This window comes from Corythoichthys intestinalis, chromosome 16 (genome assembly GCF_030265065.1).
Source record: "Corythoichthys intestinalis isolate RoL2023-P3 chromosome 16, ASM3026506v1, whole genome shotgun sequence".
Lineage (NCBI taxonomy): Eukaryota > Metazoa > Chordata > Actinopteri > Syngnathiformes > Syngnathidae > Corythoichthys > Corythoichthys intestinalis.
In genome coordinates, this window is record NC_080410.1 from 48,424,545 (window position 1) to 48,712,902 (window position 288,358).

General features: G+C 40.2%; 1 protein-coding gene and 3 long non-coding RNA genes across 7 annotated transcripts; 1 reads left to right on the forward strand and 3 right to left on the reverse strand.

The window, feature by feature from the left end:
* Positions 1-52,777: 52,777 nt before the first annotated feature.
* Positions 52,778-214,058, reverse strand: LOC130904668 (uncharacterized). Of its 3 annotated transcripts, none has more exons than XR_009060886.1 (5): positions 213,990-214,058; positions 210,079-210,206; positions 101,427-101,633; positions 101,276-101,354; positions 52,778-52,986 (listed from the first exon to the last, which is right to left on the reverse strand). It is a non-coding gene; the product is annotated as an uncharacterized LOC130904668 (long non-coding RNA). The 3 variants fall into 3 exon arrangements; XR_009060885.1 differs by lacking the exon at positions 52,778-52,986 and adding an exon at positions 95,534-95,834; XR_009060884.1 differs by lacking the exon at positions 52,778-52,986 and having other exon boundaries at positions 101,044-101,354.
* LOC130904670 (uncharacterized) lies at positions 61,073-64,267 on the forward strand. The gene is made up of 2 exons (XR_009060888.1): positions 61,073-61,213; positions 61,312-64,267. It is a non-coding gene; the product is annotated as an uncharacterized LOC130904670 (long non-coding RNA).
* On the reverse strand, positions 128,367-131,629 carry LOC130904669 (uncharacterized). Its single transcript, XR_009060887.1, has 4 exons — positions 131,261-131,629; positions 131,110-131,178; positions 130,889-130,957; positions 128,367-128,890 (listed from the first exon to the last, which is right to left on the reverse strand). It is a non-coding gene; the product is annotated as an uncharacterized LOC130904669 (long non-coding RNA).
* Positions 214,059-218,228: 4,170 nt separating the features above from the next.
* LOC130904469 (transcription factor Sox-9-B-like) lies at positions 218,229-227,915 on the reverse strand. 2 transcript variants are annotated; one of them, XM_057817230.1, is made up of 3 exons: positions 227,274-227,915; positions 226,833-227,080; positions 218,229-222,264 (listed from the first exon to the last, which is right to left on the reverse strand). In XM_057817230.1, exons 1-3 carry the CDS (start codon positions 227,699-227,701, stop codon positions 221,549-221,551), a joined length of 1,392 nt encoding a protein of 463 aa, XP_057673213.1. In that variant the 5' UTR covers positions 227,702-227,915; the 3' UTR covers positions 218,229-221,548. The 2 variants fall into 2 exon arrangements, with proteins under 2 accessions (XP_057673213.1, XP_057673212.1); XM_057817229.1 differs by having other exon boundaries at positions 218,229-222,267.
* Between the last annotated feature and the right edge of the window lie 60,443 nt (positions 227,916-288,358).

Consider the following 288,358-nt stretch of genomic DNA (forward strand, 5'->3'; position numbering starts at 1 on the left):
ATCGGTTGCCCTGGAGTCCGTCTTTCATTGGACCAAAGAGGTGGTGGTCTGACGGTGCCAAATCAGGAGAATATGGCGGATGTGGTATCACAGTCCATCCAAATGATGCTGATGGTTGTGTGAGGACGTGCATTGTCATGCTAGAGGAGCACATTTTCCATGTCCAAGTTAGGCCAAACACGTCGAATTCTTGCTTTGAGCTTCCTGAGAGTCTAAACGTATACCTCAGAGTTAATGGTTTCCCCCTTCGGCAAAAAATCCACGGTGGCCATAATTTTGCCAGCTGAGTTTTGGGCCTTGAACTTTTTGGGCTTATCGGCTACGCTGGCTTTACCCACCTCTTCGTGGTCTTCAGTACTGTTTTTAAATCGCAGCACCTTACTTTTTACTAGAGATGTCCGATGCCGATCCATCGGGTCCGATCACGTCATTTCCAAAGTATCGGTATCGGCAAAAAAATATCGGCCATGCCTTTTTTTAATATATATATATATTTTAATTAAATCGTTTTCTAATTGTATTTAACGTTACAGACAATATGTTACACTCATCCAGAATCTTTAGCTTAGGCTTAAGGTAGGGTTATCAAATTTATCCTGATAACGGCGGTAATTATTATTATTTTTTTAATGTATCACGTTAAATATTTAACGTAATTAATGCATGCGTTGCACGACCCACTCACGCATTATCGCGCTCAATCTGTAATGGCGCTGTTTTACACATTTAGAGAGATAAAATGCGGCATAAAATGATTAGAGTGAAGTTTGGCAGCATTTGGAGCCTTTTTTTAATTGGCTAAAGTCTTACAATCCTTCTCCCTACGATTAGAAATATCAAGGGAAGCAATGTGGGGAAGCAAGGTAGCACTTGATCTTTTTCTTAAATCCTTATGTTATTTGCCAACGCAGAGAAGATATATCAATTGATAGCACTACGCACAGTCATGGTTCCACTTCCCATCATGCATTTGGGCATGGCTACAGTATCATTTACTGAAAGTTCAACTAATACACTAGATGGCAATATTTAGTCACAATATACAAAGTCACAAGTCTTTCTCTCCGTGGATCCCTCTCACAGAAAGAATGTTCATAATGTAAATGCCATCTTGAGAATTTACTGTCATAATAAACAAATACAGTACTTATGTACTGTATGTTGAATGTATATATTCGTCTCGAGTTTTATTCATTTTTTTCTTAATGCATTGCCAAAATGTATATGATCGGGAAAAATTATCGGGAATGATTGGAATTGAATCGGGAGAAAAAAAAAAGCAATCGGATCGGGAAATATCGGGATCGGCAGATACTCAAACAAAAACGATCGGGATCGGATCGGGTGCAAAAAAACACATTATCAGAACAACCCTACTTTTTACAGTACTATAGTCTATGGTATCATCCTTGTCGACATTTTCCAGCCGGGGTTGAATCCTCAGAGGGGTTTCTCCCTTTGCAACAAGGAATTTGATTACAGCTCTTTGTTTCTGACGAGCTTCAAGAGGGCCAGCCATTTTGGAAGCTAGTTTAAGCTTTAAAAGTCAGAAAATAAGAAAAACACGTATAACAATCGCAAGAAGGATTGTCCTATCATGTTTGTGCCAAATATAAGCAAAATTAGTAAAATTCTGTACGAGCAATGCGCTTAAGTGCATTAGTTTTTGAATGCCCCTCGTATGTTAGCATTAAGCTAGTGAGTGCTCGAAAATTGAAGTGTATTTTGTATTTTAGGTCAAAATACAGGTAGTCCCTGGGTTACGACGTACCCGACTTACTTGATTTTGACTTTACGATGCCAGAGTGTCATCTGCCATTTCATCTCCAGTCACTTTTTTGTTTAATATAATGTTGACTTTTGTTTTGTGATGCATGCTTTTAAGCATAGAGCAGGTAGTACTGAAGGCACGCGCACACACGAGGAAGAGCTAAGCCTGTCGCAATATGCAATAATTCCATTTATCGCACGATAAATAAAAAAGAAAGCGGTAATTTTTCCGCTGCGATTTATCGTGCGGCAGACGTGCTGTTAAAAGTTCGGATTCCTTGTTACCAACTGCGCAAAATGCATCTTCGTTCCAGGTCCGGCAAAAACTAGCCAATTGTTCCCATTATATCCTATTGTTCAACGTTTACCGGCCGCGTCAGTGCTCCGGAGTGACTGCGGACCATCTACTGCGCGGAGGTGTTGTTGACGTGTGGGCTCTCCCGTCATGAGTGGCATTTCACGCAGGGCGGCTATTTTTCGGCACAATGCCGGATATTTACAACGAAGTCAGCCAAAACATTGTTACCGACTTGGCTGCTACGAACAACCTCGCTTTGACAACGAAGATGAAATTAAGAGCGCTGTGCTTCAAACTCGTCCTGTTTATGAAAGTCGATTGTCATATGCTGGTGTTGTGTAGTAATGAGCAGACGTGAATTCAGCGGCGCTTGCTAACTTTTTTAATGCACGCACACACTAGATATCATGAAATAGCAAACTAGATGTCCCATGCCATTGGCTACGTGAGCCCAGAGTGATTGGGACACGTAGTCCATATATTACATCGATAAATTCTAAACTGTCATGACTGAATGGAAGTTAAGAAGGCCAAATCAATCCATACCAGTGACTATAGGATGTCTTGCTCATGTAGTAAACCGAGCTGCTAAGGGAGCTGTAGCAATCAACAGTGTGCTCTGCCTCACTTTACAAACAGTAAAGATTGTTCTCAGCACTTTTATACCATTTTTTTTTCAGATCAGTAAGAAGTAAATAATTAATATAACATAAATATTATGCACTAAAATGCATGTTTATATGATGGCAATTTAATTTTTTGCCCGTTAGCAAAAAAAAAAAAAAAAAAACAACAACAACAAAAAAAAGAAACAAAAAATGTAATTGTTATTGTTTTTTTTTTTACAGAGCATTAAATGTATTGAATCGGATCGAAAATCGTGTCCCCCGTATCAAAAATCGTACCGAACCGTGACTAAACTGTATTGTTGCATCCCTATGGAACACCATTGCAAAAGCTATGACGGGAAAGTTTTCATTTGCCTAAATGCTTAAGTTATTGAGTGCATTTTTTTTTTTTTTTTTTTCTTGAAAACCACATTTTATCTATTCTGTGTTTCTGTGCGGTATCAATATTGTTGTCTTTTACTTAAGAGGCACGGTCTATTGTTTTTAGTTGTGATTTCTTAAAAACTATTTCAGAATTTAAGAGTAAATATTTCGTAATAATATCGCTTATCGCAATAATTTATTATCGAAAGGGTTGTGTTTGAACAGATCCAGACTTTTATGATGCAAAACAATCTTTTTAACTCATTTCAGTCTGGATTTCGGCAACAACACAGCACCGAGACCGTGCTTATCAAAGTCCTAAATGATATTCGTCGGAATACCGATGCAGGCAAATCATCTGTTCTGCTACTATTGGATCTCAGCACCGCATTTGACACGGTTGATCACAACATACTACTCAGCAGATTGGAACGGTGGGTAGGGCTTACTGACACTATTCTTCAGTGGTTCACATCCTATTTACATGATAGGGATTTCTTTGTGTCAATCGGAAACTATCAGTCAGAACGAACCAAATTCACGTGTGGAGTCCCTCAAGGGTCAATTCTTGGACCACTCTTATTTAACATCTACATGCTTCCCTTAGCTCAGATTATGGAACAGTATGACATCTCCTATCACGCCTATGCAGATGACACACAACTGTACATTTCTGTGTCCCCACATGATTATAGTCCCTTAGTCTCCCTGAGTAAATGCATTCATCAAATCAATGAATGGATGTGCCAGAATTTTCTCCAGTTAAATGTGGAGAAGACAGAGGTGATCATTTTTGGGTCAAAAAAGGAAAAGTCAAAGATAAGCAGCCAATTTAGCACAATGTCACTAACAGCTACAAATCAAGTCAGAAACCTTGGCGTAATTATTGACTCAGACCTAAAATTTGATAGCCATCTAAAGTCCGTCACTAAATCCGCTTATTACCACCTAAAAAATATAACCAGAATTAAGGGGCTTCTGACTCAACAAGACACGGAAAAACTTATGCATGCATTCATTTTCAGCAGATTGGACTACTGCAACGGTATATTTACAGGTCTTGACAAAAAATCCGTCAGGAAGCTGCAGCTAGTACAGAATGCTGCAGCCAGAGTCCTCACAAATACAAGGAAGCTGGACCACATTACACCGGTTTTGAAATCGCTACACTGGCTTCCAGTGAGTCAAAGGATAGACTATAAAATACTACTGCTCGTCTACAAAACACTTAATGGCCTTGGACCAAAATACATGCTTGACTTGTTAGATTCCTATGAGACATCTAGACCCCTAAGGTCATCTGGAACCGGTCTTCTGCATGTTCCAAGAACAAGAACCAAGCAGGGTGAGGCAGCATTTAGTTATTATGCTCCTCACCTCTGGAACAAGTTACCCGAACGTCTGAAGTATGCTCAACCTGTTAGCTCTTTTAAATCAGGGCTAAAAACGCTTTTGTTTAGCACTGCATATCCATAACTGTCTATATATTTCAATCTATCTGCTTTCTATTCCTCTTGTGCTTATCTCCATTGCTGATTTCAATTACTATTAGTAGTAGTAGTTTTTGTTTTATTTTGCTTTTGTTTTATTTTTATTTATTTATTTTTATTCTGTGATTAAATGTGATCTTTTGTCTTGGTTTTTACGTTGTGTTGATTTAAATGTGATTTTTATGGTCTTCATGTGATGTAAAGCACTTTGACTTGCCTTGTGTTGAATTGTGCTATATAAATAAATTTGCCTTGCCTTGCCTAATTTATAATAATAATTATCGCACACTAAAATTTGTTATCGCGACAGGTCTAGGAAGAGCACATTTGCTCCCACGAAAAAGTCGCGCATCCAAGTGAGAGAGAGAGAGAGGGGAAAGAATAGAGCTGCAAGCCTGCGCGCTCATTTTTTGCTGGCTGAGATTGCACTTTCAAAAGAGTATTAAATGCGACTACAAAACAAAATTACATCAAAGAATCAAACAGAATTTCATTTCACTTTCATTTCACAAGAGCAACAAATGCATTTAAAAATAAATGAAAACACCTGATCTTATCCTCATTTTGATGATTTCTTCAGGCAGTCATCTTTGTAATTCTCACTGGAACAAAACAGCACCAAACTAAAGTTCCAGCAGCATCACTTTGTCCAATGCAGATTCTTGACTCTTGACACCTTCTACAATGGCGGGACATCTTGTCTTGCCACAAGGAATACCTGATAACGAGGAACCCCCCACTGACAAGTTGACACTCAGCACTCACGTGGCGCTTAGGTGGTAAAATCCTCAACTCTCATTGCCCTGACAACAGTAACGCCCGAAACCCTCCTGCCCAATCCACACAGAGAATAATCCTAAACAAACACACCCTTCTTCCAGATCACAGCCCGCTTCACCAGAGCATTTAAAAGACTGAATGTTTAACTAATCGTTGTCATTTTTTTCGGAAATCTTTTGTTGACTTATGATATGGTGATCCTGGATCCAGTTTGCCTCCTCACCTGAGTCTCTCTATGCTGTATGATTGTTGCCGACTTGGAATAAACTGTCAACTGGTGTTTCGAAGCCTTTTTCGACTTTTAAAATGGAGTCAGTACAAGGGATTAAGACTAAGATGAACGCGCAGACTTTAGCCTTTTGGCCGGGTTGTCAGGTTCCGCCGGCCCAGGTCGTTGGAATTGCGCTAGCGCGGTTTCCAACGGTTCGGCTAGCGTAATTCTGGGAATATGGCTAAAATGGTCAGATTCCTTTAGCGACCAGTCCAAGCTGTATCCAGGGGTGAAAGTGGGCGGGAACGGTCACAAACGCAGTTCCGGTATAAGATTCAGGGCCAGAACGCTGTTCCGGTATATGGTGCTTTGATTCCGAAAATATGATGGCAACTGTCAAAACACTATGTAAAAAAAAAAATAAAAATACAAAGTTGCCACACATGCATTTCATCTCTAAGAAGAAAACAATCTACCAACATCAGATTTACATTCACAAGTGTTAACAACTAGCATAATAAAGTGCTTGTGTAGCATAATCCGTTTCCACCGATATTTATTATTTGTTTTATTCCACAGACGGCATGGAGGTTTCCCCATTTATCATTATTTCTCATTTATCCGTTCAATTGGCTGACATACTGACATGTGATTACCAGAAATAGCTAACTCGGATTGGTTCAAATGTGCATGTTTTCTGAAACAGCAAAAAAAAAAAAAAAAAGCAAGGACTGGCTTAATTATCATATTTTGTTTTATTTGCTCTGATGGGGAGGTTCAGAACATCTTAGCTGTCAATGTGCACTTTGGACTTATATTTGTTCATTTATGTTAGGCTACTTATTCATTTACTTATGATTTAAAAAGTCAATGTTTGCGCGATCTTTAAAATATATTATGCAGAGTGAAATGCAATATAAGTAGGGTTGTTCCGATCATGTTTTTTTGCTCCCGATCCGATCCCAATCATTTTAGTTTGAGTATCTGCCGATCCCGATATTTCCCGATCCGATTGCTTTTTTTTGCTCCCGATTCAATTCCACTCATTCAATTTTTCCCGATCATATACATTTTGGCAATGCATTAAGAAAAAAATGAATAAAACTCGGACAAATATATACATTCAACATACAGTACATAAGTACTGTATTTGTTTATTATGACATTAAATCCTCAAGATGGCATTTACATTATTAACATTCTTTCTGTAAGAGGGATCTACGGACAGAAAGACTTGTGACTTTGTGTATTGTGACTAAATATTGTCATCTAGTGTATTTGTTGAGCTTTCAGTAAATGATACTGCAGCCAAGCCCCAATGCATGATGGGAAGTGGAACCATGATGGGAAGTAAAACCATGACTGTGCGTCGTGCTACCAATGGATATAGCTTTTCTGCTTTGGGAAATAATTTAAGGTGTTAAGACAAAGATCAATTGCCACCTTGCTTCCCCACATTGCTTCCCATGATATTTCTAGTCACAGGGAGAGGGATTGCCAATTGAAGAAAGGCTCCAAAGGCTGCCAAAATTCACTCTACTCATAATGCGATGCCTTTTATCTCTCTATATAAGTAAAACGACGTCATTACAGATTGAGCGCGACAATGAGAGAGAGGGTCGTGCAGCGCATTTACTAATAGCGTTAAATATTTTAACGTGACACATTTTTTAATAAATTAATTGCCGCTGTTATCGGGATATTTTTGATAACCCTACCTTAAGCCTAAGTTAAAGACTCTGGATAAGTGTAGCATATTACGTTTGTAACGTTAAATACAATTAGAAAACGATTCAATTAAAATATATATATATTAAAAAAAGGCATGGCCGATATTTTTTTGCTGATTCCGATACTTTGAAAATGATGTGATCGGACCCAATTGATCGGGATGCCGATCGATCATTCGTACTTATTTTTCTGAATGTATGTTACTTATATCATTATTATTAAAAAAAAAAAAAAAAGTAAATGTTAACATTATCTTCAATTTTAATATACATCCTACGTTCTTAAGTAGTTAAAATTGTGATTTGGCATTTAGTATGTGAGGAAATGAGGGAAAATAAAAATTAGGAAATGGAGGTTGGGGTTATAGCTATTTTTGTTAACTTTTATTTTGCAAATCATTGAAAAAATACAATTTTGATTGAAAATTAGTTTTTGTATGTGTTATAGAAATAACTGACCAAAACAGTTTTCTTTGCATTTCAGTAGTTTTGCCCTCCCCCCAAAAATAAAAATGAAATTTCTAGTTCCGTGGCGACCTTCACGTCGGGGAGTTCCGGCAAGAAATTCTAACCACTTTCACCCCTGGCTGTACCCCTGTATAAATCCCTTCATTCCCATGATCATAATGAAGTGAAGTGCTATTAAAAAAAAAAAAAAAAATGAATGTATTGGTGAACTTTTATTCAGGTATAAAAATAGTTGGGTGGGTCTCCCTGCCAAGTTTGATTTCAAACAGTATATCAATATTTTGTTAGCTGTAAAGGTGTGCAAAATTTCCGATTCTTAGATTATTCGCGATTCGGCCGTGGAAGATTCGAGAATGATTCACAAACATCCAAATTCCGGTTATTGAAATATATCTTCGGGATGGAACGGAGCGAGAGTAGCTAAACATCATGCTTCTCATTACCCGGCCCCTCGGGTAATGCCAATGCTCAACGCACGGCTCTAGCTCAACTCATGCCACGAGATAAAAAAACACAACAACATACCTGACTGCTGCCGAAAAGCTGCTACAAAGTACATCCACATAATGTTACGGTAGATATCATTTATATAAGACTAGATGCATTATAGATTCGGTAGTGTTCACATCTACAAAAAACTAGATGCAGGCATTAGTAAACGGCCGCCATCTTAAAGCAGTACACTTCCCTGCAAGGCTGTTGTAGCGAACCTTCCAAGCAAACCTAATTAACTTTTTATCTAAAATACTCCTAAATCGGTAAAATATTGACTTGAATCTATCTTTAAAATAGTTTTACAACTTTAGGGAAATTATGGAATAACGGGAGCAATTTTAACAACTTTAACGGTTGATTCACAACATTAAATTAATTGAATGCAGTTTAAAGCTGCTGATACAGAATGGGGACTGGAGTTTTTTTATTTAACCCTTTAACACCTAAGCCTATTTTGGCCGAATTTTCATGCATTTGATGTTGCCTTTATATTTCAAAGAAAAAATTGTTTACAATGGCCAAATTGGGTCCCTTTTTTCAGGACACATTGAACTTCATGTCCAAACTGTTGTTTTCTTCACTGACCAATTTTAAACCACATTTTGGACCCCAAAAGACATAAAAATCCCAAAATCTTTTTTCAAAATTTGTAATGTTGACGTCCCACCGACAACCAAACATGCTCGACCAACCGTTTTGAAGCTTGATAATATTTATTCAACTTGTTAGGATAAACATTCAATAGAAAAAAATAAGATTATATAGTTTTATGTTTGACAATTCAACACAAACAGCAGGTATGGTCATAGGCGTTTTTGGCCTTTACACATACTATGGTCAAAACAGGTTTTATAGTGTGCAAAATAGTGAATTTTTTTTTTTAATATATATCATCTAACACAAAAAGGGTTTGGAAGATATCTCTTTGTGAAGTTAGGTGTTGTACCCATCACCTTATCAAAAGTATATACCTACATGCAATCAAGCTTCTCGAACACACATCTACATAAAAATTGAAAAGAGTATAGTGAAGAAAAAATATATAACATTTAAAAAAAATATTGACAAGTAGTTCAATTCAAATTTTTCAGGCATGCGACCCAATAAAGTTTTTTTTTTTTTTTTGCGAACTCAATAAAGCTTCTTCTTGAACAGGTCACGGAGCTGCGTCACACACGTCACACAGCCTACTCTTTTGCCGTTTGCGCTCTACTGTCACTTCTACTCGCCGAGACGTCGATTCATCAGAGGAAAACAACGACAAATACGACTCATCTTCTTCCTTAAGTTAATGAAATAATGCATTAGCTTGTGCTAAATGTAGTTTTAGATTCATTCTGCACGTTTCAAAGTCGCTCGTGCGGGGCGGCTATTTTTCGGCACAACACCGGCCGCTGCTTGCTTCGCATGCCTGCCTCTCAATAGTTGGCGCCTCGCTCGGAAATTTATTAAAAATGATCACATTCGGTTCGTCCTTCCTGACATCACAACGACTCTTGGGATAAGTAGTCTTTTGTGCTGCGTTCGGTTTTGAAAAAGGACAAGAAATGATGGAAATATGGAGATGGATACATGGTCCATGCAGCGTTTTAATGCATATTTATGAGTGTAATAAAACTATAAAACTCAAATGACATTATCTCCCGTTTTTCTTGGCCGATTGACTTCAAATAAAAACTGGTGTGGACATCAACTTCCGCACTTTCAAACGACACCAACCAGCAGCATGTGGGTGATGTAATTACAGCGTGACGAAGCTTCAAAGACGATATGCGTAAACGCGTCGCTGCCGACACGTTCGGTGTTAAAGGGTTAATGTTATTTTTGTATATTTGTTTACTGCTATATGTTAACTTGATACTGAAATAGTAGTTTGTTTTAGCCTGAGAGTATGAACAATTTTGGAACTAATGTACAAAAAAAAAAAAAAAAAAAAAAGGAGGGGGTGCATCAATAATCGTTTTATAATCGAATCGGAGCCTCTGAATCGTAATCGTAATCGAATCGTTAGGTGCCCAAAGATTCCCAGCTCTAGTTAGCTGCATAGTTCCATGTTTACAAAAGCCACACTGTACAATGTGCTGAGTGAGTAGTGGCAACAACAACAAAAAACGTCGACAAAAACAAACATTTTCCAATGTCCCGAAACCGTGGTCAAACTTACTTACCAAACACCCTAACCCAGATGTATCCGTCTGGAAATGCTAAATTATACATCGTCAATCATCAGCATTCTTCAATCACCTCCTTGGCGACACACAACATACAAACTATCAATATTAAGCCAATAATGCCAAAGTGCGCAAGTCTCAAGCTTCTCTAGTGTTGACTCAAAATGTAAATAACTGTTGCGCATGGTCCAATAACCTTCCTCCAGAGCTTTTCTTATTGACTTTTGATTTGTAGCATTGCAAGTCTTTGTGGTTTGGCCCTAAAAAAGTGATTACAAAATGCGCGCGTGTGATGGATTGCTGCTTTTATAGGCACGCGTATTAACTTCTACTGGTCGTGGTCGCGTTTCGGGAAGTAGTCAACCATTGACGTAAACTGTTATTGAAAACGCAGGTAAACTTAGTTAAGCATTGACGGGTTGACAATATACTGTTTGCGTCTGGAGAAATTTTAGAAGCGAGAAGGACTGATGGATTTTCTGGGTTTTGGACCTTGTCTCCAGAGTTTTTCCCAAGCCGTGGCGCTGATAATCAGTGTAGGATTGGATCCAGACCTCGTTGGGGTCTCTCGGAGCCCTAAGGCGCCTAACCACACATACTGGGAACGTTAGTCATTTGTTTATCATGGCTGATATTTGGCTATTCCTAATCCTTGACTGGATTAGCCTTCATGTGGTCCTTATTCCACCTTTCGACACCCGTTGCAGGCTCCGACCTTGTTTTGTGTTCGTTTCCATGCGTTTGAAAAGTGTTGGAGAGCCACCTGCTTGTGAAAAATTGCTTCCATGCAGTTGATAATATTAAGAATTGTTCTGATGTTAACACCAGATTGAATTAGGTTTTAGCATGTCAAATTTGGGTTGAGGGTCCTGTAAAGTTGCTACTAGGGGTGTGACAAAATATCGAAATGGTGATATATCGTGATACTTTGGATCCCCAAAGGTTATCTATATTACATTTTATCATGTAGAAGAGACTCAGGTAAAAAGCTTGAAAAAAATAATGAATTAGTTCAAAAGTGCAACTCTTTAGCATTCAAAAACACTAAAAGAAATGAATAGAAAACATTTTGGTGGCAGTAAATGTTACTTTTATCGCCTCCCCAGACAAGCCGCACAGAAACAGCGACAGCTGAACAAAGTGCTGCTCTGCCGATGCTGCCTCCGCGCACGCCAACCGGGATGGCGGAACTTTGCGCGTTCATCTCTGATATTAACCCTTTGTACTGACTCCATGTTCCAAAAGTTTGAAAAAGACTCGCCGAAAGCAGGTTGACAATTCATTCGTCGACAATGGTCAAAAACAAGGCAAAAAACAGACGACGGAGGGACAATTCTGGATCCAAAACAAGGCTACATGTTTCTGAGCAGCAAAATCTGTCTTATCTCAGTGTCCAGTGTTTTTTAAGTCCGTGTGCCGGCCGATGGTGTGTCTAGGCGTTGCTTTGGGATCATCCCTCTCTGGCTGGCCGGTTTCTGGCTGTGTAGGTTCGTGCGTGGATGTGATGCGCTTGCCAGAGCGACCGACGCTGGTCTTGACGTCACAAGTGCCTGCTATCAACTTTGTTATCCGGGCTGGCACTACTTGTTTTAGGACAAAGCGCGCTGGTCTTTGTCCTTGTTCGTTTGTCGGGAGGACTGATTGCCAGAGTTGGTGCGTCAATCTTGTTCGTGGTGCACACGTTTTGGGCTTCTGTGATAAGATGGCGTTGTGTATCTATTCCGTTTCTTTAAACTATGGTGTGCTATTTATTTTACATTAGGTGTGTTCGAGTAGTGCAATCCTACAGTGAATATGAGAAATGATACTATTCCCTGATTGATTATATTACGTGTGTTCGAGTAATGCAAACAATTATATGGTGTGTGCGAGAACGGTACCTTTTCCGTTCAGCAAGTGCAGGGAAATATGTATATGGAATTACTACCTTCTGAGGAAAAAAATATGGAGTCATTAGAAACAAACAAAGAAATACCAATCAAAACACATCTCTAGTATTTAGTAGCACCACCTCTGGCTTTTATGACAGCTTACAGTCTCTGAGACATGGACTTGATGAGTATTCTTCATCAATTTGGTGCCAATGACAAGCATATATTCAATGGCGTACCGCACGCATGCTATTCTTAAACCGTGATGTCGCTTCGTAAAGCGGAAGTAAAGCAGGAGTGGGACATTATAGACCCGCCCTCGCATAAAAACCATTGAAATTGTACTACTTTTCTCCGGTAATCTTTCAAAAATGAACATGCCGATCACACATTGCTTTTTTGGAACTTGTAGAAACGACTCTAGACATTATGACATTTGAAGGATGTTTTCTTCATACGTTTCCCGAAACCAAAAACTCGGAGGAAAAAATGTGAAGACTGAATCAACTTGCTCGGACTTTTAACGCCAGCTCGGCATTAAACATTTATGCAGGAAACATTTTGTTGGCTTGGCATTGTCTTTCGGAGGACAAAGAGGTAAGTCATTTTGATATTTTTTACTTATTTTTTAGCATGACGTGTCGTGCTGCTTCTGTCTGACAATGAATGACCCGAAAATAATTAAAATTGTATTTGACTGCCACTGTTACATTTTCTGTTGTAAAAAAAACAACAACAACAACAACAACAAAACTTTAGTAAGCGGGAAGTGTAAATAAGTTATAGAATTAAGATTTGTTAACAATGAAAAAATTAAAAGTGTTTGTTGGCTGTCACTGAGTTGCATATGCGATCGCTACACTAAACTACCTCAATTACCCCCAAGAACGGTCAGAGACATAGGACAACCAGAGGATATAATATATAAGAAAGACAGGGCTGGTGGTAAAGGATAGCTTGTTGAAACAGGAGAATGTCATTGTCAGCCACGTAGATAAAAAAGCTAAGGCTATGCTAAGGTCGGCTCGTTTTTTTTTTCGTCTTTTTCAGCCTTCGACACTCAAGCCATCTCTTTAACTAAACATTTTTATGTTCTCCCACATCTTTGCCAGTGAATTTGGCACCAGGGACATCATTTTCGGAGAGAATTGGTAGGTTTAGCTCTGTAAACATCTCCTTCGTACACGATTTCCATTCATTTACTATTGGGGACAAGCTCTCGTTTATCCCCCACTTAGCAACAGTAGCTAATGTCATGAATATTAATAAGCGGAAGTGACGTGTTGCTTGAGGTACACCATTGAAGGGATAAGAAAGCTGTCTAAGGCTAGGTTCATACTACAGGTGTTAATGCACAAATCCGATTTTTTTTATTATATGTTTTTTTGGCGTGCCCTTTTATACTGCCTTTGTCCATTGAGACCATTCAAGTATTACGCATGCGCACTAATTTGCAGTCCGACACGCACTGAGCAAGACGACCCGCATGCGCAGAAGCATCAAAACAAATGACCACACATGCTGGCTGTCATCTGTCATTCCAGGGATATCATATTTTGCTTTTTAAAAAGAGGACACAAATAACAGACATAAATAATCCCTGTCTAGGCTTATATTCAAAGTATATGGATCGATAGCATGCACGCACTGTCCGTGCATGTCACACACACATACGTGCAGTTTGCCCCGACTCTCGGCCGTGTAAGCAATCTTGAAATATTGCTTATATGGAGCAGACAGAAAACCGATCATTCTCAGGCTTATCCTCAACCCATTTTTATTTTTATATTTTTTATGACTGTTGTCAAGTCCGACCCTTCCTAAAAAGCCATGTTCAAGGCAAGCTAGGCGCTAATGACGCACAGCTGCACCGCTACCATAGCGTCTCTCTCGCTTTTTGATGACGTGATTGCTGCATGAATTCCGATTTGATAGACTGGACAGTACAGACCGCCGCGACGGTCTGGAAAAATGTGGCCCAGATCGGATTTGAACCACATACGAAAGTGACCCGGATCGGATTTGAAATGGTCCAGTTCTATGCGACTTGTCACGTTCAGACCGTCAAGTTAATGCCTCAGTCGAGTCAGAAAAACACGAAAAAATCGGATTCGTGCATTAAGACCTGTAGTATGAACGTTGCCTAAAATTTCCATGTAAACTTGTGAATTTATTGAACACTTAACCACAGCCATCTCCCCAGTGCCTTTGCCTGACATGCAGCCCCATATCATCAAGGACTGAGGGAATTTTGATGTCTTCTTCAGGCAATCATCTTTGTAAATCTCACTGGAACGGCACCAAATAAAAGTTCCAGCATCATCACCTTGTCAAGAGTCAAGAATCTGCATTGGACAAGGTGTCGAGGCAAAAATCTGCATTGGACAAGGTGATGATGCTGGAACTTTTGTTTGGTGCCGTTCCAGTGAGACCTTAAATGGCCCAAAATTACCTAATTGACTGCCACTGACCGCCACAGACGTTCAATCCGTTTGAAGTGGGAGGGATGGCAGCGAATGAACGAACGTTCATTCGCTGCCACCCTCCCAGTTCAAATGGATTGGACGTCTACCAGTGTTGAAATAATTCCAATTCACACTAGAAGCTTGTTTTTCTCTTAGTTGTTTGTAAAATATCCTAGAGTGATTTCCTGACCAACGTATCGATAATCGTTGTATCGCCATATCGTCAGATCATCGTTATCGTGAGCTTTGTATCGCAAATCGTATCGTATCTTGAGGTTCCGAGATGTTCCCACTCCTAGTTGCTACAGTAACATGATGTCATCCCCCACTCCTAACGTTTTTTTTTTTTTTTTTTTTTCCGACACAGCCCAGAAAGAATTTTCTCTGTGGTCACAGCTGAGTGTCATGGGGTGTTGCTTAATTGGCAGCTTGTGGTAAATGCAGATATGCTTGACTATGCATAGCTAGCTCAATGGCCCGTCGCACTATTTGCCGTTTTGAAATTGTCCTTTAATTGGCTGCACAGTCACAGTCTCTTGCCTTAAAAACTGTCCTCTGTGCTTACCTGCATGTGGCCTATTGGACTCAAAGAACCCAGCGGGGTGGAAGTTGTAGCCCAAAACCAGATGTTTTGGTGATGGCATCTTGTCGCTGTCTACGTCTGACTACAAGCTTTATTTTGAGATATTTTTTGGGCAATATTATTCAAAATGATCAACAATTGTTGGTGAGAAGTGTCAGTCTTGAATTGGGACTTGACTTGGGACTTTTGCAAAAGCTTGAGTCTTATTTGTGACTTGCTAAACAATGACTTGCTCCCATCTCTGGTAGTAAGACCTCCTTGAAGTTGGCTCCCCATTAGAAGCAAATTTAAACAAAAATTATGTCATTTGTTTGTGCTAAGTTTGTGCTCGTTTGTGCTATCATTTTTGAGATGTAAAAAATTCTATTATAGGCAAGGCAAAGCAAGGCAAATTTATTTATATAGCACAATTCAACACAAGGCAATTCGAAGTGCTTTACATCACATGAAGGTCATAAAAATCACATTTAAATCAATACAATGTATTGGATATTATTAGATTATAATATGATATCATTTAATATGATATGATTATATTATTAAATTATTGGATTATAGGACAATCTTGAGACAAAAAGGCCCCCATTTTGATTAAAAATGGCCAAAAATGGTGTCAATCATTTGTGTTTGTGCATTCATGACAATGGCAGAACATGATCAAAGGCATGGTTAGCGGACAGGCAAGCCAGGCAGTTGCTTGGGGCCCCAGCCAATAAAGTGGCCTCCATGGGCTGCCAAAATTCACATTCATTCATTTAAAATGACACAACGGTAGCAACTACCACTAGCAAGTGTTTTTCTATTAAAATGTTATATATACAGTGTATCACAAAAGTGAGTACACCCCTCGCATTTATGCAGATATTTAAGTATATCTTTTCATGGGACAACACTGACAAAATGACACTTTGACACAATTAAAAGCAGTCTGTGTGCAGCTTATATAATAGAGTTCATTTATTTTCCCCTCAAAATATAGCCATTAATATCTAAACCCCTGGCAACAAAAGTGAGTACACCCCTTTGAAAAAATGTAAATTCCTAAATGTCCAAATTAAGTACTGCTTGTCATTTTCCCAACAAAATGTCATTTGACCCGTTACAAGAGTGCTGTCAGCCTTGCTGCAGAGATTGAAGAGGTGAAGGGTCAGCCTGTTAGTGCGCAGACCATACGCCGCGCTCTACATCAAATTGGCGTGCATGGCTGTCACCCCAGGAGGAAGCCTCTTCTGAAGACGGTACACTTTCTTGTGTACTTTAAGAAGAGGCTTCCTCCTAGGGTGACAGCCATGCACACTAAATTGATGTAAAGCGCGGCGTATGGTCTAAGCACTAACAGGCTGACGCCCCACCTCTTCAATCTCTGCAGCAATGCTGACAGCACTCCTGTAACGAGTCACATGACATTTTGGAGGGAAAATGACAAGCAGTACTCAATTTGGACATTTAGGGATGTACGTAGTTTCTAAGGGGTGTACTCACTTTTGTTGCCAGGGGTTTAGATATTAATGGCTATATTTTGAGTTATTTATGAATTCTATTATTAGGGCTGTCAAAATTATTGCGTTAACGGGCAGTAATTAATTTTCTAAATTAATCACGTTAAAATATTAGACGCAATTAACGCACATGCCCCGCTCAAATAGATTAAAATGACAGCAGTGTAATGTCCACTTGTCACTTGTTGTTTTTTGTTGTTTGGCGCCCTCTGCTGGCACTTGGGTCCAAATGATTTTATGGGTTTGGGGAGTGAGCATGGTGTAATCATTGACATCAACAATGGCGGGCGAGCTAGTTTATTTTTTGATTTAAAATTTTACAAAATTTAATAAAGGGAAAACATTTAGAGGGGTTTTAATATAAAATTTCTATAACTTGTACTAACCTTTATCTTTTAAGAACTACAAGTTTTTCTATCCATGCATGGATCGCTTTAAGAGAATGTTAATAATGTTAATGCCATCTTGTTTATTTATTCTTATAATAAACAAATACAGTACTTATGTACCGTATGTTGAATGTATATATCCGTCTTGTCTTATCTTTTTTTTTAAATTCCAACAATAATTTACAGAAAAATATGGCATGCGATTAATTACGATGAATTCATTTTTAAGCTGTAATTAACTCGATTAAAAATTTTTAATCGTTTGACAGCCCTATTATATAAGATGTACACAGACTATTTTTCGTTGTGTCAAAGTGTCATTTTGTCAGTGTTGTCCCATGAAGAGATAAACCTAAATATACCTGCAGAAATGCAAAGGGTGCACTCACTTTTTGTGATACACTGTATGTCTTCATTCATTCATTCATTAGTACTCCAGCAAGGGCATGCAGCCGCCCATATGAACCAGGTTTTTTCAATGCTGGCGATCTTGTGCCAGCTGCTCTGCATCCTCCACGGCAACTCCATGTTATTGTATGTTACTCTCAACGATGTCGAGCCGTCAGGTGTGGGACTTCCCCTGTGGTCGTATCCCATTGGGTAAAACTGGAGAATGGCTCGTCTATGATGGTCTGGAGGCAGATGAAGGACATGGCCGAACCGCCGGGTTGGGTGCCGCATAGTGCGACCAAGGAACATGCTCATGGCTCTAAGCACTTCATTAGAAACTCGCTGGGGCCACCTGATGTTCTCGAGGGTTCTGCGAACCCTGCTATAAAAGTCATCGATTCTTGCGGCGAGATTTGTCATTCAGGGGCTATGTTTTTTAGCCATAAAGCAGGAACGAGAGTATGGCGGAGATGTAAATCTGGAGCTTCGTTTTTCGTGAGAACCCTAACCTGCCAGAGTGGTTTCCAGAGAGACTGCTTAGCGGATGCTGCCAGGGCTCATCAGGGAATAATCTCTGGTCTTAAGTCCATGTTATCTGTCAACATGGACCCCAGATACACAAAATTATTCTCTATTTTTCTCTTGACGTATCCTTATTCATTGTTTACCTATTTATTGTGCATTTATGTGTGCAAAAAAAACAGATTTTTGGGGTGGTGGCCTCACATTTTTCATGCCTGGAGCCCCTAGAGACCCGAGCACTGCCACTTGATTTGAGTGTTTTTAGTCAAAACCTTAGTCACCGAACGTATAAAACTCATTGTTGTATACTAAAGCTGTCCCGAATAGTCGACGTTGTCGGCGTCATCGATGACGTAAATGCGTCGACGGGCAAAACATACCGACGGGTTGAAAAAAAAATTACATGCGGATAAAGTTTAGAATGGCGGGCGCTCGCGATGCAAGCAGTTGTTACTGGCACCCCCAAGGGAGCCGCTGTTAATTCAATGTGACCGGCATTGTCAGATTGAGCAAAGAGGAAGAAAGTGGGTGAGCGAGAGACAGGGAGCGAGATCGGTGAGTTGGGAAAGTACGCGGGTAGTGCCGAGTTGAGTGGCTGCATCCACCACGTTTTTGTTTTGGTCAATAAAAGTATCCATAAAAAGCCATCCGATGCCTCTCGGTGTTTTTATGCACGCCGCCGCCTTCCTGAGGAGGAAATTGGATGAACCGACGACAACGAGCCAAGTAATCACCGGTTCACTCCTCACTACGGCGAGGAGTTGAAAACACCGCCAATTACCAAAAAGGGCAGAATTGGTAACACGTGAAGGCGGCATAAAGCCAAAAAAGCGGACCAGAATAGCCAGAACCTGGAATTATTTCAAGGAAAATATGGAGGGTGCCACTGTGTGTACTCTTTGCTAAGCTGAGCTCGCATACCACGGTGGCACGTCGGCTATGAACGAACACTTGAAACGCCGTCACCCAAGTGTAACTTTCGAAGACAACAAGAAACAAGCTAGCAGATTGTAAGTCCATACAACTTTCTCACGATTTTTTTTAATAGAAGTTGCCTTTATGTGCGTCGTATCAACGTGCATTTTTATTTAATAAAATAATTAATATATATATTTTTTTAAATTATTATTAAATTTATTAGAATCATGGAAGCTCCCACTTAGGGAAAATATATACATATATCCTGTATATACGTAATATAATAAAAATTAGGGCTGTCAAACGATTAAAAATTTTAATCGAGTTAATTACAGCTTAAAAATTAATTAATCGTAATTAATCGCAATTAATCGCAATTCAAACCATCTATAAAATATGCCATATTTTTCTGTAAATTATTGTTGGAATGGAAAGATAAGACAAGATGGATATATACATTCAACATACGGTACATAAGGACTGTATTTGTTTATTATAACAAATTAACAAGATGGCATTAACATTATTTACATTCTGTTAAAGTGATCCATGGATAGAAAGACTTGAAGTTCTTAAAAGATGAATATTAGTACAAGTTATAGAAATGTTATATTAAAACGCCTCTTAATGTTTTTGTTTTAATAAAATTTGTAAAATTTTCAATCAAAAAAATAAGCTAGTAGCCCTATTCTGTCCTCAATGTGTGTGAGTACACAAATTGACAGATAGCAAACATAAGTTCCAAAAAGAAATCAGAAGGTGTGGCAAAGTTGCATGGGCTTTACTGAAGTCATCTCTTTTTGACAGGAGCACGTTTCTTGTATTTTTGTAAAACTAAAAATAACAAGGCAATGTGTCAATAACTTGCATAAATCACAAAATAACATAAAATGTACACACACGTGTCCATTTGAGCAGTAGCACTAGCCAATTAGCTCACAAGCATCTAACAATGTAACTGCATTTCACCATATATGTGAACAAATTCAAATACACATCATCAATAACTATCTAATGCTCATGAATATAAGCAAAGGAGGAATATAACTCACAAGCGATGCATGTATTAGACACAAACAGTGTGATGGGGCTATGAGAACTGCCACTGAATACTAGTGTTGTATCGGTCGCGAACGATTCGTTCTTTTTGAACGAATTGTTTTGGTGAACGAGACCGAACTAATCATCATCTGCACTGATTCGTTCTATGAAGGTGGTGCTTGTTCGCTGCGTGGGAGGGCGTTGAGCAAGCGGCAGCGTCTTCTGACATCGCACACGACCAATCAGACGCCAGCCTCATCGCGGGCAGGGGAGGGAGCGGAAACAGAATCAGGGCGTTTGTCACTCACGTCCACGTGTGGCCAATAAGCAGCCAGCGTGCAGGCAGGGGGGCAAGACTGAGTTTTGTCACTTCCCGTTCAGTGACTCGGTCCTCCGGTTCCTGACCTAGCTTGCTGCTAACTTGATTTTCCAGTAATGACTATGCGGTGAACGAATCAGAAAATGAAAGGAAATGACTTTGTCACATATTTGTTAACGTGGAGCCTATCAAATGCTGCTCAAACAGACAAAAACACCACACAAATCTAGCGAGCAGTGTTTAGAGTAGTACTTTTCTCAACAAACTCGTGACTGCCTATGACGACATACTATCAAATTTACAGTAATTTAAAACACGGGTAGCTACGAGGCAAGCAAAAGCTGAGCTGCGGTCGCGTGACGGCAGTGAAGCGGGCAGAGAACTGTCACTATATGGAGGCTTCATGGCAGCGATATTTACCTCATATGTGCACAGAAAAAAATATTTAGTATGATCACCATGATACTGATTTGCAATGAAACTGTATATACATGTCAATTTTTTCCCGAGTGTTTTATTTTATTTTTTCGTGTCAGCGTGTCGGGTGTTGGTTGGTTTGACAAATTATGTCAATCCGTCCATCATGTGCTACTCAAGCGCCCAAAACAACGCACGCAGACACGGGAGATGTCGCAATATGTCTACATTTTTCTTAACAGACTAATGAGAGTAGAAAGGCGACATCGTAAAGAGCTAACAATTATTTCTCGTCAGCATTTGACGATCTGAGATGCGGGGACAACAGGGGAGCTGACCGGATTATTTTATTTATTAATACCAGTGCAAAAAAACAATATGATCACCATAATACTAAAAAACAAAAATACAACAGAGCGAGATGTAAATATGATGTGTTGGTCGTTCCATATTCAGAAATTAAACTTTCGATGTATTTTTATTTTCGTGACAGCAAACATGCTGTATATGTGATTGTATGTGTGATCAAGAACCTGCTAAAGAAAGTCCGTGCGCCCCCGCCCCCTACTCCCCTCACAAAAGGAAAATGTTTAACCGTGTCCTAAATCGAAATGCAAGCACGAGCCATGACTTTGAGCCCATAGAACTAGGACAGACGACGCGGAAGTTCTCCCTCGCTTTTGCAGCAGCAGGAGGGAGACGAGGCTGTCTGTGAAAGCAGAATGATACCGCCTGTCACTCATTTCTGAAACTACGACGAGTGGTCAATGTGGAAGAGAGGGAGGGACCAAGCAATGTCACTTCCCGTTCAGTTATACTGCGAAGCGGTCTTTGGTGATTCGTTCGGCAACGTCACTTCCCGTTCAGTAACCGAACGATTCATTTGGGCGGGGAGGGAGATGAGGGGGGCGAACGATTCGTTGAACGATTTGTTTGAACGAATCTTTTTACTGAACGAACCGGAATGGATTCGTTTACTCAAGTGAACGACAAATCTCGTCACTACTGAATACTGGATGCGGACGTTAGCTGGTCTGAATAGCACTGTCTATTAGTGTGAGTTCGCGTCGACATATAATCACGTCAGAAAAGCGCGCCGAAACCCAAATAATCAGCTGCACTGAATCGCCAGCAGAGGGCGACATTACGCCACATAACATATGCAAGTCACACCCAACCGCCAGCAGAGGGCGGAAAAACTCCATAAAACACAATTAACAAGTTGGCCTTTCACTGTACTGACATTTAAATCTGTCTGAGCGGGCCTAGTGCGTTAATTGCGTCAAATATTTTAACGTGATTAATTTAAAAAATTAATTAACGCCCGTTAACGCGATAATTTTGACAGCCCTAATAAAAATATATATATGGAAACAGCACTGGCCTGCTTACTGTAATCCATGACTGCACTAATGTTAGTTACTTTATATTATAAAGTATTATTGTGTATATACAAATAGTAGTATACTATAAAATTAATACGATATATTTAATTTTTGTTACTGTGAGTATGTGTGCCTTTCATTCAAAATAATTGTGGTAATAGTTCAGTGTGCCCTCTACTTTATCTATTTTCAGGTTAAAACAAACAAAAGTTAAACAGTTTTCCCCTCCCCCAAAAATGCAGAATGCACACCAGAAAAAGCATCTGAACTCACACAAAGTATTCTGAAAATGGTTGTCCGGGATATTGCAATTAATTTTAACATTTAGAACAATATAGACAATGACATACCACAAAAAGAGTAAGAATTGCCAGCAGCATTTGACCTCATTGTTTGTGATTTATTATTGATATTTATGTTATTTATTTATTTATACATTAATAAAGAATTTAGGTGTTCCAAAATGTTTTTTGTGAATTAATAATCTTCAACAAAAATTTCATTATTACCGTATTTTTCGGACTATAAGTCGCGTTTTTTTTTTCATATTTTGGCTGGAGGTGCGACTTATACTCAGGAGCGACTTATGTGTGGAATTATTAACACATTATGATATAATTTCACATGTTATTTTGGTGTTTTGCAGTGACACTGATGGTTTTGTAAAGTTGTTAGCATGTTCTTATGCTATAGTTATCTGAATAACTCTTTATAGCTATGGCCACGTTCGCGTTCTGCATTTGGCAGTGTATGTTCAATTGTATTATTGACTTTTTTATCTTGAAATGGATGCATTTAGTTTGTGGCGCTTTCATGCCCACGTGAGGGCACACTCGCGCTTGTTTACGTGGAGAAGAGTGCTCACACGCCAGAAGAAGACGGACAGCTACGTAGCTCTGAGTGAGTGTGTCAGTGAGTGGGCGAGTTGCAGCGAGAGAGAATAGACGGCTGCGAGCCTACTTTCATTGTTTATGCTTTAAAATCATCTCTGCAGAGGCAACGCCTGCGTGTATCATCTTTTCTGTTGTTGTTGTGTGTTTTCCACCCGCGATCGGACACTTAGAGCCAGTTGTGTGGTTGTTTGAACGATGTACTAATGATAGCGAACGCATGCTAACCTGTTACTTATTACTAATAGTACCTAATTACCATTTATTTACGTTGATGCGAACCTGTTTTCTATCGAGGACCAAATTGATTCAGCAAATTATACGGACGTCCAGCATTGTCTTTTGGGAGTTCGCTGTACAGCCAGGACCGAGCTATAGCGTAGGACAGTATATTCCCATTTCGTTGTTCATGCACTGTACACTGTATATTTATTTAGCACAGGGGTCTCAAACCGATTCCACAAAGGGCCGCAGTGGGTCCTGGTCTTTGTTCCAACAGATCCAAAACAGACAGTTCAACCAATGAGGTTTCTGCTAAAGTAAGCAGCACCTGACTGCAATTAACTGATTACACTTGTTAGACACCAGATTGGTGAAAAGGGATTGTTCTCGTTTGGTTGGAATGAAATCCAGTACCCACTGCGGCCCTTTGAGGACCGGTTTGAGACCACTGATTTAGCATGTTGTTCTCTGTTGTATTTTTATATTAAATTGCCTTTCAAGATGACATGTCTGTTCTATGTGTTGGATTTTATCAAGTAAATTTCCCCCCAAAATTCGACTTATACTCCGGTGCGACTTGTATATGTTTTTTTTCTCTTCGTTGGGCATTTTATGGCTGGATCGACTTATACTCAGGAGCGACTTGTAGTCCGAAAAATACGGTAACTACTACATTATTAACGCCTAATCAAATTTTAGTCGACTAATCGTAAAAATAGTCGGCTGACTAATCGGGAGTAAATTAGTCGTTTTGGATAGCCCTATTGTGTACAGGTATCTCAAATTTATACTAAACACAAGCTACCTCATTTCCATTACCTATATTTGTTTACAGTTATCAGAACAACAGGAGAAAAATTCACTTGGGATAATTAGCCGCATGCTGCTTCACATGCAACAGCATGTTATCATAAATTTCCATTACAAAAGAAGAAAAAAATCATGCTTGGTTTCAACACTTTTTCATAATTCTTGGCTAGATCTGTCAGCAGGCTAACGAATCCACGAGATCGTTGCGCAAACGACTTCTCCCCGTGCGCCATCCACTTCCAACCGGGCTGCATCAGCAGTCCTGAGCGGTACTGTGATCCCACCATGGGGCGTATACGGCCGCGGCTCTGGCTCGCGCACCACTTTAATCCCCCCCTTTCCTTTTAACCGCAATGGGAAACATGTGCTTACTCGGTGTAGGGTACAGGCCCACCATGGGAGAGCGACTGTTTACCTAGACTCCAAAACTAACATTTCACTGCTCCCGTGGGCACCGCCGCTCGCTACTTCTCCACGGCCTGAGAGGAAAAAGAATGACGGATGATCCATCGGCTTCATTTTGTTGCAGACAAGATAATAATCCTCTGCTGTTGTTGCACAGTATAACTTGTCAGCCTGTAAAGTTAGGGTTAGGTATGCCACACACTTCTCTTTTTTGTGCTCACTGTAATTTTAGAATCCTCTTAAATTCTGGTCCAAACTGAAATTTGGACCTGAGTTGACACCAATGATTGCGCATATCTGCTTCTTGGTAAGGGAATTACATTCAGAACTGCATCCTAAACCAGGCTAATCCCTCAAAGAATTAGTCCAAATGTGCAGATTTGACACCGAGGTGCCTTGTCCTTAAATTCGGGTGTTTTTGTGCTGTTCAGAGACGACGTAACACAGAGCCATGTGGACAAATGCCTGGCAGAATGCCAGGAAATGCTCTCCAGATGAAGATACTACACAGTAATTTATTTGACCCGTGTCGTCTTTTCCTGGACGGCTGGCTTTGATTGATCATGTTTTATTTAGCGCTGTCAAATTTATAGCATTGACGGGCTGTGATTATTTTTTTAATTAATCACATTAAAATATTTGACGCATTTAAAGCATGCACAGAATGACCCACTCATGCATTGCCTCAAACAGATTACAATCAGTGTTGTTAATAACGGCGTTACAATATAACGGCGTTACTAACGGCGTTATTTTTTTCAGTAGTGGGGAATCTAATTAATTACTTTTTTCATCTTGGCAACGCCGTTACCGTTACTGAGGACGGAGAGGCATGCATTACTATGCGTTACTATATTGGTCGAAAAGTCTGAGGGAGACGGACTCACCGAGACGACAGAGCGGAGCAGGAGTAGGGAGGAGGCAAGAAAGTTGTGATGCCGAGCAAACGCGATGCTAGGTAGCTCCAATAATACATGTTGTAGCCGATAGCCTACAAACTACGCCCGCATGTTATGGTAGATATGGTAGACATGGTAGATATCACATGTACTGTACATAGATATAACTAGATGCAAAATGACAGACATGGCACTAAATGCGTTACTAGACAGCCGCCATCTTAAAGCAGTAGACTTTTTGGAACGGCTCCGTTATAGAGAACCTTCCTAGCGAACCTAAGTAACTTTTTATCTAAAATACTTCTAAATCGGCAAAATCTTGACTTGAATCTATCTTTAAATGATGAAACAGTTTTAAAACTTTCATATGTCGAAAGTAGAGAGAAGGGAACTAATGCAATAATGGGAGCAATTTTAACAACTTTTAACAGTTGATTCAGGGTAAAGGGTAAATTAGGGTAAAGAATTGGGCTCGGGCCAATTGTACCAAAAACCTTCACAAAAAACTTCACATAGTGTGGCCAATGTTTTTTTTTTTGTTTGTTTTGTTTTTTTGAGGGGAAAAAAAAGAAAAAGTAATTATCACCAATTACTTTGCCAAGTAACTAATTACTCTTACATTCAGGTAATTGAGTTACTAACACAATTACTTTTTGGGAGAAGTCATTTGTAACTATAATTAATTACTTTTTTTCAGTAAGATTAACAACCTTGATTACAATGATGCCGTTTTTGCACATTGAGATCTAAAGGCAGAGAAAGGCGAGTGGACACAGGCATTCATTGACCCACGCCTTTTATTGGCATAAGCTTTTTTAACTCTTTCACAACAAACATAGCTATTGTAGCGTGCGACGTGGGGACGAATGACAAGAGAGGATCTTTTCCTTAACACGCGTCATTGAACACAATGCAGAACATATACCATTTGCAGCCACCACTGACAGTCATGGTTGCTCAACCTCCCATCATGCATTTGGGCAGAACAGTTAAGTCGCTACAGTATCATTTAGTGAAAGCACAACAAAAATAATATTCCTATCTCCCAAAAAAAATATTGTTCACAAAAAGAAAAGCGCTCAATGCAAAGAGAACTGGCATTCCCAATCAAAATAGCTATGCAAAATACACATAAAACTTACTTAGACTTTGCCTGGCTGGATCTCTAATTAATTCGAAACTCGCCATTGATGCCTTGTGGTGTATTTCAATCACTACCTTACGTAGTTAAAGACACTGTGGAAGAACGGTTGGGAGCCCATGTGACGTCCCGCTCGGCGACGTCAACAATGGCGAGCTATAAGTTTATTTTTTGATTAAAAATGTTACAAATTTTATCAGAACGAATACGTTAAGAGGGGTTTTAATATAAAATTACTATAACGTGCACTCACATTTATCTTTTAAGGACTACAAGTCTTTCTATCCGTGGATCCCTTTCACAGAAAGAATGTTAATAATGTTAATGCCATTTTGTGAATTTATTGTTATAATTATCTGGGTCTTAGTGTTATTCTGTTTTGTTTTGTTTTTTAATGGGATTTCTTCGGCGTGCCGCGCAGCCCCGGATATTTGCCAAAAACTTGCCCATTCAATTTTAAATGGAAAACAACAAGTTTCAAAATGTATCTAGTCCTTCAATTTTTGACCAAAACACACAATTTGAGCATAAAAAATTCTGGAGCGGCGAGGGAAATAAAAGTCACAGCGAAAAAGTTTTGGAGAAAATGTACGGTTTCTCAGAAATTTGCCAAAAACTTGCCCATTCATTTTTAATGGGAAACAAAGAAACATTTCAAAATGCATCCAGTCCTTGAAAAAAATGACGGTCCCCCGGAAATTTGCCAAAACCAATCATTTTTAATGGGGAAAAAAACAAAAGTTTCAAAATGTATCTAGTCCTTCAATTTTTGACCAAAACACACAATTTGGGCATCAAAAATTCTGGGACGACGAGGGGAATAAAAGTCACAAAGGAAAAATTTTTGGAGAAAAAGGATCGTTTCCCGGAAATTTGCCAAAAACTTGCCCATTCATTTTTAATGGGAAACAAAAAAAAAAAATCAAAATGTAACTAGTCCTACAATTTTTCACAAAATTTGGGCATCAAAAATTCTGGGAGAATGAGGGGCACAAATTTTATATACAGAATTTGAATAACATTTACGATTCCCCGGAAATTTGCCAAAAACTTGCCCATTCGTCTTTAATGGGAAATGTCCCATTCACTTTCAATGGGGTTTCCAATAGAATTTACACTGCATTGTTGCCATTGACGGCCATGTATGTCAAATCTATTGATGCTAATGCCCTTGGATTCCATTGACGCATCTGTGAATCGATGCCATTGACGGCCATGGACGTCCAAATTTTTTCCCATTCATTTTCAATGGCAAAAAACAAATGTCCCCAAATCAACAGGAAGTGACCTGATATTGTCCCGGAAATGTCCCCAAGCCAACCTGGGCGGGGTTAAGATCTGTATCACCACAGAGCAAAGACCCAGAGTAATTTCTCCAGAAATTGCAGTTTCTAGTAAACAAATACAGTACTTATGTACAGTATGTTGAATGTATATGTCCTTCTTGTGTCTTATCTTTCCATTCCAACAATAATTTACAGAAAAATATGGCATGTCTTAGAGATGGTTTGAATTGCGATTAATTAATTTTTAACCCCGATTAACTCAATTAAAAATTGTAATTGTTTGACAGCTCTAGTTTTATTGCCATTGACCAGGCTAGACGTCCAATCCTTTTGGACTGGGAGGGCTCACAGGGATAGAAATAAAAATTAAAAAGCAGAAGACGGCGGCAAAGCTCGCGAGGGATTTAACTGTAGCGGCATTGTAAAGTCGTCCAAGGCTTTAAGAGACTACTTGTATTACTCGATATCATTTCTGATGGTCCATTAGTTGACAGTAAAGCTGCCGCTATGGAAAATGTGTAGACGAGTTGCAAACAAACAGTTTTTTTCCAGATGCGTAATGATAGCCTCTTAATTAGATGACTTTCAAGGAAGCTTTGAAAAACCAGAACTAAAAGCACACGCCACTTCATCACCTTTCCAGCATTCGGAAGCCCTCGGAAATGGAATCTCGCCGAGGAAGAGCATTTAGCGAAGACAAATAAATACAGACACGAGCACATGTGCGCACCAAAGACGCGAGCTGGCACGGCCGTGCGCCAGCGGTGGCTTTAAAGCGGTCATGTGAAACAAGCCGGTTCTTTCTGCAAATCAGATTACGTCTCGGAGCTGAGGTGTGCGAGTCCGCACGCACTTTACAAACCCGAGGCCGACTTGCCTCCTAGGTCTTACTGCGGCTTACTTCAAACTAGCAAAGTATGAGATCCAGTAATGAAGTATAAAGGCCAGAGTGAAGGTGAAGAATTTCTTTGTCAGAACATAATCACTGAGTGACTGCGTTAAGCCGCGTTTAGAGATATTCGGCGAGCTCCGCGGTGGAATGAGATGCTTGCAGTGACATGTTCGCCGTGTATTTGTCAGGAATGCAAAAGATAAATGATGCGAAAATTATTCAGCTTATTCAGTTACAAAGTGAAGGGGGAAACACTGATTTCATCTGTTATAACCCTTGATAGGGGAGTCATTTAACACATAGGCTGGTTAGACTTCCAATCCAAAAACAAGCTATTTTCATACTTCTGCTGTGAGTTGGAATGAGTTTATCAGTAGTAAATAGGGTTGTTCCGATCATGTTTTTTTGCTCCCAATCCGATCCCGATCGTTTTAGTTTGAGTATCTGCCGATCCCGATATTTCCCGATCCGATTGCTTTTTTTTGCCCCCGATTCAATTCTGATCATTCCCGATAATTGTTCCCGATCATATACATTTTGGCAATGCATTGAGGAAAAAATGAATAAAACTCGGACGAATATATACTTTCAACATACAGTACATAAGTACTGTATTTGTTTATTATGACAATAAATCCTCAAGATGGCATTTACATTATTAACATTCTATCTGTGAGAGGGATCCACCGATAGAAAGACTTGTAATTCTTAAAGGATAAATGTGACTTTGTATATTGTGACTAAATATTGCCATGTAGTGTATTTGTTGAGCTTTCAGTAAATGATACTGTAGCCATCTGTTCTGCCCAAATGCATGATGGGAAGTGCAACCATGACTGCGCGTCGTGGTACCGTTTGATATATCTTCTCTGCGTTGGGAAATAACATAGGGTGTTAAGATAAAGATCAACTACTGCCTTTTTTCCCCACATTGCTTCCCACGATTATTCTAATCATTGGGAGAGGGATTGTGAGGCTTTAGCCATGTAAAAAAAGGCTCCAAAGGCTGCCAAAATTCTCTCTACTCATTTTACGCTGCCTTTTAGCTCTATATACTGTATGGGTAAAATGGCGCCATTATAGATTGAACGCGACAATGCGTGAGTGTGTCGTGCAGCGCATGTGTTAATTGTGTTAAATATTGTAACGTGATAAATGTAATAAATATTAATTCTCGCCGTTAACGCGATAAATTTGATAACCCTACCTTAAGCTTAAACTAAAGACTCTGAAAGAGTGTAACACATTATGTCTGTAACGTTAAATACAATTAGAAAACGATTTAATTAAAAATATATATATATATATATACATATATATATTAAAAAAAGGCATGTCCGATATTTTTTTGACGATTCCGATACTTTGAAAATGACGTGATCGGACCCGATCGATCGGGACATCTCTAGTAGTAAACATCAAATCCGTTTGAACTGCAAGGGTGGAAGTGAAAGCCATCCCTCCCACTTCAAACGGATTGGATTTCTGCGTCAAGGGCAGCCAATTTCAGGCAATTAATTACCGTAATTTTCGCACTATAAGGTGCACCTGACTATAAGCCGCCACCCACCAAATGTGACACAAAAACAGCATTTGTTCATAGATATGCCACAGACACCAAAAGATATTAACCAATAACACACTATTTGACAGCGGCATCATACAACTGTCATAAGACCAAATTAACCACCATGAAGCTTTGAACCAATTGGCTGCAAAGCTTTATTGCTTTAAGAAGCTTCATTTGGCCATCACTGCTCCCTTAAGGGAGACAGTCAACCTCTGCTGCCACCTGCTGTCAAAACTGTTGTGGTCCAACTTGCCTCCTAGCATGCATCGCGTTAATCCAGATGTACATAACAATCAAAATTCATGCTCTGTGCTAATTATTTCTTCAGTTACTGTTCCAGTTGTTTCATTATTTGCTAGTTATGGTATGTGGTAACATTTTATTTTGAAGTGCCACCATAAGACTGTCATTAGACATGTCATGTCATATCATATAATAACTAGGGCTGTCAAATGATTAAAATTTTTAATCGAGTTAATTACAGCTTAAAAATTAATTAATCGTAATTAATCACAATTAATCGCAATTCAAACCATCTATAAAATATGCCATATTTTTCTGTAAATTATTGTTGGAATGGAAAGATAAGACACAAGATGGATATATACATTAAACATATGGTACATAAGGACTGTATTTGTTTATTATAACAATAAATCAACAAGATGGCATTAACATTATTAACATTCTGTTAAAGCAATCCATGGATAGAAAGACTTGTAGTTCTTAAAAGAAAAATGTTAGTACAAGTTATAGAAATTTTATATTAAAACCCATCTTAATGTTTTCGATTTAATATAATTTGTAAAATTTTCAATCAAAAAATAAACTAGTAGCCCGCCATTGTTGATGTCAATAATTACTTACACAATGCTCATGGGTGCTGAATCCTATAAAATCAGTCGCACCCAAGCGCCAGCAGAGGGCGGCAAAACTCCGGAAAACACAATTAACAAGTGAGCGTTTCACTGTACCGTCATATAAATGTGTCTGAGCGGGGCATCTGCTTTAATTGCGTCAAATATTTTAACGTGATTAATTTGAAAAATTAATTAATGCCCGTTAAAGCGATAATTTTGACAGCCCTAATAATAACACTATTAATTTAATAGATAATAACCAAATAACCCTCTCTGGGTTCTTCACAGAAAAAAGCCAGGAAATATTTAACACTATTGGAAAAAAAAATAATTGTTCAAGGGGCCGGACCAAATGTGGAGGCGGGCCTTAGTTTGGGCACCCCTGCTTTACACCATTCAAAAGTGAGATCATTTGCCGGATAACACTAAATGAGATCTGTTATAAGCATTCATTAATGCTCATGACAGTGTCATGTCATAATTATGATTGTCTAATAACAGTCTTATGGCGGCACTTCCAAATAAAGTGTTCCCAAATTCCATAACTAGCAAATAATGAAACAACTGGAACAGTAACTGAAGAAATAATTAGCACAGAACATGAATTTTGATTGTTATGTACATCTGGATTACCGCAATGCATGCTAGGAGGCATGTGGGACAACAACAGTGTTGACAGCAGGTGGCAGCAGAGGTTGACTGTCTCCTGTGATGTGCTTTAATGCTTTTGCACACTAACAGTATTTACAATAATTAAACCAATTATGTGTGTTTAAAACTAGGTGTTATGATTATGTTTTCTCATGTAACAGTCTATTCGCTTGTGCTTTAGTGCTTACACAATGAAAAGAGTCATAATGTTTCTGTTTTCAGTAAACGTCACCATAATGTTTCATTCTGGTTTCTGTTCTCAGTAAATGATACAATAACAGCTATTTCTCGATAAAACAAAACTTACGCATGTGCAATGAATGCTCTCCCACTTTTCAATAAAAGGCTGCGTTCCTCAGGGGAAAGTTGGAGAAGCTTGTTGTGAGCCACTCGCTCCGCATCAACCTTCCTCCTGACGGCCGTCAGCATAAAAACGTATCTCCGTCTCCTGTCTGATCCTTGTCTTCGTCCTCCTCTAGGTCTTTATTATTTTGCTAGATACAAGTAAGTTTAGACCTAACACTCCCCTAAGGGAGCAGTGATGGCCAAATTAAGCTTCTTAAAGCAGTACATTTTTAAAATAAATAAATAAATAAATAATTTACGTGATTTACTTATGTTATTTACTTTTGTTCCGTGAAGAATCCAAAAAGGGTTATTTGATTGTGGCTTTCTGAAAAACAATAAAAATGTACATTTAGGCACTCCTGCAATCATCACACTTTTTCTGTTACAAACTGACCCGGCCCCTCATCAGAGAAGGGAAAAGTTATGTGGCCCTCACAGGAAAAAGTTTGGGGACCCCTGGTGTAAAGGATCTGAGCAGAGTGACATAATTTGCCGGATGACATTTAATGATATCGGTCATAAGCATTCAGTAATGCCCATGATAGTGTCATGTCATAATTATGACAGTCTCATGACACCGCTGTCAAATAAAGTGTTAACTATTTAATAAAACAACAAATAATCTGCACTGGACAATTAGCCGCAGGATTTAAAATAAAGGAAAAAAGTAGCGGCTTATCGTCCGAAAATTACAGTAGTTAGTTTTGGGGCATTTCACATCATTTCCTGTTGATTTTCAGCCACTTTGGGCGTTTTCACGTTAGACCGAAAGGAACAGGGTCCAGTTGGAAAGTTACCTCGCGACAACACTTGCAAATACCTTGTTAAAAAGGTTCAGCATTCACACTGTGCCAACAGAACTTTCCGAGTAGCATCACGTGGACAAAAGGCGCACTAATTGATTGGACAAATGGAGAAGGAAATACCTCCCTCCTGGGAGGGGTGGGGAGCATGCACAACGCTGTGATGCCCAGTGTTGTTAATCTTACTGAAAAAAAGTAATTAATTATAGTTACAAATGACTTCTCCCAAAAAGTAATTGCGTTAGTAACTCAATTACCTCAGTGTAAGAGTAATTAGTTACTTGGCAAAGTAATTGATGATAATTACTTTTTTTTTTTCCTCAAAAAAAAAAAAAACAAAAAAAAAAAAATTGGCCACACTATGTGAAGTTTTTTGTGAAGGTTTTTGGTACAATTGGCCCGAGCCCAATTCTTTACCCTAATTTACCCTTTACCCTGAATCAACTGTTAAAAGTTGTTAAAATTGCTCCCATTATTGCATTAGTTCCCTTCTCTCTACTTTTGACATATGAAAGTTTTAAAACTGTTTCATCATTTAAATATAGATTCAAGTCAAGATTTTGCCGATTTAGAAGTATTTTAGATAAAAAGTTACTTAGATTCGCTAGGAAGGTTCTCTACAACAGAGCCGTCCTAAAAAGTCTACTGCTTTAAGATGGCGGCTGTCTACTAACTCATTTAGTGCCATGTCTGTCACTTTGCATCTAGTTATATCTATGTACAGTACATGTGATATCTACCATGTCTACCATATCTACCATAACATGCGGGCGTAGTTTGTTGGCTATCGGCTACAACATGTATTATTGGAGCTACCTAGCATCGCGTTTGCTCGGCGTCACAACTTTCTTGCCTCCTCCCTACTCCTGCTCTGCTCTGTCGTCTCGGTGAGTCCGTCTCCCTCAGACTTTTCGACCAATATAGTAACGCATAGTAACGCATGCCTTTCCGTCCTCAGTAACGGTAACGGCGTTGCCAAGATGAGAAAAGTAATTAATTAGATTACCCACTACTGAAAAAAATAACGCCGTTAGTAACGCCGTTATATTGTAACGCCGTTATTAACAACACTGGTGATGCCGCACGTAATGTAGCATAAATTAGGTCGCCGCTAAGCCAGTGGCGGGGTTGCTCTCTCCCAACTCTATGCCAAACAAAGGGAAGTGTATTAAAAATGCATAGGGGAAAATCAAACCATAAAAGGGAACCGCATTGTACCCCGAGTCACACAGGTGCACTATCGCTCTCACTTATGTGACTTTTTCGACTGTCAAATTGTCGCCACTTCCAGGAGAGCGAGATTCACGAAACTGCCGCCCCGAGAGGCTACGCCTGTCTTGGCCACTGTCACCCTCACATGGTCCGTTCAGGAACAGCATGCAAAACACAACCGCCACATTAGACCATGATTCTGTGTATCAAATGCAACAGCTTAGAGCAGCACAACAACATTTAGCCATGGCTAATCGTTTGTTATCTTGCCGTTTTTGGATTTTGAATAGTGTGCGTGCTGTACTTCAGCTTCCAAGGATCACAGCTCCAGGCTGTGACGCTGAATGTTAAGTGGCAAAAGTGTATCCTGCTCCGGTAACATTCACAAAAAAAAAAGCAGGGTGCGCTTAAAGCGGAATAGGGCTGCAGCTATAGATTATTTCAGTAGTCGCATGTCATGTTCGTCATATTATAAATCACGATTTCTGGAGTTAATCCCTCATACTTCAGAATTCAGATTCTACACTAAGAATACCTTTAAAGTGACACCTTTTATGAAAAATCTGATTGGCAATGAATAATTATTATAATTATTACAATGCTATTATATATAGTACTATACTATAATATTAATGCTAGGTGTTTTTTTAAGAATTTTTTTGAATCATGATGGAAAGGCGAAGTCAGTGTTCTGAATCTGTTTACATTCCATTCTTTTGCACTAGTTAATTCTATCAGCATTTAAACCCATTGTTTATTTGTGATTTATTATTGTTATTTACGTGTTTATTTGTACTTTAACAAATAATTTGTTTTCCAAAATGTTTTTGTGAATTGATAAGCGTAAACAAAAATGTCATTGCTAAATTAGTGGAAAAAAAAAACATTTTTTAAATTATTAGATTAGTCGACTAATCGTAAAAATAATCGGCTGACTAATCGGGAGAAAATTAGTCATTGGGGACAGCCCTAATTGGTATAATGAATAATTTGCTACTTGGAAAATCTAATCCTGATTCATAAATGAGTGGCTTCAATTCCTAACCACATCTTGAAATTCAAAACTAACTCAAAAATCTCTTCCTGGCTAAAAACTCAACTTTGAAACTCTTACCATGACTCAAACTCTAACCCTGTATTGTAACTTAAAATCTTAAACTTCCTTGAAACCCCACGTTGACACTAACACTTGCTCCAAACTAGAGCTGAAATGAGTACTCGAGCAACTCGAGTAACTCGAGTTTAAAAACTGATCCGAATAATTTTATTCACCTCGAGTAATCGTTTATTTTGACAGCTCTAAGCATCACGTTTTGCTCAGACTACTTTTAATGCGGGACAACGCGCTGTCACGTGCGGAGAGGAAGAAGGAAAAAAAACAACAAAAAAATTACTGCAGCCGACAGCCGCCACAAACGACGCCGACGTTGCTAAATACTAGCCCGCACGATGCTACGTTGGTACAGGTGGCGTCTGATGTGTCTCATAGAGAGATCACATGTATGTTGAACTAGATGCACATTGACAGACTCGGCCGCGTCTGGGCAGCGTTAGTAAACAGCCGCCATCTTAAAGCAGTTGAGTGCTAAGTGCTAATAAAGAGCGCTAGGCGCTAATAAATAAGATTAACGTTACTGTCGCTACTAGCTCATGTTAGTTAGCTCTGCAGAGGGCTAGGTTTCAATTAATTATGACCACTGTCGATGCGTGGCTAACGTGTCTTACATACAGGCTTTAACATAACATAGCATTGTGGAGTGGTGAGGGTGTAAAATAAAAACTTAATCATGCTAACTATCAATTTTAGCTCAGTAGTCATTGCTGGATAAAACACCCAAGTAGCACTGGTCCCTAATGTGCTCCAATACAGCCTGTATCATACATTTATTTTGAACACTGCAAAAACTCAAAATCCTATCAGGACTTACAGTTTAGACTAACTTAAAACTTAACTAGAACTTAAAAATGGCTTGACACAAAGAGAAATTCAATTGAAACACGTGGGAAAAAATCCTGACTTTTAAGTGATGTGTGTTATCAAGCGTAACGGCATTTTTAGGTAAGATATATATATATTTTTTTTAATAAGATCTAAAAGTGCCCTGCGATTGGCTGGCAACCAGTTCAGGGTGTCCCCTGCCTACTGCCCGTAGTTGGCTGGGATAGGCTCCAGCACCTCCGCGACCCTCGTGAGGAAAAGCGGCATGGAAAATGAATGAATGAATGAAGATCTAAAAGTTTTTTGAGTGAAAGCAGTGAATCAGTCTTTTTTTTTAAATTCTAGTTACATCTGAGATGCAATTGTTGGCTGTTTTCAACAATACACATAAAAAATAAAGACATTGATTGACTGAAAATGGTTCAAGATTAGATGAAATGTCTTGTTTTCTCATGTATATTTATAATTGCTCTTCACCTAAAAATATATTTGTTTTATCCGATTACTCGATTAATCGATAGAATTTTCAGTCGATTACTCGATTACTAAAATATTCGATAGCTGCAGCCCTACTCCAAACCCTACCTCAGGTTTCCAAGCCTGGTTTAAATATCAACAAAATTTGAAACTCTTAGTCTCATAATCACAATGAGCATTAAGTTTTCCTTTTAAGATTTCAGTTCAATTAATCAATAAGCCTGCTTATCCTAAATCGGAAAACCTTTCGCCGTAAAGCCAAACATCCGTTTTGCAATTACAGTTCTTACAGGAGTTCTGAGTCACCGTGTACAAACCACTATTTCATCTAATCAAAGCCAGACCGCAGAAGGGAAATACGTGTCGTCCCTCGACGAGACTTCAACCAGGCTCCGTGCAAGCTAATCAGAAAGCAATTCAACAACATCAGCACTAATTAACAAGCAAAAATTAAAGTAGCTATAAATCCATTTAGAATAACAATCACTGCAGACTGTGCTACCTTAGTGATGAAGACAATCCTAATCATCGTGCCCTTGAAACCTCAGAGGTCAGAGTGTTTTTACCCCCTGACAATGAACTGCCGGCAAGCTCAACTCAAGTTCAATTCAGAGTAGGGAGGGCACGGCGGGGGTCAGTCTTTCTTCACAGAGACACCCGAGATGACCGGGGAAGAGGAAGCAGCGGGATGGTGCCCTAGCAGGGAGGGCCGTGGATGCTCAGATAAAAGGACAGGAAAGAGCGGTGTCCTGGTGGACAAGATCCTCTTGTGGGTCCAGTTACACCAGGAAGCGCTCACTCATCCATTAGATCAATGAACACACCTGCCGAGTCCCAGACTTTGTGATAAGAGGACCCTACATATGCCTCTCAAAATAGTTCAAAAAGCAGCTCTCAGAAAAATAGTTACATTTTTTCCTTCTGCAAAATTGCAGCTTCCAACCAATGCAATGCTAATCAATTAATCACTCCCAGCCATTTTCACCCGTGCAACCCCCTTCGCTCCCGGCCGTTTTACTGGATTTTGACTGATTTTGCAAGGCCCACAGAAACTTCTGTTCTATTGCTATATAGACATGGAACCCACCAAATGAAAGATTAGACTCTCTTCTTTCAGCAGGAAAAAAAGTTAGTTCATATCTTTTTCCATTCTTTAGAAATCAGCATTAGAAAATAGCTTAGTTTGAGCAATTTTCCAAGTCTGAAATTTTGCATCTCTGTTCAATAATACATGCCGTCGTCTGTCATTTTGCATCTAGTTCTACATATATATGATATCTACTGTAGCGTATGTTTGTAGCAACTAGCAATTGGGCGTTGTTTGTAGCGGCTGTCGGCCGCATTCAGGTATAATAGTTTTTTTATCTAGCGTCATGAGTTGAACATGATATTTACTCTCGGTCCGTTCCTCATTGCGTCCCAAAGACCGCGCCTACTGTGTTTTACTTCCGCTTTACCTGGTATAATTCAATAATCGGAATTTGGATGTTTGTGAATCGTTCGCACGCCTCTAGAACATACGTTCATTCGAAACCAGAGCATTCACAGTCATTCTGTCCGATTTTTAGGGCATTTACAAGTCACTTGCAGTTCATTTTAGGGCATTTCCAGGTCATTCCCTGTTGAGTTTGAGTCACTGCCTATTCATTTGGGTGATTCCCAGGTCACTTCCTGTTCTGTAACACAAAATAAACAGCTAGTCACCCATAAAATACCCCAAAATCAACAGGAAGTAACTGAAAGTCAACGGGTAAATGAGCTTAAATGGCCCAAAATAACCTCATTGCATGGCATTGGCTGCCATTGACGGCGATAGACGTTCAGTCCGTTTGAAGTGGGAGGGATGGCAGCGAATGAACGTCATTCGCTGCCACCCTCCCACTTCAAATGGATTAGACGTCTACTAGTGATGAACTCATTCTAATTCACAGAAGAAGCTTGTTTTTCTGTTTATCAGTTGTTTGTAGAATATCCTAGAATGATTTCCTGACCAATGTATCGATAATCACTGTATTGCCACATCGTCAGATCACCGTTATCGTGAGCTTTGTATCGCAAACCGTATCGTATGGTGAGGTACCAAGAGCTTCCCGCTCCTATTCATAATCATCCTAGCGGCACTTGCCTTGGTAAAAACGACTAGCGAAAATTTGAGCTTCTATTTATTTTAGAGCTGAAACGAATACTCGAGCAACTCAAGTAACTCCAGTTTAAAAACTGATCCGAGTAATTTTATTCACCTCGAGTAATCGTTTATTTTGACAGCTCTAAGCATCACGTTTTGCTCGGACTACTTTTAATGCTGGACAACGCGCTGATGTCACGTGCGTAGAAGAAGAAGCAACAAAAAAAAAAAAAAAAAACACTGCAGCCGACAACTGCTACAAACGACGCCGTCGTTGCTAAATACTAGCCCGCACGATGCTACGTTGGTAGCAGGTAGCGTTTAATGAGTCTCATAGAGATCACATGTATGTTGAACTAGATGCGCAATGACAGACTCGGCCACGTCTGGGCAGCGTTAGTAAACAGCCGCCATCTTAAAACAGTAGAGTGCTAAGCGCTAATAAAGAGCGCTAAGCGCAAATAAATAAAATTAACGTTACTGTCACTAGCTCACGTAACGTTAGCCCTGCGGAGGGCTAGGTTTCTATTAATTATGACCAGTGTTGTTAATAACGGCGTTACAATATAACGGCGTTACTAACGGCGTTATTTTTTTCAGTAGTGGGTAATCTAATCAATTACTTTTCTCATCTTGGCAACGCCGTTACCGTTACTGAGGACGGAAAGGCATGCGTTACTATGCGTTACTATATTGGTCGAAAAGTCTGAGGGAGACGGACTCACCGAGACGACAGAGCAGAGCAGGAGTAGGAAGGAGGCAAGAAAGTTGTGACGCCGAGCAAACGCGATGCTAGGTAGCTCCAATAATACATGTTGTAGCCGAAAGCTAGTACAAACTAGGCCCGCATGTTATGGTAGATATGGTAGACATGGTAGATATCACATGTACTGTACATAGATATAACTAGATGCCAAATGACAGACATGGCACTAAATGAGTTAGTAGACAGCCGCCATCTTAAAGCAGTAGACTTTTTAGGACGGCTCTGTTGTAGAGAACCTTCCTAGCGAACCCAAGTAACTTTTTATCTAAAATACTTCTAAATCGGCAAAATCTTGACTTGAATCTATCTTTAAATGATGAAACAGTTTTAAAACTTTCATATGTCGAAAGTAGAGAGAAGGGAACTAATGCAATAATGGGAGCAATTTTAACAACTTTTAACAGTTGATTCAGGGTAAAGGGTAAATTAGGGTAAAGAATTGGGCTCGGGCCAATTGTACCAAAAACCTTCACAAAAAACTTCCCATCGCGTGGCCAAGGTTTTTTTTTTTTTTTTTTTTGAGGAAAAAAAAAAAAATGTAATTATCACCAATTACTTTGCCAAGTAATTAATTACTCTTACATTCAGGTAATTGAGTTACTAACGCAATTACTTTTTGGGAGAAGTAATTTGTAACTATAATTAATTACTTTTTTTCAGTAAAATTCACAACACTGATTATGACCACTTTCGATGCGTGGCTAACGTGTCTTACATACAGGCTTTAACATAACATAGCGTTGTGGAGTGATGAGGGTGTAAAATAAAAACTCAATAATGCTAACTATCAATTTTAGCTCAGTAGTCATTGCTGGATAAAACACCAAGTAGCACTGGTCCCTAATGTGCTCCAATACAGCCTGTATCATACAATTATTTTGAACATTGCAAAAACTCAAAATCCTATCAGGACTTACAGTTTAGACAAACTTAAAACTTAACTAGAACTTAAAAATGGCTTGACACAAATAGAAATTCAATTGAAAAGTGGGAAAAAAATCCTAACTTTTAAGTGATGTGTGTTATCAAGCGTAACGTCATTTTTAGGTATATATATATATATATATATACAGTATATGTATATTTTTTTTAATGAGATCTAAAGGTTTTTTGAGTGAAAGCAGTGAATTAGTCTTTTTTTTTATATTGTAGTTACATCTGAGATGCAATTGTTGGCTGTTTTCAACAATATACATCGGAAATAAAGACATAGATTGACTGAAAATGGTTCAAGATTAGATGAAATGTCTTGTTTCCTCATGTATATTTATAATTGCTCTTCACCTAAAAATATATTTGTTTTATCCGATTACTCGATTAATCGATAGAATTTTCAGTCGGTTACTCGGTTACTAAAATATTCGATAGCTGCAGCATATATATTTTTGTTTTTTTTAAACATGAAAGGAAACACCAGTTACTTTGCCAAGTAACTTTTTTACTACTGTGTGTGTATTTCAGTAGTCAGTCATTACGCTAGCCAAAGAGCTAAGAGGCATTTTAACAGTCAAAAATGTTTACATTTTAAGTGTTTATTTCATTTTCTTAAAAGCAAAATAAAGGTAGTTTTTTTTTGTTTGTTTTTTTAAAGCAAAACGCAAACCAAAACCGTGATCCCAAAACCAAGGTTCACACCAAACAGTGGGCTAACTGAACCGTCGCACCCCTACTGGGAATTGGAGCAGGGCGGTAAACCGAAAATTTACCGTTACCAAAATTCTCCACGATGACAGACGTAATTTTGACCATGTCCGTAAATTCGGTAATTTAATAAAACAAGAAAATATAGTCTTTTCACCTCGCTTTGACTCTGTGTTGTTCGGCTTTGTTCATTCCCCTTTCAGAAAGCAGATAGTGTGCTTACGTATGTCACGTGGTTTTCAGGAAGCCAAACAAACAGAAGCCCGGTAGGCTAACGCTAGCGGCTAACACTACAAGTAAACGCGATGGAGTCGGGCTTAAGTTAGCTTCGCCAAACTTTCACCCGAGAAACGGTTCATTTGTATTCCATGCATTGATTCCAATTTTCAAATTATATAACAGTCCGCTTGGGCGAATTTATCGTCATTTATCGTTATCGAGGTAAATCTGCTCAATTTATCGTGATACGTACGAAGGCCATATCGCCCAGCCCTACTTGGAATGTACGTTCATTCGAAACCAGAGCATTCAGTCATTCTGTCCGATTTTCAGGGCATTTACAGGTCACTTGCTGTTCATTTTAGGGCATTTCCAGGTCATTTCCTGTTGAGTTTGAGTCACTGCCTATTCATTCGGTGATTCCCAGGTCACTTCCTGTTCTGTAACACAAAATAAACAGCAAGTGACCCATAAAATACCCCAAAATCAACAGGAAGTAACTGAAAGTCAACGGGTAAATGACCTTAAATGGCCCAAAATGACCTCATTGCCTGGCATTGGCTGCCACTGACGGCCATAGACGTTCAATCCGTTTGAAGTGGGAGGGATGGCAGCGAATGAACGAATGTTCATTCGCTGCCACCCTCCCACTTCAAATGGATTGGACGTCTACTAGTGATAAACTCATTCCAATTCCCAGAAGAAGCTCGTTTTTCTGTTTATCAGTTGTTTGTAGAATATCGCCACATCGTCAGATCACCGTTATCGTGAGCTTTGTATCTCAAACCCTATCGTATCGTGAGATACCAAGAGGTTCCCTCTCCTATTCATAATCATCCTAACGGCACTTGCCTTGTTAAAAACGACTAGCGAAAATTTGAGCTTCTATTTATATATTTTTTGTTTTGTTTTGTAGCCGCTTGTGTTTGGAGTAGGGCTGTCAAACGATTAAAATTTTTAATCGAGTTAATTACAGCTTTAAAATTAATTAATCGTAATTAATCGCAATTAATCGCAATTCAAACCATTTATAAAATATGCCATATTTTTCTGTAAATTATTGTTGGAATGGAAAGATAAGACAAGATGGATATATACATTCAACATACGGTACATAAGGACTGTATTTGTTTATTATAACAATAAATCAACAAGATGGCATTAACATTATTAACATTCTGTTAAAGTGATCCATGGATAGAAAGACTTGTAGTTCTTAAAAGATGAATATTAGTACAAATTATAGTAATGTTATATTAAAACGCCTCTTAATGTTTTCGTTTTAATAAAATTTGTAAAATTTTCAATCAAAAAATAAACTAGTAGCCCTATTCTGTCCTCAATGTGTGTGAGTACACAAATTGACAGATAGCGAACATAAGTTCCAAAAAGAAATCAGACGGTGTGGCAAAGTTGCATGGGCTTTACTGAAGTCATCTATTTTTGACAGGAGCACATTTCTTGTATTTTTGTAAAACTGAAAATAACAAGGCAATGTGTCAATAACTTGCATAAATCACAAAATAACATAAAATGTACACACACGTGTCCATTTGAGCAGTAGCACTTGCCAATTAGCTCACAAGCATCTAACAATATAACTGCATTTCACCATATATGTGAACAAATTCAAATACACATCATCAATAACTATCTAATGCTCATGAATATAAACAAAGGAGGAATATAACTCACAAGCGGTGCATGTATTAGACACAAACAGTGTGATGGGGCTATGAGAACTGCCACTGAATACTGGATGCGGACGTTAGCTGGTCTGAATAGCACTGTCTATTAGTGTGAGTTCGCATCGACATATAATCACGTCAGAAAAGCGCGCCGAAACCCAAATAATCAGCTGCACTGAATCGCCAGCAGAGGGCGACATTACGCCACATAACATATGCAAGTCACACCCAAGCGCCAGCAGAGGGCGGAAAAACTCCATAAAACACAATTAACAAGTTGGCCTTTCACTGTACTGACATTTAAATCTGTCTGAGCGGGCCTAGTGCGGTAATTGCGTCAAATATTTTAACGTGATTAATTTAAAAAATTAATTAACGCCCGTTAACGCGATAATTTTGACAGCCCTAGTTTGGAGACTTGACATCTGGCACTTTAGTTTCTTTCCCTACCAAACAGCAGGTGCCGCTGTGCCCCTTCGCCATCACAAAACACTCACAGGCGGACACACTTCAAGCTTCTCCTTGAAAGACCAGCATCTGCCACTGGTGTGTAGGGAAGGGTAATGCATTGCCCATAGCAAAAAATTGCTACTCATCTATTGCTTAATCCCGTCTCGTGAGACGAATTTGATCATTTTCTCGGGTTCATTTAATAATTTATATATTTCTTTGATACTTCAAAAAACACTTCCGAATGGCAGACATGTTGCCTGTGAGCCAGTAGTTTTAGCGAGACATCGTCAGCCAGCGTGTTGCCTGTTTTGATTACGTCATCAAACAAGAGGATTAATGTTCTTCACACTATTTTGTGGTAATCTTTCAGTCTTCGAAACCAAAAACCGATAATGCATTTGTAGCGGCAGATAATTTTCGGCGCCGAATTTTCGGTCACATCTCTAATTTTTACATTGAACAAGATGAACCAAGTGAACCAGATGTTATTTAATTATTTGACCATTTATGATATTTTCTCGGATTTTGGCATACGATGAATTCAGATGTGACTGGACATGTCAGAGCAGACACTACTCTTACAATTAAAGATTCTTGAAAACCCAAAATGAGCAACTGAAGACTGGAAGGAGATCAAATTGAGAAATATTTGTGACTGGCACAATATAGGGTTGCTTGGCGAGATCAGTAAAAGAGGCAGCTTTGAGGCAAGTTTAGGAAATAAAATACTTTGCTCATCCAAATCTTTTACATTTTACAGATTGTGACTCAAAGTAAGGAGATAAAATTGAGACGCATTTGAGATCGACACAAGTACTCATAGTTGGTGAGATCTTGAAAGGAGACAACTGTGAGACTTTCAATTGTGCCAATAGAACTATTCTCAAGACCTTCTCATGTAATGCTCACTATGAGACTTACTTCTCATGAGACAAATTTGAGAAAACTGAGGAAACCACTCTGGTCTCGATTATTGCTGATTCACTTCTCAGAGATGTAAATGAGACATGAACAAGATCTCATCTTCAATTTTGCTTTGCTATGGGTGGTTGCCATTGACGAAGATAGACGTCCTATTCTGGGATGCTGTCGGCCTTGCCCAGTCAAAATGGATGGGACGTTTTATGTTCTCAATAGCAGCCAATGAGTCAAATGAATCCCCCCTTCCAAGGGGTTAAACACACTAGCATTCAAGAGGATACTCTCCGGAGTCTGTTTATCACAGTTGAACCCTCGGCGACCATTCCGTCCTCTCGTCGGACAACTCTTAGGCGAGACGATGTGTCGGACGGGAGGCTCCGAACCCATCGGGCGCGTCGGCAGGGGCGCTTTTTCATAAGGCGCTAATCTCGCCGCACAAAGGGTTGTACAATATTAGAAAAAGAGCCCCTACCCCCGAGCTAATCAAGACCGGAGCAGCCCTCCGACTATTATCTCATCTTGGGAACTAAGCCTAACCGCATACAGCTTCAACCTCCTGCTGCTCCACATGATATCTCATTTACCTCATGATCGGTAAAGTGAGAGAAGAGAGAAAAGAAATGGCACTGGCTCACAGACACCTGTGGTGCTCTCTGCCAGGTAAAGGTAGGGAGGTTAGTAGTGGTGTCAACAATAATCGATGCGGCGATGCATCCCGATGCGGGGCATGGACGATTTAATTCGATGCGGGCAACAAGCCGAATCGATTCAGCGCATTTTAAAATATATAAGTACTTTCAAAAATCGTCCCTGCGCAATTCCGGTGATGCGACGGATTTGGTTTCCCCATTTGTATTATTCTTCTCATGTTTCATTTTTTACACACCGCATAACTCTGGTCAAGTTTCCCACCAACCTCGTAGAAGCCAAAATGTCTCCAGATGTCTGCTTTCAATGTCTTAGGTGCATCAATAATCTTTCTCGCTCCCTCTTTCTCCACTTCAGCCATTGGTATGTTATGTCCTATCCAGGGGTCGCGTTAACCGAATATTTTCCGTCATTGACCGGGTTTTTAAAACGGTGACGGAAAAAACTGAAGTCCGTCCATCATTTTGACGGGTTGCAATTCACACCCCAGACCACAGGGTGGCGAGTGAGCATATTAATTAGCTATTGTCTCTCTTAATGCATGACGTCGTTGGCTCTTCTGTGGGAATATTGTAGCGTCACCGGGGTCTGGCGGCGGCACCGTGATTGACACATCAATGCGAGGTTCTTATTGGTGCACGCGGTGTGCCAGCGCGTCATCCAATTGGTGGACTAGATTGCCGCCTGTGTATAAACCCCAATCACATGACGTCACAACTCCGCCCCCCTGACTGGAGCCGCCATATTGTCCATCAGCTCGTCGTGTTTACACATTACCGCTTCGTACATGCCTCCTATTACGGCGTGTTTTTCTGCTCGTTAACATTAATAATCAAAATGGTGAAGGCGTGTGTGGCGGTTGGTTGCAGTAACAGAGAAGATAGACGGAGAGACTTAAGTTCTACCGTATTCTGAGAGACCCGAAGAGGAGAGCAAGATGGACTGCTGTAATTCGAAAATCTGGGCACCAAATGATCACCACAGACTATGTAGTAGTCATTTTATATCTGGTAAGATGCATTTAATATATATTTAGAAGATTTTGGGCTGACAACCACAATTAAGATCATTGTGTGACGTTGGTGATTGGGGTCTATATAGTTGCCTCTTTTTCTTTAGGGGTGGAGTTGTTGTTTTGTTGGTGTTGTTGGCGGTAAGTAGAGTAAAAAGAGGGAGAAAAATACCACGACTTCCGTGTCTAATTTTTCGCCGCCAAGCAAGCGTTACAATATTAACTGAAAATGAATGAAAACTAAATACTATTGAATATGTCATCATTATCATTTTAAAAATTTAAGTGACGGGTAAAAATAGATTATGACCGGATTTTTATGACCCCGTCAGTCAAAATGACAGACAACGAAAATGTCCAGCGCAACCTCTGGTCCTATCTCTTAGAGCAGGGGTGTCCAAACTTTTTGCAAAGAGGGCCAGATTTGGTATTATAAAAATGTGGGGGGCCGACCTTGGCTGACATCCTTTACATAGAACAATATATTTAAGCAAATTTTAGCAAGCCATTCTGTGTGTCACATTTGCTTCATTATTTTTTTTTAATTAATAATTTCAACAATCTCACAACTAACCTGTGTGGCGTTCTCTTCCGAGTCTCGGGCTCTTGCGAAATATTGCTGCTGTGAAATTAAACTAGCTTCAAGTTGCTTGAATGTCTAGCTACGTATCTTCCCTGTAATCTTGTCGTACATGTCAGCGTGTCTTGTTTGGTAATATCGCCTCACACTGACTTCTTTAAAAACAGCGACTGTCTATTTGCAAATGAGGCAGACACTGTTGTTGCGTATTTTAGTGAAGAAATAGTCCAATTTTCACCTATCCATGAAGCGTCGGCCGTCGCAGTCAACTTTTTTTTGTTGATTGTCGTCATTTTAGAAAATTGGAAGTAAAGAGTCACTCGAGGTAATGTTGTTTAGAGTGCTGCTGCCTTTAAGTGGGTAAATGAGGAGCAGCATTTAGTGTGTAAGCTACTTCATATGCTGGTAGCAGTACTGCTGACCAATTTATTAAGTCTGTGTTCGGACCAGACGTTATTGATTTTAGAACAGAGGCTGGGGGCCGGATAAAATTTGACCACGGGCCGCATTTGGCCCCCAGGCCGGACTTTGGACATGTCTGCAATAGCGTTTGCGTTAGCGTTAGCATTAGCATTTAGCGTGGAGCGCGTCGTCTTAAAATCTTGGACAATTTTATTTATATATATATAATATTAGTTTTTTCGTCCAAAAGACTAACATAAAAATTAAAAGGGCTGCCAAAAATAACACACGTTCCAGCGCGGGATTATAATGTTGAAGTCTTGTTTTTTTGTCAGAATTACGGTTTCAAGAAAAGAGTTTCAAATAAGGGTAAGGTTTTTAACCAGTCAAAGTTTCAAATCACAGTTTTCGAACCTTTTGGGTCGGATCACGTCATTTTCAAAGTATCGGAATTGGCAAAAAAATATCGGCCATGCCTTTTTTTAATATATATATATCTTTTTTAATTAAATCGTTTTCTAATTGTATTTAACGTTACAGACGTAATTTGTTACACTCATCCAGAGTCTTTAGTTTAGGCTTAAGGTAGGATTATCAAATTTATCCCGATAACGGCGGTAATCATTTTTTGAAAAAAATGTATCACGTTAAAATATTTAACGCAATTAATGCATGCACTGCACGACCCACTCACGCGTTGTCGCGCTCAATCTGTAATGGCGCCGTTTTACCTATATAGAGAGATTAAAGGCAGCGTGAAATGAGTAGAGTGAATTTTGGCAGCCTTTGGAGCGTTTTTTTTTATTGGCTAAAGCCTTACAATCCCTCTCCCCACGATTAGAAATATCAAGGGAAGCAATGTGGGGAAGCAAGGTAGCAATTGATCTTTTTCTTAACACCTTATGTTATTTCCCAACGCAGAGAAGATATAGCAATTGGTAGCACTACGCACAGTCATGGTTTCACTTCCCATCATGCATTTGGGCATGGCTACTGTATCATTTACTGAAAGCTCAACAAATACACTAGATGGCAATATTTAGTCACAATATACAAAGTCACAAGTCTTTCTATCCGTGGATCCCTCTCACAGAAAGAATGTTAATAATGTAAATGCCATCTTGAGGATTTATTGTCATAATAAACAAATACAGTACTTATGTACTGTATGTTGAATGTATATATTCGTCCGAGTTTTATTCATTTTTTTCTTAATGCATTGCCAAAATGTATATGATCGGGAAAAATTATCGGGAATGATTGGAATTGAATCGGGAGCAAAAAAAGCAATCGGATCGGGAAATATCGGGATCGGCAGATACTCAAACTAAAACGATCGGGATCGGATTGGGAGCAAAAAAACATGATCGGAACAACCCTAGTTTTAAACAGATGGTTTTAGGTCAGATTTAAGGTTTCAAATGTATGTTTGAAGCATCTTTATCATTTTAAACTGGGATTAAGATTCACTCTCCAGTTGAGGTTTCAAACCAGGATTAGCATTTGGGTTTTAAATACTGATTTTAAGACTGGGTTAGGTTCAGGTAAAGTTTAAGGTTTCACATGCGGGTGTGGAGCCTGGGTCAGTATTTAAAAGTAGCTTTCCTTGCTTTAACAGGAAGTTCTTTGATTCAATCTTTGTGTCACTGGGAAACAGTGCACTTGTTCCCAAGGCAACGCTTCTTGGACAGCGTGTCTCAAAAGCAGTTTGGGACCGAGCTGACGCGAGTCCAAAATTCGTCGTCTTGCTACTAAACATGTCTGGTTGGAGAAACCTGCAACTTCTCAATCCATTATTGACTTGAACTTGTTGCCCTCCTGAATAAGGCCAAGCCACCACATCATTTAGAACGCTGAAAAGACGGAAAAGCCCCTCTGACGCCTTGAGTGGACTCCAGTGAAACCTTAGCTTAATATCAGGGCCTCGAGGTGATCTACTGTATGTCACTCCTCGAGACTTGGACTTATGTAATGATCCGTGAAGATAGCGGGAAAACCAGGAGCCATGTGGTTAGTGTAAAGACGCATTTGGTAGTGCATTAGCCTGAAAATAGAGCAACAGGTTAGACGGAGTGCCGAGCTAGATCACGCGGCGAGGTTTCCAGGCGACTGTCATCAAGGCGAGGTCTTCTAGATCAGTGGGTTTGATAACCTTGGACATGTTTACTTCAGAGTGAAAAGTGTCCTGTCATGCTGACACACGGGTGAAACTGCTTAGTCATTCTAACCAGTTTGGGTCGGTATAGGTTTCACAAGTCCTCTTCCAAGGCACCCCTGTTCTCGTATCTCGAGCCATGTTTTTAGCTCATCACGTCATCGTCACAAAAAAAATTGTCGATTAAATATTTTCGTTATCGTCATTATTGACACAAACCACACTGGTTAATATCGATTAAAAATTATATTTAATAAGATACAAGAGATACAATAGAGTTTGAATTATTATTATTATTTTTTTCCCAAACCTGTCCTGTTCAGCTGTTTGACACGGAGAATGGGACTCTAAGGCTACGTTCATACTACAGGTCTTAATGCACGAATCCGATTTTTTCGTGTTTTTCCGACTCGAGTGAGGCATTAACTTGACGGTCTGAACGTGACAAGTCGCATAGAACCAGTGTTGTTAATAACGGCGTTACAATATAATGGTGTTACTAACGGCGTTATTTTTTTCAGTAGTGGGTAATCTAATCAGTTACTTTTCTCATCTTGGCAACGCCGTTACCGTTACTGAGGACGGAAAGGCATGTGTTACTATGCGTTATTATATTGGTCGAAAAGTCTGAGGGAAACGGACTCACCGAGACGACAGAGCAGAGCAGGAGTGGGAGGAGGCAAGAAAGTTGTGACGCCAAGCAAACGCGATGCTAGGTAGCTCCAATAATACCTGTTGTAGCCGATAGCCTACAAACTACGCCCGCATGTTATGGTAGATATGGTAGACATGGTAGATATCACATATACTGTATATGGATATAACTAGATATGAAATGACAGACACGGCACTAGATGAGTTTGTAAACAGCTGCCATCTTAACGCAGTAGACTTTTTAGGACGGCTCTGTTGTAGTGAACCTTCCTAGCGAACCCAAGTAACTTTTTATCTAAAATACTTCTAAATTGGCAAAATCTTGACTTGAATCTATCTTTAAATGATGAAACAGTTTTAAAACTTTCATATGTCGAAAGTAAAGAGAAGGGAACGAATGCAATAATGGGAGCAATTTTAACAACTTTTAACAGTTGATTCAGGGTAAAGGGTAAATTAGGGTAAAGAATTGGGCTCGGGCCAATTGTACCAAAAACCTTTTAAAACTTCACAAATGGTGGGCATGTTTTTTGTTTTTTTTTCAAAAAAAGTAATTATCACCAATTACTTTGCCAAGTAACTAATTACTCTTACATTCAGGTAATTGAGTTACTAACGCAATTACTTTTTGGGAGAAGTAATACTGTATGTAGCTATAATTATCTACTTTTTTTCAGTAAGATTAACAACACTGCATAGAACTGGACCATTTTAAATCCGATCTGGGTCACTTTCATATGTGGTTCAAATCCAATCTGGGCCACATTTTTCCACACTGTCACGGCGGTCTTTACTGTCCAGTCTCTCAAATCGGAATTCATGCAGCAATTACGTCATCAAAAAGCAAGAGAGACGCCACGATAGCGGTGCAGCTGTGCGTTATTAGCGCCTAGCTTGCCTTGAACACGGCTTTTTAGGAAGGGTCGGACTTGACAACAGTCATTAAAAAAAATTAAAATGGGTTGAAGATAAGCCTGAGAATGATCGGTTTTCTGTCTGCTCCATATTAGCAATATTTTAACAACGGCCGAGAGTCGGGGCAATGTGTGTGTGACATGCACGGACAGTGCGTGCATGCTATCGATCCATATACTGTGAATATAAACCTAAACTGGGATTATTTATGTCTGTTATTTGTGTCCTCTTTTTAAAAAAGCAAAATATGATATCCCTGGAATGACGGATGACAGCCAACATGTGCGGTCATTTGTTTTGATACTTCTGCGCATGCGGGCCGTCGTGCTCAGCGCTTGTCGGACTGCGAATTAGTGCGCATGCGTAATACTTGAATGGTCTCAATGGACAAAGGCAGTCTGAACGGGCACGCCAAAAAAACATGACAAAAAAATCGGATTCGTGCATTAAGACCTGTAGTATGAACGTAGCCTAAGTGTCCGGTTGGTCTGAACAGTTGTAATGTATCACATTGAGAGTATGACTTACTCCCATTGTGATCATTCAACATATCTTGTTTATTATGACAAAGCAGCGAACAGGAAAGGGTTATAGGGGAACAAAAGAAAAGAAACACAAGAGAAGAAAGAAAAGAAACGCAAACAACAGCAAGAAATACACTGAATGCCTACACTAACTATTAATATATTGATGTTATTATCAGCTAGATGTATTTCCGGTTGACACCATGTTGGGGGCCTGTTGACTACGGAAAGAAGGGGAGAGGGGTGGGGAAGTCTATAAGCTAAGTGACTGAGAGGGGTAGAGTGTACACAAATCAGCTCTGTGATCGAGAACCCAGTAATTGTATAAATCCCTTGTGAGTGTAAGCCCGTTGGCAACCGACCCTCGCCCCACCACCAGTCCCGGCACCGGGACCCCCCACCCGAGCGTGCCAAATCATATCCAGCCGCACGCGAGCCCCACAAAAGACGCAACAGCCCCGCAGACAAGCGGAGATGCTGCTCAGGCGCCAACCCAGGGCCACAGCCCCCACCCAGCCAGCCCGTGATGGGAGAGAGGGGAGGGGATGGGATGAAGGGACGCACCACTCACCCCCATGCCTGCCCCCAGCCCTGTCCGCCCACCCGGCCCACGAGCCACAGCCCACCAACCGGCACAGTGCGCCACGGGATCCCCAGCGGCCCACCAAGCCCAGGGCAAGGCAGGGTCCCCCGCCGGAGCAGGCAACACCCAGCTGATACACCGGTGTCCAGCCAGCAACCCGCGGCAGAGCGCAGGGCGGATACCCAGGCAGAGAAGGGGACAGTTGAGGCTGGAGAACGCTGGGGAGCCGCCGCAGGGCAACGCGAGATCGGAGCCCCGACCTCCCCCCACTCCCGCGGAAGGTAGCCCAGGCAGAGGGGAGGCCAATTTAAAATTTCCAATTAGGGTTTTAAAGAAGCTTCCGAGCCAGGGTTTTATAGGATTACAAACCTCAGTTAGGGTTTTCAAATTTCATGTTGAAAAACGGACAAATCTGAGTTGACGTGACGCATTTGTCGGCCCAAGTAACGTATGTCATCTCTCTCTTCTCCAATTCCAGATGCTATCGAGTTTGCGAGACCAAGCGCCAGACGTGATCTCAAGGATTTCCCCAGGTAATTTCAATGTCTCATCTTCACTCTGCATTCTCAACCCATGCTGGCTTCTTATATAAACTGACCTTTTTGGTGTAAACAAGCAACGCGCGCTTTACCGAGCGATCGGACTGATAGGGCTTTCAGTCTCAGCGAGATTGCGACAACGCAGCCGGGAATTTGGCGGCACGGCCGTATCGCCTCCAATCTCGACGACGATTCGAAGCGATTGCCCACCGCAGCGCCGGTGACCATGAAAGCACCCTTATGACCGGCTCGATGGAAGACGGCTGTATACGTGCGCCTCTCACATGGGCGTTCCCCAATCATGCTTGACTTCCCCTTTGGAGTGTTTTTCCCCTTTCCTACCTTGTGCTGGCGAGAAATAAAGAAAGAACCTGTGCGAATATGGCAGGATGCCCACAAACAAGTACACTAGATGGGCTGATGAGGGAGCGAGATAAGGGCCACCCCCCGCGGGGATTTGCCGGCATTCCGAGGCCGTGAGGCAGGTCGGGACGTGGCTCGGTGCGCCGAAGTTGCTCCGCTGGCACTCCTCCAAGCGGTGAGGCATCAGGCCTAAGGGGAAACCATTGTTGTTTTCGTCATACAAAAATATTTAGTCAACGAACAATTTTTTCATGACGGTGAAGTGACAATGATGAGCTATAAGGTGGCTTGGGAGACCAGAATACAACGAGACGAATGCCAGTTTTCGTCTGATTAGACGAGACGAAAATATGACATCGTTTCTGTAATATGCTCACAATGCGCAAAATTTTCATATCAGCCTGCATCATGGCAGTGTTTGGGTCATGTCACCCATGTGAGATGTGCTGTGCCTCTCCCTCCTCACTGGAGTTTAGTATCAGTCTGGAGATAGGCTGCGCTCCATCTTGCTTGTTTGGAAACACGGTAAGATTTGTTTACCGTAATTTCCCGAATATAACGCGCACTTTTTTTTCCCCAAAATCAACTTGTAAACTCATGGTGCGCATTATAAACGGGTACATGGATGGAGACAGAAATATATATGTATTACATACATATATAAACCGATTTTTTTTCATTGACACAGCCACGTTGTGTTGAAGAAACGTATGCGGCGACACGTTGCCGACGTGACGCCGTACGTGACGTCACCGTTTTGTTTCGGTAATACTTCACTCTAATCGGCCGAATGATTTCGTCTGTCTTAAATTCTGCTTTTTTCACTCTTCATAAAGCACAGAATTTAGTTTCTTGAACTCATTTGAGTCGACGTTTATTGCAGCTCCGCAATTCAGACCATAACAAATATAAGGACACACACTTCCTGTGTCCGTCAACTATATCGGTCCCTCAGGAAACTCAAACCCAAATAACAAAAGTTCCTTTTGTTACTGTCGTGTTGACAGCGATGAGCTCTCACGGATTTCCGACTTACGTTCTCACTTTCATTTTACCGTATCAATCCATGGAAGAAACATTTATTCATCATGAGGAAACGAGCAAGTTATACAGCAGCCTTTAAAAGAAAAGTCACATCTGTTTTGTTTTCTCCTAGATGCTGGTAAGTTGGAGAAGTTGTCAAATCATATTATTACCGTAAATATTGTCAGTTTACGGTAATGTTTTGAACTACCAATGTGCTATGCTTGTGCTGTGTTTCACCAGTCAGTAAAATGACATCTCTGTATCTGTACACGAGCTCTGTTTTCTTGTATTCTTCTATTTATTGGTGCTAAAATTAGGGTGCGCGTTATAAACGGGTACAATAATTTTCCCTAGATTTTACAAGTAAATTTGGGGTGCGCATTATACACGGGTGCGCCTTATATTCGGGAAATTACGGTAATCTTGGCAAGAGAGAGTATGCAATGTTGCTGTAGCCTTAAAAGGTCTATGCTCAGTGATCATCAGACGATACATGTAATCCTAGCGTTAGTGTAGCATTCGCGGTAGCATAAGCATTAGCTTCAGAATGGCGAACGTCCTCTTAAAAAACTGGCCAGTCTAAAGCAGAGCCACTTGGCTTTTCTGGTCAGTAAGTCTAGAAGATGTTAAACACCCATACAATTTTTTTTACATACAGTTTGTGGCTTCTAGGTAGGTTCATTTGAAAATAATGTGCTGCTTTTCCTCCTGAGTGTGTATTATCATAACCAAGTTTGCATTGTCTTTGTAGACACTTCCATATGTGCTAGTGACTAGTCTGTCCATGTACATATCAAATTGTTGGAAACCTTTATTCATTTTTGGACTTAAACATTGAATTTTAATTTTACAGATGAAAACATTATGCGTAAATGTCGACTTCAGTTGCATTTTGTAAGTGTTGCTGTCCTGAACAGCTGAATAAAGTCAGCAAATCACACTGAAGTCGAACATCGTTATTTCAGAGCTTAGCTCGCTGTCTAGCTAGGACAGCACAATGGCGTATAATTCATGTTTTTTGATAGTAATTTTGAGATTTAAGGGGTATTTAGCTTTAACGGTTACCGTTATTTTCGGAGTATAAGGCGCACCTGACCTGACTATAAGCCGCCACCCACCAACTTTGACACGAAAACTACATTTGTTCATAGATAAGCCACACTGGACTATTAACCTTAGCTGTCCTCACTGTATTATGGGATATTTACACCAAAAGATATTAACCGGTAACACTTTATTTGACAGCGGCGTCATAAGACCGTCATCATTATGACATGACACTGTCATGTGCATTAATGAAGGCTTATGAGAGAAGTCATTTACCCCTTTCCCACTGGCCAAAAAACCCGTGTCAACCCACTAACAGTCGGCTTTTGGTGGCAGTGGGTAAGGTGCAGCGACCCGCCTCGACCCGTGTCAATCAACCCGCCAAGCGACCCACGTTAAAATCACCTCAGCTCTGATCGTCATGCAGTGTGAAAGCAAAACCCCGAGTCAACAGTCAACACCCTAATCTACGTGGTGACGTAGGCTCTTACGTGACGCGTCATAACGACATGCCAGTCGCCTCCCATTTAACACGCCCCACAACCGTAGTTACGTCGATGCTAACAACAAAGCTAGTAGAAAAAGAATTCATGTCGCCTACGTTGCCCCAGCACAAGCAGAGTGTTGATCCTTTGCCGCATTTCGACCATTTTGAGGGCAGTAAAAAGCATGAAAACAGAGAACACAAACGGAAAGGAGGCTTCCATAATGCTCTGCATTGTTTACTTCCTTGAACTGAGTGAATTCTGTCACACTTGTCGACATTGATCTTAGCGTGGTGACGTCACGTAACCTTACGCACGGCGGAGGAGGGGTGGGGGGTTAGACAGGTGGAAAAAAAAAAAAGACACAGCTTTTTTTTTTTGTCAATGGGAAAGGTGCCAAATGCCAATGTCTAGTGGGTTGCATCGGCTTGGAAAAAACGCTCGTTGACCCACGAGTTTCAGTGGGCAATTGAGTGTCATCCGGCAAATTATCCCACTTTTGAATTGATGTAAAAGATCAAAAACTACTGAAGTGCAAAGAAAACTGTTTTGGCACAGTTATTTCTATAACATACAAAAACTGATTTTCATTTAAAATTGTATTTTCAATGATTTGCAAAATAAAAGTCAACAAACACAGCAATAAACCCAACATCCATCTCCTAATTTTTATTTTCCCTCATTTAAGAACTACTTAAGAACATAGGATGTATATTACTAGGGATGGGAATCGAAATCCGATTCCAATTCAGAACCGGTTCCGAGTGTTTCGAGGCCTCGACATCACAATGAAAAAGCCTTAACGATCCCTTTAACGATTCCTAAAGACGGGTATTGCGTCGTGACGTGTGTTGTTGTCCAGACGCATCAAACTAGCATGGCGCCAAGAACCACTCGCTCCAAAGTTTGACTACACTTCACCAGGAAAGAGTGTGAAAATGAAAGGTTACGACGGGTAAGCACGAGCATTGCAGCCATAAACATAACAATGACAGCACGTAGGTTCAAACGCTCGAAAGTGTGTATTCACTTCACGAGGAAAAATTACAACAAAGCGACTTGCAGTCATTGCAAGGTGGAGATAACTGCATCGGGAGGGAATACGACTGCGCTGTCCTCACAGAGAGGCTAAGGCTCAGTCCTGGCTATTAAAAAAAAAAAAAAAAGTTCCGGCTATACAGCTAGCTAAACTCCCAAATGACGATGCAGAAGACGTTGGTATAATTTGCTGACTTTATTCAACCATCACTTGAAGAGTGAAACTAAGAATAGAAATGAAACAAATCAATTTCGTCCCCAATAACAAACAGGTTTGCATCAACGTAAATCAGCGATGATTAGCTGCTAATAACAGTATGGTTAGCATTCGTTCGCTAGCATTAGCACATCGTTCAAACCACTACACAACTGGATTTAAGTGTCCAATCGCGAGTAGAAACACTACAACAACAACACAAAAGATGATACGTACAGGCGTTGCCTCTGTAGATATTAACATTAACAAAGAACGTAGGCTCGTAGAAGTGTTTCCCTCTCTCACTAACTCGCTCACTCACTTGGATGCGGCATTTCTTCTTTGGGTGTATGTGCGCTCTTCTTCACGTGAGCGCGTTCATGCGTGAGGAAGCGCAAGGGCGCCCCCACTTGAGCGTGTAAGCGCCACAAAAACTAAAAGGCATGCAATTCAATGTAATGGTAAAATAATACACGTTAACCCAGTAGTCCCCAAATTGCGGCCCGCGGCCCAAATACATTGCACATTGCACATGCCTCTACATTTGGTCCGGCCATTTTGAATTTTTTTTTTTTTTTCTCAATCGTGTTATTTATTTTCTGGCCTTTTCCTTGAAGAATTCAGAGAGGGTTATTTGGTTATTATCTATTTAATTAATAGAGTTATTATTATTAATTATTATTATTATAAAGAATCCAGAAAGGGTTATTTGATTGTGGCTTTCTGAAAAACAATAATTTTTTACACTTATGCACTTCTGCAATCGTCACACTTTTTCTGTTACAAACTGATCCCGGGCCCTCATCAGAGAAGGGAAAAGTTATGTGGCCCTCACAGGAAAAAGTTTGGGGACCCCTGCTTTACCACATATTGCCAAAGGCAGAACAAAAACCTATCTGCCAATATATACCAATATTTTTTATTTCTATTAGATAAATGTTTCAGTAAAATGTTACACATTCTTGTGTATTTGCCACTTATTGCCACAGTTAACATTGAGGCTTTGGGCCTCTTTTGATCTCGTTGTGAGTTTGTAAGGTTGTGACTTCTGATTAAACAAACTCGATGCCAATCAAAACGTTTGTTCTTTTCCCCCAAATTTGAATCGATAAGAGAATCGATAAAGAATCGAATCGTTAAGCAATATCGATAATGGAATCGGAATCGTAAAAATCCTATCAATTCCCATCCCTATATATTACAATTGAAGTTAAAGAAAGCAAATGTTTACATTCTTTTTTTTTAATAATAAAGATATAAGTAACATGCAATCAGAAAAATAAGTATAAATGACATATTATGCAGAGTGAAATGGAATATAATTTGAAGATCGAGCAAATATTGACTTTTTTTAAATCATAAGGATTAAGTAGCCTAACATAAATGAACAGATATATGTCGAAAGTGCACATTGACAGCTAAGATGTTCTGAACCTCGACATCAGAGCGAATAAAACTAAATATAATAATTAAGCCTCCTCAACGCTTTCCTTGCTCTTAAAGATTTGATCCATTTTCTGTTGCATTGCCCTTTTTTTGTCGCATCAATTCAACAAACTTTCTTTTTTTTTTTTTGCTGTTCCAGAAAACATACACATTTGAACCAATCAGAGCAGTATGTCAGCGAATTGAACGGATAAATGAGTCCAGGCATTTTGCTCTGCTGCGTGTATTCTCACATTGACTCATCATCGTCAAACTCAGATAACTGCAACAGCTGGGGAAACCTCCATGCCGTCCCTTGAATGAAATAAAAAATAAATATCGGTGGAAACAGATTACGTGACACAAGCACTTTATTATGCTTGTTGCTAACACTTGTGTATGTAAATCTGATGTTGGTAGATTGTTTTTTTCTTGGAGATGAAATGCATGTGTGGCAGCTTAGCATTATTATTATTTTTTTTTTTATAACATAGCGTTTTGGCAGTTGCCGTCATATTTTTGGAATCAAAGCACCACAGCATTCCGGCCCTGAATCTTATACTGGAACTGCGTTCCGGCCCTGAATCTTATACCGGAACTGCGTTCCTGACCGTTCTGGCCCACTTTCACCGCTGCATAAGATGCCACATAATGAGAACATGTGACGGAACTTTGGCGCATTTTGGTCTCAACTCAGGCTCGTTATGTTTCGGTCTCCCAAAACACGTTTTTAGCTCATTATCCTCTCATCATCGTCATGAAAAAAATGTTCGTGAACAAAATATTTTCAGTATCGTCATCATTAATGAAAACAACAGTGCTATGACAATGCCAGCACCTCTGGAATTTTTAAAAAGGTCTCTCCATTTAGTTTTTTTCAACGTAGAGCGATAAAATTTGGGGAGTCAATACCTTGGGCCAAAATGCTTCAAAAAGTCTCTTGCACCCATATTCCAAACCCAAAAGGAAATCGGGTATTTTGGATTGAATATTGCAAAACATGCCATTTTTGTCGAAAACCAGGGTGCACGTTTGAGACCATTGCGCTGAGGCAGTTAGTTGGATCCTCCTCAAAATTGGTGAGACTCTTCATGAGACATATGAGATGTTAAGTTATCAAAATGGTGAGTTTTCATTCACGGGCTGACCTGTGCGGGGCGTTTTTTTTTTGTGTTAGGATTAGGGTTTAGGGTTAGGGTTCGCACTCTGCTACTTCTTCTGTGGGAGAAAAAAAAATACTATGTACTTTTCAATGACATATATTATGGATAAAACTACTTCTGTGGGAGAAAAAAAAATACTATGTACTTTGCAATGAAATATATTAGGGATAAATTGGTTCATCTAATGACAGCAGTGAAGAACTGCTTTGACTCATTAAAGCTGTTGCTTCACACTCTGCTACTTAATCTGTTGGAGAAAAAAAAGATACGATGTATTTTTCATCGTGCCAAAGTCGAACATTGTTTTGACAAAACACCAAATTCAGAAAAGGACTAATAACTCACCCATAACAACGTTCAATCTTTTTCATATTGTACGTATGTAGGCATGTGCCGGTATGAGATTTTGACGGTATGATAACCGTGAGCAAAAATACCGCGGTTTCACGGTATCACGGTATTGCAATTATAGCTCCAAAATTTTGAGATGTATGGGTTTAAAAAAAAAAACAAAAAAAAAAACTTTTTTCTATTGAAGAGGGGTTTTTTTTCAGAACATATTTGCAAATTGGAACATGAATATAATGTGAAAATAAATTAATGTGAAAATAAATAAATTAACAAAAAATAACAAATATCTTATATAAAATTAAAATAAATAGAACCTAGACCAGGGGTTTTCAACCCAGTCCTCAAGGCACACTGTGGGTCCTGGTTTTTGTTCCAGCCGATCCAGCAGAGACAGTTGAACCAATGAGGCTTCTGCTAAAACAAGCCACACCTGACTGCAATCAACTGATTGCACTTGTAAAACACCAGATTGGGGAAAAAGTGTTGTCATCTTGTTTGGTAAGAATGAAATCCTGCACCCACAGTGTGCCTTAGTGGAATAGGTTGGGAACCCCTGACCTAGACTATACCCACAGCCAGAGCTCAAGTTGCTCAATAATAGAGCAAGAACAAAATAATTGCTATAAAAAAGTAAAAACACTTCTAAATAAAATTAAAAATATATACTGTATGACTTTTTTGAGGGGGAGAAGCTGAAGTTTCGCCATTTTCAGCCACTGTGTCAACTCTCTTCTACATGATGTCATGCCTTTGTGTTAAAAAGAACAAAGAATTCATAAGTTAATAAGTTAGTTAAAAATGTATAAGTTAGTTTTATAAGTTAGTTAAAATGTAAATATTGTTGAGGTTTCAAGGTTTCATCTAAAACAAAAAGTGAGGAGTAAGACCTCCTTTCGCAATTAGCGATCTTTGACGCGATCCTTTTTTTTCTCCCCCCTTCATTCAAGCTTGTTTCTCACTCAGCGGCTGTGAGACATAAAACGTCGACCAAGCTGCTCTCCCAGCTTAGCCTAGGCTAACATTCGTCTTTGTAAGTTTTAGGTAGTTTGTATATTGAATTTGAAAGGAAAATGTATGTTTTGTTTTTGGCGACCTTTTTCATGGTGCTACTGCTATCCTGTTGAACCTACTCACATGTGGAAAAATACAATTGTATAACGTTTTAAATGTATTCATTTGTATATTTCACCACGATTTGAGAGCTCAATAAATTGAAGAAAAGTACGCCTTGTGTTTCGAGGGTTGGTTTTTGGGTTTGCTGGCTGTTTAGCAGAATAGCGTTACTGACACTCACGGCAACAAACGGGAAGGGTGAGCGCTGCCGCACCAAGCCACTTCGGCTGCATTTTGGCACATGAAAAATAGCGAATACCGTACCGTATGACGGAAAATTTTAGTGGTTTTGAAACCGCGACGTTTTCACACGACGGTAAACCGTGAAACCGGTAACCGGCACATGTCTATACGTATGTATCCCAGCCTGAACTCGACTTCATTGAAATATCACCCATTAGGCCTGGCGCCCCCTGCTGGGAACAGGAAATGGCCTTTTTTACGAGACAGACTCATCCTCGAAGGGAAAAAAACCTAACGACCCCCCCAAAAAAATCACCGAAAAGAAATTGGAGAAATCAACACAGGACTCCCGCGGGCCCGTTGAGTCCTGCTTGCAGGGCTAGTTTTAGGTTATTTCTTCATTTTGAATGCAATCCACCTTTAATTTGTTGGGGTTTTTTTAGCTTGTTCGCCCATTCAATCATTACTTTCTGTATTATGTTTCCAGGATGAAGAGTAAATCCCACTTTGGACTTGCACGGCCATCAGCAGATGTGTTCTCCTGGCGAGGCGTCCGACGACACGCGCTCCATCACTGACAACGTCGCCCTCGAGATCCTTCTTGGACCGGCACGAGCTTTGACGCAAACGCAGCGGGGCAACCGAGTGGATTCTGTTTCTCAGACATTATGAAACAGATCAGTCAAGCTAAAAAAGGGAAGCCAAGACGGCGAAGATTACCGCGACGGACAGACATATTGTTTGACTTATTCTACACCGAGCCCGGATTAATATTTTCCCGTACGGACATCTGCTTTTCATAGCCGCGCTTTCGCTCAAATGCCGTCGATGTCACAGCGACTGCGTTATCCGCTATACATCAACAAGCGCTGGAACTGAGAAAGGAAAATAATCAAATGTTATTTTCATTCTGTGACGGAGACTCGAGCCAATATTTATAACACGTTGACTGGTCAAGGCCGAGTGATTGAGAGCTTTGCTGAAAAAAATGAATCATACGCAAATTGCCAATCAATTTGAAATGAATCCGTTGATAAGTGAAACTAAAATAATATATAAAAAATATATATATATATATATATTTTTTTAAAGACGGCCCACAGGGACAGCGGTAACAGAATGTAAGTTATATTCAGTGACACTGTCATAAATAAATACCAAACAAAATATTATAACAGTGTAATTTTTTTTTTTTAATAAAACCCGGACCAGCCCATCTGGCCGGCCGGCCCATCGGGAATTGTCCAGAAGCTCCCGATTAGTCACTCCGGGCCTGGTACCAGTGCACACCCGCATGGTATCATAAAATCATGATGGTCACCTGCAGATGGACTAAACAACATTTCTTTTTCCAACAGCTGTGTGCGGGATGAGTGTGACCAATCTCCCCCTCCCCCCATTGGCAGTGTATCAAATACTTGTTCTCCCCACTGTATGTATGTAAAGTACATACAGTGGTATGAAAACGTAAACAATTTCTATACAAAAGTTTATAATTTCTCACATAATTTCTCACATTTCTGCATAAAATCCCCATCAAATGTGATCTGATCTTAAAATCACACAGATGAAAAAACAGTGTCGGCTTTAACTAAAACCACCCAAACATTTATAGGTTTTCATATTTTAATGAGGATAGTATGCAAACAATGACAGAAGGGGGAAAAAAAAGTAAGTGAGCTATCACATTTAATATTTTGTGGTCCCCCTTTGGCAGCAATAACTTCCACCAGATGCTTGTCGCTGCAGATCAGCTTGGCACATCGATCAGGACTAATCTTGACCCATTCTTCTCTACAAAACTGCTGTAGTTCAGTCAGATTCCTGGGATGTCTGGCATGAATCGCTGTGTTTAGGTCATGCCACAGCATCTCAATGGGGTTCAAGTCTGGGCTGTGACTTGGCCACTCCAGAACGTGTATTTTGTTCTTCTGAAACCATTCTGAAGTAGATTTACTTCTGTGATTTGGGATTATTGTCATGTTGCAGCATCTATCCTCTTTTTAGCTTCAACTGTCTGACAGACGGCCTCAGGTTTTCCTGCAAAACATCCTGATAAACTTTTGAATTCATCCTTCCATGATTGCAAGTTGTTGTGGCCCTGAGGTGGCAAAACAGCCCCAAATCATGATGCTCCCTTCACAATGCTTTACGATGGGGATGAGGTGTTGATGTTGGTGAGCTTTTCCATTTTTCTTCCACACATGACGTTCTGCGTTACTCCCAAACAATACAACTTTGGTTCATCAGTCCACAAAATATTTTGCCAAAACTTCTGTGGAGTATCCAAGCACCTTTTTGCGAACATTAAACGAGCAACAATGTTTTTTTTAGACAGCAGTGGCTTCCTCCGTGGAGTCCTCCCATGAACACCATTCTTGGCCATAGTTTTACATATAATTGATGTGTGCACAGAGATATTGGACTGTGCCAGTGATTGCTGTAAGTTTTTAGCAGACATTATAGGGTTCTTTTTTACCTCTCTGAGTATTCTGCGCTTAACTATTGGCGTCATCTTTGGTGGATGGCCACTCCTTGTGAGAAAAGCAACAGTGCCAAACTCTCTCCATTTGTAGACATCCGACTGTGGATTAATGAACATCCAGAATTTTAGTGATGGTTTTGTATCGTTTTCCAGCTTTATACAAATCAATCATTCTTGATCGCAGGTCTTCAGACAGCTGTTTTGACCGAGCCATGATGCACATCAGACAATGCTTCTCATCGAGACAATTCTTACCAAGTGTTTTATGGTGGGTAGGGCAGCTTTAAACCACTAATCAGTGATTGGGCACACACCTGACTTAAATTGTTAGGTAAAAATTGGTTTCAATTGCTGTTTAAGTCTCCTTAGGCCAGGCATGTCCAAAGTCCGGCCCGGGGGCCAAATGCGGCCCATGGTCAAATTTTATCCAACGTCTGGCCCGCACACAGACTTAATAAATTGGTCAGCATTACTGCTACCAGCATATGAAGTAGCTTACACACTAAATGCTGCTCCTCATTTACCCACTAAATGGAAGCAGCACTCTAAGCAACATTACCCCGTGTTACCCTTTACTCCCAATTTTCTAAAATGGCGACAATCAACAACAACAAAAAAGAAAGTTGACTGTGACGGCCGACGCGTCAAAGATAGGTGGAAATTGGATAATTTCTTCACTAAAATACGCAACAACTGTGTCTGCGTCATTTGCAAAGAGACAGTCGCGTTCAATGTAGAGCTACAGCTATCGAATATTTTAGTAGTTGATTAATCGATGGACTAGTCAGTTCGAATAATCGAGTAATCGGATAAGGAACATGAAAAATTAAAATACTTGAGCTGAGCCTCAAACGGTGTAAAAAAAATGTTCAAAAATGACGATCTATGTCCAACAAAATAACAATTGGCTAACCTACATAGAAAAAGTCTGCTAGCTTAAATGCTATAAAATGCTTAAGTTTTTTTTTGTTTTTTTTTTACAGTGCTCTTGACAAATGTTTCAGACACATATTCTCACAAAAAACGACTGAATATACCTGTAAACTAAATTATGAATGCATTAAAGAACATTAGCTCAAACAAAAACTTAGCTTACGTTGGTCTTAACAGGGAGCAGTTGGATTCAGCCATGTGAAAAGAGGCAGACCAGAGGGCAGTGTATTCACCCTAATCAATTCATCAATCACCATTACAACGCCACTTTAATTAAACGAATACTTGAAGCAACATAATTTAATTCGAATATTTTTTCTAATCGAATACTCGAGTTAATCGATTAATCGTTGCAGCGCTAGTTCAATGTGAGGCGATATTACCAAACAAGACACTCTGAAATGTACGACAGGATTACAGGGAAGATACGTAGCGAGAAATTTAAGCAAATTGAAGCTGGTTAAATTTTACAGCAGCAGTACTTCGCAAGAGCCCGAGAGTCGAAATAATTAATTAAAAAAGAAAATAAAGCAGATGTGACACACAGAATGGCTTGCTAAAATTTGCTTAAATATATTGTTCTACGTAAAGGACGTCAGCCAAGGTCGGCCCCCCACATTTTTACCACACCATATCTGGCCCCCTTTGGAAAAAGTTTGGACACCCCTGCCTTAGGCAGAGGGTTCACTTACTTATTTTCCCCCTTCTGTTTTTGTTTGGATGCTATCCTCATTAAAATTTGAAAACCTATAAATGTTTGGGTGGTTTTCGTTAAAGCACACACTGTTTTTACATCAGTGTGATTTTGACAAAAAACAAATCACATTTGATGGTGATTTTATGCAGAAATGTGAGAAATTCCAAAAGGTTCAGATACTTGTTCATGCAACTGTATATGTGTAATACATACGTATGTATATTACATTTTTTTTTTTGCATCAGGAGAAAATACTTTTACTTTTTACTAGTAAAGTACATTTTAAAGCAAGTGCTTTTGTTCTTAAGTAAATGTACAAGTCCAAGAAAAAAAATCCAAGAAAAAAAAATTACCGTACTTAATTTTTTTTTTTTTTTGCACCTGTATCTCTTTTACTCCAGTAAAAAAAGTGAGTACTTCATCCACCACTGGCGGTAAGTCACTGTAGTATCATCTTTAAAGTGAATTTGTATCATAATTGGCATGAAATATATCCGAATTGGTGGGTATCCAGTCAACATTGAAATGTATTATTCAAAGTAATTGCTTTGTGAGATTCAAATTGTGTAGTTGCTAGGGCGCTAATTATTCCTTAAGAAGAAACTTCTTATTGTTTGCTTGACAGACTTGTGACAAGTCATGCAAAATGTCAGCACATTTGCCGGGACCCGATCAAAAATAAAGAAATTAGTTAGGGGGTAGGTTTGATGTTTTGAAAGTTGAGCCTCATGACATCTTTATGGCCCCCCGAAACATTAGCATGGCCACAATGCACTTCCCCCACCGTCGCCCTCTTTTTTTCTCTCTCAGGGGAAAGATGACCTCTCAATTCACTGCACTTCTATAGTCCTCAATGGAGCGGCTCAACAAAGGGTGACATCATTTTCTCAGGCTTCCATTGGCCCCCTCCGTACCTCGGAATGACATCATGCGACCCGCCCTCCTACCCGGACCCTTGAAAAACACCCAACCGCCGGGTCTCGATCAGTCGGCCCGCCCCTTTTGGATGCTGCGTCGTCAAGACGACCGGCCCAGGAAATGGGGCCGTACTTGGCAGTATATTAGAGCTGCCTATTCCATAATGAGCTCAGGCGGCCATGCCTTTTGTGCACCGAGTAAACAATCGTGGGACATGATAGAGTGAGACCAAATGAAGGGGTGGGCCAAGTGCAATGTCACCCGTGGCCCTGTTGCCCCAACTTTCCACTCAACAAAATGTTACATAAAAAAACCTTCAGCTTACAGAGGATGCTTTAACAAGAAATATGTGTATGCTAAATGTCTGTTAAATATGTTTTTTATGCTTTTCAAATAAATATTCCCGGTGTATTTTCTCTTACCACAGGTAAACATATCTATTTGGATTTAGGTTTTTTTAATCCAATTGGATCATTCAATCCTTCGTTACCGATTCCTCCAATTTCTTTTCGGTATTTTTTTTAATATGGTAAGACCTTCAAATTGGCCATTTCATTTGCCATGAAAAAGTAATAACAACCACCTAATAATAATAATAATAATTAAATTGGCCATTTACATTTGCTACGAAGAAGCCCTAACCCTAAACACCAAAAAATGCCCAACTTTGGTTCCCCGCACAGGTCAAGCCCGTGAATGAAAACTCACTATTTTTATATGTGCAAATTTTGTTGCGTTTTTAAGCATGTTCAGAACTTCAAATTGGCCATTTTCATTTGCCCTGAAGAAACCCTAACCCCCAAATAAGCCTGACTTTGATACTCCGCCCAGGTCAGGCCTGTGAATGAAAACTCACCATTTTGATAACTTAACATCTCATATGTCCCATGAAGAGTCTCACCAATTTTGAGGAGGATCCAACTAACTGCCTCGGCGCAATGGTCTCAAACGTGCACCTTGGTTTTCGACAAAAATGGCATGTTTTTCAACATTCAATCCCAAAATAACCGATTTTCTGTTGGGTTTGGAATATGGATGCAAGAGACTTTTTTGAAGCATTTATGCACAAGGTATCATATCCCCAAATTTCATCGCTTTACAATGAAAAAACTTAAATGAGAGGCCTTTTTTAAAAATTCCATTTAAGACATTTTTTTACAACGTTGCCAAATTATCGAAATTTTTGCAAAGCTGCATGTTTGTGCAAATTTTGGTGAGTTTTTAAGCATGTTAAGACCTCCGAATTGGCCATTTTGTATTTGCCAAGAAAAAATAATAATCCTTTGCAGAACAATAGGGCCCAAGCACCATTTAACATCTCATATGTCTCATGAAGAGTCTCACCAATTTTTAGGAGGATCCAACTAACTGCCTCGGCGCAATGGTCTCAAACGCGCACCTTGGTTTTCGACAAAAATTGCATGTTTTTCAACATTCAATCCCAAAATAACCGATTTTCTGTTGGGTTTGGAATATGGGTGCAAGAGACTTTTTTAAAGCATTTTTGCACAAGGTATCATATCCCCAAATTTCATCGCTTTACATTGAAAAAACTTAAATGAGAGGCCTTTTTTAAAAATTCAATTTTTGACATTTTTTTACAACGCTGCCAAATTATCGAAATTTTTGCAAAGCCGCATGTTTGCGCAAATTTTGGTGAGTTTTTAAGCATGTTAAGACCTCCGAATTGGCCATTTTTTATTTGCCACGAAAAAAGAATAATAATCCTTTGCAGAACAATAGGGCCTGAGCACCACTTAACATCTCATATGTCTCATGAAGAGTCTCCCCAATTTTGAGGAGGATCCAACTAACTGCCTTGGAGCAATGGTCTTAAACGTGCACCTTGGTTTTCGACAAAAATGGCATGTTTTTCAACATTCAACCCAAAATCCTCAAGTTTCTGTTCTTCCATACGTCCATATTTTGTATATAAATCAGATTTTGTTGCACTGCATACTTTAAACTTCTCACCCCAAATGATTGTCAGTACTTACAGTAGATAGCGCCAAACCTTTTTCTAAAAGAGGAAAAGAAAGAAGTTAAGAACTTATTTTTTTGCGCTTGTAATCAAGTATCAAAAAAGTCAAATAAAGCAAACTGTAGTAAACAAAATAGAATATAAATTAAACAATTGCCAGATTGGGGGCCCCCTAGTGGTCAGGGGCCCTAAGCAGCTGCAGAGTCTGCCTATAGACCCTACCCACGTGACGTCACAACTCCGCTCTTCTGAATGGTACCGCCCAATTGTCCGTCAAAACATAGTGTTACGGCTACGTACCTTCCTCCTATTTACGGCGTGTTTTTCTGCTCCTTAACATTAATAATCAAAATGGTGAAGGCGTGTGTGGCTGTTGGTTGCACTAACAGAGAAGATGGAAGGAGAGACTTGAAGTTCTACCGTATTCCGAGGGATCCAAAGAGGAGAGCGAAATGGACGGCTGCAATTCGACGTGAAAACTGGGCACCAAAAAAATCACCACAGACTATGTAGTAGTCATTTTATATCCGGTAAGATGCATTTAAGATATACTTAGAGGGTTTTGGGCTGACAAATAACCACAATTAAGATCATTGCTAGGCTAATCGCCGACAACATACACGTATGTATGTAGTGAGAGTGCTATCGCTAAACCATATAAATATTAAAAGCCTTAACTCCATTGACAAACGACATGAAATACATTAGACTTGACAGTGGGTGTTAGCAATAACAAAAGATTTTGAATTGAAAATTTCGTAACTCACCTTTCCAAGCACAAGATAGATTCCCGCCGAATTTTCGTGGACGAGGACCTGTTTCACCCAACCAGCAACGAAGTATTTATAAGCCTCCAAGCTCTTGAAGTTTTTCAAATTTTCGTGAGAATAGGCTGATTTTGTGTGGACAAGATAATTGTAAATATCAGCGTAGCAGATGTCAGGCAGACAGGGCGAAGACAGTGGGTCGAAAAACATCGATGTGGGCATCAAATATGGATCTGGCGACTGTATAGAACGAAGCTTTTCCACATAACGCCTTTTATGCAACACATCCAGTGAGTTTAAGGCATCAGAAAGCACCGGGTCTTCCATGAAATGTATTTTAAATTCCTCGATCAATTGAAACCAATGCTAATACAGAGACAAAATGACGGACAAGTGGGCGGAACCATACAGCGAGCACGTGGTTTTGTGACGTCGGTGGGTAGGGTCTATAGGCTGGGCCGGCCCTGCTTGGGAGCTCCAGGGCCCTATGCCTGGGTGAAGCTTTCATGTCTTGGCAACAAGTTATAAGTCAAAGAGATGACAAAGGCAATTACGGCTAGCGATTTTCAAGCTAAACTGTCGTAATGAAGGTACAGTATTTTCTCCGTAGTCATGTGGATGAATTATCACGTTATGTTCATACCAAAGGTTTCATACTCGTTTGGTTTTGTCGAACTTATTTGTCTGCATATGTGGGCATTGGGCTGCACACCTCAATTTAAACCTCGTTTTTTTGTCTGATCATAGCTGAGTCAATTCCATCTGTTTTGCTCTGGGGCTGAAACTTTCCCTCCTTTTTCTGTTCATATTAGATTTCGCTTTCCCCCCACTCCTACGGTGACTTTCTCTTTCTTCAGTGGTCTTTTTTTACCCGGCGCTTGGCCGGGTGCAGAGGGTTTCAGAAACATGCCATCTTGCAGTATAACATTAGGTGGGTAATGAGATTCTGACAATTAATCAGCAGCAGTAATCAGGTAGCGCGCATCCACGCGGGAGCGGTGTTTTTACGATCTGCAGAGACCAACGGCAGCTGTATAGACTGTAAAGGTTGTTGTCTATTTGAAATAGCGTAACGGAACCACGTTGAATCAATGTTAAGATTTTTTTATTTTTTTTATCGACACATTATTTCAATGGTGGGAGCATTCTGGTGGCCTTGACGGTTTTAAAAGTACGTCCGCGCCACCGGACCATTTACAGTGTATCACAAAAGTGAGTACACCCCTCGCATTTGTGCAGATATTTAAGTATACAGTGCCTTGCAAAAGTATTCGGCCCCCTTGAACCTTGCAACCTTTCCCCACATTTCAGGCTTCAAACATAAAGATATAAAATTTTAATTTTTTGTCAAGAATCAGCAACAAGTGGGACACAATCATGAAGTGCAACAAAATTGATTGGATAATTCAAACTTTTTTAACAAATCAAAAACTGAAAAGTGGGGCGTGCAATATTATTCGGCCCCCTTGCGTTAATACTTTGTAGCGCCACCTTTTGCTCCAATTACAGCTGCAAGTCGCTTGGGGTATGTTTCTATCAGTTTTGCACATCGAGAGACTGACATTCTTGCCCATCCTTCCTTGCAAAACAGCTCGAGCTCAGTGAGGTTGGATGGAGAGTGTTTGTGAACAGCAGTCTTCAGCTCTTTCCACAGATTCTCGATTGGATTCAGGTCTGGACTTTGACTTGGCCATTCTAACACCTGGATACGTTTATTTTTGAACCATTCCATTGTAGATTTGGCTTTATGTTTTGGATCATTGTCCTGTTGGAAGATAAATCTCCGTCCCAGTCTCAGGTCTTGTGCAGATACCAACAGGTTTTCTTCCAGAATGTTCCTGCATTTGGCTGCATCCATCTTCCCGTCAATTTTAACCATCTTCCCTGTCCCTGCTGAAGAAAAGCAGGCCCAAACCATGATGCTGCCACCACCATGTTTGACAGTGGGGATGGTGTGTTCAGGGTGATGAGCTGTGTTGCTTTTACGCCAAACATATCGTTTTGCATTGTGGCCAAAAAGTTCAATTTTGGTTTCATCTGACCAGAGCACTTTCTTCCACATGCTTGGTGTGTCTCCCAGGTGGCTTGTGGCAAACTTTAAACGAGACTTTTTATGGATATCTTTGAGAAATGGCTTTCTTCTTGCCACTCTTCCATAAAGGCCAGATTTGTGCAGTGTACGACTGATTGTTGTCCTATGGACAGACTCTCCCACCTCAGCTGTAGATCTCTGCAGTTCATCCAGAGTGATCATGGGCCTCTTGGCTGCATCTCTGATCAATTTTCTCCTTGTTTGAGAAGAAAGTTTGGAAGGACGGCCGGGTCTTGGTAGATTTGCAGTGGTCTGATGCTCCTTCCATTTCAATATGATGGCTTGCACAGTGCTCCTTGAGATGTTTAAAGCTTGGGAAATATTTTTGTATCCAAATCCGGATTTAAACTTCTCCACAACAGTATCTCGGACTTGCCTGGTGTGTTCCTTGGTTTTCATAATGCTCTCTGCACTTTAAACAGAACCCTGAGACTATCACAGAGCAGGTGCATTTATACGGAGACTTGATTATACACAGGTGGATTCTATTTATCATCATCGGTCATTTAGGACAACATTGGATCATTCAGAGATCGTCACTGAACTTCTGGAGTGAGTTTGCCGCACTGAAAGTAAAGGGGCCGAATAATATTGCACGCCCCACTTTTCAATTTTTTATTTGTTAAAAAAGTTTAAATTATCCAATAAATGTTGTTCCACTTCACGATTGTGTCCCACTTGTTGTTGATTCTTGACAAAAAAATTAAATTTCATATCTTTATGTTTGAAGCCTGAAATGTGGCGAAAGGTTGCAAGATTCAAGGGGGCCGAATACTTTTGCAAGGCACTGTATCTTTTCATGGGACATCACTGACAAAATGACACTTTGACACAATGAAAAATAGTCAGTGTGCTTCTTATATAATAGAGTTAATTTATTTTCCTCTCCAAATAACTCAAAATATAGCCATTAATATCTAAAACCCTGGCAACAAAAGTGAGTACACCCAATATAAACTACATCCCTAAATGTCCAAATTGAGTACTGCTTGTCATTTTCCCTCCAAAATGTCATTTGACTCTTTACAGGAGTGCTGTCAGCATTGCTGCAGAGATTAAAAAGGTGGGTGGGGGGTCATTCCCACCATCATGCTTGACTGCAGGCATGACAAACTATCTTTGTACTCCTCACCTGGTTGCCGCCACACATGCTTGAGACCATCGGAACCAAACAAATTAAGCTTTGTCTCATCAAACCATAGGACATGGTTCCAGTAATCCATGTGCTTTGTTGACGTTTTCAGCAAACTGTTTGCGGGCTTTCATGTGTACCGTCTTCAGAAGAGGCTTCCTCCTGGGGTGACAGCCATGCACGCCAATTTGATGTAGAGTGCGGCGTATGGTCTGAGCACTAACAGACTGACCCCGCCCCCACATCTTCAATCTCTGCAGCAATACTGAAAGCACTCCTGTAATGAGTCACATGACATTTTGGAGAGAAAATGACAAGCAGTACTCACTTTGGACATTTAGAGATGTATGTAGTTCCCATGCGGGGTACTCACTTTTGTTGCCAGGGGTTTAGATATTAATGGCTATATTTTGAGAGGAAAATAAATGAACTCTATTATACAGTGCCCTCCATAATTATTGGCACCACTGAAAAAGATGTGTTTTTTAGCTTCTAATATATATTTTTTTTAAATTCAAATAATGCAGGACCTTAATGGAAAAAGCTCAGTCTTGGTCTCACACAAAAATACACACGGTCCCAAGCTTCAACTGTGCTTTGGTCAGATGAGACCAAGATTGAGCTTTTTGGCAACAAACACTCTAAGTGGGTCTGGCGTGCCAGGAAAGATGCGCATGCTGAAAAGCACCTCATACCCACTGTGAAGTATGGGAGTGGGTCAGTGATGCTGTGGGGCTGTGTCGCTTCCAAAGGCCCTGGGAACCTTGTTAGGGTGCATGGCATCATCAATGCTTTGAAATACCAGGACATTTTAAATCAAAATCTGTTGCCCTCTGCCCGAAAGCTGTAGATGGGTCGTCACTGGGTCTTTCAGCAAGACAATGACCCTAAACATATAGCCAAATCTACACAGAAATGGTTCACCAGACACAAAATCAAGCTCCTCCCATGGCCATCTCAGTCCCCAGACCTTGTTTTGTTGGCAAATGGGGGTTGTACAAAGTATTAACACCAGGGGTGCTAATAATTGTGACACACATTATTTGATGTCAAATAATTTTTTCTTTATGTGGGATTTTTTTCCGCACCGAATGAATGCACTTGTATTGAAGGTTGGATTTTTCTCTTTTTTCCCCATAAAGGTCCCATATTATTTGAATTAAAAATATATATATATATTAGAAGCTAAAAAACACATCTTTTTCAGGAGTGCCAATAATTCTGGAGGGCATTGTATAAGCTCCTGTAAAGAGTCACATGACATTTTGGAGGGAAAATGAAAAGCAGTACTCAATTTGGACATTTAGGGATGTAGTTTCTAAGGGGTGTACTCACTTTTGTTGCCAGGGTTTTAGATATTAATGGCTATATTTTGAGTTATTTTGAGGGGAAAATAAATTAACTCTATTATATAAGATGCACACAGACTACTTTTCATTATGTCAAAGTGTCATTTTGTCAGTGTTGTCCCATGAAAAGATATACAGTGATACCTCAGCTCACGAACGCTTAAGCTCACGAACTTTTCACCTCAAGAACATTAAATTCGCGAGCATATAGTCTCTGCTGACGAACTAGTTTGCGGCGGACGAACCAAACCACGCGGTCGAACAGCGCCACGAGAAGCTGACGCATGCTCACGGCGTCCCAGTTCGTCCCCTCCCTTTCGTTGAGTGCGGACGTGGTTTGTGTTTGATAGACATTTTGGACCATATTGAGTCTATTTTTGCTATTATGGGACCGAAAAAGACCCCACCACAGGCTAGTGTTAAGCCTAAGAAGACATTAAAGAAAATAAGGTATATTTTTGTGTAGTTTTAAGGCTTATTTAGTAGAAAATTATGTTTAATGGGGACCTGGGAACGGATTATTCTCATTTTAATGGTTTCTTATGGGAAATAAATGTTCGGAAGACAAACTTTTCGCCTTACACACACTTTCTGGGAACCAATTATGTTCGTGAGCTGAGGTATCACTGTACTTAAATATCTGCAGAAATGCGAGGGGTGTACTCACTTTTGTGATACACTGTATATTCTCGACCCCTGTCCAACCCATTAGAACTGGCATGTTTTAGCAGCCACCAATTCAAATGGATTGGACGTTTCTTGCAGTCATTGGCATTGAAACATGATCATTCACTACAAGGCCAATTCAGATACTGTAAATCGGACGTCTATCACTGTCAATGGTAGCTAATGAGTTAAAATTCACGTTGGGCACTACCGCGTTCACACGAACATCAACATCCACTTGGAAATGCCGTTAATGAGGATAATTGGCCGCGCGCTCAGCCAAACCCAATTGGTTGAAAAGAGTCCTCCCCGAAGCCGACTCCTCGTAACTTCCCAAAAAGCCGAACCACATCTGAGAGGAAAAACCGCGCAGACTCCTGGTTGAGGCCCAGCTGTCATGTTGAGCTTGTACATTTATTACGCAGCTGAGCGCGTTGCTCGTACGCTTGGACAAAATCTTTTTCTCTCTTTCTCCAAGGATCCGAAGCAAAGCGCCACTTTTCTGCGGCTTATGTGACGTGATTAACGGCGTTAGCCGAGAGAAGGCCTTTTGGGCTAATGGGTATCAGTTACCTCTGGCAGGCCCGAGGGTGTGCGTGGGTTGTCCTTCTTCTCGCCTCTGGTGGGAATCAACTCTTCGGATTTTCCACTGTCGGCAGAGGTGATGGAATTGCACTCTCATGTTGATGATGGATTTACCTTACGGTTTTTATTCGAAAAAGATCTCCTGTGCTGACTTCTCAACATAGCGGTTGAGAAAAACAAATTTTTATTCAAGAGGAGACTGAGGGCTTCTCGGGAGGCATTATGCTACATAGTAGAGTCTATTAATTTTTCTGGTTGGAAATGGCCATCTTAAAGAGCATACGACAGGAGAAAAAAAGTCTTAAATAGCATTATTATGTGAATTAGAATCATATTTTGAGACGATTCGACTATATACAACAATTTAGCAAAGCGCAGATGACGAGAAATTAGCCTTTTAATCTGCCTGTTAGCCACGCCTACCATGACAGGGCTCTAGCGTCCCGAACAGGTGGATGATGTCAGCGAGGGACTGGGCTCATTGGTTTTAGTATTCAGCCCATTGAGGGGGAATTATTCAGAACGAGGAAAACGCGACAAAGAGCCGCAAAATATCATTGTTTCAGTCTCTCTACTCCAATATTTTTACAGGATATTCTTTTTATCCAAGTATTTTCCCCAATTGCTAAATAAATGGCATGGTCATAACAAATAACAGTCTTGTGCTAAATGAAATATGAAATAATAAAAATGCACTTATTCAGGATGACATGGCAAAATTACTCCATAATGGTCAAAACTGTCGACTTCCCCTTTACTGTCGCACCTCCCGAACGATATTTTATGACACCTAAATCGGACATATGTCATTTCCCTTCCCCGGCTTCGGAGAATGTAAACAAACCAAGAGGCGTGACAGCTAGCCGACATGCTAACCCCAACCGAGTGATGTTTCAAAGTCTTCGAAGCGGAAAATCACACATAACTAGCCCGGATTATTTGACATGACGACTGGGTTGTCGATTGTCTTTGTGGATCAGCAAACCGCCCGGCGGAGAGCAATTTACAGTCCGTTCCCCGGAGGAGGGTGGCAACAATTGTGCAGCTAACGTGCAGCTAAAGTGCACGAGGAGAGCTTTTTATATGCCTATCAATGATCAAACGTAAGTAGTCTTTTATTTTAAGAAAGTTTGTAGTGTTTACTTTGTAATCGCTGTATTCGTATTTAACATAATACAAAACAAGATGTTTACTCACTTCCTTGTAAGTCCAATGGTCCCACAGTAGTAGGGCTTGTTTTGGCCAATATCCACGGTGATTGGGAACCTTTTGAAACTCCAAAAAGGCGCACACGCCTCTCCCTCATAAAGCAAGATTTTTCTGCAGCCGTTTGGCTGGCGTGATGCGAAAAATAAACGTATTAATCCGCAAAATCAGCTGAATCCTTAGTCCTCATACACAACAGTACCGCTGTTTAGTGAAGAGGACGCCTTCACCCGTACTCGTCACAGCGCCCTCCTCCTCAATGCAAGACCGAAGCCAGAAGTCACTCATTTTCATGGCGCGGGATTAAAAAAACTAAATAAATATAGCGATCGCTTCCACACACATCCACTGCTACAGAGGGAGACATACAATAACAGTCGAGGATAGTAAACGTCTCGTGTTTATACCTTGTTGTGTCAAGTTGCTAGGAAAGAAAACATTTTATTCAAGAGGAGAATAAGGGCTTCTAGTGACTACACTTTTAGAGAAAAAGGTATACAATACCAAACAACAACAGTGGAGGATAGCAAGAGTCATGTTTTTTATCTTGTTGTGTGTAGTTGCTGGGAAGGAAAACAAATTTTACTTAAGTGGAGACTTACTCATAAGTAGGGATGGGAATTGATACGATTTTTACGATTCCGATTCCATTATCGATATTGCTTAATGATTCGATTCTTTATCGATTCTCTTATCGATTCTAATTTGGAATAATTAAGAAAGAAGAAAATTACATCATATTAGTGCTGATGCAATAAACAATGCAAATTGACTGTAAAGCAGTCATTAACACACATACATACATGACTCGCACAGTACAATGAACACAAAGGTGGGGGGCGCGAGTGCGCGCGCACAACCTGGAAGCACGCTGCGTGTACGTCCAGTCATCTTGGCCATAAAAGTGGCGAAAACTAAGCACTTTACACTCATATGGATGTACAACATCATCTTGACGCTAACCTAAATGCTAAACGCTAGATGCAAACCTGATGTAAATGTAGATATATATACATATATATGTTATATTTTTCTTATAGAGTATTCGACAAGGAATACGATAGACCGATTAATAGACTTTTTGGGGGGGAAAAATCGCCATTTCTTTAAGTAGTCTCATGAATAATGACCTGCCTGTGAAAATCAATGCAAAATCACTCAGTGACGAATCTCCAGATTATACTTGGTAAGTGGTCCCTCTTTGAGAAATCATGTAGTCTTACTAAATGTGCGTAACATGCTTAAGTTATATGATGTAAATCGTGCTGGTTGGAATCTATAAGAGAATCATTAGATAAACTTCCAAACGATTCCATGGAATTGAAACACATGGAACCGATTCTCTAGCAGGGGTCCCCAACCTATTCCACTAAGGCACACTGTGGGTGCAGGATTTCATTCTTACCAAACAAGATGACAACACTTTTTCCCCAATCTGGTGTTTTACAAGTGCAATCAGTTGATTGCAGTCAGGTGTGGCTTGTTTTAGCAGAAGCCTCATTGGTTCAACTGTCTCTGCTGGATCGGCTGGAACAAAAACCAGGACCCACAGTGTGCCTTGAGGACTGGGTTGAAAACCCCTGCTCTATAGGAACCGCTTCTCTATTCCCATCCCTACTCATAAGGAGATGAAGGGCCTTTGTAATTAAGAGGAGACCGTAGCGTATAGTACTGTGAACGTTTAGGCACTAATTGATGTTTCATGATGTTGGACTTCATAGCCTCAAAGCCATATTTTTTTTGTTTAAAGGAGATGAAGGGCGCTGCAAGAGGAGACTGTGGGCTACACTTTTATCGAAAAAAGCCATACAATACCAAACAAAAACAGTGGAGGATACCTAGAGTGTCATGTTTTTATTTTTTTATGTCTAGTTGTTGGTAAAGAAAAATCATTTTAATAAAAGGGAGACTAAGGGCCTTGAGAGAGAGATTCAATGTAAACAACTGCTGATGGGATTTATTTCTTGGCATGTAGATGGAATAACTAGGATCTCTCAAAGTTACTTCTCAGAATGTAGTTTATAGTTCGGAGACATTTTACTCAAACGGAGACGAAGGGCCTTTTCAATTAAGAGTAGACCGTAGCGCATCCTACTGTGAAAGTTTCGGCACAAATTGATGTTTCGTGATGTTGGACGTTCTTCTAGGCATGTGGGTTGAAGTAAGAAGCCACATTTTATTTGTTTAAGGGAGACTAAGGGTGCTGCAAGAGGAGACTGTGGGCTTCCTTTATACAGAAAGAAGTATACAATGCTAAACAAAAACAGTGGAGGATAGCAAGAGTCATGTTTTTTATTGTGTTGTGTCAAGTTGCTGGGAAAGAAAACTAATTTTATTAATGGGGAGACTAAGGGAAGAGAAATTCAATAAAAACAAGGGCCGGTCATATTTATTTCTTGGCATGTCGATGGAATAACTAAGATCTCTGTAGTTACTTCTCTGGATGTAATTGATAGTTAGTAGACATTTTACTCATAAGGAGACAAAGGGCCTTTGCAATTAAGAGGGGACAGAACGCATTATACTGTCAATGTTTCGGCACAAATTGATGTTTTGTGATGTTGGACTTATAGGCATGTGGTTTCAAATAAGAAGCCATATTTTATTTGTTTAAAGAAGACTAAGGGTGCTGCAAGAGGAGACTGTGGGCTTCCTTTATACAGAAAAAAGTATACAATACTAAACAAAAACCGTGGAGGTTAGCAAGAGTCATGTTTTCATTTTGTTGTGTCTAGTTGCTGGAAAAGTAAAATAATTTTATTAAAGGGGAGACTAAGGCCTTCTAAAGAGATTCAATAGAAACAAGGACCGGTCGTATTTATTTCTTGGCATGTAGATGGAATAACTATGATCTCTCAAAGCTACTTCTCAGAATGTAGTTCATAGTTAGGAGACAAATTTTATTCATAAGGAGACGAAGGGCCTTTTCAATTAAGAGTAGGCTGTAGCGTATGATACTGTGAATGTGAGAAATTGATGATTCGTGATATTGGATTTACTTCTAGACATATGGTTTTAAGTAAGAAGCCACAATTTCTTGTTTAAAGGAGACTAAGGGCACTGCAAGAGGAGACTGTGGGCTGGACTTTTACAGAAAAATAACCATTTAATATGAAAAAAAAAAAAAAAAATGAAGGATAGCAAGTGTTTGATGTTTTTTTTTTTTATTATTATGTCTAGTTGCTGGGAAAGAAAACAAATTTTACTAAAGGAGAGACTAAGGGCCTCTAGTGAGAAACAACTCAAACAAGAGCCGCTCGTATTTTTTTCTTGGCATGTAGATGGAATAACTATGATCTCTCAGAGTTACTCTTCAGAATGTAGTTCATCGTTAGGAGATATATTTTACTCATCAGGAGACTCAGGGCCTTTGCAACGAAGAGGAGCATGATACTGTCGGTGTTTAGACACAAAATGATGTTTTCAGATGTTGGACTTACTTCTCACCAAGTGGTTGTAAGTAAGAAGCCACATTTTACTTGTTTAAAAGAGACTAAGGACCGCTGCAACCAAATGTGGACTGTGGTCCAATCCTGTAACCTTTAATTTGGGAGTTTAAACTTCAGATGAGAAGTTTTGGATTGAGGTAATCCACTTGTCTGGTTGTAGGAGTTGCATGGCAGCAAAGCATCCTTCCATCTGGGCAAGCGCCCTCTCTCACCCTCTCCATCCCACTCTTAATCCCCATTGAGAAGTGGTGGGGGGGTGCTATGGGCTGGCTGTGAAGACAGAGCAAGCCAAAGGCTCGGCTGACATCCATGGGAAATGTGCAGATCCATTCAGCGCTAATTATGGGCATCAATGCAGAGAGGCAGTGTCAAGGCGTTGGGATGGGGCAAGGGGGTGTGGGAGAGTTTGGGAAGGGCACTATGGGATGGGAGGGGGTCATAGACCAAAAGATACATCAGGATAAAATGCAAAAGGTGGGGAGCAATCATTGAAGTGGATATCAGCTTGACCTTGGGACAAACATTTGGATTTAGATTCACATTTCCATTACTGATAAAACAGAGTTTGGAGTATAGTACCGTCATCATCCTTTGAAAGCTAAATAATTCACTTTTGTGGGGCACTTGAACTGGGGCTTAGGTGCGTTACTCAGGAACAAGTGGAATTAAATATAGTGGTTCGTGTCAACCAGCCCTTACTTCTCTGAGAAGGTCTCAAGCTTTGGAAAAGATTGTTCATGCCACATTGTTTTCACTTTGTCCATTTTCGTTGAGCCCTTAGTCTCTATTTGGATTAAATGCCCAACCCCCACTAAAACATTTTGTTTTAGTTGTCATTTGTTAGCATATCATGTTGCAAATGATGAGTTCAAATGTTTTTATCAACGACGAAGATAACGAAAAGGTTTCCTCGACGAAGAATTTTTCGTTATTGTGATGAGCTAAAAACGTGTCTTGGGTGGCATAACCAGACGAATCCAGTTTTTGTCCGAAGCGACGTCAACGAGACGAAAATGCGACAAAGATTCTGTCAGATATTCATGCGTGACATTTTCATATAGTACCTGGAGTACATCAGCCTGAATTTTAGCAGTGCTCACCGATGTTAGAATGTGCTTCAAGCTGCGCTCCAGGCTTGCTTTTTTTTTTAAACACACGGTATGATTTCTTTTATCTTGACAAGATAGAATATGCAATGTTTGCTTTAGCCTTTTAAGGTCTGTGCTGAGTGATCATCAGACGTTACATGTAATCTTAGTGTTAGCATAGCATTAGCGTTAGCAGTAGAATCTGAATGGCGAGCATGCTCAAGAGAGAATATGGAATGTTGCTTTAGCCTTTTAAGGTCTGTGCTGAGTGATCATCAGACGTTGCATACAATCTTAGTGTTAGCATAGCATTAGCGTTAGCATTACCTTCTGAATGGCAAGCATCCTCAAGAGAGAATATGCAATGTTGCTTTAGCCTTTTAAGGTCTGTGCTGAGTGATCATCAGCCGTTACATGTAATCCTCGTGTTAGCATTAGCTTCTGAATGGCGAGTATCCTCAAGCGAGAATATGCAATGTTGCTTTAGCCTTTTAAGGTCTGTGCTGAGTGATCATCAGACGTTACATGTAATCCTATTGATAGCGCAGCATTAGCGTTAGTATTAGCTTCTGAATGGTTAGCATCCTTAAGAGAGAATATGCAATGTTGCTTTAGCCTTTTAAGGTCTGTGCTGAGTGATCATCAGAGGCTACATGTAATCCTAGTGTTAGCGTAGCATTAGCGTTAGCATTAGCTTCTGAATTACCGAGCATCCTCAAGATAGAATATGCAATGTTGCTTTTGCCTTTTAAGGTCTGTGCTGAGTGATCATCAGACGTTACATGTAATCCTAGTGTTAGCATAGCATTCGCGTAAGCAATTAGCATTTAGTGTGGTGAGTGTTGTCTTGAATTCTCAGTTTTTTTTTTTTTTTTTAACATATGGTTTGAGGCGTACAAGGTGGGTTAAATGACTTGAAATGACTTTTCCTGCTGCGTATTATCATCACAGATTTGGCGTTGACCTGTGTGTGTAGATTCTACAGTACAATAGATTCTTCTGTCAATGTTCATTTGAAATTGTTGGAAACCTTTATATTAGGACAAAAACTTTTGAATTTTACAGACGAAAACATTTTTAGTAACCTTCTCCTAATACAAGACGGAATTTGTCTGAGTTTTTGTCAGATAAAACTAGACGAAGACACATTTTTAAATGACTAAAATATAAAAAGTATTTTTGTCCAAAAGAGTAAGATGAAAATTAAAAGAGCCGCCAAAAGTAACACTGATGTGTTCAATGTGTTTTTGTAACTTTTTGTATGGAAACCCATCAAAACCCTGACCCTAACCAAGTACTTCTCGAATAGTGGGGTGCCCCCCCCCATGTGAGGTTCTGGATTAAAGTCCTTCTGGAATATCCTGACATTGCTACGAGAGTATTGAAAACCTTGCTACAATTTCCAACATTGTATCTTTGTGAAGCGGGCTTCTTAATTAATGCTTAACAACAAGGCGAAGTCGTTAATGGTGAGAGCGGTGTGCAGTTGTTGTGTGCAGCTAACATGGCAGGATGTATCTGTGGAGAACTTTTCTACAAGTCCTTCTGTGATCAAAGATAAGTTAAAATACCTTTCTTTCAAGAAAGTTTGTAGGGTTTACTTTGGAATCGCTGCATTTGCGCATTTTGCAGCTATGTTTAACGTTACGCGCATGCGTAGAACCGCATCGTTGCAATTGTTGATGGGTTGCAAAATTTGTCAGAACACCGGTCCGTGAAAAAAAAAAAAAGACCCAAATAACACCGGTCCGCGGTGCAAAAAAGGTTGGGGACCCTTGGCCTAAAGCACACGGTTTACCGAATGTGCCGGTATAGCTGGAGCACAAAGGCCCACGGTGGGTGGTTAAAAGCCCCCTGCTCTGCTCTGCTGTACATCATAACCCAGACAGGCAATTTCACTCCTGGATTTAGAATTCCTGCTGAGACGCAACCTCAAACGCCGCCGACGTCACTCGGGAAGCTTTGAACGGCTGCCGAAAAAACAGATCTTTCCAAGACATTACGACTCGAAAAATATCAAATATTCCAACCTGATGCAGCTTTTTCGAAGCCTGACCTTTACCGGCTGGCGACGAGGAAGGATTACATTTAAACGATGGGTTGTAAAACTTTTTACGTTTTTTTCTTCCCCGTCTCACTTAACTTGGTTATCCTTTTTTCGTCTGGAGGGTGAAAGTGAGGTCAAGCCAGCGGGCGCTTCTTTTCCAACGTCTGGGGAGTTTACCTTCATAGACGTCTCATTACGCATCTGATGAATTTAGGCGCTGGGTGTTAAGCTGTCGGCTGCACAAAACACGTGCTAAAAATAACACCGAAATACGGAGCCCTAGACATTACACGGGGAGCGAAAAAATTGGCCACAAAGTAACTTTGCATTATGTCTAACCACGGTCCAGAGAATATTTTTCTTGAGTGGTCCGACCAAAATGAAACATCAATGAAAACAAAAGTTTACATGTCAAAAACTTGACATTTCACTCTAAAAGATATTCTTATTATGACAGATGGTCCTCCATTTAGATATTTTTCCTTTCTTAACAAGATGCTCTTAATTCATGTAACTAGACGTGCAAATTTATAACATCTTAATCAGGATATTTTTCTTAAATCTGGTCAGATCATTTTCTCCATCTTCTTTTGAGTGTTAAAGACTACCTTAATTTTCAGACTTTAACTCATTCACTCCCAGCCATTTTCACCGATGCAACCCCCATCGCTCCCGGCTGTTTTACTGGATTTTGACCAATTTTGCAAGGCCCACAGAAAATTTTGTTCTATTGCTATATAAACATGGAACCTACCAAAAGAAAGATTAGACTCTCTTCTTTCAGCAGGAAAAAAGTGAATATCTTTTTCCATTCTTTAGAAATCAGCATGAGAAAATAGCTCAGTTTGAGCAATTTTCCAATTTCTGATGAAAAAAAACAGAAAAATTGAGCTTTTTGTGAAAGCATACATTTCAAACATAATTTTAACACAGTTATTTTTTGCTGTAGTTACATCCCAAACATCTGAATAATGTTTTCCTTTTACAAAATAACAAACAAGACAAATAGAGCTTTTGATAGCCAAGTAGTAATTTATTTACACATAAGTGAGAGATGACGCTGTTGTGGCCGCGACACTCGGGTAAACTTTTCCCTCATCGCCGCCTGTCTCAAAGATGGATTTTTTTTTTTGTCTCTGCGGAGTCTGCTCGGCGAGCCGCACGGACTCAACGGCATCGTCTGCTGCTCTGGTGGTTCCAGGCGTTCTGCTCGGTCGTCCAGCGCTTGGCATCCCGGGCATCCTCTAGGTTGTTCTCCATTCGGTCATCTTCCGCCTCCGCCGGTTCAAAGCGGAGGTTAAAATTATGGTTAAATTATTATTTATTCCTGTAAAGCCAATGCATCTAATAGTTGGTATTTTTCACCTAAATCAAGAAAAAATACATTTCAAATAATGTTTTGAACAATACCTATTCATGAATTAACATTTCTGACAAATACATTTTTTTAAAAGATTAATTCATTTGCTCCGAAAAACATAAGTATGTTCTATTTTTAATTGTTTCAGTGTCCCAAAGACGTGTTTATATGTCTTTTACGTTTGTTTTTTTTTGACAAGAGACAGCTCTGATTCAACTTAGCTCCAAAGCACAAAGCTGAAAATCCATTATAAAGCAATAAAACTGGCCTCTGGATGGCAGTAGCGCATTTGGTAAGACTCGCAACCCGATTCAACAGCAACGAACGGCCGGGCCGCACGGTGGAAGACAGAATGCACGTCCAGGATGCAAGGCGGCGGACGACCGAGCAGAACATCCAAGAGGATGCCCGGGATGTCAGGTACTGGACGACCCAGCAGAACGACCGGGACCACCAGTGCAGTGAACGATGTTGTTGAGTCCCCAAGCAGACCCCACAGAGACAAAAAAAAATCCATCTTTATGAGACAGGCGGCAATGAAGTTAACCCGGCTGTCGCGGCAACAACCGCGTCATCTCAGTTAGTTATGTGTAAATAAATTGTTACTTTACTATCAAAAGCTCTATTTGTGTTGTGTTATTTCTTAAAAGAAAAAAACAATTTCAGATGTTTGGGATGTAACTAAAGCAAAAAATAGCTGTGTTAAAGTCAGTTATGTTTGAAACGTACGCTTTCACAAAAAGCTCAATTTCTCTGTTTTTTCATCAGAAATTGGAAAATTGCCCGAACTAAGCTATTTTCTAATGCTGATTTCTAAAGAATGGAAAAAGATATTAAATAACTTTTTTTATCTGCTGAAAGACGAGAGTCATCTTTCTTTTGGTGGGTTCCATGTTTATATAGCAATAGAACAGAATTTTCTGTGGGCCTTGCAAAATCAGTCAAAATCCAGTAAAACTGCCGGGAGCGAAGGGCCTTGCTCCGGTGAAAATGGCTGGGAGTGAATGAGTTAAATATCTTAATTTATAGCTTAAAATAAGTCTGTTAAGAAAAACAGCTAACTGAAAATGAGCTTATTTCAAGAAATCTAAGGGAGTAAAATGTACTTGAAGCACTTGTAGATAATTTCACTTATTTCTAGTAGATGAAAACAAAGGAATTTAACTAGTTTTAAAGAGATATTTTTACAGTATAACTGTGCAAATTCCAAAGGAATTAAACATTTCATGTTCGTGGCTCCCTGAATCTAATTCAACATGGGATTTGCGGGTGTTTTTCTCCATTTGTTTGGGACGGTTGCGCGGTCAGGGAAAGCGGAGACCTCCCGACCCTTCTTTTTTTACACGCCGCGCTTGAATTTCGTCTCCCGACGCTTAAAGCTGGCAGCAGGGTGCCGAACAACGAGAGGCCGTGGCTGCCATCGATCACGGTGAACGGACAAACAAGACGGCGCCGCCGTGCTACATTCGACGCTTGCAAGTTGGTTATTTGGAGTGGGAAAAACCCAACAACCTGACAGTTTAGTCTTCACAAACCAAACGTGTTATGGAATTTCGGAGGGAGACGTATCAGTGTATCATTCGTTCATTCCATATATGTTTTAGAATCCAAAATCCAATGCAAAAAGTGGGCGGGGCTCAACTTGCCCGGAATCTAGAGGTAAGATTGGGCCTAAAGAATTCAGCCCGACCCGACCGATGTTCGCAAGTATTAAAGCCCGACCTGGCCCGAGCCCGAACAATTAACTTGATTTGCAGGCCCGAGACTGAAACAAACCTGAAATTTTATGTTTTAATTGTGAGGACTCAGAAGATGGAGGAAAGGGAGGAAATGCGTCAGTCAGACCTGGACTGAGCACTGCTTGGGAAAAGGGACTGGTTGCGTTTTGTGTGATCACATTTGTGACAATGCCTGTGCATAATGATAAATTAAATTAAATCTTTTGTAAGGAATTCTCCTAGTTAAACAAGACTGTGCGGATGCTGGTCTGGAAATGAGGGAAGCTCCGAGTGTGTTCACCTGTGAGTGCTTTGTGATGGTGGAGTGGCTGCTCGGTAGGGAAAGAAACTAGAGCGCTAGAGGTCTCTAAACATAAGTAGCTTCAATTAAAAAAGAAAACATCAGATAGACAGTGGTATGAAAAAGTATCTGAACCTGTTGGAATTTCTCACATTTCTGCATTAAATCCCAATCAAATGTGATCTAATCTGTCAAAATCACACAGATGAAAAAAAAGTGTCCGCATTAACTAAAACCACCCAAGTATTCATACGTTTTCATATTTTAATGAGGATAGCATGCAAACAATGACAAGAGTGGGAAAAAATAAGTAAATGAACCCTCTGCTAAAGGAGACTCAAAGAGCAACTGAAACCAATTTTTACCAAACAATTTGAGTCAGGTGTGTGCCCAATCACTGATGAGTGGTTTAAAGCTGCCCTGCCCACTATAAAGCACACACTTGGTAAGAATTGTCTTGATGCGAAGCACTGTCTGATGAGCATCATGGCTCGGTCAAAGACCTGCGATCAAGGATTGTTGATTTGTAAAAAGCTGAGAAAGGATACAAAACTATCTCTAAAAGTCTGGGTGTTCATCAATAGACAGTCAGAGAAGTTGTCTACAAATGGAGAGTTTGGCACTGTTGCGTCTCTTCCAAGAAGTGGACATCCACCAAAGATGACGCCAAGTGTTCAGCGCAGAATACTCAGAGAGGTAAAAAAGAACCCTAGCGTGTCTGCTAAGATTTACAGAAATCCCTGACACAGTCCAGTATCTCTGTGCACACATCAACTATATATATAAAACTATGGCCAAGAATGGTGTTCTTGGGAGGACTACACGGACGAAGCCACCGCTGTCTAAAAAAAAAAAAAAAAAAAAATTGTTTTACCATTTTATGTTCGCAAAAAGGCACTTGGACACTCCACGGAAGTTTTGGCAAATAATTTTGTGGACTGATGAAACAAAAGTTGAATTGTTTGGGAATAACACACAACTTCATGTGTGGAGGCATCATGATTTGGGGCTGTTTTGCTTCCTCAGGGCCTGAACAACTTGCAATCGTGGAAGAATTAATTCAAATGTTTATCAGGATGTTTTGCAGGAAAACCTGAGGCCATCTGTCAGACAGTTAAAGCTAAAATGAGGATAGGTGCTGCAACAAGACAATGATGCAAAATACAGAAGTAAATCAACTTCGGAATGGTTTGAGAAGAACAAAATACACGTTCTGGAGTGGCCAAGTCACAGTCCAGACTTGAACCCCATTGAGATGCTGTGGCATGACCGAAAGACAGCGATTCATGCCAGACATCCCTGGAATCTGACTGAACGACAGGAGTTTTGTAGAGAAGAATGGAACAAGATTAGTCCTGATCGATGTGCCAGACTGATCTGCAGCTACAGGAAGTGTCTGATTAAAGTTATTGCTGCCAAAGGGAGGATATACATTATATATATATATATATAAATATAAATATTAAATGTGATGGTTCACTTATTTTCCCCCCTTCTGTCATTGTTTGCATACTATGCTCATTAAAATATGAAAACCTATAAATGTTTGGGTGGTTTTAGTTAAAGCACAGAGATATTGGGCTGTGCCAGTGATTTCTGTAAGTCTTTAGCAGACACTCTCGGGTTCTTTTTTTAACTCTGAGTATTCTGCAATGAACCCTTGGCGTCGTCTTTGGTGGACGTCATGTGTGAAGGAAAAATGGAACCGCTCACCAACATCAACACCTCATCTCCACCGTGAAGCATGGTGAAGGGAGCATAATGATTTGGGGCTGTTTTGCTATCTCAGGGCCTGGACAACTAGTAATCATTAATGGAAGAATGAATTCAAAAGTCTATCAAGATTTTTTGCAGGAAAACCCGAAGAAGAACCTGAAGAATGGGCCAAGATTAGTCCTGCCAGACTGATCGGCAGGTATGGGAAGCGTCTGGGTGAAGTTATTGCTGCCAAAGGGGGGCCACAAAATATTGTGATGGTTCACTTACTTATTTTACCCCCTTCTGTCATTGCTTCCGTACTATCCTCATTAAAATATGAAAACCTATAAATGTTTGGGTGGTTTTGGTTAAAGCGGACCGTTTTTTCATCTGTGTGATTTTGACAAAGATTAGATCACATTTGATGGGGATTTTATGGAGAAATGTGAGAAATTTCAAAAGATTCAGATATTTTTTATACCACTGTATATCTGATGTTTTTTTTTTTAATTGAAGCTACTTATGTTGAGAGACCTCTAGCACTCTAGTTTCTTTCCCTACCAAGCAGTCCCTCCACTGTCATACAGCACTCACAAGCGAACACACTTGGAGCTTCCCCTCATTTCAAGACCAGCATCCCCCAATGAATTAAGAGTGATCGAACAGCAATATTGGGGATTTTTAAACACCCTCATCTCGTTTTCGATTTTCTAAGGTAGCTTTTTCAGACTTGAAATTTTGCAATCTTATCAGAAAGTCCAAGATATCTTGACGAGGATCCACGCGCTATCCGAAAGCTTTCATAGAATCAACCCTCAATTCTTTGTTTGTAATCATTTCATCAACTGAGAAATAACAGAAATAATCCATCCCAGATCAAAGTTAATTAGCATTTATAAAATTCGCAAATGCGATTATAAACCCAAAGTTTCATCGACCTTTAAAGACCTTTTTTTCCGGGTATATTTTTTACTTATGAGGTTTTACTTCGATGAAATGACGTCACCTTTAAAAGGTCTGAGAACGCTGAAGCTGATTTCGAGGTCACGGATCAAACTGACACTAAAAAAAAATTACTTTGTAGCCGCATCTGGAAGGGACTCAGCAAATCCATTTGCTGAAACAACAGACTTGAGTTTGCTATTCCCGCTTCCTGAAACAAACACAAATCATTTCAGGGAATTTGATTCGGAAGGAAGGGGAAAATCTAGTCTAGGTTTTTGGACGGAGAATAGCGCTGTTAACTGGATTTATTTGTGGTGAGCATGTTCACAAAGTTGGCTTTGGTACAAGCGCGTAGGTTTGGTCTCAACATTGGTAGGGACAATATAACAGCATAACCTGCATGTACACTCTTTGCGTGGGATGGGACATTAATAAGACCAAACAGATTGAGTAAACGGGGGTCAGGGCTACATTTGTCATGAATATGAACTTAAATAATTGATATGCTAAATCAGGGGTGCTCATGACGTCAATCACAATCGACCAGTCGATTGCAACACTAGTGTGGGTTGCTCGCGGCATCCCCCCACCCCAATTTTTTTGTTTGTTTTAATCTACATAGTTATTTATGTTTACCGTAATTTCCCGAATATAACGCGCACTTTCTTCCCCCAAAATCAACTTTTAAAATCATGGTGCGCATTATACACGGGTACAGGGATGGAGACAGAAATATATATATATTAGGGCTGTCAAAATTATCGCGTTAACGGGCGTTAAACATTTTTTTTTTTTTTTAATCACGTTAAAATATTTGACGCAATTAACGCATGCACTGGATGACCATCTCGCATATTGCCTCAAACAGATTACAATGAGGCCGTTTATGGACATTAAGAGTGAAGAGAATGCCACCAGCCGCTTGGGGGCAGCGCCGTTCCATACTCATGTTATTTCTTCTAAACGTGGGAGAATTAGTAGTTGTGAGACGTTTATGCTGTATTCACAATGCAATGCAAATTGCATTGTGCTCCACACATATTTCGGTATGTTTCTTTCTTTTAGTGGCAATTATGTGTCTCTTGTTGGATTTTGGGTAAGATATGTACAGATATATGTTATACAGTAAAGGCGAGTGGACACAGGCGTTCTTTGGACCGCGCCATTTATTGGCAACTCCTTCACAACAAACATACTGTAAGTATCGTTTAGTGAAAGCACAACAAAAATAATATTCCTATCTCTCCAAAAAAACAATAATGTTCACAAAAAGAAAAGCACTTCAGTCTATAGTAATGAGGCCCTATTCTGACACACAGTTAAACAACAATGCAAAATGAACTGGCATTCCATATCAAAATAGCTATGCAAAATACACGTAAAACTTAGACTTTGGTCACTCTATTTTTATTATTGTTATTTTTATTCTTATTATATTATATTATATTATATTATATTATATTATATTATATTATGTTATATATTAACTCTACTTTTGATTGAAAATGTTACAAATTTTATTAAAACGAAAACATGAAGGGGTTTTAATATAAAATTACTATAAAAAATTACTATAACTTGTAACTATAACATTTATCGTTTAAGAACTACAAGTCTTTCAATCCGTGGATCACTTTAACAGAAAGAATGTTAATGATGCCATTTGTGGATTTATTGTTACAATAAACAAATACAGTACTGATGTACAGTATGTTGTATGTATATATCCGTTGTGTGTCTTATCTTTCCATTCCAACAATAATTTACAGAAAAATATGGCATATTTTAGAGATGGTTTGAATTGCGATTAATTACTTAATTAATTAATTAATTTTTAAGCTGTAATTAACTCGATTAAAAATTTTATTCGTTTGACAGCCCTAATAAATAAATATATATATATATACACATATATACAGTGCCTTGCAAAAGTATTCGGCCCCCTTGAACCTTGCAACCTTTCGCCACATTTCAGGCTGCGAACATAAAGACATAAAATTTTAATTTTTTGTCAAGAATCAACAACAAGTGGGACACAATCGTGAAGTGGAACAAAATTTATTGGATAATTTACACATTTTTAACAAATAAAAAACTGAAAAGTGGGGCGTGCAATATTATTCGGCCCCCTTGCGTTAATACTTTGTAGCGCCACCTTTTGCTCCAATTACAGCTGCAAGTCGCTTGGGGTATGTTTCTATCAGTTTTGCACATCGAGAGACTGACATTCTTGCCCAATCTTCCTTGCAAAACAGGTCGAGCTCAGTGACGTTGGATGGAGAGTGTTTGTGAACAGCAGTCTTCAGCTCTTTCCACAGATTCTCCATTGGATTCAGGTCTGGACTTTGACTTGGCCATTCTAACACCTGGATACGTTTATTTTTGAACCATTCCATTGTAGATTTGGCTTTATGTTTTGGATCATTGTCCTGTTGGAAGATAAATCTCCGTCCCAGTCTCAGGTCTTGTGCAGATACCAACAGGTTTTCTTCCAGAATGTTCCTGTATTTGGCTGCATCCATCTTCCTGTCAATTTTAACCATCTTCCCTGTCCCTGCTGAAGAAAAGCAGGCCCAAACCATGATGCTGCCGCCACCATATTTGACAGTGGGGATGGTGTGTTCAGGGTGATGAGCTGTGTTGCTTTTACGCCAAACATATTGTTTTGCATTGTGGCCAAAAAGTTCAATTTTGGTTTCATCTGACCAGAGCACCTTCTTCCACATGTTTGGTGTGTCTCCCAGGTGGCTTGTGGCAAACTTTAAACGAGACTTTTTATGGATATCTTTGAGAAATGGCTTTCTTCTTGCCACTCTTCCATAAAGGCCAGATTTGCGCAGTGTACGACTGATTGTTGTCCTATGGACAGACTCCCTCACCTCAGCTGTAGATCTTTGCAGTTCATCCAGAGTGATCATGGGCCTCTTGGCTGCATCTCTGATCAGTTTTCTCCTTGTTTGAGAACAACGTTTGGAAGGACGGCCGGGTCTTGGTAGATTTGCAGTGGTCTGATGCTCCTTCCATTTCAATATGATGGCTTGCACTGTGCTCCTTGAGATGTTTAAAGCTTGGGAAATCTTTTTGTATCCAAATCCGGCTTTAAACTTCTCCACAACAGTATCTCGGACCTGCCTGGTGTGTTCCTTGGTTTTCATAATGCTCTCTGCACTTTAAACAGAACCCTGAGACTATCACAGAGCAGGTACATTTATACGGAGACTTGATTACACACATTTGGATTCTATTTGTCATCATCGGTCATTTATGACAACATTGGATCATTCAGAGATCCTCACTGAACTTCTGGAGTGAGTTTGCTATACTGAAAGTAAAGGGGCCGAATAATACTGCACGCCCCACTTTTCAGTTTTTTATTTGTTAAAAAAGTTTAAATTATCCAATAAATGTTGTTCCACTTCACGATTGTGTCCCACTTGTTGTTGATTCTTGACAAAAAAATTACATTTCATATCTTTATGTTTGAAGCCTGAAATGTGGCGAAAGGTTGCAAGATTCAAGGGGGCCGAATACTTTTGCAAGGCACTGTATATTTTTTTTATATAAAAAATTATATAAAAAATAATTAAACCTGCTAGTGTTATCATAAATAAATAATAAATTATGCTTTACCACTAGTATAACTGGCGGAATAAAAACATGGCATTTTAGACAGACGGGTCTATAATCATTACTTTAACCTTAGACACAGCAAAGTCATTCACTTATGCCTGTGCTTCCACATTTTTTTTTATTCCTCATCACTGTCTACAATCTTTTTTGAAGGGCAGATTTTTCTTGAGGAAGATCAACTGATTCACATGTTCATGTTTAAGTAGACCGTTTCGTGGAAACAGTATGCCGCCCTGTCCACCATTGTAGTGGGTTAATTTTTAGGTTTAAAAACTCACGATCTCTGTACCGCTTCACACTAGCTCTGTCCCATGCGAACAGATCTGGCTGCCTTCGTCACTTCAAAGTCCGACTTTTGTTTTCCTGGGTGCGCTGAAAATCAATCGCTGCACGTCGCTGGCGTGGTGCGCAAACTGTCCATTGTTTTAGCATGTTGCTTCGTTGCCACTTCTAGTTTCGTATTGGGCTGTGAAGAAAACGCTACGGAGCGTGCGTTACAGTGGTTTTGTTAGCTGTCGCGTTATGACACGCCTGTGACGATCGGGTAATGACGCCGACTACTAGCGGTTCTGCCGAAATTAATGGGAAGTTGAGGCAACCACGACGGCGGTCACAATCTAAGTGCGCTGTGTGGTGAATGACACAAGCGCAGCATGTGAGGTAAAAGCTAAATTATTATCATATTAAGCAATGGATTAAACTAGGCATTATAAGCCGATTCTTGTGCACCCGATAACCGAATTCTATCTCTACTATCGGTTCATTGAATATTTAATGGCTAATTACTGTCGAATGGTAACTTTACTATCGATACAGCTGTATCTCTCACCTGTAAAACCGGATATCCGGTCGTATCGGTTTATCGTTCTCAAGCTTACTTAATATGCAGAGTCACAGCATCGAGCTGTGATGGTCTTGGCTGTGACTGTACACGCAGGGCATCCTTGGAAGCGTAACTACAGCGTGGACGCTATTCAAAATCAACAATGGCAAGATGACAGACGATTAGTCATAACTAAATGTTGTTGTGCTAAGCTAAGAAGTTGCATTTGATACACAGAATCGGGTTCTAATGTGGCGATTGTGTTTTGCATACTGTTGCTAAACTGATTAAACACCCGCTAACTTGAAGATTAAGCGTAATGTCAAAAATTCTGAAACCCTAAACCCCTTTAATGTATTTTCATAAATCATTGGCTGCCAGTGATGATGTCCAATCCATTTGGACTGGGAGGCATAATACCAGCCTCTCCTAAGTAAAACAGATTTGACGTCTATTGTTGCGAATGGCAGTACGTGAGTAAACAAAGTGCTGTTTTTCCCGAGTCCGGTCTTTAATGCTGCATTCAAGGACCTGACTGTTCATTGTTCTCACCATGAGAACCCACTCAAGAGCTCCTTCGCGTGCACGCAGATTGTGCCCGATCACAAATGTGATGGAATCCTCCTGAGAGTGCCGATCAGCGAAAAATCCCATCGACCGGTTTTCGCAGGTGACCGAAACGTGACACCGATCCCACGGCGGCACAATGCAAACGTGTTCATTAGAAGTCCCGCTGACCATTTTCAAGATGTTTGTCACTATCATAAAAAAGCTTCGGTTTCACCAGTCTCACAAAACAATTAGAAAAATTGAATGCGGTCGAGCGTCTCTGGGAAGAGGAGTTCCATTTTCCCATTCCTGCTATTTTCTATCAAATCTTCCCACATTTGGCTTCATTTAAAGGACACGGGAACAAGAGAGGTGCAACCGACACGGTGGTCCACGTTTGAGAAGTGTCACGGTAGCTCCCTGAAGAATTCAAACGTCACGCTAAGCTGTAGACTGAGATAGAAAACTCTCTGGTGGAAAGCTGCGGCTTCCCGCTAGGCGGTCTCATGACTTGGTTGCAGAGAATTTGGCGAGCGTCCCGCTTTACGGCCATTTTGCGGCGGAGAAATTGGATCATTAAATGCGATACCGCAATGTCTTTGGGGTCTCTCATCCAGAGCTTGTCGTCGTTACGCGCCGACGTTTACGAGAGGAGGTCGGGGAAGTAGAAAAGTATCCGAGGAATGATGCACATCCTGTCAGCTGAGTGAGCCCAGTCTTCCTCCTCTTCACAGCTGGTGCTCCTAGGCCAACGTGTGGGTTACGAGGAGCTCCGACGGGGCTCGCCCTGGACTAATGCTCTTGGGTTGCCGGACCTTCTGACCTGCGGGTTAACCCATCATGTTTATCTCTCCCCGTTGCCGCTGCCATATTGAAGGCGTTAACCTAATGACCCCCGCCTCTTCTGTCATACTTGTGTCTACAGTCCCTGACAAAAGTCTTGTCGTTTATCCATTTTGTAGAAACAAGTGACAATTGAATTAACCTGACTTTTAATGATTCAAAATTGGTTTCAGAAATGGCCCATATGAAAGCTAAGACCCTCCGAAATACATTACACCCGTAATTTTCGGACTATAAGCCGCTCCTTTTTCCCCTACATTTTGAATCCTGCGGCTTATAGTCCAGTGCGGCTTATTTGTTGATTTATTTGGGTTAATAGATAACACTCTATTTGACAGCAGCGTCATAAGACCGTCATAATTATGACATGACACTAACATGGCCATTACTGAATGCTTATGACAGATGTCACTAAGAGTCATCCGGCAAATTATGTCACTAACTCCGTTTCTATCCACCTCTGATCTTTTACATCCACTCAAAAGTGACATAATTTGCCGGATAACACTAAAAAACATCTGTTATAAACATCCATTAATGCTCATGACAGTGTCATGTCTTAATGATGATAGTCTTATGACGCAGCTGTCAAATAAAGTGTTACCAAATACCATAACTTCCAATTAATAAAACAACTGGAACAGTAACTGAAGAAATATTTAGCACAGAACATGAATTTTGATTGTTATTTACATCCGTAGCGCTGCAATGCATGCTAGGAGGCATGTTGGACTACAACAGTGTTGACAGCAGAGGTTGACTCTCTCGCCCAAGGGAGCAGTGATGGCCAAATGAAGCTTCTTGAAGCTTTACAGCCAATTGGTTCAAAGCTTCATGGTGGTTCATTTGAGCTTATGACAGTCGTGTAATGCCGCTGTCAAACCAATCCAGTGAGCACAACTGCGGTTTATAGTCCAGTGCGGCTTATCTATGAACAAATGCAGTTTTTGTGTAAAATTTGGTGGGTGGCGGCTTATAGTCAGGTGCGCCTTATAGTGCGAAAATTACGGTACCATTTAATGAAGACATAAAGATCTAATTTTGGCAAGACAAAAGTTTTGTCGCCTACAGAAAGTAGTGTGAAAATTGAATAAAAATGTACTTCAAATAAAGAAATATGTCACATAACATAAGTGAATTAAGTAGTGGTGCTGTGAGATCCAAATTTAATATTTTGTATGACTTCCATGGGCTTCAGGAAGGATTCATACAATTTATTGATGAAGTCATCAGGAACATCAAAGAAAGCAGTCTTGCATGCCTCCCAGAGTTCATCAACATTCTTGGGTTTCATTTTCCTTGCTTCCTCTTTTAACCTACCCCAGACATGCTCAATGATGTTCATGTCCGGTGACTGGGCTGACCAGTCCTGGGGGATCTTGATCTTCTTTGCCTTGAGGAACTTTGAGGTAGAGTTTGAAGTATGCAATGGAGCACCATCCTGCTGCAGAATTTGTCCCTTTTTATGGTTAGGAATGTAAGAGGCAGCTAAGATTTGTTGATATTTCAGACTATTTATCTCTCAGGGTGCAGACAATTAAAAAAATGTGTGGCATTTGCCAAGGCCCACAGCCTGTCAAAAGGATGGACGCTGGAAAAGTGGCAAAAGGTGGATTTTTCAGATGAATAATATTGCAGGAGACCTACCGGAGCCCACATGGATCCGAGATTCACTCAGAAAACAGTGAAGTTTGGTGGTGGCAAAATCATGGTCTGGGGTTACATCCAGTATGGGGTGTGCGAAAAATCTGCAGGGTGGAAGGCAACATAAATAGTCAAATATCAACAAATCTTAGCTGCCTCCTACATTCCTAACCATAAAACAGGACAAATTCTGCAGCAGGATGGTGTTCCATCGCATACTTCAATCTCTGCCTCAAATTTCCTCAAGGGAAAGAAGATCGAGATCCCCCAGGACTGGCTAGCCCAGTCACCAGACATGAACATCATTGAGCATGTCTGGGGTAGGATAAAAGAGGAAGCATGGAAGACGAAACCCAGGAATGTTGATGAACTCTGGGAGGCATGCAAGACTGCTTTCTTTGATGTTCCTGATGACTTCATCAATAAATTGTATGAATCCTTGCCGAAGCCCATGGAAGTCATACAAAATATTAAATTTGGATCTCACAGCACCACTACTTAATTCGCTTATGTAACATATTTTAGTATTTGAAGTACATTTTTTGTCCAATTTTCACACTGGTTTCTGTAGGACACAAAACTTTTGTCTTGCCAAAATTTGACCTTTATGTCTTCATGAAATGATAAATCTTTTTTCAGTGAAACAAATATATTTTTGTACATTCAACAACATTTGGGAGGGTCTTAACTTTCATATGAGCCATTTCTGAAACCAATTGAATCATTAAAAGTCAGGTTATTAGCAATTATTTCTACAAAATGGATAAGCGACAAGACTTTTGTCAGGGACTGTATGAATGGGACACAATATCGCTCATTATCTTTCACAATATTGTATAGCAGCGGTTTTTTAACCTCCGTGAAGTTGGCCCCTATCTTGTCCAGGGAAACCAAGACAACGAAAGGTTTTGAACAATGATTAGATTTCTTTATTACAAATGGAAGTTTGGAGAAAACAATGTGACGGAGGATAATGTTTGTAACACAGCGTCTCCCCCGAATGGGGAGCGGCAGTGCTTAATTTGTACATCATAAGGTGCCGGAAAGCAAAGTACATACTGTATGACAGCGCAGGGATGACGAGACTGACACAGGTCCTGGAACATACGCAGAAAATGGTGCTGAAAACAGCAAATGCCCACTTTCTGTGCTGTGGGACTTAAAATCCTCTATTTCAGATAATATCAATGGTATAAATGTTATGGCAACAATTTACAATTATTTAGGTTATACTCTGCACAGCACGGGCAATTGCCCACATAACCACAGGTGGGACTTACAGTATACGGTCAGCAATTAGTTTCTCAACAGGTCTAACTTTTAAAACATAAAACAAATATCAGAGATTACAATACATAACACAAACCCATTGGGCCATTGTTATGTTGGAAAACCCAGTCCTGACCCATTTTCAATGTTGTAACTGATGGAAGGAGGTTATTCGCCATAATCTCACAGTACGTGGCCCTGCTCATCCTCTCCTTAATACAGTGCAGTCATCCAGTCCCACTGCAGAAAAACACCCCCAAAGCATGATGCTACCACCCCCATGCTTCACAGTAGGGATGGTGTTCTTGAAATGGTACTCATTATTCTTTTTCCTCCAAATAATGTGAGTGGAATTAAGACCAAGAAGGTCCATTTTGATCTCATATGACCACATGACTTTCTCCCATGGCTCCTCTGGATTATCCAAATGGTCATTGGCAAACCTAAAACGGGCCTGGACATGTGCTGGTTTTAGCAGGGGAACCTTCCGTGCCATGCATGATTTTAAAACATGATGTCTTAGTGTATTACCACCAGTAACCTTGGAAATGGTGGTCCCAGCTCCTGTCAGGTCATTGAACAGCTCCTCCTTTACAGTTCTTGGCTGATCCCTCACCATTCTTAGGATCATTGAGACCCTACGAGGTAAATCTTCCATGGAGCCCCAGTCTGAGCGAGATTGACAGTCATGTTTAGCTTTTTCCATTTTCTAATAATTGCTTCAACGGTGGATCTTACATCATCAAGCTGCTTGGGAATTGCCCTGTACCTTTTTCCAACCTTGTAGAGGTCTACAATTGTCTCTGCTGTGTTTGGACTGCTCCTCGGGGTGCATGGGGTGGACAGGTGTTTATATGCAGCTAAGCGCCTCAAACAGGTCAAAAAGTCAGACTCAAAAAGTCCATATCCACTCCCCTTATTTAAGAGTGAAGTTGGCATTTCACATCTTTCGCATATAAATAGAGTTCGCATACCGCTGATGGTACTCGTACCATACTTTGAGAACCTCTGTTATACCAATACCAGCATTCATTTCTTGTATTAAATCAAGTTACTGCGTTCATTTCAAGTCTCCAATGAAAAATGGTGATTTTACGGTCCTTAGCTTTATTTCTTCATCAGGCGAGACAGCCACCATTTTACACCGTCACGCAGTGGTTAATTTGTAAATCATAAGGTGCCGGAACGCAAAGTACATACAGTGGGGCAAATAAGTATTTAGTCAACCACTAATTGTGCAAGTTCTCACATTTGAAAATATTAGAGAGGCCCTTTAATTGTCAACAATGGTAAACGTCAACCATGAGAGACAGAATGTGGAAAAAAAACAACTGAAAATCACATTATTTGATTTTTAAAGTATCTATTTGCAAATCATGGTGGAAAATAAGTATCTGGTCTATACCAAAAGTTCATCTCAATACTTTGTTATGTACCCTTTGTTGGCAATGACGGAAGCCAAACGTTTTCTGTAACTCTTCGCAAGCTTTTCACACACTGTTGCTGGTATTTTGGCCCATTCCTCCATGCAGATCTCCTCTAGAACAGTGATGTTTTGGGGATGTCGTTGGGCAACACGGACTTTAAACTCCCTCCTCACCCCATGGTGTCAAAATGATAAGAACGGGGAGCAAAAATCCCAGACCCACACGGCGGGACCTAGTGAATGACCTACAGAGAGCTGGGACCACAGTAACAAAGGATACTATCAGTAACACAATGTGCCGCATGGGACTCAAATCCTGCACTGCCAGACGTGTCCCCTGCTGAAGAAAGTACATGTCCAGGCCCGTCTGACGTTCGCTTGAGAGCGTTTGGATGATCCAGAACAAGACTGGGAGAATGTGTTATGGTCAGATGAAACCAAAATAGAACTTTTTGGTAGAAACACAGGTTCTCTTGTTTGGAGGAAAAAGAATACTGAATTGCACCATACCCACTGTGAAGCATGGGGGAGGAAACATCATGCTTTGGGGCTGTTTTTCTGCAAAGGGACCGGGACGACTGATCTGTGTAAAGGAAAGAATGAATGGGGCTATGTATCGAGAGATTTTGAGTGAAAATCTCCTTCCAACAGCAAGGGCATGGAAGATGAGACGTGGCTGGTTCTTTCAGCATGACAATATCCCAAACACACAGCCAGGGCAACATAGGAGTGGCTTCGTAAGAAGCCTTTCAAGGTCCTGGAGTGGCCTAGCCAGTCTCTAGGTCTCAACCCCATAGAAAATCTGCGGAGGGAGTCCGTGTTGCCCAACGATAGCCCCAAAACATCACTGTTCTAGAGGAGATCTACATGGAGGAATGGGCCAAAATACCAGCAACAGTTTGTGAAAAGCTTGTGAAGAGTTACAGAAAACGTTTGGCTTCCGTCATTGCCAACAAAGGGTACATAACAAAGTATTGAGATGAACTTTTGGTATAGACCAAATACTTATTTTCCACCATGATTTGCAAATAGATACTTTAAAAATCAAATAATGTGATTTTCAGTTGTTTTTTTCCACATTCTGTCTCTCATGGTTGACGTTTACCATTGTTGACAATTACAGGCCTCTCTAATATTTTCAAATGTGAGAACTTGCACAATTAGTGGTTGACTTATTTGCCCCCACTGTATCACAGTGCAGGGATTGACGAGACGGGCACAGGTACCAGAACATACGCAGAAAATGGTGCTGTAAACAACATGCAAATGCCCACTTGCCATGCTGTGGGACTTGCCAGCCTCAATTTCAGATAATATCCATGGTATAAATGTTATGACAACAATTGACATAGGAGCGACGACGAATGAGCCATGTCCACTGATCATTATTTTCTGTACATGAGAGGTGCCGAATCTGCCCAAATAAGTCCCGGAACACAGGGGCGCCAAAATCAAGAGGTGCCGGATCTTGTTCCGGCCGGCATGATCCGGCACAAATTAACCCCTGCCGTCACGTGATCCTTGTCAGGTTGCGTGTGCTGAAACAATGTAAATAAACTAGGCCTGTCAAAATTATCGCGTTAACGGGTGTTAATTAATTTATTAAAAATTAATCACGTTAAAATATTTGACGCAAGTAACGCAGATGCCCCGTTCAGAGAGATTTAAATGACAGTACACAGTGAAACGCTCACTTATTGTGTTTTATGGAGTTTTGCCACCCTCTGCTGGCGCTTGGGTGCGACTGATTTTATAGGCTTCAGCATCCATGAGCATTGTGTAAGTAATTCTTGACATCAACAATGGCGGGCTACTAGTTTATTATTTGATTGAAAATTTTACAAATTTTATTAAAACGAAAACATTAAGAGGGGTTTTAATATAAAATTTCTATAACTTGCACTAACATTTATCTTTTAAGAACTACAAGTCTTTCTATCCATGGATTGCTTTCACAGAATGTTAATAATGTTAATGCCATCTTGTTGATTTATTATTATAAACAAATAGTCCTTATGTACCGTATGTTGAATGTATATATCCATCATGTGTCTTATCTTTCCATTCCATTTACAGAAAAATATGGCATATTTTATAGATGGTTTGAATTGCGATTAATTGTGATTAATTACGATTAATTAATTTTTAAGCTGTAATTAACTCGATTAAAAATTTTAATCGTTTGACAGCCCGAAAATAAACATGGGGTCAATTGACTCATGACATTCTGAAGATGAATGATTAGATCAAGGACATGGCAATAGTCCTTAGATAGACCTAACCGTAGATGCCTAAAATGAAATGAAAACTCTCGTGCTTCTGCAGGCTGGCAGTCAGGTGGGCGGCTCCGGTCCGGGTGACTGCCACAGGGTAGCACGGCTCCCCAGCTCACCCACTACACTTCCCTCCCTGATCTGCCCAACGTGCTCTGGACTTAGGGGGGAAAGCCGGGGATTATCTTGGTTGCACTTCCACCCTTACCACCCACTGCCTCCTTACATGGCTTTCAACCCAGCCTGCACCTGCAAGGTATTCAGACTTTGTCACTGGTAACCAAGTTAGCACTTCCTGGATCCAAATAATCTTTATATTTCAAAAGATTGCTCGGTCTCTCATGTCGAAAGGGCCTTCATAAAGATACAGAATCAATAGTGGTTTAAAATGTGAAAGTCTTCATTCAAGATTTTTTATAAAAGGACAATATACTTAAAATTTAGGTTTTTAAAAAGAGCTTTTCAGAAGATTGAGTAGTGTTTGTGCAGGTGATCGCTTGACACATTCAATCTAATTGATTGTACAGACAAGAGCTACTTAGAAATCCTAGTCTCAGTGACAGACAAGTAAAAATACCTGTTTTTCACATTCAGGTTATAGTTGAGATTCCTCGTTAGTTACCCGATCCGTCCATCAGTCATCACTCACGACTCGACTAAAGATTAGAAAGAGCGAAACGTCTGTAAGAGCATGTAAAACTTCCTTGTGACTGAGTAGAGTAGCTCACGTTCCGCGGGTTCTGACTGTTGACGTGCGTCTCGCAAATACCCTGCGAGCTTCCTCCTGTTCATGATGTCATGCTTCGTGAGCGTTGAGAAGGATCTTATCAGCGTGCTGGTGGAGGAGCGAACGGTAGCTGCTGATAGGACGCAACATGAAAAATCAACCTTGGCGATCAGATGACATCAGGTGGCCTGTGATTGACCTGGCAGAGCTGCGAGATGAAAACACAGAGGATTTATTCAATAACAAATACGGAGAGAAAACTGGAATGAATTACTTTATTGTGATTCTAAGCTTCCGATGCATAGGGACAACATTTGAAAGAAAGTAAAATTAGTCAAATGGCTTGAAGGCTTCATTTTGGATCCAAACCGAAATGTTATCAACGACCAAGAAGCTACCATTGTTTTCGCACTATAAGGCGCATCTGACGATAAGCTGCCACCCACCAAATTTGTCACGAAAACGGCATATGTTCATAGAAACGCCACACTGGACTATAAGCCCATAAGCGAATTTTAAGGGGGGCCAGGGGGGAGCCTGGTTTGCCGAAAAGTGTCATTGCATGTAATTGACATTCCTATATATATATATCTATATACATCTCTCTCTCTATATATATATATATATATACGTATATACATATATATACAAAAATCAATGAAATTAACAAAAATATATATTTTTATATTGGGTCAAAATTATTTTTCGAACAGATCATGTGACTAGCACCTTAGACGGTCATTTGCATGGCATAGAATTTTCAACAACAACAAAAAAAAACATATATATATATATATATACCGTATTTTTCGGACTACAAGTCGCTCCTGAGTATAAGTCGATCCAGCCATAAAATGCCCAATGAAGAGAAAAAAAACATATACAAGTCGCACCGGAGTATAAGTCGAATTTATGGGGGAAATTTACTTGATAAAATCCAACACATAGAACAGACATGTCATCTTGAAAGGCAATTTAATATAAAAATACAATAGAGAACAACATGCTAAATAAATGTACAGTGTACAGTGCATGAACAACGAAATGTGAATATACTGTCCTACGCTACGGCCTGTCCTGGCTATACAGCGAACTCCCAAAAGACAATGCTGGACGTCCGTATAATTTGCTGAATCAATTTGGTCCTCGATAGAAAACAGGTTCGCATCAACGTAAATAAATGATAATTAGGTACTATTAGTAATAAGTAACAGGTTAGCATGCGTTCGCTATCATTAGCACGTCGTTCAAACAACCACACAACTGGCTCTAAGTGTCCGATCGCGGGTGGAAAACACACAACAACAACAGAAAAGATGATACACGCAGGCGTTGCCTCTGTAGAGATGATTTAAAAGCATAAACAATGAAAGTAGGTTCGCGTCCGTCTATTCTCTCTAGCTAACTCGCCCACAGTGGCGCTCACTCACTCAGAGCTACGTAGCTGTCCGTCTTCTTCTGGCGTGTCACGTAAACAAGTGCGAGTGCGCCCTCACGTGGGCGTGAAAGCGCCACAAACTAAATGCATCCATTTCAAGATAAAAAAGTCAATAATACAATTGAACATACACTGCCAAAGGCAGAACGCGAACGTGGCCATAGCTATAAAGAGTTATTCAGATAACTATAGCATAAGAACATGCTAACAACTTTACAAAACCATCAGTGTCACTGCAAAACACCAAAATAACATGTGAAATTATATCATAATGTGTTAATTCCACACATAAGTTGCTCCTGAGTATAAGTCGCACCCCCAGCCAAAATATGAAAAAAAACCGCGACTTATAGTCCGAAAAATACGGTATATATATACATATATTAGGGCTGTCCAACGATAAAATTTTTTAATCAAGTTAATTACAGCTTAAAAATTAATTAATCGTAATTAATCGCAATTCAAACTATCTATAAAATAGGCCATATTTTTCTGTAAATTATAATTGGAATGGAAAGATAAGACACAAGATGGATATATACTTTCAACATGCGGCACATAAGTACTGTATTTGTTTATTATAACAATAAATCAACAAGATGGCATTAACATTAACATTCTGTTAGAGCGATCCATGGATAGAAAGACTTGTAGTTCTTAAAAGATAAATGTTACTACAAGTTATAGAAATTTTATATTAAAACCCCTCTTAATGTTTTCGTTTTAAGAAAATTTGTAAAATTTTCAATCAAAAAATAAACTAGTAGCCCGCCATTGTTGATGTCAATAATTACACAATGGTTCATGGCTCATGGGTGCTGAAGCCTATAAAATCAGTCGCACCCAAGCGCCAGCAGAGGGCGACAAAACTCCAAAAAACACAATTAACAAGTGGACATTTCACTCTGCTGTCATTTTAATCTGTTTGAGCGGGGCATGTGCGTTAATTGCGTCAAATATTTTAACGTGATTAATTAAAAAAATTAATTACCACCCGTTAACGCAATAATTTTTACAGCCCTCATACATATATATATATATATATATATATATATACATATATATATATATATATATATATATATATATATATAGGGGAGGGCAATTTTAGTTTTCAAATTATTTTTTTTTCTTAGATTGAAAAAAAAATTTTTTTTTTTTTTTTTTTTTTTTTTTTTGATTGAAGCAACTTTTTGGGGGGATTGAACAAATGTCCTCCCCATAATATGGCCCAAACACAAAAAGGATTGCTTCAATCAAAGAAAAACTTTTTCGATTAAAAATTAAGTGTTCAAATGCAAATTTTTCAATCTCAAATATTTTTTCGCATTCAAAAACTTCTTCTACGGTTGAAATTTTTCTTCTTTTGATTGAAGTGATTTTTCTTTGTGAAAATACTTTTTTTTAAGCAACTTATTTTTTGATTGAATAATAAAGACAAACCTCCTAGCCAAAATGTGGCCCAAACTACAAATCAACATTAATACTTCAAATTTATTTTTGCATTCAAAATTTTTTTTTAGTTGAAGTGACTTTTTTCTGGTTTGAAAATATATATTTTGATTGAAGAAACTTTTTAAAGCAACTTTTTTTGGATTGAATACTAAAGATACAAATGTATCTCCACATGGCTCCACCCAGGGGATACAATTTTTGACTGGGGTCACTACATTGGCACGACACCAGCGGGCATATTATATTCAACGAATAACGATTTTGGTGAAAAGTATTGCCTAAGCAGCCTGATTGAGAATTCCCCTCAAAAATGATGGGGGAAAAAAACACTCATTGTCAACTTATTATTATAAATATTCTTGTAAGTTAATTTAATTGCTGACACTACGTTTCGGGGTCATCAACATGTTGTGCCCCCCTGCCCCAAAAGTCAAACTCCGCCTATGTATAAGCCGCAGGTGTCTTCACTGTGTTATGGGATAGTTACACCAAAAGACATTAACTGGTAACACTTTATTTGACAGCGGCATCATATGACTGTCATAAGACCAAATGAACCACTATGAAGCTTCATTGCTTCAAAAAGCTTCATTTGGCCATCACTGCTCCCTTGGGGGAGACAGTCAACCTCTGCTGCCATTTGCTGTCAACGCTGTTGTTGTCCAACATGCCTCCTAGCATGCATTGCAGTGCTACAGTTGTAAATAAAAATTCATGTCCTGTGCTAACTATTTAATCAGTTACTGTTCCAGTTGTTTCATTAATTGCTAGTTATGGTATTTGGCAACACTTTATTTGACAGAGGCGCCATAAGACTGTCATTAGACAATCATAATTATGACATGACACTTTCATGAGCATTAATGAATACTTATAACAGATGTCATTTAGTGTTATCTGGCAAATGATCTCACTTTTGAATGGATGAAAAAGGTCCAAGCTGGACAAATGGAGTTAGTGATATAATTTACCGGATGACACTTCATGACTTCAGTTGCCAGATCATCCTTGCAGGTCGGAGACTTGCTGTAAACCATTTTTTTCCAATTTCCACCACAGGGTTTTAATAGGGTAGAGATCTGGGCCATTTGCAGGCCATGACATTGGATGAGTCTTTTTCCAAGGAATGCTTCAACAGTTTTAGCTCTGTGGCAGGATGCATTGTCATTTTGGACAATGACATATTTTCAATTGAAGGGATAAGAAAGCTGTCTAACATTTCAATGTAAACTTGTGCATTTATTGAAGATTTAACCACAGCCATCTCCCCAGTGCCTTTGCCTGACATGCAGCCCCAGATCATCAAGGACAGAGGGAATTTTGATGTTTTCTTTAGGCAGTCATCTGTGTAAATCTCACTGGAACAGCACCAAACAAAAGTTCCAGTATCATCATCTTGGTCAAGAGTCAAGAATCTGCATTGGACAATTTGTAAAGAGTTAAGAACCTGTATTGTACAAGCTGATGATGCAGGAACTTTTGTTTGGTGCTGTTCCAGTGAGATTCACAAAGATGACTCCCTGAAGAAAACATAAAAATTCCCTCTGTCCTTGATGATATGGGGCTGCATGTCAGGCAAAGGCATTGGGGAGATGGCTGTGGTTAAATCTTCAATAAATGCACAAGTTTACATTGAAATGTTAGACAGCTTTCTTATCCCTTCAATTGAAAATATGTCATTGTCCAAAATGACAATGCATCCTGCCACAGAGCTAAAACTGTTGAAGCATTCCTTGGAAAAAGACAATAGTCAGTCAATGTCATGGCCTGCAAATAGCCCAGATCTCAACCCTATTGAAAACCCGTGGTGGAAATTCAAAAAAATGGTCCACAGCAAGGCTCCGACCTGGTAGGATGATCTGGCAACTGCAATCAAAGAGAGTTGGCACCAAATTGATGAAGAATACTCATCAAGTCCATGCCTCAGAGACTGCAAGCTGTCATAAAAGCTAGAGGTGGCGCTATTAAATACTAGAGATTTGTTTTGTTATTTCTTTGTTTCTCATGATTCCATTTTTTTTTCCTCAGAATGGAGTGATTCCATATATATTTCCCTGCACTTGCTCTATAAAAGTAACATTTAATGACCACCAAAGTGTTTATGAATGCTAAAGAGTTGCACTTTGACCTAATTCATATATTTTTTTTCAACCTTTTTTATCTGAGTTTGTTCTACGTGATAAAATGTCTGAGTGAGTGCTCGTCCGAGACTGGTGATTCCATACTTTTTGTTAGGGGTTGTATACGAAACAAAACGCATATCAACCTCAATTATAAGGTTACAAAATCGGCTTCAGACACCAGCGATCGGTTATATAAGACCAAGATCAGTCTTGAGTATTACAACACTTGATAATGCTAGTCTTTATTTTGACAACCATTTGTTGATATCAACTGTTTTTTGCCTATAGAAAAGGCTTTAACTTCTTTTGACCTGATTCACGAATGGATAGTTAGTCCAACATAAGTATCATAAAAAATAACTTGTTGTGGAATAAATCAGGACGGTCCAACTCCAATTTTACAACCTCTGGGATGTTCAAAGTAATCACTGTACAAATCTTTGTTTATCTATCATTTGTGCGCAAGCCGGAGCAAGTTTAATCAGGTCGAACGGCCTCGTATCGCTGCCTCTCTTCACAAGCGGGAAAATGTGCGCATACGCTTCTGTGGAATGTTTAACGCAGGAGTGGCCCGAGGGTGATAACGACATCACTGGACGCGATTTTAGGGTAGTCGTCGTGGAAACAATGATGTCACCGCGGAAACAGCGGTACCCTAAAGTGGCAAGTCGAAATGAAGACTGTACGTGGGTGTGTAGCGGATATGGAACGGGATGGTGTATGTGTAGCAGCGTCATGTATGAGAGCACTCCTTTTCGGTCTGGCTCAGATAAAACCATTTGGCAAGCATGTGAGCAACTCGCACACCGCAAGGAAAATGGCCATGCGGGCAACGTTCACATGATATTTCCCAGCAACATGGTAATGTCGTAATGCAGGGGTCTCAGACAGTAGTTTGCAGCTCCTTACTTTAGATGTTGATATTTAAATTTAGTCTTTGTGTGGACCTTTTCTTCTTTTAATCACTACAGAACAAGCTAATGTCATTTTGCAGTTACAGTGGGGCAAATACAGGGGGCAAGTATTTGAACAAGTGTATCAAATACTTGTTCTCCCCACTTGTTCTCCCCACTGTAAGTATTTAGTCAACCACTAATTGTGCAAGTTCTCCCACTTGAAAATATTAGAGAGGCCTGTAACTGTCAACATGGGTAAACCTCAACCATGAGAGGCAGAATGTGGAAAAAAAAAACAGAAAATCACATTGTTTGTTTTTTTAAAGAATTTATTTGCAAATCATGGTAGAAAATAAGTATTTGGTCAATACGAAACGTTCATCTCAATACTTTGTTATGTACCCTATATTGGCAATAACGGAGGCCAAACGTTTTCTGTAACTCTTCGCACAAGCTTTTCACATACTGTTGCTGGTATTTTGGCCCATTCCTCCATGCAGATCTCCTCTAGAGCAGTGATGTTTTGGGGCTGTCGTTAGGCAACACTGACTTTCAACTCCCTTCACAGATTTTCTATGGAATTGAGATCTGGAGACTGGCTAGGCCACTCCAGGACCTTGAAATGCTTCTTATGAAGCCACTCCTTTGTTGCCCTGGAAGTGTGTTTGGGATCTTTGTCATGCTGAAAGACGCAGCCACGTCTCATCTTCAATGCCCTTGCTGATGGAAGGAGATTTTCACTCAAAATCTCGCGATACATGACCCCATTCATTCTTTCGTTTACACAGATCAGTCGTCCTGGTCCCTTAGCAGAAAAACAGACCCAAAATAAGATGTTTCCACCCCCCATGCTTCACAGTGGGTATGGTGTTCATCGGATGCAATTCAGTATTCTTTCTCCTCCAAACACGAGAACCTGTTTTTCTACCAAAAAGTTCCATTTTGGTTTCATCTGACCATAACACATTCTCCCGGTCCTCTTCTGGATCATCCAAATGCTCTCTAGCAAACCACAGACGGGCCTGGATGTGTACTGGCTTCGGCAGCGGGACACGTCTGGCAGTGCAGGATTTGACTCCCTGGCGGCGCATTGTGTTACTGACAGTAGCCTTTGTTACTGTGTTCCCAGCTCTCTGTAGGTCATTCACTAGGTCCCCCCTTGAGGTTCTGGGATTTTTGCTCACCGTTCTTGTTATCATTTTGACGCCACGGGGTGAGATCTTGCATGGAGCCCCAGATCGAGGGAGATTATCAGTGGTCTAGTATGTCTTCCATTTTCTAATAATTGCTCCCACAGTTGATTTCTTTACATCAAGCGTTTTAACTATTGCAGATTCAGTCTTCCCAGCCTGGTGCAAGTCTACAATTTTGTCTCTGGTGTCCTTCGACAGCTCTTTGGTCTTGGCCATAGTGGAGTTTGGAGTGTGACTGACTGAGGGTTGTGGACAGGTGTCTTTTATACCAATAATGAGTTAAAACAGGTGCCATTAATACAGGTAACGAGTGGAGCCTCGTTAGACCTCGTTAGAAGAAGTCAGCCAGAAGTCTTGCTTGTTTGTAGGTAACCAAATACTTATTTTCCCCTCTAATTTGGCAATAATTCTTTAAAAATCAAACAATGTGATTTTCTGTTTTTTTGTCCCCAACATTCTGTCTCTCATGGCTGAGGTTTACCCATGTTGACAGTTACAGGCCTCTCTAATCTTTTCAAGTAGGAGAACTTGCACAATTGGTGGTTGACTAAATACTTATTTGCCCCACTGTATATGGCAGTTAGCCAATGTGAATTTGTTAGCCAGACAAATCATTTAGAGATCCGAAACCTTTTTTTTTTTTCATTTTAATTCGGAAAACAAATATCAATAATAATAATAATTAGGGCTGTCAAACAATTCAAATTTTTAATCGAATTAATCACAGCTTAAAAAGTAATTAATCATAATTAATTGCAATTCAAACCATCTGTAATATATGCCATATTTTTCTGTTAATTATTGTTGGAATGGAAAGATAAGACACAAGACAGATACATACAACATACTGTACATAAGTATGGCATTAACATTATTAACATTCTTTCTGTTAAAGCACACATGTCCAAAGTCCGGCCCGGGGGCCAAATTCGGCCCGTGGTCAAATTTCATCCGGCCCCCAGCCTCTGTCATAAAATCAATAACGACGGCCCGCACACAAACTTAATAAATTGGTCAGCAGTACTGCTACCAGCATATGAAGTAGCTTACACATGAAATGCTGCTCCTCATTTACCCACTAAAAGGGAGCAGCACTCTAAGCAACATTATGCAGTGTGACCCCTTACTTCCAATGTTGTAAAATGGCGACAAACAACAAAAAAAGGGAAAGTTGACTGCGACAACCGACGATTCAAGGATAGGTTGAATTTGGATTACTTCCTCATTAAAATAGGCGATATTACCAAACAAGACACGCTGACATGTACAACAAGATTACAGGGAAGATTCGCAGCGAGAAATTGAAGCAACTTGAAGCTAGTTAATTTCACAGTAGCAGTATTTCGCAGGAGCCCGAGAGTCGAAAAATAACTCTGGAAAGGCTAGTTGGGAGATTGTGGAAATTATTAATTAAAAACAAATAATAAAGCAAATGTGACATACAGAATGGCTTGCTAAAATTTGCTTAAATATATTGTTCTACGTAAAGGACGTCAGCCAAGGTCGGCCCCCAACATTTTTACCTCACCAAATCTGGCCCCCTTTGCAAAAAGTTTGGACACCCCTGCGTTAAATGGGATCCAGGGATAGAAAGACTTGCAGTTCTTAAAAGATAAATGTTAGTACAAGTTATATTAATTTTATATTATAACCCCTCTTAATGTTTTGTTTTCATAAAATTTGTTAAATTTTCAATTTAAAAAAATTAACTAGTAGCTCGCCATTGTTGACGCGTTGAGCGGTGACGTCACATGGACTTCCTGCCGTTCTTCCACAGTGTCTTTAACTACATAAGGTAGTGATTGAAATACACAAGGTGTCAATGGCGAGTTTTAAATTACTTAGAAATCAAGCCAATGAGTGTTTTGTCCCTCGACTGATGCCGGAGTTCCCTGTTTACTGGTCCATCACGGTCATTTGAGTGCTGGCTTTACAACGTACGAGACCTCTGATAGTTTGTATATTGTGACTAAATATTGCCATCCAGTGTAATTGTTGAACTAAACGAAATGTTTGAATAGAGTTTGATCAAAGTAAGTTTTGCATAGCTATTTTGATTGGCAATGCCAGTTCCCTTTGCATTGCATTTACTGTGTGAGAATAGGGCCTCATTAATACAGATTGAGGCACTTTTCTTTTTGTGAACATTATTTTCTTTTTGAGATGTAAGAATATTATTTTTGTTGTGATTTCACTAAATGATACTTAAGTTTGTTGTGAAGGAGTTGCCGAAGCTTATGCCAATTAAAGCGCGGTCCAATGAACGCCTATGTCCACTCGCTTTTTGTAATATTCTGATATAGAATCATCCGAGGCACCCCGAAGTGCACGCGGCGCCAATGTTGTTTACACACATGATGCAGGAGTGAGAGTTAAGGCCTGCCAAGAGCAGTAAGCTGTGTTAATGTTGAAGCTGAATGTGCTAAGAAAAAAAGTCAGCATGTTGCGTGTGGTATCCCTTTGTTAAGAAAAAAAAAACCACAAATCAAGACACCTTTCTCTGCCTCTTAGCTCTCAAGTGTGTCATTGTAATCTGTTTGAGGCAATGCATGAGCGGGTCATTCCGCGCATGGGTTAAAGGCATCAAATATTTTAATGTAATTAATTTAAAAAAAAATAATTACCGCCCGTTAACGCGATAAATTTGACAGCACTAATTTGAACTCATTCCTAGTTCATATGGACTGGACGTCTCTTGCTGCCAATGGCAGCCAAGGAGTTGATTGATTCTTACATGTGTGTGAATGCATACACACCATTGTCTTCTTGTTCAAGGCCATCCGTCTCCAGTTTGCTGTTAATCATTTGTAACCTGCGCACACAAGCTATACTTAAGTAGATGTATGAAAGCGCATTCCTAATGTACATGTGCTATTGAAATGCACATGGGAAAACGGAATAGACGTGGAGAATGTTGACAAATGTGTGGCAACGTGATCATTTGTCACGCTTATGTTCTTTCACTTTTGGCAAGTTTTTATAGCAAGCTTGGAGCTCCGTCCAGCAGGTTTGGCCAGAAAAAAAGAGTAGTCAGAACACATTTCTGTCCCCAAAGAACAGATATAAAGTACTGTACATTCATGGAGACAAAGCTTTTTCCACGGCCAAAAAGCAACATTGCTTAAGAAGATAAGAAGCAAAATATTACCCTATTGTTTATCCTAAAAGCAAGGAGGACTGATAGGGATGTTTTTGTGTATCATAGGATGTGAAATACATTCACACACCTAGGTGAAAAAAGACCCATTGAAGAGGGTCTTACAGAAAAAAAGGGTGCACTACAGAGCTGTGCAGCCACGCCATTATTCAAAACCAAAATCAATCTTCTCTTCTCAGCTCTATAAGCTGCCTAAGTCCACGAAGAAATCTATTTCCTTTTAATGTCGAACAAAGGGTTGTCATGGCCACAGACAGAGATGTGGACATGGGCCATAAAATGCAGTATTATAAAAGGTCTTGTGACTACACTGACCAACCTGAAAGGAACTGGGCATGTATAAGTAAATTGAATGTATAAGTAAACTTTGTTGTCAACAGATGGCGCTGTAGAGTTGATGCAAATGACCCCTACAAGACCATTCATTGTACTACTCTCAACCAGCACTGGAGGTTTGGCCCAGATATGTCGTATATCCGCCAGGTTTTGACTGTTCAAAATTTTTGGTGAGACAAAATGGCGTCAGTCATTTTCTCTTTTCTGTTTGCACCCCTCTGATTCAACGAAACCTCAATATTTTTCATCAGACACCTGAACACATGTCTTAAGGCTCCCATGATGCAGGTCTGGGGTCAACTGATTGTTTTCCTTGGAGGAGGAGCTTGCCTAGTAATAAAAGAACATTTCTTGTTCCAGCAAGGGATGCCAGGCTTAAAGGGTAATATTTCAATTCAGGCCGGGATACATCTCATATTGGCCAGATATGAAAAAGACTGATTCTTGCATCAGGGAGTTACTAGTCATTTGCTAAATTTGGCATGTTGCAAAAAAAAGAAGAAAAAAAAATCCCCATTTTGATAATTTTAGATCTCATTTGTCTCATGAACAGTCTCACCAATTTTGAGGAGAATCCAACTACCGTAACTCCCTAAGTGCCAAAAGCAAATTAGTATTACGATTCATTGCAAAATACGCCAGAATTGGCCAAAAGGCTAGTTGTCATCTGTAGTCCTGGGTCAAATGTACATAGACATCCTAGAAATAAGTAAAACATTTTCTTAATAATATTTACACAATAAAAAGCACAATATAGAGCATTACAAAAATATTTGTTTTTAAAAATACGGACCCGAACAAATAAAAAAAAACAACAACAATTAAAGCCAGAGGAGTCCAAAATTACAAAGAATGAGAAAAATGATCACATGCAAGATGGCACATGAGTAAATAATCATTCAGAAACAACAATATGATACAAAACAAAATAACAATCAAGCATTCTACTGTGTTCCACAAGACCTGACCTAAACCTTAACCTAAAAGCGGTTAAATCGCGAGCATGTCCTCACACGTGCGTTCCAGAGCTCCAATCTCCACTTGTATCGTGGGGCTGTGTCTCTCGGTCATACGGCCCGAGATTGTTTGCTTACGCTAAGTCCTCTGTTTGAGCTGAGAACAAAAGGCATTGCTCAACGCTTGCGACCAGCCAACCAGGCAGAAAATACAAGATTAACATGACCAAGGGATGCGGGAGCTAAAAGGAAAGGCGCTCCTACCGATGTCCATTTATTTAACGTTTCTTGTAAAGCCGGTTCCTGCTCCGTCCAGGTTAAACATTTGCCGGCCTTTCATGAATCGCCCTCAATACTTGTCATTGTTTGGGTTAAAAGGAGAATATGCCGAGCGTGGAGGATCAAACTCTAAGCTGTATTTAACGTCATCTCCTTTAATTAACCCAAAATGAAGTTGATGAAAGGAAATGTGGCCTTGGAAAAGGCCAACAGCGACTTTAACGGGAGCTGCAGGAATTTTTGCATGCACACAAGTGATTGAAGTGCTGGCTGGGTCCGAGATTTTTACAGTAATCGCCGGAGTTCTTTATACTGCAATTGTTGAGTGTTATAGTGTTCTTTTTCCTACTTTAGTCGTTGGCAGTGGCGTTCCTAGCCAACATGGTGCCCTGGGTGACAAGGCACTTTGCTGCACCACCACACCCCCCCAAAAAGATAAAACAATTGCAAGAAAACAACAAGGAAGCACGGCAACGTGCTAAAGTAGTCACACGATGACCAACAGCATCTACTTATACACTGCATATGTACAGTGTATCACAAAAGGGAGTACACCCCTCGCATTACTGCAGATATTTTTAAGTATATCTTTTCACTATGACAAAATGGAGAGCTGTGTGCCGCTTATATAGTAGAGTTGATTTATTTTCACCTCAAAATAACTCAAAATATAGCCATTAATATCTAAACCCCTGGCAACATAAGTGAGTACAACCCTTAGAAACTACGTACATCCTTAAGTGTCAAAATTGAGAACTGCTTGTCATTTTTCCTCCAAAATGTCAAGTGAATCGTTACAAGAGTGCTGTCAGCGTTGCTGCAGAGATTGAAGAGGTGGAGGGTCAGCCTGTTAGTGCGCAGACCATACACCGTGCTCTACATCAAATTGGCGTGCATGGCTGTCACCCCAGGAGGAAGTCTCTTCTGAAGACGGTACACAAGAAAGCCCGCCCGTCTCATTAGACCACAGGACATGGTTGCAGTAATTCATGTGCTTTGTTGACATGTCTTCAGTAAACTGTTTGCTAGCTTTCTTGTGTACTTTAAAAAGAGGCTTTAAGAATTACAAGTCTTTCTATCCGTGGATCCCTCTCACAGAATGTTAATAATGTAAATGCCATCTTGAGGATTTATTGTCATAATAAACAAATACAGTACTTATGTACTGTATGTTGAATGTATACATTCGTCCGAGTTTTATTCATTTTTTTCTTAATGCATTGCCAAAATGTATATGATTGGGAAAAATTATCAGGAATGATTGGAATTGAATCGGGGGCAAAAAAAAGCAATCAGATCGGGAAATATCGGGATCGGCAGATACTCAAACTAAAACAATCCGGATCGGAAGCAAAAAAAACATGACCGGAACAACCCTAATGCAAACAGTTAGACGGTGCCTACGAGAAAGGGTACTATCTCCTTCAGAACAATGCACAAGTATTATATACTGTATATAACAAGTTGGAGTTGTAGATAGTTGTCAATGGCAGTGAAACATGACCATCCACTGCCATACTATATTGTATGCATTTTTTAGTGATATTTATGTCTATTGGTGTGCTGTGAGCTTTATTTCTCATGTCAGACTTGTATCTTGGCTCAAAAAAAGTTGAAAACCGCTGCTCAGGGCAACATAAAGTAAATCCATAAAACGTGATAGATGCCGTGTCTCGTGACGTGCAAACCCTCCGCACGGCTCTCTGCGATTTTAACGTGCTGAGATGAGGATCTTGGGTGATGGGAGGATGGGTAATATACATCTGTGATATGGATACCACATGTTCTCGATGAGGTGTGCGAGGGATGTCGGATAGGAAGAGGAGGAATAAAATTGAAAACTGAGAAGGAGAAACGAGTGGCAGAGTATTTCAATGTGGTTCCCATGCTAGCTGCCAAACGCTAGGCCGGGGGCACGTAGGGGATGACCTCACCGCTCTGCGGTCGAGGTTACGGAGCTGCTCGGCAACCTCCTTGCATCAGCCCCTCCACTTTTGTGGTTTTGTTAGGGATGCTTCAAGAAAGCCCAAAATGTAGCACAGGGAGAAAAAAAAAAAAAAGTCAGAGACGGCCAAATGCTTGCGGTTGTCTAGTCGGGTCAACCCTGGTCAGGGAGGGGACACCCCACCATCTATCCACCCATCCAAGCGGCCTCGGTAATGACTGTGTCACGGCCTGGGAATCCCACTGTTTTCATGAGCGGCGGTCCACAGGCTGGGACCACAACAGGGATTACAGACTGCGGTTACGCAATCTGCGGGCAGAACTGAATCAGATGCAATCCACACTGCGTACACCGTGAAAATTATATTTCACGGTACACCATATATTACTTAACAGCCAGGACAGGCATGCTTTATATACAGTATAGTATATACTGTACGTATTTAAATGTATATACAGTATATTAGTGGTGTAACGGGATACACAAGTCCCAGTTCGGTACGTACAGTGGTATGAAAAATGATCTGAACCTTTTGGAATTCCTCACATTTCTGCATTAAATCACCATCAAATGTGACCTGATCTTTGTCAAAATCACACAGATGAAAAAACTGCTTTAACGAAAATCACCCAAACATTTATAGGTTTTCATTAAAGATGTCCCGATCCCGATCGATCGGGTCCAATCACGTCATTTTCAAAGTATCGGAATCGGCAAAAAAATGTCGGATATGCCTTTTTTTAATATATATATTTTTTTTTTTAATTTAAATCGTTTTCTAATTGTATTTCATGTATTTTGTTCGTCTGAAACCATTCTGAAGTTGATTTAATTCTGTGTTTTGAATCATTATCTTGTTGCAGCATCCATCCTCTTTTTAGCTTCAACTGTCTGAAAGACGGCTTCATGTTTTCCTGCAAAACGTTTGAATTCATTCTTCTATTAATGATTGCAAGTAGTCCAGGCCCTGAGGCTGCAAAACAGCCCCAAATCATGATGCTCCCTCCACCATGCTTCACGGTGGGGATGAGGTGTTGATGTTGGTGAGCTGTTCCATTTTTCCTCCACACATGACATTGTGTGTTACTCCCAAACAATTCAACTTTGGTTTCCTTAGTCCACAAAATATTTTGTCAAAACTTCTGTGGAGTGTCCAAGTGCCTTTTTGCGAACATTAAACGAGCAACAATGTTTTTTATTAGACAACAGTGGCTTCCTCTGTGGAGTCCTCACCATTCTTGGCCATTGTTTTACATTTAGTTAATATGTGCGCAGAGATATTGGGCTGTGCCTGTAATTTCTGTAAGTCTTTCGCAGACACTCTAGGGTGTTTTTTTTTTTTTCCAGTGGTGGACGGCCACTCCTTGGGAGAGAATCAACAGTGCCAAACTCTCTCCATTTGTAGACAACTTCTCTAAATGTCTATTGATTAACATCCAGACTTTTACAGATAGTTTTGTATCCTTTCCCAGCTTTATACAAATCAACAATCCTTGATCGCAGGTCTTCAGACAGCTCTTTTGACCGAGCCATGATGAACATCAGACAATGCTTCTCCTCAAGACAATTCTTAATTGGTGTGCGTTTTATAGACGGCAGGGCAGCTTTAAACCACTCATCAGTGATTGGGCACACACCTGACATAAAATATCTGGTAAAATTTGGTTTCAATCGCTCTTTAAGTCTCATTAGGCAGAGGGTTCACTTGCTTATTTTCCCCCTTCTGTCATTGTTTGCATGCTATCCTCATTAAAATATGAAAACTTATCTTTTAAAAATTGGCGCGGGGGGGGGGGGGGGGGGTCCTGAGTTAAAGCAGACACTGTATTTTCATCTGTGTGATTTTGACAAAGATCAGATCACATTTGATGGGGATTTTATGCAGAAATATGAGAAATTCCAAAAGGTTCTGACGCTTTTTCATACCATTCTACCTCGGTACAGGGCAAGGGCGTAGGTTTGGTCTCAACATTTGTAGGGATGATATACAGTGGGGCAAATAAGTATTTAGTCAACCACTAATTGTGCAAGTTCTCCCATTTGAAAATATTAGAGAGGCCTGTAATTGTCAACATGAGTAAACGTCAACCATGAGAGACAGAATGTGGGAATAAAAAAAACCTGAAAATCACATTGTTTGATTTTTAAAGAATTTATTTGCAAACCATGGTGGAAAATAAGTATTTGATCTATACCAAAAGTTCATCTCAATACTTTGTTATGTACCCTTTGTTGGCAATAACAGAGGCCAAACGTTTTCTGTAACTCTTCACAAGCTTTTCACACACTGTTGCTGGTATTTTGGCCCATTCCTCCATGCAGATCTCCTCTAGAGCTTTGAGTTTTGGGGCTGTCATTGGGCAACACGGACTTTCAACTCCCTCCTCACGCCGTGGCATCAAAATGATAACAAGAACGGGGTGCAAAAATCCCAGAACCACACGGGGGGACCTAGTGAATGACCTACAGAGAGCTGGGACCACAGTAACAAAGGCTACTATCAGTAACACAACGCGCCGCCAGGGACTCAAATCCTGCACTGCCAGACGTGTCCCCCTGCTGGAGAAAGTACACGTCCAGGCCCGTCTGCGGTTCGCTACAGAGCATTTGGATGATCCAGAAGAGGACTGGGAGAATGTGTTGGTCAGTTGAAACCAAAATAGAACTTTTTGGTAGAAAAACAGGTTCTCTTGTTTGGAGGAAAAAGAATACTGAATTGCACCATACCCACTGTGAAACATGGGGGTGGAAACATCATGCTTTGGGGCTGTTTTTCTGCAAAGGGACAAGGATGACTGATCTGTGTAAAGGAAAGAATGAATGGGGCCATGTGTCGAGAGATTTTGAGTGAAAATCTCCTTCCATCAGCAAGGGCATTGAAGGTGAGACGTGGCTGGGTCTTTCAGCATGACAATGATCCCAAACACACTGCCAGGGCAACAAAGGAGTGGCTTCTTAAGAAGCATTTCAAGGTCCTGGAGTGGCCAAGCCAGTCTCCAGGTCTCAACCCCATAGAAAATCTGCGGAGGGAGTTGAAAGTCCATGTTACCCAATGACAGCCCCAAAACATCACTGCTCTAGAGGAGATCTGCATGGAGGAATGTGTGTGAAAAGCTTGTGAAGAGTTACAGAAAATGTTTGGCCTCCGTTATTGCCAGCAAAGGGTACATAACAAAGTATTGAGATGAACTTCGGTATTGACCAAATACTTATTTTCCACCATGATTTGCAAATAAATTATTTCAAAATCAAACAATGATATTTTCTGTTTTTTTCCCACATTCTGTCTCTCATGGTTGAGGTTTAACCATGTGGACAATTACAGGCCTCTCTAATATTTTCAAGTGGGAGAACTTGCACAATTAGTGGTTGACTAAATACTTATTTGCCCCACTGTAACAATATAACCTGCATGTACAATTTTTGCTCTACGTTGTACTACTTTTCGCTCCCTCTCTGTGCACCAGCAGCAACACACACTTAGCCACTTAGCTTAGCTTACTTCTACAGCACTTTTGATTTGGATTCTTTCAGTAAAAGACAAGAAAAGTAAGGTAGACTGTGAACTGACCAGGGATTGTTGCTCCGGTCCAGCCCCTTTTCTCTGGACAGCAGTCCTGCTGTTGCAGCCTCAAACTCTTTGTGTCCGTTCACATGTTTCGTCCTCAAATGTTTTATCAGGTTTGACGTATTTAAACAGGCCGATTTAATTCCACTTCTCGAAACTTACAGGCCGCAAATCTTGCATGCAGCCATTGATTGGAATCGAAGGGATTTGTGTGCTGAAATATTTCCAGAACGCCGCCATTTCTCCTGGTTTGTTTTTCCTCCATATAAAAAAGCTGCCCAGCATTAGTTAAGAGCGGATACTGGCCCGCTCTCATTAGTCTAGAGCTGCCCAATAGGGATAGCTGTTTGGCATGTGATCTTGGCAAGTGATCACGTGTCATCACACAACACAAGAGACAAGATTGTAGTGAGGAGGAAAAAAATACTGTAGCTGTGGTCAAGTGTTATAATACTGGACCGGTAAATGGTATCGGCGCCCTGTTTTTTGATGGTCGCCGATACCGATACCACCATTTCGTGCCGAATCGCCCCCCCCGCCGATACTGGTATCTAAGTTTTTTTTTTTTAATTATTATTTTTAAAAAAAACGTATTTAATGGTGGATTGCAAGCAACTATCAGGGGCATACTCCCACCTACTGTACAAGAGTGCAACACCCATCTGAAGGCGCACTGCTCTCACTGTTGGTTTTTATTGGTCAATATCTGGTTCACCTGCCTAATCTTGCTTGTACTCTTGAGCTCATTGACGGTATGGTTCCATGGGGCTTATCGATTGCGCCGGAGACATGAAAACGAAACTACCAATTCACCAATTAAAAAAAAATTTTTTTTAATTACAAAATTAAAATGTAACACAGGCGACAGTTTGAAAAGTAGTGGAATGAAAGAAAAAAGTAACACTTCATAACTTCATTAGTCACAAAAGATGTACTTAAGTACAGCAACAAAGTACTTTTGCATTGTTACATTTCGCCACTGGCTGTCAACGGCAGTGAATGAGTCTATGTATCATCAATAAGACCTCTTCATTGGAAAGCAACTTTAAATATCTTGTGAAGCAGGAATTATCGAGACTTGTCGGACCAGTCGCCAACTCCGGGAAATGACTGCAACGCGACAGATTTTTGGCCACTGACGCTACTCGAGCTAGTTCGGACGCACGCAAGTCCTAAAAGCGTAGGAGGCGGACCTCCACGTTCCATCCCCCGCCGCTGTTCCAGCCCTCTAATCCGTCATTTGCTAGGGAGACAGATCCAAGGATGATTTATGACATCCTCCCCCTTAAAAGGCAGAAGACACATGCACATTAAAGCATGCGTGTCAAAGGTGACCTGTCAGTTTTGCTAAACGCTTCCTTTCATTTGCTCTCGTTGCTTCTTCTCATGGAGTTGTTTTTTACGAGACCGTGACACTAATAAGGACATTTGAGTCGCGAGAGGCGGAATTTGACGGAACACTCCAGTCTGGAGGGCTAGGGACACACACACAAAAAATCATTTAGGGTTGATTGTGGTTCTTACAAAACCTTCAAAACATTTAGGATTGTTTTGTACAGGGATGAGGAGGAGGATGTCAAATTGGGTGATTATCATGAAAGCTATGAAGGACATTTACCAAAGCTAGCTTAAAAAAGCGGAATATAGCTAACCGCCTCAAACAGGTCAAAAAGGCTACGTTCATACGACAGGAGAAAAAAAAAAAGTCTTAAATAGGATTATTATGTGAATTAGAATCATATTTTGAGATGATTCGACCCTATACAACAATTTAGCAAAGCACAGATGACCAGAAAGTAGTCTTTTACTCTGCCGGTTAGCCACGCCTACCATTATAGGGCTCTCACGTCCCCAACAAGTGGATGACGTCAGCGGAGTCACGATTTCATCTGATTTAGTATGCAGCCCATTGAGGGGGAACTATTCACAACGAGGAAAACGCAACGAAGAGAGTTGCAAAATGTCATTGTTTTTGTCTCTTTAATTCAATATTTTTACAGGATATTCTTTTTATCCAAGTATTTTTCCCCAATTGCTAAATAAATGGCATGGTCATGACAAATAACAGTCTTGTGCTAAATGGAATATGAAATAATAAAAATGCACTTATTCAGGACGACACGGCAAAATGACTCCATAATGGTCAAAACTGTCGACTTCACCTTTACTGTCGCACCTCCCGAACGATATTTTATGACACCAAAATCGGGCTTATGTCATTTCCCTTCCCTGGCTTCGGAGAATGTAAACAAACAAAGAGGCGTGACAGCTAGCCGACACGCTAACCCGAACCGAGTGATTTTTCAAAGTCTTCGAAGCGGAAAATCACACATAACTAGCCTGGATCATTTGACATGACGACTGGGTTGTCGATTGTCTTCGCTGATCGGCAAACCGCCCGGCGGAGAGCAATTTACAGCTCGTTCCCCAGAGGAGGGCGGCTGAAGTTGTTGTGCAGCTAACGTGCAGCTAATGTGCATGAGGAGAGCTTTTTACCTGCCTATCAATGATCAAACGTAAGTAGTCCTTTATTTAAGGAAAGTTTGTAGTGTTTACTTTGAAATCGCTGTATTCGCGGCTATTTTTAACACAAAGTTCCAATTTCTGATCGGTCGGAAAATTTGACAGAACACCGGGCACACCCAGAGTGCAAAAGCAGACTACAGTGCTCGCCCGGCGGGGGGATGTGCGACAAGCCGCCAGTTGTCCGCCAAGGGGACAAGGAGCTTATCAGCCACAAAATGCAAGCCACCTCCATATTAAAATGATCCCTGTATTTGACATAATACAAAACACGATGTTTAATCACTTACTCTTAAGTCCCATTGTGACACAGTAGTAGGGCTTGTTTTGGCCAATATCCACTGGTGAATGCGAACCTTTTGAAACTCCAAAAAGGCACACACGCCTCTCCCTCATACAGCAAGATTTTTCTGCAGCCGTTTGGCTGGCGTGATGCGAAAAATAAACGTATTAATCCGCAAAATCAGCTGAATCATTAGTCCTTCTCATACAACAGTACGGCTGTATAGTGAAGAGGACTCCTTCCTCCGTAAACGTCACAGCGCCCTCTTTCTCAAGTCGAGATCGTTGCCGGATTATAATAGCGATCGCTTCTACACACATCCAAGCGGTCCATATCATTCAGGAGCATAAGATACCGCGTGTATTATGAAATAAACATGCTTTTTTGTGTCACAGGCACTTTAATGCACTAATCCAATTTGTTCATGTTTTTCCAACTCGAGTGAGGCATTAACTTGACGGTCTGAACGTGTCAAGTCACATAGAAGTGGACCTTTTCAAATCCGACCCGAGTCACTTTCGTATGTGGTTCAAATCAGATCTGGGCCAAATTTTTGAGGAGTGTAGCTGGCGCTCTGAACTGTCAAGTCTCCTAAAACGGAATTCATGCAGCAATGACTTCAGCAAATAGTAAGAGCGGCAGGCAGGACGGCAGCGATGTAACTGTGCATTAGCTTCTAGCTTGAACTGCCTATAGGCACAAAGCGGGGTTGACCATAGTCATAAAAAATAAAATGAAGAAAAGGATAAGCCTGACAATTTTCGATTTTCATTCTGTGCTTTGCTTACATGGCCGAGTCGGGGCAAACTTACGCACCCATGTCATTTCACGCACACACGTCAAGGCTTATGTGTATGTGTTCTATTAGTCCATATAAACTTTGAATATACGACTAAACAGGGACTGTTAATATCTTATTTGTGTCCTCTTTTTGGAAATCAAAATATGATCACCCTGGAATGACAGCTAGCATGTGTAATTTGTTTTGATGCTTCTGTGTATGCATGTCACTTTGCTGAGCGCATCTCAGACTGCGAATTAGTGCGCATGCGTGATACTTGAACGGGCTCAATGAACAAAGGCAGTCTGAACGGGCATGCCAAAAAAATGTATGACAAAAAATAGGATTTGTGCATTGAGACCTGCGGTATGAACCTAGCCTAAGTGGAGTGGAGGTGGACATTTTAAAGGTGACAGGCTAAAACATGGGTGTCCAAACCTGTCCGCAAGGGCCGCTGTGGGTCCTAGTTTTTGTTCCTACCAATCGAGCGCAGACAGTTTAACCAATTAAGTTTGTGCTAAAACAAGCAACACCTGACTGCAATCAACTGATTATACTTCTGAGACACCAGATTGGTGAAAAGATGTCTTGTTTTGTAGGAATGAAATCCAGCACCCACTGCGGCCCTATGTGGAATAGTTTGGACACCACTGGGCTAAAAGGTCATTGAGGCTAACAGGTCTGTCTAATAGACAGGTGTTCAAATACTTATTTGCAGCAGTATAACACAAATAAATTGTGGGGGGGAAATCATACACTGTGATTTGTGGATTCTTATTTTTAAATTACCGTAATTTCCTGAATATAAGGCGCACCCATGTATAATGCGCATCCCAATTGACTTGTAAAATCTAGGGGAAATTAATGCACCCGTGTATAACGCGCACCCTAATTTTAGCACAAATAAATAAGAAAACAGAGCTCGTGTACAGATACAGAAATGTCATTTTACTGACTGGTGAAACACAGCACAAGCATAGCACATTGGTAGTTTAAAACATTATCGTAAACTGACGATATGTACGTTAATAATATGATCTGACAACTTCAACTTACCAGAATCCAGGAGAAAAAACAGATGTGACTTTTTTTTTTTTTTTAAAGGATGCTGTATAACTTGCTCGTTACCTCATCATGAATAAATGTTTCTTCCATGGATTGATACAGTAAAATAAAAGTGGTGATTTAGGCCGGAAATCAGAAGAGCGCATCGCTGTTGACTAGACTGTATAGGAACTATTGTTATTTGGATTTGAGTTTCCCGAGGGACAGATATAGTTGACGGACACTGAAAGTCTGTTACGTTTGTTACGGTCCGAGTTGCGGAGCTGCAATAAACGTTGACTCAAATGACTTCAAGAAACTAAATTCTGTGCTTTATGAAGAGTGAAAAAAGCAGAATTTAACAGATGAAATCATTCGACCAATCAGACCAATTACCGTGTAGCGAATTCTAACAGAATTCCCCGGCGGAACTTATGTTGGCACGTTGTATAGTTCCCGGGGGGAGGTATTTTGTTGAGGGAACAGCTGGAAAGATAGTTATATTCCGTGGGTTGCATGTGAGACAGACATTGCCACCGTATTTTGTTCCAGCCAAAATGTCAATAAAGCAACGCGGATTAGCTCCGTTGTTTGATACTCCGCCTCAGACTCCTTCCCTAGCTCGCCACGACCGAAACAAAATGGTGACGTCACGTACCATAATGGTCGGCAACGGATCGCCGCATACGTTTCTTCAACACAACATGGCCGTGTCAATAAAAAAAAAAAATCGGTCTTTATATATATATATATACATATATATAATATATTTCTATTTTTGTCTCCATCCCTGTTCCCGTTTATAATGCGCACCATGATTTTACAAGTTGATTTTGGGGGGAAAAAAGTGCGCGTTATATTCGGAAAATTATGGTATCTCTCACAGTGGACAAGCACCTACCATGAAAATTTCAAACCCACCCGTCATTTCCATGTGGGAGAACTTCCAAAGTCACAGGGTGTTCAAATTCTTTTCCTCACTAAGTGTAGTATAGCAGCCTGCAAAGTAGCAGTGTTTGGGTCGTGTGCCATGTGCTATTTACGCCCCCTCCTCAGTGTTTAGGATGTGCTTCAAGCTAGGCTGCACTCCAGGCTTGCTTGTTTTGAAACACATGGTAAGATTTGTTTTCTTAGCTTGGCAAGAGAGAATTATGCAATATTGCATCAGCTTTTAAAGGTCTGTGCTGAGTGATCGTCAGACGCTAACTATAACTGGCACAGTTAGCAAAGCATTCGCATTAGCATTAGTATAAATTTTAGCGTGGTGAGCATCCTCTTAAACTCTGGGACTTTTTTGTACATACAGTTTGTGGCGTTCAGATGGGTGTAATTAATTGAAAAATATGTACTGTATTTTTCGGACTATAAGTTGCACCCGAGTATAAGTTGCACCAGCCCAAAAATGCGCAATAAAGAGGGAAAAAAAAAAAGTCGCACTGGAGTATAAGTCGCATTTTGGGGGGAAAGTTCCTTGATAAAATCTAACACATAGAACAGATATGTCATCTTGAAAGGCAATTTAAAATAAAAATACAGTAGAGAACAACATGCTGAATAAGTGTACAGTATGATAACGTTACATGATGCATGAACAACAAAATGAGAACGTGGCCGGTATGTTAATGTAACATGGCTATTAAGAGTTATTCAGATAACTATAGCATAAAGAACATGCTAACAAGTTAACCAAACCATCAGTGTCACTCCAAAACACCAAAATAACATGTCAAATATAACAATGTGTTAATAAATTCACACATATTAGTATAAGTCGCACCCCCAGCCAAACTATGAAAAAAACTGCAAACTGCATTTTTCTATATGGCGTGGCTCCCGGGGTGTGGCCTCCCCTCTGCCTCGGCTGCGGGAGTGGGTTGGGGGGTCGGGTCTCCGATCTTGCATCGCCCCGTGGCAGTTCCTGGGCGTTCTCCTGCCTCCGCCTTCCCCTCTGTTCTCTGGCTGGGCATCCGCCCTGCGCTCCGTCGCGGGTCGCTGGCTGGGCGCCGGTGTATCAGCGGGGTGTCGCCTGCACCGGCGGGGGACCCTGCCTTGCCTGGGGCTTGGTGGGCCGCTGGGGGTCCCGTGGCGTGCCGTGCCGGTTGGGGGGCTGTGGCTGTGGCTCGTGGCCCCGGTGGGCGGGCGGGGGTGGGTGTAGGCGTGGGGTTCGTGATGCGTCCCCTCCTGCCATCCCTGAAGGCCGGTTGATGGGCGCGCGGGTGGCCCGGGGAACCACCCTGGGTCCCGGGGGGGGGACGGTGGCTCCTTTGCTGGGCGGCGGGAGGAGGGATGGGCTGCGCATGGCCCCCACGCCCCCCCGCCCACCCTCCCTCCCTCCCCGGGCTGGCTGGGTGGGGGCCGTGGCCCTGGGTTGGCGCCCGCGCGGTTTCTCCGGCCGTATGCGTGGCTGTCGCGCGCCCGGTGGGGCTTGCGTGCTGCTGGATGTGGTAGGGCATGCTCGGGTTGGGGGTTCCGGTGCCGGGATTGGCGATGCGGCGGCGTAGGGTTGGTCGCCAACGGGCTTACACTCATAAGAGATTCACACGATTACTGGGTTCTAGATCACAGAACTGATTTGTGTACACTCTACCCCTTTCAATCACTTAGCTTATAGTCTTATAGACACCCCCACCCCCATTCTCCTCTTTCACTGGCCAATTGGCCCCCACATGGTGTAAACCGGAAATACATCTCGCTGACGATAGCACCAGCATATTAGTAACTAGTTTAGATGTTCAATGTATTTCTTGTTGTTGTTTGTGTATGTGTTTCTTTTCTTTCTTTTGTGTTTCTTTTCTTCTGTCCCCCCATAATCCCTTCCTGTTCGCTGCTTTGTCATAATAAAAAGTTATTTTGAAGGATCACAATGGGAGCATGTCAGACTCTCCATGTGAAACATTAAAACTGTCCAGAATCCGGGCACTTAGACTTCCATTCTCTGTGTCAAACAGCTGAACAGGACAGGTTTTAAAAAAAAAAAAAAAAAGAAAAAAACTGCAACTTATAGTCCGAAAAATACGATACTGTTTTCCTGCTGAGTGTGTAACATCGTCACAAAGTTGACATTATCTTTAGACCCTACCCACCGACGTCACAAAACCACGTGCTCGCTGTATGGTTCCGCCCACTTGTCCGTCATTTTGTCTCTGTATTAGCATTGGTTTCAATTGATCGAGGAATTTAAAATGCATTTCATGGAAGACCCGGTGCTTTCTGATGCCGTAAACTCACTGGATGTGTTGCATAAAAGGCGTTATGTGGAAAAGCTTCGTTCTATACAGTCGCCAGATCCATATTTGATGCCCAAATCGATGTTTTTCGACCCACTGTCTTCGCCCTGTCTGCCTGACATCTGCTATGCTGATATTTACAATGATCTTGTCCACACAAAATCAGCCTATTCTCACGAAAATTTGAAAAACTTCAAGAGCTTGGAGGCTTATAAATACTTCGTTGCTGGTTGGGTGAAACAGGTCCTCGTCCACGAAAATTCGGCAGGAATCTATCTTGTGCTTGGAAAGGTGAGTTACGAAATTTTCAATTCAAAATCTTTTGTTATTGCTAACATCCACTGTCAAGTCTAATGTATTTCATGTCGTTTGTCAATGGAGTTAAGGCTTTTAATGTTTATATGGTTTAGCGATAGCACTCTCACTACATACATACGTGTATGTTGTCGGCGATTAGCCTAGCAATGATCTTAATTGTGGTTATTTGTCAGCCCAAAACCTTCTAAGTATATCTTACATGCATCTTACCGGATATAAAATGACTACTACATAGTCTGTGGTGATTTTTTGGTGCCCAGTTTTCACGTCGAATTGCAGCCGTCCATTTCGCTCTCCTCTTTGGATCCCTCGGAATACGGTAAAACTTCAAGTCTCTCCTTCCATCTTCTCTGTTAGTGCAACCAACAGCCACACACGCCTTCACCATTTTGATTATTAATGTTAAGGAGCAGAAAAACACGCCGTAAATAGGAGGAATGTACGTAGCCGTAACAGGTTAACACTATGTTTTGACGGACAATTGGGCGGTGCCATTCAGGAGAGCGGAATTGTGACGTCACGTGGGTAGGGTCTATACAATATGTGCTTGAAATTGTTGGAAACCTTTATTCGTTGATTTATTTTTGGACTACAGAGACCCTAAAGGGACATCGACAGAAATAAAATAAATTTAAGCTATCTGGTGAGCACCAAAAACTATCTGATAATCATTAGCATTATATAGCATTTAAGCTAGCGGACTTTTGCTTTGCAAATGTCAGTTTGTCTGTTAGCGTTGAAGTATGATGACTTGCCATTAAAGCAGAAACCAAAAATTCTAATAAATCAGAGCTTGACAAATACTCTTCCGTGATTAAGGTGCTTATTACTGGCAGAAATGTGACACTGCAAAAACTGTTACACAGCGTGTCAAATTAAATGCTGCGGTGGGGTTGAAAATTTCCCCGCCCGTTCTTCAAAGATCGAAGTTATGGACCTTGTCTAAGCAAGCTTCAGTGGTTTCGACGAAAATAAACGCCAGCGCGTTTGTAGCCGCGCGGCGCTCTCTTCACACAGGGGTGGGTGCTGGAAACACAAGTCTGACACGGGCCTGTCAGCAGAGCGCCGCTATCACCATGGCGACGGCCCGCTGTTTTCTTTAATAAGCAGCTCACGGATAGATTTACTCATATACTTTGATGACACCTGTCAGAAAGGCAGTTTCTTGGAAAAGTCAAAATCAGATGAGCTCAACAACGACTATACACACACAGGGTGAATGACGTGCTCGCAAATAGGTGGAAGAGTCGTCAACACACGGGAGGTCGACCTTGACGACACCTGAGTGCAAAGAATCCTGACAAGGCGCATGTCTTAATGTCACGACGGCGTTCCGGACGTGAAGGTGACGTTCTGTCGGCAGGAAGCGAGCGACAGGAGCAAATTAGCGACATTGTTTGCAGAGGGATGTTTTGGAGCCCGTATTTGATGCGATCTGTGTTCGCCTCAGGGAAGATCTTGGGAGGGAAGCGCATGTCTCCTTGCTGTAATCACAACACTATGCGGCTGGTTGCAACATGCGGAGAGCCCGAAAGCCACCGTGGGTCATAATTGGGGGTGCGACTAGGATTTGAACTTCAGTGGGGGTTCAGATTAATTGGAAACTCATTGCCAGCATTAAGCATCAAATCCATTTTGACTGGGAGGGGCTGAAAACAAGCAAATGATTATTTCAGGACGTACTTTTCCACAACACCACTTTTGAAGGGATTGACAGGGGATGCTGTGATTGGTAGAGAATTGAATCGTTTATACCACACAGAAAGAAAATCAGTATTTGAACACCCTAATGTCACCAAGCAGGCTTTTTAATATTGCATAGACTTCATAATGGTGTTGACGGGTCAGATCGGTCATGCACTGCGCCTCGAGTTCAAGTAGGGGGCAGCCCACATCTTGAGGAGCTATTCACAAACACGCACGCTCGATCTAACACTGGATTTCTGTTGAAAAAGTACATAAGCTGTATTGCATACAAACAGGAAGGATTGTCTCATGAGTGATTTGTTCCAGGTTTCAAAGTAATTATTATATTTTTCGTACCATGCATGCATTTTGAAACGTTGTGAAAAAATCAGTGGGAGAAATTAGCCACTACTGCATTGGAATCATAGTTCATAATATTTACATTAAATAAATGCTAACTGCAGTCTTTTTGCTTTTAACCAAGAATCAAGACTGTTTTACGTCCATATCTATAGAGAATTTGTGGATTTAAGCATTTGTTCACAACAATTTTCACCGGAAAAGCTCTGTTTGCATAAGGCGGCCGCTAGATACATTCACTAACAGACTAGCATTGTACTTCGACATATTTACGTAAAATAAATGCTAACTGCACGGATGTTTTTGCTTATAACCAAGAATCGAGACCGTTTTACGTCCATATCTATAAAGAATACGGGGATTTAGGCATTTATTCACAAGAATTTTTACCGGAAAAGCTCTGTTTACATATGGCGGCTGCCAAATTCAGTAACAGACTACCAACGTACTTCGACATATTTACGTAAAATAAATGCTAAATGCACTTTTTTTTGCTTTTAACCAAGAATCGAAACTGTTTTACTTCCATATCCATAAAGAATGCGGAGATTTAAGCATTTATTCAAAAGAATTTTCCCAGGTAAAGCTCTGTGTACATAAGGCGGTCGCTAGGTACATTCACTAACAGACTAGCATTGTACATCGATATCCTTACATAAAATAAATGCTTAGTGTACTTTTTTTTTTGCTTTCAACCAAGAATTACGACCGTTTTACATCAACATCTATAAAGAATTTGGGGATTTAAGCATTTATTCACAAGAATTTCACCGTTAAAGCTCTGTGTACATAAGGCGGCCGCTAGGTACATTCACTAACAGACTAGCATTGTATTTCGACATATTTACGTAAAATAAATGCTAACTGCCCTTTTTTTTTCTCTTTGCTTTTAACCAAGAATCAAGGCCGTTTTACGTCCATATCTATAAACAATTTGGGGATTTAACCATTAATTCTCATGATTTTTTTACCGGAAAAGCTCTGTTTACATATGGCAGCCGCCATATTGACTGACAGACTACCATCATACTTCAACATATTTACGTAAAATAAATGCTAACTGCACGGTTTTTTTGCTTTTAACTAAGAATCGAAACTTTTACGTCCATATCTGTTACAGATGGGGAGTAATTTATGCTTTTGTTCAGGTATGTTTGTTTCCCTTTTGCTTTGTATTGGTTAATGTGTTTTCACCTGTATTTTTCCTTTGCAGTAGTTTCCACCTTTGTGATCACAGAGGGCCTCCACAGCTGGAACCACTTCATAATCAGTTAATCATCCAATCATGTGTTCTTCCTTCTGCTATATATATATATTGAATATATATTGAATTGTTTGGTTTGTTCAGGGGAGGCGGTGGCAGTGCTCCATTTGGGTGTGTTGAAGCCTGTTATGGTTTGACTTTGGTTATGTTCATGAAGTTTGCTTTCTGCCACTTGTTTATTAATGATCTCTTTTATCTTTTAGGTTGGCGCAGAGCACAGAGGTAGCGGCTTTAGTTATACACCTGCAGGTATATATTGTCTCCCACCTCACTTAGGTACTAACCAGGGCCGGAGTGGGACTCATTTTTGGCCCTGGAATTTCATGCCTCAGACCGGCCCACTCATTTAAAATAATGTCATTATGCATACACGTGTTAAGTTCAGTGTTCTCTAAAGCCGTGGACTGTAATTCTTTGTACTGTATATAAAATGTGTATAATATGTAATATAAATGTGTATGCATATGTAAAATATGCAGGTCAATTCCATCTAACATTTATCTATCACTTTCAAATGTGTAGTTTGATTGCAATCTAACTTTTGATAAATGAACCACTATTATCATTTGGGCAAAAATTGTGACCATATTAGAACTGAAGCTTGCTTGTTCACACTGTCACAACGCCTCACCTGTTTTTTCAACACTGACAGCATCAATGGCAGCAATCCCATCCTCGCCACTTCCCCCCGTGTCTGCCACTGACATTAAATCACATATTAAAGAAATAGTCAATTTTGAACATATCATCAATGCATTCTGATCAATTCAAGTCAGCTTTATGGCACTTTAAAAACGCCACGTAATTGATTATATTCTAATTTTCACTCACTGAACAACATGGCAATCCTACCTTCCAGCTCTGCACCTGTGATGTGTTCATTATGGCTAATGCTTGCTGCTACATATCCCTTGTGAGGTGCTACAAGAAGCCAAAGTTTCCACAATTACATATTGTCGTATCACACGGTGCAAGTTGCAATTTATTCACCATCTGGCCTTACCACTTTCGTTGTAATCCTCTGTAGTTTGAGGCAACGAGGTCGTTGCATGAAAAAAAATAGCTACTTTTGCGCATTTTGCCGATTTTTTTCGAGTGCTTTTCTCTTTTTAATTCTTATTTTTTCAGCACCACCCTTGCTCTTTTTATCCATCCGAGCACCGAGATGGCAGACGTGACGTTAGTAAAACGACGAGGGACTTGCGCGCGGAAGTAAACATACGAGGAGAGCGGAGTTTATTCAACATGGCTAGCGCGAGACAGACTGTTGTCAAGGACTCGTGTCGATGTGTTTATGGTAATTTAAAACTGATTTTACCGTGGATTCGAACATATTCTCGGCTATCCCGTTCGCCATCCGTGTTGTTGTGGAGACGACTTTCGGCGCGCAAGAGTGACGTTGCTCGTGAAGAACACGTCACGCAAATAAACGAATCTGATTTGTCGATTGATTTTGTATCTGCTCGAGAGGCCGTTAATGGGATGGTTCCCAGACCTTTCTCTCAGTGTTTGAAAAATACAGGGAGAATAGTCTGGCCGTGCCAGGCAAGTATTTTTCGTCTGGAAGAAAAAAAAATATATATATATATATTAGGGCTGTCAAACGATTAAAATTTTTAATCAAGTTAATTACAGCTTAAAAATTAATTAATCGTAATTAATCGCAATTCAAACCATCTCTAAAATATGCCATATTTTTCTGTAAATTATTGTTGGAATGGAAAGACACACGACGGATATATACATACAACATAAGTACTGTATTTGCTTATTGTAACAATAAATCCACAAATGGCATTTATATTCTTTCTGTTAAAGAGATTCACGGATAGAAAGACTTGTAGTTCTTAATAAATGTTATAGTTACAAGTTATAGTAATTTTATATTAAAACCCCTCTTCATGTTTTCGTTTTAATAAAATTTGTAAAAATTTTCAATCAAAAGTAGAGTTAATATAATAAGAAGAATAAAAATAACAATAATAAAAATAGAGTGACCAAAGTCTAAGTTTTACATGTATTTTGCATAGCTATTTTGACATGGAATGCCAGTTAATTTTGCATTGTTGTTAAACTATGTCGGAATAGGGCCTCAGTACTATAGACTGAAGTGCTTTTCTTTTTGTGAACATTATTTTTTTTTTGGAGAGATAGGAATATTATTTTTGTTGTGCTTTCACTGAACGATACTTACAGTGAGGAGAACAAGTATTTGATACACTGCCAAGGGGTTCCATTGGCAGTGTATCAAATACTTGTTCTCCCCACTGTATGTTTGTTGTGAAGGAGTTGCCAATAAACGGTGAGGTCCAAAGAACGCCTGTGTCCACTCGCCTTTACTGTATAACATATATCTGTACATATCTTATCCAATATACAACAAGAGACACATAATTGCCACTAAGAGAGAGAAAACTTACCGATATATGTGTGGAGCACAAATAGCAATCTGCATTGCATTGTGAATACAGCATAAACGTCTCACAACTACTAATTCTCCCACGCTTAGAAGAAATAACATGAGTATGGAACGGCGCTGCCCCCAAGCGGCCGGTGGCATTGTCTTCACTCTTAATGTCCATAAGCGGCCTCATTGTAATCTCTTTGAGGCAATATGCGAGATGGTCATTCACCCAAGCGCCAGCAGAGGGCGGAAAAACTCCATAACAACAAGTAAGCGTTTCACTGTACTGTCATTTAAATCTGTCTGAGCGGGACATCTGCGTTAATTGCGTCAAATATTTTAACGTGATTAATTTTAAAAATTAACGCCCGTTAACGCGATAATTTTGACAGCCCTAATTTATATATATATATATATATATATATATTTTTTTTTTTTTTTTTTTTTTTTTTTTTTAAGACTGCCCACAGGGACAGCGGTAACAATGTAAGTTATACTCACTGACACTGTCATAAATAAATACCAAACAAAAATTATAACAGTGTAATTTTTTTTTTTTTTCTAAAACCCGGACCGGCCATCGGGAATCGTCCAGAAGCTCCCGATGAGTCACTCCGGGCCTGGTACTAACTCTGTATTAGTTCATTAGATAGAGTGGAAACGCCACCCATGTATAGACCCTACCCACCGACGTCACAAAATCACGTGCTCGCTGTATGGTTCCGCCCCCTTGTACGTCATTTTGTGTCTGTATTATCAATGGTCTCAATTGATCGAGCAATTTATAATGCATTTCATGGAAGATCCGGTGCTTTCGGATGCCGTAAACTCACTTGATGCTTTGCATAAAAGGCGTTATGTGGAAAAGCTTCAGTTTATCCATTCGCCAGATCCATATTTGATGCCTAAATCGATGTTTTTTGACCCGCTGTATCCGCCGTATTTGCCTGACATCTGCCAGCTACCCTGATATGTACAACTATCTTGTCCACACAAAATCAGCCTATTCTCACGAAAGTTTGAAAAACTTTAAGAGCTTGGAGGCTTATAAATCATCTCTATTGAAATTGGATCAAACCTTGCTGAAAGCTCTGAAAGAAAGCAAATCAATGAATGAAAGAACGTGTGAATATGTAACTAGAAACTTTCATTTCTGGAGAAATTACGATGGGACTTTGCTGTAGTATTAGATCTATCATGTCGCTTCCTGTTGATTTGGGGACACGTCCTGTTGATATCAGGTCACTGTGCTCATTTGGGGACACTTCGGGGACACGTCCGGTTGCATGGCTGTCAATGGCATCGACTTACTTGGGCGCCAGGTCAATGTCCATGGGCAGTAATGGTAAGTTTTTGGTCAAAAAAAAAAAAAAAATGACAACCACACAGGTTTTTCTGCCGGTGAAAATGACCTAGAAATTTGGACATACATGGCTGTCAATGGCATCGACTTACTTGGGTGCCAGTTGGCTGTCATTGTAAGTGGTCAAAAATCACAAGAATCTGTTTTCCTGCTGTTGAAAATGAATAGGAAATTTGGGCATACATGGTTGTCATTGGATGAATGGACAGGTTTTTGGGAAATTTTGGGGGGACCGTAGGTTTTGCCAAATTCAGTATACTACTTTTATGCTCCCTACCATCCTGGAATTTTTTTATGTTTAAATTTTGTGATTTGGTCAAAAATTGTAGGAGTAGCTTTTTGAATATTTTTTTTTTCTTCTTAAACCTGCGTCTACGGGCGAACAAAAAAAATTTGAGGGTCATTCAAAAATTTGCTACACCGCGCGAAAATGCCGATCGGTCAAACGGTTCGGGCTGTGCGGCCCACCAAGGAAATGGCATTCAAAAAAAGGAATTTTACTATTCGGGCCTTTCCCTTGCAAAGCCCCATCTAATATGACATGACGTTTCTTTCCTAAACCTGCTTAAAAGTGGGAAATGTTTCCTGTGACAATTGGATCGGTCACACTTGTCAGGCTCTCTTGTTGCCTTTTGCACGCGCACAGACACACACTTCCCACTGTTCACGTGTGCTCATCTCAATATGTCATTATTTGTTGTGGTTGGTTATGTGCACATAGTTGTTGTGTTTGTGTGAAAAAAAATCTGTCACATGATCTCCTAGGAAGAAGTGAGCTGTCATCAAATTGCACACTTAATTACACTTTCATTTGCCAGTTTGCTGATTTATATCTCATAATGGCACTCTAGGGAGTGTTAAATTCTAGCCTTCTTTGGGCGTTTGACTCCCATACGTCCCAAACACTGCACACTCTGCAAACCAATTCGGGAGAATTTCAATGTTAATTGTCGGTTTTCTCTTTCAACGGGAGCAGAAATCTAGCTTTACAGTGAGGAAAATAAGTATTTGAACTCCCTGCGAAGTTTTCCAACTTAGAAACTATGGGGTGATTTGAAATTTTCATCGTTGGTGCTTGTCCACTGTGAGAGACGGTTTAAAAAAATATCCAGAAATCACAGTGTACTAGGTTTTAACAATTTATTCGTATCATATTGCTCCAAATACGTATTTGAACACCTGTCTATTAGCTAGAATTGTGAGCCTCAAAAACCTGTTAGTCACCTTTAAAAAGTCCAAGGAATGAGTGTAGGTGGACTTTTTGAGTGACTTGTTGAACTGTTTGTGCTGGTTAGCTGCATATAAACAACTGTCCCAAAAGTTGTCCAAAGACACCAGAGACGGATTTGCAGACCTCTAATAGGCTGGAAAATGGTATGGGGCCATTCGCAAGCAGTTTGATGATATAAGATTCATCATTGGAGAAATTTTTAGAAAATGGAATAAGCTAACCATAACTGTCAATCTCCTTCAGACTGGAGCTCCATGGAAGATTTACCTCGTAGGGTCTCAAATTGATCCTAAGAATGGCAGCAGGGCCGAAAATGGAAAGTGGTATTTTCCCTGTGGCAAAATGGATTTTGCCATGTGGCATTTTTTTTGACATGTGGCAAAATTGATTTTTTTCTATGTGGCAAAATTGATTTTTTTCTATGTGGCAAAATTGATTTTGCCATGTGGCATTTTTTTGCTATGTGGCAAAAGGAATTTTCCCATGTGGCATTTTTTTCTGCAATGTGGCTTTTTTTTTGCCATGTAGGAAAATGGATTTTGCTACTGTATGTGGCATTTTTTTTAAATGTGGCATGTCTCAAAATGAATTTTGCCACATGACAAAAAAAAAAAATAATACCATGTGCAAAAAAAATGACACATCTCAAAATCCATTTTGCCACATGGAAAAAAAATGCCACATGGCAAAATCAATTTTGCAACAAGGCAAAAACAATGCCACATGGCAAAATCAATTTTGCCACGTTGCAAAAAAAAAAAAAAAAAAGCCACATGGCAAAAAAAAAAATTGCCACATTGCAAAAAAAATGCCACATGGCAAAATCAATGTTGCCACATTGCAAAAAATGCCACATGAAAAAAACCATTTTGCCCCATGGCAAAAAAAAAAAAAAAAAAAATGCCACATGGCAAAATCAATTTTGTCACATGGCAAAATCAGTTTTGTCACATGGCAAAATCAATTTTGTCACATGGCAAAATCAATTTTGTCACATGGCAAAAAATGCCACATGGCTAAAAAAAAAAAAAAAAAAAAAAAAAAAAAAAAAACCTACATGGCAAAATCAATTTTGCCGCATGGCAAATACCACTTTTGGCTCTGTCTCTCAAGAATGGTGAGGAATCACCCAAGAACTACACAGGAGGAGCTGGTCAATGACCTGAAAGGAGCTGGGACCACCGTTTCCAAGGTTACTGTTGGTAATACACTGAGATGTCATGGTTTAAAATCATGCATGGCACGGAAGATTCCCCTGCTTAAACCAGCACATGTCCAGACCTGTTTTAAGTTTGCCAATGACCATTGGGATGATCCAAAGGAGTCCTGGGAGCAAGTCATGTGGTCATATGAGATCAAAATGGAACTTTTTGGTCTTATTCCACTCATATCGTTTGGAGGAAGAAGAACGATGAGTACCATCCCAAGAACACCATCCCTACTGTGAAGCATGAGGGTGGTAGCATCATGCTTTGGGGGTGTTTTTCTGCACATGGACTGAACGACTGCACCGTATTAAGGAGAGGATGATCAGGGACATGTATTGTGAGATTTTGGGGAACAACCTCCTTTCCTCAGTTAAAGCATTAAAAATGGGTCGTGACCGTGTCTTCCAACCTGACAGTGGCCCAAAGCAGACAGCCATAATAACCAAGGAGTGGCTTTTTAAAAAGCATATCAAGGTTCTGGAGAGGCCTAGCCAGTCTCCAGACCTAAACCCAATAGAAAAATCTTTGGGAGAAGCGTAAACTCTGTGTTTCTCAGTTTATCTAAATAGGGTCGTTTCACACTGAGTAAGTATAAATATTGAAAAATTATTTTATAATTTACTATACCGTACACAAAGTAATTTTGGAACATTTTTGGTTTGTGGTGTGCCTAAGATTTTTTCCAATATTTAAACATGCCGTGACTCAGAAAATGTTGAAAGCACTGGTTTATATGACCAAAATGAATAGAATCAATCTATGAATTATTTGCCTATCTTTGGGATATAACCTAACAATGTTGTATGTGGGATCATCATAATTTCCAGCCATATTACAAGCATTTTATTTGTTACTGCAGTCCCTGTGATACGTATCAAAGTGTATTATGTTTTATATCTATTTAACTCAAGCAGCATTACACTTGCAAATTTGATATTAGAAAGTTATTTGCATGGAGCAAGGATAATCAGCAAGGAGGAATGAGAAAGGTAAGCTAGGTAACCCACCTAAACCACTTTTAGGTCACAACCTACCAGTTGAGACAAAGTAGAGCAGCAGAGGTGAAGGAGACATAGAAGTTGACGAGCATGAGCAGAGGTAATTTTCTCGTAGGCACCTGTTTGCATTATTCTAACACACTTAATACAATCAATCAAGGAATAGTATCATTTCCTGTATGTAGTGTTTGACTGTATTACTCTAGCACACCCAATATAAAGTAAATAGCACTTCTACCATAGTTTAAGGAAAACAAGCAGAATACAGGGCATAAAGATACGACACCTTCTTATCACGGAAGTCCAACGTGTGCATCATGCAACTCACGCAATCAGTTCCCCCGGACAGTCCTGAACAAATGGCGGGACGCTCTGTCCCAACACAAGGAACACCGGAGAACGCCCGATATCCAACTGATAACACGACTGACAAGACTCCAAGAGCCCTGTGATGCTGAGCTGGCAAAATCCACAACCCTCGTTGCCCAGACAACAGTAACTCCGGAATCCTCTTGTCCAATCCACAAACAGACAATAATCCTAAACACACCCTTCTTCCTGCCCAGAGCCCGCCCCGCGAGAGCCTTCAAAAGACTAAATGTTTAACTAATCGCGGTCATTTTTTCGGGAACCATTTGTTGACGTGTGATAGGGTGACCTTGCCTCCCCGCCTGAGTCCAGGCATGCAAACTGCTTAGGGGTGAAAAAGGTGACAAAGTAACATGGACACACGGCATGCGCGGAAAAGTGCATTTCATAGTGCAACCAGAGACATCTCGAATTAAGCACAGTACATAATAATTTAACATATCCAAGTCTAAATCTCTCATCCTGAAATCAGAACATATAAGACGCATTAAGTAGCAAATTATACAAAATCTAAATTATACAGTATGTCCCATTTGCATTAAGCAGAGAACAGCTGTACTCCCGTATCTCACTATTGTCAGTCATTTGTTGTCACGAGAAGAGAGTGGCGGTGATAGGTCTAGGTCATCGGACTACAGCAGGGGTCCCCAACCTTTTTTTTGCACCACGGACCGGTGTTAGTTGGGTCTTTTTTTCACGGACCGATGTTCTGACAAATTTTGCAACCCATCAAAAATTGCAAAGATGTGGTTCCGCGCATGCGCGTAACATTAAACAATGCCGCAAAATGCGCAAATGCAGCGATTCCAAAGTAAACACTACACAAACTTTCTTGAAAGAAAGGAATATTAACTTATGTTTGATCATGGATGGACTTGTAGAAAAGTTCTCCACAGATACATCCTGCCATGTTAGCTGCACACAAAAACTGCACACCGCTCTCACCATTAACGACTTCGCCTTGTCGTTAAGCATTAATTAAGAAGCCCGCTTCACAAAGATAGGATATTGGAAATTGCAGCAAGGTTTTCAATGCTCTCGTGCGATGTCAGGATATTCCGGAATGACTTTAATCCAGAACTTCGGTAGAGTTGTTGTCTCAAATGTACGTTTGTTAAGTTCGCCGTCTTTTTGCGATATCTACAAGTTGATCCTCCTGTTGCACAGACATGCTCGAATCACTGGGTTTATTCACAAACGGGTCACGAATCCACTCCATCGCCGTTCGTGGGTCTTCGAGGTTGTAGGCTCGTCAGGTGCCCTTTTTGCCGTAAAAATATCTCCAAAGACGTCTGTTTTCCAGTCATCTTCGCTCGTGTGGGGGCTAATTATTTACAAATGTGCTGCGCCCGCGGCCTAAGTAATACGTTATTATCGAGGACAAGCGCACATAGATATATTGTAAACACAAACAAGATCTACTGCTAGTGGTCCAATCAATGGATTTCTATGACAACATTCTAATCTATCCTGTAGTATTATATCTAGAGTAGACAGGGATATTGGTGTGTTAAGCAGGGGCACAGGGTTAATTCGGCCAGAATGCGGTCGTTATTAAATTATTATTTCTGTGCGGCCCGGTAGCAAATGCGCACCGGAACCGGTCCGCGGCCCGGCAGATGGGACCCCTGGACTAGAGTAGTTTTGAGCATGGACTACGGTTTTGAAGTTAACGGTTTCACTCGTTTGTTGACAGACAACCCCCCGCCCCCCGCCCCATTTTTTTCTCCTCGGATCTACGTGATTCAGAAAAATGACCCATTTTGATTTCAAAACGTTTGCATGCCTGTGAGTCTGTTTCGCTGTTTGATCGCTGTTGATCCGAATAAATTTTCAGCTTGTTTTCGGTGAGCCTTCTTTAACCCTTTCAAAATTGAGTCAGTCCAAAGAGTTAAGACTAAGGTGAGCGTGCGGGGTTTGGCCTTTTGGCCGGGATGTTGGTTTCCCGCCGGCCCGGGTTGTTGGAGCTGCGTCAGCGCGGTTCCGGCAGTCTAGCTAAGGTCAGATTCCTTCACTATCAACAAGGGATATCCCGTATATTTTGAATACAGATGGCCAAGAAACAAACTTAACTATTTTTTTTTTTACAGAAACTTGTATTTTGGTGCGATTATGTATAGTTTCAAGCACTATTTATTACTTCTTTCAAATAAATAAGTACAAAAAAACAACAACAAAAACTCGCTGGCCGTAGCCCCGCTGTGCCCCAGTATTGCATCTCTAAGGAAAGTATATTTTATCTGCCATTCGGTTGTACTGTACTGCGTTCACCTTACATAAACCCGAGCAACGCCGGGCCATACTGCTAGTAAAAACATACATTGAAGATATGCTGAGTTTTTTTTTTTTTGCCCTAAAATTACATTGGCCGCCATTGACTGCAATGACTTCCCATCCATTTGAACTGGGAATGCTGCCAATGAATGAGTTCATTCACTGCCCGCCTCTCCAAGTTCAAACGAATGGGACGTCTGTAGCCGCACTTGGCACGAGAGCTTCGATACAAAAGAAAAGTTCCTTGGCCCCGCTGCTGCGACAGCTTGAAGTCGTTCGAAGACTTAAGGCACAATTGCTGAAAAACGCACACAGATACAAAAGGTAGGTACACCTCGGCCCACGGAGAGATCCACCACAAGAGCCGTATTGTGGGATGGAGACCTCCACCCGACCAATCAGACTGGATTCTGGCAGGAGATGCTGAGGTGACTTCAGCCGGTAAACAGATGACCGTTGACTTAGAGTAAATTAAATCAAATTGAAGTAAATTGCCCTGATTAGTCACTAGCTGCGTCATCTGCAAAGGACAAAGTCACACAAATAGATACGTGCCTCAAATAAACGCCTCCGTTTTCCCATTACTACAACAGAACGTGGAGTGACTATCTCAGTTCGTCATTGCTATTGTTTTGAAGCGTAGTTTTTAACACATAGCAAAACCATGATGATCTCTTTAGCTTATTAGCTCATGTAGATCTGCAAATGTGATAATTGAACATTTTATCTTTGTTGTGAGCACTGTTGTCACAGATTACTTTAAAAACTAATTTAATTACTGATAAAAGTTACTTTACTGATAACTCTTATCAAAGAAACTACCGAAAACTTTCGATCGAAACGATCTCATTTGTCTCACGAACAGTCTCACCAATTTTGAGTAGAATCCAACTTCCGCAATTTTTGTACTATAAGCCGCTACTTTTTCCCCTCATTTTGAATCCTGCGGCTTACAGGCCAGTGCATCTTTTTTGTTGATTTATTTGGGTAAAGAGGTAACACTTTATTTGACGGCGGCGTCATAAGACTGCAATAAAACCGTCATAATTATGACATGACACTACCATGGGTATTAATGACTGCTTATGGCAGATGTCATTAAGTATCATCCGGCAAATTGTGTCACTAACTCCATTTACGTCCAGCTCGGATCATTTACATCCATGACAGAAAAAATGCCATATGGCAAAATCCATTTTGCCACATGGAAAATATCACTTTTGGTTTAGCTGACTCTCAAAAAGGCTTGAATCGAACATTGTATCACCAATACACCTGTATTTTAATATAAGTTAATACAGATTTATTTTGCATTGAACATTCAGCCTTTCAATTAACAAGGTTCATATTCGTGAGAAACGTAGCCCTGACCCCCGTTCAATAATCTGTTAGGTCTTATTAATGTTCGGTCCCTAGCAAAAAGTGTACATACAGGTTATGCCCAGGGGTGAAAGTGAGCCGGAACGAGGCGGAATGGCGTACCGGGATGAACTTTTCAGGCGGAACACCGTTCAGTTGATCCCGAAAATATGACGGCAACTGTCAAAACCCCATGCTTGAAAAAAACGCTGCCACACACGCATCTCCAATATGAACAATCTACTAACGTCAGAATTACATACACAAGTGTTAACAACAAGCATAATGAGCTTGTGTAGCGTCATCCATTTCCACCGATATTCATTATTCATTTATTTACTCTCCGTAGTTCTTCCAAGCATCTCTCTGTATCGACAAGTAGGGGTTAGATCAGGCCTAAAAAATCCAGCCCGGCCCGCGGGGGTTAAAGCCCGACCCGGCCCAATCAATTAACTTGATTTGCAGGCCCAAACCCGAAAAAATACCCCGAAATTTTATATTTGGGGCTGTCAAACGATTAAAAATTTTAATCGAGTTAATTACAGCTTAAAAATTAATTAATCGTAATTAATCGCAATTCAAACCATCTATAAAATATGCCATATTTTTCTGTAAATTATTGTTGGAATGGAAAGATAAGACACAAGACGGATATATACATTCAACATACGGTACATAGGTACTGTATTTGTTTATTATAACAATAAATCAACAAGATGGCATTAACATTATTAACATTCTGTTAAAGCGATCCATGGATAGAAAGAATTGTAGTTCTTAAAAGATAAATGTTAGTACAAGTTATAGAAATTTTATAACTAGAGATGCCGATCGATCGGGTCCGATCACGTCATTTTCAAAGTATCGTTATCGGCAAAGAAATATCGGCCATGCCTTTTTAAAAAAAAATATATATATATATATATATATATATATATATACATATATATATTAGGGCTGTCAAACGATTAAAAATTTTAATCGAGTTAATTACAGCTTAAAAATTAATTAATCATAATTAATTGCAATTAATCGCAATTCAAACCATCTCTAAAATATGCCATATTTTTATGTAAATTATTGTTGGAATGGAAAGATAAGACACACAACGGATATATACATACAACATACTGTACATCAATACTGTATTTGTTTATTGTAACAATAAATCCACAAATGGCATTATTAACATTCTTTCTGTTAAAGTGATCCACGGATAGAAAGACTTGTGGTTCTTAAACGATAAATGTTATAGTTACAAGTTATAGTAATTTTATATTAAAACCCCTCTTCATGTTTTCGTTTTAATAAAATTTGTAAAATTTTCAATCAAAAGTAGAGCTAATATAATAATAAGAAGAATAAAAATAACAATAAAAAAAAAAAATAGAGTGACCAAAGTGACAAAAGTTTTACGTGTATTTTGCATAGCTATTTTGATATGGAATGCCAGTTCATTTTGCATTGTTTAACTGTGTGTCAGAATACGGCCTCATTTCTTTAGACTGAAGTGCTTTTCTTTTTGTGAACATCATTTTTTTGGGGAGAGATAGGAATATTATTTTTGTTGTGCTTTCACTAAATGATACTTACAGTATCTGTACATATCTTACCCAAAATACAACAAGAGACACATAATTGCCACTAAAAGAAAGAAAACTTACCGAAATATGTGTGGAGCACAAATAGCAATTTGCATTGCATTGTGAATACAGCTTAAACGTCTCACAACTACTAATTCTCCCACGTTTAGAAGAAATAACATGAGTATGGAACGGCACTGCCCCCAAGCGACCGGTGGCATTCTCTTCACTCTTAATGTCCATAAACGGCCTCATTGTAATCTGTTTGAGGCAATATGCGAGATGGTCATTCACCCAAGCGCCAGCAGAGGGCGGCAAAACTCCATAACAACAAGTGAGCGTTTCAGTGTACTGTCATTTAAATCTGTCTGAGTGGGACATCTGCGTTAATTGCGTCAAATATTTTAACGTGATTCATTTTAAAAATTAATTAACGCCCGTTAACGCGATACTTTTCACAGCCCTAATTTATATATATATATATATATATATATATATATATATATATATATTTTTTTTTTTTTTTAATTAAATCATTTTCTAATTGTATTTAACCTTACAAACATAATATGTTACACTTATCCAGAGTCTTTAAGCTTAAGGTAGGGTTATCAAATTTATCCCGATAACGGCGGTAATTAATTTTTTAAAAAATGTATCACGTTATAATATTTAACGCAATTAACGCATGCGCTGCACGAGCCACCCACGCATTGTCGCGCTCAATCTGTAATGGCGCCGTCTTACCTATACAGAGAGATAAAAGGCCGCGTAAAATGAGTAGAGTGAATTTTGGCAGCCTTTGGAGCCTTTTTTTAATTGGCTAAAGCCTTACAATCCCTCTACCTATGATTAGAAATATCATGGGAAGCAATGTGGGGAAGCAAGGTAGCAATTGAAGTATGTATGAAACCTACTAATTAATTCATTCATTCATTTTCGGAGCCGCTTAAGCTCACGGGGACGCTGGAGCCAAGGGAGTTCCGGCAAGAAATTCTAGCTACTTTCACCCCTGGTTATGCCGATATATCGTCTCTACCAATGTTAAGACCAAACCTACGCCCTTGGGCACCAGAGATGACATTCTTTGACTACTCAGTCATGTTCCACATCATCATCAGATGTTTCGTTCCACCTGTTCCAGCAGTTCCACAAGGATTCCTTATGTGTCTACTGTACCTGGAAAAATGATACACACAAGTTTACTCGCTACTTCTATTTTTATCAACAGGTATTTATTATTGCTTACGCAAACAATTTTCGTGACGCAGAGAGACTTAGAGTATCCAATGACGTAATTAGCAGCTATTTTTGATCACATAACCACACACTGTCACAAAGTTTTTTTTTTTAGGGGGGACTGGATTGGGCACACCCGCGATTTGAGAGAGCACATGTAGAACAAGATAAGGATTGGCTACAAAATCTCCACATTTCAACCTGCAAGAACTCCACTTGTTAAACAGAAAACAGGCACTCTTGATCGGTGTTTAAGCTTGGGAGAAAAAGCAATTTGCAATAAACTGAAGATTATGCAAGCGATGGGCGGAGACCTTATTCATACATGCGTAACCTGCTTATAAATAGACTATGTAAATGCGTGCCTCGTAAATAGGCCCCAAAAAACAAGAGGTTCTTTAACCTTTCACCGCTCTGGGAGAGCTGAAATTTATGGTGAGAACACATCAGTGAGCAAACAAGCAAGGAAAAAAAGAGGAGCCCGCTTCATGAATACTAATTCTGGGAGCTATTAAGCCAAAAGGGCTACCACATGGGACCGCTGGAAAATGCCAACCGGGATCGTTCTTTGTGCTTTTTTTCCCCCCTCGCTCTCAACAATCAATTGAACAATGCGCTCACGGAAACTGCAAACACTTTGAGCTCTATTTTCGCCTTTTTAAAGGGGATGTTTCGGCAAAGGGGGTGTGAGACATCAATAGAACCGTTATGCGCCAAGATAACAAATATTGATAAAGTTAACCAAAAAATCAATCACATTAATGAGCAATTATCGAAAATAGATCGAAAATGACGAACACTACCGAAAGTGTTCCGGAAACAGCCGAATGGGGCGGCGACGTCACGACAAGTGATTGAAAGTCGAGGCGGAGCTAGGTGCCATTGTTTTTTAACGACGAGAGAGTAGCGTTGGGGTTTGTTTGACCAAAACATCACAACAATGGTTCAAAACTGCTGTGCTATGTGGTGTACAAATAGTTGTTTATCGGAATATAGTATCCATGAGTTCCTGAACGCGAAAAAAAAAGCTGGACTACACAGAAAATGGGTAAAGTTCGTCCGTGCAAAGAGGGCTAATTTTCTAGACACAGCCTCCGGCACGCTTTTCTGTGGTGCGCATTTTCCAACTGAAAGCTTCTCGAACTATGGACAAGAGAAATCGGGTTTTGCTAAAAGATTGCTGCTCAAAGGAGATGCGGTGCCGACCATAGATGCACAGCCACCTAAATGTCCCGAGATATCAAGAGAGAGACGATGACTGCTAAAGGAGGCTAAAGCTACGCAAAGAAGGGAGCAGCCAAGCTTGAAATGGCCAGAGTGAGTACTCTTTTATAATTAATAAAAAAAAATGTCACGCCTTTGGATACAGGACTCGACACATGTATAAATGATCGTTCGTAAAATATATAGAACAAATCCTCTGATCCCGTTCATATTTGTGTCTGTTGGCAGAGCGAAAAGCTATGATAGCGCAATAAATTATAATTATTCTATGCATTCCTTTATTTTGCAGTCACGGTGTATCAGCTTCACAAAAAGAAATGCTAAACAAATCATTGGTGTTTCAATTCAATTCAATTCAATTCAATTCAATTTTATTTGTATAGCCCTCAATCACAACAGAGGTCTCAAAGGACTTTACAGAGGCAATATGATACACAATTAGAAATGAAGCAACAAAGATGAATAGATACAGTTCAAGTCCTGGGTATCCCCTATCCTTAAGACCCTCCATGCCGGCAAGGAAAAACTCCAAAAACTCCAGAGTCAATTGGGAGAAAAATGAGAAACCTTGGGGAGTACCACAGTCAGGAGAGATCCACTCCCAGGACGGATAGACAGGAACCCCAGAACGGCTAATGGAAATTAGCAAGCGAAATTATAGTCCGTAAAAATACAGTGGAGTAAAGGAGCAAGAAGAGGTCCCTCTAGTCAGATGAGACGGGGGTAGCAGCGAGGACGTCTATCCAGCCAGGGGTCCGGACAGTCAGGAGGCTGCAGCTGAAAAATAGCCCCTCCCCAGAGGGGAGGGGGGAAAGGGGACACCGGGTGACTAGTGATGAAGAGACTAGACAACTAGATATTAACATTGGAAAATAGAAATAAAGTAAGACAAGTGGTAGGTAGAGTAAGAAAAGGAGATAGAACTCGGCGGCTGTACTGCCCCCCAGCATTATAGCTTCTAGTGCAACTTAAACTGTGAGTCTATTCCGACTTCAACTAGCCTAACTATAAGCTTTGTCGAATAGGAACGTTTTTAATCTAATCTTAAATGTGCAAACTGTCTCGGCTTCTTTAATACTAGCTGGAAGCTGATTCCATAAAACAGGGGCTTGGTGGCTAAAGGCTCTAGCTCCGACAGTACTTTTATGAACCCTGGGAACTACCAGTAGACCTGCATTCTGAGATCGGAGTGTTCTGTTGGGGCGGTATGGAACCAGAGCATCGGTGAGATAAGATGGCCCCAACCCATTAATGGTCTTAAATGTAAGAAGGAGTATTTTAAATTTAATTCTAAACTCGACTGGAAGCCAGTGAAGGGCCTGGAGCACAGGGGTGATGTGCTCTCTTCTATTGGTTCCTGTTAAAAGTCTTGCTGCTGCGTTTTGGACTAGCTGAAGACCTTTTAGAGAGCTTTTAGGACAAGCTGCAAGTAGGGAGTTACAGTAATCCAATCTCGATGTAACGAACGCGTGAATTAATTTTTCTGCATCGCTTTTAGATAAAATATTTCTAATTTTGGCGATGTTGCGCAGGTGAAAGAAAGCCGTTCTACAGGTTTGTTTAATGTGTGCTTTAAACGATAAGTCAGGGTCAAATAAAATTCCTAGGTTTTTAACTGTGGCGCTGGAGGCTACACTTACATTGTCCAGAGTGACTATCTGGGCAGATAAAGAGTCTCTAACACTTTTCGAGCCTATTATAAGGACTTCTGTCTTTTCAGGGTTAAGTAGAAGATAGTTAGTGCTCATCCAGGTATTTATATCTCGGACGCAGGCGCTTAGTTTTTCTACTTGCCTGACCTGCTCAGGTTTAATTGATAAATACAGTTGTGTGTCGTCAGCGTAACAATGAAAGTTAATGCTATGTTTTCTGATGATGTTACCTAGAGGAAGCATATACAGCGTAAACAAGATGGGCCCGAGGACAGATCCTTGCGGCACACCATAACTAACTCTAGAGTACGATGATGATTGCTGGTTTACATTGACAAACTGGTACCTATTAGATAAATATGATTTAAACCAGCAGAGGGCTGCTCCTCTAATGCCTATGTCACATTCTAATCTCTGCAATAAGATATTATGGTCGATTGTGTCAAAGGCTGCGCTCAGGTCCAGCAGAACCAGGATCGAGACTAATCCAACGTCAGCGGCAAGTAACAAGTCATTAGTTACTTTAACTAATGCGGTTTCAGTGCTATGATGAGCTCGAAAGCCAGACTGGAACTGTTCAAATAAACTATTGTCCTGTAGGTGCTGACAGAGCTGTTTAATTACCACTCTTTCAAGGACTTTGGAGAGAAATGGTAAGTTAGAAATAGGTCTATAATTGGCCAGAATATCAGGATCAAGAGTAGGTTTTTTCAAGAGCGGTTTAATAACTGCATATTTAAAGGACTGCGGCACGTAGCCAGTAACTAATGAGGTATTTATTATATTTAAGATAGTGTCAATAGTTAGAGGCAGGGTCTCTTTAAAAAGTTTGGTTGGGATTGGGTCAAGGAGGCACGTTGATGGTTTGGAGGACATTATAATTGAAGTTACATCAATTTGGTCTACAGTGGTTTCTCACACGATCTGCTGCCGATGTTTCATCAGTGTCATTGCTCCCCTCAATGACCGTTTCATTACGCTGCATTGGCGTTCGTTTGGGCTCAAATTGGTCACCTATAACACCGATTAAAGCTTTGCAACTCTCCTCGTCACCATTAGATGAACATTCGTTACGTCCTTCTACGTCGGATTCGTCGCTGAAACTAGAAACGAAATTGTCTGCCATCATCGCCGCCATTCAGTATTAAAGCACTGAGCCTTTTTCTTGTTGAAGAAACAGCCCTCACTGCCAACTCTGAATTCTCTTTTATTGACAACGAGCGGTGTTTCTTCATGAGGGAACCTGGAATATGTGCAGGACGAACACAATGCATCAGCATAAACAGCTCAAAACACCCCTAATTCTCCCCACACTAGAAGGAATTATATTGATGCAGACAGGCGCTGCCCCCCTAGTGGCCGGTGGCACTCTCTTCACTTGACGTGACGTCACGCACACAATCTGCCAGATCTCGGGCGCCGGTCGTTTTAGCTTGACAATCGAGCCAAATTTCTCTCATTTTCTTGTGTGTAATTACACGAAGTGGCATGATATGAATACAAAAGGCATGCGTTTATGGATAAATGATGGAATATCAAAATTTTCCCAGGGCGCTACATCCCCTTTAAGTCAAGTCCAAATCATTGCGTGGGTCCATTTTGAGTTTCGTGGACATATTTTTCAGCACAGATGTCTCCGTCTATTACCATTTTTAAAGGGATTGACAGGGGTCGCTTTGATTGGAATCGGTGTTTTCAACGCACAGTAATTGATATACACAGTAGTTACATGCAAGCCCGTCGACAGGGGGTGGTCACTGGGTATGTTGTCCTGGGCCTCAGGACCATAGGAGCCCCTGAATGACCCTTAAATTATTTTACTTTACATTCACATTAGGGCTGTCAAACGATTAAAATTTTTAATCGAGTTAGTTACAGCTTAAAAATTAATTAATCGTAATTAATCGCAATTCAAACCATCTATAAAATATGCCATATTTTTCTGTAAATTATATACTGTATATATTCTGTAAAATAAATTGTTGGAATGGAAAGATAAGACAAGATGGATATATACATGCAACATACGGTACATAAGGACTGTATTTGTTTATTATAACAATAAATCAACAAGATGGCATTAACATTATTAACATTCTGTTAAAGCGATCTATGGATAGAAAGACTTGTAGTTCTTAAAAGATAAATGTTAGTACAAGTTATAGAAATTTTATATTAAACCCCTCTTAATGTTTTCGTTTTAATAAAATTTGTAAAAATTTCAATCAAAAAATAAACTAGTAGCCCGCCATTGTTGATGTCAATAATTACTTACACAATGCTCATGGTTGCTGAAGCCTATAAAATCAGTCGCACCCAAGCGCGAGCAGAGGGCGGCAAAACTCCATAAAACACAATTAACAAGTGGGCATTTCACTCTACTGACATTTAAATCTGTCTGAGCGAGACATGTGCGTTAATTGTGTCAAATATTTTAACGTGATTCATTTAAAAAATTACCGCCCGTTAACGCGATAATTTTGACAGCCCTAATTCACATACTTTTATTTAAATCATTGTCTGATTAAATAATATGTTCTACTCGATATGTACTTAAAAACTAACATATTGTGACATCATGCGGTGGCAGGTAGTGGAGGGCCGTTATTCTCTTTCCAGAACTGAAGAATCCAGTCAAAATGGCCGCCAGCCCAAAGACTACACTTCCCAGCATGCCGCACAGCACCTCCAGGTGTGGCTGCTTAAGCCACTTAATTGCAGCTGGCCTGGAGGACAATATAAGACGACCAGATGAAGCGAAGAGGGAGGCGGAAGGAGATTGACAGAAACACTTGGAAGAAAGTTTTGAGGAGAACAGACCTAAGTTGCCATTTTGAGACATTTTGGTTGATTGTTTGCTTTGTTACTGTTTGTGCCACATTTCGGCCATTCTCTTTTGGGGGAAACCCGCTGTTTTTTCTGATTAAAGAACTTTTGGTTGGACACCTTGGCGTCTCAAGCTCCTTCCTGGCCAGGCCTACTTCGTGTACGGTCACAGTATTAAATATTTCAAATAAAAATTTTTTCAGTTTTTTGCACAAAGACACCACCCCCTCTGTCTTAGCAGAGTATGGTTTGACCCCGCTCTGGCGCACTCAAGGCTACACTACGTACAGTGTATCACAAAAGTGAGTACACCCCTCGCATTTCTGCAGATATTTAACTATCTTTTCATGAGACAACACTGACAAAATGACCCTTTTACACAATGAAAAGTAGTCTGTGTGCAGCTTATATATTAGAGTTTATTTTCCCCTCAAAATAACTCAAAATATAGCCATTAATATCTAAACCCCTGGCAACAAACATGAGTATACCCCTTAGAAACTACGTACATGCCTAAATGTCCAAATTGAGTACTGCTTGTCATTTTCCCTCCAAAATGTCATGTGACTCGTTACAGGAGTGCTGTTCTTGTGTGTGCCACATTGAGCATGGAGAAAAGAAAGATGACCAAAGAACTGTCTGAGGACTTGAGAAGCACAGTTGTGAGGAAGCACGGGCAATCTCAAGGCTACAAGTCCTGAATGTTCCTGTGTCTACCGTGCCCAGTGTCATCAAAAAGTGTAAAGCCCATGCAACTGTGGCTAACCTCCCTCGATGTGGACGGAAAAGAAAAATTGACGAGAGATTTCAACGAAATATTGCGCGGATGGTGGATAAAGAACCTCGACTAACATCCAAACAATTTCAAGCTGTCCCGCAGTCCGAGGGTACAACAGTGTCAACCCGTACTATCTGTCGGCGTCTGAATGAAACGGGACTCTATGGTAGAATACCCAGGAAGACCCCACTTCTGACCCAGAGACAGAAAAAGCCAGGCTGGAGTTTGCCAAAACTTACCTGAGAAAGCCAAAAACGTTTTGGAAGAAGGTTCTCTGGTCAGATGAGAAAAAACTAGAGCTTTTTGGGAAAAGGCATCAACATAGAGGTTCCAGGGAAAAAAACGAGGCCTTCAAAGAAAAGAACACGGTCCCCAGTCAAACATGGCGGAGCTCCCTGATGTTTTGGGGTTGCTTTGCAGCATCGGGCACTGGACTGCTTGACCGTGTGCATGGCATTATGAAGTCCAAAGACTACCAAAAAATTTTGCAGCATAATGTAGGGCAGAGAGTGAGAAAGCTGGGTCTTTCTCAGATGTCATGGGTCTTCCAGTAGGACAATGACCCAAAAAGCACTAGAAAATGTTTTGAGAGAAAGCACTGAAGACTTCTAACAGGTGTTGTAAATTCTATAGAACACCTGTTGAGAGATATAAAAATGGCAGTTTGGAGAAGGCACCCTTCAAATCTCAGAGACCTGGAGCCGTTGGCCAAAGAACAATGGTCTAAAATTCCAGCAGAGCATTGTAAGAAACTCATTGATGGATACTGGAAGCGGTTGTTCGCAGTTATTTTGTCTAAAAGGTTGTGCTACCAAGTCTTAGGCTGAGGGTGCCAATACTTTTTTCCGGCCCATTTTTGGAGTTTTGTGTAAAATGATAATGATTTATTTATTTTTTTTCCATTCTCTTTGGCGTTTTTTTTTTTCATTGCAAGCAAAATAAACAAATATTACTACCAAAAGATTTGTAATTGCAATCATTTTCTCGGAGAAATTGAGCATTATCTGACAGAATTACAGGGGTTCCAATACCTTTGGCCAGAAGTGTATGCAATGAGGCTATATGTAAAAGAGAATGAGAAAACCACTACAAATATGAACCATATGCCACTTTCTTGTGTGTGTGTGTAACTGCACTCATCACACGCGGGTTCATCCGAGGTCCCAGCTGGAACATCTTCACATCAGGATAATGTGCGTGGGGTGGACCGGAGGACCTCTAGGGAACTACATGCTATTAACTGAAAAAATATATATGGCGGAAAACACTCAGGTGACTTGAAGTTCCACTCGGAGACCCCCACTTTGGCTAAACTCAAAATTGTCCTATATGCATGTGTGATACATCACTGGAAAGCTTAAAATCTCTATTTTCTGGAGGAAGAAATATTTTGAAAAGGAGGGCATTTAAAAAAAAAAAATGTTTTAATTTAAACGGCAAAACCCTATCTGGGGGTGAGAGCACGTGAGAGCAGAATTACAGACGCCATGACTTTACTGAAATATTATTGCGTACTTACCATGTTTCAATCCAAAAACTCCATGTAGCATGTATCACTGAGTGTCAAGACATAGCTGTGAATGGCCACAGCTGGATTTTTGGGGCTTTTATGGGTGAAACATGGTGGTAAAACAAGGGTCGCGATGCAGAAATCGCAGACATCAAGGAGTGGTCGAGATTTTCTTTTTCATATATTTGCCCTTTAAACGTTTTTATTACAATTTTTCTTTGTTTAGATCGATTATCACCTAACATATCGGAGACAATGCGAGAGCACCAAAAAAAAAAAAAAAAAATACAATTAAGCGATAGTTATGTGGTAGATATCCGTGACTTTTTTGCAAACACCAATTTTTTCATTGTCACGCAAGTTGTTTAAAAGTTTAAAATATGCGAGTGAATATATATATATTTTTCTTTAATACGAAATATGAGTCACCAATTAATTCTCAGCTACAAATGACATTTTGAATAGTAAATATGATTACCTTTGTTTTATGGCTGGGTTGAAACAAAAGCTGTTGCGCGACGTCTGTAAACAAGGGTTTCCAAGGTAAAACGGACAAATTAAAAATAGTTCAGGGGCTTAATGCGCCATGAATCTGCTATGGCAGTATATAGACAAATTGTTCTACAGTATCAAACACAACAGTTGTTTTGGCTTAACATACAGCAGCTTATTTTAAAAAGGACTGCAAGAGCAGAAACTGCTTTTTCAGTCTTGTCTGTGTTTTCCGTCATATACATATTTACAGTATATGGCGGAAAACACTAAGGGGACTTGAAGTTCCGCTCTGAGACCCCCAATTTGGCCAAATTTCAAAATTGTCCGATATGCATGTCTGATACATCATTGGAAAGCTTAAAATCTCAATTTTCTGGGGGAATAAAATTTGGGACAGGAGGGCATTTAAATTTTTTTTTTTTTTTTTAACAGCAAAACCATAAGTGGAGGTGAGAGCACGAGAGCAGAATTAAAGACGCCACGATTTTAACGAGATCGCGTACTTACATTGTTTCGATCCAAAAACTCCATGTGGCATGTATCACCGAGTGTCAAGACACAGCTGTGAATGGCCACAGCCAGATTTTTTGGGATTTTATGGGTGAGACATGGTGATATAACAAGGGTCGCAATGCAGAAATCGCAGACAACAAGGAGTGGTTGAGATTTTCTTTTTCATATGGTTACCCTTTTAAACGTTATTTTTCAATTTTTCTTTGTTTGGATCGATTATTTATCATATAACATATCGGTGAAAATGCGACAGTAAAAAAAAAAAAAAATACAAATAAGCGATAGTTATGAGGTAGATATCCGTGACTTTTTTACAGACGCCAATTTTCTTTGTGATGTAATTTCTTTAAAAGTTTAAAATATGCGAGTGAATAATTTTTTAAAGTCTTTCTTTTTTTGAACTAAATATTAGACATCAATTAATGATTCTAAGCTAAAAGCAACGGACATTTTGAATAATAAATATTAGCGATGTCCCGATCGATCGGCATCCCGATTACGTCATTTTCAAAGTATCGGAATCGTCAAAAAAATATCGGCCATGCCTTTTTTTAATATATGTATTTTTTTGTATTAAATTGTTTTCTAATTGTATTTAACGTTACAGACATAATGTGTACACGTTACAGACATAATGTGTACACTCACCCAGAGTCTTTAGGTTTAAGGTAGGGTTATCAAATTTATCCCAATAACGGCAATTTTTTTTTTTTTTTAAATGTATCACATTAAAATATTTAATGCAATTAATGCATGCGCTGCACGACCCACTCACGCATTGTCGCGCTCAATCTGTAATGGTGCCGTTTTACCTATATAGAGAGATAAAAGGCAGCGTAAAATGAGTATAGTGAAATATGGCAGCCTTTGGAGCCTTTTTTTAACTGGCTAAAGTCTTACAATCCCTCTCCCTACGATAAGAAATATTATGGGAAGAAATGTGGGGAAGTAAGGTAGCACTTGATCTTTTTCTTAACATCTTATGTTATTTGCGAACGCAGAGAAGATATATCAATTGATAGCACTACGCACAGTCATGGTTCCTCTTCCCATCATGCATTTGGCCATGGCTACAGTATCATTTACTGAAAGCTCAACAAATACACTAGATGGCAATATTTAGTCACAATACACAAAGTCACAAGTCTTTCTATCCGTGGATCCCTCTCACAGAAAGAATGTTAATATAAATGCCGTTTTGAGGATTTATTGTCATAATAAACAAATACAGTACTTATGTACTGTATGTTGAATGTATATATTCGTCCGAGTTTTACTCATTTTTTTCTTAATGCATTGCCAAAATGTATATGATCGGGAAAAATTATCGATTGGAATTGAATCGGGAGCAAAAAAAAAGCAATCGGATTGGGAAATATCGGGATCGGCAGATACTCAAACTAAAACGATCGGGAGAAAAAAAACATGATCGGAACAACCCTAATAAGTATAATTACCTTTTTATGGCTAGGTTGAAACAAAAGCAGTTGCGCGACGTCTGTAAACGGGGGTTTTCAGGGTAAAACGGACAAATTAAAAATAGTTCGGGGGCTTAATGCGCCATGAATCTGCTATGGCAGCATCTAGACATATTGTTCTATCAATCACAACAGTTGTTTTGGCTTAAAATACTTCAGTTTCTTTTAAAGAGGAGTGCAAGAGCAGAAACTGCTTTTTCAGTCTCGTCTGTGATTTCCGACATATATATAAATAAATACTTAGCCCTACACCACCCCAACCAGGAAGTGTCAGTGGGAAATGAGGCTCATTGCTGGGGTAGCGCATGTGCGCAACCGGGAATGTGACAATGTCCCCCCTCCTCCCTTCCAAAATAAAGAGCATGGCATATAAGTCTTAATAACGCCAATAATAATCGCTTTGCGCTCCTGTCTAGACAGGGAACGGTTAAATTGGGTGTTTTGGGGCGCGGCGGCGAGTAAAGTGAGCATTCTATTGAGGTCTTAGTTTGGCTAATCTCTCCCATGTGACAGCACAGCCAGATTTGCTGCCATGGAATGCCACAGGCTGTTGTGCCGGGGGACAAAAAGAGACAGAGGCTTAAGCTGCAGGGGGGCGACACTCCACCGTCCTGGAGAGCGGAGCAGCTACGCCCCAAAAAAGATGGAAAGGAAAGGGAGGGGCGGTGCTAAAATTTTTTTTTTTTTTTTTTTTAAGTTCTCAGGGTTGCCATATTTTCTCTCGTTTCCCAATTTTACTCCTCTGCTACAGCTGCTTGCCTCTCCTGAGTGGAAGGTGCATTGATATTCGATGTGAATTCTGCCTAGCAACAAAAGTGATGTCACAATAAATTTAAAAAAAAGAATTAGTCTAGTAGTCAAGGCTAAATATCCGATGCGCACTGTGAGCCAATGACTCCAGGCGTTTAAATTTGACAGCCATTCGACGCACTTTCGAGTGTGTACTTTGAAATTGGTATAGATCACAGATTTCATAGCAATTCCACAAATGGGTGCCAATTTTCAGTCCAAATAATGAAGAGGACACCATTTCACCAATCTTGTCTCTTACAAGCAGTCAAGCAGTGTTGTTAATGATAGCGTGAGAGTATAACGGCGTTATTTTTTTTCGAGTAGTTAGTGATCTTATTAATTACTTTTCCCATCTTTGCAATGCTGTTACCGAGGATGTGAAGGGGGTGCGTTACTACAGTTTGGTTGAACGACGCGTGAGTTGTCTGATTTTGTCACAACTGGGTGGTAGAGAGCAGAGCGGCAGTGGTGACGCCGTTGCAAACACGATGATGATTGGCTAGGTAGCCTGGAGCATTAGCATAGCATTGGTGTTCTCATTAGCATTTAGCGTGGTGAGCTTCATCTTAAACTTTTGGGCGACTTTTTTTTTTTTTTTTTTTACTTCATACAGTTCGTGTCATCTAGGTGGGTACAATTGCCGTTGCAAACGCAATGATGATTAGCGCGGAGCATTAGCATGGCATTCGCGTTAACGTTAGCATTTAGCTTGGAGAGTTTCATCTTGAACTTTCGGGCTACTTTCTTTTATTTATGTTTTTTATTTATTTATTTATTATTATTATTTTTTTTACACAGTTCGTGGCGTCCAGGTGAGTACAATTAATGGAAAATAATGCACTGTTTTCCAGCTGAGTGCATTATCATCGCCAAGTTGGCATTGTCCTTTTAAAGACGCTACGATATAGAGGTAGTCCCTGGGTTACGATCGAGTTCCGTTCCTACGCTGGCGTCACTGCCCTCTGGTGACAGCGTTGGGGTTGGCTGGACTGCCCACCTTATGACTGAGGCGCAGACTCTCGTCTTACATGGATAAAGGACAGCTGCACTTGCACCCACATAAGGTTGTAAGTTGTTTCTGCTAATATATGTTTCTGCATATATTTGTATTTAAGTTTACCTCTACAGTTTGTGGAGTTACGTGTGAGCGATTTGCTATGAGAATTATAAATATGTTAGCATTCGTAGCATTTAAGCTTGCGGACAGGCAAGGGAAGACAACTTGATGTGCCTCACAAAAACACCTATGTTGACGGACATATATCGAGACTGTGCATTTTACTTTGATCATGGAAGGCTCAATTTATGCTCCACATTCGTTAATATTTTTCTAATAATTTTAACATTGTTTTGCACATGCACCAATTGTTTTAAATTATGTTGCTGACAAAGACAAAGTTCTATTTTATGCTATTCTATAACAAGATAGAAACCGTGTTGTCCGAAAGTGTTACTTCAAACAATATCTGCAATAAAAACAAAAAAAATGACATACTATGTGTTTATATGTACATGTGTGATGACCTCATAATACCATAACTAATCTAACCAGGTGAAAAATACCTAGTAGTATTTCCTTGGAACAACAAAATCTGTCAGCTGTTCTGCATTTAGCAACTGTAGTATTATCTGTAATTACGCCTCGTTTTGGTCAATCAAGTGGCCGGCGTATCAATCTACACCTTATGTTAACACAGGCTGCACAGATTGTTACAATTTTGTCCACGATCAATGAAGTGATAAGAACAAACATACAATCTTTTAGGAGGATGAGTTAGGCTTAAAGCAGCGAGCCACATCCTGTAGCTAGTCAAAACACTCCACTTCCAACCATATGTACTGTATATATAGGCGTTTCCAGGAATTTACACAACCATGCACAGCACAGAAAGTCACAGAGCCTCATCTACATCGTGCTGAATCCATTTTTGAAGGTTCCGTATGCTCCTCTGGTTTGACTTTGCAGTTTAACTACATGACCGCTTACTTCAACCGCACCTCTTGTTCTGTCTAAACCGGGAGTGCGTAGCAGAATATGTCAAAGAGGGCGCCGCCCATGTTTCTCTCAGGAAACTTGTCTATAACCCAAAATGTCAAGACCCCTGTTGCAAGATGGCCACCAGTTAGTTGCACCACCAACTTCCTCTTACGACATTTATTCTTATCTAAATGATATTGTGCTTATCACTGAAACTAAGGAAACGCAACAACAACAACAACCAATCTTATTTCATAAATTAACCCTTTGGCTGCCATTGACAGTGATAGACGTCAAATCCATTTTGAGCCATTTGAGCCAAAATGGATTAAACATCTGTCGTCCTCAGAGGCGCTCAAATATGCCCATTCAATGCCAAAGATCCAAGTTTAAATGTATTGGACTTCTACCACTGTCACTGGCATTGAAAAAGTTCATTACAATTTATTTCAAAAGGTTGCTGCTATAATTGAAAATACACGCCCCTTGGACATGGAAGTTTGTGTGCACAGCCCAAGGGAGGCTGTGGTGTGCTACTGTGCACACTCCTAGGAATTGTGACGTCCTGAGCACATCTGGTCTCCAGCCGCACAGCGATCGCACACAGCGGTCCCATGAATCCAACGAGCATGGCGAGGACAAACAAAACAGATCCTGAGGGTCTTGTCAATGTTTTTCCTGCCTTCTTTTTTCGAATGCGTGTGTTTCTCTGTCTAAATCGTCTCTAGAGAACAGGACAGGAACAAATGGAAGTAGCGTTAATTCGCAGCCTGCAAGATCATCTTTTCAGATACTAGCAGTAGGGCTCGGCGTTGCTTGGGTTTGTGTAAGGTGAACGCAATACAACCGCATGGCAGGTAAAATATACATTCCTTACAGATTCAGTGGTGTGTAAAAGGACACCATAAAAGGGTGAAGGAATCTGACCTTCTAGCCAGACCGCGGGAATCACGCCAGCTGAACCGCCGGACCCACGCTGGCACAGATCCAACGAGCCAGGCCGGCGGGACTCCGGCAATCCGGCCAGAAGGCCAAACTCCGCGCATTCATCTTAGTCTTAACCCTTTGTACTGACTCCATTTTGAATGGTTTAAAGAAGGCTCACTGAAAACAAAGTGACGATTTATTCAGGTCAACAGAGATCAAAACGGCAAGGCGAAAAAAACACTCAGGCGGGGAGGCAAACTCATTCCAAGGGTGTGTTTGGGCATTGTAACCCTTTATTGCCAAGTGTATCACATTTGATAACCCTAAAATTTCATGATTTTGAGACATTCAGAATTTTGACATTTCTTTTTGAAAATAAAAATGATGGATGCAAGTCAACACATACATCTGCAGGTTCCATGGGTAAGGGTTATAGATATTAGAGTGCTTAACACATTCATTTTGACTTTCCTTTTTACAAATTTTTCAAATTTTGGGATTCTTTGACAATTGCTTCATGTTACAGGTATTTAAGGGTTAAGATTATTGTCTGTTTGTGGATTGGACAGGAGGATTCATCCGTTAATGTCAGGGCATCGAGGGTTGTGGATTTTGCCAACTCAGCATCAAAGGGGCTCTTGGAGTCTTGTCAGTCGTGTTATCAGTTGAATATCGGGCATTTGTTTTCCTTGTGGTGGAGAACAGGGCGTCCCGCCATTTGTTTTGGACTGTCCGGGAGAACTGATTGCAGATGTGGGCTTGTCAGCGTCAATCTTGCTCAGTCAGCTGCATGACGCGCGCGTTGTTTATCTCTTATGCCCAACAGTCTGCTTGTTTTCCTTAAACTATGGTATAAGTGCTATTTATTTTATATTGGGTGTGTTACAGTAATACTAACAGTCGATCGGTAAATACGAGAAAAGATACAATTCCCTGATTGATCATAAGTGTGTTAGAATAATGCAAACAGACGGTGCCTACGAGAAAAGGTACTATCTCCTTCAAGAGTTAATAAAAGTTGCCAACGAATTTGATAATCAATTTTTGCCAGCAGCTATAAGCAGTCCCGTTTGGGTCCTTGTTGGTGTGTAATGTGATGCTGTGCACCAATGATTGGAGCGCAAGAGAGAGAGTTCACTGCTACACTCAGGTTGAGTTGCTGAATCATTAATATAGTGTCGAGAGTTAGATTGTCTCGTGTTGTTAGAGGTGCCTCTGTCAGAGGTGAGTAAATGAACCCAAATGTATTGTTTGTATTCTTTGTTGATGAGATGTTGCTAAGCTACTTAGCGATTATGCTAATCAGTGTCTCAATTGTCCATTTACAAAGATCCCTCGCTACTTCACGCTTCAAACTTCGCGCTCTCAGTCCATCGTGGATTTTTTGTTCCAATTCAATTAAAAAAATAAATACAGATGAGCTATCCCGAGCTGATCGCGCTGTCTTTTGCTCGCTCGCCCACCTCCCCCTGCTCTTTGTTCATCAGAGAGTGAACTGGAGATGTTTATTAAAATAAAGGATGATTGACAGACGGTAAAGCTTTGATCTTGCCGGAGACTCGACCTTCAAAGCACCTCAAGCATCAAGCATTGTTTAATTTGTTAAACAGTTGCTGTGGCAACTCATTGTGTCTAAATGAGCAGCTCGAGCGAATTTGAAGGATATGAAGCATTTAATGAAGACAAGTTTTTTGTTTTTAAATGGATTTTGGCGTCTACTCTTTTTGTTTAAAAATAATTCTGTGGGACAGTAACGTGTTTAGAACTTTTTACATTTAAAATGTTTCAAAAACATTAAACAAAACTTAGGGCTGTCAAACGATTCAAATTTTTAATCGAGTTAATCACAGCTTAAAAATTAACCATTCAAACCATCTTTAAAATATGCCATATTTTTCTGTAAATTATTGTTGGAATAGAAAGGTAAGACAAGACGGAAATATACATTCAACATACTGTACATAAGTACTGTATTTGTTTATTATAACAATAAATCAACAAGATGGCATTAACATTAACATTCTGTTAAACAGGCTGTAAGTTATTTCAGCTAATATGTTTGTGTATGCATTTGGAATTAAGTTTAGAGCCATAGTTTGTGGAGTTACGTGTGAGCGATTTGTTGTAAGAATTGTAAATACTTCAGCATTCGTAGCATTTAAGCTAGCGGACTTTTGTTTAGGCAAATCAGGCTAATTTAACCTACTAAATGTGCATATTGATCAGACTAGATGGATGTTTGAACAACTTTCGTGTCAAGTGTTTTATTTTTTAAATGAGTGTCGTTTGAACATAAGTGTACAGATACATGTTTTACATCTTTACAAATAGTCAAAAGTGAAGGAAATTCCCTGGTTTGCTGTCTGTCAAGATGAACAACTTTACGTTTAGTGAGGCCAGAACACGTCATATTAATAAAGTGAAAAATAAGATACATTGAGTTCTACTAAGATATTGTTTATGCGACTAAAAAAAAAAAAGACTGGAGACAAAATGGCGGACGAGCCTCGAGTAAGTCAAGTATGTCGTGATCCGGTGACTACCTGTATTCTGGAAACTAAAATAAAACCCGATTGAACACGCAATTCTGGTGAGGAGAAAAACAAAAGTTGCGTCCTAATTCCGACAGATGGAATCAAGCCTTCCAGTAGAGCTGAAACTACCTGTGTAACACATCGACAGGATCAGCCTCAATCCCTCCAAACCGAGCCGCCAAATCCCCCGGAGCCCCAGATCTGCAGTCTGGGACAGACGTGAGAATCAGAATCTCATTTTGGGAGGAGGACGGGGTAGCTACATTCAGCTCCGCCCCTTTTTTTGGTTCTCTCCAATGTTTTAATTATAGAAATAATCAGCATTTACATTACAATGGCCCTCGGGGCCCTTACCATTAGTGGCTCGTTTGTCATCCCCAGTCTAATGAAAACGTAACATCACCTCAACCCTACTTCACAGGTTCTCAGATTAGCAGTCGGACGGGAAGAGCGACCTTGAGCTGCTTTAACGCTTTTGTGTTGAAAGACTCAACCCCTCCGATCCCCATGCAGAGGTTTTTTGTATGGATTTTGAAGGGAGGAAAAAAATGAGTGGTACACCAACCACTTAGGTAAGCGATGTATCAGGACAATACACAAAAAAAAAGTTATTAAAAGAAGCAATGGGGAAAAAAGATTGAACAGAATTGTTTTATCTTGTTTACATACACTTGTTGCTAGGGAGCATTTGTTGCCGTACAATTAGAACAACTTAAAAGTCACACGCACTAGACTTTTCAATCTTTTTGGGTTTTTTTCAGCGACTTGGTTCATCATCCCATATTGAGTCATACCACCAAAGGCAGAAACGTTGGTTGAAAGACTTTCAACTGTCTTCATTATGCTTTTGCCATGCTTTCTAAATTTAAAATCTAAAATTCTAAAAGTGCGTATGACACCAAAAAGCATGTTTATTCCATATTTCACGCGGTCTTTTCTGCTCCTGAATGAAATGGACTGCTTGGACGTGTGTGGAAGCGGTCATTCATACAGTCCCTGACAAAAGTCTTGTCGCTTATCCATTTTGTAGAAAAAAATGCTAATAACCTGACTTTTAATAATTCAATTGGTTTCAGAAATGGCTCATATGAAAGCTAAGACCCTCCCAAATAATGTTGAATATGCAAAAATATATTTGTTTCACTGAAAAAAGATTTATCATTTAATGACGACGTAAAGGTCAAATTTTGGCAAGAAAAGTTTTGTCGCCCACAGAAAACAGTGAAAATTGAACAAAAAATGTACTTCGAATACAAAAATATGTTACATAACATAAGCGAATTAAGTAGTGGTGCTGTGAGATCCAAATTTAATATTTTGAATGACTTCCATGGGCTTCGGCAAGGATTCATACAATTTATTGATGAAGTCATCAGGAACATCAAAGAAAGCAGTCTTGCATGCCTCACAGAGTTCAACATTCTTGGGTTTCGTCTTCCATGCTTCCTCTTTCATCCTGTTCATGTCTGGTGACTGGGCTGGCCAGTCCTGGAGGATCTTGATCTTCTTTGCCTTGAGGAACTTTGAGGTAGCGATTGAAGTATGCGATGGAGCACCATCCTGCTGCAGAATTTGTCTCTTTTTATGGTTAGGAATGTAAGAGGCAGCTAAGATTTGTTGATATTTCAGACTATTTATGTTGCCTTCCACCCTGCAGATCTCTCGTACACCCCCATACTGGATGTAACCCAGTAAACTTCACTGTTTTGTGGCAAAAGGTGAATTTTTCAGATGAATCTTCCATTGAATTACACCACAGTCCACGCAAATATTGCAGGAGACCTACTGGAGCCCGCATTGATCCAAGATTCACTCAGAAAACAGTGAAATTTGGTGGTGGCAAAATAATGGTCTGGGGTTACATCCAGTATGGGGGTGTGCGAGAGATCTGCAGGGTGGAAGGCAACATAAATAGTCTGAAATGCACTCCTCGTCGAGATCCCTGGCAAGAGCCTACAAAGGCTTCAGTATGTCCAAAACAGCGCTGCCATGGTCCTGATGAGGGTGCGTAAACATGAGCACATCACCCCCATCCTTCACACCCTACACTGGCTCCCTGTTCACCTCCGTATTGAATTCAAAATCCTCCTTCACACCCATCACTGTCTACACGGTGTAGCCCCCACCTACCTCACTGAACTCCTCACATCACATACTTCAGCCAGAACAGCACCGTCTACTCCCGCCCAGGACTCGGCTCAAGACTATGGGCATCAGGGCCTTTGCAGCTGCTGCTCCCAGTCTGTGGAACGCCCTCCCAGACCACCTCAGAGCCTCACAGACGGTGGATGCATTTAAAAAAGGACTAAAAACTCACCTTTTTAAAAAAGCTTGTTCTAGCTAATTTTATTTGACTGTCTTACTTTTATCTGATTGGTATCTGATTTTATCTGTGCTTGTGTCTGTTTTGCTTTTACTCTTATTTATTATTTTTTTTCTTTTTTGCCAATGTGCACTTTGAATTTTGTTTTTCAAATGTAAAAGGGCGTTATAAATAAAATGCATTATTATTATTATTATTATTGATATATCAACAAATCTTAGCTGCCTCTTACATTCCTAACCATAAAAAGGGACAAATTCTGCAGCAGGATCGCATACTTCAATCTCTACCTAAAGCTCCTCAAGGCAAAGAAGATCAAGATCCTGCAGGAATGGCCAGCCCAGTCACCAGACATGAACATCATTGAGCATGTCTGGGGTAGGATGAAAGAGGAAGCATAGAAGACAAAACCCAAGGATGTTGATGAACCCTGGGAGGCATGCAAGACTTCTTTCTTGGATGTTCTTGATGACTTCATCAAAAAATTGTATGAATCCTTGCCGAACTGTATGGATGCAGTCCTTCAAGCCCATGGAAGTCATGCAAAATATAAAATCTGGATCTCACAGCACCACTACTTAATTCACTTATGTTATGCAACATATTTATGTATTTGAAGTACATTGTTCAATTTTCACACTACTTTCTGTAGGCGACAAAACTTTTGTCTAGCCAAAATTTGACCATTATGTCATCATTAAATGATCAATCTTTTTTCAGTGAAACAAATATATTTTTGTACATTCAACATCATTTGGGAGGGTCTTAGCTTTCATATGAGCCATTTCTGAAACCAAATGAATAATTAAAAGTCAGGTTGTTAGCAGTGTTGTTAATCTTTAAAAAAGTAATTACAGTTACAAATTACTTCTCCCAAAAAGTAATTGCGTTAGTAACTTAGCTGAATTTAAGAGTAATTAGTTACTTGGCAAAGTAACTAGTGATAATTTTCATTTTTTTCTAAAAAAACAAACAAACAAAAAAACAGGTCATACAATGTGAAGTTTAAAGGGTTTTTGGGACAATTGGGCCTAGCCCAATTCTTTACCCTCCAGACACAGGGGTATTGCGATAACTAAATAGTAACCTTTGCTATGTGTGGCAGTCATTTATTGTGAATCAACCGTTAAAGTTGTTCAAATTGCTCCCGTTATTGCATTCGTTCCCTTCTGTCTACTTTCAACATGTGTAAGTTTTAAAACTGTTTCATCATTTAAAGATAGATTTCAGTCAAGATTTTGCCGATTTAGGAGCATTTTAGATTAAAAAAAAAAAAAAGTAGAGATGTCCCGATCGATCGGCTCGATCGGGTCCAATAACGTCATTTTCAAAGTATCGGAATCGGCATAAAAATATCGGCCATGCCTTTTTTTAAATATATATATATTTTTTTTAATTAAATCGTTTTCTCATTGTATTTAATGTTGGACATAATATGGTACACTCATCCAGAGTCTTTAGTTTAGGCTTAAGGTAGGGTTATCAAATTTATCCCGCTAATGGCGATGATAAGTTTTTTAAAATTGTATCACGGTAAAATATTTAATGCAATTAATGCATGCGTTGCACGACCCACTCACGCATTGTCACGCGCAATCTGTAGATAAAAGGCAGCGTATAATGAGTACAGTGAATTTTGGCAGCCTTTGGAGGCTTATTTCAATTGGCTAAAGCCTTACATTCCCTCTCCTTACAATTAGAAATATCATGGGAAGCAATGTGGGGAAGCATGGTAGCAATTGATCTTTTTCTTAACACCTTATTTTATTTCCCAACGCAGAGAAGATATATCAATTGGTAGCATTACGCACAGTCATGGTTCCACTTCCCATCATGCATTTGGGGCATGGCTACAGTATCATTTACTGAAAGCTCAACAAATACACTAGATGGCAATATTTACTCACAATATACAAAGTGACAAGTCTTTCTATCCGTGGATCCCTCTCACAGAAAGAATGTTAATAATGTAAATGCCATCTTGAGGATTTATTGTCATAATAAACAAATACAGTCCTTATGTACTGTATGTTGGAATGTATATATTCGTCCAAGTTTTATTCATTTTTTTCTTAATGCATTGCCAAAATGTATATGATCGGGAAAAATTATCGGGAATGATTGGAATTGAATCGGGTGCAAAAAAAAAAAGCAATCGGATCGGGAAATATCGGGATCGGCAGATACTCAAACTAAAACGATCAGGATCGGGAGAAAAAAAACATGATCGGAACAACCTTATAAAAAAGTTACTTAGGTTCGCTAGGAAGGTTGTCTACAATAGAGCCTTCCTGAGAGGTCTACTGCTTTAAGATGGCGGCTGCTTACTAACGCATGTAGTCCTTAAAACATGTTGCCAATGCAGCCATGTCTGTCATTTGCATCTAGTCCTATAATATGCGATATCTACTGTATCATGTGGGCGTAGTTTGTAGGCTATCGGCTACAGTCAGGTATTATTGGAGCCACCTAGCGTCGCGTTTGCAACGGCGTCTTCCCCACTCCTGCTCTGCTCTCTCGTCTCCGTGAGTCCGTCTCTTTCAGACTTTTTTTTATTCAACCAACTTAGTAACGCATAGTAACGCACGCCTTTCCCGCCTCAGTAACGGTAACGCCGGCGTTGCCAAGATGAGAAAATTAATTACATTACTCACTACTAAAAAAAAAAAAAAAAAAAAAAAACGCCGTTAGTAACACCATTATATTCTAACGCCGTTATTAACAACACTGGTTATTAGCAATTGTTTCTACAAAATGGATAAACAAAAAGACTTGTCAGGGACTGTATACAAAATAGGCGGATTATTCACAGCGCAATTGAGGTTCAGTGTAATGTTTGAAATATTATATAATATGTATTGGATTGCACAGGGAGTTACTAAAACATGTGCCGATTACCGGTTTCAAGGTATACCGTGGCATCAAAACCGCAAAAATTTTCCGCCATACCGTCCCTTCAGCAAATCTCCCTGATCTCCCCTCCTCAGCCCCCGTTAGCCACCCCTACTCCCCCTCAGCTGTCCTGGGCCACAATAGGCCGAGCATCTTTTGTGGCATTAACGGTTTGGAGGAGCGCTAGAACAATGTATGAGAAGTGAGGAGCGCGGGGTTCCCACACGCGGGGCCGACGTGTCCTCGACCGCCTCCCCCCTCAAAGACGGCAAACTTACACACAGCTGATTGCCCCCTTTACACCAGTTTGCCCCCCTTTCACACAACCCCCCCTTCACTTAAGCGTGTATAAACACACATGTAAATTGACCCGCTCGCATAACATTTCTGGTATGAAGCAGATATTTGCCCATGTTTAAAGTATGACGCCAGTCGCCGATCACGTGCCGTGCAATTGGCTGATGAAAATGCGTCGCAGCGTAGCATGCGGACACGCAGAAACACACATTGCACATGTAGTTTAATTGCCTGGTGAGGCCGGGGGAAAAATGCTTTTGTTGCGTGAAGGGAGTGGGATTGTCTGGAATCTTGATTAATTTGTACTGTCATATGTGGGAAGGGCTTTCACTATAGGGTGGGAATGCACCCAACTTTACCCCATCAAATCCACTGACAGCAGACTGGAAAGAATGTAACGTGGTGACCAGTGTTCTGTTGTCTCGTGCTGTGTGCCGAGTTTAGTGCCACATGGCAACTAATTGGTTGAAGGATACACTTCTATGGCAGTTCGGATAAAATTGGGAAAACAATCAGTGTGATTAGTGGAAACCTGACGCATAGACTTCACCATCAGTTGACGGGCAGTGGCGGACTTGGCAATTTGGGGGCCTAAGGCGAACATATCCAGGGGCTCGCTTCATGGGTTGAAAAGGAGAGAAGGGTGTGGAGGAAATATGTTCTGGTACACTAGGGCTGTCCTAAACGACAATTTTTCTCCTGATTAGTCAGCCGACTAGTTTTACGATTAATCGACTAATCTAATAATTTTCTTCTTTTTTTTTTAAAACTAATTTAGCAATGAAATTTTTGTTGACGCGTATTAATTCACAAAACTATTTTGGAACACTTAAATTCTTTATTAAAGTACAAATAATCATGTAAATAACAATAAATAATCACATATAAACAATGAGGTTAAATGCTGATAGCATTTACCAGTGCAAAAGAATGAAAAGTAAACAGATTCAGAAAACTGACTTTGCCTTTCCAACATTATTCAAAACAATTCCTTAAAAAAAAAAATTCTAGCAATATTATTATACAATTCTACTATATATAATAGTAGTAGTGATGCACGATAATGCATTTTTAAGCCGATACTGATAACCGATAATTTCCTCCTCGTTCCAACCGATAATGTCAAGCCGATAATTCTATTAAAAGATTTATGTAAAATTTTAAAGTATACAGAAAAGAAAATATTACTGTGCAAAAAATTTATTATTTCTTTTTTTCAACATAAAATATGATCAAGTATTCAATTCCAACATCTAAATAATGACAGATTGTCTGACATTGTGTCATGGTAAACTTTTGGCAACAATTACTTACAGAGTAAATACCGAAGTTGCACAAAAATGCCTTTAAAAGTAAGCCATTCCTAACCTATATAGCATTAATACACTGCAAAACACACCTCCTTAAAACTAGTCAGTTTTAAGTGTAAATCTATTGGAAATAAGTGAAATTATCTGCCAGCGCTTCAAGTGTGTTTCTCTCAGATTTCTTAGAGGAAAAATAGCTAGCTGAAAATAATCTTAACAGCCTTATTTTAAGCAATACATTATTATACTTTAGAAGAAAATATTTTGAATAATATTTGTGGCTACAGAATATTATTGTTATGTCATTACAACAGGAATGTGCATATTTAAATTGATAAGTGTTAATAAGTGCCAATAAGTTTTGATTATCTACTGTGACTGTAATTGAGCAGACAAATAAGTTAGATTAATTTGAAAAGTGATTGCTAATGTAATATGCTTTATTGCGCACTGTGATTAACTCGAAGAGCGAGATTTCATGTACCCATTCTGCAGCGCTTTGCTTACTTTTGCGGCACTCACGACATTTGCTTTACAGCAGCTAAACTGATACACGGCAGTACGATTTGGATGGAGTTGGAGCTCGCGTCTCCGTGCGTGTTGTTTTGTGCCTGAGTTTTGTTAAGCCGAAAATAAAGGCAGCGTTACAAAGTCAGCTGACCGCTCATCATTTTACATACTGAATGCATTATTGACTGGCTGACTTTGTTTTCTCCATGTTTAAACTATCATCTAACCACTGTGCCGTCATGATAAGCTTGCTTATTGGACATCACTTTTCCCAATGTGCGTGGTGAAAATGTGATTGGCATGTTTTTCATGAAGAATGGTGGTCGTATAAATTGCTTCATTTTTTTTATCCAGGGCTTTGGCTCTCGGGTCATTTTGGTAAAAAAAAAAAAATCATGTCTCGTCTCGGCGGCTACATTCGTACCGGATAATCCGCCCGCACTGGCAAGTTCGCCGCGGCGTATTCGGGGCCTGGCTCTGCTCGCACTCCGCGGGGAACGCTCGAGAAACCGGGGTGTTCGCCGGAGGTCCTGAAGCCGGGGAACCGGGCTCTGCGGCAACCTGCCGGACCGGCCAGAGCGGCGGGCTCCGTCGGAAGACGGCTACTTGCAGACTATGGGTCTCCAGTTGTGCAGGTGTTTAGCCTTAGATGTGAGTTTACCCCCCGCCTTGGGCTGATTTCCCAAACAACCCCACTCTGTAATGTCACAAGCCCCGTAGTTTAGCTAGTGTTTACAATAGCTTTAGCATTCCCGCTAGCAACAGCCTCGTATTCATTCCAAAAATCTTTGTGATGCAGTTTTAAATGGATGCCGGGTTAGTGGTTTTGAATGAGGACGCTTTCTTTCGGCCTCGTGGAACTTCTGTGGTACATGTTTCGCAGATGGCGAGAGCGTCGTTTTTTTAGTAACAGCCGCCATAATATTCAACTATTTCTTGCCGTGTAACTCCGCTTCCTCAACCCCTCCTCCCTCAGGGGCTTCAGAGAGGGGAGGGGTTGAGGAGGCGGTGTGCTGAATTCTTCGGTTGTGCACATTTGGAGGCTAAATCAAGTATACAATTAGCGGATTGCATTATCGGCTGAATTTTTTTATTATCTGGATTATCTGTGTGACGTCATAATTGCCATTATCGGCCGATAATTATCGGCGACCGATATTATCGTCTATCTTTAAATAGTAGTATAATAATTGTAATAATTATTCATTGCCAATCATATTTACCATGAAGTAGGGTTGTTCCGATCATGTTTTTTTGCTCCCGATACGATCCCGATCGTTTTAGTTTGAGTATCTGCCGATCCGATTGCTTTTTTTGCTCCCGATTCAATTCCAATCATTCCCGATAAATTTTCCCGATCATATACATTTTGGCAATGCATTAAGAAAAAAATGAATAAAACTCGGACAAATATATACATTCAACATACAGTACATAAGTACTGTATTTGTTTATTATGACAATAAATCCTCAAGATGGCATTTACATTATTAACATTCTTTCTGTGAGAGGGATCCACGGATAGAAAGACTTGTAATTCTTAAAGGATAAATGTGACTTTGTATATTGTGATATACATGTGATATATGTGTGTATAATGATACTGCAGCCATTCAACTTCTACCCAAATGCATGATGGGAAGTGCAACCATGACTGTGCGTAGGGGCACCAATTGATATATCTTCTCTGCATTGGGAAAGAACATAGGGTGTTAAGAAAATGATCAACTACTACCTTTCTTCCCCACATTGCTTCCCACATTATTATTTATTGCCAAGAGGTATCGTATGGCTTTAGCCACATAAAAAAATGGCTCCAAAGGCTGTCAAAATTCTCTTTACTCATTTTACGCTGCCTTTTAGTGCTATCTATAGGTAAAACGGCATTTTTATAGATTGAACGCGACAATGCGTGAGTGGGTCGTGCAGCGCATGCGTTAATTACTTAACATGATTCATTTTAAGAAATTAATTACCGCCGTTAACGCAATAAATTTGATAGCCCTACTTTAAGCCAAAACTACTCTGGATGAGTGTAAGACATTTTGTCTGTAAGGTTAAATACAATTAGAAATCGATTTAAATAAAAAAAATATATATATGTATTAAAAAAAGGCATGTCCGATATTTTTTGGGGCCAATTCCGATACTTTGAAAATGACGTGATTGGACCCGATCGATCGGGACATCTTTAGTATTCTACTATATATAATAGTAGTATAATAATTATAATAATTATTCATTGCCAATCATATTTACCATGAAGAATGCCATTTGAAAGCTATTCTTTCAACAGCTATTCTCTGTAGAATCGGTATTATGTAGTATTTACTCAACATATTATAATATTAATTCTGAAGTATGTGGGATTAACTCCAGAAATCATTATTTATATGACGAACATGACATGCTTTTGCTGTTAACCAGCTGTTGAATGTTATTGTATGACTGATTGGAACTGTACTACATTGTTTCGCCACAGGGTGTGCTGTCATGTATTTTATGTTTGGTGTGAAGAAGAAGAAAGGTAAAAGAGGCATTAGAGGCCTGTTCTCAACTTCTCCCTCACTGCACTTTGGCTCTCACGGAGAGCACGTTCGCTCATGTGTTCGAAATAAACGATAGCGGACGTGCAAAGTAGCAAGTGAGCTGTAAAAATAGCAAGCTTAGTGGCGTGAAAACCACGGGAGAGCTAAGTGAAGTTAACAAACAGCTAAGCGGAGCTAAGCGATGCTAAACGGCGCTAAATGAAGCTAAGCGACTGATACTCAGTCCGTCGTCGTGGAACAGTCCATTGTAGTGTGTGTGTGGGGGGGGGGGGGCGGGGGGGGGAGATTATATAAATGCAGCATTCAAATGGCTTTTTTGTTTTGTTATTTGTTTGTTTGGTATGCTGACATAATTATACAGGACGAATAGTTGGGGGTGCTACTGGCTCCGGTGGCCCAAGCCGTTGCTTGTTGGGGCAAGGGCAGCTGGTTGGGGGTCCCCTACTGGTTGGGGGCCTAAGGCGATCGTCTACTTTGCCTGAATAGTAGATCCGCCTGTGTTGACGGGACACAGGGCTAGAGGCCGATCTGTAGGAGGCCTATTTTCAAAAACTTAAAATTCAAATTTTTCAAAACCAAAGCCGCTCGCGACCTGAAACGAAAACACGCACCTCTCTTTGACATATATGAATCTCCATGAGCAGCAACATAAAAAAAAATTCTAAGTCGTTCCCTGATAAAATCCTGATTACTTTAAACAAGTATAACATTTAAAATGGCTATAAAATTCTCAAATTTTACGCTGCATGCACACAAATCACCAACTGCAGAGATAATCACCTATATTTTCAGGATCAATAGCAATATTTAACATATCATATACGTTTTCGCCCAAAACAGCAACTTAACAGCTAATAAATCACTCAATTTTCACATCAGAAACTTAATACTTGAGGAAAGCATGCAGAATCACCTTAATTTTACAAAACAAAAACAAAATTAGCATTTTTCTATATACAATCACAACCTATTTAGATTGAGTTCCGCGATTGTGTAGGGATACAAAATCCAACATAGCAGCCGTGATAAAACAAAGAGTTTTTTAATCCTGGTCAAAAAAATGCTTAAATCGCGGAATTTCTATAGATATGAACAGTCCAGATTCTTGGTTAAAAGCTAAAAACGGGCAGTTATCGTTCATTTTACGTAAATACTTCAAGCATAAGTTACAGTTTTATGTAATCAAACATGGCAGCCATCATGAAACAAAGAGCTCTTTAAACTGAATATTCTTGTAAATAAATGCATAAATCTCAGTTTCTATAGACATGAACGTAAAACAGTCTAGATTCTTGGTTGAAAGCAAAAAACGGGCAGTTATCGTTCACTTTACGTAAATATTTCAAGCATAGTTACAGTCTTGTGTAATCCAAAATGGTGGCCGTGTAAAAACAAAGCTTTTTAAGTTGAAAATTCTCATGAATAAATACTTAAATCACCGAATTTCTATAGATATCAACTTAAAACAGTCTAGAATCTTGGTTTAAAAAAAAAAAAAAAGGGCAGCTATCGTTCATTTTACGCAAATATTTCAAGTATAAATTGCAGTTTTATTTAATCCAACATGGCGGCCGTCATGAAATAGCTTTTTAAGATGAAAATTCTTGTAAATAAATGCTTTTTCTGCAGATATGAACGTAAAACAGCCTAGTTTCTTGGTTAAAAGCAAATAACGGGCAGCTATCGTTCGATTTACGTACATTTTTCAAGCTTAAATTACGTAGGCGGGGGGCGCAGCGTGCTAACTACACATACAAAAAGAAAATATCACACAATGTGAATTCATGACGGAAACTATGGCGAATTTTCATCTCGTTCTCGTGTCGTAATAACACAACTGGCATTCATCTCGTTATGTTTTAGTCCCTCAAGACATGTTTTCAGCGTGTCATAGTGAAGTTATCGTCATGAAACAATTGTTCGTTGACAAAATATTTTCGTCATCGTTGACCAAAACAACACAGCTGTGGTCAAGTCCGCCTCCTCCGTAGTAGCAGAGTTCAAGCTAGGCACTAACGTTAACACACAGCACCGCTACATCGCTCTCTCCCGCCCTCGCTCTTTGGTGACGTAATTGCATGAATTTCGATTTGGGAGACTTGTCAGTTCAGACAGCCGCCACATTCTGGAAAAATATGGCACAGATCAGATTTTAACCGCATAGGTTGTAGATGTCCCGATCGATCGGGATGCCGATCGATCAGGTCCGATCACAACATTTTCAAAGTATCGGAATTGGCAAAAAAATATCGGCCTTTTTTAAAAAAAAATTTTTTTTAATCAAATCGTTTTCTAATTGTATTTAACGTTACAGACAAAATGTCTTACATTCATCCGGAGTCTTTAGTTTTGGCTTAAAGTAGGGCTATCAAATTTATCGCGTAAACAGCGGTAATTACATTTTTTAAATTAATCACGTTAAAATTTTTAATGCGATTAACGCATGCGCTGCACGACCCACTCACGCATTGTCGCGTTCAATCTATAATGGTGCTGTTTTACCTATATATAGAGCTAACAGGCAGCGTAAAATGAGTAGAGAGAATTTTGGCAGCCTTTGGAGCCTCTTTTTAATTGGTTAAAGCCTTAAAATCCCTCTCTCAACAATTAGAAACATCTTGGGAAGCAATGTGGGGAAGAACGGTAGTGGTTGATCTTTTCCTTAACACCCAATGTTACTTCCCAACGCAGAGAAGATATCAATTGGTGCCACTACACACAGTCATGGTTGCACTTCCCATCATGCATTTGGGCAGACCAGTTAAATGGCTACACTATCATTTACTGAAAGCTCAACAAATACACTAGATGGCAATATTTAGTCACAATATACAAAGTCACATTTATCCTTTAAGAATTACAAGTCTTTCTATCCGTCGATCCCTCTCACAGAAAGAATGTTAATAATGTAAATGCCATCTTGGAGGATTTATTGTCATAATAAACAAATATTGTATGTTCAATGTATATATTCGTCCGAGTTTTATCCATTTTTTTCTTAATGCATTGCCAAAATGTATATGATCAGGAAAAATTATCGGGACTGATTGGAATTGAATCGGGAGAAAAAAAACAACAAAAAAACAATCGGATCGGGAAATATCGGGATCGGCAGATAATCAAACTAAAATGATCGGGTGCAAAAAAACTTGATCGGAACAACCCTAGTTGTAGTATTCCGAGACTAAAGTCATAATATTCCGGCTTCCTCATTGTTTATGTGTACTTCGTCATGTGACAGTGCTGTTAATTATTCCAAAAATGATGAGTAGATTTATATATTGATTTTCTGGTTCAAAGCCTGCTCCTGTCATATCACCACAGTGGGCAGGATACATAAATCCCCCCCACCACTTGCCCTCTTCCCATCTTTTCTGACCCTCCGTCATTTAATTGAGCCGTGTGTGGCACTCAGTGGACTCCCACACTCCACTGCTCTGCTCCTGTCACAGCCAATCATAGACTGCATTCGTGCTGGTTCCAGGCACCTGCGCCTTGCAGCCCCCCCTCCTCCTCAACACTGTCTCTCGGGGTAACGGGCGCACAGCGAGCAGGTCATTTGTCACCAATTGTCAGCATTTAGCGGGGTAATGATGTGAGGCCAGGTCAGGGAAGCCCGTTGAACGGAGATTGCAGGGCCTACATCCGTATCAGATCACCAGTCAGGTCGGGAAAGTCCCTTCCTGCATATTTGGAAAAGTACCTAGACAATTGCATGAGTCACTATGATCCGAGTCACAAGTAAGCCCAGAATCTTACTTGCTGTGGGCAAGTCGAGTCGCGAGGTTATGTCAAGTGAAGTCATAAGGTTATGTCGAGTCGGTCACATGGTTGTAAAGATGAGTCTTGTCAAGCCAAAAGGTTGTCGAGTCGAGTCACAAGTTTATGCCGAGTCAAGTCGACTCAAGTCACGAGGGTATGTCGAGTCAATTGACAAGGTAATGTCTGGTCGAGCTGAGTCACAAAGTTGTATAGACAAGTCGTGTCAAATCAAAAGGTTGTCAAGTTGAGTCGAGTCATAAGGTTATGTCGAGTCATGTCAAAGGTTGCAAAGTCGAGTCGTGTCAAGTCAAAAGGTTGACGAGTCGAGTCACGAAGTTATGTCCAGTCAAGTCGAGTCTTAAGGTTATGTCAAGTCGTGTCAAGCCAAAGGTTGTAAAGACGAGTCGTGTCAAGCCAAAAGGTTGTCAAGTCATGAGATTATGTCGAGTCAAGTCACGAGTTTATGTCGAGTCAAGTCGCATTGTGTGACAAGGTTATGTCTAATCGAGTCGAGTCATAAGGTTATGTCTAATCGAGTCGAGTCAGAGTTGTAAAAACGAGTTGTGTCAAGCCAAAAGGTTGTCGAGTCAAGTCACAAGGTTATGTCGAGTCGAGTCACAAGTATGTTGAGTCAAGTCGATTCAAGTCACAAAGGTATGTCGAGTCGAGTTGAATCACAGAGTTGTATAGACGAGTCGTGTCAAATCAAAAGGTTGTCAAATTGAGTCAAGTCATAAGGTTATGTCAAGTCAAGTCATAAGGTTATGTCGAGTCGTGTCAAGCCAAAAAGTTTGTAAAGACGAGTCGTGTCAAGCCAAAAGGTTGAAGAGTCCAGTCTTGAGGTTATGTCGAGTCAAGTCATGAGTTTAGATCAAGTAAAGTCGAGTTGAGTCACAAGGTTATGTCTAGTCGAGTCGAGTCTTAAGGTTATGATGAGTCGTGTCAAATCGAAGGTTGTAAAGATGAGTCGGGTCAAGCCAAAAGGTTGTCGAGTCGAGTCATGAGTTTATGTCGAGTCAAGTTGCGTTGTGTCACAAGGTTATGTCAAATTGAGTCGAGATATATGGTTATGTCTAATCGAGTCGCAGAGTTGTAGAGACGAGTCGTGTCAAATCAAAAGGTTGTCGAGTCGAGTCACGAGGTTATGTCGAGTCGCGAGCTTATGTGAAGTTAGGTCGAGTCATAAGGTCATGTCTAGTCGAGTCGCAGAGTTGTATTGACAAGTCGTGTCAAATCAAGAGGTTGTCGAGTCCCGAGGTTATGTCGAGTCAAGTCGCGTCACGGGATTATGTGAAGTTGAGGTTATGTCGACTCAAGCCAAAGGTTGTAAAGACGAGTCGTGTCAAGCCAAAAGGTTGTCGAGTCATGAGATGTCGAGTCAAGTCACGAGTTTATGTCGAGTCAAGTCGCGTTGTGTCGCAAGGTTATGTCTAATCGAGTCGAGTCACAGAGTTGTAAAAACGAGTTGTGTCAAGCCAAAAGGTTGTCGAGTCGAGTCAAGGTTATGTTGAGTCGAGTTGAATCACAGAGTTGTATAGACGAGTCTTGTCAAATCAAAAGGTTGTCAAATTGAGTCAAGTCATAAGGTTATGTCGAGTCGTGTCAAATCAAAAGGTTGTCAAGTCGAGTCACGAGGTTATGTCGAGTCGTGAGCTTATGTAAAGTTAAGTCGAGTCATAAGGTTATGTCTAGTCGAATCGAGTCACGTCACAGAGTTGTATAGACGAGTTGTGTCAAATCAAAAGCTTGTCGAGTCACGAGGTTATGTAAAGTCTTGAGGTTGTGCTGAGTCTCAAGTTCGTGTTGAGTTGTGTCAAGTCAAAGGTTGAAAAGATGAGTCAAGTCAAATGGTATGTAAATGTAAAAAAAAAAAAAAAACTGTAGTACAGTTTGCAGGGAATTTGATTGATTTTTGATTGCCATGATGTTCCGTGAGGGCGTGGCGAGAGCAGCCAAGAGAATCACTGGCAACAACACTGGGAACTAATCTACGATCCAAGTTTGTCGAGTCTCAAGTCATTGTCTCATGAGTCAAGTCAAGTCAAGTCGAGTCTCGGACCCTCCCAGAGACCTAGTCGGTGTTTTTTTTTTTTTTTCTCTCTCTCTCTCTTTAAGTCAAATTCGAGTCAACTCAAGTCCAAGTCCCTGTGACTCAAGTTGAATTGACTGGTAGTACATTTAAAATCATTTGGATATCCAAAAGTAGCGGTTTTGAGTCCCTGTCAGAAAGGGCCCTCGGTCAACATGTCCTTGTTTGTTTTCCTTAATAACCAGTGACTTTTGAAGAATGCCAAAAGCTGGTTGTCATTAGCGGGGGTGCGGTTGGTCCCTCCCGAGACCAGGCGCGAATTCGGCTCACTCGCTTCCAGAACTGAGTCAACAGTGATGCCCATCGCTAAGTGGAGAATTCATTCAGTGTCCTGTACGGGATCTGTTTTCATTCCAGGGAAAGTGGTTATTTAAATAGACTAGAGGGAGAGCCTCCTTTGTCCAAACATCCACTGAGGGTTTTATACTCTCAGGGTTACTTGATGCCTTCATCCAAGAGGGCCAACGAGGAAGGTGTCGGAGAGAAGCGTTCTTTCCGGTTCTGTGTGAACTGCCTGCTCAGACAACCTGTTGTGGCGTCTGTCTAATATTTGTTGGTTCAGTTGACTTTGGAATGCCAAAATTATCCCACTGGAACCTGCGTTGTCGTCTAATGCCGTCAGTAGCAGCCAATGAGTTAAATCAGGGGTGTTAAATGTCCAGCTCACGGACCGGTTCTGCCTGACAGTCAAGTTGTAGCTGATTCTTACTGTCCATATAAAAAAAAATCACATGCTTTTGACATTGGCGCCGTAAAACCGTAAATTTGAGTGATCGGGTGCAGTTACAGTCACCCCCTACCACTCAAAATGCATTGCACATTGACCACCGTCAACGCTAGAAGTCCCGGGTTTTTCGGGGGGCTGTAAAGAAATACCAGAAAGGGCGTCAAATGACCCCGATACCAAGCTGACTACTTGGCTTTGTCAAATAGACCACTCAAACAAGCAATCAAGCAGCCTAGGTGTGAAGGGGGGGGTTTCACTCTGGATAGCTGCATTTAGCATTTTGAATATTTGCAAATCCAGGGGTCCTTGGCTTTGTCAAACGCTGAGGAACCCTGAGATGGCCAGTTGCCGTGTTGTACAATATGATTGACATGGCAGCACTGAATGGATATGTGTAATATCAGGCATGCACCGGAAGGCAACAGACTGGTGGACTTCTTGGTGGGTCTTGCAAAGGAATTGGCTCACTCTCATGTGGGTGCAAAGAAGGCGCAGAAGGAAAAATTGCTTCGGCAACAACCTCTAACACCTAGCCCCGGGAAAGGGGTGAAGTGTCATATTTCACCACATAAACCATGTTTTGTTTTGTTATTTATTACACCGTCACTTGTACTGTGGGTAAACTGCAGCTTTTGGAATGTGTAAAAAGGTTGTCCGCCCGATTGCCTGCCTGAGCGGTCCACTGTCAGACAAAGCCAAGGCAGTCCTGCCCTGCAAACACTTAAAATGCTAATTGAAGCAATCCAACCCTGTGGTTTTGCGAGCGTGAATGGGAATGACGAATGAGGACCTCAATGCTCACAAAAGATTAGGGTCAGATGACCCTTTTCTGGTTACAAAAGGAATTTGTATCAACTGATCCACCCTTGGTAGTTCTAGTGGTAAAGCGTTAAAAAAGAACTCAATGTGTATTCCACTTAAACAATACTTTTCATTGACTTGTCCTTGGACTGATTGCCTCTAAAAATTATGTAATCTGCAAAATCCGTCAAAACTCACTCACGCTTCTTCCATGTTTGTACATGGATCGCCTGTGTAGCTTTTTTGGCAGGTTGCGGCGCCGCTTGGTGCCACTGTGCAGGCCGCGTTAATGGAACTTCAGCAGGAGGGGGGCGCCTTGATTGCTCAAGCATCTTTCATCCGGCTGGCTGCAGAGAAGCTCATTGCGGGGAACGGCTCGTGTAAACACCCGCTGACCATCGCGGGCTCCATATGGAAGATATCAGTACCTAGAGAGCAGCGTGATGCCTGTCATAGAAGGGTCACGGGATTACATATATCCCCCACCCACTACCCTAAATATTTCCCCTGACCCCCGACCAAATAGCCCCTCCCAGAAAATACATTGAGATCTGTCAACATGGCTTGCAACCTGGCAAGCAGAGTTGCGCAGGCCTCCCCGAGTTGGCTTGAAAAACAGTTACTTTGCTTCAATTTAAGACTAATAAATGTTCATTCTGTCAGAGCCTCCTGCACATTTACAGTGGTGGACTGTGAGCTGCCAGCATCTGGGTGGGGAGGTATTCTGTCACTCCCGAAAAATTCACGTGTTGCATTTTTCTGGAAGTTTAAGCTCTGGAAATGCTGTCCATACTGAATCAAGGAAGTTTAGCTAATTATCTGGGTCTTTGAAAAAAAGACCCAGATAGTGTTATCCTGTTTTGGGTTTTTTTCTGTTTTTTTTAAATGGGATTTCTTCGCCGTGCCCCACAGCCCGAACAGTTTGACCGATCGGCACCGTTCGAATATCGAAACGACCGGAATTTTCATGCGACACAAGGAATTTTTCGAACAACCCCGAAAAATTTTCCCTTCGTTCGTAAACGCCAATTTTTCGGAAAAAAAAATTCAAAATGTATTTAGTCCTACAATTTGACCAAATCACATAATTTGGACATAAAACATTCCGGGATGGTGAGGGGCATAAAAGTTGTATACAGAATATGGAAAAAATTTACGGTTCCCCGAAATTTGCCAAAAACTTTCCCATTCATTTTAAATAGGATGCAACGTTCAAATTTCTCCATTCACTTTCAATGGAATTTCCAATGAAATTTACATTGCAATGATGCTATTGACAGCTAGGGATGGAAATCGAGAACCGGTTCCTATAGAGAATCATTATCGTGCGTTTCAATTCCATGGAATCGTTTGGCAGTTTATCTAACGATTCTCTTATAGATTCCAACCAGCGCGAATTACGTCACGTAATTACCCTACGCATGTTATGCACGTTCTATTCAGCAAGTAAATTTACGTGTTTATTCAAAGAGGGACCATTCACTGAGTGTAATCTGGAGAGTCGTCGCCGAGTGCTTTAGCAAAGTTTCACAGGCCATGTCATTATTCATGAGACTACTTAAAGAAATGGTGATTTCTCCCAAAAAGTCTATTAATGGGTCTATCGTATTCCTCGTCGAATACTCTAAGAAGAAAATAATAATCCTAAACGATTTTATTAGCAATTTTAATACTCATTTCGGTCGGTAGTCAACCAATTTTTTTTTTTTCAGAATAATTTAAATTTGGTGGGTCGTGGGGCCAATCTGACTACTGATTTCACACAAAAGTATATACCTCCGCATCCGATGGTGGTATTTTTGTGTTGCTACGACTAACGGTAATCTTTGTAAATCTCACTGGAACAGCACCAAACCAAAGTTCCAGCAACATCACCTTGTCAAGAGTCAAGAATCTGCATTGGACAAGGTGTCAAGAGTCAAGAATCTGCATTGGACAGAGTGATGATCCTGGAACTTTTGTTTGGTGCTGTTCCAGGGAGATTTACAAAGATGACTGCCTGAAGAAAACATCGAAATTCCCTCAGCCCTTGATGATATGGGGCTGCATGTCAGGCAAAGGGGATGGCTGTGGTTAAATCTTCAATAAATGCACAAGTTTACATTGAAATTTTAGACAGCTTTCTTGTCCCTTCAATTGAAAATATGTCATTTTTCCAAGGTGACAATGCATCATGCCACAGAGCTAAAACTGTTAAAGCATTCCTTGGAGAAAGACTCATCCAGGCAATGTCATGGCTATGGATGACTTCTGACTAAACAAACTAGATGCCAATCAAAATATTTGTTGTTCTTTTTCCCCAAATTAGAATCGATAAGAGAATCGATAAAGAATCGAATCGTTAATATCGATAATGGAATCGGAATTGTAAAAATCCTATCAATTCCCATCCCTATTGACAGCCATGTATGTCGGATCTATTGATGCCAATGTACTCTGATTCCACTGAGGCATCTGTAAGTCGATGCCATTGACGGCTATGGACGTCGAAATTTCTCATTCATTTCCAATGGCATTAACTTTGCATTGAGGCCAATTTAGACAGATGCCATTGACGGCCATGTATGGCATTTCTCTATTGATGCCAATGTACTTGGATTCCATTGACGTATATGGATGTCGACGCCATTGACGGCCATGGATGTCCAAATTTTTTCCCATTCATTTTCAATGGCAAAAAATCCAGTGTCCCGAAATCTAAAGGAAATGACCAGATATCAATAGGACGTGTCCCCCAAATGTCCCCGATTCCATTGACGCTTATGGAGGGTGCTGCCATTGACGGCCATTGACGTCCAAATTTCCCATTCATTTCCAATGACATTTACTTTGTTTAATACCATTGACGAACATGTTTATCCATTCTGTTGATGCCGATGTACTTGGATTTCAGTGACGCCTACGTAAGTCGATGCCATTGATGGCCATAGACGTCCAAATTTTTCCCCATTCATTTTCAATGGCGAAAAAAAAACAATGTCCCCAAATCACCCGGAAATGACTAGATATCAATTGGACACGCCCCCAAATGTCCCCAAATGACCTTATATGACTAGGCCACGCCCCCAAATGTCCCCAAATGTTCCTAGATCAACAGGAAGTGACCTGATTTTGTCCCCAAAATGTTCCCAAACCAACCTGGGCGAGGCTAAGATCTGTATCTCCAAACAGCAAAGACCCAGAGTAATTTCTCCAGAAATTGCAGTTTCTAGTTACTTTACTAGCTCATTTAAAACAACACTTGGTAACTTTTCAGTTTTAGTTGATTTTAGCGACGCTGGTGGACAAAAGTGGTAGTGTTTTGCCTTAAGGAAGACTGCATTTCCCATGAGGACCACCGCACACCCGCACAGTGTCGTAAAATCATCAATCAATCAAACAAACAATCACCCGGTCACCTGCAGGTGGATTAACCCTTTAACACCTGAGCTTATTTTGTCCAAATTTGCATGAAAAAAATGTTCACTGCAGGACAGCGGCGACGCTGATGGGGGAGGAAGGGATCCTGACATGGCAAGAACAAAAAAACTGGACACAGAATGTCTAAAGTTGTAAAGTCCAAATCCCGCAAATCGGTTACGTCGTAACCCGGGGACTACCTGTATAGTTTTAACAATATCGTTTCCTACAAATAAACATGTCTGCATTGTTAAAAAGCATGATCATCTGAATTGAGCGCATTCAATTGTCCTCTGCGCGAAAGCTGGGAGGTTAATGAGCGATGGTGTAATTAGCGCCGCTGAGGACTTGTTTCTTCTCCTCATGGATGAACGGCCTGGAATTAACTCATTAGCAGCTGCTCTGGCTGTACAATTAGTCCTCGCACCGCAATTAAATCCCATTACGCCTCGGCGCTCACTCGACACGACCAGGCCGCGGGTGCCAGGCGGCGCCGGCAAAGCTGGGAATGTCATGACAGCCAGAGGTGGCAAAAGTCCTCCTACTCTGTACTTGAGGAGAAGTACAGAGACTTGTGTAAAGTAAGGGTCGCCTGTTACATTTTCAAGTCCTGCTCCAGATGTCTGCTCGGGTGGCCTGGCAACACAATGCCGTCCATCTGGATGTCCGTTCTCCTTCGCTTTGGACTGTGATGGATGGGGGGGTTTATGGAGTGGAGGGGACTAAGCTGGATGTCCAGCTGAGTCTGCCAAATCCATCAATCCTTGTGCCCCCCGCAACCATCGTCACCGTCACACCATCTCTACCGCCGGGTTAAAGGTTCTGTCGGGGCATCTCCAAAGTCTACCAAAAGGTTTACTGACAACGACCAAACTAAGTTTATTACGATGAGTGTGTTTTCATTTGATGGCGGATCCACTCCGGAGGTACTTCGATTCAGGGTGTGCACTACTGCACCTCCATGAAGCTGGCTCCCCATCAGATGCAAAAATATATACAAATGATGTTAATTGCTTGTGCTACATTTGTTCTATAAAACATTTTGCTTTTACTGCCATTGTTTATAAAATATTAAAATTATTTAATACGTTAATTTGAGGTCAACCAGCCCGCGTTTTTGATTTAAAATGGCTAAAAATTCTGTCAATCGTTTGTGCTACATTTGTGCTATAAAATATTTAGTTTGTGCTGCTATCGTTTTACAGATATTGAGATATTAATTTTGAATGATGACGTCAATTGCAGCCCCTTCGTCACGGCTGACGGAGGGTACCAACTCTCTAGATAACGGAGGGGTGTCCCAACAACGAGCGCAGTAGTTCTTAACCTTGCCGGTACTGAACCCCACAAGTTTCACATGTGAATTCACCAAACTCTTTGGAATTGGATAATAAAGCAATTGTTTCCAATTCAAAACCAATATATCTAAGCTAGGAAGCTAATACTTTAGCAAATTCTTGTTCAAAATTCTCATTTTGACAGCATGTTTTATAAACAGTTCAAAATTTGAGAACACGCTGCCCATTGGTCTGTTGTACTCCCTCATACCAAGTGCGAGTCAACCTTCCACTGAGCAAACCAGTTCCTCCTCCCATCAGAACCAGGGCTAGTAGTTAAAAGAAGTCGAATAAGCCTGGAAATTGGGAGCACACCAGTCCAAAACCTGGTCAAAAAGCCACTTTGCCTTGATTTAATCAGCGTACGAAAATAGGGCTCTGCATTTTTTTTTTTCCATTGCCGAACCCCTTGGGTTCGATCAAACCCAGATAAACAACCACTAAATTAGCGCAAACGTAGCATAAACGAAGGGCACTCCATTTTGCACTAAAGGGAGGGCTGCGAGCCACGTCATCACTCAAAATTAATATCTCAAGCCCCCCTTAGGTCTAGGGTTTACACTGCCTTCACATGAAAAAAAATTTACCACTTGCAAATTGGTAATGATGATTACGTCCTGTTCATGTGCTTTTATTGTCGGAGCAAAAAAACAGCAGACACGGACTTCATTTTGGTTGGTTGCGAAGACAAAACTGTTTTGGACCTTTTAATTCATCTACTACAAGGAGAATGCATGAAAATGCAAATGCAAAGTTTTTGTTTAGAACGAAACATTTTAGCTAAGACTTGGTTACAAAATAAGAGTTTTATAAATAAGTACACTACATTTTGATGCTAGCGCCAGCTTTGAGTTCAATTGATTTTTTTCCCCTTGGAGGAGGAGCCTGTTTAATAATAATAATAAAAAAATAAAAATAAAAAGTGTTTCCTGTTGCCAGCAGAGGGCGCCAGGCCTAATGGGTAATATTTCAATGCAGTCTTGTTAAGGCTGGGATGCCTCTCATATATGCCAGATATGAAAAAGACAACCTTGTATTGGAGTTCTCAGTCCTTGACTGAATTTGGACTGCTGTCAAAAAAAATGGCCAACTTTAGCGTCCCGCCCAGGTCAGGCGCGAGAATGAAAACTCACCATTTTAGTAACTATAGCTCTCATATGTCTCATGAACAGTCTCACGAAAATTTGAGCAGGATCCAACTAATTCACTGGGTTCCAATGTCTCAGATATACACCCTGTAACTTGATATAAATCGCCCGAGTCTTGTAGTTGTTTATTTTTTAAATGTTGACTTTTGATTTGTGATGCATGCTTTTATTTTGTGTAGAGCAGGTAGTATTTCCGCACGCGAGTGCATGTAGACGCACCCACCCCACATGCGCACAAACAGAGCAGTCGAGTGACAGAGGTGTGCGCAGACAACCTGCGCACACATTTTTTGCTTGTGAAGCATCCAGATAACCCCTTTTGTACTGTTTATTGTGCATTTTCAATTGTGGTCGAATACCTGTCCTTTTTGATGATGTGCGGACGCTAACTGACACATGCCAATCGTTTGTTATTGCTGTATTAGCAGCTACGAGTAAATGTAAATTTGAATTGCTATTATTGAAGATGAGAGTGATTCAATTTAATTTTATTTTAATTTCATTCTGCAAGCGTTGATGTCATGAGCAGCTGAATAAAGCCAGCAAACCACACGGACGTCTAACATCGTCATTTCGGAGCTTAGCTTAGCTCACTGTCTAGCCATGATTTAGCTCCAACATCTTGGCAAACACATGACAATGACGTATAATACATGTTTTTGAATATATTTTTTTATTTAGAGGTTGTTTAGAGGTATTTAAAGGGCTAATTTTAATTTACGCGTAAATCCAGGTTACATTGTCAGCGCAGCAACGGCACTCGTTCGTAAACCGTTTACTACCTGTATTATTAAAAAACAACTTGCTGTATGCGCCCTGTCATTTTGAAACATAAAAGGTCCACCCATCTGGTAATATAGGGTATCATCATAAAATCCTAGTGCTCCAGTAGAAAAAACATGGCTTGAGGCGGCATTCAAGTGCAATTTTTGACTGGCTGGGGCAGCAGCTTTAGCAGGGGAGCCTAGACTTCTCTCCCCAGCCACTTCAACCAGCTCCCTTGGCAGCATCCCAAGGCGTGTCCTCGGTCATCCCCGGGTCCTGCCGCTGGTGGGACATGCCCAGAACACCTCTTCAGGTAGGTGTCCAGGAGACATCCGAACCAGATGCCCGAGCCACCTCAACTGGCATCTCTTAACGCGGTGGAGTAGCGGCTCAACCCTAAATCCTTCCTGGATGAGCGAGCCCAGACACCCTGGGGAGGAAACTCATTTCGGCCGCTTGTATCAAGGATCTTGTTTTTTCAGTCAGGTAAATCGAGAGCTTTTCCTTTTTGACTCAGTTCCTTCTTCACTATAATGGACCGGTGCAGAGCCCGCATCCCTGCAGAAGCTGCAGCGATCCGCCTGTCAGTGGCCCGCTCCCTCCTACCCTCACTCGAGAACAAGTATACCTGAACTCCACTACTTGGGGCAGGATATCATCCCTGACCCAGAGAGGGAACATCACCGTTTTCTTACCAAGAACCATGGTCTTTGGAGGTGCTGATCTTCACCCCGACGGCTTTACACTTGGCTGTGAACCGCTCCAGTGAGAGTTTGATATCACGGCTTGTTGAACACAATAGCACTACAACATCTGCAAAAAGCAAAGATGCGATGCCGAGGCCACCAAACGGACACCTTCGGTGCCTTTGGTTGTGCCTAGAAATTCTGTCCATAAAACTTATGAACAGAATCTGTGACAAAGGGCAACTTTGGCGTAGTCCAACCCTCACTGGAAATACATCTGATAAATGTTTTTTTTTTTTTAACCATAATTACGACACCATATAAAAGCAGCATAAGGGTTAAGGTAATTTTGGGTTGAGAGTTACCATACCATACCATCATCTTCCGCTTGCTCCGAGGTCGGGTCGCGAGGGCAGCAGTTTTAGCAGGGAAGCCCAGACTTCCCTCTCCCCAGCCACTTCAACCAGCTCCTCCAGTGGAATCCCAAGGCGTTCCCGGGCCAGCTGAGAGAGAGTCTCTCCAGCATGTACTGGGTCATCCCCGGAGCCTCCCGCCGGTGGGACATGCCCGGAACACCTCTCCAGGGAGGCGTCCAGGAGGCATCCTAACCAGATGCCTGAGCCAACTCAGCTGGCTCCTCTCAACGCGGAAGAGAAGCGGCTCAACGCAGAGTTCCTCCCAGATGACCGAGCTTCTCATCCTAGCTCTAAAGGAGAGCCCGGATACCCTGCGGACAAAACTTATTTCGGCTGCTTGTATCCGGAATCTTGTTCTTTCGGTCACGACCCATAGCTCGTGAACATAGGTGAGGGTAGGAACGTAGATTGACTGGTAAATCGAGAGCTTCACCTTTGGGCTCAGCTCCTTCAACACTACGGACCGGTGCAGAGTCCGCATTACTGCAGACGCTGCACCGATCCGCCTGTCGATCTCCTGCTCCCTCCTACCCTCACTCATGAACAAGACCCCAAGGTACTTGAACTCCTCCACTTGGGGCAGGATCTCATCCCCGACCCGGAGAGATCACTCCACCCTTTTCCGACTGAAGACCACGGTCTTGGATTTGGTGGTGCTGATATTCATCCCAACTGCTTCACATTCAGGTGCTAACCGCTCCAGTGAGAGTTGGATGTCATGGCCTGATGAAGCCAAAAGCACCACATCATCTGCCAAAAAGCAGAGATGCTATGCTGAGGTCACGAAACCGGAACCCCTCAATGGTGCGGCTGCGCGTAGGAATTCTGTCCTTAAAAATTACGAACAGAATCTGTGACAAAGGGCAGCCTTGGCGGAGTCCAACCCTCTCTGGGAACAAGTTCGACTTACTGCCAGCAATGTGGACCAAACTCTGGCACCGGTCGTACAGGGACCGAACAGCCCTTACCAAGGGGTTTGGTACCCCGTACACTCGGAACACCCCCCACAGGCCTCCCCAAGGCACACAGTCGAACCCCTTCTCCAGATCCACAAAACACATGTAGACTGGTTGGGCGAACTCCCATGCACCTTCGAGGAACCCTGCCGAGGGTGTAGAGCTGGTCCACTGTTCCACGGCTGGGACGAAAACCACACTGTTCCTCCTGAATCCGAGATTTGACTTCCCGACGGACCCTCCTCTCCAGTACCGAGGAGGCTGAGGAGTGTAAACCTTCTATTATTGGAACACACCCTCCTGTCCCCCTTCTTAAAAGGGTTGAGAGTTAAAATTAGGATTTTGGATTAGAATGGGGTTAGTTAAAGAATCAAGAGGTATAACGCTAGGCTTGAATGAAGGCAACAATTTAAGATCCCACCTCAAGTCAAGCCTAACAAAACCCAATTTTTGAGTTCATATTTTCCCCAACATGATTGAGGCGACAATGAAGCAGTGAGGCCCCTCTTTTTCCTCCTTGTTATCTTTACTTCTGTTCACACTACCCATCTTCCCCCCTTCACCCATCCTTTACCTCCCTCCTGCTGTGAGCGACCTCATTAGGGAAGTGATGATGTAACCCCTGTGTTTCATCAAGCGCTGCCATTTGTCATTCTGAGTGACAAGTGCCAAGGTGGCCCAACCGGGGAAGAGGAAGAAGGGCTTCCCGCTGCTCCCGTATCCACAACTTTCTCTCGCTTTTGCTTCTCAGATGATGCAGAAAAACCGACCCTGCTATGATCGCTGAAAAATATTTCAAATTCAGTCCGTGCGAGCGCACAAATTGACGCCCAGGCGCCAGAAACCTGAGAGCGCTTTTGACAAGCAGCGTGGAAAATGTGTTGGGGAGCCCATCAATCACAAAGACCGCTTCGAGCCTGCTGCAAGGAGATCCTGACAAGATAATACATAGCGGGGCTGTCACAATCAGCAGATGTATTTAACGGCAATGAAACTTGAAAGACGTCGAGCGTTCACTACTAGAAGTCAGTGAGTTCTCTTAGCGGTGAGGAGATTGATGCTATTTGGACTACAGGCTGCACATGACTTTAATCTGTTCTCATTTTACCATTTGCCTACTTTAACATGAGAATTGAATCTGAAACATTTGAGTAAGATAGGCTTAGCCCTGTTAATATCTATTTTACAGAGTGGTGCTTGAGTTTAATTTGTTGCATGACCAAAACACTGGTGTTTCAAATCGTATTTCCCCATTGAAATTAGTGATGTCCCAATCCAGGTTTTTGCACTTCCGATCCAATACCGATATTGTTTTGAACTTCCAATCCGATACCGTCACCAGCCTATCTGAGCATGTGTTAAAGTTATTTAGACTCCTTACTTAGTTGTCAGACTCATCTTGAAAAGAGTTTTAGTACTCTTGATAACAACTAGCCAGCTGAATTAGGTGAGTTTGAATTACACACAATGGTTGGTAACAAGAAACTGACCTGTGTATTCAGTGACAAACAAAACATTATAAATAAACAGAAATGGCATAGTCAGTAAAACGTGCAAATAATATTTTAAACTGTCTTTAAAAAGCAAAACACACCAACAACCTCAGTGGAAAATCCCACAAATCCCCCGAGCTATTAGATGATTTTAATGTTTCGTGCATTAGTTACAAAAATTGTATAATAAGCCTCTCAGGTTTAAATAAACGACTATTTCAGTATCAAGTTAACATTTTAAAACAGTAAATAAAATACTCAAGTCCCCATTCTGTGTCAGCAGCTTTAAACTACATTCAATTCATTTAATTTTGCGAATCAACTGTTAAAGTTGTTAAAATTGCTCCCCTTATTCCATAATTTCCCTTCTGTCTACTTTCGACATGTGAGTTTTAAAACTGTTTTGAAGATAGATTCATGTCATGATTTTGCCGATTTAGGAGTATTTTAGATAAAAAGTTAATTAGGTTTGCTTGGAAGGTTCACAACAGCCTACTAGGGAAGTCTCCTGCTTTAAGATGGCGGCTGTTGCTAACGCCGTCGAGTCTGTCATTTTGAATCTAGTTCTATATACATATGATATCTATTATCTACAGTTAAACGATGTTGGCGTAGTTTGCAGCGGCTGTCAGCAGCAGTCAGGTATTCTTGTGTTTTTTATCCAGCGGCATGAGTTGAGCTAAAGCCGTGAGTTGAGCATTGGCATTACCCGGGTCTATGACAAACATGATGTTTACTCTCGGGACACAATGCGCTCCGTTTCGCATTGCGTCCCGAAGACCGCGCTGTGTATTAGTTCCGCTTTACTTGACATATTTCAATAATCGGAATTTGTGAATCGCTCAAGGATGTAATGATGCTTTGGCATGTTGTACCGTGGTTCTAAGTGTTGGATGGTGCGTCTTTACTCACGAGAGATAATGGCTCGTCATCCAGAATGAATTCTTCGGCAATGACTCTTGTTATTCCCTGGGCTTTGGGACTATCGAGTGCCAGTTTGTCATGCATAGCAAAAGTTTCTGACGGTGTTAGTTGCGTAGGACCTTTCTTTTTGTCTTCGGTTTTCTTAACATACTTCTTATATTGTTTGTGGTGGTATTTCGCTAAATGCTTGATTAGGTTGGTTGTATTAAAACTTCTTACAGCTTTACCACCACGCTTGACTTTATTGTGGCGTATGTTGCACTCTGCCTCTTCGTCTTTGTCGTCCTTTAAGGTGAAATGATCCCACACAGCTGACATTTTTACCGATAGTCTCTCGGTAAATTGGGAGACGGTAATGTAAATGTAGTGTGTTGAAGGTGTGCCGTAAAATGCGGACCGGATTTTAGGGAAACCGAAGCAAAAGCTGGAATGGATTATGTAAATCAGTGCGCTGGAAAACCCTGACCAGACTTAAAAAAAAACTGGATCGGAAGTCTGGATCGGAATTTTTCCATGTTGGCCGATCCGACACCGATGCACATTTTTTTGCCCATATCGGCATCCGATCCGATCCAAATATCGGATCGGGACATCTCTTATTGAAATGAATGGAAATCCCATGAAGCGGTTTTCTTATAATAATCATAATAATAATGCATTTTATTTCAAAGTGTTGGTTGAGAGGAAATATAAAGCTAGGTGTCATTAGCGTAGCAGTAAAAGTGGATGTTATGTATGTGTTATGAATTCGTTAAAATCAACTCCACCAACTAATTTAACCCCTGCTAACTGTAAAACCTAAAGCCTAATGTCAAAAATTCTGAACCTCCCCTTGAAATTGCTACTGGATCTTAGAGTTGAAGAGACAATCTATCGTCCATCTTTGGACATGTGTGGTTTATTTTGTTGCCAATGCCGACCAAAAATGACGTAATGTCCAAGTTTAAAAATCCCATCCCTCGCCCTTTCTGCACAGAGAGCGCCGAGTCGCCAACACGGCACACACTGAAAGTGTCCAACCCGAGTAATTCCCTGTACATCTGCACATGTCTGAAAGCCATGACACGGGTAAATCCCGCATCACATTCAACAAGAATTTAGTGGGACAAAGGTCTGAAAGGGGCAATACATCCATCCATCATCTACCGCTTAATCCCTGGGTGGGGTTGCGGGGGCAGCAGTTTTTGCAGGGTAGCCCAGACTTCTCTCCCCAGCTATTTCAACCAGCTCCTCCGGCAGGATCCCAAGGCGTTCCCAGGCCAGCCGAGAGAGTCTCTCCAGCGTGTCCTGGGTCGTCCCCGTGGCCTCTCATCAGTGGGACATGCCCGGTACACCTCTTCAGGGAGGCGTCCAGCACGCAATCAAACCAGATGCCCGAGCCACCTCACCTGGTTCCTCTTTACGCAGATGATTATAGGCTTGAAACTGAGTCCCTCTTGGAAGACTAAGCTTCTCACCGTATATCTAGGGGAGAGGCCGGACACCCTGCGGAGGAAACTGATTTCGGCTGCTTGTATCCGGGATCCTGTTCGACCCACAGCTCGTGACCATAGGTGAGGGTAGGAACTCGAGGTGGGAATCTTTGGGCACCTAACGATTCGATTACGATTACGATTAAGAGGCTACGGTTCGATTATAAATCGATTATTGATGACCACCCACCCCCTGCTATTAGCTGCTTTTAATGTTTTGTACATTAATTACAAAAAAACAGTTAAAAACAATAAATAATATACTCAAATCCCCATTCTGTATCAGCAGCTTTAAACTACATTCAATTAATTTAATGTTTTGAATCAACCGCTAAAGTTGTTAAAATTGCCCCGGTCATTCCATAATTTCCCTTTTGTCTACTTTCGACATGTGAATGTTTTAAAACTATTTTAAAGATAGATTCAAGTCAATATTTTACCGATTTAGGAGTATTTTAGATAAAAAGTTAATTAGGTTCGCTTGGAAAGTTCGCTACAACAGCTTTGCAGGGAAGTCTACTGCTTTAAGATGGCAGCCGTTTACTAACGCCCGCATCTAGCTTTCTCAACATGTGCTGCTAACGCCACCGAGTCTATTTTGCATCTAGTCCTATATAAATATGACATCTGCCGTACCATTATGTGGATGTACTTTGTAGCAGCTGTCGGCAGAAGTCAGGTGTGTTGTTTTTTTATCTCACGCCATAAATTGAGCTAGAGCCGTGAGTTGAGCATTGGCATTACCCAAGGGGCCGGGTAATGACAAGCATGATGTTTAGCTACTCTCGCTCCGTTCCTCATTGCGTCCTGAAGACCGTGCGGCGCGCTGAGTGTGTTTTACTTCCGCTTTACTTGGCATATTTCAATAATCGGAATTTGGATGTTTGTGAATCGTTCTCGAATCTTCCACGGCCGAGTTGCGAATAATCTAAGAATTGGAAATTTCGCACACCTCTAGTAGGAACGTGTATAGACTGGTAAATCGAGAGCTTTGCCTTTTGGCTCAGCTCCTTCTTTACCACTACGGACCGGTGCAGAGTCCGCATCACCTCAGACGCTGCATCGATCCGCCTGTTGATCTCCCGCTCCCTTCTACCCGAACAAGACCCCAAAATACTTGAACTCTCTTTTCTGACTGAGGACCATGGTCTCGGATTTGGAGGTGCTGATCTTCATCCAAACTGCTTCACAGGTGGCTGCGAACCGCTCTAGTGAGAATTGGAGGGATTGTCTTGATATTAAAGAGCTGCAATGCCCAGGCCACCAAACCGGACCCTCTCAGCGCTTCGGCTGTGCCTAGAAATTCTGTCTATAACAGTTATGAAGAATGAGCTATAAAGTACCCTAATTTTCGGACTATAAGCCGCTACTTTTTTCCTCTCATTTTGAATCCTGCGGTTTATAGTCCAGTGGGGCTTATTTGATGATTTATTTGGGTTAATAGGTAACACTTTGACAGCGGCATCATAAGACTGTCATAGGAACGTCATAATTACGACATGACAGGACACTATCATGGGCATTACTGAATTATTATGTCAGATGTCAAAATGTGTCATGTTGCAAATTATGTCACTAACTTCATTTATGTCCAGCTCAGATCTTTTACGTCCATTCAAAAGTGAGATAATTTGCTGGATGACACTAACCAACATCTATTATAAGCATTCAATAATGCCTATGACAGTGTAATGTAATTATGACAATATTATGACACCGTTATCCAAGAAAATGTTAACAAATTCCATAACTAGCAATTAATGAAACAACTGGAACAGTAACTGAAGAAATAATTAGCACAGGACATGAATTTTGATTGTTTTTACATCTGTAGCACCGCAATGCATGCTAGGAGGAATGTTGGATGACAACAGTGTTGACAGAAGGTGGCGGCAGAGGTTGACTGTCTCCCCCAAGGGAGCAGTGATGGCCAAATGAGGATTTTTAAGACAATAAGGCTTTGCACCAAATTGGTTCAAAGCTTAATGGTGCTTCATTTGGTTTCATGACAGTCTTATGATGCCATTGTCAAATGAAGTGTTACCAGTTAACCCTTTAACACCTAAGCCTATTTTGGCCGAATTTGCATGCATTTGATGTTGCCTTTATATTTCAAAGAAAAAATTGTTTACAATGGCCCTTTTTCAGGACACCTTGAACTTCATGTCTAAACTGTTGTTTTCTTCACTGACCAATTATAATCCACATTTTGGACCCGAAAAGAAAAAAAAATCCCAAAATCTTTTTTCAAAATTTGTAATGTTGACGTCTCATTGACAACCAAACATGCTGGGCCAACCGTTTTGAAGCTTGATAATATTTATTCAACTTGTTAAGATAAACATTCAATAGAAAAAAATAAGATTGAATAGTTTTATGTTTGACGATTCAACACAAACAGCAGGTATGGTCATAGGCGTTTTTGGCCTTTACACATACTATGGTCAAAACAGGTTATATAGAGTGCAAAATAATTTATTAAAAAAATTATATATATCATCTAACACAAAAAGGGTTTGGAAGATATCTCTTTGTGAAGTTAGGTGTTGTACCCATCACCTTATCAAAAGCATATACGTACATGCAATCAAGCTTCTCGAATACACATCTACATAAAAATTGAAATTATAGTGAAGAAAAAATATATATAACATTGAAAAAAAGTATTTAAAAAAATATTGACAATTAGTTCAATTCAAAATTTTCAGGCATGCGACCCAATAAAGTTTTTTTTTTTTTTTTTTTTTTTTTTTTGCGCACTCAAAGCTTCTTCTTGAACAGATCACAGAGCTGCGTCACACACAACGTCACACAGCCTACTCTTTCGCCGTTTGCGCTCTACTGTCACTTGTACTCGCCGAGACGCCAATTGATCAGAGGAAAACAACGACAAATACGACTCATCTTCTTCCTTGAGTAAATGAAATAATGCATTAGCTTGTGCTAAATGTAGTTTTAGATTCATTCTGCACGTTTCAAAGTCGATCGCTCAAACCAACCGGTGTTGTGCATTTTTCGGCACAACACCGGCCGTTGCTTGCTTCGCATGCCTCCCTTTCAATAGTTGGCGCCTCGCTCAGAAATTTATTAATAATGATCACATTCGGTTCATCCTTCCTGACATCACAACGACTCTTGGGATAAGTTGTCTTTTGTGCTGCTTTCGGTTTTGAAAAAGGACAAGAAATGATGGAAATATGGAGATGGATACATGGTCCATGCAGCGTTTTAATGCATATTTATGAGTGCAATAAAACTATAAAACTCAAATGACATTATCTCCCGTTTTTCTTGGCGGATTGACTTAAAAATAAAAAGTGGTGTGGACATCAACTTCCGCACTTTCAAACGAGACCAACCAGCAGCACGTGGGTGATGTAATTACAGCGGGACGAAGTTTCAAAGACGATATGCGCAAACGTGTCGCTGCCGACACGTTCGGTGTTAAAGGGTTAATATCTTTTGGTGTAAATATCCCATAAAACAATGAGGACAACAGCAGCTTATAGTCCAGTGCGGCTTATCTATGAACAAATGCCGTTCTCATGTCAAATTTGGTGGCTGGCGGCTTATAGTCAGGTGCGCCTTATAGTCCAGAAATTACTGTATACAGAAATTTCAAGTCAACGTCTTTCACTTGAAATTCAAGTTTTGAATGGAAAACACAACCCTAATCCCTAACCCGTAAAGTTATCGCTAAAAACTAAGTTGAGATAGGTGCTGTCAGGGTAGTATAGCTGCTCCGTCTATAATGGAGATGATCCACAATGGTTTTTTTTTTTTTTTTGTGCGGCACACCCACCAGGTTTGGGGGAATGTGTCTGACATGACGCTGAGGCAAGCTGCAAAACAGCAGGATGCGATTAATGACCACAGGATGAGATTGCTACAATATGGCTTCGCCCCAAGACGTCATATTTCATGGGATTGTGTGTATAAGTGTTGTCCTATCATCCTCACTTCTCTTACCATCCGTCTTCAATTTCTAAATCCTGCATGCTTAGTGACAAAGACTTTGGCAGATTAGACGCACCCCGCAACGCATGCATTCTGCTCCTCTCACAACAAAATGAGAACCTTAAATAGATTCAGGGAGAGAAAAATGACACCGCTTTGTTGCGGTGGGAGAAGCTTCGGGGTCAGCTTTAAAAAGGTTCCAAAGGACCACAAGAGCGAGGCCCGACGAGGGCGCCGGGAAGGACGGGGAACCCTTAACCAGGTGTCAAACAGTGACCGAGCCGCGGTCTGGCTCAACCTGTTCTGTGATGTTTGTTGACACGTCAGGGAGAGAATTTGGAAGCTTTCGCAGCCTTCGTAAATCAGAAAAGGGCACCTTTTTTCCCAGGGCTCATCCCGCGCTAATGCCGGCAGACTTTATTACCATGACGACGGAAGCGGGGGGAAATTCTTCCCGAGGCCTTTGCAGTGTACCTGCAACGGGATAAGCCGAGTGTCCATTGGAGATGTTTTTTACGACGTTGGAAGGATACATCCCGATGCTTGATTCTTGACGTGTCTCTGGAATTTCACAGCAAGTTAGTGAAAGTGTCTCAAGGGTGGAGCGAGGAAGAGGACGAGACATCACCTCTTTCAGTTTCGCCTTTGCACTTCTTTGTCAAAATCTGTTCTGTATCTACATCGGACATTCCACACTGGGGGAAAATAGGAAGTCCTTTAATTCATTGACGGTGAAGGGAATAGGTACCTTTCTCGCAGACACCATATAAATAGTCTAACACATTTCTTATAGTAAAGCAGTTAGGGAGATGATACTACATGCCATTTGACACAGTAAAGTTGACCGTCTTATCAGCCCTCGCCTGATAAGCAAAGAAAAAACGTCATCACGTCTCCGGTGGGGTCAGGGCAAAGGAGATGGTACCGTTTCTCGTAGTCACTGTCTAACACACGTAATATAATCAGAGAAAAGTATCATTTCTCATATTTACTGCAGGACTGTTTGTATTACTCTAACACACCCAATATAAAATAAACCGCATTTACACCAGTTTAATGAAAAGCAGAATAGTGGGCATAAAAGATACACAACGTCATCTTATCACAGATGCCCAACATGTACGTCATGAGCAAGACTGACGCACCAACTCTCGCAATCAGTTCTCCCGGACACTCCAGGACAAACAGCAGGGCGCTCTGTCCTAAAACAAGTAGCATCGGAGAACACCCGCGCCCAACCAGGATAACAAGTTGATAGCCCAAACCTGCCACAGAGGGATGATCCCAAGACAGCACCCCGGCATGCCTTCCGCCCTGCCCACTCCACCGCAGCTTTCAAAAGGACTAAACATTTAGATAACTGTCGCTTCTCGGGAACATTCCTATGTAGCCGATGTTTTGCCGACCCGGGATCCAGCATTGTCTCTCCGTCGTCTGTTTTTGCCTCATTTTTGACCATTGTCGACGAATAAATTGTCAACCTGTTTTTGGTGAGCCTTCTTTAAACCGTTCCAAAGGGAGTCAGTACAAAGGGTTAGCACCGGAGTGGACGTGCAGGATTTGGCCCTTCACGGCAGACTTGCGGGAGCGGTGCCTACGGAACACCATTTTGGTTCGGCTGTCGCCTTTTCTGCAGCTTGGCCGGGGGGCCGAATTCCAGTTGTTTTTTTCAACAATGTCCATAACGAAAATATTTCGCTAACGAAAATTTTTCTAGGAGCTAAAAACGTGTGTCGGAAGACGAAAACATAACGAGACGAATGCCAGTTTTCGTCTGACGAGACGAAAATGCAAGTTTCTGTCATATTTAATGCATGACATTTGAGTCTGTGCTCCAGGCTTGCTTGTTTTGAAACACATGGTAAGATTTGTTTTCTTATCTTGACAAGAGAAAATGTACTACAGGTAGTCCCCGGTTTACAAACACGTTCCGTTCCTACATTGGCACTGTAACCCGGATTTCCGCATAAGTCGGAATTCGCGCATTAAATACCTCAAAACAACCTTAAAAAACTATCCAAAAACATGTATTATACGTCATTGGACTGTCCTCGTCAAGGCGTTGGAGCTATGTTCTATCTATCCTATCACGAGTAGCTGCTGATACATGCTAATCATTTGTTATTGCTGTATCAGTTAGTGTCTGCACATCATCAAAAACAATCACAAACTAACCCCAAGTGTTCGACTACAACTGAAAATGCACAATAAACAGCACAAAAGGGGTTATATACAATCGTCGCCACTGAATCCTTCACAACCAAAAAATGTGCGCGCAGGCTGTCACCTCCGTCACTCGGTTGCTCTGTGTGTGCGCTTGTGTGGGATGGGCGCATCTGTACATGAGCTCGCTTTCTGTTCTATGCTTCTTGTGTCAAATTAAAAGCATGCATCACAAAAAAGTCAACATTAAAAAACATGAGACGCAGGTTTCAAAGTCGAAATCGAATAAGTCGGGTCTGTCGTAACCCGGGGACTACCTGTATTGCTTTAGCCTTCAAAGGTCTGTGCTGAATGATCTTCATACACTAAGGGCACTTTGACATTAGACCAAGAGGACCAGGTCTGGTTGGAGAACTTCATCACAACAACACTTGCAAATGACTTGTTGAAAAGGTTCAGCATTCACACTGCGCCGTCCTAACTTTCAGAGGAGTGTCACGTAGACTCATGGCGCACTTATTCATTAGACAAATTTAGAAGTGGAAATACCTCCCTCCAGCGTGGCGCGTCACGGCATGGAGCGTTACACGTAATGTGGCATTAGTGCACCCTACTCCGCTTGCATTCAGAAGCAAGGCAGGGTGTGCTTAAAGACTGTAATACACTAGGCGCGTCAGCGTTGTCACTGCGTCAACGCAGTGAAACGCGGCCGTTCGACTCAAGTAACGACTGCACACCAGTTGCAGAGTAGCTGCGTGTCAGACACGTCCTAGAAGCAGTTCAACGCGTTGCGCCTGAAACGAATGAGTTTATGATTTGTCGCAAGACGCAACCCTCCTGTGTCAATTGAACTAGGTAGGATCGGGCAGGGATCACACTCCTCAGCCTTCCTTGTAAAGTCATTCAGGGGTGCTGGAGAGGAATGTCCATCGGGATGGCGAATCTTGGACTCAGGAGGAACAGTGTGCTTGTCGTCCCGGGTGTGGAACACTTACCAGCTCTACAACCTTTGCAGGGTCCTTGAGGATGCATGGGAGTTTGCCCAACCAGTTTACATGTGTTTTGTGAATTAAGAGAAGGCATTCGACTGTGTCCCTCAGGGAGTCCTGTGGGGGGTGGTTCAGGAGTACGAGGTACCAAGCGCCCTGGTAAGGGCTGTTTGGTCCCTGTACGACTGGTGCCAGAGTTTGTTCCGCATTGCCGGCAGTAAGTCGGATTCGTTCCCAGCTAGGGTTGGACTCCGCCAAGGTTGTCCTTTGTCACCGATTCTGTTCAGACATTTATGGAAAGAATTTCTAGGTACAGCGGTAGTGTTGAGTGGGTCCAGTTTGGTGAAAGGCAAATGGTTGCTGTATTGTTTTCTTCAAATAGTCTGGCACTAACTGATCGAGCCGCTACACAGACACTCTGCTCGTAAAACACATCCGATGGAAATTGGGGGCGAGCGTCAGCGATGAGTTGACGCATGGGCAATGCTGACGTGCCGCAGACTCCCTGTTGTATTACCAAGGTTAAGCGGACCAAGGCCCAAGACTTTTGAGCAGACCAGAGTTCATTTGTTTGATACGCAGTATAGTTCAGATGCGTGTTCATATTTACAAAACTGAGCCTGACTGAGGACTCTGAATTAACTCTGGTCAGTTTAAAAAAAAAAGTGGTAGTGTAAAAGCACCCTAAACGTAACTCCTAGTATTAGCATAGCATTCGCATTTTTTTTTTTTTTTTTAACATACTGTTCATTGCATCCAGGAGGGTATAATCAATTGAAAATAATGTAGACTACAGTTTTCCTGTTGAGTGTATTATCACCACCAAGTTGGTGCTCATCTGTAAATGTTCTTTCAAAATTGTTGGAAACCTTTATTTTGGGGCAAAACATTTGAATTTTACAGATCAAACGTTTTGACTAAAACTAGAGGAAGACATTTTGAAATAACTAAAACATGACTAAGACTAATAAGTCCTTTCGTCCAAATGACTGCGAATAAAATTTAAAAAGCCGGTCAAAGACAACACTGACGGTGACAGACGAACAAGAGCTCCCCTAAAAATGAAGTGTTTTCACATTGCCCACACTGTAACACATCAACACACTGTTCCAACGGCTTGAAAGGTAACTCATACATGAAATCATTAGCTGTCATTGACGTTGATAAATGTCCGATCCATTTATAACAGGAGGAGTCGCTGCCAGCCCGGCCAGTCCAAAATTAATTGGACGTTTATAGCCATCAATGGCACTGAAACATAATTCAACGCCAGGCATATAAATTTGATTGAATTCAAAATCCCAGGATTTGACACCTATTAAATGCAGTGAATGAGTTAAAAACACACTGAAAATTTGCTGATGCTTCAAGAGGTTGTTGGAACAGAATAGGACAGCCTGCAGAGAAAATAATGGGGGCATATAGCAGAACAAACCAGAAACCCCACCGATTCCCCTTTCCCCATGCGTGAACTGCAACTAATTAATGTCCTCAAGGGGCGGCGCACACGAGAATATAACCGTTTTGTCCCGGACCAATCCATTTGTATGCTTCAGATAGGCGACTTTGTTTGAACACTTCGTTTCTACGACAACCCATCAGGTCGCATTTGAGACAGATACTTGAAAAATTCTTTTCTCGGAGGAAACGAAGACTAATGACCGTGAGACAGGCGTTTGTCTATATTTCATGAACTCCCCGAGGGAAGAAAGAAAATAACCTAGCCGTGTCTGGGCACATGTTGCACATGCGAGAAAGGGGGTGGAGTATTCCAAACCCAAGAGGAAATTGGTTATTTTGAATTGATTGTGAAATTTATATTGCGTTACAGGGTGCATATCTGAGACATTGGCACCTACAGTAGGTAATTAGTTGGATCCTGCTCAAAATTTGTGAGACTGTTCATGAGACATATGAGTTCTTAAGTTATCAAAATGGTGAGTTTTCATTCGCAGGCCTGACCTGGGCAGGATGCTAAAGTCAGCCATTTTTTTTGGGCAACACACCAAACTAGGGTTGGGCATCGAGCATCAATGGGCTCCGGGACTAACACTACGGTTCTCCCGGAACCGTTCAATTTTTAAAATTTTGATTCAAAGTTTCAATGCCCTGACCGCCTACCGGAAAAAATAGCTGCCGAACACCACGAAGAAGAAGCCACATGAAGTCTAGCTCCGTTATGAGCAAATCAAACGAAGTGGCTAATTTAGCTTAGCACAAAAACGTGTTGCTTCGACTCACATAAATGGCAACAGAGTAACAGAATGAGCACACCGAAATGATATAAAACCCTCTGTTATAACGTGCAAACTTACAGATTTTTTTTTTTTTTTTTAAATCAAGGGTTCCCAACGATATGTAGCGCAGAGGAAGTGTGTAGCGGAGAATCAGGAGTTAGAATAGTGACATCTTTTGGACGGATAAACAATATATTAGTTTGGAAAGAAACTTGAAAAGTAGTCAACTTAACCCTTTAATGCCAGCAATATGAAGCAATTATCAGAGAATCCCAAAATTTGAAAAATAATCTCCTAATGAAACTTTTTTTTCAAATTTGTAAAAAGAAAGGTCAAAATGAATGTGTAATAAGGGCTCAGATTTCTATAACCCTTGCTATATCCTGTTTGTTTTTCTCATGGACTTATTGTACTTATACATGTCCAGTTCTTTTCAGGTTGGCCATTGTAGTTACAAGACCTTTAGTAACACTACATTTTAAGGCCTGTGTCCACTTCTCCGTCTGTTGCCGCGACGACCCCTTGTTAGCCATTTAAAGGAAGTCGATTTTTTTCATGGACTTAGGCAACTTATAGAGCCACAGAATTTGGCACACTTGATCGAATTGGTCCAATAAGATTAATTTTGGGTTTGAATAAAGACGTGGCTACACATCTCAGTAGTGCCTCCTTTTTTGTAGGACCCTGTTCAATTGGGTTTTTTTCCTCCTTGGGATGGGAATTCATTTTTAATCCTCAAAAAAGAGGCAATTCGAGCAAGTTACCGTAATTTTCAGACTATAAAGCGCACTTGACTATAAGGAGCCACTCAACAAATTTGACACGAAAACTGCATTTGTTCAGAGAAGCCGCAAATGTGCTCACTGTTATATGGGATATTTACACTGAAAGATATTAACCGGGAACACTTTATTTGACGGCGGCATCATAAGACTGTCGTACGACAAAATGAACCACCATTAAGCTTTGCAGCCAATTGGTTCAAAGCTTCATTGCTTCAAGAAGCTTCTTTTGGCCATCACTGCTCCCTTGGGGAAGACAGTTGAAGGAGATAGTACCTTTTCTCGTAGGCACCGTCTAACTGTTTGCATTACTCTAACACACTTAATATAATCAATCAGGGACTAGTATTGTTTCTCGTATTTACTGTTTGTTTGTATTACTCTAACACACCCTATAAAAATAAATAGCACTTGTACCATAGTTTAAGGAAAACAAGCAGAACATAGGGCATAAAAGATACACGACACCTTCTTATCAAAGAAGCCCAACATGTGCGTCATGAGCAAGATTGACGCACCAACTCTCGCAATCAGTTCTCCCGGACAGTCCAGAACAAATGGCGGAACGGTCTGTCCCAACACAAGGAGCACCGGAGAACGCCCGATATCCAACTGAGAATACGACTGACAAGACTCCAAGAGCTTCTTTGTCGCTGAGGTGCAAAATCCACAACCCTCGTTTCCCCCGGACAACAGTAAGTCCCGAATCCTCCAGTCTAATACACAAACAGACAATAATCCCAAACACACCCTTCTTCCTGGCCAAGGCCCGTCCCGCGAGAGCCTTCAAAAGACTGAATGTTTAACTAAGCGTTGTCATTTTTTCAGGGGAACCTTTTGTTGACTTCTGATATGGTGACCTTGGAACGAGTTTGCCTCCTCGCCTGAGTCTGTGCCTGTTTTGCCTTTCTGTTTGATCACCGTCGAAATTGTCAACTTGTTCTCGGTGAGCCTTCTCTCAACCTTTCAAAATGGAGTCAGTACAAAAGGTTAAGACTAAGGTGAATGCGCAGAGTTTGGCCTTCTGGCTGGATTGCCTGAGTCCAGCCGGCCCTGCTTGTTGGATCTGTGTCAGCACGGGTCCGCTGGTTCGGCTGGCGTGATTCTGGCGGTCTGGCTGGAAGATCAGATTCCTTCACAGTCAACCTCTGCCGCCACCTGCTGTCAACACTGTTGTTGTCCAACATGCCTCCTAGTATGCATTGCAGCGCTACAGATCTAAATAACAATCAAAATTCATGTTCTAATTACTTCTTCAGTTACTCTTCCAGTTGTTTCATTAATTGCTAGCTCTGATATTTGGTTAAACTATTTGACAGTGGCGCCATAAAACTGTCATAAGGCCATCATAATTATGACATGATACTGCTATGAACATTAATGAATGCTTCTGACAAATGTCATTTTGTGTCATCGGGCAAATTATCTCACTTTTTAATATATCTAAAAGATCCTAGCTGGACATAAATGTAGTTAATGACATAATTTGCGGGGAAAAAAGATATACAACAAGGCATGTTTGAACTGATTTCTTTTTTAGTTTATTAAGTACTCATTGAAAAATCAACCCCTAGTTTCACAACAAATAATAAACTTTTGTTCCAAATGCGTCTGAGGAAAATACGGAAGTCTGGTCTCTGCAAGCGTATTGATTATTTCTACCAACTACCAAACAGATAACAGTAATTTAACCCTTCACTTTGCGCCATGTGCGTCTGGCTGAGTTAAAAATTAACAACAAAAAGAACACTTGCCACTCTGACAGATTGGAGTAAAGAAAAAAAAAAATCCGTTTTCTTCCCGACACAAGTGACCGTGAGTCACCGTGTGCGTGTAATTAATTGGTTTTGCTGCCTGGTTCGACCGCGTCTGTCAGTGTGGAATTCGCATTTGGCCGTGAACTCGTACGTGTTAGTTGAGGTATTAACTTATTTGAGCAAGGGATTAAGTGCTACCGGTTGTCCCGCGCATGGAATGACCAAACAGAGGCCCCGGTATGTTTGACATACTGCCGCCCTGTCACTCGCCTGCGAGTTGGCCTTCTAGCTGTCACGCGGAGAAGCCACTCAAAACTAATGAGCCTGGAAAAAAAAAAAAAACACTCTCACAGTCAACACCATGCCCATCCAAAGTGAGAATGTCATTTTCGTTGCTTTACATGCTGTAAGGGCCGAACGAGCGCTAATTACGAGCAAAGAATGCAAGCAGACAGAAACCTACATGCGTTAGCGGAGTTAATCTTCTTAATAATAATAACACTAGGTCGTCACACAGGAAACGCGCAAGCAGACAAAACAAGCGCTATTACAGTGTTAGTGTCAGTGTGATTCTTCCGGCTGCCTGCGGGTTTCAGTCAGGTTGTCGTTTCAGAGCCGTAACCAAGTTGAACGTTAAAACAAGGAAACAAAACAAGGCACAACATTGTCGAACAGTGTTTAACTCTTTCGGGCGATAAACGATAGGCTAACAGCAGTCCCAGTTTAAATAGATTGGAATGAGTGAATAAATTACAGATCTTGTTGTATAGTTTCATAGCCAGCGCTTTTGATTGGTAGAATTCCTTGACTTTTGAGTAACGTTTGTTTCTTTGTGACCGACAGATCAATCGGTCCTCACATTTTTTTACCAAACAACTAATGATGTGGTGGTATATCGAGGTCGGAATTTAAATGTAACAGACTAGGAGGGGTTTGCAAATAGCGCCAACATAACATGCAGGTATGGGGGGGCTGAGGCCCCAAACAACTGTCTGGCACGCCTGTCCACAAGCCACGCCCCTGGGTACAGTACAGTAAATAAAAGACAATAGCAAGTCCTTTGAAGCAATCGGCAAAACCTAGTACAAATGACCTTCATGTGAAGGTTGCAAAAAGTATTCAAGTATGCAAATGAAACATTTCTTAGGGGCCGTTTTACATGGTGACTCCGAGAATGCGAAAAATGTCAAATTTGCATTTGCATCTCCATTTGAACAACGTCGCAATTCCGCATGAAAACGATGCAGTATTCATGCCAGAGCCTAGGGGGCAGTGCAGTTTTACTGGGCCACAGAGAATGGTGCACTTTGACCCCACCAAGCTCCCTCAGCCCGGAAAAAAAATGTGATACTTTATGATACTTGGATAAAAACAATATCCTGTAAAAATATTGGAGTAGAGAGACTGAAAAAATTACATCTTGCGGCTCTCTTCGTCGCGTTTTCCTCGTTCTCAATAATTCCCCGTCAATGGGCTGAATAGTAAAACCAATGAGCCCAGACTCCCGCTGATGTCATCCACCTGTTGGGGACGCTCGAGCCCTATAACGGTAGGCTTGGCTAACCGGCAGATTATAAGACTAATTTCTCGTCGTCTGCACTTTGCTAAATTGTTGTATATAGTCGAATCATCTCAAAATATGATTCTAATTCACATATTTTCTTCAGAAAAGAAAATACTACATATATGGCAATACTTGACTTAACAGAAAAAGTCTATGATGCAATCGACAAAGGTGACTTTGGAGTTGGCATTTTTTTTAGACCTATCCAAAGCATTTGACACCATTAACACTGAAATACTCATCAATAAACTGCAGCATTATGGGATTAGAGGCTTAGCACTAGACTGGTTCCGCAGTTATCTGTCTGGACGACATCAGTATGTCAACATTAACAATTCTAAATCATCATACAAAGTCATCAAACATGGAGTCCCCCAGGGCTCCATCTTAGGGCCGCTCCTCTTCAACCTGTACATTAATGATTTTGTTAACTCCACGTCCGTTTTACATAAGGTAATATTTGCTGATGATACAAATTTGTTTTTTTCCCATAAAAATCCAACTGCACTTGAGCAAATCATAAATAGTGAATTAAAGAAAATAGATACATGGTTAAAATGTAATAAACTATCTCTAAATATCAATAAAACAAATTACATTGTGTTTCGCTCCCATAAAAAACAAGCCACTAAACAAATCTGCCTAAACATAAACGGAGAAAACATTGAAAGGGTCGACTCTACAAAATTTTTGGGAGTCCATATTGATGAGTGCCTTAATTTTAGAAAACATTGATGAAATTACACATAAACTGTCAAGATATGCTGCTCCTTTCTTTAAACTGAGACACTATCTCCCACTCTCTGCACTTCTCATTTTGTATAAATCTTTATTTGAACCACACTTACAATACTGTAATGTCATATGGTGCAACACATATCCAACTTATTTAAAAAAGCTTGAAATACTACAGAAAAAAGTTATACGTCCCCTAACATGGTCTGAGTTTAATGCTCCAACTAAAATAATTTTTCACCGCCACCACCTCCTGAGGCTTAAAGACCACAACTATTACCAAAATGCTTGTGTAATGTATAAGATTATCTATAGACTAAATTATAAATTAGGTGACCTCGTCCCAGTCTGTACTCCTCAACACACATACACTACCAGAAGAAAACATCAAATCACAGGAAAAAAACGAAGGCTAAAGTGTACAAGTTTTAGCATTGTGTGCAAAGGACCACAGATTTGGAATGAACTGGATGAAACACTTAAAATGTCACACTCCATCTCCATCTTTAAGAAAAAACTCAAAACTCATCTCCTAGCAATGTATATATAATATGCTGAATCTTTGAATAATACTACTGGTGTCTCTTATCAAATCCAATGTAACCAAAATTTTGAAATTGCCCACAGTTAATTGTGTGTGTGTGCATGTGTGTATGTGTGTTTTGTCTAACTGGGCCCCTGCTAAAAGCTTTGAATAGCTTCTTTGGAGTGTCCGATTCGCCCACCTTAACATGTGAACTGCTAGCGTATGATCACGTACTGTATTTGTTGATGTGCGAATAAACTGAAACTGAAATCCTAATCCTAATAATGCTATTTAAGACTTTTTTTCTCCTGTCGTATGCTCTTTAAGTCTGTTCCAAATGTTCACACCTTCCTGGGCTAAGGGGAGGGTTGTAAAAGAAAATAATAGAGAAGCACTGGCCTAGAGTTAGTTGACTCTTAAAAATGGCCAAAGGTAACAAATTGTAGCAAAAGAATAGCTGCCATGTTTTAGAGAACTGCAGACACAGGAGACCAACAACAGGGACAATGTGACGTGCAATCCAATCCAAAAATATAAGAATATTTTCTTTCTATAGGTAAAAATGTCCAATTACAGTACAGGGACAACTTGATCTCGTTTTCAGGTTCATTCCTCTGGTTATCCCAAAGTTCCTCGCACAGTCGTCTCCGGAGCTCGTGAGGCCTCTGACACACTTAATGGGATTATGCTAATATCATTTTGGGACGCTGACCTCGGGCCGGTGCCAGGTTTCTTACACATGGCCGCACAAAGACGGTCGAGGGTAGGAAGGGGGGGCCACGCCCCCGGGCTTGGCCCCGGCATAGCTACTTGGCACCGGATGGCATCCACGCGGGGCCTTGCTCAAGACGGATGGCGGCAGGGGGAAAGTTTTGCATAAAATCGTAATTCCAGGAAGATCATTTCCCACATTTTACGGCAAATTGATATCAGAAATGGGATCCCGACAAATACTCTAAGGTTCTTAGGATCCTGGGCAACTTCCAGTTCCAGGATCTTCTAGTAAACAGATACATAGAAGTCAACTGTAAAAAAGAATAATATCGCCATTCTTCAATGAGTAGCTAGAAGGAAATGCGCCACGCTTCTTGAACTGAGGGTGAAACTTCCATGGAAACGTGTCTGTGATTTAGCACAGCTTCCTCCGCCGTTGGTTTCAGCAGGAATTTTATGGACCGTATGAAAAAGTAACTCGGCGCTAAGGTCCATTTAATGTGTCTCAAACAGAGGAATTGTGTCACACCAATACACACTATGTGAATCAAATCAAAACAAACTTGCATGTTTCTGCTATTAGATTCCACACGTGGGAATCGCAATGTAATATAGAAAAACATCTATATCAGGGGTGTCAAACTCATTTTTGTTCACGGGCCACATTTATGGCAATTAGATCTCACGTGGGCCGGACTAGTTAGTCAAAAAGTGAACTCATTGGCTGCCATTGACGGTGCTCAACCATAGACTTCATAATATATTGACATGACAATTTTCAAAAATTTCAAGCTCAAATATTTTCAAAACCAAAGCTGCTACCGACCTAAAACAAAAACAGGCACCTACCTTAGCCATATACGAGTCTCCATGAGCAGCGGCATCAAAAAATTCAAAGTCGATCCCTGATAAAATCCCAAATATATATATTTTTTTTAATATAACAAAATTCAACCTGGCTATAAAATTCTCAGATTTTACACTAGATACACAAAAATAATCAAATGCAGAGATAATTAACTATATTTTCAGGATCAATAGCAATATTTAACATAAGTTTTTGCCCAAAATAGCAACTTAAATTTCTTTCGACAGCTAATAAATCAATTTTCACATCAGAAACTTAAAACTTGAGGAAAACATGCTAAATCAATTATAAATAATTAATAGGTTATCAATAAATTCTATATGCAATCACAACTTATTGTACAATAGAATAGCCATTTATTGTCATTATACAGTTCTATAGTTAGTTATATAGTTGTAGTGAATGAGGCTCGCGGCCGCTTGACCTAAACAGAGCTTTTCTGGCGAAAATTCTTTTGAATAAATGCTTAAATCCCTAAATTCTTCATAGAAATAGACATAAAACAGTCTCGATTCTTGGTTGAAGGCAAAGAAACCGTGCAGTTAGCGTTTATTTTACGTAAATATGGCTAAGTACAATGCTACTCTGTTAGCAAATGAGGCTAGCAGCAACCTGATGTAAACAGCTTTTCTGACGAAAATTCTTGTGAATAAATGCTTAATTCACCCAATTTTTCATAGATATAGACATAAAACACTCTCGATTCTTGGTTAAAAGCAAAGAAAACGTGCAGTTAGCGGTTTTTTTTTTTGTAAATATGGCTAAGTACAATGCTACTCTGTTAGCGAATGAGGCTAGCCGCCGCCTGACGTAAACAGAGCTTTTCTGGCGAAAATTCTTGTGATTAAATCCTTAAATCCCCAAATTCTTCATAGATATGGACATAAAACAGTCTCAATTCTTGGTTAAAAGCAAAGGAACCTTGCAGTTAGCATTTATTTTACGTAATTATGTCAAAGTACAATGCTACTCTGTTAGTGACTGAGGCTAGCTGCCGCCTGACGTAAACAGAGCTTTTCTGGCGAAAATTATTGTGAATAAATGCTTAAATCCCCAAATTCTTCATAGATATCGACGTAAAACAGTCTCGATTCTTGGTTAAAGGCCAAAAAACGTGCATTAAGCGTTTATTTTGCGTAAATATGCCGAACTATGATGCCAATACAGTAGCGGCTGATTTCTCCCATTGAGATTGCTTCTGGTGCGCACCAGATTGCTTAAATTTATTTTATTTGTCGATTGCAAGTTAGCGAGTTGGTGCATTGTTAACTGGCTAACTTGCACAGCAAAATTCCTCTATCTTAAATGCTATATAATGCTAATGTGTACAACAATTGGCTAACCTGCATAGCAAAAGTCTGCTACCTTAAAAGCTACATAATGTTAATGTTTACCAAATTGTTTCTAGTATGCACCAGAAAAAATCTGGTGCACACAAGAAACAATCTGATGTGCAACAGATTGTTTCTGGTGCGCACCAGAAACTACCTGGTAAACATTCGCATTATATAGCATTTAAGCTAGCAGACTTCTGCTATGCAAATTAGACAATTGTTGCAATTGTTTCATTGCGTCAATTGTGTCATGAACCAATGTACCAGCATACTGACAGCATATTGCATCACACTAATTCATCACAAATACTGTGTACTCTTTAATATGTCACAAAGAACAACTGAGAACAGTATATAAGGCACGAAAACATAGCATTCAGTGTGAGATCGACAGCGATTTAGCATACGATTTGCATGCCAACAAGCCATTACCGCTCGACCTGATGGTTTTCTTTGCCTGTCAACATCAATAAAATACTTTATCTGCGATACGCAACTGATTCCTCAGTTTCGTACCTGACAAATTGGCTAACTGCATAACAAAAGTCCGCTAGCTTAAATGCTATATAATGGTAACGTTTACAACAATTGGCTAACCTGCGTAGACAAGGTCTACTAGCTTAAATGCTGTATAATGCTAATGTTTACCGGATAGCTTCTAGTGCACACCAGAAACCACTTGGTAAACAGTATAACATTATACAATAGCATTATAAATCCTCTAGCTTAAATGCTGTACAATGCTAATGTTTACCAGATTGTTTCTAGTGCGCACCAGAAACTACCTGGTAAACATTAACATTATATAACATTTAAGCTAGCAGACTTTACCATTATATAGCTTTTAAGCTATAGGACTTCTGCTTTGCAAGTTAGCCAATTGTTGCATTTAATGCAATTGGCTGACTACACAGCAAGAGTCCGCTAGCTTAAATGTTATATAATGCTAATATTTACAACAATTGACTAGCTTGCATAGCAAAAGTCCTCTAGCTTAAATGCTATATGATGCTAATGTTTACAACAATTGGCTAACCTGCATAGCAAAAGTCTGCTAGCTTAAAAGCTGTATAATGCTAATGTTTACCAGATTGTTTCTGGTGCGCACCAGACTGCTGAAATTTATTTTACGTCTGTCGATGTCCCTTTAGGGGCTCTGTAGATATTGTTTAAAAGGTACTGAAAAATTGGTCTTGAAAGTCCTTAAAAAGTGCTTGAATTTTGACATGGAAAAACGTGTATGAACCCTGTGTACTGTATAGAAGAGCTACAACATTCCTGTCAGGCAGAACAACCCCGCAGATCAAAATGGACCCCTTTGCAGGCCGTTTCTGGTCCGAGGGCCATGCATTTTACACCCCTGATTTGTATTATATTCACAATATTTGGAGAAACTTGTTGACTTTGGAATTTGGTGATGATTATGGTGACAATACAACCCACAGAAGAACCGTATTAAAACAAAATATAATCAAAAACATTTAAAATTCATGGCCTTCAGAGGTTTCCACAATGGATCTAAATGGACTTTTGATCTTATTTCACTTGAAGATCTATTTGATTGTTTTCCAGTTTCTCTGTGGGTGTATCCGTTCATTTTTTCTTACCCTTTTCCCCTTTCTTTTCCTCTTCCTTTTGCCTTCAGAAAGACCACCCATCAGGCTCGGAGGGGGCAGACGTCTCCTCGGAATAATAATGGGGTCGTCCTGGGAAAATTGCCCATGGAAAGGCCTGTCTGGAGAAAAAAAAAAGAAAAATTTGGTCTCGTTTCCGATCCCCTCTTGGAAACATTCATCAAGTGTTCTCCCGCTGTTTGGTCGGGAGGCAAACGGTCCCCACGAGGGGCCCACGATCTGACTGAACAAGCGCATCATGTAAATGATAGGAAAATAAAAGAAATGTATGCCATTGACGGGAAACACTTTATTTGACAGTGGTGTCATAAGACCGTCATAGTAATGACATGACACTGTCATGAGCATGAATGAATGCTTATGACAAATGTCATCAGGGGCGGCCTGGGGGCAGGGAAGTGAGTCATTGAAAGTCCGGCCCACTTCATGGACAGTTTTGGAAGCCATCCAGCCGGCAAAACAGAGAGGTCCACTACTAATATTTACGAACCTTGGCCAGAACTTGTTCAGAACTGTGGATTTACAGTACCACAAAAATGAGAACTGTAACCTGATCAAAGTATGCAAGCAGGACTTAAAATTCAAATTTTCTAAATTTAGACACAGTAAAAATGCATAAATTTGAGTATGGGAGTAATCAGAGAGGTCACCAACATTGGCCAAAATTTATTCAGAATTGTGGATTTACGGTACCACAAAAATGAGAACTGTAACCTGTAATCTGATCAAAGTATGCATGAAGGACTTTTAATTAAAATTTTCTAAATTTAGGTAAAGTAAGAATGTATAGTTTTGAGTATGTGTGGTCAGAGAGGTCCACTACTAAGATTTACAAACCTTGGCCAGAACTTATTCAAAATTGTGTATTTACAGTGCAACAAAAATGAGAACTGTAACCTGTAATCTGATCAAAGTATGCATGTAGGACTTTTAATTTCAATTTTCTAAATTTAGGTGCAGGAAAAATGCATATTTTTAAGTACGTGTTTAGTCAGACAGGTCCACTACTAATATTTACCATCCTTAGCCAGAACGTATTCAGAAATGTGGATTTACAGTACCACAAAATTGAGAACTGTAACCTGTAATCTGATCAAAGTATTCATGTAGGACTTTTAATTCAAATTTTCTGAATTTAGGTACAGGAAAAATGCATAGTTTTAAGTACGTGTTTAGTCAGACAGGTCCACTACTAATATTTACCAACCTTAGCCAGAACGTATTCAGAAATGTGGATTTACAGTGCCACAAAAATGAGAACTGTAACCTGTAATCTGATCAAAGTATTCATGTAGGACTTTTAATTCAAATGTTCTGAATTTTAGAACAGTAAAACTGCATAGTTTTGAGTATATGTGTACTCAGAGAGGTCCACTACTAATATTCACCAAAATTGGCCAGAACTTATTCAGAATTGTGGATTTACAGTACCACAAAAATGAGAACTGTAACCTGTAATCTAATTAAAGTATGCATGTAGGACTTTTAATTCAAATGTTCTAAATTTTAGTACAGTAAAAATGCATAGTTTTGAGTATGTGTGTAGTCAGAGAGGTCCACAACTAATATTTACTAACCTTGGCCAGAATTTATTCAGAATTGTGGATTTACAGTACCACAAAAATGAGAACTGTAACCTGTAATCTGATTAAAGTATGCATGTAGGATTGTTAACTCAAATGTTCTAAATTTTCCTAAAGTACAAATGCATAGTTTTGAGTATATGTGTACTCAAATAGGTCAACTACTAATATTCACCAAAATAGGCCAGAATTTATTCAGAATTGTGGATTTGCAGTACCACAAAAATGAGAACTGTAACATGTAATCTTATTAAAGTATTCATGTAGGACTTTTAATTCAAATGTTCTAAATTTTCCTAAAGTACAAATGCATAGTTTTGAGTATGTGTGTAGTCAGAGGTCCATTTCTAATATTCACCAAAATTGGCCAGAATTTATTCAGAATTGGGAATTTACAGTACCACAAAAGTTAGAACTGTAACATGCAATTTGATCAAAGTATACATGTAGGAATTATAATTCAAATTTTCTAAATTTAGCTACATTAAGAATGAGGTTTTGAGTATGTGTGAAGTCAAAGAGGTCCACTACTAATATTTACTAACCTTGGCCAGTACTTATTCAAAATTGTGGATTTACAGAACCACATAAGAACTGTAACCTGAAATTTGATCAAAGTATTCATGTAGGACTTTTAATTCAAATTTTCTAAATTCTCGTAAAGTAAAAATGCATAGTTTTGTGTATGTGTGTAGTCAGAGAGGTCCAATACAAATATTTACCAACCTTGGCCAGAGCTTATACAAAATTGTGGAGTTACAGTACCACATAAATGAGAACTGTAACCTGATTAAAGTTAAAATGCAGAACCTTTAATTCATTCTTCCAAATATTGGTACAGTATAGTGTTTCTGTCAGCGATGACAATGAAAATATTTCGTCAACGAAAACTTTTGTCATGTCCATGAAGAGACAATAACAAGCTACAAACATGTTCTGGGAGACTAAAACGAGACGAGACCGAGGCAAAAATGCACAATAATTTCCGTCACATGTTCACAATGTGTGACATCTATATGTGCAGTTAGGACTTCTATTCACACATATTCTATGTGCAATACTTACGTGCAAATATTAACGTGCAATATTCAATGCCTTCACTGTCAAACTGCTGCTACTTCACTTCGATTATTTTGCACTGCCTGAACAATGGACTATCTCATACACAGTTTTATTTGTATGTATTTAGATTTTATACTTGCAAGTCACTTTTAAAATTTTCAACTTATCCTGCACTATGCTCCACAATTTCATTGTAAAACTGTGTAATGACAACAAAGGACTATTCTATTCTATTCTAGGCTGCATCTTTGCAGTGTATGGTTGTGTCACTCATGTGACGTGATGTGCCCCCCGTGCGTCTGTGAGAATATGCAGTGTATCTTTAGCCTTTAAGGTCTGTGCTGTGAGATCATCACATAGTAAATGTAGCTTGAAGCATTAGATTAGAATTCACGTTCACATTAGGCTAATGCTATCAGTAATTGTCCTCTTATACTCTGACTTTATTTTATTTTAATTTTATTTTTTTTAAGAATTTGTGGCGTCGAGGTGGGTTGAATTAAAAATAATGTACTGTTGTCCTGCTGTGTGTGTATTTTCACAAAGTTGGTGTTGTCCTTGTAGATGCTACAATATGTGCTTTATGTTTGGAGTAATTAAAGGATTTTACAAAAATATTTTTTGTAAACAACTAAAAGTTGCACAATTACTCGCGTTTTCGTCAATAAAAAATTGATAAGGACAAACACATTTTGAGATGACTAAAAATGACTAATAAGTATTATTGTCGAAAAGACTAAAACTAAGATAAAAACTAAAAGGGCTGCCAAAAACAGCACTGCTTTAAATTCAAATTTTCAGAATTTAGGTACAGGAATAATGCATAGTTTTGAGTGTGTGAGTAGTCAGAGAAAATTGTGGATTTACAGTACCACAAAAATGAGAACTGTAACCTGTAATCTGATCAAAGTATGCATGTAGGACTATTTAAATTTAAAAAGTACGAATGCATAGTTTTGGGTATGTGTGTAGTCGGAGGTCCACTACTAATATTTACCAACCTTGGCCAGAACATTTTCCAAAATTGTAGATTTACAGTACCACATAAATGAAAATGAAAATGCAGGACTTTTAATTCATTTTTCCAAAGATTGGTAGAGCAAATGTCAGGTTTCATGGATGAGGTGGACCCATACGCAGGGACAGCAGCAGTGAACTCAAAAACTTTTTGATGATAATTAACAAAAACACAAAGTAAAGAAAAGGCCAGGGGATTAAACAAAAAGCATCAAAACTTACTCAAACAGGGAATGCAGGAACACGAGGGCAAAGACGTGGATATTGACAACCATGGGATAGATATTGACAATGACACAACAAGGAGTGAACACGCACTGGGAGCTTAAATACACAGACAAGGGTTGACGAGACAATGAGACACAGGTGGTTGATACAAGAGGCAGCAGATTGGTCAAGACAAAAGGAGCATGCAACAACAGGTGAAATCAATGGATAATCACATGGACAAGAAACACAAGGGCAAAATCCTAACAAAACTAAGGACCAGGCATGACAGTAAAAATACATAGGTTTGAGTAGTCAAGGCTGTCCACTACTAATATTCACCAACCTTAGCCAGTAATTATTTAGATACAGTATGTAGATTGAAGGAGATAGTAGTGATGGAGAAACCGAAGCTTTCTGAAGCAGTGAATCAATATCAAGCAGTGTGTCGAAATGGTTCAGTGTTATGAAGCATTTGCCTCGAATCAGTGTGGTGAATCACGACACTGCTTCACCACTGCTTTCTGTATCACTGAAGCAAATGTGTTGAAATGGTTCAGTGCTACGAGGCATTGGACACAATTCAGTTTGATGACATCTGTTGGACACAAATATGTTGAACTTTCATATAACCAAGTGTCATCTGAGCAACTAAATATGTGGGTCGTATGCTGGTTACATACTTTGCCTAGTGTGCAAGCAGTAGTGGGTTCGACCTCTAACATGAAATTTATTCTTTATTCTTCCCCAGATTAATTTAAAAAATATCGATAATAATGGTAACGAAAACAAAAAAAAAAGAAGCTGTTTTGTTACTTTTAAATGAAAAACGGAAATGCTTGTGGAATAGGGAACTCTTGATGGTAGGTGTATAGAATGCTAGTGACACTGGGATGGAGATTTGGGTGTTTCACACAGTTTTATTTAAAAACAAAATCATCTCAGCAGCATTTGGCTTCAGCCGGTTCCTCTTTTTGTTAATGACCTCTCCAGCTTTTTAGAATATTCTCTCAAATGGCACGAACAAATATACAAACTGGCAGATAGACAAATAAACACAAAAACTGACTAACTGACAGACACAAAAAGTAACTTGTGTGTGGGGGGGCGGAGGGGTGCGCGTGTGTGTGTGTGTATGCGTATTATATAAATCAGTGTATAGTGTGTTAATGAATGCCTATACTATGTGCATTTGCAAATTAATGTGTAATCTGATCTAATTTCACTTTACTTTCCCTCGTTCTCAATATGACATAATGCGCGCAAAAGCTCTCCTCACAACCCACAACATTTTGAGGGATATTTCCCCTTTTTATAAGCATTGTGAGTTTGACTGAACCAAATTGGCTGACTCGACCCCTCGCTACCTGAGTGACACGTCCACGGTCACGGCCGACACGCGTGTGACATCACAACGCTTTGCTTCCGCGGCCAGGTGCTTTTCCACTGAATGAAGCGAGACATCAGTACAACGTATCGGAATACTTGTTGCCGCGAGCGCTCGACACTTGTCTCGAACGTCTGCTTCGAGCGTAACATCACTAGGAGATAGTACCTTTTCTTGTAGGCACCGTCTAACTGTTTGCATAATTCTAACTCACAATATAATCAATCAGGGAAAAGTATTTTGAGGCTAAGCTCGGGTATTTTAATTTTTCATGTTCCTTATCCGATTACTCGATTATTCGAACTAACTAGTTCCTCAATTAATCGACTACTAAAATAATCGATAGCTGCAGCCCTAGTTCAGACTTACAGTGACCCCTTTTCACATGCTGAATCTGCCAGTCATTTTTTTTTTTTTTAATCAAACGGACGTTTGATTGACTTGACCACATGCCGCCTCCTCCGCCCCCTTCAAAGATGAGGAATATTAGTTTTTTCTCGTCAGCAGCAGCCACTGTAAGTAATGTGAAAAGACGTCAGTGTTGTGGAGGTGGGGAACACACCACTAATTTTGCTCCTGATAATCTTAAGACAAATGTTTATTTTTGGCATACCTGGATAATGAAGAGATTATTAACAGGTTTGTATTTATTTTGTCAGTTAATATAATTTATGTTCAGATATTGCAATTTAAATTTTCTAATAAAATCCAGACATCTATTCTGGAAGTTTTCAAAATGTTTCTTAAGTAGGTTTTGAAAACAAAAGTTTGAATCAAACGGTGTATCGCCTGAACCAATACATATGCACTGCAAAAACACACCTTCTTAAAGTGATCCTCTAACTTAAATACATGTAGGCTCTAATAAACCACAATTGTTCTATTGTCCTAAAATATGTTGTTAGAGACACATAAAATGTTAAATCAATGGCAATATTTTATAATATTTAGTCCATATTTTGACCGTTAGTTGGCGCCATGGTTTGCGGGCTCGCAATGATGATGTAATTGCGATCTTTCCAAATGTGTAGCGTGTTCAACAATTGCTTATTGCTGCCTAAACTCGCGAAGTAAAATGCCACGATGTGCTGCTTTTGGATGCAATTTCCAGTCAAATGCAAACAAGAGGAGTGAAGTGAGTGGTCAAGGTGGAATTATTATTTTTAGCTAATACATGTGCATAAGTGGAAGCTTCTCCCCCTTTTTGGTCCCTGTATGCACGTATCCTACCCACCACGCGTTACAACTGGCGCCCGAACATTTTTCCTGGATCCTCAGTCAAGTAAGGGATCAGTCTATTTTCTGGATCCGACAGTCCCACCGCGTCTGCAATATTGGTTTCGGATCTGTCCATTTTTTTGATTCCTCGGTCCCACGGCGGCTTTCCGGATCAGTCTATTTTGTGGAATCGACCGCCTGATCGCGGCTGTGACATTGCCATGGGATCGGTCTATTTCCTGGATCTTCGAGTAAGTAAAAAACGCGGATTTGGATTACTATTGCTATTTTTTATGTTGACTATTATTCGTGGGAGTTTTCCCCAAATCATACTAAATAATTAAAGCACTTTGGCACGCTACAGTGACGAGTGACTCTGACGTGGACCTTGCAACAATGTTGGAGTTCGTCAGGGACACGTGTTTGCGTAATGCTGAGCTCCCGAGTGAAGAGTGGTCAAGGTTGAAATATTTTTTGTGAATAAATGTGCATAAGTGGAAGCTTCTCCCCATTTGGGCACTTTTATACACGTATCCTAGCTACTACACGTTACAATGTACAAGACATGGATTACACAAGGTGTGCTCTTTGGCCTGTACTGTATGTGAAGCACACGACAGCTCTGGATGCTAACAGTCTACATAATTATATTGGGATAAGTTTGAAAACGCAATATGCTTACCTTGAATATCTGCTAATAAAACCGGAGTTCCCAACAGCATACACTCTTGCTCCCAACCGGAGTTCCCAACAGCACTCTATTGCATCACCAGTTTTGCCCAACTTTTGTCTGATCAGGTATTTGCTGCACGCATTTTTCCTGAAGCTCGTCTTGTGAACGACCGACAGTGCTGTCCTGCTCTTCACTTTTCAGATCTGGTTCAAATAGGAAGGGTAGAACTGACGACATGTTGGGAAAGCTAACGAGTGACACGCTGGAATTTCGGCAACGGGACCGGTGACGTCACGCACTGCGACGTAACAAGAATGGCGACCTATCACTTTAAATAATTTTACAAACTTTATTAAAACAAAAACATTAAGAGGGGTTTTAAAATCAAATTATTATAACTCATACTAACATTTATCTTTTAAGAATTACTTGTCTTAAAAATAGAGGATCCCTTTAAAACTAGTTAAGTTCCCTTGTTTTCAGTGTAGATCTACTAGAAATAAGTGAAAATATCTGCCAGTGCTTCAAGAAAAGTTTAGTCAGATTTCTTGAAACTAGTCTTCAACACTCAGAACAAGATAGAGAAAATTATTTCACTAGACTTAAGAAAAATTATGAGACTAAGACGTTATAAATTTGCATTGTGAAAGTTAGAAAAATCCAGATTTATTTTGCATAGATCATTTAGCCTATCAATTAAAAATTCATATTCGTGAAAAATGTAGCTCTAACCCCCGTTCACCCAATCTGTTTGGTTTTATTAATGTTATATCGTCCCTCCCAATATTGAGACCAAACCTACACTCTTGACACACAGTGATCTGAAAGATCCTTAATTACAACAGCAAAGCCCCATCGTAATTTCCCCAGAAATTGTACTTTCTAGTCATTTATAACGTTTTATTGGGTTCATTAATCCTTATGGAGCTTCCGTCAGGTTTCCACATCTTTAAAAATAAATGAAATGAAAATATGATGAGTTTACAGTGTTTTGTTTTTATTGCAAACAATATGATACAAAAAAAAAGATACGCTTTTTTTTTTTTTTTTTTTTTTAAAGACAACGCCATGTTTACCTAAGAGGAGACTGCAGCAAGAGATGACACAAAACCAGGACTAATGATACAGAATACAAAAAGAACACAAATCTCAACACAAAAAAAAAACATCGCGTCCATTCCAGCAACTTTTTTCCTTTCAAAAACAAACAACAGAAAAGTTCCAGTTTGACTCCGACGCTCTGAATCGAATGATACCATTTACGAACGATAAATAAACACATCTGTACCACGAAACAAAACTACTCTGCGAGACGAGCCTCTGAAGATAATTGCAACCGGGAAAAAAAAAGTTAATTTTCCAATAAAATTAAATGCTAAAGAATAAATTAAGAGAGGTTAGAGAGGGCGTGGCGGGTGGGCGGGGCTCAGACCTGCTGGCTGCTGAGAGCAGGAAGTGGGAATAGCGATGGGCGGAGCCTCCCGTCCGTGGCTCCGCAGGCACCAGTGGTATGAAGGCAGACGCGAGCTACGGCCCGTCGTAAAATTCCCCAAAAAATTAGCCGTTACAAAAAGCCCAAATGCTCAGAATACATAAATTAACAATATTTCCCCCTCCCCGCACCTCTGACCTAGCCTGCACCGCTCAGTCCTCCGCTGGAATAAAAATATGTACAGTTGGAAAAAAACTCAGTCACTGTACAAAAACAAAAAAACATGGAAACAAGGCCACTGCGGGTAATTTTTCCCATTTCCCGGTCATTCGTCTATAGCCGTCAATGGCAGCGAATGAGTTAAGACATTTCCAACGGATGGCACGGATTAGCTGAAGAGCAAAACACATACACAGTACATACTAAAATATTTCAAAGCACTATGTCCTCACGGAGGATTTCTTTTTGTATTATATCTAGAAAAATATAATCACCATTCCAAGCGTTTACAAAAAGGCACTGTCAGGAGCCAATCCGGAAAGATCTAGCCGTCCATTTTCTCTACCGTTTAGCAGGTAACTCGAGCCTGAATCCGGACTACCAATAACTGGTCGACAGGAACATATACACTGTAAAAAACAAAAAAATCTTTTTAAAATACTGGCAGCTGTGATTGCCAGGATTGTACTGCTTCAAAAACAGGAAAACTGTAAAAAGAGTAGTGTCAAATTGATAATAAACTACTATAAAAACAAAAAAATTTAACAATTGTTTTTCAGCAAATGACTGCAAAAACCTTTTGTGTATACTCTTTCTGTTATAGAGGTGAAATCACTACACTTCTAAATGGGGGTTTGAACCCATGCGGCAGTCAAACATCCTGACTGTCGTGCTAATAGCCAGGTTTAGCGTTAGCTGCCATGTTTTCGTAACCTTTGACATGCCCACCACTCGTTCTAACCGGTCTTCAGTAGCTCAGTCGTTAAATTAGAGGTCGGCCGATATATCGACCGACCCATATATCGGGCCGATATATGGACTTTTTCTTGCCGATTAAAAAAAAAAAAAAAAAGATTTTGATCAGGCATCTGTGTGGGCAACTGCTGCTGCTGCTTATTGACTTTAGGACCCCAGAAGGACCCCACAGCAGCTTGAAGGCAGGCTGCCACAGGTAAGCTTCAGGCTTACTTGTTTTGTAAATACTGTAAGATTTTTTTTAGGTGTTTACTGAGTGATCCTTGCACTCTAAATGTAACTCGTAGCATTTGCATAGCTTTGCGTTAGCATTAGCTTGAGTATGGCGAGTACCTCTTAAACTCTTAATTTGAATAGGTGGCAGAAATTGTTGCTTTAGCCTTTCAAGGTGTTTACTGAGTGATCCTTGCACTCTAAACATAACTCTTAGCATTAGTGTTAGCATGGTGAGCGACCTCTTATCTCTCAATTTGAATAGGTCGGCAGAAATTGTTACTTTAGCCTTTTAAGGTGTTTACTGAGTGACCCTTGCACTCTAAACATAACTCATAGCATTAGCATAGCTTCACGTTAGCATTAGTTTGAGTATGGCGAGTGACCTCTTAAACTCTCAATTTGAACAGGAGGGCAGAAATGGTTGATTTAGCCTTTTAAGCTGTTTACTGAGTGATCCTTGCACACTAAACGTAACTCGTAGCTTTAGCATTAGCATTAGTTTTAGCATGGCAAGCGACCTCTTATCTCTCAATTTAAATTGGTGTTCAGAAAATGTTGGTTTAGCCTTTTTAGGTGTTTACTGAGTGATTCTTGCACTCTAAACATAACTCGTAGCATTAGCATAGCTTCACGTTAGCATTAGCTTGAGTATGGGGAGCGACCTCTTAAACTCAATTTGAATAGGTGGGCAGAAATTGTTGCTTTAGCCTTCTAAGGTGTTTACTGAGTGATCCTTGCTCACTAAATGTAACTCGTAGCTTTAGCATTAGCATTAGTTTTAGCATGGCGAGCGATCTCATCTCACAATTTGAATAGGTGGGCAGAAATTGTTACTTTAGCCTTTTAAGGTGTTTACTGAGTGATCCTTGCACTCTAAACATAACTCTTAGCATTGCGAGCGACCTCAAAATTTCACTCAATTTAAATAGGTGGGCAGAAATTGTTGCTTTAGCCTTCTAAGGTGTTTACGGAGTGATCCTTGCAAGCTAAACGTAACTTGTAACTTGTAGCGTTAGCATTAGTTTTAGCATGGCGAGCGACCTCTCACTCAATTTAAAGAGGTGTTCAGAAATGTTTTGGGAATTAATTAATAGCATACTCCAAAAATAATCGCCGGATTATTGAAAAATATTCCATTGTTCCTTCTAATCAACTAATTGCTGAGATGGTCGGAAGAAAAAAGATTGTTTGGGACGGCCCTAGTAACTGCACATCCACAGGTTGCATTCTCGTAGCTACGGTGTAGGCCTTTTTTACACCAAGCAATTTTTTAATCTACGTGCTTTGAAAATAGTAACGTATATCGGCCTCAAATATCGGCTTACAAAATCGGCTTTGCATATCGGCAATCGACTGAAAAATTTTTTAGGTATCGGCCAATGAAAATCCCATATCGGTCGACTTCTTGCTCAAATCCTGGTTGGAGAGGTGCAGTGAGTTCACCACCACCATCAAGTACAAATTTTTTTTTACAGTTTTCCCATTTTTTGACGTAAAATTCTGGGAACCAAAGCTGCCAGTATTTTACAGTTTTTTTTTTTTTTTTTTTTTACAGTGTAGAGAGACAATATTCAGACCATCACTAAGTGGGACGTGAACCCCACCTGCACCCGAGTCAGGCTGATGTACACAATTGGCAAAAACAAGAGTCAGCGCGGTATTTTTTTCAGTCCTCACGGCCGGCTCAGCTGGGTGTAAATGGGCTGCTGCTCCCAGTGCTGCGGACTGTGAGCGGGCGGCACCGAAGGGACCCCGGCGCTGTCGGCCACGGGGGTGTACATGGGCCTCTGGCTGGGGCTCATGTAGCTGAAGGTGGAGTACAGGCCGGAGCCTTGACCCGAAGCGGAGGAGTGAGAGTAGTAAGCGCCAGCTTGGTGTTCGGGATAGTCATAGTGGGCCCTGCTGGCGGGCGGGTAGGAGGAGGCGCTGTAGTGCTGCAGGCTGAAGGAACCGTAGGCCACGTGTTGGGGGGAGCCCCCCTGCTGCTGCTGCTGCTCGCTGTAGTGACTGGGGCTCAGCTGCTCCGTCTTGATCTGAGTGGCTCGCTGTTGAGCCGCCTCCCCTGCCAGAGTAGAATGCTTGGACATCCAGGTCCCCTGCGGGGCTACCGCGGAGCCGGCCACACCGTAGCTCCCGGGGTAGCCCCCCTGGGCGGCGGCGGCGTGGCTGTGAGGCGGTAGGTACTGGTCGAACTCATCCACGTCGAAGCTGCCCATGTTGGAGATGACCTCGCTGCTCAGCTCGCCAATGTCGACGGCGCCAAAGTCGATGTTGAGCTGGCGGCCGGGGCCTTCCTGAAGCGGGCGACCTTCGCGCTTCAGGTCCGACTTGGCCGAGGGGAGGTCCGTCTTGGGGGTGGTCGGGGGTGTGGGCGGACCCTGGGACTGACCTGCTGGAGAGAAGCAAAGAGCTATTAACTTCTTATGCTCACACATAATAATGTTTTTCCTGACTTAAAATCCTTTTTGACTCTCTGTATTTACCATTTAAATTGAACTTATTCACTGATATTGACAGCTATCGCCTTCAATGGTAACACATGAGTTAATCTGAGCAATTGTAATCATTTTTGTCCCTTGTTGGTGTATATGAACGTTCCAAAAGTGTCAAACTGTAAATCCAACATGAGTGCAGAAAAACAAAATCATCTATTTTACCCTGATATTTTTCCTCATCAATGATGTTCTTGCTGTCCAGTATCAGCTAATTATTGTTACCATCAAAAGAATGACCAAGCAAAATTAGGTCAGCAGTCTTAAAGATTTACATAGCATCATCTAAATTAATCCAGGTGGTGATTTGGCACTAGTGAGCCATAAAAGTCAGAAATGAACTTCATGGCAAGGTCAGAATTTAACTTTTTGAATGCAAGGGAATCACTTTGTCTACTTTGTTACCATTTTGCAGCATTTTTATGTCTATCTCCTTTCAAAAGGTGATTTTGCATTCATGACAAGGGCGTAGATTTGCCTAGGGAAGTTTTCAGGATGCTCAAATTGTCTCAACCCACTTTTAAGAAAGCTTATTTTCATTATATAATGAGTCCAGTTATATAATTTAGATTGTCTTCCCAAATGTTGTAAGAATAGAATTGACCCTACCATTATTAAATAGATTATTTTCATTATAATCTGATTTACATTTACCCCTTTTCACTTGCCGAATGTGCCGGTCCAATTTAACCCTCTTAAACTGACGTTTGATTGGCTGATGACTTCCCACCCCCCACCCACATACACACACGCAGATCCGACACAGGCAACATATCGACAACAAGCCGCCTCCTCGCCCCCTTCTAAGAGTAGGAATATTAGAAGGTTTTTTTTTCGGCCAGCAGCAGCCACTGCTAGTAATGTAAAAAGACGTGAATGTTGAGGAGGTGAGAAACACACCGATAATTTTGCTACACTGTTAAAAAAAATCTGTAAAAATTTATGGTAAAATACCAGCAGCTGTGGTTGCCAGTAGTTTGTGGTTAAATATACGATGACAATGTAAAAGATATCATCGTACACCAAAAAAAGTCTGCACTGTAAAAACTATGGTGACAATGTCAAAATCATAATGTAAGTAAATTTTGTTAAATTTACGGGAAAATTCTTTTAACTGTGGCTGCCGACAAGGTCAAAGTTATTATTGTAATAAAAAATAAAACGTATAATTTACGGTAAACAACTACAGCTGCCCGTAGATTTACACGGTGAAATCTACGGTAAACTACAGGTAACCACAGCTGACGGTAGTTTACCGTAAATTATACTGTTTTTTTTGCCATTACCGTTATGACTTTAACCTTGCCGACGGCCACAGTTGACATTTTACAGATTTTTTTAACAGTATACTGAAAGGCTGACCTGCATCAGAGTTAGTATAACATTAAAATGTGTGAACTTGCTAACCTGCAAAACTCGAGTAGGAAGCTGCTTAGATAGAAGTGTCCTCCTGTATATGTTTTCTATTGTTAAAGTTCGTTAAACCGTGAGAAATGTACTGAACCGAGGTTTACCTCCTTCTCACCAATTTTCATTTTTATTTTATTCATGTGGTCTTAAAGCTTTAATTTTTTGTTGAGTTGGGCTGTGTTTGTGGACAAAAGCAGTAGTGTTTTACCTGATGGAAGGCTCTACTTTTATTTTTTATTTTTTGTTATTCCCTGACTAAGAAGTTTTTTTCAGTTATATTTAATTTCTTTATGTAAACAGACAATATTGAGTGGTCCTAAGACAAATGTATACTTTTTGCATTCCTGGATTGTTAAGAGATTATTAACAAGCTTGTAGATATTGTATAATTTATGTTCAAGTGTTGCAATTTAAATTTGCCAATAAAATCCAGACATTTATTCTTGAAGTTTTCAAAATGTTTCTTTAGTGGTTTTTGGAAACACAGATTTGTATCGAACGGTGTATCACGTGAAATTTAGTATTTAAGTCAATACTAGGGTTGTTCCGATCATGTTTTTTTGCTCCCGATCCGATCCCGATCGTTTTAGTTTGAGTATCTGCCGATCCCGATCTTTCCCGATCCGATTGCTTTTTTTTGCTCCCGATTCAATTCCAATCATTCCCGATAATTTTTCCCGATCATATAAATTTTGGCAATGGATTAAGAAAAAAATGAATAAAACTCGGACGATATATACATTCCAACATACAGTACTTAAATACTGTATTTGTTTATTATGACAATAAATCCTCAAGATGGCATTTACATTATTAACATTCTTTCTGTGAGAGAGATCCACGGATAGAAAGACTTGTGACTTTGTATATTGTGACTAAATATTGCCATCTAGTGTATTTGTTGAGCTTTCAGTAAATGATACTGTAGCCATGCCCAAATGCATGATGGGAAGTGGAACCATGACTGTGCGTAGTGCTACCAATTGATATATCTTCTCTGCGTTGGGAAATAACATAAGGTGTTAAGATCAATTGCTACCTTGCCTCCCCACATTGCTTCCCATGATATTTCTAATCGTAGGGAGAGAGATTGTAAGGCTTTAGCCAATTAAAAAAAGGCTCCAAAGGCTGCCCAGATTCACTCTACTCATTTTACGCTGCCTTTTATCTCTCTATATAGGTAAAACGGCGCCATTACAGATTGAGCGCGACAATGTAGGTCGTGCAGCGCATGCATTAATTGCGTTAAATATTTTAACGTGATACATTTTTTTAAAAATTAATTACCGCCGTTATCGGGATAAATTTGATAACCCTACCTTAAGCCTAAACTAAAGACTCTGGATGAGTGTAACATATTATGTCTGTAACGTTAAATACAATTAGAAAACGATTTAATTACAAAATATATACATATTAAAAAAATGGCTGATATTTTTTTGCCGATTCCGATACTTTGAAAATGATGTGATCGGACCCGATCGGGACATCTCTAGTCAATACATATTCATTTTTACGTTGATCATTTACAGCCTATCAAATAATTAGGTTCATATTAGTGAGAAACTGAGCACACCTTCACCCAATCTGTTTGGTCTTATTAATGTCCCGTTCCCAGCAAAAAGCATACATGCAGGTTATGTTGTTATATTGTCCCTACCAACGTTGAGACCAAATCTACGCCCTTGATTCATGACACTACTTTTTCGAGTCTTTAAATTCAGCTTGAAATGTATCACTCGAATGTTTCAAATGCATTTTTCATAGGGCTGAACGATATTGGAAAAAATTGACATTTCGACTTTTTGGAGGTTTACGATACACTACTGTTCAAAAGTTTGGGGTCTAAGTGACCCCAAACTTTTGAACCGTACTGTACATAATGAAAAATCCCCGATGATACACTATGGTTCAAAAGTTTGGGGTCGCTTAGACCCCAAACTTTTGAACGGTAGTGTACATATTGAAATATTAAAACTAGAAGAATTTTCACCAGATGACGTCAATAAATCTGTTTGGGAAGATAATGCATTGCATTTATCATTTTATTAGATTGTTTCCCCCTTGTTTTTCTTTCATTTATACTTGTATTCTTAATTTTTTCTTTATTTAATACTATTTCAATCATCTATATTCTTCATTCTAAAAATGTTATCTTAGTTTCTGTATTTTTTGTATTGTTGCATTACAGATTTAGGGTACTTCAACATACTTTAATTGTATTTTACTACATTTAGTTATAATAATTAAAAGTTATAATGTTCGCACATCCTGCGATGGGACTATTGCGCATGCGCACAACGCGATGGCAATGTCTAAAGGATATATTGTGCAGGCCTAATTTTTACCAAGAAAATGAATTGTCCTATACAGCAATATTTTCAATTTAACCCCTTCAGGCTGAAGCATGCTGCTGAAGGACATGACCTGTTCGTGTCTCTAAACCAATAAATACACTGAATTTAGTTGCTATTGCCAATCCTGGGAGATGATTGGATGAAACTTTACCCAGCAGAAGAAATGTAGGTCTGAAGGTGTTTTGAAAAATAAAAATAAAATAAAAAAGACCAAAAAGCGAGCGACTTCACTGAAAAAAAAATGAAACATCGGCTCGTTCAAAAATAAAAATATTGGCTAATCAATCACACCTAAAATTTTACTGCTAATATGTAAACAAATTTATTTATTTATTTGTAACCAAATTAATTCATTTACATTATATTGACAGGAATTTTTTTTAGGTGTGATTGATTAGTCAATAGTTTTGAGATGTTTAGTTTTGGTTTTTTTTTTTCAGTTTTTGGCTTCATACTTAAAACAATAATGGCTATAAATTAACTCGTCTTTTTTGGACTGTGCATTTTGTTGAAAATTGCAATTAGTCTTTCTATTCATGCAATCGAATAACTTGTAAGCTAAAGTTTAGACAGACTAATGCCTATGTATTTTCTCCTACATTTAAAAAAAAAAAAAAAAAGTTTAAATTAGGAATCTCTGGAGAGCGCCGCACTGAGTTAAAAGTCACTAGTCATTATTTCAACGTGGTTGTGGTTACCTGAGTGTTCCCCGGGGGAGTGCATCTCTCCCATGCTGGAAGCGGGCGAGTCTGCCTGCTGCAGAGCCTTGAATATGGCGTTGGGCGAGATGTGCGTCTGCTCGCCGTCGTCGGGCTCGCTCTGGCCGTTTTTCACAGACTTCCTCCGCCTGGGCTGGTACTTGTAGTCCGGGTGGTCCTTTTTGTGCTGCACCCTCAGGCGCTCGGCCTCTTCCACGAACGGCCGCTTCTCGGCCTCGTTGAGCAGCCTGAGACGCATGCATTTGGATTAATTTTCACTTTTATAATCAACGCAAAATTATTTACTATTCACACAAAAAAACCTTAGGGGTTCTCAAATTGCTTTACAACAAAGCAGAATAGAGTACATGATAAAACATGCTGATATGATGGTAGAATCACAGTAAAATAAAGGTGCGCACCAAGGCGAATTGGACTTACCTCCAAAGTTTGCCCAAAGTTTTGCTGAGCTCCGCGTTGTGCAGATGCGGGTATTGGTCAGCCAGCTTCCGACGCGCAGCCTGAGCCCAAACCATGAAGGCGTTCATGGGTCTCTTGACGTGCGGCTTGTTCTTGCTGGAGCCGTTAACGCGAACCGGCATGGGTACCAGAGTCCAATCGTAGCCTTTGAGCACCTGGGACACGGCGTCCCGAATGCACACGGGGAACTTCTCCTCGTCGCCCTCCTTCTTGTAATCGGCCCCGTGCAGGAGGTGCATGTCGGACGGACGGCTGTTCTCCGCGTCCGAACCCGAGCCGGACGGGCACGGCGAGCCGCCGGAATCCTCGGACATGCTGGGACTGGGCGCGTCGGAGAGACACTTGTCCTGTTCTTCGCTCATTTTCAGGTAAGGGTCGAGGAGATTCATGCGAAACAACTAGCACCCCGAAAATCAAAGAAGAAAAAAAAAAATCCACACGCACCCCCAGAAAAAGTTGCAGTGCGAGGGGGAGCGCTCGCCTCCTGCGTCCCTTAAAAAGTTCCCCCTCAAAAAAAGCAAAGGAATAGCCGGTCCTTTTGGAGTTTGCAGGAAAGGCAAAGCGCGATTGCTACTCCACAACTTTGGGAAACGTGACTCACGGAGCGACTCTTGGACGCGCGGAATTTATTCTAAGGGCCAGGAAGTGAATGGAGAAGGGGGGGCTGGGGCCGAGTGGGCGGGGACGTAACACGAGTCTGGCGCTCCAGAACATAAACGCAACTTCAACTAAAGTCTTCTTTTGCACTCAAACTTGTCATAAAATGAGACCATGCAATTTAAAACATCATAATATAGCAATAACAATCATTATATTTTAAAGGCAAAACAGCGTAATCTTGCAAGCAAGTTTCGAGACTTCCAACATTTTGAAATCAAATGCAGCTTTAACATCATATTTTAGAATTGTGAGATGTACCGCAAATCGATGCAAATATACTTGTTTGCATTTGCACTCACGCGTGTGCGCATATTTGAGTTCTAGGTGTGGAGGTGGCACTTGTTGCAGTATCACTGTGGCCAATAGGAGGCGACAACCGTCCAGAAACACCGAGGCGGACTGAAGCTATGAAAGCAAGCCAGCAAAAATATACAAAAAGTTTTTTCTCCCCACTCCCACAGTAAATGTAGATATATAAATTAGTTAAACGTGCAGGTTTTTTTCTCATGGGGGAGCATTATATTGTTTTTTTTTTTGGGGGGGGGGGGAGTACTTTTACAGTATCAATAGTTTGGTAACACTACAATAAAGGTCCTTTAACCCTATATTGCCAAATGTATCACATTTGATGCACCTAACATTTCATGATTTTGAGACTAATTCAGAATTTTGACATTTCTTTTTGGGAAAAAAAATGATGGATGCAAGTCAACACATGCTTCTGCAGGTTCCATGAAAAAAACCAAACAGGATTTAGCAAGGTTTATAGATATCTGAGCGCTTATTACACATATTCATTTTGACGTTTCTTTTCAATTTCAATTTGAAAAAAAAAAAGGTTTCATTAGGACCTTATTTTTCAAATTTTGGGATTCTCTGATGATTGCTTCATATTTCTGGCATTAAAGGGTTAATTAACAATATTCAATGCATTTTTATCAATAGCTAATGTTTAACATGATTAATCTTTCATATAATCCCTTATCTAACACTAATATATTCATCAACATTAGTTAATGTATGTCACCTTAAATAATGTCTTATTGATTTCAACAAAATATGTAGAAGTCTGCTTAAGATTGCTTCAACTTCATTCATTTGAACTATTAAATGGTTCAGCATATCAGCTACCAAAGGCTTACATGTGGTCTACTTTGCGATAAGTGTCCAAAAAATATGCAGTAATGGTTAATTATGGTTTGGAAGAGGCACTTATAAGCATTTATAACTTAGTTACGGGACACATATGCTACACTTTACAATAAGGGTCCAAACTATATTCAGTAGTAGTTAAATATGGTTAAGTAATATTTATGAGGCACTTGTATGCATATTTTAAGATTAATATTAGGTAATTAACGTTGAATAAGACCATAGTTAGGTTCGCAGCACCCAATGACTCACAGAGCAATGTTTCCCAATTTGGAAGAATCATATTCATTTACTCCGACCAGTATACATTAATAACTGTGTAATAATGCAGTAATGTGTATGTGAGTTAATGTTAAGGATTGCATTATATTATCTTTTAATGGTACTTAGCCATTAGTTTAGTTACTGTCTGGTTATGCATTAACTAATGTTAATTAAAGTATTAATTAATATTTGATAAGAGATAGATATAGGGGGATAGCATTTGAAAGAAATGGAATAAAGCTGGTAAATTAAGGGCAAACCAGTCCAAAACCTGGTCTAAAAGGCCACTTTGCCAAGATTTAGTCAGCGTACAAAATAGGGCTCTGCGTTTCTTAACCTTCATCCATAGGCTTTATAACCCATTGACATGACACGGGAAACAGGGCCGATTCGTGGGGGCCTATTTTCAAAAACTTCAAATTCAAATATTTACAAAACCAAAGCTGCTACCGACCTAAAACCAAAACAGGCACCTACCTTAGCCATATATGAGTCTCCGTGTGCAGCACCATCAAAAAAATTCAAAGTCGTTCCTTTACAAAATCCCAATTAATGATTTTCTATATAAGTATAACACAACTTAAAATGGCTATAAAAGTCTCAGATTTTACACTACACGCACAAAAATCACTAAATGCAGAGATAATCATCTATATTTTCAGGATCAATAGCAATATTTAACATATCATGTAAATTTTTGACCAGAATAGCAACTTATTTTTTTTTATTTACTGCAAGTTTTCAATAGCCAATAAATCACTCAATTTAACATCAGAAACTTAATACTTGAGAAAAACATGCAGAATCAATCATAAATAATATGTAAACAGTAGGGCTGTCAAAATCATTGCGTTAACGGGCGGTAATTTTTTATTTTTTTAATTAATCACGTTAAAATATTTGACACAATTAACGCACATGCCCCGCTCAAACAGATTAAAATGACAGTACAGTGTAATGCCCGCTTGTTACTTGTTTTTTGGTGTTTGGCGTCCTCTGCTGGCGATTGGGTCCAACTGATTTTATGGGTTAGTACCATGAGTGAGCATGGTGTAATTATTGACATCAACAATGGCGAGCTACTAGTTTATTTTTTGATTGAAAATTTTACAAATTTTAATAAAACGAAAACATTGAGAGGGGTTTTAATATAAAATATCTATAACTTGGACTAACATTTTTCTTTTAACAACTACAAGTCTTTCTTTCCATGGATCACTTTAACAGAATGTTAATGTTTATGCCATCTTGTTGATTTATTGTTATAATAAACAAATACAGTACTTATGTACCGTATGTTGAATATTATACATATATATATATGTGTGTGTGTGTGTGTGTGTGTGTGTGTGTGTGTATCCGTCTTATGTCTTATCTTTCCATTCCAACAATAATTTACTGAAAAATGTGGCATATTTTATGGATGGTTTGAATTGCGATTAATTACGATTAATTAATTTTTAAGCTGTAATTAACGCGATTAAAAATTTTAATCGTTTGACAGCCCTAGTAAATAGATAATTAATAAATTCTACACACAATCACAACTTACTATAGAATGGAATAACCCTTCATTATCATTATACACCATATAATGTCAGCGAATGAGGCTAGCGGCCGCCTGGCGTAAAATGAGCTTTTCTGGCGAAAATTCTTGTGAATAAATGCTTAACTCCCCTAATTATTCATAGATATGGATGTAAAACAGTCTTGGTTCTTGGTTAGAAGCAAAGAAACCATACAGTTACCGTTTATTTTACGCATATTGATGAAGTACCATGCTACTTCTGTATGTTAGCGATCGAGGCTAGCAGCCGCCTGGCATAAAAGGAGCTTTTCTGGCAAAAATTCTTGTGAATAAATGCTTAACTCCCCAAATTATTCGTAGATATGGACGTAAAACAGTCTCAATTCTTGGTTAAAAGCAAAGAAACCATACAGTTACCTTTTATTTTACGTATATTGATGAAGTACCATGCTGCTATGTTAACGAATGAGGCTAGCAGCCGCCTGGCCTAAAAGGAGCTTTTCTGGCAAAAATTCTTGTGAATAAATGCTTAAATCCCCGAATTCTCCATAGATATGGACGTAAAACAGTCTCGATTCTTGGTTAAAAGCAAAAAAAGCGTGCAGGTAGCATTTATTTTGCGTAAATATTGCCAACTATGAGGCTAGTCAGTTCCATGTGTAAACAAAGAAGAAAATTCCTGCGAATAAATGCTTCAATCATGCACGCATGGTACGAAAAATATCATATTTACCTTGAATTCTTGAACAAATCACTTCTGAGACAATCCTTCCTGTTTGTATGCGTAGTTAAATCCAATCGAAAGTGAATCCAAGCTTAAATCTGACATGAGCGTGTGCCGTCTTCGGCTATTACTAAATGAAGCTCGGCCCCCTCTGATAAGGCGTGACGCAAAGAATGATGAAGTGTCAGGTCAAAAGATTTTTGAAGTCTATGCTTCATCGAACCCCTGAGGCTTAGTCACCGAAGCCCAAGGGTTCGATCGAACCCCAGTTGAGAACCACTGAACTAGCGCAAACGTATCACAAACAACTGGCATTAAAGTGCATGTGACACGAAAAAGCATGTTTATTTCATAATACACGCAGTATTTTAAGCTCCTGAATGATATGGACCGCTTGGATGTGTGTGGAGGCGATCACTATATTTATTTAGTTTTTTGAATCCCGCCCTATGAAAATGAGTGACTTCCGGCATCGGTCTTGCATTGAGGAGGAGGGCGCTGTGACGTGCACGGGTGAAGGCGTCCTCTTCACTTTCCAGCCGTACTGTTGTGTATGAGGACTAATGATTCAGCTGATTTTGCGGATTAATACGTTTATTTTTCGCATCACGCCAGCCAAACGGCTGCAGAATTATCTTGCTGTATAAGGGAGAGGCATGTGCGCCTTTTTGGAGTTTCAAAAGGTTCCCATTCACCGTGGATATTGGCCAAAACAAGCCCTACTACTGCGGGACCATTGGACTTACGAGGAAGTGAGTAAACATCTTGTTTTGTATTATGTCAAATACGAATACAGCGATTACAAAGTAAACACTACAAACTTTCTTTAAATATAGGACTACTTACGTTTGATCATTGATAGGCTTATAAAAAGCTCTCCTCATGCACATTAGCTGCACAACAACTGCAGCCGCCCTCCTCCGCGGAACGAGCTATAAATTGCTGTCTGCCGGGCGGTTTGCCGTTCCGCGAAGACAATCGACAACCCAGTCGTCATGTCAAATAATCCGGGCTAGTTATGTGTGATTTTGAGCTTCGAAGACTTTGAAACATTACTCGGTTCGGGTTAGCATGTCGGCTAGCTGTCACGGCTCTTGGTTTGTTTACATTCTCCGAAGCCGGGGAAGGGAAATTACTTATGTCCGATTTAGGTGTTATATCGTTCGGGAGGTGCGACAATAAAGGTGAAGTCGACAGTTTTGACCATTATGGAGTAATTTTGCCATGTCGTCCTGAATAAGTGCATTTTTATTATTTCATAATCCATTTAGCACAAGACTGTTATTTGTCATGACCATGCCATTTATTTAGCAATTGGGGAAAATACTTGGATAAACAGAATATCCTGTAAAAACATTGAAGTAAAGAGACAGAAACAATGACATTTTGCAGCTCTCTTCGTTGCGTTTTCTTCGTTCAGAATAGTTCCCCCTCGACGGGCTGACTGGTCCTTCTCAAGCCATTTATTTAGCTATTGGGGAAAAAATACTTGGATAAAAAGAATATCCTGTAAAAATATTGGAGTAGAGAGACTGAAACAATGACATTTTGCGGCTCTCTTCGTCGCGTTTTCCTCATTCTGAATAATTCCCCCCTCAATGGGCTGAATAGTAAAACCGATGAGCCCAGTCTCCTGCTGATGTCATCCACCTGTTGGGGACGCTAAAGCCCTATAATGGTAGGCGTGGCTAACCGGCAGATTAAAAGACGAATTTCTTGTCATCTGCGCTTTGCTAAATTGTTGTATATAGTCGAATCGTCTCAAAATATGATTCTAATTCACATAATAATGCTATTTAAGACTTTTTTTCTCCTGTCGTATGCTCTTTAAATGGGGGGTTTGAGATATTAATTTGGAGTGATGTGACTTGCAGCCCCCATTCACTGAAGAATGGACCCGAAAGTGTGCCATTTATTTGCGCTACCTGTTGGGACACCCTTCTGTTATTGAGAGAGTTAGTACGCTCAATCAGTTGTGACGGAAGGGCTCCGATTAGGGTTGTTCCGATCATGTTTTTTTGCTCCCGATCCGATCCCGATCGTTGTAGTTTGAGTATCTGCCGATCCCGATATTTCCCGATCCGATTGCTTTTTTTTTTTTTGCTCCCGGTTCAAATTCAATCATACCCGATAATTTTCCCCGATCATATACATTTTGGCAATGCATTAGGAAAAAAATGAATAAAACTCGGACGAATATATACATTCAACATACAGTACATATGTACAGTATTTGTTGATTATGACAATAAATCCTCAAGATGGCATTTACATTATTAACATTCTTTCTGTGAGAGGGATTCACGGATAGAAAGACTTGAAATTCTTAAAGGATAAATGTGACTTTGTATATTGTGACTAAATATTGCCATCTAGTGTATTTGTTGAGCTTTCAGTAAATGATACTGCAGTCATTTAACCTCTGCCCAAATGCATAAAGGGAAGTGCAACCATGACTGTGCGTAGGGGCACCAATTGATATATCTTCTCTGCATTGGGAAAGAACATAGGGTGTTAAGAAAATGATCAACTGCTACCTTTCTTCCCTACATTGCCTCCCACGTTATTTTTAATTGCTGAGAGTAATTGTAAGGCTTTAGCCACATAAAAAATGGCTCCAATGGCTGTCAAAATTCTCTCTACTCATTATACGCTGCCTTTTAGCACTATCTATAGGTAAAACGGTGTCTATATAGATTGAACGCGACAATGCGTGAGTGGGTCGTGCAGCGCATACGTTCATTATTTAACGTGATTAATTAAAAAAATTAATTTTAAAAAATTAATTACCGCCGTTAACGCAATAAATTTGATAGCCCTACTTTAAGCCAAAACTACTCTGGATGAGTGTAAGACATTTTGTCTGTAACGTTAAATACAATTAGAAAACGATTTAAATAATAAATATATATATATATGTTAAAAAAAGGCATGTCCAATATTTTTTTGCCGATTCCGATACTTTGAAAATGACGTGATCGAACCCGATCCATTGGCATCCGATCGATCGGGACATCTTTAGCTGCGATTGATGTCAAAACGATAGCAGCACAAATAAAACATTTTACAGCACAAACGAGCACAAACATAGCACAAACGATTGACATTTTTAAATAAATTTGCATTTGATGGGGGGCCAACTTCCCGGAGGTACGTCACCTCAACTGGCTGAGGTGATCTGCACATTTCCTGTCTGGGATAATAACAGAAGCTTATTTCTATTTCGGTTATTTTGAATGGTTGACCAAGTGGCTGTGTAGGTTCCTTGCGTGTGTGCTTTTTGGGAGGTGTGATGCCGTGCCGCCGTCCTGTTGCGCAGTGTCAGCACACACAGGAGGGAAAGCCACCGCGGGCTAACACCAGCACATCAGAGGGGTGGCGGGGCCGTGTTGTGGCCCGAGTGTTTTGAGCCACCCCTGAAGACCGCCGCCGGGGAGGGGCTCGGAACACGCCGGGACCGAGCGGGTCTTGGGAAAGTTCTCAACTCCACTTCGAGCCGTGGCGTTAAAATGTCCAGGCAAACACTGAGGGTAAACTGCCAAATCATGTCTTCCACCTCTCCCAGCTCCCTGAGATTCCATTCAAGACCTTCAAGTCCACCGCCCGACCCTCTGTTTTGGAAAACTGGGAGCACTATTCAAAGATTTGCTCAACTAGCAACTTCAATACAAGAGTTTTATTGAAAATGTAGCTTCTACAAACAATTCAAATTAGGTAAGTTGCCACCAAAAGCTGATAGTCAAAATCGATCAAATGTTAATGACGGCAGTGTACATCCAATTGTCAATGGTAGTGGTGGAATGTAACGAAGTAAAAGTACTTTGTTAATGTACTTAAGTACATGTTTGTGTATCTGTACTTTAATTGAGTACAAATATGAAGTGGTACTTCATACTACAGTGGGGCAAATAAGTATTTTGTCAACCAATAATTGTGCAAGTTCTCCCACTTGAAAATATTCGAGAGGCCTGTAATTGTCAACATGGTTAAACTTCAACCATGAGAGACAGAATGTGGGGGAAAAAACTCAGAAAATCACATTGTTTGATTTTTAAATAATTTATTTGCAAATCATGGTGGAAAATAAGTATTTGGTCAAGACCAAAAATTCATCTCAATACTTTGTCATGTACCCTTTGTTGGCAATAACGGAGGCCAAACGTTTTCTGTAACTCTTCACAAGCTTTTCACACACTGTTGCTGGTATTTTGGCCCATTCCTCCATGCAGATCTCTTCTAGACCAGTGATGTTTTGGGGCTGTCGTTGGGCATCACGGCATTTCACCTCCCACTACAGATTTTCTATGGAGTTGAGATTAGGAGACTGGCTAGGCCACTCCAGGACCTTGAAATGCTTCTTACAAAGCCACTCCTTTGTTGCCCTGGCTGTGTGTTTGGGTTCATTGTCATGCTGAAAGACCCAGCCATGTCTCATCTTTAATGTCCTTGCTGATGGAAGGAGGTTTTCACTCAAAATCTCTCGATACATGGCTCCATTCATTCTTTCCTTTACACAGATCAGTCGTCCTGGTCCCTATGCAGAAAAACAGCCCCAAAGCATGATGTTTCCACCCCAATGCTTTACAGTGGGTATGGTGCAATTAAAAAAAAAAAAAAAAAAGTGAGTACCGTATTGGCCCGAATATAAGACTCAAGTTTGAAAAAAGACTTTTTGAACACCAAATTAATTTTCATTAAAAAAATAATTACAGTACATCCTAAACAAATGATTATGACAATATATGTGAGGGAAAAAGCATGTTATTTTGCCTCATTCAAATCTTAATATCTGAACTTTTAAATAAGTAAACTAAAGTGCAATCACATTCGTAAATGAATGGCTTCTGGTTTTTGAAATGTAAATAAACCAATCTATTGTGATAAAACAACAAAATTGCAATAACTGCATTAACCATCAAAGTGAAGTCTAACTGTAACTGTAGGCTTGAAATAAATCTGAATAAGGAAAAACATTGCAATAAAATAATGCAAAATGGTTCAACTTGAGAGTAGCGGAGATCTGTCATGACAGAACATCGCTTCAATGATATCTGGCGCCATCTAAGCGTCATGAATGTGTATAACGTCTAGACCGCGAATATAAGACGACCCCCTCTTTTTCAGTCTTATTTCAATGCAAAGAACACCATCTTATATTCGGGCCAATACGGTACTTCATCCACCACAGGTTAATGGTACCTAATGAGCTAACAATAAATACAGAAATGTTGGAAAAGTGATTTAAAAAAAAAAAAAAAAACTCGAATTTGATCTCTTCTATGCAAAAACTACACATTTCAGCACTGCGGGCCTGCTTTCTACATGGCGAGAGAATATTTGAGTGAAGCGACGTGACACCTGTCCGAGACTTTCCGCCAACCGTGCCAACTGGCGCAGACGGACAACCGTGCAAGTGAGGAAACGTTGACGGCATTTGCTCTTGTCTCTCACCTCACGCCGTCGCTTTTTCTCCCAGACTTCAGCTGGCGAGCGAACGTCTGACTTTTACAGATGGGCCGGGCAGATCAGAGCGCCAGGCCACGGGCACTTGTTGGCGTTTTGAGACAGGACTCATAAGTGTGGGAGTGCGTCAAGGGTTGGTAGATTCTGTCACACTTCCTTGATACCACCAAATAATCATCAGTTATGAAAATGTTAGGTTGTGGCCCGTAATTTGAAGTGAATGGAAACTAGAGTTGTCCGATATTTGATCGCACATGATTTGTGCGATCTGCCTTTGCACAAACCATGCTCACAGACTGACACAGCATATACCATATACTTATTGACCATTAGTAGTCTCCAAAATAAGATCCTTGGGATTTGTTAACTGAGCAGACCATTTGTATTCAAGGTGCAAAAATTAGATAAACAATGAATGATTGAAAAACTATGTATTATAAACTCATTACATATAACTACTGCGTTACTGGAAAGAAATAGTCACTAAGAAAACTAGAAAAATAATAAAAAACAAAAATCCCAGCAAAATGCATTTTGGGATTTGTAATTGCATCTTAGGTCTTATGATTGCCTGCCTATATTTTAATGGTTTGGTCGCCCCCGAGTGGCTCTTTGGGGTTTGGGCATTTTGGCTTATTTCAATTGATTTTATTTATATGCATTGTTAATAACGGCGTAAGTGTATAACAGCATTTTTAATGGAGTTATTTTTTTTCAGTAGTGAGTAATCTAATTAATTACTTTTCCCATCTTTGCAACCCCATTACTGTTACTTAGGGGCCGTTTACTTGGTGACTCTCCGAGAATCCAAAAAATTTTAAGGGGCCGTTTACATGGTGACTATCCGAGAATACGAAAAATTTCAAATTTGCATTTGCATTTGCGTCTCCATTTGAACAATGTCGCAATTCCGCATGAAAACGATGTAGTATTCATGCCAGGCCCTAGGGGGCAGTGCAGATTAACTGGGCGACCGAGAATGATGCACTTTGACCCCACCAAGCTCCCTCAGCCCGGAAAAAAATATCCCCGCCCACTCGAAGCAATGTCATTTTTCTTTTGTTCAAAAAGGCACAAAAATTGAAACGTTCAACATATTCAATTTAAAAATATTATTAAAACAGTAAATTAAAGCCGACATTCCGCCATATTTGCTGTTTTTAATGTTTAGTAGCACCGTTGCGCACGCCCAATGTGACGTGTACGAGTGCTGACGTTAACAGCGCGGTCTCGCGCCGCAGGAGCCTTTGATATGCATGCCGAGGAAGCCCCCCTCAACCCCCCGCAATCGGATTCTTCCACTTTGGAGGCAGGATTCAGAATTTTTCGTCTTCGCCGACACCATATGCGCGTGAGGCGAGTCCGCAACTCAGTCATTGAGTCTTTGTGTCGCAGAGTCACCATGTAAACTGCCCCTTAGGATGTGAAGGGGCGCGTTGCAACACAAAGCTCACAATTGCCTGATAGAGAAGAACAGAGCGGGAGGGGGAGGAGGGAATTGGGTCGTGACGCCATTGCATACGCGATGATGATTGGCTCAGAGCATTAACATAGCATTCACGTTAGCATTTAGCTTGGCGAACGTCAAACTTTTCGGGCAACTTTTTGTTTTTTTAGGGGTGTGTCAAACGATTAAAATTTTTAATCGAGTTAATTACAGTTTAAAAATTAATTAATCGTAATTAATCACAATTAATCCCAATTCAAACCATCTATAAAATATGCCATATTTTTCTGTAAATTATTGATGGAATGGAAAGATAAGACAGAAGGCGGATATATACATACAACATACTGTACATAAGTACTGTATGTTTATTGTAACAATAAATCCACAAATGGCATTATTAACATTCTTTCTGTTAAAGTGATCCACGGATAGAAAGACTTGTAGTTTTTAAAAGACAAATGTTATAGTTACAAGTTATAGTAATTTTATATTAAAACCCCTCTTCATGTTTTCGTTTTAATAAAATTTGTAAAATTTTCCATCAAAAGTAGAGTTAATATTATAATAATAAGAATAAAAATAACAATAATAAGAATAGAGTGACCAAAGTCTGAGTAAGTATTACGTGTATTTTGCATAACTATTTTGATATGGAATGCCAGTTCATTTTGCATTGTTGTTTAACTGTGAGAATAGGGCCTCATTATTATAGACTGAAGTGATTTTCTATTTGTGAACATTATTTTTTTTTTGAGAGGGATAGGAATATTATTTTTGTTGTGCTTTCACTAAACGATACTTATGTTTTTTGTGAAGGAGAAGCTTATGCCAATAAACGGCGCGGTCCAAAGAACGCATGTGTCCACTCGCCTTTATAAGATATATATTTCTGCACATATCTTACCCAAAATACAACAAGAGACACATAATTTCCACTAAAAGAAAGAAAACTTACTGAAATATGTGTGGAGCACAAATAGCAATTTGCATTGCATTGTGCATACAGCATAAACATCTCACAACCACTAATTCTCCCACGTTCAGAAGAAATAACATTAGTATGGAATGGCGCTGCCCCCAAGCGGCCGGTGGCATTCTCTTCACTCTTAATGTCCATAAACGGCCTCATTGTAATCTGTCTGAGGCAATGTGCGAGCTGGTCATTCAGTGCATGCGTTAATTGCGTCAAATATTTTAACGTGATTAATTTAAAAAATTAATTAACGCCTGTTAACGCAATAGTTTTGACAGCCCTATTTTTTTTTACATATAGTTAATAGCGTCCAGTTGAGTACAATTAATTGAAAATAATGTACTCCCGCAGATTGTGCATTATCATCACCAAGTTGACGTTGTCCTTGTAGATGCTACAATAATATACTAGTATATATGGTGGAAAACACTCATGTAACTTGAAGTTCCGCCCTAAGACCCCCAATTTGGCCAAATTTCAAAATTGTCCTATATGCATTTCTGATACATCATTGGAAAGCTTAAAATCTCAGTTTTCTGGGGGAGGAAAAAATTTGAACAGGAGGGCATTTTTTAAAAAATGTTTTTTAAACGGCAAAACTCTATCTGGAGGTGAGAGCACGCGAGAGCATGATTAAAGACGCCATGATTTTAACGAGATATTATCGCGGTCTTAACTCTTTTTGATCTAAAAACTCCATGTAGCATGTATCACCGAGTGTCAAGACACAGCTGTGAATGGCCACAGCTAGATATTTTGGGGATTTTATGGGTGAAACCCTAACACTCATATAACAAGGGTCGCGATGCAGAAATCGCAGACATCAAGCAGTGGTCGAGATTTTCTTTTTCATATATTTACCCTTTTAAACATTTTTTTTTCTTCCAATTTTTCTTTGTTTGGATCGATTATTTATCATCTAACATCGGAGAAAATGTGACTTTTTTACAGACACCATTTTTTTCATTGTGATGTAATTTGTTTAAAAGTTTAAAATATGCGAGGGAATAATTTTTTTAAAGCGTTTTTTTCTTTAAACCAGTGTTGTCCAAACTTTTTGCAAAGGGGGCCAGATTTGGTGTGGTAAAAATGTGGGGGGGCCGACCTTGGTTGACGTTCTGTACGTAGAACAATATATTTAAGCAAATTTTAGCGAGCCATTCTGTGTGTCACATTTGTTTTATTATTTTCTTTAATTAATAATATCAACAATCTCGCAACTAGCCTTTGTGGCGTTCTGTTTCGATTCTCGGGTTCTTGCGAAATACTGCTGCTGTGAAATTAAACTAGCTTCAAGTTGCTTTAATATCTCGCTACGAATCTTCCCTGTATTCTTGTCGTACATGTCAGCGTCTCTTGTTTGGTAATATTGCCTCAAATAGAGCTCTTTAAAAACAGTGACTGTCTCTTTGCAAATGAGGCAGACACAGTTGTTGCGTATTTTAGTGACGAAATAGTCCAATTTCCACCTCGGCCGTCGCAGTCAAGTTTCTTTTTTGTGTTGTCACCATTTTAGAAAATTGGGAGTTAAGGGTCACATGGGGTAATGTTGCTTAGAGTGCTGCTGCATTTTAGTAGGTAAATGAGGAGCAGCATTTAGTGTGTAAGCTACTTCATATGATGGTAGCAGTACTGCTGACTAATTTATTAATAGTCTGTGTGCGGGCCAGACGTTATTGATTTTATGACAGAGGATGGGGGCCGGATGAAATTTGACCAGGGGCCGCATTTGGTCCCCGGGCCGGACTTTGGCCATGTCTGCTTTAAACAAAATATTAGACACCAATTAAGGATTCTAAGCTAAAATTGACAAACATTTTGAATAATAATTATAATTAATTACCTTCGTTTTATAGCTGGGTTGAAACAAAAGCAGTTGCGCGACATCTGTAAACGGGGGTTTCCAGGGTAAAACGGACAAATTAAAAATAGTTCGGCGGCTTAATGCGCCATGAATCTGCTATGGAAGCATATAGACATATTGTTCTATCAAACACAACAGGTCTTTTGGCATAAAATACAGCAGTTTATTTTAAAAAGGGGCACAAGAGCAGAAACTGCTTTTTCAGTCTTGTCTGTGTTTTCCGCCATATATTTTAAATTAACAAAAATAGTCAATTGCCCTAAACTTTTCTTGAATGACGTATCCATGAAGCTTGTGTGATGTTTTTGTAATCAAAACAACCAGAGCAAAGGCAGGAGATTCCGAGCCTCACCTGCATACTGAAAAATATATCTACATGTATTATAGGTGTGACGATACATACAAGTCAGCGAGTTCAGTACAACAGGAAAAACAAAAAGGGTTTTTTCTCACAGCATTTGAAATATGTTTGTATACTGTTACAATCTTATACTTTTTTTAATGGAAAAAAATCAGTTCAATTCATCACTTTATATAAACACCTTTGATGTGAAAGATGTTCCAGAATGTATAATGTAATAACGTGTAGAACTTAAAAAGTACTTTGCTTTGTAACTAATTACCTTTACAATGAGGTAACTGAGCAACTAACTCAATTACATTTTGGGAGAATAAATTTGTAACTGTAACAAATTTCATTTTAAAGTAAGATGAATAACATTGTTAGTATGGGCATCTATTTTCCATAACAACTACAGCTGAAGTTTTTCTCATATTTATCACATAATTATTTGGAAAACCTTGAAGTTGTTACATTTATCATTATTAAAGCATTCAGTGGGCCATCACAATGCAATTAGCAACAACACATTAAGTGCACAACCGCATATATCGGTATCGAATTTTTGGACCTTGACAATATCGGGACAATGGTTAACGTTTAAAAAGTAATTATTGGAGAACTCTAGAAGCAACAATAATTTTAAGAAGCAGTCAAGTGAAATTAGAGCATTTCCTGCAGGCCACCTGTCGCTTGGTAATCATAGGGATGCATTGTAATCGTCTGGCTCTACATGCACAAGCTGCCTTGAAGGAAAAAAATACAGTATCAAATGATCAGATTTAGACATATGAGTCCAGCTGTGAGACGGATTCGTCGTGTCCTTCACCTGCGCGACCGGCAGTGTGTGCTAACTATTGCTTGTCGCGCGTTTTCTTGTTCCTGGATGGATATGTTATCTGCTCAGCTGAAACTCCCTAGCGGCGCACTGATAAGTCTATCTAGCGGGAAGGAAATACACGGGCCAACAGCGGTACCATATCTAGCCAAACAAAATAACAGCAACATCAGCTTCCCTATCCTAGGGCCTAATAAGCACCTTGGAGTCATCGGGAATTGAACGGTGCTGAGTGAACTGTGACCCTCCCCCTTCGTAATGACATCCAAATGACAACAGTTTATTTGAAAAGCGTTGACAAAATGCTAAGACATTCGCGAAAGAGATCAATGAGGCGCTCGTAGTTCCTCAAAATATTACAGAAAAGTCAGGATTTTTTAAGTTATACGTATATACTGTAGTTGCATGTAGTATAGTAACTCACCTATTTTTAATTACCGTAATTTCCCGAATATAACGCGCACTTTTTTTCCCCCAAAATCAACTTGTAAAATCATGGTGCGCATTATAAACGGGTACATGGATGGAGACAGAAATATATACACTCACCGGCAACTTTATTAGGTACACCATACTAGTAACGGGTTGGACCCCCTTCTGCCTTCAGAACTGCCTCAATTCTTCGTGGCATAGATTCAACAAGGTGTTGGAAGCATTCCTCAGAGAGTTTGGTCCATATTGACATGATGGCATCACACAGTTGGTGCAGATTTGTCGGCTGCACATCCATGATGCGAATCTCCCATTCCACCACATCCCAAAAATCCTCTATTAGATTGAGATCTGGTGACTGGAGGCCATTTGAGTACAGTGAACTCATTGTCATGTTCAAGAAACCAGCCTGAGATGATTCCAGCTTTATGACATGGCGCATTATCCTGCTGAAAGTAGCCATCAGAAGTTGGGTACATTGTGGTCATAAAGGGATGGACATGGTCAGCAACAGTACTCAGGTAGGCTGTGGTATTCCAACGATGCTCAATTGGTACCAAGGGGCCCAAAGAGTGCCAAGAAAATATTCCCCACACCATTACACCACCACCACCAGCCTGAACCGTTGATACAAGGCAGGATGGATCCATGCTTTCATGTTGTTGACGCCAAATTCTGACCCTACCATCCGAATGTCGCAAATAAATCGAGACTCATCAGACCAGGCAACGTTTTTCCAATCTTCTATTGTCCAATTTCGATGAGCTTGTGCAAAGTGTAGCCTCAGTTTCCTGTTCTTAGCTGAAAGGAGCGGCACCCGGCGTGGTCTTCTGCTGCTTTAGCCCATCTGCCTCAATGTTCGATGTTCTGTGTGTTCAGAGATGCTCTTCTGCCTACCTTGGTTGTAACGGGTGGTTATTTAAGTCAATGTTGCCTGTCTATCAGCTCCAACCAGTCTGGCCATTCTCCTCTGACCTCTGGCATCAACAAGGCATTTCCGCCCACAGAACTGCCGCAGTGGGGCTGTTTCGCTTCCAAAGGCCCTGGGAACCTTGTTAGGGTGCAAAGGCTTCATGAATGCTTTGAAATACCAGAACATTTTAAATCAAAATCTGTTGCCCTCTGCCCGAAAGCTGAAGATGGGTCGTCACTGGGTCTTTCAGCAAGACAAAGACCCTAAACATATGGCCAAATCTACACAGAAATGGTTCACCAGACACAAAATCAAGCTCCTCCAATGGCCATCTCAATCCACAGACCTTGTTTTGTTGGCAAAAGGGGGTTGTACAAAGTATTAACACCAGGGGTGCTAATAATTGTGACACGCATTATTTGATGTCAAATAATTATTTCTTTATGTGGGATTTTTTCCCCACTGAATAAATGTACTGGTATTGAAGGTTGGATTTTTCTCTTTTTTTCCATTAAGCGCCCATATTATTTGAATTTAAAAAAAAAAAATATATATATATATATATATATATAATGTTTAAAAGTTTAAAATGAAGAACCACCCTGCTCTCTCTACTGGCAATTATACAGGCAACAATAAGTACGCCATTAACTCAAAATATGATGTCCATGTATGTGGACGCTAGGTCTTTAGGAGTTTAGTTTTTGTATTATTATTATTATTACCACAACTACTATGAAAATAAAAACAGTCGCTTTCCCTATAAATAATGATTCAGTATACAAAAAATGAAAACCAAAACGAATAGTGAAGGTGAAAAGTAATTCAGAATAAAAAGGGTCAGGAAATCTAATGAAAATTATTGACAATTAAAGAAATAATGCATTGTTAGACTGGAAAAACAAAACTTCATATTTCAATCAACATAATCATAAGTAGCATCAGCTAGGAAAAAAAATCCCATAGTTATTTTGTTAATTTGTAATGCAATCTCTGAAAATGTAAAAGTTTTACCTTAGATTGTCATTAGTGTAAAATCAATGAAAACCCATTCTTAAAAAATAAATAAATAAAAATAAGCAACCCCTTTTGAAAACTAAAATAAGTAGTCCTGTTCGACATAATGAAAAAGCGCCAAAGCTATGCCGATGACAACATAAGCCAGCCTCTTGGTGGAAGTAATTAGAAAGAACATTGCATTGTGATAAATGTCTTCCTTTCTCCCCTTTCACTACGCTGCCACCTTAGCCTGCTCTTTTTTCATTTGTCTGAACAGGCCATGAAAAGAGCCATTCTTCCCACACTAGCGCTGCCCCAATGAAAGAACGATGATACGTAATCGCTTTCCGCGGGACCGTCCCCGCGCTTGGCTTTGTGGCCTTTGCCAAACGAGCTAAAAATGTACTTCCTCGTTTGCCGCTGACGACACTTGTAGATATGATAGCGTTCGCTGTAAGGGAAAATACGCATGCGGCCTGTGTGGGTCCTGGCAAATCCAGTTCTCTTAGGTGTTTTCACTGGGGATTTCAGAATTAAAGCAATGAGATTAATATGTCCAAAAAAGGAACAATGGCATACTTTAAGGGCTTTAAACCAGTGTCGTATTACCAAGTCAGTGCGGTGAAAAACAAAAATTGGAATGAGGGAGCAACAATTGCTGATCTTAGTTGTATTGAGTTCATTTTGTCGAGACTTGTAGATTTTTTTTTTCTTTTATCCCAGACAACAGTTATAGGTGGTTTAATTACCTGACATGTTTCAGCGAACACTTCCGCCTTAATCATTCTGAAGTGTTCGGGGGTGGGACCGTATTCGTCAGAATGATGAAAGCGGAAGTGTTCGACGAAACATGTCAGGTAATTAAACCACCAATAACTATTGTCTGGGATAAAAGAAAAAAAATAGACTGATTGCTGATCTTATTGGCTGCCATTGACGACGATAGACGTCCAATCCATTTGAATTCAAAATATGGCTCTCAGAACAGATTAGGGTTTTTTTATTTTTTTCTGTGTGATTATTCGTAAGCAGCGAGCGGGAAGGGGTTATGGAGAGACAGAAAGGAACACGAAAAGTTAGACAGAAGAACAAACAAACAAAAACAACAAAACATTGAACGCCTACGCTACCTATGAATATGTTGGTGCTATCATTAGCTAATTGTATTTAGCCCGTCTCCCCCGCCCGTTTCATCAGACCATAGGACATGGTTCCAGTAATCCATGTGCTTTGTTGACATGTCTTCAGCAAACTATTTGCGGGCTTTCTTGTGTACAGTCTTCAGAAGAGGCTTCCTCCTGGGGTGACAGCCATGCACACCAATTTGATGTAGAGTGCGGCATATGTTATGAGCACTAACAGGCTGGCCCCCCACCTCTTCAATCTCTGCAGCAATGTTGACAGCACTCCTGTAACGAGTCACATGACATTTTGGAGGGAAAATGACAAGCAGTACTCAATTTGGACATTTAAGGATGTACGTTTTTTCAAATGGGTGTACTCACTTATGTTGCCAGGGGTTTAGATATTAATGGCTATATTTTGAGTTATTTTGAGGGGAAAATAAACTATTATATAAGCTGCACACAGACTACTTTTCATTGTGTCATAGTGTCATTTTGTCAGTGTTGTCCCATGAAGATATACTTAAATATCTGCAGAAATGCAAGGGGTGTACTCACTTTTGTGATACACTGTAAGTATTTGAAAGATTTGTTAAGAGCATTGTAAAAAAAAAAATAGTTAGGATTTCATAGGATTTAAGCTAGCTGACTTGTGCTAAGCAAGTTAGCCAATTGTTCTTTTGTTTTAGATTTTAATACATTTTTCCTCCCGTTTGAGGCTAAGTTCGGGTATTTTATTTTTAATTGAAAGTGCAATTCTGCATAGTTTAAAGAAAGACTCAGGATTTTCTTTTTGTTTGTTTGTTTTTGCATTTAATTCTCTTTTGAAATGTATTCTGCAACACATTGAATGTGTCATGTGAAGCGGCAAGGGCATGGTGGACCCCAATGCAACGAATGGGGAGGCGAGGCAGGGTGGTGGTGAAATCAAAATGCTGTAATGTAGTGATGTCACGAGGCGCGCCGAGTCTTCGAAGCGTGTGTCGAGTAATGAAGGGACATTTCTGCGAAGTGTGTACCGAGCCTCGCTTCATTTAGGGGAGGTTCCAAAAATGATGACATCCGAAGCCTCGCTGAAAAGCTGTACCACGTGGTCGCTTCATGGAGTGCTTTAGATTTGCTGCGCGGTTTGACAACTCGCTTTCGACTATCAACACCTCTGCCTACATTCAAAATGTGGGTGTTAGCAGGAGAGTTGTGATCAGGTGAGAGTTTGGATAATTTGGAGGTGGTTTGGAGAGTGGAAAGTTTAAGTGAGCTGAAAGAAGGGTACAGTAGTTGATACTAGGATGATACTAGGTACTGCCCCACCCCACCTCCATACATCATGGTCACTCAGGTTATGAGTTTGATCCCATTGCTGAAGATATATGCCAAATTTAACCTCTGTGACTGGAAAACAATGAAAAGAAAGTATTTTATTGCTAATTTTTTTTGCAATGTTTAAAGGGTATGAAAACGCAAAGGGGGTGTGAGACATCAATAGAACCGTTATGTGCCAAGATAACAAATATTGATCAAGTTAACAAAAAAATCAATCACATTAATGAGCAATTATCGAAAATAGATCGAAAATGACGAACATTTCCGAAAGTGTTCCGGAAACAGCCGAATGGGGCGGAGACGTCATAACAAGGAAACAAAAGGTCGAGGCAGGTGCCATCGTTGTTTATCGACGAGAGAGTTGCGTTCGTGTTTTATCAAAAAATCGCTAAAATGGTTCAAACCTGTCATGCTATGTGGTTTACAAATAGCCATTTGTCGCAATGTAGTACCCATGAGTTCCCGAACGCGAGAAAAAGAGCTGGACTACGCAGACAATGAGTAAAGTTCGTCAGTGCTAAGTGGGCTAATTTTGCAATTTTACAGGGAAACGGGAACCTGACGAGCCAGAAGATGTGCCTACAACCTCAAAGAAAACAAAATTTATACTACTTCCCAATCACTAAAGACCCACGAACTGCAAAGGAGTGAATTCGTGACCCGTATGTGAATAAATCGAGTGATTCGAGCATGTCTGTGGAACAGGAATATCAGCTTGTAGAGATCGCAAATCACGGCGACTTAAACGTACATTTGAGACAACAACTCTACCGAAGTTCTGGATTAAAGTTATTTCGGAATATCCCAACATCGCTTGGAGCGCGCTGAAAACTGTGCTACAATTTCCAACATCGCTAGCTTGATGCTAGCTTCTCTCACTCTCCCATCTCATCTCCATGAAACAAACTCAGCCCTCCCACTGATTCAGTGGGTGAGTTGTATTTTTTCCCTGCACTTAACACGACGGGGCTAAAAACAAATGCTATTTTATATTTGTTGTATTTTTCTGCCGCACATTGCCGGTGTTCTGACAAAGTTGGCATGCGCGTAACGTTAAAAAGGACCGCGAATGCAGCGATTCCTAAGTACACACTACAAACTTTCTTTAAAGAAAGGAATATTAACTTACGTTTGCCATGTTTGGCGCACACAACAACTGCACGTAGCCCTCTCACTTAACGACTTCGCCGTGTCATTAAGCGTTAATTTACGCCATTTCCGTGTTGCACATGTATGTTTGTGATGTAAATAGTTTTTTAGCACCAGTGGATAACATTGAGAGTCCAACTGAATATAAAACAGAGACACCGGTCCGTGAAAAAAAGACCCCTGCTCTAATCCCATTCATACTTGTGTCGGTTGGCAGAGCGAAACCGATGATAGCATATTAAATGATAATTATTCTATACATTACTTTATTTTGCAGTCGCGGTGTATCAGCTTCACAAAAAGAAATGCAAAACATACCATTTGGTGTTTCCCAGACGAACTGTTGTCGGGGTTTCATCAGTGTGATTGCTCCCCTCAATGATCCTTTCATTAGGCTGCATTGGCTTTCGTTTGGGCTCAAATTGATAACCCAAAACACCAAAGAAAGGTTCATAACTCTCCTCGTCACCATTAGAAGAATGTTCATTACGTCGGATTCGTCACTGCAACTAGAAACGTAATTGTCCGCCATCATCGCTGCCATTCAGTACTAAAGCACTGTTTCCTTGTTTTGATGTCACGCACACAATCTGCCAGATTTCCGGGATCTCGGGGGCGGGTCTTTTTAGCTTGAAATTGACCCAAACTTCTCTCATTTTCTTGGTGTTGCAATGTGTGTAATTCAGTACTTCTCAAATAGTGGGGCGCGCCCCCCTGTGGGGGCGCAGAGCGATGCCAGGGGGGGCGCATGTGTCCTCGGGGAACATGCTTTTTTCCTTTTTTTTTGCCGGATTGGAATAAAGTGTACTTGCACATCCACTCAGTGGGTGGCAGTGGCGCTCTCATTTTCAGAGTGCGTGCAGTATTTTTGAACTAAGGAAGAGCACTCAGCACACAGAAAACAGATATGAAGAGCAGTGCGCCGCCGCCGTTTTCGAAAGCCGTTTTCCGACCGGACTCACTCACACAGCGACCCACTGTCTTGTCCGGTTCTCACGTCGCCGCCCGAGAAGTGCCATTTTCGGCTTGGGATCGTCACGACGACCACCCTCACCTACGGTTCTACCTCGGCCGCCGAGAATGCGCTTTTTTCGTGCCGTTTGCCTTTTAGCTTTGACTTTTAATACAGTCGGGTGATGAGGAAAGACTACTGTTTACTGTGTCTGAAAATAATTATAGCGGACTGCCAGAAGCCAAATCAATTAAGACGCCACTTAAAGACATTCGACCCCAATCTCATTGATAAGCCGCTTGATTGTTTTTCAGCGAAAACGTGCCGAATATTGCCAACAATAGTCCTGCTTTGTCAGTGTTATATCAGTAAACCAGTGAGCATTGTTAGCATGCTCATTGCAAAATGACTCCACACCATTGCAAAGGAGGTAATACTGAGTGTGAGCAGCAAAAATAAAAACTGTCCTTCTGTCCAAGGACACTCTTTTTTTCCCTTTATTCATTTTTTGTTTTTTCGGTCAAATTTTTTGGCATATTGTCCTCATGAGTAAATGTTTCTAATCAATTTGAATTTGTTATTATTTACGGATTTTATTACATTTTATTTTTCTGTATCAAATGGTCAAAAATACCTTGAGTGTATTTTTACAGTTTGAATGTGACTTTTTTTTTTTTAATTCAGGCAAATTGATGCACGTCAAGTCTTCTCTGTTACAAACAATGTTAATAAAGTTATACTTTATTATAAGTTTATCTGTTACTTTTTTTCTTTATTAGAAAAAAAGGGCACAATGTTAGGCAGATGCGTATTTATAATAGTAATTTTATAGACGAATAATACTATTTACAGTGGCAGCGGAGAGTTTGGGGGGGGCGCGAAACATTTACGTCTTGCTTGGGGGGGCGTAAAAGAAATTAATTGAGAAGCACTGGTGTAATTACACGAAGTGACATGATATGAATCCAAAAGGCATTCGTTTATGGATAAATGATGGAATATTAGCATTTCCCTAGGTGTTGACATACACTTTAAGACACACACACAAAAATTAACGAATGTGGTTGGGAGACAATTGATTGTGATTATAAAGTTAGCCCACACATGAAGCTCCAAGAAATTAACCCTTTCTCGAACCAATTGGCTCAAGTGGTGCAATGCCTCATGACGCTTCATCTCACCATCCCTACTGTAACTTGGGATAGACATCGACACTCTGACAGACAGTTGGATCGACTATTACCGAAAAAGAACAGACAGAACATGGAGAACGTCAAATACAGATCTGGGGTAACGAGACAATGAGACACAGGTGGTTGATACAAGAGGCAGCTGTAGGCCCAGACACAAGGAGCAGGCCACAACAGGTGAAATTAATGGGAAATCAGTTGGACAAGAAACGCAAAATCCTAACAACACTTAACTCAAGGCATGACAAAATGGTTTTAATCCAATTACTCGATTATTTGAACAAATCAGTTGATTGATTAATCGATTACTAAAATGAATGATAGCAGCAGCCCTATATTTCAGAAGGATTTTTTGTTTTGTTTTGTTTTGTTTTACAAGTTGTTTCTCCACATTGGATGCATTCAAAATAGTAAAGAAAAATAAAGTTCCAAATATGGGTTACTATTTCTTGTTTGGTAAACACAGCGCGAGCCTGCCGCTCCACGGCAGTCCATATAAATCTATTTTGTCATTTTACGGTCCGAGCGTCACTTTGCAGCACCGTCACAGGCACCAGACTGCAGACGGCCGAGAGACTTCAGGCGGAATCCGTGCCAAGCATAATAACAACTCACGGGGTCGTGCGCGCCCCCCCCCCGGTCGCTTCCTCCTCACGCTCCTGTCGGGCAATCTCACGTTTGGACCCGGCGGGGAAGCGCCGTCTAATTGGGGCGGCCCGGCGGCGCTGGCCCCGAACCTCCGGGAGCCCGGCTTTTGCCATTCTAATGTTACGCTTGAAGGAAATTGTCCCGCGCCATTTCCTGAGATCCAATATTTGAGCTGTTTGCTTTCCATTCTTTGTTCCAGCAGGAACACTGCGAGGAGTTTTTATTAGATTTGCTGTCCGCTGTGGAATGACGGCCTGCGAGGGCTTCATTAGAGAGACTGCTCGCTATATCTAGATCAAGACATAAATACTCCAAGAGCGTCTTTTGCAACAAGCCAAAGAACCAAGTGACGAGAGCGGCAAGAGCTACAGGTTAAAATACACATCTATTGCCATCAAAGACAATGAAACGTAATAATTTGGTGCAATTTTTGACCAAATCCCATAATTTGGGCATCAAAAATTCCGGGACGGTGAGGGCATAAAAGTTGTATACGGAATTTGGAAAATTGCCAAAAACTTTCCCATTCATCTATAATGAGTAATTTCCCATTCACTTCCAATTGAATTTTCAATGGAATTTACATTGCATTGATGCCATTGATGGCCATGTATGTCGAATCTATTGATGCCAATGTACTTGGATTTCAATGACGCATATGTGAGTCGATGCCATTGACGTCCATGGACGTCAAAATTACCAATTCATTTTCAAAGGCATTTACATTGCACAGATTCCCATGTTCACAGATGCCAACGAGGGCATTACGTTAATACCATTGACGACCATGTATGCCGAATCTATTGATGACAACGTACTTGGATTCCATTGACTCCTATGTAAGTCGATGCCATTGACGGCCATGAACGGCCAAAATTTTTCCCATTAATTATCAATGGCAAAAAAACAAAAACAAAAAAAAAATGTACCCAAATCAACAGGAATTGACCAGCTATCAATAGGACGTGTCCCCCAAACATCCCCGATTCCATTGACGCTTATGGAGGGTGCTGCCAATGACGGCCATGGACATCCAAATTTCCCATTCATTTCTAATGGCATTTACATGTTTAATGCCATTGACGGGCATGTTTGTCCATTCTGTTGATGCCGATATACTTGGATTCCATTGACGCCTATGTAAGTCAATGCCATTGACTGCCATGGACGTCCAAAAATTTCCCCATTCATTTTCAATGGCAAAAAAAAAAAAATGTCCCGCAAATCAACAGGAATAGGACGTGTCCCCCAAACGTCCCTGATTCCATTGACGCTTATGAAAGGTGCTGCCATTGACGTCCAAATTTCCCATTCATTTCCAACGGCATTTACGTTGTTTAATGCCATTGACTAGCATGTTTGTCCATTCTATTGATGCCAATGTGCTTGGATGCCATTGATGGCCGTGGATGTCCAAATTTTTTCCCCATTCATTTTCAATGGCAAAAAAAAAAACAATGTCCCCAGATCAACAGGAAATGACCAGATATCAATGGGACGTGTCCCCAAACGTCCCCCATTGCATTGACGCTTATGGAGGGTGCTGCCATTGACCGCCATGAACGTTCAAATTTCTGCATCATTTCTAATGGCATTTACTTTGTTTAATGCTATTGACTGGCATGTTTGTCCATTCTATTGATAGCCCTGAGCGGGGCTAAGATCTGTATCACCACAGAGCAAAGACCCAGAGTAATTTCTACAGAAATTGCAGTTTCTAATTAGATTTGCTGTCCACTTTGGAATGACGGCCTGCGAAGGCTTCATTAGAGAAACTGCTCGCTATATCTAGATCAAGACATAAATACTCCAAGAGTGTCTTTTGCAAACCAGCCAAAGAACTGAGTGACGAGAGTGGTAAGAGCTACAGGTTAAAATACACACCTATTGCCATCAAAGACAATGAAACGTAATAATTCGGTGCCAGTTCGATGCTGACTCTCAAGGTAACAATTAGCCATTGAGCAAGCAGTAGGTCATCAAGAAGCGCTGACCCTTTTATGGCAGTGCCTTACACGCTCTGTAATTAAAAATCTAAAGTTACCCGCAGCACCTCCATTTCAACGCGGTTCCAAGACCTGGAACCTTAGCTTCAACACACCTCGGCGTAGTTGAAGCCGTCCACTGAGGCCTGTCGTTCTAATGACGGGGTGTTGCAGATGGCAGACCCTTGAAAGGAAGAGGGGGGGGAAATGTCATTAACTCATGATGTGATCATTATGTCAAGGAACGTCTCATGTCAAAAAAGTTGCAAAAAAAGCAGATTAGTCTTTTGTAAATCGTACTGAAGAAATCATTATTATTTTGATGGTCAACTACAGTGTTGTTACAAACACGTTCTACAGTCCCGGACAAAAGTCTTGTCGCTTATCCATTTTGTAGAATCAATTTGCTAATAACCTGACTTTTAATTATTCAATTGGTTTAAAGAAAATAGCTCATATGAAAGCTAAGACCCTCCCAAATTATGTTGAATGTACAAAAATATATTTGTTAAACTGAAAAAACATTTATCATTTAATGAAGACATAAAGGTCCAATTTTGGCAAGACAAAAGTTTTGTCGCCTACAGAAAGTAGTGTGAAAATTGAACAAAAAATGTACTTCAAATACAAAAATATGTTACATAACAGAAGCAAATTAAATAGTGGTGCTTTGAGATCCATATTTAATATTTTGTAGGACTTCCATGAGCTTGAAGGACTGCATCCATGCGGTTCGGCAATGATTCATACAATTTATTGATGAAGTCATCAGGAACATCAAAGAAAGAAGTCTTGTATGCCTCCCAGAGTTCATCAACATTTTTGGGTTTCGTCTTCCATGCGTCCCCTTTCATCCTACCCGAGACATGCTCATTGATGTTCATGTGTGGTGACTGGGCTGGCCAGTCCTGGAGGGTCTTGATTGAAGTATGCAATGGAGCACCATCCTGCTGCAGAATTTGTCCCTTTTTATGTTTAGGAATATAAGAGGCAGCTAAGATTTGTGGGTATTTCAGACTATTTATGTCGCCTTCTACCCTGCAGATCTCTCGTAACCACAGACCATGATTTTGCCACCAACAAACTTCACTGTTTTGTGGCAAAAGGTGGATTTTTCAGATTAATCTTCAATTGAATTACACCACAGTCGCCGCAAATATTGCAGGAGACCTATTGATTTTCAGATTAATCTTCCATTGAATTACACCACAGTCGCCGCAAATATTGCAGGAGACCTACTGGAGCCCGCATGGATCAGAGATTCACTCAGAAAACAGTGAAGTTTGGTGGTGGCAAAATCATGGTCTGGGGTTACATCCAGTATGGGGCGGTGCGAGAGATCTGCAGGGTGGAAGGACACATAAATAGTCTGAAATATCAACAAATCTTAGCTGCCTCTTAAATTCCTAACCATAAGAAGGGACAAATTCTGGTGCTGCATCGCATACTTCAATCAAGATCCTCCAGGACTTTTTTTTTCTGTTTTACAAATTTGAAAAAAGGTTTCACTATGACCTTATTTTTCAAATTTTGTGATTCTCTGACAATTGCTTCATGTTGCAGGCATTAAAGGGTTAAATCTCTGAATTCTTTATAGATATGGATGTAAAATAGTCTCGATTTTTGGTTAAAAGCAAAAAAGCATGCGGTTAGCATTTATTTTACGTAAATATGTCGAAGAATGATGCTAGTCTGTTCGATGCTAGTCTGTTACAACAAAGAGCTTATTACGTTGAAAATTCTTGTGAAAAAATGAAAAATATATAATAATTACTAGGGTTGTTCCGATCATGTTTTTTTGCTCCCGATCCGATCCCGATCGTTTTAGTTTGAGTATCTGCCGATCCCAATATTTCCCGATCCGATTGCTTTTTTTTTTTGCTCCCGATTCAATTCCAATCATTCCCGATAATTTTTCCCGATCATATACATTTTGGCAATGCATTAAGAAAAAAAATGAATAAAACTCGGACAAATATATACATTCAACATACAGTACATAAGTACTGTATTTGTTTATTATGACAATAAATCCTCAAGATGGCATTTACATTATTAACATTCTTTCTATGAGAGGGATCCACGGATAGGAAGACTTGTAATTCTTGAAGGATGAATGTGACTTTGTATATTGTGACTAATTATTGCCATCTAGTGTATTTGTTGAGCTTTCTGTAAATGATACTGTAGCCATTTAACTGTTCTGCCCAAATGCATGATGGGAAGTGCAACCATGACTGTGCGTAGTGGCACCAATTGATATATCTTCTCTGCGTCCCCACATTGCTTCCCACGATATTTTTAATTGTTGAGAGGGATTTTAAGGCTATAGCCAATTAAAAAGAGGTTCCAAAGACTGCCAAAATTCTCTCTACTCATTTTACGCTGCCTGTTAGCTCTATATATAAGTAAAACGGCGCCATTATAGATTGAACGCGACAATGTGTGAGTTGGTCATGCAGCGCATTCGTTAATTGCATTAAATATTCTAACGTGATTAATTTTTTAAAAATTAATTACCGCCGTCTACGCAATAAATATGATAGCCCTACTTTAAGCCAAAACTAAAGACTCTGGATGAATGTAAGACATTTTGTTTGTAACGTTAAATACAATTAGAAAACGATTTAATTTTAAAAAAAAAAAAAATATATATATATATATATATATATATATATATATAAAAAGGCATGTCCGATATTTTTTTGCCGATTCCGATACTTTGAAAATGACGTGATCGGACCCGATCGATCTTTAATAATTATCTTGAATTGTCAAACAAATCAATCCTGAGACAATCCTTTCTGTTTGTATGCGGTACAGCTTTTGTACTTTTTCAACCTAAATCCGGCGTTGGATCGCTGCATGTGTCACTGCGACTGACTGCGAATAACTGAAGTGGATTGTGGGATGGCCCCCTACTTGAAGGCGTGGCACAGTGAAGGTGGAATCTGACCCGTCAATATCATCATAAAGGCTATGTCCAACCCCCCTGACCCCCCTCCCATAAAAATTCACAATTTTTTTGTTCATATCGCGTGATTTCGATTCTTTTCTGCAATGAAAACATAAGAAAATACAGTGTAGTTTACATTTAAAGTCATTGAGTTGATTAAAGCAAATCGAGCTAGTTAATATTTGCAACTAAAACGGCGTCTTGGATTGTATATCATCATTAAGCTAGTTATTGTTCGACTTCGGTCTTAAAACCGCCCAATCCTGTGGCCGCTACATTGTTGCGCAACCCAAACCCTGCCATGAAACCTCACTTTAAAACTCCATTTTTACTCACTGGCCGCCATGGACAGCCACAGACATCCAATCCATTTGGACCAGGAGGGTTGGCAGCCAATGGCGTACCGCATGCAGGCTATTTTTAGACCGTGACGTCGCATCGTAAAGCGGAAGTAAAGCCGAAGTGGGACATTATAGACCCGCCCTCGCATAGACGCAACGTAATTTGTGCTACTTTTCTCCGGTAATCTTTCAAAAACGAACATGCTGATCACGCATTGCTTTTTTGGAACTTGTAGAAACGACTCTAGACATTACGACACATGAAGGATGTTTTCTTCATACTTTTCCGGAAACCAAAAACTCGGGAGGAAAAATGTGAAGACCGAATCAACTTGCGCGGACTTTTAACACCAGCTCGGTGAATCCATTCACATTTCATATGCAGTAAACATTATGTTGGGTTAGCATGGTCTTTCAGAGGACAAAGAGGTAAGCCATTTTTATATTTTTAACTTATTTTTTTAGCGTAACGTTGTGCCTCACTGCTTCTGTCTGACAATGAATGACCTGAAAAGAATTATAATGGTATCTGACTGCCACTGTTACCGTTTCTGTTATATATATAAAACAACTTTAGTAAGGGGGAAGTGTAAATAAATTATAGAATTAAGATGTGTTATCAATGAACATATTAAAAGTGTTCGTTGGCTGTCACTGAGTAGCATTTGTGATCGCTACACAAAGCTAACTAAATTACCCCCAAGAACGGTAAGAGACTTAGGACAACCAGAGGATATATAAGAAAGACAGGGCTGATGGTAAAGGATTGCTTGTTGCAACAGGAGAATGTCATTGTCAGTCGTGTCGATGAAAAAGCTAAAGCTATGCTTAGGTCGGCTCGTTTTTTTTCGTCTTTTTCAGCCTTCGTCACTAAAGCCATCTCTTTAACTGATCATTTTTATGTTCTTCCACATCTTTGCCAGTCAATTTGGCACCAGGCACATCATTTTCGGAGAGAATTGGTCGGTTTAGCTCTATAAACATCTCCTTCGTACACGATTTCCATTCATTTACTATTAAGGACATACGTTGGCTTGTCCCTACTTAGCAACAGTAGCTAATGTCATGAATATTAATGAGCGGAAGTGACGTGTTGCTTGCGGTACGCCATTGTTCGATCATTCACTACCAATGAATGAGTAAAAACTTTCAAACGCTAACCTGGTCTCTGGCGCCATATTCTGACTCTCTAGTCTGGCTTGAAACCCAAACTCTTAACCCTTGACACGTTAGCGCGCAGATCAGGAAAGCAACAAAGAACAGCTAGGCATGTTTCTCACCAGGGTAAAGATCACAAGCGCAGCCCGCCGAGGGAATCGAATTTAAAGCGGCGGGTGACAAGAAACAACACACCGGACAATACGGAGGTAGAGGTGGAGGGCGGAACCCCGGCTCCAGATAATTATCATTTGCAATCCCCGTTAATGAGCGTTGTCGTCCGTCCTTGAGGAGCGGCGGAGGCTAAAGTGTATGCGTTTCAGCTGGAGGCGAGTTTCTTTGGCCCCGCGGCCAAAACTTAAGTGAGCATGAAGGTGGAAATCCCAATTTTAGGTGCGAGCGGTTGTCCTTGGCCATGACAGCGCAAACACAGGCACCTCCTCAGCGGGCGCCGGCTCTTTTTTATCGCGGCGGTAAACTGACTCCAGCTCCCAAAGCGCTCTGCGGTCCTGCCTAAATATGTTATAGACGGAAAAGATAACAGCTTAACCTAGCGGAGACTTCAATGGTAGACACCAACTCCACTTCATTTTTTAAATGGAAGCAAATGAATTTGACTTGTTTTGAATTGAGGTTTTTTTCCGAGAATGAAATTGTTAGCCTATACTGTTACTTAGCACATGGATAGATAATATGAATTAGGGATGTCAAACGATTAAAATTTTTAATCGAGTTGATTACAGCTTAAAAATTAATTAATTGTAATTAATCGCATTTCAAACCATCTCTAAAATATGCCATATTTTTCTGTAAATTATTGTTGGAATGGAAAGACAAGACACAAGACGGATATATACAAATCCAAATACTGTACATAAGTACTGTATTTGTTTATTATAGCAATAAATCAACAAGATGGCATTAACATTATTAACATTCTCTTAAAGCGATCCATGGATAGAAAGACTTGTAGTTCTTAAAAGATAAATCTGAGTACAAGTTATAGAAATTTTATATTAATACCCCTCTTAATGTTTTCGTTTTGTTAAAATTTGTAAAATTTAGCTCGCCATTGTTAATGTCAATAATTACACCTCTTACTCATGGTGCTGAAAGCTATAAAATCAGTTGGACCCAAGCGCCAGGAGAGGGTGCCAAACACCAAAAAACAAGTAACAAGCGGACATTACACTCTGCTATCATTTTAATCTGTTTGAGCGGGGAATATGCATTAATTGCGTCAAATATTTTAACGTCAGTAATTTTAAAAAATTAATTACCGCCCGTTAACGCGATAATTTTGACAGCCCTAATATGAATATTATTGATGAAAATGTTTAACTCTTTCCAGAATGCCTATGTACATCTGGCCTATGACTACAGATGACAACTAGCCTTTTGGCTAATTCTGGCATAGTATAAAATGAGTTGTAATGTTAATATGCACTGTCCTTGTAAATAAAATATAGCCATTAATATCTAAACCCCTGGCAACAAAAATAAGTACACCGCATGGAAACTACGTACACCCCTAAATGTCCAAATTGAGTACTGCTTGTCATTTTGCCTCCAAAATGTCATGTGACTCGTTACAGGAGTGCTGTCAGCATTGCTGCAGAAATTGAAGAGGTGGGGGTCAGCCTGGTAGTGCTCAGACTATACACCGTACTCTACATCAAATTGATGTGCATGGCTGTCACCCCAGGAGGAAGCGTCTTCTGAAGACAGTACACAAGAAAACCCGCAAACAGTTTGCTGAAGACATGTCAACAAAGCACATGGATTACTGGAACCATGTCCTATGGTCTGATGACACGAAGATTAATTTGTTTGGTTCCGATGGTCTCAAGCATGTGTGGTGGTGACCAGGTGAGGACTACAAAGATAAGTGTGTCATGCTTACAGTCAAGCATGGAAGTGGTAATGACCCCCCCACCTCTTCAATCTCTGCAGCAATGCTGCCAGCACTCCTGTAATGAGTCACATGACATTTTGGAGGGAAAATGACAAGCAGTAGGGGAGAGTTGTGCCAGTTTTTACTTAAAGTGACTTTAAAGTGAGGTCATGATAGTATTTTATCCAACTGCAATATGAACATATATTTCAGAATGTGGTGCATCTTTGGGAACAATCATTTTGGATCTGAACTACAGTATTTAAGAAATATAGCTTTCTCAAAAAAAGTGGTCTTTTGGCACAACTTGCCCCCAGCGCGAGGTAAGTTGTGCCTTTGGAGAGAATGCATTGGGGTAAATTGTGCCATTGATTATTGTGGTGAAACAGTATATTTTATCTCTGATAGAAAAATAAAATTCAAAATTATTCATTTAAGGTTTATTTAAACTTATTTTGCAACATCAAAGGCCAATTTTCTACAAGCCCAATGCACCAAATGAGCACATCAGTGGTCAATTTTCAACAAGACCTAGCGCTCCATGAACACATCAGAACAAAGTTTAGTCAAAAGAAACAAACAAACAAACAAAAAATCAGCAGTTCTATTTAAAGGTCATTTATGAAATTGAAGGCAAATTTTCTGAAACAAGGCCTAGCGCCACATAAACATATGTTCAGAACAAAATGAAATTCTAATAAAGACCAAATTGAATGCAATCCGATTCACAGATCTGGCCTACTACATAACATCCCACTTGCTGATGCTACAGGGGAATATAAATTTCTGCTCCCTTATGGCTGTACCACCAAGGTTTTGTGGTGTGGGTAGTTTTATATGCACATCTCCTGTAGGGATGACTCCTTCATCATTTTCTTTGAAAGTGGAGATGGGCTTTCCATCCGCGGACCTTTTATTACTTTGCCTTAAAAACTTGGCACCATCAGCCTTCTCAACCAATCCGCTGTAGTTGTAGGATTTGGTTTTGCCTGCAAAGTTCACAATGACAAAGTCCCCAGCAGACGGCTCCTAGTCAATATCATCATCATTATCATCATTATGTATAACTTTCATCATCAGTGGTGTCGTTAAGTAGGATGGAAATGTCACTATCTTCTGAGCTACTGAAGACAGCCACTTTCTTTTTAGGTTTGGTTGGTTTAGACCGTTTCAGAGTCCCTTTTTATTTTCACTCCTTTTCTTTTTTCCACCCCTTTCATTTTCTCTGTCGTGTGTAGTCTGCTTCATCATCGTCAGTGGTGTCATTAATTGGAATGGCCAAGGTGCTTTTGTCTGAACGACTGGACACAACCGCTTTCTTAATTTTCTTTAGTTTGATTTGATTCTTTAAGAGCCCTTTTCATCTGCCTGGCACAACTTACCCCAGGCGCTGTGGCACAAATCACCCCAACCCCACCGTTTTTGGAAAAATTGCATCAGCCATCAATTTTGAGCTAACATTGTGCTAGCTGTACAGATTCATAGAGTAGCTTACAAAAGCACTAAGACATGTGTGAAATGTTTTCAAATTTAACATAACTGTTCAGACACAACAATCAAAAAAACGTGACAATACACATTTTATTTTGAAAGGCAAAAAACAGTTTTCCTAAGTTAAACGTGCTTACCTCTCATGCAATAAGGCTCTCTTCTTTTCAGGATGAGTAAAATGACCGAGTCTTCAAAAATGTGTGGTCACATGACCATTTTTTTCTATGGTTGCCTAGAAACGGGGTGGCACAACTTCCCCACTGGCACAAATCACCCCACTCTCCCCTACTCAATTTGGACATTTAGGGATGTAGTTAAGGGGTGTACTCACTTTTGTTGCCAGGGGTTTAGATATTAATGGCTATATTTTGAGTTATTTTGAGGGGAAAATAAATCAACTCTATTATATAAGCTGCACACGGACTACTTTTCATTGTGTCAGAGAGTCATTTTGAGGTTTGAGTGTGGGGGTGTCCTAATTCATTCCTCAACCGAAATTGCATTGCATTTACAATTAAATTTTACAGAATGTTATAAAGAACGTTCTTCAGTTTTAATTATTTAGTTCTATTACTTGAATCTCTCATGATTGCATAAATTGATATTAATTATCCATATGACAAAATATGTTAGAAAACACACAGGGTGTCCCATTGTTTTTTCACATGACTGTATATATTTTTCAAAACTTAAAAATCCGATCCTTTTCACCCGATTCCGATCCTCTGAAAAACTGCCCAATCGGCTCGATTTCCGACCACGTGACCGGACCGGAGACTTTTTTTTTTTTTTTTTTGTGAACACGTATACACCCATTTTCCTTAAAGCCTTGATTGGAACTGTAACTTTCCTGTCAGGAAACATAAAAAACTCAGCCTTTACATGCCAGTTTAAAACTGGGAGAGCTGTCAGCCCTCCCTGTCCAAATGAATGGGACGTCTATCGCCGTCATTGACACTTAATCATTATCATGTCAGCCTTCCCAGTTATAAAGGATTTGTTGTCTATCTTTGTCAATAGAAGTGAATGAGTCAAACAGCTTACCGTAATTTTCACACTATAGGGCGCAACTGACTATAAGCCGCCAACCACCAAATTTGACACGAAAATGACATTTGAGAAGCCGGACAGGACAATACACTGCAGCTGTCCTCATGGTATTATGGGATATTTACACCATAAGATTTTAACCAGTATCCCTTTATTTGACAGCGGCATCATACGAAAGTCATAAGATGACCAAATGATCCACCATGAAGCTTTGAACCAATTGTCAGCTAAGCTTCATTGCTTCAAGAAGCGTCATTTGGCCATAACTGCTCCCTTGGGGGAGACAGTCAACTTCTGCTGCCACCTGCTGTCAACACCGTTGTTGTCCAACAGGCTTCCTAACATGCATTGCAGCAAAACACATGTACATAACAATCAAAATTCATGTTCTGTGCTATTTATTTCTTCAGTTATTGCTCCTGTTGTTTCATTAATTGCTAGTTATGGTATTTGGTAACAACTTTATCTGACAGTAGCGCCATAAGTCTGTCAGTAGACAGTCATAATTATGACATGAAACTGTCATGAGCATTAATGAATGGGGAGACCGTCAACCTCTGCTGCCACCTGCTGTCAACACTGTTGTCGTCCAGCATGCCTCCTAGCATGCATTGAAGCAAAACTGATGTACATAACAATCAAAATTCTATTCTGTGCTAACTATTTCTTCAGTTACTGCTCCAGTTGTTTCAATAATTGCTAGTTATGGTATTTGGCAACACTTTGACAGTAGCTCCATAAGACTGTCAGGAGACAATCATAATTATGACAGGAAACTGTCATGAGCATCAATGAATGGGGAGACCGTCAACCTCGGCTGCCACCTGCTGTCAACACTGTTGTCGTCCAACATGCCTCCTAGCATGCATTTCAGCAAAATAGATGTACATAACAATCAAAATTCTATTCTGTGCTAATTATTTCTTCAGTTACTGCTCCAGTTGTTTCATTAATTGCTAGTTATGGTATTTGGTAACAACTTTATCTCACAGTAGTGCCATAAGTCTGTCAGTAGACAATCATAATTATGACATGAAACTCTCATGAGCATTAATAAATGGGGAGACCGTCAACCTCTGCTGCCACCTGCTGTCAACACTGTTGTCGTCCAGCATGCCTCCTAGCATGCATTGAAGCAAAACTGCTGTACATAACAATCAAAATTCTATTCTGTGCTAATTATTTCTTCAGTTACTGCTCCAGTTGTTTCATTAATTGATAGTTATGGTATTTGGTAACACTTTATTTGGCAGTAGCGCCATAAGAATGTCAGTAGACAATCATAATTATGACATGACACTGTCATGAGGATTAATGAATGCTTATACCAGATGTCATTTAGTGTTATACGGCAAATTATGTAACGTAAAAGATCTGAGCTGGACATAAATGGAGTTAATATGAAAAAAATGAAAATGGACATAATAAATCAACAAATAAACCGCACTGGACTATAAGCCGCAGGATTCAAAATGGGGGGGGGGGGTGACAGCAGGAGTAAAAGACTTCCTCTGTAACCTCCCTTTCATTCAATCATGTGTGCAAGTCTAGGCAGGAGAGCCGTATGAGGCAACCTATCCCCCTTTTACTACTACAGTAAAGGGTCGTCACCAATCACGCATGTCTACTTTACTGGTATGTAGCATCCGTTTACTTGTGGTGCAAACGTTTTAGCTGTAAGACCAGTCAAGCAACAAGAAGCTAGGCACATTCTTTCAAGAAATGAAACCTGACGCAAAGAGGAATTTCATGTACTTTTCATTGAGATAATTAGATCTAATTGGATCACATCTGCAACTGTTACAGTAGAACTTTAGACTAAAGTATCCTCATTATCACACTTACTGTTTTTTGTTGTTGTTGTTGTTTCTATGTTGTAGTAGTCCGAGAGCAAAACAAATCACCTTAGGGCAATTGTGGGTTGGAAGGGAGATTAACTGAAATTTTGACTGATTCACTGTCAGCAGACTGCTTTAAAAAAACACTTCAGGAGTGCCAGGAAACATAACACAAAAACTCAAACACCACATTGTTCAGGTTGGTGTTATACATCACTAACATCATCAAAACACCATGTTCAATTGCTTTTTTGGTTTGTCATTTATACAAATAGTGGCAAATCCATTCACTTCAAAGTGTGATAACAAGAGCAAACGAATCTGATGAAATCAACTTTTTTATTGCTTCACTGGAAGCTTCCAGTGAAGCAATAAAATCACAATGACTATGCAGTTTAACAGGCGGAAATTAATAGACACTCACTAACCGGTTAATTCCTAGCTAAATGTTCCTAGTTCCCATATTTAAAACAAAACTACTAGTAGTGGGTACAGTGCTGGCCAAAAGTATTGAAACCCCTGCAATTCTGTCAGATAATGCTCAATTTCCCCCAGAAAATTATTGCAATTACAAATGCTTTGGTGGTAATATCTTCATTTACTTGGCTTGCAATGAGAATACACAAAAGAGAATGAAAAAAAAAATTAAATCATTGTCATTTTACACAAAACCTTAAAAATGGATCGGACAAAAGTATTGGCACTAGGGCTGTCAAAATTATCGCGTTAACGGGTGATGATTAATTTTTTAAATTAATCACGTTAAAATATTTGACGCATTTAACGCACATGCCCCGCTCAAACACATTAAAATGACAGCATGGTCATGTCCATTTGTTACTTGTGTTTTTTGGTGTTTTGTCGCCCTCTGCTGGCGACACGGTCCCCACAGTCAAACATGGCGGAGGTTCCCTGACGTTTTGGGGTTGCTTTGCTGCCTCTGGCACTTGACTGCTTGACCGTGTGCATGGCATTATGAAGTCTGAAGACTACCAACAAATTTTGCAGCATATTGTAGGGCCCAGCATGAGAAAACTGGGTCTCCCTCAGAGGCCATGGGTCTAGACAGCATGAAGTCAAAACAATTTATAAAAAAAAAAAACAAAACAAAAAAACCTTATCGCAGATATCAGATGCAAAATGCAAGCCTTGGGTTGGAGGGCACTAGTGCCAATTTCCCCTATAAATGATCAAAATAGATGTCAGAAGTCTGTTTAAACATGTCTTTAGATCTTTTTTGGCCATGTTCTCTAGATTTTATGATCTTACATACATTTTCTCCCGCTTATCTGAGATCGGGTCACGGAGGCAGCAGCTTCAGCAGGGAAGCCAAGACTTCCCTCTCCCCAGCCACTTCATCCAGCTCTTCTTAGGGGATCTCAAGGCGTTCCCAGTCCAGCCGGGAGACAGTCTCCCCAGCGTGTCCTGGGGCGGCCCCACGGCCTCCTCCCAAATGGATGTGCCGAGAACACCTCACCAGGAAGGCGTCCAGGAGGCATCCTGATCAAATGCTCAAGCCATCTCATCTGGCTTCTCTTGATGCGGAGGAGCAGCGGCCCTACTCAGACCCCCTCCCGGATGACCAAGCTTGTGACCTCATCTCTAAGGGAGACCCGGGACACCCTATGGAGGAAACTCATTTCTGCCACTTTTATCCGGGATCTTGTTCTTTCAATCATGACCCACAGCTAATGACCATTGGTTGAGGGTATGAACGTAGATCGACCGGTAAACAGAGAGCTTTGCCTTTTGGCTCACCTACCTCTTCACCACGACAGACCGGTGCAGAATCTGCATCACTGCAGACGCGGCACCGATCCGCCTGTTGATATCCTGTTCCATTTTTCCATCACTCGTGAACAAGAACCCGAGATACCTAAACTCCTCTACTTGGGGAAGGACCTCATCCCTGACACGGACAGGGCATTCCACCTTTTCGCAACTGAGGACCAAGGTCTCGGATTTGGAGGTGCTGATTCTCATCCCGACCGCTTCCCACTTGGCTGCGAACCGTTCCAGTGAGAGTTGAAGGTCACGGCTTGATAAAGCCAACAACACTACATCATCTGCAAAAAGCAGAGATGCAGTACTGAGGCCACCAAACCGGATGCCCTCAACTGTGGCATTATGTCACTGTGGCAAATACACAAGAAAGTAACATTTTACTGAAACATTTTTCTAATAGAAATAAAAAATCCTCCTTTTTAAATGGACATACGAGCTGATAGCACTCAAAAATAATAATTAAAAAAAGATCAATACTGTCAAATACAACAAAACAGTGCGTAGTGCAAATGTGCAAAATTAATTATATTGCAGAAAAATAAGCATGTCTGCTTTTTCAGGAAGGATACATGATCTTTCCGGACTTATGGTGTCTCCAGCGTAATGTGTCACAAGTGTAACATCAAATTGCTAAATTATGCATACAAATACTCTGTAATGCATCTGAAGAACACCATATTCACTGTGAAGCATGGGGGTGGAAACATCATGCTTTGGGGCTGTTTTTCTGCAAAGGGACCAGGCCGACTGATATGTGTAAAGGAAAGAATAATTGGGGCCATGTATCGAGAGATTTTGAGTGAAAATCTCCTTCCATCAGGAAGGGCATTGAAGATGAGACGTGGCTGGGTCTTTCAGCATGACAATGATCCCAAACACACAGCCAGGGCAACAAAGCAGTGGCTTTGTAAGAAGCATTTCAAGGTCCTGGAGTGGCCTAGCCAGTCTCCTGATCTCAACCCCATAGAAAATCTGTGGAGGGAGTTGAAAGTCCATGTTGCCCAACGACAGCCCCAAAACATCACTGCTCTAGAGGAGATCTGCATGGAGCAATGGGCCAAAATACCAGCAACAGTGTGTGAAAAGCGTGTGAAAAGTTACAGAAAACGTTTGGCCCCCGTTATTGCCAACAAAGGGTACATAACAAAGTATTGAGATGAACTTTTGGTATTGGCCAAATACTTATTTTCCACCATGATTTGCAAATAAATTCTTTAAAAATCAAACAATGTGATTTGTTTTTTTTTTTCTCACATTCTGTCTCTCATGGTTGAGGTTTACCCATGTTGACAATTACAGGCCTCTCTAATATTTTCAAGTGGGAGAACTTGCACAGTTTGCTGGAATTTAGATTTTTTCTTTGGCTTAATATGGTTAAGTATCGGGTTGTTATACAGTACAATAATAACAGTTCATATCGATCAATACTGTCAAATACAACAGAACAGTGCGTAGTGCAAATGTGCAAAATTAACAATTCTTTTGCAGAAAAATAAGCATGTCTGCTTTTTCAGGAAGGATACGTGATCTTTCCGGACTTACAGTGCCCTCCATAATAATTGGCACCCCTGAAAAAGATGTCTTTTTTAGCTTCTAATATTTTTTCAATTTTTTATTCAAATAATATGGGACCTTAATGGAAAAAAAGAGAAAAAAAACAACCTTCAATACAAGTGCATTTATTCAGTGTGGAAAAAGTCCCACATAAAGAAAAAAATATTTGACATCAAATAATGTGTGTCACTATTATTCGCACCCCTGGTGTTAATACTTTGTACAACCCCCTTTTGCCAACAAAACAAGGTCTGGGGACTGAGATGGCCATGGGAGGAGCTTGATTTTGTGTCTGGTGAACCATTTCTGTGTAGATTTGGCCATATGTTTAGGGTCATTGTCTTGCTGAAAGACCCAGTGACGACCAATCTTCAGCTTTCGGGCAGAGGGCAACAGATTTTGATTTAAAATGTCCTGGTATTTCAAAGCATTCATGATGCTATGCACCCTAACAAGGTTCCCAGGGCCTTTGGAAGCGAAACAGCCCCACAGCATCACTGACCCACCCCCATACTTCACAGTGGGTATGAGGTGCTTTTCAGCATGCGCATCTTTCGTGGCACGCCAGACCCACTTCGAGTGTTTGTTGCCAAAAAGCTCAATCTTGGTCTCATCCGACCAAAGCACACGGCCCCAGTTGAAGCCCCAATACCGCTTGGCAAACTCCAGACATTTGCGTTTATGATTGTGAGTGAGGAAAGGTTTTCTCCGCGCGTGCCTCCCAAACAGCTTGTTGGCGTGTAGACAGCACCTCATACCCACTGTGAAGTATGGGGGTGGGTCAGTGATGCTATGAGGCTGTTTCGCTTCCAAAGGCCCTGGGAACCTTGTTAGGGTGCATGGCATCATGAATGCTTTGAAATACCAGGACATTTTAAATCAAAATCTGTTGCCCTCTGCCCGAAAGCTGAAGATGGGTCGTCACTGGGTCTTTCGGCAAGACAATGACCCTAAACATATGGCCAAATCTACACAGAAATGGTTCACCAGACACAAAATCAAGCTCCTCCCATGGCCATCTCAGTCCCCAGACCTTTTGTTGGCAAAAGGGGGTTGTAAAAAGTATTAACACCAGGGGTGCTAATAATTGTGACACACATTATTTGATGTCAAATAATTATTTCTTTATGTGGGATTTTTCCCCACTGAATAAATGCACTTGTATTGAAGGTTGGATTTTTCTCTTTTTTTCCATTAAGGTCCCATATTATTTGATTAAAAAAAAAATTTATTAGAAGCTAAAAAACACATCTTAACCAGGGGTACCAATAATTATGGAGGGCACTGTATGGAGTCTCCAGTAATGGAGAACACAGAAGTTTCGTGACATAATTCGTGCTAGTTGGAATTGATAAGGGAATTGTTAAATAAACTGCCAAATGATTCCATGGAATGAAAAACACACGGATCCGGTTCTCTATCAGAACCGGTTCTCGATTCCCTACTAAGGAGTGTGATCCCCCTGATTTTATGATCTTGAATTTCCTAAAATTTGAAGGAGGAAAAACATTTAGATTTTAGAATAATTTGCCAGTTTTAACTATAATATCTTTGCAATTTCGGAAAGCTTTCAAAAGCATAATAAGGACACCCAATCAATCAATCAGCCTATCTGGTTTCAGCGTAATGTTTCACAAGTGTAACTTCGAATTGCTAAATTATGCATACAAATACTCTGTAATAGTATTATGGAAAGAGAAAATGTGGTTTTTACCCCACAGACACAATATGTGACTCACTCCCACCTGCGGTCAACAGTGGAGACAAGAAACTGTGATGCCATGAACAACAATTTGGTCGACATGCAGCAATCCAGTCAATCCAAATACATCCGCGAACATTTGAGCTCATAAAAAGTAGGTGAGTAATGAGTCGCACAGCCCTACATGGAAACAATTAGTTATTGGCAGATTTCAGCCTGCGCATGCTGCTTATGTTTGCGCAGCTTACACTGGAGAGTAATTGCGGCCGAAACGTCACCCGTGCTTGGGTTTGACACGTCTGGCGCGCCGGAGCCAAAGCAACATCTGGACGCTAAGCGAGAGGCGGCTGCCAAGAGAGCGCGAGCCTCGCCGAGCCAGCGTTGCCCGCGAGGCGAGAAATGAGTTAAACGTCAGTTACTCTGCGCTGATCTAGCGAAACGTCGCTGAAATATGATAATTTACAATGAGAGATTTATCATCTCCCACTTGACATCATCCATCCGTGGAAGTCTGCCTGCAGTTTCTTACGAACGTACAAGCTTAGATGTCTCACACTTCAGCAAATCAGTTTCTTCTTCTGTAATCTGAAGTACTATTAGTGCAGGACTTGTGGAATATATTTAAAGGGGGTGAGGTGGTGACTTGTAGGCTATCGTTATCATAGGCCGCCTCACTAATTCAGTTTCAATGTTCAATGTTTTTCATTGTTTGATGTGTTCCTCACATTTCTAGCAAGGTGTCGGGCAGTGTTGTTTTTGTCAAAAATGATGATAATTAGGGTTGTTCCGATCATGTTTTTTTGCTCCCGATCCGATCCTGATCGTTTTAGTTTGAGTATCTGCCGACCCCGATATTTCCCGATCCGATTGCTTTTTTTTTGCTCCCGATTCAATTCCAATCATTCCCGATAATTTTCCCTATCATATACATTTTGGCAATACATTAAGGAAAAAAATGAATAAAACTCGGACGAATATATACATTCAACATACAGTACATAAGTACTGTATTTGTTTATTATGACAATAAATCCTCAAGATGGCATTTACATTATTAACATTCTTTCTGTAAGAGGGATCCACGGATAGAAAGACTTGTAATTCTTAAAGGATAAATGTGACTTTGTATATTGTGACTAAATATTGCCATCTAGTGGATTTTTATGAGCTTTCAGTAAATGATACTGCAGCCATTTAACTTCTGCCCAAATGCATGATGGGAAGTGCAACCATGACTGTGCGTAATGGTACCAATTGATATATCTTCTCAGCGTTGGGAAATAAAATAGGGTGTTAAGTAAAAAATGATCTACTACCTTTCTTCCCCACATTGCTTTCTACGATATTTCTAATCGTTGAGAGAGGGATTGTAAGGCTTTAGCCAATTAAAAAAAAAGCTTCAAAGTCTGCCAAAATTCTGTCTACTCATTTTACGTTGCCTTTTAGCTCTATGTATATGTAAAACGGTGCCATTATAGATTGAACGCGACAATGCGTGAGTGGGTAGTGCAGCGCATGCATTACTTGCATTAAATATTTTAATGTTACTACCACCGTTGACGCGATAAATTTGACAGCCCTACTTTAAGCCAAAACTAAAGACTCTGGATGAGTGTAAGACATTTTGTCTGTAACGTTAAATACATTTAGAAAACGATTTAATTAAAAATATATATATATGCATTAAAAAAGGCATGTCCGATATTTTTTTGCCGATTCTGATACTTTGAAAATGACGTGATCCCGATCGATCGGGACATCTTTAATGATAATGAAAATATTTTGTCGACGAACAACTTTTTCATGACAATGACGAGCTAAAAACGTGGCTCAGGAAACTAGGACGTAACGAGACGAATGCCAATTTTCATCTGACGAGACGAAAATGCCACATCGTTTCTGTCATATTTTCACAATGCCTGACGTTTTCATAATGTACATGGAGTACGTCATTTTGCATCGTGGCAGTGTTTGGCTTATATCATCTCAAGCTAGGCTGTGCTCCATCTTTGTTTGGAAACACGGTAAGATTTGTTTTCTTATCTTGGCAAGAGAGAATATGCAATGTTGCTTTAGCCTTGAAAGGTTTGGCTGAGTGATCAACAGATGCTAGGGTTAGCGTAGCATTCATGTTAGCATTAGCTACAGAATAGCGAGCGTCCTCTTAAAACACCGGCCAATCGAAAGCAGAGCCACTCGGCTTTTCTGGTCAGTAAGTCTAGAGCAGGGGTGGGCAAACTATTCCACCAAGGGCCGCAATGGGTGCGGGTTTTTGTTCATGTTCATACCCATCATGAGAACAGCTTTTCACCAATCTGGTTTCTTACATGTGCAATCAGTTGATTGCAGTCAGGTGGTCCTTGTTTCCACTGAAACCTCGTTGGTTATACTGTGTGTGCTGAATCAGTTGGAACAAAGACCAGGACCCACTGCGGCCCTCGAGGACCGGTTTGCCCACCCTTGGTCTAGAGAATGTTAATTTTTTTTTTTTTTAAACATACAGTCCGTGGCTTCTAGGTTCGTTTAAACAAAAAAATAATGTTATAAATAAATAAATAAATAATAAATAATAAATAATGTTTTGAAAATAGCTCGAGTACGGTATACATGTTTAACTACCCTACTATAGTAATCAACAGTAATCAACTAACATGTTTTGAGAGACAGCGAGAACCAAAAGTGGGATTTGCCATGTGGCAAAATGGATTTTGCCGTGTGGCTTTTTTTTTTGCCATGTGGCAAAATAGATTTAGCCTTGTGGCATTTTTTGCCATGAGGCATTTTTTTATCCATTTTGCCATGTGGCATTTTTTTCTTTGCCATGTGGCAAAACTGATTTTGGCATGTGGCATTTTTAGGCGGGTATATGGCAGTTTGCAATGACGAAATGAATGAAAGGAAAATTTGGACGTACATAGCCATCAATGGCGTAGACGTGCATGGCTTGCAAAACTGCCATATACCCACCAAAAATGCCCACACCCCCGCCAAAAAATGTGACAAACCAAAATCGATTTCACCACATACAAAAAAAATGCCACATGTCAAAATCCATTTTGCCACATGGCAAATACCACTTTTGGTTCTCGGGCCTTCTGCATGTCTTAGGGGCCGTTTACACGACAATGTCAACGAAGCTGACGACGCAAAAAAAAAACAGAGAGCCCCGTCATTTACACGGCGAAGGCATTTTGGGGACAAACTCTGTATGAAATTTCGTCGACTAAAACTACAAAAACTCGAACACATTTTGAAATGACTAAAACATGACTCTGACTAATAACTATTTTCATCCAAAAGACTCAGACTAAGGCCATGTCTACACCTAGCAGGATTTTTCAAAACCGAGGATCCTGCCCTCATACGTCCTAAACATATAATTACGTCTACACCACCACGTTTGTAGAAAAAAAATAAAAGCATCCACAGCCAACCGCATTCATTCACTTTTAAGTACATTCATAACAATGCGCAAAAAAAATAAACAAATGGAAGCAAAAATCACCTGTCGAATAATTATTATCAAACCCACTACGATAGAATCCATGTAGACTCTAAATGTAAACATTGGTCTCATGTGTGTTGTAGGAACAAAGTTTGTCGCAGTCAGTGACGTTTCCACAGTCAAATCTTCGGTTATCAGTGTCCACATGATGGTGCTACAAATGCAGAGTTTGCGCATCTTCACTTTGGATGGAGTTTTTAAGAACCCTTGTTTTCTATGCCCAAAATATGCATGTGCGTGTGGATGATAGGCCAAACCGTAGAAAAACGTATTCTTTTTGCCAAATACCCTGCTAGGTGTGGACATGACCTACGACAAACATTAAAATGGCTGCCAAAAACAACACTGTTTGGCATCGATTGACCACAGAAAACCGGAGATATGATCCTTTAAATTTCATTGAAGGAACCATTCACTATTCAACTATTCAAACTAGGAACTGTTTTCTCCACTAGAGGGCACTCATGGTCTTTGGATGTTTGATGCTTCATTTCTGGATTTTTTTTTTCCCTCTCTCTCACTGGAATTCAGTGATTATATATACTTTTGTGTATTTCTTTGGCTTAATGTAGTTAAGTAATGGGTTATTGTACAGTATAATAATAATAATAAAAGTTCATATAGATAACCGAAGAAGAAAAAAATCATTGTAAGCAATTATGTTACTCATTACTTGAGTATTCTTTTCACTGAATACTTTATTACTTGAGCATATTTTTTTAATGACTACTGTTACTTAATATTATGATAATATTACTTGATAATACTTAAGCAATATTATAATATTATTTGATGTAATGCTACGCTTACTAAAATGTAAATTTTTTGGCTACTCAACCCACCTCTGTCTGGGACACATATGAGAGCAACGTTGTGATGTTTGGGTTCCTGGTTTCAGAAGCCATGCGGGACGGAGGAGGCGAGGGGGAAGGGCCAAAGTCAGTGATCTCTAACAGACCATTGGTGATCGGCTACTTGTGCTATTTTACAGCTGGCGGCGCTTGCTTCAACGCCCGAGCGGGTCTGATAGATGACTCAGAGCGGCGGTGATGCTTTCCTCCTGCTCGGCCAGCGTTGCCTATATGTGAAACCCTAAATCAAGCCACAGCGGGCTTTCAGGGAAGGGAAATACAAACGCATGTCACCCGGGTGTCAAACAATTAGACGCTCGTGAAAAGCAAGAGGTGGAAATGTCATCCGCATCATCATTCCAGAAAAAGACACACATCAACAATATTAAAATACAATTCAAAACAAATAAAATGTTTAACTTGAAATTTCATGACTTCAAATTCACTACGTTGACACTAAACAAATATTTGGGCTTGTCATTTTACTTTAAAATCGAAAATTCAACGAGATACGACACATATTTAAAGCCTATTTATTGTTCAGTCTTTAATCTGTTCATTTTTAGTACACGTCACAACTAGCTAGAGAAAGTGGCTAAAAATTTGACCCGCACTGGTGCAGCCCCAACGACCCGGGCCCCAAAATTCCCTCAACCCGGCCAAAAGGCCAAACTCTGCACGTTCAATTTAGTCTTAACCCCTTGTACGACTCCTTGTTTGAAAGCTGGAAATGCTTCAAAACACAAGTTGACAATTTATTCCGAGTCGACAGCAATCATACAGAAAGGCAAAACAGCAACAGACCAAGGCGAGGAGGCAGACTGGTTCCACGGTCGCCACATCACAAGTCAACAAAAGATTCCCGAGAAAAATGACAGCGATTAGTTAAACATTCAGTCTTTTTGAAGGCTCTCGGGGGGCAGGCTTTGGGCAGGAAGAAGTGTGTGTTTGGGTCTTCTTCTGTTGCAGATTTGGGTGGTCAAGTTCTTGTGTCACCGTTGCTGGTTCTGGTTAATGAGGCAACTGAGGTGGGAGGTTCGGCGCGGCTCACCCTCTGAGAGACGCTAAGCTATCAAACCTAGAGTTCTTATCGGGTGTTATGGTAGTACAGGACGTCACGCCATTTGTTCTGGACTGTCCTGAAAGAAAGCCTGCCCGCCTCATCAGACCATAGGACATGGTTCCAGTAATCCATGTGCTTTGTTGACATGTCTTCAGATAACTGTTTGCGGGCTTTCTTGTGTACAGTCTTCAGAAGAGGCTTCCTCCTGGGGTGACAGCCATGCACGCCAATTTGATGTAGAGTGCGGCGTATGGTCTGAGCACTAAAAGGCGGACCCCCCACCTCTTCAATCTCTGTAGCAATGCTGACAGCACTCCTGTAACGAGTCACATGACATTTTGGAGGCAAAATGACAAGCAGTACTCAATTTGGAAATTTAGGGATGTACGTAGTTTCTATGGGGTGTACTCACTTTTGTTGCCAGGGGTTTAGATATTAATGGCTATATTATGCGTTATTTTGAGGGGAAAATAAATTAACTATTATATAAGCTGGACACAGACTACTTTTCATTGTGTCAAAGTGTCATTTTGTCAGTTTTGTCCCATGAAAAGATATACTTAAATATCTGCAGAAATGCGTAGGAGTGTACTCACTTTTGTGATACACTGTAGGTCAGGAGAAGTTGACTGTTGCTCCAGGATTAAACATTCACTGCGCCATTTGAGACCTTTATCGAGCTGGTTTCTGAAGAAAAATACGTCAGACGGCGTGAAAACGCCAGCTTGATGAGGCTTTCCTGTTCCCCCGCTGCGCGAGCGTGCACGCTTCAGCGCAAAGCAAGCAGAGTGATGCGTCGCTTCGGAACTCCCGTGTTGAGACGGATTGTGTTTTTGCTCTCCACTGACACGTCGGTCTGCCTGTTTCTTGCCACCGGGAGACGTTTTTGGCGTCCGGGTTGCGGCGTAGGGACCAGGAAAGGGGGTCTTGTGCATGTCAAGAGACCATATTGGCATCTAAAAAGTCATTCATTGACATTGTCCAATCCATTTAAATGGGGAGGGTCGGCAGAAAACCATGGTTTGATGGATTTGAATGGATCATAGATTAATCCTTAACCAATTGATGTATTGATCCAGATCGATGTATCGTCACACTCCAAGTAAATTAGCGGGCCCACACAAGAGTGTCCTCGCACCTAACTGAAAAGATCCGAGTAGCGCCTCGTACCAACTTGCTGTCTGAGCTGCTTCCTGTCCTGACATTCTTTGTAAATACCGGCAGCCAAAGCAAAATTAGAGTTCATTCTAGAACCAAGAAAAAGTGCTAGAAAATTATGTGTTGCCATATCGATCTTTTTGAGGTATGGACGCATTCATCCCCAGTGTTGGGGTTTTTCCTCCAAAAAGTATTATATTACACATTAATTTCCGTAGTAATGCCTTACATTATTTTATTACTCACTGAAGAAAGTTATCAGTTACATAACAGCTGTATTTTCCACGTTATATGGCTAGGGATGGGAATTGAAACGATTTTTATGATTCAGATTCCATTATCGATATTGCTTAACGATTCGATTCTTTGTCGATTCTCTTAAGGATTTTAGTTTGGGGAAAAAGAAGGACAAACGTTTTGATTTGATTTGATTTTTTTGATCGAGTTTGTTTAATCAGAAGTCACAACCATACAAACTTACAAGGAGGTCAAAAGAGGCCCAAAGCCATGTCATAGTTAACTGTGGCAATAAGTGGCAAATACACAAGAATGTGTAACATTTTACTGAAACATTTTTCTAATAGAAATAAAAAATATTGGTATATATTGGCATATAGGTCATTGTTCTGCCTTTGGCAATATGTGTTAAGCAGGGGTCCCCAAACTTTTTCCTGTGAGGGCCACATAACTTTTACCTTTTCTGATGAGGGGCCAGGGTCAGTTTGTAACAGAAAAGGTGTGACGATTTGCAGGAATGCCTAAATGTAAAAATTTATTGTTTTTCAGAAAGCCACAATCAAATGACCCTTTCTGGATTCTTCATGGAACAAAAGTAAATAATAATTATATATAATATAATTAATTTAATAGATAATAACCAAATAACCCTCTCTGGGTTCTTCGCAGAAAAAAGCCAGGAAATAAATAACACTATTGGGAAAAAAAAATGTTCAGGGGGTACGACCAAATGTGGAGGTGGGCCGTAGTTTGGGGACATTACACTTTAACAGTTCAAGTGTATTATTTACCATTATATTGAAATGCATGCCTTTTAGTTTTCACGGTGCTTCCACGCACATGTGGGGGCGCCCTTGCGCTTCCTCACGCGAAGAAGAAGTGCGGCTACAAAGCATCCAAGCGAGTGAGCAAGTTAGTGAGAGAGGGAAACACTGCTACGGGCCTACGTTCTTTGTTAATGTTTGTAAACTATCTAGAGGCAATGCCTGTATGTATCATCTTTTGTGTTGTTGTTGTGTGTTCCCACTCGCGATCAGACACTTAAATCCAGTTGTGCAGTGGTTTGAACGATCTGCTAATGCTAGCAAACGCATGCTAACTGTTTGTTATCGTTGTATTAGCAGCTAATCATTGCTGATTTACGTTGATGCGAACCTATTTGTTATTGGGGACGAAATTGATTTGTTTCTTTTCTATTTTTAGTTTCACTCTTCAAGTGATGGTTGAATAAAGTCAGCAAATTATACAAACGTCTTCTGCATCGTCATTTGGGAGTTTAGCTAGCTATATGGCCAGGACTGAGCCTTAGCGTCTCGGTGAGGACAGTGCAGTTGTATTCCCTCCCGATCTCCACCTTGCAATGACTGCAAGTCGCTTTGTTTTAATTTTCCCTCGTGAAGTGAAGACACACTTTCGAGCGTTTGAACCTACATGCTGTCATTGTTATGTTTACGGCTGCAATGCTCGTGCTAAACCATCGTAGCCTTTCATTTTCACCCTCTTTCCTGGTGAAGTGTAGCCAAACTTTGGAGCAAGTGGTTCTTGGCGACATGCTAGTTTGATGCGTCTGGAAAACAAGACACGTCACGACGCAAAACGCGTCTTTAGGAATTGTTAAAGGGATCGTTAAGGCTTTTTCATTGTGATGTCGAGGCCTCGAAACACTAGGAACTGGTTCGGAATTGAAATCGGATTTCGATTCCCATCCCTATATATGGCACATCAGAGTGTATGACGCACCTTCATTGCATAGCCTAGTTTAAAATTGTTTTCATATACCATATTGGCCCGAATGTAAGACGGCCCTCTTTTTTAAGACTCATGTTTAAAAAAACTTTCCGAGCACCAAATTAATTTTTATACAGAAAATAATTACAGTACATCTGAAACAAATGATGATAACAACAAATTTGAGAGAAAAAGCATGTTATTTTGCCTCATTCAAATCTTAATATCTGAACATTTAAATATGTAAACTAAAGTGCAATCACATTCGTAAATGAATGGCTTCTGGTTTCTGAAATGTAAATAAATTAAACTATTGTGATAAAACAACAAAATTGCAATAACTGCATTAACCATCAAAGTGAAGTCTAACTGTAACTGTAGTCTAGAAACAAATCTGAATCAGGAAAAACATTGCAATAAAATAATGCAAACTGGTTAAACTTGAGAGTAGCTGAGATCTCTCATGACAGAACATCACTTCAATGATATCTGGCGCCATCTAGCGTCGTGAATGGGTATAATGTCTAGACCGCGAATATAGGAAGACTCCCACTTTTTCAGTCTTATTTCAATGCAAAAAACACCGTCTTATATTCGGGCCAATATGGTACTATATTAGGCGCAACACATTAGTAGTAGTCGTAGTAGTGGTAATAGTAGTGATTGGGATTGCGTTATGCATCCACTAGATTAAGCTGCGCTAAAGGGAATGTCATGCCATGATTGCCAAGTATTGATCCCAGAGTTGTTTTCATCAACGAACAATTTTTTTCATGACGATGACGAGACAATCACGAGCTAAAAACATGTTTTGGGAGACAGAAACATAACGAGCCGAATGCCAGTTTTTGTTTGACAAGATGAGGTCGAGACGGAAATGCGCCATAGTTTTCGTCACATGTTGACAATGTGTGACATTTTATGTGTAGTTAGCCTGCATCGTAGCGGTATCTGGTTGTGACTGCAACTCACTAGTGTGTTTTCCAGTCACTCCAGCTTGCACACACGGTAAGATTTGTTTTCTCATTATGGCCAGAGTGAATATACAACGTTGCTTTACCCTGTAAAGGTGTGGGCTGAGTGATCATTAAACACTAAATCTAACTCGTAGCGTTAGCACAGCATTCGTGTTCGTTCACATTAGGCTAATGCTAACGGCGTACATCCTCTTAAACTCTCGGACAACCTTTTCTTTTCTTTTTTTTTTTTTTTTTTTTTTTTTTCAAATAGCTCTTCGTGTCCAGGTGGGTATAATTCATTGAAAATAATGAAATAATGAAATAAATGAAAATAATTTTTCTGATGAGAATGTATTATCACCAAGTTAGCGTTGTCCTTGTAGATGCTACAATATATTCTCGTCTGTCAATGTTTATTCGAAATAGTTGGAAACCTTTATTTTTTTACGGAGTATTTTAATTTTACAGACGAAAACATTCTAGTAAACATCGACTAAAATTAGACGAAATTAGTTTTGAACTTTTGTCAACAAACACTATACGAACACAATCATTTTGAGATGACTAAAATATGGCTAAGACTAATAAGTGTTATCGTCCAAAAGACTAAGACGAAAATTCAAAGGGCTGCCAAAAACAACAGTGATTGACCCTAATATAGGGCGCACTTTGAGCAAATTAAAGGATTCCAGGTGCGCCTTATAGTGTGAAAAATATGGTCGTTATATTACTAGTGTTTTGGTATTGCAAAGGATTTCATAAGACAATTTTCACGTTGTTATTACATTTTTCTTTTCATTGCCAGCAGAAAATCTATTTTTTTTAAACTGCGGAATCAGTTTTTCGCGGCAGATTCTTTCGTTTGTTGACGAAAGTTCAAGACTAATTTCGTGTAGTTTTAGTCAGTGTCTACTAGAATGTTTTCGTCTGTAAAATTAAAATACTACGTAAATAAACAAAGGTTTCCAACTGTTTCGAATAAACATTGACAGATGAGAATATATTGTAGCATCTACAAGGACTATCTTACGTTACTTTGAAAGATTAGTCAAAATGCTGTTAACAGCAGTGGTATGTAACGAAGTACTTTGTTACTGTACTTAAGTACATTTTTGAGTGTCTGTACTTTACTGGAGTACAAATATGAAGTGGTCCTTTTTACTTTTGCTATATTTTATAGCAGGTATCTGTACTTTTTACATCACTACTTTTCACATTTTTGACTGCATTACACATTACTTTTGTTTTCTTTTTCTCTCATTGTGAATTGATAGTTTCGTTTTCATGCCTCCGGCGCAATCGATAAGTCCCGTGAAACTATGCCGTAACTGAGCACTAGAGGCAGCAACACGAGTCCAAGCAACAATAGGCAGGTGAACAAGATATTGACCAATAAAAACCACCACAATCTTTAACAGTAGGTGGTGGTATGAACTTGATAGTTGCTTGCAATCCGCCATCAAGCTAAGTTTTGGAGTTTTTGAGCTTGTTACGCTTCTGTTTTCTGTCCAGCCTTTTTTTTATTTTATTTTTTTAATCTGCAGTGTTTTAAATATAACGATATATGGCGGAAAACACAGACAAGACTGAAAAAGCAGTTTCTGCTCTTGCACTCCTCTTTAAAAGAAACTAGAGATGTCCTGATCCGATATTTGGATCGGATCGGATGCCGATATGGGCAAAAAAATGCGCATCGGATCGGAACACGGGAAAAATTCCGATCCAGACTTCCGATCCAGTTTTTTTTTTTTTTTTAAGTCCGGTCCGGGTTTTCCAGCGCACCGATTTACATAATCCATTCCAGTTTTTGTTTCGGTTTCCCTAAAATCAGGTCCGCATTTTACGGCACACCTTCAACACACGACATTTACATTACCTCTCCCAATTTACCGAGAGACTTTATCGGTAAAAATGTCAGCTGTGTGGGATCATTTCACCTTAAAGGACGACAAAGACGAAGAGGCAGAGAGCAACATATGCCACAATAAAGTCAAGCGCAGTGGTAAAGCTGTAAGAAGTTTTAATGCAACCAACCTAATCAAGCATTTAGCGAAATACCACCACAAACAATATGAGGAGTATGTTAAGAAAACCGAAGACAAAAAGAAAGGTCCTACGTAACTAACACTGGCAGAAACTTTTGCTATGCGTGACAAACTGGCACTCGACAGTCCCAAAGCCCAGGGAATAACAAGAGTCATTGCCGAAGAATTCATTCTGGATGACGAGCCATTATCTCACGTGAGTAAAGACGCACCATCCAACACGCGATTCGGCCGCTGAAGATTGGAGAACGATTCACAAACATCCAAATTCCGATTATTGAAATATGTCAAGTAAAGCGGAACTAATACACAGCGCTGTCTTCGGGACGCAATGAGAAACTGACCGCATTGCGTCCCGAAAGTAAACATAACTTGTCTTAGACCCGGGTAATGCCAATGCTCAACTCACGGCTTTAGCTCAACTCATGCCGCTGGATAAAAAACACAAGAATACCTGACTTCTGCTAACAGCTGCAACAAACTACGTCAACGTCGTTTTACTGGAGAGAATAGATATCATATGTATATAGAACCAGATGCTACACGACAGACTCAACTGCGTTAGCAACATTGAAGTATTGAAAACAAGATGTGTTAGTAAACAGCCACCATCTTAAAGCAGAAGACTTCCCTAGTAGGCTGTTGTGAACCTTCCAAGCAAACCTAATTTTATTTATAAAATACTCCTAAATCGGCAAAACTCTTCAAAACAGTTTTTAAACTTTCACATGTCGAAAGTAGACAGAAGGGAAATTATGGAATAACGGGAGCAAATTTAACAACTTTAACAGTTGATTCGCAAAATTAAATGAATTGAATGTAGCTTAAAGCTGCTGATACAGAATGGGGACTTGAGTATTTTATTTACTGTTTTAAAATGTTAACTTGATACTGAAATAGTCATTTATTTAAACCTGAGAGTCTTTTTATACAATTTTTGTAACTAATGCACGAAACATTAAAAGCATCTAATAGCTTGGGGGATTTGTGGGATTTTCCACTGAGGTTCTTGGTGTGTTTTGCTTTTTTAAGACAGTTTACAATATTATTTGCCTGTTATACTGACTGACTATGCCATTTCTGTTTGTTATTTATAATGTTTTGTGTTTGTCCCTGAATAAATTGGTCAGTTTCTTGTTACCAACCGTTGTGTGTTATTCAAACTCACCTAATTCAGCTGGCTAGTTGTTATCAAGGGTACTAAAACCGTTTTCAACATGAGTCTGACAACTGAGTAAGGAGGTTAAATAACTTTAAACTTTAACACATGCTCAGATAGGTCGGTATCGGTATCGGCCAGTATCGGTATCGGATCGGAAGTGCAAAACAATATCGGTATCTGATCGGAAGTGCAAAAACCTGGATCGGGACATCCCTAACAGAAACTGCTGTATTTTGAGCCACAACAACTGTTGTGTTTGATAGAATAATATGTCTATATGCTGCCATAGGAGATTCATGGCGCATTAAGCCCCCGAACTATTTTTAATTTGTCCATTTTACCCTGGAAACCCCAGTTACAGACGTCACCCAACCGCTTTTGTTAAAATCCAGCCATAAAATGAAGGTAATTAATATTTATTCATCAAAATGTGTTATTTTTACCTTAGAATCATTAATTGATGACTAATATTTCTTTTTTTTTTTTTTTAAACGGCTTTAAAATTATTCACTCGCATATTTTAAACTTTGAAACAAATTAGGTGACATTGAAAAAATTGGTCTCTGTAAAAAAAGTCAAGGGTATCTACCTCGTAACTATCACTTAATTGTACTTTTTTTTTTTACTGTCGCATTTTCTCCGATATGTTAGATGATAAATACTAGGGCTGTCAAATGATTAAAATTTTTAATCGAGTTAATTACAGCTTAAAAATTAATTAATCGTAATTAATTGCAATTAATCGCAATTCAAACCATCTATAAAATATGCCATATTTTTCTGTAAATTATTGTTGGAATGGAAAGATAAGGCACAAGATGGATATATACATTCAACATACGGTACATAAGGACTGTATTTGTTTATTATAACAATAAATCAACAAGATGGCATTAACATTATTAACATTCTGTTAAAGCGATCCATGGATAGAAAGACTCGTAGTTCTTTAAAAAAAAATGTTAGTACAAGTTATAGGAATTTTATATTAAAACCCCTCTTAATGTTTTCGTTTTAATAAAATTTGTAAAATTTTCAATCAAAAAATAAACTAGTAGCCCGCCATTGATGTCAATAATCACACAATGCTGATGGGAGCTGAAGCCTATAAAATCAGTGGCACCCAAGCGCCAGCAGAGGGCGGCAAAACTCCATAGACACAACAAGTGAGCGTTTCACTGCACTGTCATTTAAATCTGTCTGAGCGGGCCATCTGCGTTAATTGCGTCAAATATTTTAAGGGGATTCATAAAAAAAAAAAATTAACGCCCGTTAACGCGATAATTTTGACAGCCCTATAAATAACCGATGCAAACAAAGAAAAACTGAAAAAAAATGTTTAAAATGGTAAATATATGAAAAAGAAAATCTCAACCACTTCTTGATGTCTGCGATTTCTGCATCGCGACCCTTGTTATATTACCATGTTTCACCCATAAAATATTCACCTGTAGCCATTCACAGCTGTGTCTTGACACTCGGTGATACATGCTACATGGAGTTTTTGGATCAAAAAGAGGTAAGTACGCGATAATATCTCGTTAAAGTCATGGCGTCTGTAATTCTGCTCTCGCGTGCTATCACTTCCAGATAGGGTTTTGCTGATTAAAAATTTTTTTTTTTTTTTTTTTTTTTCAAAAATTCCCTCCTGTTCAAAATTTTTCTTCCCCCAGAAAATTGAGATTTTAAGCTTTCCAATAATGTATCACACATGCATATAGGATAATTGTGAACTATTACCAAATTGGGGGTCTCAGAGTGGAACTTCAAGTCACCTGAGTGTTTTCCACCATATATATTTATAAATATAACATTTTTGCATTGGGGGAAAATATTTTTACTAGGGCTGTCAAAATTATCGCGTTAACGGGCGGTAATTAATTTTTTTAATTAATCACGTTAAAATATTTGACGCAATTAAAGCACATGCCAAGCTTAGACAGATTTAAATGACAGAGTGAAATGCCCACATGTTAATTGAGTTTTATGGAGTTTTGCCGCCCTCTGCTGGCGCTTGAGTGCGATTGATTTTATAGGCTTCAGCACCCATGAGCATTGTGTAAGTAATTATTGACATCAACAATGAAGGGCTACTAGTTTATTTTTTGATTGAAATTTTTACAAATTCTATTAAAACGAAAACATTAAGAGGGGTTTTAATATAACATTTCTATAACTAACATTTATCTTTTAAGAACTACAAGTCTTTCTATCCATGGATCGCTTTAACAGAATGTTAATAATGTTAAAGCCATCTTGATAATTTATTGTTATAAATAAACAAATACAGTCCCTATGTACCGTATGTTGAATTTATATATCCATCTTGTGTCTTATCTTTCCATTCCAACAATAATTTACAGAAAAATATGGCATATGTTATAGATGGTTTGAATTGCGATTAATTGCGATTAATTAATTTCTAAGCTGTAATTAACTCGATTAAAAATTTTAATCGTTTGACAGCCCTATTTTTTACCTTTTACTTGTGAATTTTAAAGCAAGTACTTTTGTACTTTAACGTAAATTTTTTCTTAGATATTTGTACGTAAGTTAAACGTACAGATACAGGTGCAAAAAAATATAAAGTAAAAAAAGTGAGTACTTCATCCACCACTGGTTAACAGCTGGCATGGGAACTGAGCAGTAAACGAACCAAACATATGCTAAGATATGACTAGGAAGATAAGCGAAAGCACGAGATTTTCAAAATAAACGTCTCTGAGGCTCAATTAGTTGGAAGTAGATTTTTTTTCTCTGATCAGTTTCTCAGAGAATTACTGTGTTACAGCAAATAGCGGTAGCGCAACCAGTTATCCGTCCCGCCGGTCCGGTCAGTTGTCAAAATCCTTAATTGGGGAAGTCCGACCACCTACGTCCATTTATTTTATGCGCGTGCATGCGGCCGAGCGGCCGCGGTGTTTATGTAGCTGTAATTGGCGGACAGGTGGGACGGAGGCCTGCTGTTTTGCTTAACCTCTCTCTGCGGTAATTCCGAGCCGGGCCTAACTAGACCTTCCTTAACCCCCTGACTTTAGGCCCAATCAACACATGGATATTAGGCACCGCGCAACCTCTGCCTCGGAGTATCAGTGAACCGGTTTGTGGTAAAAACCTGTCAAAATATCCCACTCTCGTTTGTATTGGGCGACGGCAACAGGACCTCTACAGTAATTTCCCCAAAAATCTGTCCAAATTGCTTTAGTCTTAAATTAGCTGTAATTGGCCTGTGCGTTAGGTTACTGGGGGTTGCCTCCAATCACGCGCCGGGAAGCAGAAAGATTCCATAGTCACTTCCAGCTGGTTAATGACCACCCGACGGCTGCTTACCAACATCGCGGCCCTTGGCCCGGGTTACGGATGGACGAATATTAGCTGGAGGTGAGGTTTATTTAACTAAATGGCTGCGCCACTTGACTATGAATAATGAGACCAGTCGTACAATGCTGTCTTGTCTGTTGCACAACTATAAATGGACTATTTAAAGCTTGATGTATGACATGTAGTGGAGTCTTAATATCTTATAGTCTGTTCATTTAAATACAATTAAATAATAAGTTTTATTAGGGACTGCAACCTAGACTGTATTTCTGTATTCATTCATTTAAATGGGAATAATTTTGTACGGAGCCCCTAAAGGGAAATTGACAGAAAAACAACACATTTAAATCATCTGATGTGGAACCCCAGTGGTGTCATTTGATTTTGCCTCGTTAGTGCTGGATTGTGCTGAAAAAAGTTTTGTTTGAACTGCTACGGTTTTCGAGATATTCATAAAAATGTCTAGTGATGACGTCACGCGCAGCCCCCCATCTGTGGCGGAATGGAACGGCGATGATGCCAGTTCTTTCTTCGTCGTTAGTGCTGGATTGTGCTGCAAAAAGTTTTGTTTGAACTGCTACGGTTTTCGAGATATTCATAATAATGTAAAGTGATGACGTCAGTTTTCAGTGCTGCAGGCCGCACAATAGATCAGCGGAGAACGTCACTGAAACCTGCCAGTGGACGCAATCTTATTCCTGCACGACGACGACCAAAAAATATAAACACTGTAAGTAAGCCATAATATCCTGCTGTTCAAATCGCCATTTTTAGTCCGAGCCGGTCTAATTATTTCCCTTATTTCACAGGAATAAAGAGCAGGACATGAGACCGCAAGTTGCAGACTGCAGTCAAGGCCGGCCCGCAGTTTAAAAGCTTTTATTTCATTTTTATTTTTTCATAATTAATTTTTGGTATTGTTGTCATTACAATAAAGAATGTTATTTCAAAGCAGTTGTAGTTTTTTTTTGTTTTTTGCTGCTGTTCCCTCTCCTTGTCAGAGAGGCGCGTCCATATGAGAACAATATCCTACACACTCAGAAATATATTTAACAAACTTTCCCAGCGTTATTTCGTTGTGTAAATGTTTTTATAATTCTCATAAAAAGATGTAGACTATTTAAATATTGAGTAAACTTGCATTTTTTTTCTGACAACTGTGAATTCGTTATGAAAGACTTTTATTTATGCACACAAAGGCAAGACAAATGTGATCCTTTTGAATCTTCTCCTCTGTGTGTCTGCAAAACCGCATATATTGCTTTTAATATTAAACTTTCCCTGCGTTATTTCGTTGTGTAATGTTTTTATAATGATCATAAAAATATGTAGACTATTTAAACATTAAGAAAACTTGCGTTTTTTTCTGCCAACTCGAAGAAATGAAAATAAATTGCTGCTGCGTTTTTTTTTTTCCCGCGTCACTCCAACAAATAAGTAAAAAAAAAAAAAAAAAAATCGGGTTTTTCGGGCTCGGGCCTGCAAATCTAGTTAATTGATCGGGCTCGCGCCGGGTCGGGCCTCAATACCAGCGGGCCGTGTCGGGTCAGGCTGGATTTTTTTGGCCCGAACTAGCAGTTTTAACAAAACTTTTTGCAGCACAATCCAGCACTAACGACGAAGAAAAAAATGGCATCATCGCCGTTCCATTCCGCCGCAGATGGGGGGCTGCGCGTGACGTCATCACTAGACATTTTTATGAATATCTCGAAAACCGTAGCAGCTCAAACAAAACTTTTTTCAGTACAATCCAGCACTAATGAGGCAGAATCAAATGACACCACTGGGGTTCCATTCCGCTGCAGATGGGGGGCTGGGTGAACTCTGGATGACCTAAAAAACAATGTTTAATAACTGCAAAACAATGATGGCACAAACGAAACTTTTTGCAGCACAAACCAGCACTAACGACGAAGAAAAAAATGGCATCATCGCCGTTCCATTCCGCCGCAGATGGGGGGCTGCGCGTGACGTCATCAGTAGACATTTTTATGAATATCTCGAAAACCGTAGCAGTTCAAACAAAACTTTTTGCAGCACAATCCAGCACTAACGAGGCAGAATCAAATGACACCACCGGGGTTCCATTCCGCCGCAGATGGGGGGCTGGGTGAACTCTGGATGACCTAAAAAACAATGTTTAATAACTGCAAAACGATGATGGCACAAACGAAACTTTTTGCAGCTCAAACGAGCACAATCATAGCACAAATGATTGACATAATTTTTATATAAATTTGCGTCTGATGGGGGGCCAACTTCACGGAGGTCAGGAGAATACGTTTCCCTGTATATTCTTGTGAAGCACAATACCAGTATATGTTCGTTCTACAAATAAGATACTATTTTCGAGTTTGATGATAATAAGGTAGGGTGACCAAACGTCCTCTTTTGCCCGGACAAGTCCTACTTTCACGTAGTATCCTCGTCGTCCGGGCGGGTTTTATAAATTCATAAAAATGTCCGGTTTTTATGATTTTTTACGGGACCAATTTGAAGAGAATTTCTCCGGCCGCTGTGTGGCAGCAGTTGACATGGCTCCTACTAGAAGGGAGGGAAGGAGTAGTAGTTCATCTTGTTTTTTTGGCAGTTTTCCGCTATCATGAGGCATTACCGCCATCTACTGGGTTGACAATTTGGCCACAACACCTGCCCAGTTGTTAAGTTTTTAATGATAAATACGTATATAATGGCAACCGTTGACTTCTGTCGGCTCTTTGACTGTAAAGTCCCGTTTGGTGTCGGCATCGGTTTTGGTATCGTTGGGCTGGCGATGTTTGTAAACTTTTATAGCAAAGTTTGATTTTCGCCTCAGCTAGCTATCAGTAAGCTAAACCACGCTAGGCATTATGGGAAACGTAGTTTTGAACTGTTACGTTTGGAAACATGCTGGTTGAATAGTTTGTCATTTTACTTCGGTTATTGTTTGTGTGCAATCTAGAACATTGAATGAGAATATCAATTGAATGGGAATAACAATTTGTCAAGGACAATTGTCGTGATAGTAATTTATACAAATGTTTAGTTTGCACATAGCCTACTCTGTGTATGTGTATTGAATGGACTACATTTCCATGGGTCTACATTATATATAATATATATATGTATATATATATATGTTAGTCATTATTTATTTTTTTCAAACTGCATTTTTCCATCCAGAGTGCGGGGGCACACTTTAAATATTTTAAAGTGATATAGACATCTTTGAGTGAACTTTGAGTAAAATTCAAGTATCTTGAGGCCGGGCTGAGTGTCCTCTTTTTTGGAAATCAAA

Bases quoted from the DNA above. Each gene is read 5' to 3' on its own strand.
- LOC130904469 (XM_057817229.1), bottom strand. From the start codon at position 227,701: ATGAATCTCCTCGACCCTTACCTGAAAATGAGCGAAGAACAGGACAAG. The intron at 227,081-227,273 runs GTAAGTCCAATT...CATGCGTCTCAG, and splicing joins ACTTTGGGCAAACTTTGGAG to GCTGCTCAACGAGGCCGAGA. The intron at 222,268-226,832 runs GTAACCACAACC...GCTTCTCTCCAG, and splicing joins CTCCCCCGGGGAACACTCAG to CAGGTCAGTCCCAGGGTCCG.